Source organism: Uloborus diversus, chromosome 6, assembly GCF_026930045.1.
Source record: "Uloborus diversus isolate 005 chromosome 6, Udiv.v.3.1, whole genome shotgun sequence".
Taxonomy (NCBI): Eukaryota; Metazoa; Arthropoda; class Arachnida; order Araneae; family Uloboridae; genus Uloborus; species Uloborus diversus.
Genome location: NC_072736.1, coordinates 92,902,058 through 93,190,415, shown reverse-complemented (window position 1 = coordinate 93,190,415; position 288,358 = coordinate 92,902,058). Strand labels below are relative to the sequence as shown.

At 32.5% G+C, this 288,358-nt stretch overlaps 1 protein-coding gene across 1 annotated transcript; it reads right to left on the bottom strand.

Moving 5' to 3' along the window:
* Positions 1 to 113,031: 113,031 nt before the first annotated feature.
* On the bottom strand, positions 113,032 to 288,021 carry LOC129224868 (potassium voltage-gated channel subfamily H member 2-like). The gene is made up of 8 exons (XM_054859414.1): positions 287,829 to 288,021; positions 287,693 to 287,782; positions 242,538 to 242,768; positions 163,032 to 163,178; positions 160,215 to 160,310; positions 152,632 to 152,859; positions 115,276 to 115,499; positions 113,032 to 113,292 (listed from the first exon to the last, which is right to left on the bottom strand). Exons 1-8 carry the CDS (start codon positions 288,019 to 288,021, stop codon positions 113,146 to 113,148), a joined length of 1,356 nt encoding a protein of 451 aa, XP_054715389.1. The 3' UTR covers positions 113,032 to 113,145.
* Positions 288,022 to 288,358: the final 337 nt, after the last annotated feature.

Below are 288,358 nucleotides of genomic sequence, written 5' to 3'. Positions count from 1 at the left end.
ATTGAGTTACCGGTTAGCCGATAGTATATGAAAACATTCTATGAACACCCACCGCTCTAACCACGGATGTCATCAAAAGTCATGAGATCCACCGCCCGATTTAACTAGTAACTTTATTCGATCATGACCTTAAATCTATGTTTCTAGGTGGAACAAAAGCTAGTAATCAAAATATTTGCTCATAGAAACGTTCGAGATTGATTCAGTGAATTAAAAGGAAATGGAATTCAACACTAGAATAAACTTTATTCGCACTTTGAATTTAAATATAATAATTATCATTATTTTCAGTAAGTTACCGACTAGCCAAGGCTAAGGCAGAAATACATGAAATATACCGTCAGTTCAGCCAATTCCAGCCGAGGACTGCATTTTAGGGCTTATTAGCACTCATCAGCCCGGCATACGAAAGTGACTGAGCTGGAGATGGAGAACCTCTTGAGGAAGTCAAGAGTGCCAAACAAACTGGTAGCTAATACAAGAATTAGCGCTGACCAAACGTCTGGCTGATGAGTGCTAATAAGCACGAAACTGCAGTCCTCGGTTGGAATTTAATGAATTTGTGTTACATGAATTATCATTATTATTTAAAACTTATTTTGATCAGGTTTGATATGTAATATCCCTGGAGTAGAAAGAAAGAGAGAAATGTTCAAAATTTAAGCGTAGTTTAGAACAAGTGTAGTATGTTTTAAACTACACTTCCAATTTTCAGCGGTCTGAACTAATTTCCATGGCATTTTCAAAGTAACCGACGCAAAAAATCAGCTAAAGTTTAGTGAAAAATCCACCTAATTCTGTTTTCAAAAATAATTTTAAGATCCCAATCGATTGGCCAGAGCATTTTCAGGTTTAACCTGTTTTAATAATCTAGTTATTGCTCGCTGATTATATTCCAATAAATCTAATCTCCGAGAGCGTCACATGTCTTTCTGCTCAAATCAAATCAAATAATAAAATAATTATACTTATTCAGACATCATCGTAAATTACCAGACATTATAAGATTTAAAATAATTGTTAAATTAAGTTCCTTTTTCTTTGGGATAAAAAAACTTAAAAGTAACAGGTTTTTGTAGTTTCAAAATGAAGTTGGCTTTTTACACAAATTAGGAAGCTACACTAAAAATGTTTGATACCACATATCATATACGTTACGTTAAACACCAATGTTTGAGAACGCGTGTAATTTACAAATTTGAAGACTTCACTTTCTTGTTGCAAATATTTCAATTCATCCCACCGTAAATACACTTTATTTAAAATCTAAAAGATAGGAAAATAAGAAAACATTATTTTGATAAACTTAATACAATATAGAAATCAAATTACAGCATTGCTCTGCACATTTATTTAAAATGAAAAAGACAAAAATCTGTCTATTTAATCAGTTTTTAACGTTAAAAATGAAGCGATTAATTAAGACATTGTCTCTTCACTAAAACAATAATTGATTAAACATGTCTTTTAATTAATTACCTGCATTTTCTACTTTATCTATCAATTTCATGCTTGAAGGAACTAACTCATTGAACAACTAAGGGGAAGACAAATTGATGGAGTGCCCCTTGGAGTGCGAACTAATGCTATGTCGTCTGCAGTTTGAACTCCAGAAAAAAATTATAATTTGAACACTGATTGCAGTTTTTGGAAGAACGATTTTTCCTTCTTCATTTGGAAAATTCCAGTTATTCTAAAAGCATCTTCAGTAGATTAAAATTAATAAATTTTAAGCTTTTCATCCGAGATCAAATTTTCTGTATTTATGACTCAAACTTTCTTCTCTTTCTCTACTCTTAGCACGAAAACTGACCAGTGTATTGAATAGGGTCAAATGGGGGTGCAGAGTCAGAGAGAGAAAAGTTTCTAAAAGCTTTCATTTTTTAAATTTTAAAGTTCTTGAACTTGTTTCCAGAGATAGATTACATTTTGTAAACAAAAGTTTCATTTAAATGCAAATATTTCATAACTAAAATTTAAATTGATGCGTATCTTCTAAATGCTCCTTGCGCAAAAGTGTTTACTTAATTACTATGAATATTTTTTGCAGATTGATAATGAGATACGAATTAAAAAAAAAGAAGACGGGGGAGGGGGGATATCAATATGCTTATTACATTTGTTTTAAAAAAAAATCAGGCTTTAATCCAGGTCCTATCGATTTTTTAAAAAAAATTCGATATTTTAACGAAAACTCTGTTTTTGAGAAGTTTTGAAGAAAATATTGTGGTTAATTTAATTTAGCTCCTTAAATTTTCTCTAAACATGAAATATGCATCAAGAAAAATAGAAAAAATGTGTTATGAACAATTGTGTCACTTGAAGTGATTTTTATGGTTCAAATATAACCGATAAAAAAATACAATAGCCTCTGTATCTTGAAAACTAATCAGAATTTTCAACAAAAGTTTGTATTACTTCCATTAATAAGGTTCTGTAACTCAAAAAAATTAATGAATAAAAAAAATAAAAAAATAATTAAAAAAATAAATAAAAAATAAATAAATAAACCTTATAGCATGAAAATTAAAAAGTAAAATTTTCAAGGTCCATTGTAGCCTAAAACATATAATTAATTAAAATACCTGCATTTTCTACTTTAGCTATCAATTTCATGCTTGAAGAAACTAATTCATTTAACAACTAAGAGGAAGGCAATTTGATGGAGAGCCCCCTTGCGGTGTGAATTAAGGCCACGTCGTCTGTCGTTTGTGCTCCAGAAAAAACATAATTTAAAAAGCAATTACAATTTTGGGACGAAAGATTTTTTCTTCTTTACTTGGAAAATCGTAGTTTTTTAAAAAAAAGGAACTCCAGTAGTTCAATACGTATATGTTTTGAAATTATTTATACGAGATCGATTTAAAAAATTTTTTTTACGTTATTTATGTCCCAAACTCTCATTACTCTTAGCATGAAAACTAACCAATGTACAGATTATGGCCAGATGGGTGGGTGGGGGGGGGGGGGAAATCAAGCCCTTTTTCAGAAATGACTTTAAATTCAGACAATTACATAAATTTTAGTGACGCTTTCAAAGCGTTTTTATGCATTGGAATGATATAGATTGAGCAGGGACCAGAATATTTTTTTCCCCTTTGATTATTATTTTCTCCGAATGAAACATTTAAACGAGTATATACCGGTATTGACCCTCCTCACTCTTTCCAATCGTGATAAAGTGTACGGTACACCTCTGTGAAGTTGAGCTATGGCCTTGAGCAAGTCCATTTTTTTCAAGGGAGAGCAATCAGTAAGAAGCGAAATTGTTAGGCGCCGAGTTGAGCTACCATTGCAAACCTTTTATTGGCGAGAAATTCTAGTACCATTTGTTACTTCTTACTTGAATTACATTGTTCGCCAAATAAACAGTAACACTGCAAACTAAATCCGCAATTTCTTAAGCCGTTTTTCCTCACCCCTATTTCAGCAACTAGAATCGTTTGATCGGTCGGACAACGGAACTGAACTTACCAGAGGTGGACAGTAATAAGCTCAAAGAATATTGTGTGTAAACACAAATATATAATAATTACTGAAAACACATCAAATGTCCCCAATCTCGGCAACATTTGGAAATTTCTCTCCAAATTAGTAGCCAAAAAATGAAACCAACTGAGCAATATTTCTACAATTTCATACCAAGTTCATGGAATCCCATGTTAAAATAAATTCAAAGCATAGAAAACACCATGCAAGTGCAATATCGGATGATTGCTAACAGAATGAACACCAAATATAGCAATATTACAGCTAATTAAGCACATAAATATATGAAAATAGCATTTGCCAGAATTTGAAATCACACGATGACAACAAAAAGTAATAAATTAATGATATTTAGAGTTTAAGGAGACGCGTATCAAGTTTTAAATATTCAAAGTTTTGATCGAACAGAAAACTCACATTTTTGCTCTTTCATATTTTTAAATGCGTGATTGCAACCAGCGTGACTTCATACGACATGATAGTTTCCATTCGTATTTTACGAATATGACTTTAAAAACACATAAGAAACTGAATACTTCTCAACATTCACCCATACGTGATTAAAGTTGTTCTAAATCTACAATCAAATGATAAAGTACTTTCGAAAAAAACAGTGCATTTGAATTTAAAATTATTTCTCCTCAGTAATAAAAAGCAAATTAAGAGCTCCCGCAAAAAATATGTTCAAGATGTTTACAAATAATGGAATATATATATTCTGATTAAATCTTTCAAAATATTAGTTTATAGAAGTAGCATAAATCAAATTATTTAAATGCAGAAAAGCTCTAATAAATCATGTAAAATATCCTTTCTATTTACTTGAAAACATTCGAAGGAGAAAGCTTATTAATAAAACCACTTTATTTGAAAATTTAATTATTGAAGTCTCAAAAATACGTATTAATCATTATCCTTAATTAGCTGAATTCACAGTAAGGAAACACATTGAAATTAGCTGGTATGGATACCGTTTTGATAGGATTTTTAGTGTCAAACTTAAGAAAAAAAATTGTGTTGCGTAGCATTTCTATTTATTGAAATCGTTTTTTAAGGTATTAAAATCTGCATCAACCATATCTCTTCATATGTTTTTTCTGTAAATGTTAAAAGATTACATAAGTTTTGAACAAGCGTAACTGAGACAGACAAAACTATTTAGATTAGGAAAAAATACAGAGAATTTTCTTTTTTTACCTAACGGAGGAAAAATAGATAATACTGAATTATCAATCTTTTTCGAACCTCAAAATAATATATTTACACAAGCATAAACTTTTATTTGTAACTAAAATATGTGACCTCAGGATCTACATTTTTTATTCTTTTAAAAAGCGTAATAGTCTTTGTTTATATTAAACTCGATGTCCACGTATGAACTTAAAATTAGTTCTGATATTTAAAAGGTGCATGAACATTTTTCGGATTCTGTCGGGTACAACGAGGCTAACGCCGCTGAAACATATCATTACACGCTACATTTCAATGGCGTATAGCTGAAAAATGGAAAAGTTTCGAAAAATTACCTCCCCCCCCCCCACTGATTCAGTGCCCTTGATACCTATAAGAACCACGTTCCTCCTTTTTTTTTTTACAAAAAAAAAAAGAAAAAAAAGAGTTCATACAAAACATACAATTACCATTTTATAGGTATATTTATGTGTCTGAGTTATTAAAATACAGGATATCCTTATCCATTTTTTGCATTACAGCTTAAGTCTTACATTTGCAACTGGGGATTCATTTCCAACAAACAGCTTACAGAAGTCCAACGTTCTTTAGAATTTATGCGTAAACAATGTTTGAAATTTTACCTAATCTGTAAAAATTCACAGAGAAAGAAAAGGAGTACAGAAGCTGAGACCCTGTTGCCATCCCATGCAAATCAAACCCAATCTGGGAGAGTTTTTGTTTCATTTGATATTGCTCTACATTGATGTAAAAGTATAATTTTACAATTTTTTTTTTGGTAACAACTAAAAATCTCTCTCTCCCCCCTCCCCCTCCAAAAAAGCTTAAACTGATTGAAACATATAAACGAAAATTTATTACTCTTGTTTTCTTAGCTACGAAAAACAAATACTAAAATTGTACATATTTTGTTCAGTTTTTGATCCGGATATTGGAAGTTTTGTACAATGAAACCTGTGAAGTTGATCATCCTTGTAAGTTGACCAGCTATCTAAGTTGACCGCTTTTATCAGGCACGGAATTAGCCATTACGATATAAATCAACCTCTATAAGTTGGCCAAATGATTATGTTGACCACTAAAGTAGTGCACCGCAAGTGATCAACTTACACAGGTTCACTGTGTATCCTTTTGAAAAAAGCTAGTTAATATTTGAGAGGTTACTTAGTTTCGAGATGAGAAGATATTAGTTTTCAGCATCAGTTGTACAAATCCTTGAAGGACATAGCTTTAAGAAACGAGACATAATTACAAACCTACTAGTTTTTTAGTGCAATTTTATGCTTATACATTTAACAGCATTTTTTTTAGCATAACTAACACTACTTTAAATCGCAGAGGTTTAAGTATGTAATTGCAGAGGGTTAAGTAAGCAATGTCCTCAAAAATACTACAAAATTTCTCTCCACGTCTTCATTAAAAACGATGAAATACTTAAATATGTTTAAAAAAGTTAGTTTAGCTCTTTTTTAAAATAATGGAAAATTAAACTTTTACCAATAATCCGTTTTTTAGTTTTGAAAACATCTCTGCATTGTGTATTTTTCTAAATCAATCGATCATTGTTGAAGCGAAAAATTTCTTTGTTTAGTAGTAGAAGTTGAACTCTTATGTAAGTTTCCTCAATATGCACAAATAAAAAAGACATTTAATGATTAATTTCCAAGAATATTTTGTAAAAACTGAAGAACAAAAATGAATTTTTAAAGCTTGCTTTGATCATAAATGAGTTCCTTAAGATAACATAAACGGCATTAAATATACTGCGAATTTCTCTTAAGGGTCATTCTACAAAAAGTGTAACTTTTCTGTCACACGCCTTTTACAGAAAAATTTTTAACTAACAATTCATTTAACAATGCTTTTTAATTTTCTCAAAAATATATCTGTTAAACCTGCCAACAATTTTTTAATAATAATTGTTATTTTAGTATATTTTTGGTTCACAACATGTAAATTCTCTCCTTCGTGGCATGTCACACAACTTGTGCGGTTGTTTATGTTGCTTAATAACTTGTTTAATTAAAAGAATATACTTATTTATTTATTATTCCTTTCACAAGTGTCTCAAATACTAATTGTTTAAATATTTTTAATTTTTTAATATTGTGTTTTAGTTCGTTTTAGTAGGACAAGGAGTCATGTCACACAATAAATTCTCACCTCCATTATCTAAATACAAAATGCCATTCCTCATTATCACGTGGCAGTAATGAAATCAAATTTTATTTTCCATGATGCAAAGGAGCCAGCCCCCTTGTTTATTTTCAGCCATAGTTGAAGTTGAGAGATTTTTGTCAAAAAACAAGATTAATTTTGCTTTAAAAACTTAATGTGGTAACTCTGACTTCTCAATACCGTGAACTTATATTTCAGGGATGTAAATTAATGTAAAAAAAGAAGTGAAGATGATTTCATATGCTTAACATGTGCAGATTGTAGCAACGAAGAAAAAAAATTTCCATGAAAAATGTATCTATTAGGCCTATATTAACGGAAAATTCCTCACCTCCGTGACAGACCTTATCAATGTCATTATTTCTGAGGTGAAAATAAATGATGGAGGAGAAATACATCAATAATAGGCATTCTACCAAAATTATAAATTGTCAGTATATCCTCAAATTTACCAAATACTATTTTTTAACATACATTTGAAACTACTAATTAAGCCGTACTTTAATTAAGTGAGCTTAATATTATATTACCACTAATCATTAAAGTAGTTGATTGTTTGCACGATTAAAAAATTACTATTTTGATATTAAATTGGCTTCAATTTTTAAATATTAAAAGTTTTTTTCTTTTTTCTTGTCCCTTGAACAAGGTTTAATTTTGTTTTTTATTTATGAGCAAAACAATTGGAGCTTAGCTGGGCTATTGTTTATGGTTACTTCTAGTAGGTAACACTTTCATGTAATAAAAAAAAATAAGAAAAGAAAAGAAAAGGTTTCGAAATTAAAAAATATTTGCGTACAAAAGTTACGTTTTCTGGAGAATGACCCTTAAGCATTCTTATGCAACTTTAAATTTCTTATTCACCTCATGCTTAAAATGTAAAAAGGTGATTTCGTTATTCTTTTCTTAGGGAACTGAGCTTTGGTTTTCTTATTTAAAGAATTTCTTTAATTTTTATTTAGCTTGCGAAAATGTATTACATCATCACCCAATTGTGGGAGCTGGGTTTTGTTATCCTCATTTTGAAAATGTAACTACTCTATTACCTCTTTGAAGGAACTGAATTACTTTATCACCAAGTACACGATCGAGTCTTCTAACTCATTTTGGAAAAGTATCAGATTTTATTTGGCGATAATTTAGGCTTTGATGAAATTGGTAGAAGAAATAATACGCAAATACAAAATATTGACTTCTTTTCATTTTAAAATGGAGTGTCCAGATATGTTACCATCCTTTTTCTTCATCAAATTTGTTCCCCTTCAACATTGTGATAAGGTTTTACACTTCCTTCACACATGCCCTCCACTTGTTACACGTCACGCGGTATTACATAAGCATATTGTTAGAAAAATTGCATGCTGCCCAACCCTTTCTCCCCCTTGCCACAAACTTTCACAATTTCATGAACCCATTTCCTCTCAAATCATGACATGTAGACGAGCCCAAATTATTATTTATCAATGTTACATAAAATGAGTTGAGCTTTCTTATCCTCTTCTCCGAAAATTTACGTTCCCCCATTCTATGTTAAATAAACCAAATATTCTTATCTATTTCAAAATATAATTTATTTTACTACTGTAGAAGATTTCCTTCAAATATCTTTGTCAGTTTCCACATTTAAAAATACAATTTCGTTATCTCTCTCCAAGAAAAGTACCTTCATTTTTTTCGTTAAATTAATTGTATGTTATCACACACATTTAGGCTTTAATCTTCCTCATTATGAAACTTTGTTCTCATTGTATCCGTAACTGATTAATTAGAACGTTTCAAATCGAAGGAAAAACGGTTATTAATCTCTTTTAGAAATTAGACATACAAACAATTTTCCAAGAACTAAAGTTCATCTTTTTCTGAAAATAATCTATAATGTAGTAACATTCGGTCCTCACCAATATGTCATTAATTGTGTTGTTATCTGGTCAATCACAAATTTTTTATTTAACATAAAATTATTATCGTCGGTTTGGGCAGATTTTTGAGAATCGGAAATATCATTAATACCCATGTCGTATGAACATGAGACCAGTTAAATATATCTTGAGTGCCTATTTGGTTCCACATTCAGCCAAGTTAAATTCCTAGTGTAATTTTGCATTTTGATTATCACAGTGCCCACGATCTAGTAGAAAACTGGGCTTCAAAACTCTCTAAGGCATTGGCATCCGAGACTAAATGGTGGTACATGAAAAACTGGATGCCATATCGAGGGATCATAGTAGATCTACAAAAGACTGACCAAAGAAGGAATAATGTACGAAAATACTAAAACCTCTTACACAGCCTCATTGGAAAAAAAACCCTTTAAATATGTTCGATTTAAACGCCCGCGTGGCTTCTAAAAATGCTTTTTTATTATTTTCACTGTTTATTCTGCTTGTGTTTCAAACATTAATCTTTTTTCGAAGAAAATGTCTATAATTCATCATGTAAATATTTTGGCACTCTCATATAACTTTTTAGACAGTTTAAAATATAATCTTAAATTCCGAGCTAATGTCTCTGATTCAAAAATGTCATCAACAGCGGAGATGGCTGACTTATTTTACAAGCTAGACTCGGGGAAAGAGATTATTTTCCATTTTCCGCACAGGTCTCCTGTTAAGAAAAGAAGCAGTAACCTTTTAACGGTTTAAAAGTCATTAGCGCGGAAGAGAAAAAAATGGGAATTTTACTACTCTACCCTGAAAATTTTACGGTTCTGTATGCTAAAAGAGCTGCTGCAAACCCTTCGAGATAGTGAAATTTGCTAGGTTTTGAAATTCGCTGTTCCTGGTTTTCCAACAGCATAAAAAGTTGAAATTGAATGATTTTCATTTAGTTACACTGTAAGAAAAATATACTTTCTTCCAAATGTTTTTAAAAAATCTGAAGATTAATGTCACAGAGCGAAATTAATAAAATGAGTTTGTCTCTGACGAACTAAAATTTTCGTACGTAAAGATTGTGTCAAACTTTTGAAACAGTGTTATTTATTTATACATTTCTTGAAACTTTCTTCTTTTCTTGTCGAGATTTTAAGTTCAATAATTGTATTCGTTGTGTTTCTAAAAGTTGGAGTTTTGTATGAGTTTTCAGATTTTTTAATCATACTAAACATCATGCAAAAGTAACACTGAAAAATCGTTGTATGTAGTTTAAAAGGTAATAGATGAAGTAATCATCAATTTATATATATATATATATATATATATATATATATATATATATATATATATATATATATATATATATATATATATATATATATATAATCAAATATTCATTAATATTTATCGTATTTAAGGACGTTTGGCAAGTGACGCGACACAGTCTTACCTAAAGGTTCTCGTGCCACATAAAACAATAAATCATGTGAATCGTTTTCTACCAATCAAAAGCGAATACAAATATCACCTCAACACGGCAAAGTGCAATCAATAAGCAATCTTGATTGATCGATAGTAGAAGAAAATACGTTTTAAGAAGAGGGCACATCTGATTTTACGCGGTCAAGAAGTCGATAAGTATTTTAAGAGTGAAAATCAGAAGTTACGTTCTGATGTGGTGACTGACAAAGCAAAAGGACACTAACACAGTGCTATAGGTGTAGTAGAAGTGGACAGGATTTCATGGGGAGGAAATATAGCTAGAGTGGGGTGGCGTAAATAAATAACAAAAGAAAAAATATATACGGAAACAAAAATATAAACATAACTACGTTTATCGAACAGTTAGTTGACTATTTATTTATTTCAAGAAGTATTTTTGAGGTTCCATTGCTTCTTTTTTCAAAATATAGTACAAAGTCATATTTAATACCTGATCCATAAAATTCAAATTTATTTTAATTTTACCCGCTAAAATAAATCAACCTGAATCATTATTATGATGTAACTCAAAACTCACCAGAGTACAGCGTTTGAAAATATAATCTGAAATTCAGAAATATCGTGTGTTTTTCGATAAACGCAAATAAAAACACGCTTGAAGCAATCGTGCTAAGAAATATGTTTTGCGCCTGTACAAGCATATCTTGCGCATGGAAAGTTAGAAACAACTCTCAAAAATTCAATGAAGCGTTTTTTTACGCTTGGCATTTTAAATAAAAATTTAGCATTGTTCAAAATGGAGGGGAAAAGGTTTTGGATTTTTTAAAAGTCATGGATTGGAATGTTTTGCTACTTTTTGAAAATTCATATTATCAAGCACTCTTAATTTGCAAAATAAAAGAATGGTACACATCTCTTCTTTACCGGCCACCTTCCCTTTTATTATTGGAGCATTATTATTATTTTTATTATTATTTTCTGTGTGAAATTTTTCCTTTTTTTGATATTTAACGCTTTTAAAATGACTTCAACGCCTCTGAAAATGTTAAGTAGCATTTCCACGCCTTGAAAAAAAAAGTTCAAGCTATACCATACCTCTGTATTTCTCATAACTAGCTTGAGTCTTGGTGTGAAATATCCCTGTTATGAATAAAAGCACAAATTTTCACGTATTAAGAAAACCAAAAACGTTTCTTTGGGAAACGATAAAACGTTTTTAAAGTCCTCGCCAAAGAAGCTCGAGACGACACTCAGCTTCCCAACATCGTGACGCTTACCGATGCTGACGCAATAGCCAGCCGAAGACTGCTTCATGTTTCTTCCCAGAAGCACTCCATCCCTGCCCTAAACTGTAATCGTGCTATCTCTACAGCAGTTGCCAGGCTGAGGACCAATACCAAGGGAATGAAGATACATTCCGATTGTCATCAAACCTATAGGAACTGTTCAAAAAATCAGTAATCCAACGTTATAAAGCACAAAACCTACCAGCACAGACATTGAACTCTCTCCCAAGCATACATTTGACTGCCATGCCAATTTGGCGAAGCTCTTCAGTATTCATTCAACTCCTCCACATCAGCTCCTATATTCTTCAGAAGTAATTGATGTGGTCGGGGCTTTTTTTTTTTTTGATACTTTTGGAGCAGTTTCATTCTACTACACTATTCCACTGGACAAGACATCAACAATAATAAAGTAGCGTTTAAAGGTTACGGTGCGCTAAAGGTTAAGATACGATACGGCAAAGGTAAAACGGTTTTAAAGTAAACGATTTTAAACTTTACAGTTTATATTATTACTAGTGGTACCCGCACAGCTTTGCCTGTAGTTGAAAATTAGAAGGTCATTCAGTTCGCCTGTATATTTACAAATAATGGATGACGAATTTCTCGTCAATTGGCTATGTTAACTCGCTCTCCCATTCCACGTCATGATAATTTCGTAATTTACTCGTCCATCTTATGTTAATTTTGCACCGGAAAATGTTCTTAAAATTAAATAGAAAAAGAATGAAATCGAATTTTCCAAAAATCGCTTCGAGGTGCACACCCCCATGCTACAAACTAACTTTGCCAAATTTCATGAAAATCGGCCGAACGGTCAATAGCGCGCTTCTAGGCGCTATGTGCGTTACAGACATCCTAAGACAGAGATACTTTCCGCTTTATTGTTAGTAAAGATTTTAATTAAAGGAACTAGCATGAGATGCTTTTATTCTGAAGATTTCAAAAAATATTTTAGCTTCAAAACTACAATATTGAACATTAAAACTTGTGACTATTTAAACTTTCTTCTGGAATATAATGATGAATCGAATTCTTCCACACCTAGTGTAGATCATATTACTTAAATATGTTTTATATTTTTTTTCTCTATTTTTCCTCTTTAACCGTATTTTCGATTAACTACTTTACTACAGTCTCAACACCGTTAGTAAAGAGGCAGTTTACTCTGTTATTCCTTTTAAATGTATCTTTAAAAGAAACAAATTAACTTTTTTCTTTTTCTTTTCTGAGATTCTAGATATTAAAATTCGCTTAATCGAGCCATTCTGTAGAGAGACCGAATATTGGATTTTTGCATGTTAACAATCATCCGAAGAGTTCTGTCCATAAAATATTCATAACGAAAGTTTTTTTGAGAGCGGAAATCAACGATAAAGACCATCAACGAAGCATCCATTGCAAAAAGTACATAATAAAACAAAAACCATCACCTCTTTGTAATGAAAAACAGTTTGGCACACAAATTTTTTTTTGCTTTTGTGCAGAAATAATGATAATCGCCCCATGTACCTTTTGATAAATTGTTTTATGCTAAAAAAAATACACAAGTTGCAGTAACTTCAAGAATTAAATTAATAAACTAATGCATGCCCTTCTTTTTTTGTAGCCTCCAGGGATTCTTAAATTTTTCGGGAGATGGATATAATTGCAAAGAAAAAGATTTATTTCAAGAAAAATGATTTATTTTCCCCACATCTGTTAGAATTGATTTATTTCGAACGGAACTTGCTTACAAAAAGATCCAAAGTGACAAAAAAAAAAAAAAAAAAAAAAAAAAAAAAAAAAAGAGAGAGTGCATCTTTTGAAAATTTATTTTTCACAACAGTTTAAAAATGCTCCGGGATAATTTATTGTAAAGTACATTTCGAGTGTTCTATTTACGAGTTAGAAGATGAAAGTGCAAAAAATCAGTTTTAATCATACAGTTTCTAGTTTTTTGCCTTATAATGGGAAAAAGTTAAAAAAAAAGGAAAAAAAAAATCAATGAATAAAGTGTGTACATCCGCATAAACATTGTACATTTTAGTTTCTCAGAAAAAAAAGGAAGACATGTATTTTTCTTTTTTTCCTTCTGATTCTGTATTGCTTTTTGTTTTCAGTATTGTCCACAAACAAAGTAAATCACGTACTTGGTACGCTAAGTAAATTTTATTTCAGGAAAAATATTTATTCAGACTATTACAAAAAACTTTTCTCATATTAATATTATTATCATTTTGCATTTGTTTGTCCTTTAAAAATAATGCAACAAACAAATATGTTCATTCAAGCTAATTACGTTTATTTTATTCAGTGGTTTAGCTTCCTTGCTTTGTCAAAACTTACGGTACAACGTAATGGATATTTGAAGAGCATGCGACTCAGACATGTCTTTTGCACTCCTTTAAGAAAAAAAAAACCTATGTATTTCTTAATTTCTTTTTTTTTTACGCACTTTTCCTTTTAGTTTGACTAGTCGACCCGTGCGAAACTCCGCACTGTGCTTCGAATCGTTTCATCAGGCATTTTGCTCTTAAAAAATTTCAAAGAACATTATGAAGAAGAACGGAAAAAAGTAAGCGCAGAAGAGAAGGCATGTAATTTGAAGACATTAGTAACAAAACCTCATTAAATACAACGTTGTGATAATTTGATCATAGCTCCCCTTTTAATCGTACATATTTTCAATGCAAACATAAATGTCATTAAAAGTGTGGCTGAGTGGTGACTCGTGAAAAAGCAATAATTGTGCATGTGAAAAAACAGGTTGTGGCAAATACAGTCCTGCACATGTCAGCATCTGACGGGAAAAAAAGAAACATTAAAGAGATATTTATTGGCAGGTATTCGAATTGGCGCCATTCTAACTAACAGCCCGACATCCCAACAAACCTAGCAATTGCGCCTTCCTTTTCGAAAGCTATTCATTGAAAGAATGCGTAGTAAAAAACAGCAAAAAAGCTTTTTGCCAAAAAAAAAAAAAAAAAAAAAAAATAATAATAAGATCATGCATCTGTGTTTTGTCATTAACCAGCATGATACGATTTAAAATTATTCGCAAAGCATGGAATTTGATTAAATAATGACGAAAATCTCACGTAGCGATTGAAACAAACATTCTAGAGAAGTAATAAATTTGATTGAAAATAAGTGTTTTTATCTTTGAATATTGAACTATTTCACATAGAAGGTTGCTTTAACCGTTACGGCTTAAATGCCCTCACATGTTTCTCTTTTAATCGAACACTTAAAATTCAAAACCAAAACCAGTTGAACTGAGTCCGTTCTTAAGTGTAATTTTTCGAACGTAGACAAAATGTATTTTTTTTTTCAGCAGAACGCAGAGGATTAGAAAATAATTTCTTGCTAATGAAGTTGATAATACTTTTAATGCTTTATATCTTATTCGCGCGAATAAAAAATTAAAGGTTTACTGAGTGAAACTCGTAGTTTTAATCAGGCGTAGTATTTTTTCATTTGTACAAAAGGTCGAACACTGCTATTAGAAACATCTACATTTGAGCATACAATAAAAATGTTTTTCTGCACAAAAAGGATTTCTTTAGGTAAATCTAATACCTTTTTATGCCTACATTATGTTGAGTGGTCTGGATGTAGTCAAAGAACACAGTTCGATTAAAAATCAACTTATCCGAATGATAACTGTAGCCTGCATAAAGGAGTCGAAACACCAAGTAGCATTCCCACTGCATTTATTTTATCAGGTGTGTATGTTATGAGCACATGTAATGCGTAATACTAATATAAATTTGATATTATGTCGGACAGCCCAAGCTTGCCCGAAGTTCAGATAGTTTATAGCCGAACGCTCTACCGAAAAAAACTTATCAATTAAACCGAACAACTAAGTCCAGTGCTGTTAAGCTTTATGAAAATATGAACACACACACAGGCTATTTTTTATTTTTATTTTTTTTTGCCGAAAGCGACGTAAAAAAATGGAAAACTGCATTATAACTTTGCTTTAAAAAATGCATAAGAACTACAGGCAGCATCAAGGTTTTGAAACAGCAAGAGGCGATTTCAAAAACTTGAATTTTCGACCGTAAGTCTTTTTTTCGTCATTGGCCAGCCTGATAAGTTTTAAAATGAGAGGGGATTAATAAATAAGATAAGATATTGATGAAAAATGTTTTTATTTTTGAAAATTTTTACAATTTGTTATCGCAGACTGCTTAAACCGTTATAACTTAGATGGCAGCACGTGTTCATCATTTAACAGCACGGTTAAAATACTAAATAAATTGAACTATGCTCTTTTTTAAGCGTAGCTTTTCGAATGTAGTAAAAATGTGATAAGCTATCTGTTTTTTAGCAAAAAGAAGAAAAAATATATATTTTACCCTTCAAATTGAGGTAGTATCCTTATATATTATTTCTGTAGCCTGTTTTTGGTTTCTACGCCAGATTTTCCTCAATTCTTGATCGATTTCTTTGATTTACGCCTTATTTTAAAGCTTATGGCGCTGGCTACTGACGAAAAATAGACCCACGGTCTAAAAATTGTTTTTTTTTTTCAGCCGAAAAACCTGTTTTAAAGAACCAGAATGGGGTTTTCGGTTAAACTTATAACTTTAATTTGTGCTATGACCGACAGAGCTGAATAGCTTGATCGGCTGAGCGTTCTCTTCGTAACCAGGAGAATGCGTGTTCGGGCCCACGTCCGGACACTCTGCAACAAAAAAAATTAGAGAAATATCGCGCATTACATGAACACTTGCTTAAGTGAATAACAACTATGAAGAAATAGAATAAATGAGAAGGAAACGCTCCTTGCTGATATAAAAACTTGAAGTGACTTTGTGCTAAATTACTTCTGAATTGTACGTTTTTTTTTTTTTTTTTTTTTTCGTTTTAAGCTTTGGCTCTTTTAAGAAAATTAAAGCATAATGTAAGCGAAAATATAAGTAACAAGTTTAAGATTTCAGACAACAATGGAATTGTTTTTTGTTCATAAAAAATAATAAATCGTATATTGAAATAAAGATTCTTCTAATGAGTTTTTGACTCTTTGTACAAATAAAAAAAAATACTACCTCAATTTGAAGGGTAAACTAATTTTTTTTCTTCTTTTTGTAAAAAACAAATAGCCTATCACATTTCTACTGCATTCGAAAAGCTACGCTTAAAAAAGAGCTTATTTCAAATTATTTTGTATTTTAACCGTGCTGTTAAATGATGAACACGTGCTGCCATCTATGTTATAACTCTTCAAGAAGCCTGCAGAATCAAATTGTAAAAATTTTGCAAAAATTAAAACATTTCTCTTTAATATCTAATCTTATATATTATTCCCCTCTCATATATTATTCCCCTCTTAAAACTTGTCAGGCTGACTAATGACGAAAAATAGACTTACGGTCGAAAAATTAAGTTTTTGGAAACGCGTCTTGCTGTTTCAAAACCTTAATGCAGCTTGAAGTTCTTATGCATATTTTTTTTTAAAGCAAAGTTCTAATACAATTTTCCAATTTTTTACGTCGCTTTTGGCAAAAAATAATAATAATAATAATAATAATAATAGCCTGTGCGTGCGTGCATGTGTGTGTGTGTGTTTGTATTTTAATAAAGCTTAAAAGCACTGAACTTTGTTGTTCGGTTAAATTGATAAGTTTTTTTCGGTAGAGCGTTCGGCAATAAACTATTTGAACTTCGAGCAAGCTTGGGTTATCAGACAAAATCCGTAATATTAATGTAAATATAAAATTTACATTAATATTACGCATTATATGCACTCACAACATACACACGTAATAAAATAAATGCAGTGAGAATGCTACTTGGTGTTTCGACTCCTTTATGCAGGCTACAGTTATCATTCGGATAAGTTGACTGTTAATCGAAGGGTGATCTGCCTTTTTTTTTTAAGTTTTAACTACATCCAGACTACTCAGCATAATGTAAGCATAAAAAAATATTAGATTTACCTCAAGGAAATCCTTTTTCTGCAGAAAAACATTTTCATTGCATGCTGAAATGTAGATGTTTCTAATAGCAGTGTTCGACCTTTTGTACAAATGAAAAAATACTACGCCAAATTAAAACTACGAGTTTCACCCAGTAAACCTTTATTTTTTTTATTCGCGCGAATACGATATAAAACACTAGTCGACCCGTGCGGAACTCCGCACTGTGCTTCAAATCGTTTCATAAGGCATTTCGCTCTTTAAGAATTTCAAAGGAAGAACATTATGAAGAAGAACCGAAAAAAAAGTAAGCGCAGAAGAGAAGGCATGTAATTTAAAGACATCAGTAACAAAACCTCGTTAAATACAACGTTGTGATAATTTGATCATAGCTCCCCTTTTAATCGTACATATTTTCAATGCAAACATAAATGTCATTAAAAGTGTGGCTGAGTGGTAACTCGTGAAAAAGCAATAATTGTGCATGTGAAAAAACAGGTTGTGGCAAATACAGTCCTGCACATGTCAGCATCTGACGGGAAAAAAAGAAACATTAAAGAGATATTTATTGGCACGTATTCGCATTGGCGCCATTCTGACTAACAGCCCGACACCCCAACAAATCTAGCAATTGCGCCTTCCTTTTCGAAAGCTATTCATTGAAGGAATGCGTAGTAAAAAACAGCAAAAATGCTTTTTGCCAAAAAAAAAAATAATAATAAGATCATGCTTCTATGTTTTGTCATTAACCAGCATGATACGATTTAAAATTATTCGTAAAGCATGGAATTTGAATAAAGAATGACGAAGATCTCACGTAGCGATTAAAACAAACATTTTAGAGAAGTAAGCAGAAAGCAGAGCAGTAGAAAATAATTTCTTGCTAATGAAGTTGATAATACTTTTAATGCTTTATATCGTATTCGCGCGAATTAAAAATTAAAGGTTTACTGAGTGAAACTCGTAGTTTTAATCGGGCGTAGTATTTTTTCATTTGTACAAAAGGTCGAACACTGCTATTAGAAACATCTACATTTTAGCATACAATAAAAATGTTTTTCTGCACAAAAAAGATTTCTTTAGGTAAATCTAATACTTTTTTATGCTTACATTATGTTGAGTGGTCTGGATGTAGTCAAAGAACACAGTTCGATTAACAATCAACTTATCCGAATGATAACTGTAGCCTGCATAAAGGAGTCGAAACACCAAGTAGCATTCCTACTGCATTTATTTTATTAGGTGTGTATGTTATGAGCACATGTAATGCGTAATACTAATATAAATTTGATATTATGTCGGACAGCCCAAGCTTGCCCGAAGTTCAGATAGTTTATAGCCGAACGCTCTACCGAAAAAAACTTATCAATTAAACCGAACAACTAAGTCCAGTGCTGTTAAGCTTTATTAAAATATGAACACACACAAAGGCTTTTTTTTTGCCGAAAGCGACGTAAAAAATGGAAAACTGCATTAGAACTTTGCTTTAAAAAATGCATAAGAACTACAGGCAGCATCAAGGTTTTGAAACAGCAAGAGGCGATTTCGAAAACTTGAATTTTCGACCGTAAGTCTTTTTTTCGTCATTGGCCAGCCAGCCTGATAAGTTTTAAAATGAGAGGGGATTAATATATGAGATAAGATATTGAAGAAAAATGTTTTTATTTTTGAAAATTTTTACAATTTGTTATCGCAGGCTGCTTAAACCGTTATAACTTAGATGGCAGCACGTGTTCATCATTTAACAGCACGGTTAAAATACAAAATAAACTGAACTATGCTTTCGAATGTAGTAAAAATGTGATAAGCTATTTGTTTTTTAGCAAAAAGAAGAAAAAATATATATTTTACCCTTCAAATTGAGGTAGTATTTTATTTATTTGTACAAAGAGTCAAAAACTCATTAGAAGAATATATATTTCAATATACGATTTATTATTTTTTTTCTGAACAAAAAACAATTCTATTGTAGTCTGAAATCTTAAACCTGTTACATATATTTTCGCTTACATTATGCTTTAATTTTCTTTCCAGAGCCAAAGCTTCAAAAAAAAAAAAAAAAAAAAAAAAAAACGTGCAATTTCGAAGTAATTTAGCACAAAATCACTGAATGTTTTCATATCAGCAAGGAGCATTTCCTTCTCATTTATTCTATTCCCTCATAGTTGTTATTCATTTAATTCAGTGTTCATGTAATGCGCGATATTTTTCTAATTTTTTTGTTGCAGATTGTTCGGACGTGGGCCCGAACACGTAATCTCCTGGTTAAGAAGAGAACACTCTGCCGATCAAGCTACTCAGCTCTGTCGGTCACAGCGCAAATTAAAGTTATAAGTTTGACCGAAAACCTCATTCTGGTTCTTTAAAACAGGTTTTTCGGCTAAAAGAAACAATTTTCAGACCTTGGGTCTATTTTTCGTCAGTAGCCAGCACCATAAGCTATAAAATAAGCCGTAAATCAAAGAAATCGATCAAGAATTGAGGGAAATTTGGCGTAGAAACCAAAAACAGGCTTCAGAAATAATATATAAGGATGCATAAGTACAATAAAAAAAGCATACACCCAATTCTCTTCACTGGAAGTTTCTTCAAGTTTTGAGTCATTCTGTAATTTTTCATTTCGAACAAAGTATAATAACACAATAAAGTTGGCACTACGTCTTCTCCTTGTATGAATTTTAGAGAATTTTTTTTAGCCGAGTAAAGAAAATTATAATAAAAAAACATTTATAATTTTAGACAAAAGTAAAAATAGGGCAAAAGCGCCGTAAGATCATTTAGACCATTTTTTTTCTTGCATAGTTCTTTTTCTTTTACAAGGCATCAAAAGCTGCTTTGTTTGTCTATACATATAATAAAACAAGATGTTTGTGTGTGTGTTTGTGGCGCGCATCCTGGGAAAACGGTAAGGTCTAGAAAGATGAAATTTGGTACACAGGTGCAGTTTTTCCTGAAAATGTGCACCTCGGGCTTCGATTTTTGATATTTTAATTAGAAAAAAAGTTATTTAATGTTTTATGTGTTTTTTTGCACTTTTTAGTACTTTTTACCTCACAGACCCCGAACCAATTGCACCACACAAATATTTTTTGTACTATAGTGTAGGAAATTTAATTTTAAATATGATGAATGAAAAAATTTTGAAGATAGAGCAATTTTTGTATATTTTATAAATTTTTTAAAAACCTTTATTTTGCATTTTTTTCTGGGTTTAATTTTTTCGAAACCCATCCTGAGAAAAGTATTGAACCCTCAATTCTAAAATTTTAGTTGGTAATAGTAAAAACATTTTGCCCCCTTCAGAAGAAAAAAGTTTTTAAAAATACGCAATAGTTTTTTTTTTTAGAATTTTTTTAATGGCAGAACACAACGCGAGCTGTTCGCTTGCCGGCTGAGTTCCGAGCTTACCTCATCACGTGATCCAACTGAAATCGTTTGCCTTCTCTTCACCTATTTTTTTTTTTTTTTTTGCAAGCGCTACTTTTTGAACACTACGGGGAACATAGAGCCTTTTTTTTTTTTGCGGGCTATTTTGATTAAATAAATAAAGCCCGCGATTTTTCGCATGGACTTTGTTTTTGTTACGGATTGGCGGTTACGTTTGGTAGATACAGATAGATAGAGGTTAAGTGGACAAAAAATATTTTTGTTTTCAAATTAATACTTATATAAATAAAAAAAAGATTGTACTGTCAGGAGGTAGATATGCACATATCGTATAGATTGATAGATAGACAAATATAGAGGTCGATATAGTAGATGGACAGCAAGAAAGAGGCATGCCCGTCATTTAAGGAAATTCAACGGGGTGTCAGTGCCTCCCCCCACCATGACTTTGAAAAAACAATGCTTTCACATAAAAGTGAAAGTGCTTTTTGTTATTTTTCGACAAAATTTGCATGAAGAGTACGTCGTTCGTGTCTCCCCTCCCCCGCCTTTAAAAATATTCCAAACGACGGAACTGGAGATAGATCTAGAAAATATTTTATTCAAACTACTGATGATATAGATAGATATAGAATGATTGATACCGCGATACGAAATTTGTTTAAGCAGCCGCCAAAGGCTACAACATCGGCGTAAAAACGCGAATGATAATATTGAGGAAAACATTGATTAATACCGTCGCTAAATTGTCTAAGCAGCCGCCGAAGGCGGCAACCCTGGTGCAAAAAGGCGAATGGCGTAAAAAGGCGGACCAGCTGGTCGCCGCAGGCGGCTAGTTTAAAATAAAAATTATCGGTTGTTTTCTGGAAACGAACGGTCATGCTTTTACCTATTTTTACTGCTATGTATTCGAGGGGATATTTTAAAAAGAATAGCCCTTTACTGTGGTGGGGCTGCAATAGTACATTTCTGTCTGTTCGAGGTGAGCTTGGAACAATTCATTTCAAGCTAATTGCACCCAATGCTTTCTATAATAAAAGATTCTTTTTCCAGTTACAGTGATTAGTTTTATCTTAGCATTTTCGCAACTTTCTCTTTTTTGGGATTGCCTAATTAAGTAAACATCCCACAAGAGTGAAATTAAGCGTCTTGTTTGGGAAAAATGCTCCAGAAATTGTTGAGCTGTTAATTCTGTTTACAAGGAAGGTGTTGAGGTAACATTTCAAGAGAACGAGAGCGTTTCTCTTCTCAAAGGTTAATTTTCTTTTTTTTCAAACCTTGCTATAGATGGCTGTCGTCTATTTCACAAATGGATACGAAGAGCTCGAAAAAAAAAAAAAAAAAAACCACCGCTTTTGTACTTAATGATTGTAAGTAGACTGTTGAAGAATCGGTAATCTCTGTGAACAGTATGAGACCCTCGATTTCAGAATACCGAAATCCGGAACTTTTTCTCTAAAGTATTGTTTGAAAATAATAATAAAAATTAAATAAATATATATATATTTCTTTTTTTTCAGCTTTAAAAATTCAAAATTGATAACGTTCAGTAATTATTTGTTGAAAACACAGTAGGGTAGACCGGGGCACGTTTACGTAGACTTTTTTCAATGAATTTTCTAAATTTTATGTTTTAACTTAGGAATATTTAGACATTGCGGTTTTATAAAGCAGTTAAAGGAGTCAAAATTGGTATATTCAGTTGTTGTTCAGTTAGTGTTTTTAACCGTTAAAGAAAATATTTTCGAGTCCAAGTCGGTTACGTAAGCTTGCCCTGGACACGAGGCACGTTTACGCATATTTATTTTGACACTTAACTTGGTTCTGTTAGTGTTTTGAACAAAACGTCTTACCATCGTTAAAATTAAGCAAATTTATTGTAGACAGAATCTTTACTCATAATAACGCTGAAAGTCTCTCTGTCCGGATCCTTGTTTGTCGGAATCTCTGTGACGCACATAGCGCCTAGACCGTTCGACCGATTTTCATGAAATTTGGCACAAAGTTAGTTTGTAGCGTGGGAGTGTGCACCTCGAAGTGATTTTTCGAAAACTTGATGCGGTTCTTTTTCTATTCTAATTTAAAAAACAAAATTATCATAAGATGGACGAGTAAATTACGAAATTATCATAACGTGGAACCGTAACATGGGCACAAGCCAATTTGCGAGATACGAAATTATCATAACGTGGAACCGTGACATGGGTACAAGCCCATTGGCGAGAAAATTCACCATTCATTATTTGTAAATATACAGGTGAACCGAAAGACCTTTAAATTTTTCTATTATGGGCAAAGTCGTGCGGGTACCACTAGTAGTGTATAAAGTAAAAACTGAACGGGCATGAAGACAGCACTACATGATTTTAAGCTATAAGATACAAATTTGTAACTGAATTAAAAATTAAATGGTGATTTTCAAACTAAATACCCTGAAAACACTAAAAAGTTTTGAGACAATTCGGAGCGAAAAAATCGTCAGGGCACGTTTAAGAAGTTAGACACAGTAAGAATGTGCGTTAAGGTGCTCAGACGTCAACGCGTAAACTTGTCCAGTCACCAAACTTGGATTTATTTTTAACGTGCAAAAGAGTTTAATAACATCTCTGTTCATACAAATACAAGTCTCAGAAATGAATATTATTCTGCTAATTTTTATATATTTATTTTTTCTCAATTAAGTATTATTTATTCACAATAAGCTTCAAAACGTTCAACACAAAATTTACGCAACTTGGCAGAAAGCAGATTATTCTACCTGCATGCTGAATCGAAGCTCCACTGATGCTCAAAAACTTGTGAGAATATTTGCTAGGGAGCAGCATCAATCTGTTATGACTGTTGGCACTGACTGTATAATGAAGTATACTTTCATTCAGATTGATCAAAATATGAAATAAATGTAACGTGAACTTTAGCTAAAACAGGAAAAACGTAACAAATAACGCACAACTGAAGAGTTTTCACTGCGGACTCGGATACATCGGACAGACCCGCCGTTCTTTGAAATTTCGGTTAAAAGAACATCAAAGCTATGTGAGAAAACAACAGCTGAATAAATCCAGTATTGCTCAACACTGTTGGGAATCGAATCACTCTTTTGATTTTAACTCTTATCAAATTATCCAAAAATGCCCCAATTCGTTGGATCTTGATTTTTGGGAATCTTTTCACATCCTGAGGAACCGTTCTAATTTAGTTAACGATCTTACTGCAATTCCCTATTTTTCCTCTGTGTGGACTCCTTTGTTAAAATTGGTTTAGATTTTCTATTATTTTTATGTAAACGTCGTACATTTCTTACTTTTATTTTTTCATTTTTTGCTTTCTTATTTCGTTTTGTGATTAACTAATTCCAATATGTTTATCCTTCACTCTGTTTTTTCTGCATTTCTCCATTTGATACATTGCTTCCATACATAGTTTTTCCCGCTGGTAAATTTATTGCTAATTTATTCAGAGTGGTTTCATTTTTGGACTTTTTGCATTGTTTATGGGTTTTCTTTTAAAATTTATTACTTAACGGTTTTTTCCTGATGGAATTATATAATAAATTTTGTCTCCATGTGTCATTTTATCTTTTTTGTTTTGTTTAATTTCTATTTTTTGATATTTATACTACCTCCTGTTCCACCGTGTTGCTTTTCTCGGATGACTTTTCATCCAAAAGCTCACACTTCTTTGCATTGAAAAAGGTGTTCCTTGTAACACCGAAACACGTGTCTGCAATCATTTGCAAGTTTTGTGCTTAATAACGTTGGATTACTGACATTTTAATTTTTCAGCACAAAGGTATTTATTCTTTATTTAAAAGTTGCAAGTGTCGCTTCCAAATTTGGGTCTAGCAAAGAATCCCAACGTGCTGGAAAAAAAAACCCGCATGATTTCGTGGTTTTACACCACCCTACTCAACTAACTGCTTCACACAACTTTGCTTCGTTCTGTTGAAAAGACACATGAGACGCTTGTGATTTCCTGACGTAATAGGCTCGGGTAGAAGAAAACGAACGAGAACTTATTAGGCATCAAAACAGATAAAATGTTTCCAAGAATAGAACCAGATTAGGCAAGGAGTAATGGATAGTTCACGGAAGAGGATGATGCTGTTGTATAAAATAAATAAATAATTAAGTAAATAGCGTTTTAGAAAGAAATTGTGTATATTATTATTACTATTTTTTGTTTCCCAAATTCCTATGCAAAAATACCGAGTGTTAACAACCATAAAAATAAAGAAAAATAACATAAAAATCATGTTATGATGTAAAAGTTAGAGAAGAAAGTCAAGAATTGCTGATACAGCAAATATTAAAATTTCAAGCGCATATTGAAATTATTTCGCTGTAAAGTTACACAAAAGTCTTATCTTTTTAGAGCTGTTTTGTTTTTCAGTCAATGAAACACATTCCACTTTTTTTAGTCCTCAAGGTTAACTTTATTCTGTTTCTTCTCTCAGATTTTTATGATTAAATGCAAACCTTTTTTTTTTCGAATTTTTATCCGTTTTACATATTTATATAAATAGTTTGAATATGTGCTATGAGTCTGATTTTGCTTTTTTGGTTCCACTGCTCCATCCTTCCTCATCTCATTTTTTGAGTTGAATAACAAATTCTTTATGTATTTGAAACATTTTTGTGCATATAGCTCACTAAATTAAACAAGAGAATTTTTTGTGAAGTTGTCTGTTTTGAAGATGACAAAGATTTTTGAGTAATTTTGAATCGTTTGCGAAAGTTAGAAAAAATTATTCATTGTTGCGAGTTGTGCAGTGTATCTAGGGGTGCAAGAATGTTGAAACAGCATTCTTTTAGATGTAGATAAATAAATATCGAAATTGACGATACAGATATATTGGATAGATAGAAAGTTTTATTTATAGAAATGAAAAATGTATAGATAAATATGTATAGAGATAGATATAAAGATAGGAAGATCCACAGATTATTCAGAAATAGATAAACATAGAGATAAACGAGTAGCAATTTATTGAAATATGGAGATGGACAGACACTAGGATAGTCTAGAGATATGCCTTATTAAAATTAACAAAAGATATGGAGAACTTTAGAGAAAGAACTTTAGAGAAAAAAATTAAATAGAAGGATGCCGAGACAGATAGCCATATATACAGATATATAAATGGATACATAAATAAAATACATATGCAGAAATATACGAGGGGACATTGATTTAAGTATTTTTTTTTTTTTTTTTACCACCGAGAAATTTACTTAAGTAGCCGCTTTCGCGGATGATTACTAAAAGCTTTAATAATCATAAGAAGTGCCACAGTCTAAAAAAGGTAAAGGACCCCACGCTTTTAACCATTGTTTCTCACTCTCTGGTACGTGAAACGACAATTTTCGAATTTTTCATTATTCAGGAAACAAATCTGAGTTATTTTGATTTAGAATGAATTTTAGTTCAAAAGTAAGCAGTTAAAAAACATTATTCTTTATTTAAACTTATGTGTAAGAAATAAAATGTCATGTAAAAAAAAAAAACAAAAAAAACTTGTCGATTATAACTTGAAATTTTTTCCAGCTGTACCCCTTTTGAGAATAAAAAAACTCTAAGAAAAAAGAAGCTCATTTAAGCAAAGAGTCAAACATTAAAACTGGAAACATTTGCCTGTACCTACCCTATACAAAATATTTAAAGATTACGTCAACAAGAAATTGATTTTATCCTATGTAAGAAATTGCTCAGATTAAAACGAGCTGATCTGTGCATCACATGACTTCCTTTTACTCCAATTTAATGGTATTTTCCTATTATTGGCAATTTTAATGTAATTCAATAGCTTACTCTCTAAATATCAAAAAAGTGGCCAAATTAAAATCAAAAAAAAAAAAAAAAAAATCGCCAAATTTTTCGCTTAGTTGGCGACAAAACTTGGCGACCAAAAGACTGGCGATATATCGCCAAGCATCCGTCAAATTATAGCACCATTTCAGTTTACATCGAAATTAACAATGATTTACCCCCCAAAAGAGGCAAAAGACCCCTTAGAAACACCCGAATGCAACCAAAAGGAGAGGTGCACAACTAGACCCCACTAGGAGTCTACGTACCAAATTTCAGCTTTCTAGGACATACATACGCACATACGTACATACAGACATCACGACAAAACTCGTTGGTTTTTTTCTCGGGGATCGTCAAAATGGTTATTTCGCGTGTCTATACGTTCTTAGGAACTTATCCACGTGTGGTCGAGTCGAAAAAAAAAAAAAAAAATCTCAACGTTCATTCGGGGGTGAGCAAAATGGAAATTAAGGTCAATTTTTGAGTGAAAATTTTTTCGCGAGTACAATTCTTTTTTTGTAAAAGGAAGTTAAAAAATATATTGACATACGTATCGACTTAAACGGTTGTAACGAGTCATAAATGGATGCCTCAGGTGCCAAATCGATTAAATCCACTTTTTAAAAAAATCCTCATTTCTGCTTTAATTGTGCTTGATCAATGCTTAGCATGTGAATTTATATTAAAGTTCTGGTTCAGTACCTTTCTGATCCTGAGATGGCAGAAATTGTAACACGAGGGCCCATTCACTTGTATAGATAACACTACCTTCTTCATCACTTTTCTCGACTTTTTGTTTTATGTAGTTAATCAATTTGGTAAGTGAAGCATCCAAATAATAAATCAGTCCAACATTAAATAACATCAGGCACCAAGAATCAAAAAGAAAGCTCATTTACACAAAAATTCATTGTCACTTAAGAACAAAAGCTCTTTTAAATTATATACAGCTTATTTAAAAGTTTCAAAACAGAAAATAATATACTTGTAAAGCAAATCGAAGGAAAAAAATGAGACATTCGATATAAAACTTAAATACTTAGATTAATTTGTAAAATGCGATAAATCTCTGATTAATGTAAGAGCCTATAACTCTGAGTAATACTTCCCTCGAACAGAAAGAAAAACCTTTAAATAACTTAAAAACGAATGAAATATAATTTAACTGGGAGATAAATAATTATGCAGCAAGAAAGAAATTATTTGATATAGATATAAAAGTGAATGTAAGTAAGGGATCAAAGTATATTTAAATCAGCAAAAAAAGTTTAGCATTCACTGTGGTAAGAAGGTATCCCTTTAGCAAGAGAAAAATTTTTCAGCATAAAAACTTGAATATATGTATAATGAGAAAATATTTCGAAATATCTGCAGAAGTAAAGAAGGATGCATAAAAACGCAGAGGTTCTTTCAAATTAAACAGAAATTCAAAATCAAATAAAAACCGTTTTTCGATAGAACATGTTTGTTAAAGGATCAGAGTTGAGTTTTAAATATATAAATCTAGCCAAAGGAAAAGATAAAATTTGAATAAATCGCTCTTAAATCCTGAAAAAGTTGCTCGGAATAGGAAATAAATCTTAGGTATGTTTGAAGTAAATTGCATTAAAAAAAATATTCTTCGAAACTAGTAATAATTCTATAAGAAATAAGTTTATTGGAATGCATAGGTACGATGGGAATGTGAGACAGAAGTATATTAAAAAGGAAGCAAAAAATAACTTGTCATTAAAAAAATGCTTAAACAGGAGGGAAACTCAAATTAGAACCAAGTGTTAAACAAGAAAAATATTGCATTAATAATAAAATATTATTGTGAAAAAATAACGGAATATTTCGTATTTGTAATCCCAAATTGCTTTTAGATTAGAAATAAAACGAAAAAATTGTATAAAGTCGTCATAAACAAAAGATACAAAGACACCGACAATGCTTTTTTACACGCTTTTTGTAATTGACGTTTTGTAATACCCCCTTCCCAAAAAGTTGGTGGAGGGGGTATTGATGTATGCGAGTTAAAAGCTTGGGAGACTGAGGTAATGGCGGTCACTATAATTTCTCGTAAAGTGAATAACCCAGATTTAAACTGATTGGTGCTGCCATTTCACGGATGTTTATTGATGTACTACTGAAGCGCTGGACATCTTGCCAGTTGTCGTTTGCCTGTTGTGTACGAAATACTATTTTGACGTTTCGCCTTATAAGAAAGAGAATAGTTTAATCCCCTATCAGCTCTTATCTTTCTTGAAACAAGACTAATCTCACAAGAACAAAGTAAGCCATATTGTTGTATCTCGTAATGTTTTATTGACGTTTTAAGCATTGGTATTTGTTTTTTTACCAGTTGAATGAAAACATGCGGTTGGGGTAATGGTGGTCACCATACTCGGGATAATGCCGGCGCCCCCTGAGAGGTATTTATGTCACTTGTGCTTTGGAAAGTAAAATTGGCTTGAGCTTCTAAAACTCGTGTAAACATATTGGGATTGTCCTTATATTTGCAATCCTTTTTTTTTACCATGAAAAGATGTTTTTTAAAATCACGGACTTCATATTTTGACTAGACTTTCAATTCCTTTTTGTAATATCTAAAAAGCGGAATTTTGTACTAAAATAAACATTACGATGTCAGTTTAATGTGATTAGGTCAAAATCCTCATATTTCTTATTTTACAACTATTAAGTAGTAAGTGACATTACTGACAGCCATTACCCCAGGGTTGGGGCAATACCGGTTAAAGCTGATTTTGCAATACTTTTTATTTTTCCAATAGGTAAGATTAATTAAGTTCCAATTTGGGTCTGCAATGGGTAAAATATACTATATGTAAGCAATTTTGTATGATTGCACTTCAAATTTAACACAAAGTAAAGTTTTATACTCATTTTCCCTTAGTTACTGTAATTACCCCGGTCTCCCGTAATATTGCATATTAAAAAAAAATGCTACTCCTTAAAAAATCTTACTGTCCACCTCTGGCCAGTTGAGCTCCGCTGCCCGACTGATTGAACGATTCCATTTGTTGAAATAGGGGAGAGGAAAAACGGCTTGAGAACTTTTCGGATTTAGTTTGCAGTGCTATTTTGGCCAGTGTTTAGCCCATTTGGCAAACAATATAATTCAGGTAAGAAGTAGCAAGCAGAACAGGATTTTTATACCAAAAAAGGGGTTGCAATGGTAGCCCAACTCTGTTCCTAGCAAATCCTCTTCTTACTGATTGCTCCCCTGCGATAGAAATTTGACCCTCTAGGCCAGCGTTTCTTAATTTCTTGGATCAGTGGAACCCTTTTAAATGCTCACTTTTCCATGGAACCCTTAGTTTTTTGTCAATAGTTTGCAGTGGCGTAGCTAAGGTTCTGTTTGAGAGGGAGTCCAGGTTCTCATCTCAAAGAGACTATCACATTAACTATTTGTCGTTTAATTGATAATTAGACAGACTTCATCATAGACCACGGTAATTATTGCTAACTACTATTCATTATTTATTATTATAAAGCACGAAAACACTCCTATTTGCATGTGCGGCTGGTGCCCCCCAAAAATAGGGGGTGCGGGGAGGGGTAGCAGGTTTGTTTGGCGACACACCCTTACAGCAAAATTTTTTCTTCAAATATTGGGAAATTTAATTTTTACGTTATTATTAATGAATTGACCTTCTTCCCAAATTTGAGAAACTGACTTAAAAAGCGGGACCAGATGGCCACAGAAGATTCCCTTTTACCAAAATCAAAGTTCCATTTTAATTTTTACGTAATGATAACCTGAAAAAGACATAAAACAAGCACTTATTAAGTCAGTTCTTTCTTTAATCATGTGAATAGATCATCACTATCATTTTTCATTAGACCCTTTTTAATTTGTACTTAGAAAAGTGGAGGGGCAAAGTCCCTTTACTGTTGAAAGTGCGAGGGCAATTGTCCCCTCGTACGAGCCGCCTATGTCTACTTGTGATTCTGAGTATTTTTAAAAGGGATAAATGAGGCAACCATAAGCAAAGGGATCTTGGTGGACTTTTTAAAGTTTCGAGTAAATCTCGTTTAAATTTCAGATCCTAGGTAGGCTTTCATTAATTTTTTTTTCAAAATCATGCTATACAGCAGCACCTACTAGGGCTACAAGGACCATTTCTTGCCTCAAAGCGGAGGGGAGGTTTTTATCATTTGTACTGGTTATCTTCAAATTTTAATTTTGTACTTACAACCCTTTGCTTCTTACTGCCTCAAATAACCTCAGAAATTATTCATGAGTTTTTTGATTAAAATATTTTCTTAGTAAGAAAATGAAATACTAATTTGTTTTACCTACAATAGTGTAAATAATTCACTAAAATTTGCAAAGAAAAAGTTTTTAAAACTTAAAACATAATATCTCTTATTTTACAACAATTTTCAATGTTTTTTTTTTATAAATCAGAGACTTTGATGTTACTGTATGTCATGTTGACTTAAATTGATCCTCACTCGTTAAATGTTAAAATTGTGCTTTCAACTGCTGCCATAGATACTGGAAGAGTGGCTAGTATTAATAGTAGAATATTTGAAATTTATGTCAAAAATCGTAATTTTAGGCAATGATGCAGAAAACGAAATTTGGGATGTCCTTCCATAAATTTTTCGACATTGAAGTCACTTTTAAACTAGTCAGTAGTTTTACAGATTTTTTTCGAAATTGAAGTGTTTAAAAGTGAAAAAGAGGTGCTTTATGACTGATCTTAGAAAAATTTCGAAGTTGCATCTTAAAGGCACAATTTCAGGCGACAAATAAAATTATTCCTATAGTGGCTAACATTGATGGGTAATAAAGCTCAGATTAGTATACGAAAGTAAAAGTATTTTTTTTTTTTTCAATTTTGGGAAAGCGCTTTTACCGATTTTTTAAGTGACAAATTTGAAAGATGTGGAATGAAAACATGCAAGTCTCATGGAACCCCTGAGAGAGCTTTGTGGAACCCTGGGGTTCCGAGGAACACAATTTAAGAAACGCTGCTCTAGGCCATAGCTCAACTTCTCAGAAGTGAACAGTAAAGGTAGAAATGGGTTCAATTTTCAAATGAAAAAAAAAAGATGTTTTTGTAGGTGTCTGAGATCTAAAATTGCAGTAACGAAATTATAAGAAAGGTCTAAAATGAACAAAAATAAAATATAGTGCCATAGAGTAAGCAAAAATATGTTATATGTATAAAAGACTTTTATAGAACCTTATTTTTAAAACATTGACAATTTTATCGTTGATTCCACAAGAATCTGACTAATAACGGAATGGTGACACAAAATTTGTTGCCAACATGGTGACAAAAACTGGGCAAAAAAATCATAATGATATATTGTCAAGTTCTCGTCAGTTTCTACTGAATTTCAACCTTCTACATGATGCTGTTTTTGATATATGCGATGTACTACATACGAACGCACAAAGAGACATCACGAAAAAATCATGATAATCAAATCGGGGTGGTCAAAATATTTATTTCGATTGTCCATACGTTTGTAGTTACATATCCTCTTGCATACAAGCCGAAAAACCTACTTAATGTGCATTCAGAGGTGGTTAAAATGGAAATACAGGCCAAACGGTGAGTAAAATATTTTCGAGAATTGAATACTTCCTGAAATTTGTAAGAGGAAGTAAAAAGTGGAAATACATTAAAATAAGATACGTATATTTTACTTTCTTTATACACATTAAATTGAAGTAAACGTATATAAACAAGAAACAAAACTCACGAATAAATAGAATCAAATACCTTTAATAAGCATTCAAATTGTTTTAGTCTCATTGGCAAAATGGCATGAATAGAATAAAAATTCTTTCACAGATGCGAAATAAATCTCTCTTGAATAAGAAATAGTTTCTCATTAAATGAAAAAAGGAAAGAAAAAATGACGATGCGTTTTATCTATTCAAGATGGTAATTTTTTACTTGATTAAAATTGGTGATAAATTGTTGGTTCAGTTCAAAGCTGATTGGTAAGAAATTAATCTATTAATCCTAATAAAAATGTTGAAAAATATTCAGGATACGGTATAGTACAAGAAAGTGATAACTGTTTTAAAGAGAGGTCAGTTGCCTAAAAATTCTAAACCAATTTTCTATAAATTCGAAGTTATAAATAATTATTACCTGTTAAAATGAATAAAAATGCGGATTACATAAAAAAAAATTGGATTCAAGTCATTCAAAGCCTGTACTATAAGATGATTTATAACTCGCATTATGAGATAAAATTTAGCAAATTATATTAACCGACCGACTTAAATTATGAATGCAAATCATATATGAAGCAGTGAGAAGCAAAGGGATGTAAGTGGCAAAATTAAAAATTTGGAGATAACCAGTACACATGGTAGGTGAATCTCTCCTCTGTTATACAGCATGATTTGGATAAAAAAATTCAATAAAAGCTACCTAGGATGTTATCTTTAAACGCGTTTTGCTCAAAGCTTGGAACTGTCCACTCACGTCCCTTTGCTTCTCACTGCCTCATATGTATTAGTACAGTAAAACCTGTAAAGTTGACCACCCTTGTAAGTTGACTTCCTGTCTAAGTTGACCGCTATTTTCAGGCACAGAATTATAGGTCTTATCATATAATTCAACCTTTATAAGTTGACCACCTGTTTAAGTTGACCACTGAAGTAGTGCACCGCAAGTGGTCAACTTACACAGGTTTCACTATGCATTTATATATGCAAAAGGGAAATAAAACCCATATAATTAAATTGAAATATTCATTCAGTAAAAGGAATCCCTGACTAATATTAAGTTAAATACAAATAAGAAACGTATTTCATGAGGAAGATATAAAAATATCTTAATAGAGACACATTTGGTAATAGCATATTAAACAAACATTATTCATGAATAACCAACGAGACTTAACACTGATGCCCAGCTCAGTGTAAAATGAAGCTCTATTAATGGAATTTAGAGCTCTCATACGTTTCATTTGCAAAAGCTAGTCTCCAGTTATCTGGAGTCAAAGTCACTTAATGCAAAATAAGTCAATATAAATAAGGCATAAATCTCAAGACAAAAATGTATCGAATGTTATCTTTAGCTATAGCAACTTGAGAGAAATTTAATCATTACAATTAAGAAATATATCCCCCGAAAGGAAGATGAATTGATCTAGCAGAGACAACTCTGGTGATAGCATATTATACAGACGCTATCCATGAATTCTCAGCGAAGTTTGACACCGATGCCCAGCTAAGAGTAAACTGAGGCTCTATTGATGGCATTTTGAATGTTTTACACGTTTCATATGCAAAAGCTAGTCTTTAGCTATCTGGAGTCGAAGTCACTTAATGCAAAATAAGTTAATATAAATAAGGCATAAATCTGAAGAAACCAAGAGACAAATTTTTCTCGAAGGAGAAAAGTTTTATTATAGGAGATAAACTTACGGTTTCTGGAGCTGAATGGCGATACTTGAGCCCAGTTAACTGTAAAATGAAGCCCTATTAATGGAATTGAACTCTTCGTATGTGTACCTGGGAGGCAAGGGGCACCATGTCAAAAAAACAATTATTTTAGGAAGTGCGTTTAAAGTTCTTTTACCTCAAAACCAGCGCGTGAAATGTGTTAGTAAGTACTGATTTTCACTGCTTATATTAGTATTTAATATTAGAAATAGACATATTGCGATACATCTTTGAATAGAGTATAAACTCTGTACCTTAGTCCTAAACTAACGTAAGTCCAAAAAATGGCCATTTTCAAATTATTACTGTATTGTATATAGAATCTCATTCCGCATTTCGCATTAACAATGCTATTCTGTAAAAAAATTTATTTAGTGTTATAAGAGCGCGAGTCACAACCTTTGCACGAACCAAACATTTTTACGCTCTCCTGAAAATCAGTGATAATGTGACTTACGTTAGTCTGTCTTGGAAGTACAGAACTGTTCAATAACATAGTGCATAGACCACAAATCGGAAAAACAAAGTACATTGCACCCTTTACCTTCCAGGAAAAGATAAGAATGGTAATCTCTAGAGTGAAAACTCTGTAACGTAAATTAAGTCAAAACAAATAAGACAAATTTCAAGAAACCAAGATTTTTTTTTATAGATTTAAAACGAAATATTTCTCTATTTTTACAATGGAAAATAAACTTACGGTATCTGTGGCTGAATGGTGAGACTTGACGCTGATGCTGCGTATAACGAACTGCTTCCAACTCTTCAACCGGTGATGCACAGCGCGGATGACATCATCGGGATCCTGCCTGTAACACTCCTCCTGCCCGTAGTAGGCTCGGCTCTTCAAGGTATCCAGCTTGGATTGTCTGGAAGGGGGTACTTACTGCGTACCCTTCGGAGATCCGGACAGAAGAATCCAACGCAAGCGATTTGGTAGTAAACCCCAGAATGATCCTTCACTTAGATTTAGCCTGAATGGATATTGCATACTAAATGACACAGCGTGTGGCAATCTGGTATTCTAGAGTTTGGTCAAGATAAATGGAGTTTTACAATATTTCGAGTAGCAGTGTATCTTCATATGGTTTCATCTTTTTTTTCTATCTTCTAAAGAGGGAGTAATGGACACCTTTTGCTGGCAAACCCGCACTTAAATACGTGGTAATGCTTGATGGTTATTCCAGTACCCAAGACTTAGAAAAAAAAATCATTTTCTTTGTTAAGTTCCATTTTGTCTTTGGATTCCATCGATGGACATTTCTAACTAAACTTCACAATAAAATTCATTGTCTTGCTCTTATCTTTTACCTTAAAGTTTGCTCAAGGGAAGAAACAACGTGATTTCGTGAGACTAATGTCATTTTCTAGGTACCACTTCATTTTGCCTTTAGGTGCCATTAGCAGACATAATTGAGTAAGTGTTTCCTAATCAGTTTACTGCAGGAAACTATTTTCTGATAAACTAGTGTTCTGGATTTTTTTTCAAAGACTAAACTTGGAAATCTCTGGAACTAATATCGCTTTCTTCATGACGCTTAAGTTAGCTTCTAACGACCCTCTACTGATAAAATACATGTAGCTCCTCAAACTAGAATTTCAATCTCAACAACGGCATGAAACTTTATCGCTATCGTTGTACGTTTTTATAACATTCATGCAACATTTAGATATATCAATCTATATATAAAATTTCAACTTGAGACATATATAATTATCAATATGAAACACACATCCATTTATTTGAGTAAAAATAGAGTGCGAAAAACACATGCGGTTTTGAATTTACTTCAAATCAAGGAAATTGAGAAAATTCTTTCATGATGGACAACACTGATGTATACGACTTTGATTGTTGTAACAAAGAAATTTGTATAAAAATCTCGTGTAAAATATGAAACGTAGAACCCGTTTTATGACATATTTACAACAGGAACAGCGAATGAAGACTTTGAGTAAACATTTTATCTGTACATTTCCACTAGGGATATTTTCATTGATATCTTCTCTGGATGAGATTACACAGAATATCTTATACCACTATAGAGCTTTGAGAACTTCTAATTTGTCGAAAAATAAAATATTATTTTATCGATGAAATAGAACACTATTTTTCAAATAAAATGAACACACTGCTACTTGATGCTGAAATCAATACTAATTTTTTACTGATTGTAACAAAATTCGGTTGTAAAAATCTGCGATGACATTCTAAAACATTAATTAATTACTACCTGAAGAGAAATATTTATATTACTGAAATAATATAATAAAAACATCGAAATTCTGGGGTAACCTTTCTAGAGATTAGGAAACATTGAAGGTAAGTAATTTTAGAAAACGTTGTATCAGGGACATTTGCTGAGAAATTGTGTCATTTTTTCCCGCTGGTTTTTTCAACACACATCAAAAACGATTTCGATAACCGCAGCACAAGTGACATCTCGTACTAGCAGTGGGGTATTTCGCCCGCGTTTTCCGATGCAAATTCATAGCACTTAAAAATCCACTCTTCTTTTGAGGGACGCAATCGGCGGTTCGGTGGGGGTGGATCCGGGATGATCATTGTCGCGGAAGTGACTGACCACCGGGCATTCAAATCTCTCCAGAGGAAGAGACCCCGGGATGGTTTCCGGAATCATTTCCGAACACATCGAACGTCGAGTATAGAACAGGCGAGAGTGGTGGATGCAGACCCATCGTTCGGAGAGAGTCGCTCTTGCTGTTCCAAATCGTCCAGGATTTTCTAGCCGTGCTCAGTTCCATTGATTGCTTGTCCGGGCTTGGGATGGAGTGCGCACGTCACGTGATTTCCCTCAGTGATACGCCCCCCTTAGTATGAAAGGAGTGACGGCGCTAGTTTGAAACTGTGCCAAAGGGGCAGCGAAGATGCTAGGGATCCTAGGAGGAGGGAGAACACAGACACAACACTTTTGAGAGGAAAATTAAAAACGACGCTTCTCATTTTTTCTAAGCAACAGATCGGCAACAAATGTTTTCTTAGCACTCGAAACAGAGGAAAATTTATGTAAGTTTTAGCTTATTAAGAGCTATGAAAATATTAATGAACATAAATTAGCATGGGTGGATGGTTGGTTTCATTGGGTTTTGTGGCGCAAGAGCCTGAGTAGGCTATACTGCGCCAGAAATAAGCATGAAGGTTAATGATTAAATCGATAAGCAGATAGATCATCGCGATAAAAGATAAATAAAAAACACAATTCGCAGTTCAATAAACTGAAATATTTTTTAACTGATATTAAAAGAAAATAAGACTAATTATATACGTTTAGGTAGGAAAACCAAATAATCAAGAGAAAAATGCTTGGTGTATTAAACGGAAGCTGAAGATACAACTTTTGAGAGGAAAATTAAAAACAACGTTTCTTATTTTTTCTAAGCAACAGATCTGCAACAAATATTTTCTTAGCACTCAAAATAGAGGAAGATTCATGTAATTTTTAGTTCATCAAGAGCTATGAAAATATTAATGAACAGAAATAAGCATGAAGGTCAATGTTTAAATCGATAAGCAGATAATCGCGATTAAAGATAAATGTATATAACGCAATTTTTTAACTGATATTAATACATATAAGACTAATCAGATACGTTTAGGCAGGAAAACAAAATAATCAAGAGAAAAATGCTTGGTGTGTTAAACGGACGCTGAAGATACAAAGGAATATGTAAGGAAATAAAACGCAAACGCAACACTTTTTAAAGGAAAAATAAAAACAAAGTTCTCTTTATTTGTTTATTTGTTTTTTCGGTACGGATCTGCAAGAAGCTATATTTAATATTTGAAACAGAGTAAAATAATTTATGTAAGTTTGAACTCATTAAGAACGATGAGAAATAATGTGAACAGACTATTCGAGTAATCATAAAGAATGATGAAATGGGTTATGAATAAGCATGCAAATAAATACGATTAGCGGATGAATTATTTCATTAAAAAACTTAAATAGAAAACTTAATCTACATTTTAATGAACTGACATATATTCTAATAAATAGCCATAAATGAAAAGCTATTACGTTTAAGTAAGAAAACCAACTAATTAAGTGAAAAATATTTGGCGTACTAAACGGAAGCTGAAGATGCAAAGGATCCTCGGAGGACGTAAAACACGAGACACTTTTACGAAGAAAATAAAAAAAAATCATTTTTTCTAAGCAACAGATCTGCAACAATTATTTTTATCACTCGAAACAGAAGAAAAATTATGAAAGTGCTAAAAAGGATGATGAAATTATTAATGAACAGAAATGAGCGCACGTATTAATGCTTATATCGATAAGCAGATGGATCATCAAGTTAAGAAAATTGAATCGATAACTTAAAAAAATTAATTAAAAAAAATGCTTCAGATTTTATATGCAACAAATCCGTCACAAATACTTTAACGCTTCAAGTAAGTGAAATTTATGTAAACTTTACTTTATAAAGAATGATGAAATGATTAATGAACAGAAATAAGCATGTAGATTTATAGTGCGATCGATAAGCACACACATACGTTAAAAATATAAATATTTCAATTAATTTACAGTTTAATAAACTGACATATATTTTGATGGATACCAATAAATATAAGGCTAACTAGACACGTTTATATAGGGAAACCAACTAATCCAGAGAAAATATTTGAGGTGTTAAACGGACACCAAAGATAGAAAGATATTTTGGAGGAAGACAAAGATGGACCACTTTTAAGGAGTAAAAGTAAAGATAACGCTCATTTTTTATGCAACAGATATACCTCGAATAATTTCTTAATGTGCAGAACTTACCTATGAAACCGTGAACTTTCACGAGTTTTATTCAAAAGTAAAAAAAAAGTCTTCACTCTTCCCTTAGCTTCTCACTGTATCAAATGTTCTTTGACTTCAACTTTTTAAGCACATGGAAAATGCTTTAAAAATTAATTAATTCAAATATAATTTATAGTTAGACGACGATATGAGTAACATTGAGTCTTTTAGCATTGATAAATAATATAAAAACTCCCTTCTGTTCAAGTAGCAATTTTTTATTCCTTACAGAAGAGCAAGAAGTGGTCATTCTAAAGCCCGCAAAACTAGACAAGAATAAATAAATAACTAAAAAGAAAAAAAGCAGCAAATAGGGAAAGAATTATTTTTGACCAGCAGTAGTTTTGCTACCTACTATTTAAAAATGAATTTAACAACATTTTTTAATCGGTATTTTATTGGCTGGAAGAAACAATGAAGCTTCAATTTTGTTCTTATATTTTAAAATACTTAACTGGGTACGTTGCTATATAGAAATATAAGGGATTACGGGGTAAAGTAAGCTAAAATTTACGCGTTGTTAAAGTACTAGTTGTTGTTTAGTTACAGAAATGTGTGGCGTAAAAATAGAGATAAGTAACTATAAAAATAATTTAACATAAAGACGAATAAATATAAATCAAGGTTGTTGAATAAATTGAAAAGAAGCTAATTTTCCTGCAATAGGGTCTGTTAGGGTCATCTTGGCATGAAAATGACCCTACTTTGAACTTTATAGTCCTGTAATAAATTTACTATTTCTTTTTTTTCTTTTTCTTGTTTTAGCCAACACTGATCTTTTTGAAAAGTTTTCTACAAGTTTCATGTTAATAGAATCATTTGCACAGAAATGACAAACATAAGTTTCAATACACTCAAATTACTCCATGGATGAAGAAATTTGGGTACAGTAATGGTTGAGAGCAAAGCATGGCTTCAATAACTATCTTTCTTAATGTTTTCATACTTTGGTTGAATGTTGGTACAATCAAAATAAGTAGGTAGTACGAATACTAATTTTTATAAGTATTAAGACAGATTTTAGGCTGAAAATGCAACACAAATAGCACAAAAGGACAAATTGTTTACTGTCAAGGAAGCATTTTTTGGTTACAGAACATTTAAGCAAATTTGAAAAATCTTCCAAAACATTTTAGAATATATACCCTTGGATCATGAATATGCACATAAATTCCATTTTTTGTAGTCCTTAGAAAATGATTATTCGTCCTTCTGATCAGTAATGTGTACCCCAATTACCCCATGTTTTTAAATCAGTAGTTACATAAAAACTAGTTATAGTTAACTCCCGATTATCAGCAGAAATGGGTGGCACAAGTGCTGCGGATAATAAAATTCGGGGATAAACCGAAAAAAGGTTAAAATGAGAGAAAAATAAGGTAAAAATGATCCTTCCTCAAGAATTAACTATTGATGGATAATACTTTCTACAAACATGGAATAGTGTGTACAGTACAGTAAAAACTTTTTGTATTTCTGCACACCAGAACTTAACATCAATAAAAAAACAAGTGTATACACGTTGAAGAAAGCACTAAATAAATAAGCAAATAAATAAATGAAGTAAAAGCATCTAACTACCAAACGGCACGAACTTGAGGGTCACGGATTTGGACAAAATTCTAGATATAGGTCAATTCCCACTAGGTATGAGCGTAGGAAAAGCGGTTTGACTGCATAAGCCCTAGTTCGGCTGCAACGGGGATCAGAAGTTGATAATTTGAACACAGGATACAGGAGTTTCCTTTAAAATCACCATTTTTATCCATTTTTCTGCTACTGCACTTCAGTATGAACCATTTGCATGCTTACCTTCGAATTAATTATGTTGGATACTAATTTTTAATAAGCGGTTCTCAAACTTAAATTGGTTACTACTTTTAATTTCAATAACTTGAATGCCAAAATAACATAGTTACAAGATATTTATCGTTTGCAAATGAAACTAATTATTTTCGTTTTATATTATCTTGTATTAATCGTGTGCTAGTAAAAAGTATTTATCGTTTGCTAATAAAAACATTTACTTTAACTTATACTTATCGTCTGCTATCAAAGATACCCCACATTGATAAGCAAAAATGGGAGAGGTGAAAAAGCTCTGATTTATTGCACATGGCACACACACAAAAATAAAAAATCGTTTCGACTTTTCAAATAACTTAGATAGTGCCCATAAATAAATATGTGTTCTCAATTATACTCAATTTACTAAAAAAAGATGCCAAAGATGTTGGGAGATCGAACATAGTGTCAAAGTCTGAAATTCCAATGGAAACGCCATTGCATTTCTAGGGCCAAACTAGCAACTTTGGGCCCTCGTTGCAGCCAAACCAGGGCCTATGCAGTCAAACCGCTTTACCTGTGCTCATACCTAGTGGGAATGGACCTATAGCTGGAATTTTGTCAAAATCCGAGACCCTCAAAGTCGTGCCGTTTGGTCGTAAGTTTAAATTAACAATTAAAAAAAAATGAGGCAGTGCTAAACAAAAGGAATGTAAATGGCAAAATTTTTAAATGGAGATAACCAGTACAAATGCTAAATTAACCTTTCTTCTGTCTTGGGGCAAGAGATAGTACTAATATCCATGGTAGGTGCTATTATACAACATGAATTAGAAAAACTTTTCCATGAAAGCCTACCTAGGACCGTATCTTTAAACGCGTTTTGCTCAAAACTCGAAAATGTCCACTTACATCCCTTTGCTTATCACTGCACCAATTGGTATTTAATTTTGGTTTCGAAAATACATATTCTTGGTTGTTGATTGATTCGTGGATAATCCACCCCGTGGATTATTGGGAGTTTACTGCATAATAAATGTTTCAATTCGATGACAAATTAAAGTAAACATATGCAATATCTATATACTCAAATTTGGAGAACATAGAATGGTAGGTCAATTAGCAGCACTATTTGGAAGTAATTGGTGTGTCTTGTATTTCCATCTCCAGACAGCTGAACTATTTTTTTTTTTAAATCAATTTTGATGAATGTATTGGCAGAATTTTTTCAGTATATACACATAGTGTATAACTATGAATTTATGCAAGAATATAAAATGATTAGTTTTAATTTTATTTAATACTAGTGGTACCCGTACGGTTCTGCCCTCAGTTTGAAAATTAAAAGGTTATTCGGTTTGCCTGTATATTTACAAATAATGGATGACGAATTTCTCGCCAATTGGCTATGTTCATTCGCTCTCCCATTCCACGTCATGATAATTCCATAATTTACACGTCCATCTTATAATAGTTTTTCTCCGGAAAATGTTCTTAAAATTGGAATAGAAAAAGAACAAATTCGAATTTTTGAAAAATCTCTTCGAGGTGCACACCCCCCAATGTACAAACTAACTTTATGCCAAATTTCATGAAAATCGGCCGAACGGTCTAGGCGCTATGCGCGTCATATAGATCCTACAGACATCCAGACAAAGAGACTTTGAGCTTTATTATTAGTAAAGTAGAAAATTATAAGTAATTTGGTTCGTTTGTATATATACAGGTAACTTCAATTATGCGTTCCCCGTAACACTGTCTTCCCAGAGCTCTACATATACTCGGCAGAACTTAAAATCTGTCTCTTATGACTACCTTTTACTTGGCCTCAATTTTGTCGACAACTCCATTTTTTTGCAAGAAAAATTCAAAATATAACAAAGTTATGATATCATATAATCATGCACGCTTGTCACTAAATTTGAGTCATCATTTCCGGCTTCAAATATTTCGAGACATTTTTAAATCGTTGTAAAATGCTCATCATTCTCAATGTCACTACCGCCCTATTACTTTCGCGATTTTACTACCAATGAAGTTTAATTTTACCTACATTTAGCCAAAATTAGTATTATTTTCAGATTTGTGAATTTCAGAAACTTTTTTTTAATCTAAATTTATTAGAACATAACCATAAAATACCATATTTGATACTAACACATTCAATTTTCTAACAATAAATAAAGCAACAAACCGTAATCGATGTAAAATTTTAAACACAAGACCAAGTGAACATTTGTTCCTGGAATTAACTTAAATTAAAAACAATTTTATTATTTCAAAAGAAATATTGACATCATAAATTAGAATCAGCAGAAATAAAAGAGAAAATATAACTTACTCCCAAAGCACCTCCGGCAGACCGTTCAATGTATTAAAGAACAATAATTAGAAAGATTGATAAACGGGTATGGCTAATATACTAAGAATACAAAAGGGAAATATTAAGAGCATAATTGAAGAGCAAGCAGATACTCTATAAACAGTCTTTTACTCGAAAAAAGAAACCAAGCTCTAACATAATATTCAATGATATGTAGCAATTACTGAGGTGTAGGATGGAGGTGGCAATTGATTTAATTAATAACTAGCGGTACCCGCACGGCTTTGCCCGAAGTAGAAAATTAAAAGGTCATTTGGTTCGCCTGTACACTTACAAATAATAGATGATAAATTTCTCGCCAATATGCAAAGTTATTTGCTCGTCCATGTTATGGTAATTTCCTCTCCCATGCTATGGTAATTTGCTCGCCCATGCTATGGTAATTTGCTCGTCCACGTTATGGTAATTTGCTTGCCCATGCTATGGTAATGTACTTGTCCATACTATGGTAATTTGCTCGCCCATGCTCTAGTAATGTACTTGTCCACGTTATGGTAATTTGCTTGTCCACGTCATGATAATTTACTCGTCTATGTTATGGTAATTCGCTAGGTAAAATGGCTTACAATGGGAGTAAAAAAGAAAAAGATCGATTTTTTGAAAAACCCTTTGAGGTGCTCCCCCCCCCCCCATGCTACGAATGAAAATCGGTCGAACAGTCAAGGCGCTATGCGCGTAACAGATATCCAGAGTTCCAGAGAACCAGACTTTCAGTTTTATTATTATTTCATTAATAATAGACATAACAGTTTGTACGTAGCAATTCTTGACACAACGATAGTTAGTACTGATATATTTTATCTGGTAGGTTCTGGGTAGATTTACTTTACAGCTGTAGTTCACGAGAGAGGAGATGGAAGTAATTTGTGTAACGACCACAGCTACAATAAAAGTCAATGTTTTGGAAGCTTAGTTTGACAATGTACGCAATATACATTATCTCAGAGTTTCTTAATCTTTGTTGACTCACGAACCGGTAGACTTTGTTGTAAATTTCGTAGATTTTTTTTTCTTTCAAAACTTTTATAGGTTTCAAAAAAAAAAAAAAAAAAAAAAAAAAACTGCTAAATAAGTAATAGCAACGTTTTCAAACAGCCAAGTTACAAAAATATTTAAATACAAGGAAATCGCCCGTAATAGTATGACTGGAGAAATTTTTTTCTACATTGGAACGAAGCCTTTGCCAGTTTGATGATATTCTGATAGTTGAAATTTTAACCCCAACTCCAGTGGATTACCCCCAAATCCTATAGATAGCGTTCATTGTTGACCACTTTTTCGTTTCTTCATTGTCCTTAAATGACAGTTTTAAACAGTTACGTTATCGGATCCAGTTCAGTCTTGTCAAAATAAATCATTTTCCTGCATTTCAAACATTACCAAAACATATTATCAAACTATCATGCCGCGGCGCGAATTTCCTTGTTGGTGACGTCAGCATTACTCGATCAATGAACTTGCTATTATATATATATATATATATATATATAAGGAAAAAGACAAGTAATTACTGTATTTATTATCTATGAACAAATAAAAATTTTAAAAAGAACACTGAATTCAGTTCAGTTGGGAAAAAAGCTAGATGCCCCAATTGACATATATATAGGTCCACTCATGTGCTGTCAACGTTCAAAGAAAAAATTTTGGATTCTGCATCCAAAATTTTACCTGTTGTACAAAAATGTGATGAATGGCCAAATTTTCCACGGCCAGATCTGCATTTAATAGTTCTTAAATTGGCTGCTATGCGAAAAATCCTCTAAAAAATAGTGAATAATCAAATATTTCTATGTAAGCCTTCATCAGATTTGTTTTTCAGTTTTTATCAACTCTCTTTGCTTTCCTGAGTTACTCATTTCAAAGTTTTGAAACATCGTTGTAAATTTTTCTGTTTTAATAAATCGATACTTTAGGACAGTAAAAAAAAATCTTGTAAGAAACTTATTTAAGCAAATGATATTTTAAGCACTTCTTTTTAATTCAAAAACTACATTGTCGAAATCAGTTGAAAAATCAGTGTTTCATAATAAAACACGATACGAATCAAATATTCAAAAAAATACTTATTAGACATTTTTTTCTCCAAATTTATCCAGTTTCAAAACAGAAAGGCGAAAAACCAAAAAATACTTGTTAAAAGACTTAGCCAATATTTACTGAAAAGTATAGAAAAATACTGATTACGAACATCAAACAATAGCAAATTTAATAAAAACGATTTTTTAACTGCCCCCCCCCCCCCCCCCCCCCCATATTGATGTATGACACACCGACAAGAAAAGGGACACAACTCAAAGTTTCGGAAAAATGTGCTAACAATTGATTTAAAATATAAATTTTGCTGCTTTTTCTTGCCAGGAAACTCATACAAAGTTAGCTTTCATAATTGGTGCGTGGTGGCGTAAAAACGCAATACATCAATAGCGACACATCATTAAAATTTCATAATTTAGAAGAAATTTTTTAAACTTTGAGTATGCAATACTAATTTAGTTAAGAAAAACTAACCAGAAAATATCACATCATAATTTCTTTTTCGCGTATTGCAATATTTGGCAGTAAAACGCTTAAAACTATTGCGTAAAACCTTGATTTTCTCTACTGTTGTTCCTTTGAGCTGTGTCACTTGTCGGGGCTGTGTCCACGTCGGGGTGAGATATATCTTTTCAAGATGAAAAAGAAAGAAGAAATTAAAAGAATAAAAGAGATAAAAGAAAAAAAAGTTTTACAAAATTGAAAATTTTTAAAAACTGAACTTTGTGAACAAATAAATAAACCTCCTTAATGCTCAAAAATATAAAGATTTGCATTTACTTCAAAAGATGTATGGAAATTCACAATGTTAATGCAATTATGTTTAAAATTTGCAGCAAAATATTCTTTAATGTACAAATTCGGCAAAAAGATTATAAGTCAAACATCAAGTGAAAAGAAAATACTGCAGATGACATGCCGGCTTAAAAAGGGGATCATGACTTGAAAAGAAAAGTCGAAGCGAGTGTTTTTGCTCCAGTGGCATTTCCGCCAATCGGCTTAGTTGATTGTTCAGTTAAAGGATAGCTTTAAAGACAAATGAGAAGACGACTCTCAAAAAGAGTATAATCCCAAAAAATGAAAAAAGTGAACTAAAGTTGGATTTTCTTTATCTAGTTAAAAATTACGGTGTAAAATGATTTGCATAACCTCTTCAGACTCTCGAACCAAATAACAAAACTTTTTAAATCCTTCATTGGTCTAAACACATACCTGTGTTTAAAAAAAATATATTAATTTTTTAAAGAAAATTTTTAGAATTAAGTAGCGAATTTAATAACTTAGTACTTATGAAACGCGGGCCTGTGCTTAGCGAATATCATCAGATTTTCATAAAATGTTGGATAAAATTCTAAAATTAAATAAAAATGGAAGAAAATAAAGCTTACGTATAGTATTAAGCAACTGTCAAAACTTTCAAGAGGCATATATTTTTCATTTAAGGCCAGAAAATAAGTATAAAAGATAAATAATCATAATAACTATGTAAACTTCTGCTTTTGTAGTAAACGGAACTAATACACACTATCAAAAGCAAAATAAATGTCGTTCTTATATCTTACTTTCATCTTTTCAAGTCAGAACTATACAAAATAAAGTATTCGTTATAAGATATTAATTATGTGTATGCCCTTTATTTTACCTAATTTATGTCCTTATCTATGTTTGATAGGGCTCATTAAAATTGTACGTTATGCTTTTCTTTGCACACATTCCGTTCATAAAAGATTTTTGTGAGGTATATTATCATTTTAGCACTCTGAAATGAATTCCCACAATTTCTCCCAATGGCATTTTAAAATTAATCGCAGCGCTGATAACCCATACATTTCATGTCTCTTTTAAGGTACGTAAATGTGTAGCAATTATTCTAGAAACTCAGATTATATTTCAACTTAATATAGAAACATGAAAGATATATATTCACAAAAGTTTGAAAGTGATAATAGTGATTCAACTGTTGACAGAGAAATAGTATACATTACAGAATAAAGGAAAAGTATAAATGTTTGAAGGTATATTCTTTCTCTATTTCGTCGTTTGGTGGTGTACAGTAATAAATGTTAAATGTTTAAGTTAGTCATTCGAATTCACTAACCGAACGAACATTGTGTATTAGATAAGTATTTTTGATATGCACAATACGTATTTAAAAAGAATTGATGTGTGTGTGCATCACATGACTTCCTTTTACTCCAATTTAATAATAAAGTGCCTAGGACTAAGTAAAGAAACACTTAAAATATTTTCACCCCAAGTGTGTTGCGAACCGAAGCAAAGAAAACATTTTATACAGATAAATTTTCCCAATACTGGCAGTTGTAATGTGATTCAATGGTTAATTCTCTAAATAAGGCCAAAACCAGCTTTAAAAATAAATAAAAAAAACCCGCCAAATTTGTCACCAAGTTGGTGACAAAACTTGGCGACCAAAAGCTTAGCGATAGATTGCCAGGTTTTTTTTTTCCAAATTATAACATCACTTGAGTTTGCATTGAAACTAACAATGATTTTACCCCTAAAAGGTGTAAAGGATCCCCTTTGGAACATCCAAGTGCAACCAAAACAGAAGGTGCCCCATTAGGAGTCTACGTACCAAATTTCAACTTTCTAGGACATACAGTTTTTGAGTTAGGCGAGATACATACGCACATACACACTTACATACGTACATACGGACGTCACGAAAATGCTCGTTCTAATTAACTCGGAGATCGTCAAAATGGATACTTCGGGTGTCTATACGTTCTTAGGTATTTATCCACGTATGGTCCAGGTTGAACAAAAAACTCAGTAATCATTCGGGGGCGAGCAAAATGGAAATTAAGGCCGATTTTTGTGTGAAAATGTTTTTGCGAATACAATACTTCCTTTTTTGTAAAAGGAAGTAAAAATCATTGCAATGCATGGCAAGTACAAGGTAAATCTTAAAATTTCCCGAACTTTCATTAGAACTACCTCTGGGTACCTTAAATAATAACCTGATTCATTAAAAAATGTGCATGATCCATAGAAAAATATATCTGTAAATTTAAGCAGTGGAATTGATTCTAGTATCCATTGAATTTCGTTATAGATTTCATTGGATTTAGCAGGTTACTTCCCCTAAACTAAGGCTGAACTACATGCAATAAACCAGACAGCCCGGTTATTACTTCCAGATACTGCAGTTTTCGTTCTTAATAGAACTCATCAGTCTCGAATGGTGAATAACCGAGCTGGAGGCAGATGTCATGTCATTGAAGCTGAGAGCACCATCAAACCGGTAGGTAAAGTAAATTTATCTGCTTGCAAGATATGTAAAGAATATTTGTTAATCTCAAAAGAGTTTAAATGTGGCCAAAAATATGGCTGTCGATTAGTTTTGGAGAATGTTTGTAGTTCATGAAAAATATATCAGTGAATTTTCTACGAAATCGAAAGAAACCGTATACAGCGTGGTTCTGATAATCAATTGCAAATTCATTTGAAAAGTCAACTCACGTACCGACTACTAGATCTCTATTCCCGTTCGAAAACTTTGTGACACATATAGACTCTTCATTGCCATTTTTCTGTTTTTTTTTTCTGTAAACGTTTTATCGAGAATTTACAATATTTTAAACACACCATTAATGCTGTATGTTTTTCTCTTCAATTTACCCAAATAACTTGATGAGGGTAAAAGTGTAATACGGTAAAACATTTTCTTTCTTTTTGAAGAACTCCCAGAATTTTCATTTTTTCAAATGCAAGAGGTGAGACCATCGATAAACCTAAAACTGAATCTCTTTGCAACACACTGCTCAATTCAACTAGGGTCTATGAAGAACCTTATACGCGTCTATCTCGAGAAAAAATTAACGGTACTGTAAACGTTTTCGCAATCAAAACGGACTGAAATCTTTCTTTATCGGTATAGAGCATAACGCGGCCATTTTGAACTGAAAATCCTACAACCACCAGCTGTGATTGAACTTGAAATGTAATTACTGCAACTGCGGTGGAAGTGTCACGTGATTAGATAGGAATCTCTATGCAACAATGAGGGAACGTATACAAACCTGTAATGATTCTGTAAGCATCTCATTTCTGGTGAGGTACTTCCATTATCAACTGTCTAGTTTTCTCAACAATAGGTTATTCACGTATTTTGAAGCTCTAATAATTTGATACAAGCATTAACACGAGAAGTTAATTGTGCAAAAATTGATATTTCCGTGTGAGACTATTATTTCTAAGTGAGCACATTAGGTATTTAACGCAGTCTTCAAATTCGGAAAAATACTTGGGGGACCGGTAAATGCTGTATTTCTTTCAAACAGATAAATTCAAACCATTTTTTAAACATTTTTATTAATGATTAATTTACTCAACTTTTCAGTATTATTTTGCCCTCTAGAGTTCTAATTTTTAATACTAAAGGAATATAAAACAATTTATTTTGGAGCAAAATATCTGAAGATGGCACATCGGATATCAGCCAGAATTTCAAGGTTTTTTGTCGCATAGCGATCGAAATGAAGAGAGATCACATGTTGCAACGTCGGGTGAGTATTGAGGATGACACAACCCACAGCAATTTATTAATTCTTTCCAGGATTTTGAAAAATGATCTTGCGTAGTTATTTTCAGAATCACGTATTTTCTTTTGAAAATCACTGTAATACACTGGCCCGACATAGTCTCTGATTTTTCTTTGCTACGTTCGCAATAATACTTTTTACGTGACAAAATCTTGCAAACTTGCTGATATCTAAAACGCTATGAGCAGACATTTTGTTCCAAATCTAATTGATTTTTATCGGTCCGGGTTTGAAAATTTGCACATAAAGGGGGCAAAAAAATGTTGGTAACGATATCAATTAAATTGTTGATAAAAATAAAAATTTTGTGCATATTTATATGTTTGAATTAGAATAACACAGTACTTTTTTGACGGCATAAGGAATTTAAAATTAACTTCGTGTTGCTTTACACACCCAAATATCGATTCTGGTCAGAATAAAATCGTTATCATTACGCTCTTAAGATGACGGTTTGCAAATAGCCAGAAAAACTGTTATGTCATTTAATGTAGCACATGCTTCTAAACAGTTTTGAAAATAAACTCTTATTAGTTGATTTTTTCTAATAAATAAATTTAACACAAACCCTGATACTTATTTATAAAAGAAATTTTACATCATTAACAGTTCAGCATTTATTGTTATCAATACCAATTTGTATTGGAAAGCTCTCACTGCTTCAGGGTAAAGGATTAAGATATTTCCAACCCTCTATAGAACAAGATTACGATTAAAATTGATTTTCACAGTTTTTATTTCGTTCACGTTGCACATCGTTTTATTTTCCAGACTGCTTTCAGATAATGTTCTTAAAATACGAAATTTTCATCCTTTGAAATCAAGTTTCTTGTTCAAAGCACAATTCTTATTTTATAAGGCGTACAAAGAAAACAATCTAGCAGTCATTCTCTATTTATTCTAGCCATTTCGTGTTCGCCATTAAGGTTCACAACAAAGTGACTTGCCATTTTCAGATCGAGGATTGCCATATTTTTTCGAAGTTGATTATTTTATGAAGTTTATAGCAACCCATTAAAGCTCTGTAATCTGAAACGTTGAGTCAGATTTTTAATATACGAGTGCAGTGCAATAAATCCTTTATTTTAAGAAAGCAACAAGCACAGTTGTTTGAAAACCATAAATGTGATATTTTTCACACTAACCTCGCATCAAGGTAAAATATTTAAGCACATAACGAGTCAATAATACGTGAAAACCTCATAAATGAAATAAAACGAACAAGTAAAATAAAAAATTAATTTGAAGATCCAGTCAAAGACCCTCTAAAGTTTCTCATTTCTAATTGGGAGGAAATGAAAGATTAATAATATCATGAAATTTCTATCAAAATATAGTTTCTTTTAACGCAATTTATAATGTCTTTAAACGAGATCAAATTTTAAAAAGAGTTCAACCTTTTATAAGCTCAACGATATGTGTATGCATAAACTAGAGAAATTTGAGTCTTTGATATTAACAAATTTCTCCAATGAATTCTGTATTTCCCTGTTTTTTAAAAACCCAAACTGTTATCAAGAAGGTAATTAAGTTTTCAAATATATTTATTCTCGGAGATAAGAATTCTTTTAAAGTTCATTTTGAACTTAAGTGGAATTTTTCTAACGGCTTTTATATTGTTTCTCAAACATTTTTTCTCTGAAAATAAATTTTCTATGGCCTTTGGCGGTAGTAAGACGTTTTACTTAATACATTAGTAGGGGAGACTAGGGACACTTGATCCCTAGAGATACATGATCCCTCAGCACAAAAATGCACCAAAAACATTAGGCAGAGTTTTGGAACCTGATACGTTATTAACCTGATTAAAATTATACTTGAACATGAAAACTGGCAACACTTTGCCTTTTTCAACCGGTTTGTTTTAGCTCAAGAAATGATGGTCTGAATGTGTCAAGGGAAACGTTTTTTAGAAACTGCATTCTGAAGTTTACATTATCTGTTACACACAACTTAAAAAAATTGCGAAGTGTAATTTTAGAGTATGTACAGTCGTTAATAATTAAAATATTTTTAGCAAACTGCCACTGATTGTCAATAACAGAACAAATATGTTTGTAAATATCTCGTATTAGGGATACGTGATCCTTTTGGTTTCAGAGATACATGATCCCAGGGATCAAGTATCCCTATAACAGTATAAACGCAATGAAAACTAAGGTAGGTGCCGGTATTGAGGCCTGTCGGCTAATAAGGCCTAAACAACAAGCATACAATTTAAAATGCTCGTATCCACTCAAAGACGCACTCGTAGGTAGCTAACACTCAGATTGCACTTCATACTGGTCGCGACATGTTACTCACTTGTTGCTACCAGTGCGACGCGATTCGTTTGCGCGAAGCGGTTGTGCACCACGAATAATAAAAAATCGTCCACTGATTGTAAAATAATTTTTGGGAAAAAACACTTTTAGATATAGTTTTGCGCTCCAGTATTCTGTTGTCAATTCTTCTATCGATCTTTGATGTCTGAATTATATATATATAAACCAATTATTGTAATTTTGTGAACTTCTTTGCAGCAGCTAATAAGGCCTACCAAATTTGATCGTAGGTCTTACTATACTCCTTTGTTTTTGCAACAATGTTTGTTAGTTTTACATCTTATTCTAAAGCTTTCTCAATATATTATAGATGTTTATAAGTAGTTACGACTATTTACTAATTGGTTCAGTGTTATAGTACTACCTCAAACAGGCCTTCTGAAAAGTTTTACCACATGGTTCACGGTTCTAGTTCGGACGATGAAAAAGACAATGTGCGGCTTGCTCCATTAAAAAGTACAACATTTCAGGAGCTTATGCTTACACCAAAGAAAGATATGAAAAAAAATGAAAAAAAAAAAAAAAAAAAAAAACACCAATTGTTAGAAGAAAAGCCATTAATTATCAGAGAACCCCAGTCATCAAAGACTTGTTTGACAGAAACAAGAAAGAGATAACAATAAAAAAGACGTAAACCTTCAATGAAGGAAACTATACTAAAGAAAACGATGCTATTTGATACTGTAACACACTTGTAAGAGGATACGATGAATGACATGAGACTATCTCAAAAATGCGGCAAGTAATGTGTCGGCGTGACAGTCTATGACAAAGATAACTTTGAGTGCCCTGAAGGTTGTTAAACAAAGAATTTTTTTTGTCATTTTGAAGACTTTAAGCATAATTAATGCACATATATTACAATGGTTCTCAATTATCAATGTTAGAAGTTTATTTTGATTATTTAAGAGTGAAAGTTCTTATGCATTATTACCTTACCATAGTTTAATAAGGCCTAATGACAAGGTTTTGAAAAGTTTTATTTCATGCTTGTTTTCTGCAAAAGTGGTGGCTTTTTGTTAGTTACTTGTAGTAATTGATCCGCAATTTTAATTAATATCGAAATTTTTGATTCAAATGCATAGTTTCTTTTCTATTTCAAATCTCCCTTAGGTAGGCCTTATTACCCGCACTTACCTTATATAACTGTAGTTTACTTAGTTGACTTTAATTTTAAATATTCAAAACCATGTTAACATAGTAAAATTTATCATAGTCTAAGTGAAAGGTATAAACAATCACTGCAATTAATCTGCTAAATAATTAAAATATCAGTTCGCACCTGTAACCAGACTCAGGGTTTGTATTTACACAAAACGCCTCAAACATATAAACATATAAACGTAACTAACTCTATAGATAAAATATGTTTTGATCAACCAAATCAGCTTGAAAAAGTTGAAATTTTTTGTCCTTGTTTGAATTAAAAAAAAAAACGGTTTTGATACTATAGTTTGATTTACAATGAAAAAGAGAGTTGCCCATTATGTAAATGAAAGGGAATGAACAGTTGGATTTCCAGAGTTTTAAAAACGCATTTAAAACAAAAAATAATAAGCTTAATCAATCTATTTTTCTTAAAAAAATAACAAGTAACAGATGAGAATGAAAGTGTTAACATGCCACATCCAGTTAGGTTGAGTGGAACTTGAAAAACTACAACAGCTTGTAATGTTTGCATTTGAGTTTTCAGGTTTTTAAAACATATGACAGGCATTCATTTCTTTTTCATAATTATAAAGATACTTCATTTTTTCTTTTAATTCAATTGAAAAATTCCTAATTTTATTTTGGCAAGACAAGAAGCAAATAAGTTGATTTTTGCTATTATCAGCGTAACTTTTTTATTAGTTGTTTTAATTTTAGCTTCATTACACTATTTTAAAAAGAATTATTAGTTTTATTTATAAAATTTATTGTTCATAACTGCATCGGAAAATAAGTAACTGATCAAAAGCATCTAAGTTCATTCAAGTTGCGTACCGTTTTCTAAAAACTTCCTAACTGAATTTAAAGCAATGTTACTTTTTGTTCACATTATTATCGTCTAAGGGAAAAAAAGAAATATTGTTATTTTTTAGAAACATTATGTAAAAATCGAAACTCCATAAGTAAATTGCTGATCTAAGGAAACGTCTACGTATTTTCTCAGTGGGATCAAGTATCCCCCGTGAAGGTATTAAGTATCCCTGGTTACGGGGATACTTTATCCCTTTTTTGAAATATTGAAAAAAATATTTAACCAAAGCTATCTGTTTAGTTCCAACTGAAAAAAAATACTGTCAGATAGAGGAAACAGATACGATTGTTCGCGTATTTTTTAATTAAAAACTGAGAACTTGCTCCGAAGAAAAAAATTGAAAACTAAACTAGGAAACTAATTGTAAACAAGACTGGGGATACTTGATCCCCAGTCTCTCCTACTACTTAATTGTTTATACAAAAAACTTGCAAACTATTTACTAACGATAAAAGAAAGAATTACAGTCAACGCTCTTTAGAACGACCTCCCATTACTGCAACCCTTCCGTTATAACTACCGGTGCAGGAAGTCCCGTTTGTTGTTTCATACATAATTCTTTAAAAATTCCATATTGAATCACTCATTCCAAGTTAACGTGAAAATTGAATTTCGATTTCTTTGTAATTCTCAAGGCAACCCATTCAAAAACTAATATTTGACAACTAGAAAATCGCACGCCAAAATATAACGGGTGAAAATTGCTTCTACATTTGAACGAAGCAATTGTTTGTTTGGTGATATTTTGAGAGTTGACATTTTAACCCTAACTCCAGTGGATTAACCCTAATCTCCAGTAGAATAGTGTTCATTGTTGACCATTTTTTCATTTCTTTACTCCCCTGAAATGTCTTACTAGTAAGACAGTTAAGTTACCGGATCCAGTTCAGTCTTTAACGCTAAAGCCTTTCCCTGCATTTTAAACATTGGCAAAACATATTGTCAAATTATCATACAGTGGCGCGAGTTTCATTGTTGATGACGTCAGGAGCATTACTCGATAATTTGCTGTTATATATATGAGGATTTCATGCTTTTAAATGTAGAATATTTTTATTTAAAGAAGTTGTGTGATAAAAGGTCAAAGAATTAACGAGAATCGTACACAAATGATTCATTATAAAATTTTTTGAAAGAAATATTTGTAAAAATGGAAAGCTTTTACGCAGTAGCAATAAGAAGACAAACTAATATTCAAAGGGGGAATAAAATCTCGAACAAAGTAAAACCAAACCATGATCACTAAACTAAAATAATTTTTCACTGTCAGTAAGTTTCAGTGCACTTTGTTTTTAAAAGTATTATTTTAATGTAATGATCATTGTCTGAGAAGTCAAAACTTAGTCCCATGACAAGTATGCGAAAATAAATACTTTATTTTTCTCAGTAAAATCTAACATTCATGAAGAAGATGACTAAATAGTTTGTTTTTAATTAGCGGTAAGCCCTATGATTTTAGTTTAGCCTATAAAATGTTCTTAAATTAATTTTGTGATTTTCTTATTTTTAAAGTGCTTTAAAAGAAATATAACATTTAAATTTGGTTTAATATCTATTTCACTTACTCTTGGTATCATTTTAATAACCGTAAACGTGTCCCACTCGATGCGTAAACTTGCCCCGTGTTCGAGACAAGTTTACGCAACCGACTTGGACTCCAAAAACACTTTTTTTTAACGGTTAAAAGCAAAAGCTGACCAACAACTAAATATACAAATTTTGACTTCATTTACTGCTTCATAAAACCACAGTGTCTAAAATTTCCAAGGTTCAGACATAAAAATTAGAAAATTCATTGGGAAAAAAAAAACGCGTAAACGTACACCAGTCAACCCTACAATCTATATATATATAAATGAATGTTTGTATGTCATCCATGAACTCAAAAACTACCCGCAGATTTGGCTGAAACTTTCACCGTTTGTTTTTTTTTTTTTTTGGTACTGGGAATGTTTATAGACCAGTTCGAAAAAAATCCGATCGATAGTTCCTTTTTCATTCCAATTTAAGTCACAATCCTTTGGATAAATAGGAATAAAATTATCGGCTGCAGAAATTAATTCGCGTGAAAGATCTCATTGATAAGAAGTTAGCTGTTGCCATTTTTCTTGAGTTTGAACAAATGAATTCTTTCTTTATTGTTTTATGGCTTTTTATGCAACGGGGGGATTTAAAACTTTTTCTATTTGATATTTTTAGCGATTGATTGATCTTGCAAACTGCGTGAGTACAAAATTTGAGTAAAGTCACGGCTTCACTTGATACCTGGACCGATTATTATGAAAATTGCTATATATATGTATGTATTTTTCCACGGAGAAGGTGCATAATATGCTCATTGAAGCCATTTGCCACCAGGTGGCACTGCAGAATAGCAACTTCTGTCCCGTTCAACCGATTGTCATGAAAATCAGTATAATGATGTATTTTTTTGTTGGCGTAGCAACGCGCGTCGGGTACAGCTAGTTTTTTTTTATAAATACCCTGTACATTTACATTCCCCTCCCTTCCCTTTAATTAATAGGCTACGCATACAATTATACTTGTACAGTAAAAATAAATCTCAATTATTTTTTTTTATTTTTAAGAAAGAAATATCTTGCGGTTGAAGAAGTTTAACCAAAAAGAAAAAGAGGGAATATATGAGCCTCGTTTCTCTCTTTCACTTTTCTTTATGTTCAATATATATCTTCTCATTTATTTTTACTTCACCCAGAAATCTCCTAAGTTCTCTCTTCGTGAACAATAATGTACTTAGCCTTGTTCCATACCAATTTCTTCCAAATAGCCTTGAACATACGTGAGACACAAACATAATATGCAGTAAGTAATACTGTCCCTCTTCGGTCTCCTGATTTATAAACACATAAAAACTAGTTCGGGGTTCTAGAAAAAGTTTTTGAATTTTCATCCAAGAAAAAATATTATCTGTCACCAAAAGGGGAAAAAAAATAAATACAGAAATACATTGCTTAGTCCATCTATACGAGTGGAACATTTTAATGTATGCAGGGGAATGTAATTCAAAGTGAAATGGTGAAATATTTACTCTGCTTTTGATGATGTTAAAGATACTAATGAAGATTATAAAAATGATAATACAATGATGATGATAGTCGAGATAAAGATGATCATAATGATAAAATTAATAACGGTGATATTAATGATAATAATATTAATGATGATGAAAATAATAGTACAGTTCATTGATGATTATGATAATGATGATAATACTGCTGCTGATGATGATATTAAAGATGATAATATTAATGATGTTGATGACGGTGACAGTAATGATGTTATTAATGATGATGAAAATCATTGGTTGATGATGATTTATGATATTAATACTGGTGATAATAATGATAGTAATGATAGTAAGAAAACCTGTAATATTTAGAACTTAAAAAGAATGAAAAAAAAATTAGTAAAAAATAATAAAATAATGATGATGATGATAATGATTCTAATGATGATGAGAATAAGGATGATCATGATGAAAGTAATGAAAAAAATAAAACAATTAAAGAAATGGAATAACAGTAATGATAATGATAATGCTAGTAATTTTGATGGAGATAATCATGGTAATAATAATATTAATGATAGTGACGATAAAGCAACTAATGATTATGAGAATGACAGTAATAATGATAACGATGAGAATGATGGTGTAAATAATGATGATAATGATAAAACTTATGGTAAAAAGGATGATGATGATAATGATAAAAATTATGGTAATAAGGATGATGCTAATGACATTAATAATGACAAAAATAATGATAACACAGTTGATTGATAATAATTTATGATGATAACAATACTGGTGGTAATTATGATAATGGTGTTTATCATGAAATAAAGATAGTGATAATAATGGTAGTAAGAAAACTGCCAGTAATAGTAAATAATTAAAAATAAGGAGAAAACCATTTAAATAGAGCAAAAATAAAAATAATAATAACGACACTAACAAGGATTATCTACATTGATAATGAAAGAAGGAAAATGAAAATAAAAAATATTTCAAAAATAGAATAACAGTAATGATAATGAAAATTACGATGATATAATGTTAATAATGATGATATTAATATTGATGAAAAAAATGCAGTTAATTGATAAAGATTTCTGATAAAGATAATAATGTTGGTGGTAATGATAATGATGATAATAATGATAACAAGAATACTTTTAAGAATATTAAAAAAATAAAAACAAGAAAAACATTAGGAAAAACAAAAACAAAATAACGATGATGATACTGATGTGAACATTGACAATAAGAGTAAAAAATGAAAAATCAATAAAACAGTTAATTAAATAGAATTACTATAACGATGACGACATTTGATAGAGAAAGCGATGGAAAAATAATGACAATGATGATGGTAAATATACTAATGATGATGATAATGAAATTGATAATAATAACAATGAGAATGATAGTGGAAATAACGATGATGCTGGTAATGATAAAACTGATAACAATGATGTCGCTGATGACATTAATGATGACGAAAATAATGATAATACAATTGGTTGATGATTATTTGTGATGATAATAATACTGGTGGTAATTATGCTAATGGTGCTAATGATAAAAATGAAAGCGATAATTTTGATAGTAAGAAGATTGATAATAGTAAAAAATTAAGAATAAGGAGAAAAATATCGGGAAAAAACAAAAATAAAGTAATGAAAATTATATTAATATTAATGAGGTTAATATTCATGAGAATAATAAAAAAAGGTAAAAGTAAAAAATTAAAAATAAATTTAAAAAAAGAAAATAACAGTATTGATGATGATGATACTAATAATTTTGAAGGATATTGCTATGACAATAATAATAGTAATAATGAAAACAATAATAATCATAACACTGATAATACAGTGATGATGATAGTGGAAATAACGATGATGATGTTAATGAAGACGATGTCAAAGATGACATGAATGATGATGAAAATAATGATAATACAATTGATTGAGGAGGATTTACGATAATGATAAAAATACCGATGGTAATTATGATAATCTTGGCGATAATAGGTTTCATTGTACGGATAACTGACTGATATTTTTAAAGCAAACCCGTAAATGCACATTGTACAAAATATATTTTCCTTTAGATAATTGCATTTTTTAAACTGAACTTGATGGCATAGCTGACTTAAAAAAATACATCTTGCAATATTTAACAAAAATGTTGATAACATGGCAACTGACAGACATGTAACGTTCATTATTGTCCGTCAGCTACCTCGTTTTTAACATTTATTTTTTTAAATCATCCAAAATGCAACTACTACATATAGTCCACTTAATTCAACTCAAAACATATATTGACACGGGGGAAAAGTTCTTCGTATAATCTATATTTTGCGATGAATGTTACAAAATACTAACTGTTTTGCTTTAAAAATGTCAGTGTGTTAGCCGTGACATTGATCAATAATACTATCAACGATAACAATAATAAATGGTAACAGAGATAATGATGATGATAATAATAATACTGTCGATAAAATATAATTACTGATAATAATAATAAAAATGCTAATGATGATAATTATAAGGATAATTATAAAAATGATAAAACTAATGACAATGATAGTAATGATAATAAAAAAATAATAATAGCAATAATATTAATTACATAAAAACAATAACCATAATCGTGATGATGATTTCAATGATATGCAATTATAACAATGATAAAACTAATGAAAATGATACTAATGAACAGGAATAATAATAATAATAGCAATAATTATAGCAATGATATTGATAAACCTATTATGACAATCATGAGGATATCAATAATGATAATGGGTGAAGATGGTGATATTGAAAATCCATCTTTCTTGCATATAATAAATAAAATGATTGTATGAGAGCTCGTGTATTTGTGGGTGGCGCTCTAGAAACATGAAATTTGGTACACAGATGCATTTTTACCGACAATGTGTCCCTCGTCCTCCAATTTTCGATAAATTAATTAGAAAAAGGTTACTTAATATTTCATGTTTTTTTTTTTTTTTTGCACTTAAGTTAACTGCTTTCTACTGTTAAGAGTTCATGACAAAGAAACTTTCCCAAAAATTCGGTTCAGATTAGAGAGCAAAATAGTCATGAGTTGTGCAGTGCAATGAGCGGTGGAATCGTTGAGAATTATGCAATGTATCGAGAGGTGCCACCAAGCTAAAAGAAGCTGAGATAATCCTTCTTACTGAGACAGATATACATACAACGATAAATATACTTAGATGGATATACGTATACACAAAATGTTTTCTTTGAATGAATAGATGATATATTTTTAAATACAGAGAGATGGATGAATATAGATACATATAGGTACAGAAATTTGTACCGGTTGATGTGCATAGGTATAGATATTGATTGAAATAAGTTTATACTATCGCCAATTTTATTTGAGCAACAGCCAAAGGCGTCAAATTAGAATTACATCCTTGGTCATTAAGTGTACAGTTTTAAGTACAAATAAGAATATACATAAAATTACTTATTCATAGAGAAACAGAAAACCGTTATTTTTGACTAAATCAAAACCGGAACTGAACAGATATATTGTTTTTAGTTAACACCGCAAAAATAAAAGGTTTAATTTACTGTTTTTTTTTTAATGTTGTGCAGAGTGTAACCAACAGTCTTAAAAAAAAACAATAAAACAAAAAACCCTCGAAAAGCACATGTAGACATGAGTTTTGAACCTCTTTTTCAATGCAAAAAATATGTAAGCTTATGCATATGCTAGAAGATAAACTTATTTTTTAAAAAAATGTATTGAACTCAAATCCAAACCTAAAAACAAATTTAAAACGATAACCCTTTTCGTACAATATAATTAATTTCTACCGAATAATGCAGATTCATTTAATTTCACGTGCAATACGTTTCCTATTTGCATGTGACCAATGAAGTACAACAAACAGGCGTAGTTCAATATGAGCAAAACAAATTCCCCAGAAATAGTTGCATCAAATAATAATTCAGCGGTGAGATCAGAACGCATTCAATCTAATTCTGCAGCACTATTACTTCAGGAAAAGGGAAGAAAGTAGTGTTCTATGCAGGAAAATGTTATTTTTGGAGCTAAAAGAACAAAGGTCGCCATAACTCTAAGTCGGCAGGTTTGTGTTACATGAAATTGCGATGCAAGAAAGAAATTCTGGAAGAAAATGAAGCTGGCATTGATGAATAATGCCAAATGAATCTGGTAACTATGTCCCTTATCTATAAATAATAATTTTATGATTAAAATCCTCAAATATGTAATAGCCGATGATCGAGTAACGCACGTATTTCAACAATGAAACTTGCGCCACTGCATGATAATTTGATAATATGTTTTGGTAATGGTTAACATGCAGGGGAAGGCTTAATCGTGACCAGGCTGAACTCGATCCGGTAATTTAAGTCATTTCAGGGGAATGAAGAAACGAAAGAATGGTCAACGATGAACGCTACCTACTGGAGTTTCGGGTTAATCCACTGAAGTTACGGTTACAATTTCAACTATCAAAATATCACCAAACAGGTAATGGCTTCGTTCAAATGTAGAAGCAATTTTCCCCCGTCATACATTAACGGGTGATTTTATGGTTTGTTAATAATAAAGAACGAAAAACAAACTCATCTTAAAACTCAAATTTTGTAATTCAAAAATAACAATTTTACCACTTGTGTGAAAATTACTCTTTGTCAGTTGTCGAAAAAGTTGAAGTTGAAACATTTTTGGAAAATACAGGATGGTGAAAAATTTTAAAAATTAAAAAACTTTTTTAGGATTTATAATATATTTTTTTGGTCCTTATATTATGAAGTTTCTCTCCATCGGCATAACATCAGCAGGTGACACTATCATCGAAATATAAAAATAGCATCAACGAACGAAAAACCTCCCTGGGGTGCCGCGAGAAAAGTTTTGAGTATTATCTCGCTGCCCCTTAGCAAAATCTTTAGTTCTAACACGTATTATAAATTCTAATATGACAGTTAATACCCATATCAGGAATTATGACCAAATCCTCATCCCACAGAAATAAATTCAGGCTGCCTTGCACAAAGTTTAAAATCGTCAAAAATAACCCAAAAAGGTGAAAGGTGTACATGAAGAAGTGTATTAACGCTATGAAAAAAAAAATTCTCACAAAAAGATTTTAAAAAATAAAATAAAGATAATAATTTGAAGTTTTAAAAATTTTATTTAATGAGGCTTTATAATGTATGGATGAAAAGACATCCCACAATGTATTTTCATCCACAAGCTCATTAATTTTTGTATTGAAAAATGTCAATGTACTACACCGTTGACGTGTGTTATTTTTATCCCGGATAATGGAATATCCCGCTTATTAGAATAATTTTCCCTGGCGAATTGCCTATTCCATTAAGTGGGCTTGACTGTAGTCAAGTGCAGGCAGGGCAAAGTGAAATATTTCATTTCGTTTACTCATTAAATAATTTACTAAATCACTTACGTATTCTTCTATAAACTAATTTATTGACATTCCTTCATTCAATAATTCACTTAATAATTTATCTTTTCACTTATTTTCTTATTCGTTCATTATTTTATTCATTCATTCATTGTCCTCATGTATTAATTAATAAATTAAATAACTTATTAGTTTATTGGTTCATTATTTTTTCACTTATTATAGTACCCTTTTATTTGATCACTAGCTGCGTTGCCCGGCTTTGCCCGGTCTATCTTGAAAAAAAAATCATTGCGTCAAGTGAAGTATCTTCAATAACCAGGATTAAATGAAAGAAAAAAAACCATCATGCAAAATTTTCTCGCCAAACAATGATGACAGATACTAAAATACTTTTAAGGAATTAAAATAAAATGAGAAAGATGGATTTAAAAGGCGCACACTTTAACGCCACTTTAAAAGGCGCACACTTAAAACACAAAATAAAATGAAGTTAAGATTTAAAAATGAGAAAGATGAAAATAAACATTGGATTCAAAAAGCGTTACCGCGGAAACGCAAAATAAAATGGTTAAATCTTGAATAGAGAATAGAATTTTGAACTTCATTTAATTAGCTTGTAACATTTTTTCTAATGGAGATAGAGGGTTAAACTTTCGACCATGGGTCGAGTTAGATCTGGAGTAAAAAAAGCAACTCTATCCAATGGTGTCAAAAAGAAAACTGTGGGACAATTCCTTCACTTTTTATTGATGGATTTAATGAAGAAAGTAGTGCCTAAATTTTAGCTAAGCCTAAAAAAATTCGAGCTAAAAATGCAAATAACTCCCGTCGTAATTAAGTTAGAGCATTGGAACAAATTGCGTAGAACGCGGAAAATTCTTCCCTTTCCAACGATATATAATATTACTAGTATTTGCGAGTAATTTTTCACCCCATATTCGGGAATTTATGTAGAAATTGAGCCTAAATTGGAATAAAAAAAGAACTATTCATCGAATTGTTTTCGAAGTGGTCTGCAAACCTTCTCAGGACTTAAAGGAACAAACTGTGAAAATTTCAGCAAAATCGGCCGGGTAGTTCTCGAGTTTTGCGAGTTCAAACACAAAGACGCTTTTTGGAGACTTCATTTTATACTATGTAGAGATCATTTTATTTAAAAATGTGTTTCCAAATTCAACAAAAAAGTGAAACATTTCCTTTTTTTTTTTTTTTTTTTTTTTTTTTGAAGGCACAATTTTACCGTCAAGAATAACAAATAATGTTTCAATGCAAGTTTTACCACGAAATACAATGTTCACTGTATACGAGGGGGTACCCAAAAGAAACCGGACTAATGGTGCGACGCCTATCCTAGATGTAGTAGAGTGTTCTCTAGCTAGATGGCTCAAGTAGAGACCTTCACAAACCAGCTATGCAAGTGGCGTCAGTCTAATTAATATCGTCTGATCGTAGGGTTGGTTTTCTCAGGTGCTGTTTCTTTCCGCATGCGAACTCATTGCATGGCAGATTTAAAAGAACAAACTAAACTTGAAATTTTGCTTCTCCTGCTTGAAAAGTCGGCAATGGATTAGCTTACCAAATGTTTCAACAAGCTTTTAAGACCGATGCTATGAGCCGTACATAAGTTTTCGAGTGGTTTGGACGCTTTAAATGCGGTTGCATGAATGTTGAAGATCATGCTCGCTCTGAGCGCCTTTCAACGCCTCGAAATGATGAAAACATTGAAAAAATCTGCCAAAAAATCAACGAGAGTGGTCGTTTTACGATTGACGAAAATTTAGACAAAATAAGAGTGAGTTGGAGCTCGCTAGGGCGATTGGAAGGGTGGTTCCTTCACAATGATAACGCTCCCGCACACACAACCTTTATTATTAACCGCTAATTGGCCTCTCAGGGGTGACCAGTCGTTCTTCGGTCCCCCGTATTCGCCAGACCTAGGCTCCTGTGATCTTTTTCTGTTCCCGAGGATGAAAAAAAATCTGAAAATGAAGCGTTTTGATGATGTAGAGGCTGTAAAAACTACTTCGCAACGGGCACTAGATATGGTCAAAGTTAGAGAGTTCCAGGGGAGCTTCTAAAAGTGGAAAAAAAGAATTAACAAGTGTGTTGCGTCTAAGGGTGAACACTTTAAAGAAGACAAAAGAAATTTTGTAAATAAACTAATATATAAATATTTTAGAACAAAAATCCGGTTATTTTTGGGTTCCCCCTCGTATACTATAATTTGAAAAACAAATTTCCAGTTTGTTCCTTTTGAAAACGCTCAGTCAACTTAAACATCTCACTTTGCTAACATCGGCGAAAAAAAAAGGAGTATCTCTCATCTCATTTATGCTTAAAAATAAAAAAATAAAAAAAAAAAAAAAAAAAAAAAAAAGGTGTTTTAAGAAATGTCGCGTTCGTGTTTGTGTATGGGTTTGAATTTTTTTTTTTTTTTTTTGAGATAATAAGAATTGTTTACCAAAACTTTTTTTTTATCGCAAGTAAACCATTTTCTTAGCGTTGTATTCGAACTATGTAGAAAAAAAAAAAAAGCAGGGGTTCCATTAATAAAAGTGTACGGGTCATTCTGGTGAATATGGTACATTTCAGTTTTCAAAACTTATTTTTTCAAAGTCATCTAAATCCAACAAAAATTAATGTCAAGTAATGGCAAAAGGGTTTAATATATCTGAACTATAAAAATTAATTAACTCAATTTGGTGTTAATATCCAATTTTCTCAGTTCTTTTATCAGAAATGAAAGATTTTGTCCACTCTGTTACACATTTAAGAACAATAACAAATTCAAAATTTTCAATTATTTTTTGAATTTTTTTGTTTAATGTAAACAATTGGAGCATATCTTTCATACAAATGCTTAAAATGTCATTTTAAAAGGCACATTTAAGTTTTATTGCTAATTATCTTACTCAAAAATACAAAATTTTTAAAAATCATTTGCAAAAGTTATATTATATGAAACAAACTTGAAAAAAAGATTGAAGTTGGATTATCCTAGTTAGTAATTGTGTAGTTCTATGCAAATTAACCTTTAAATTAAACATTTGAAAAAAAATTTCAATCAAATCAGCTAAAATATTCCTGGAACAGAGTGGACATAGCTGTAACAGAGTGGACACTATTATTGAAGATAGAAGTAATCTATGTTTAAGCAGAGAAAATAGATAGACAATGTTTCATTTTTTAAAATTTTGTATTTAATTCAATTTTTCTATAAATTAGTTAAGCTAAACTTTTTGAAAAACATCAGTAACATATGGGACTTGTTTACTATTTCCATAAATATTGTCCACTATGTTGCACAAGAAGTGTAACAGAGTGGACAAATAAGTAGTAAATTTTTTTTCTAAACCAAAACATAAAGTAACAGTTAAAATAGTAATACAAAAGCAATAACTCTAAAATTACTACTTTATATGTAATTTAGATTTCTTTTTAAAATTTTAATTAGTAAAATTAATGTAACATATTGGACATTTTGTTACTCAAATTTACTATCAGAGACAAAAAATGAATCTCACCTTGCTTGTTGACTGTTGAATACACTAAAATTAGCTAAACATGGAGTTTTTACCATCTGGTCATCTCAAAAGTATTGCTAGATTTTTTTTGTAAAAATATTTTTTTATTCTTTAATGACTGTAACAGAGTGACCATTTCAAAATTTGTAAACTGTAGGAACAATTGTAAATTCCCTGCATTTTCATAAAAAAAATATTTTTCTAAAAAAATTTTATTGTTTAAATTGTTACAATAAAGGTGTTGCAATATAATTGGAAATTTATTTTGTTATTGCATCCAAGCAATCACTTAAATCACTTTTAACTGTCACTGTTTTGAAGCTGGGACATCAAGATTTTGCCTTTTTGGCTAACGTAATTTTTAAAAAAAAAATTCCTAAATCAAAATATTAAAAACATAAAATGCCTCATGATACAAATTGCATGACGAATAAAGTAAAAAATATGATTAATTTATATTAACTATCAAATTTTCTGTAAAAAATCCAAAAGTGCCGGACATGAAATGTACCATTTTCGTCGGAATGTCCCGTACCTTAACGAGCTGATGTGTGCATCACATGACTTCCTTTTACTCCAATTTAATGTAATTTCCTCATTCTTGGCAATGTTAATGTGATTCAATTATTTACTTCTTAAATATCACCAACAGTGGCCAAATTGAAACCAACTTTTTAAAAAAAACGCCAAATTTGTCGCAAAGTTGGCGATAAAACTTAGCGACCAAAAGACTGGCGATATATCGCCAAGTGTCCGACAAATTATAACACCACTTGAGTTGACATTGAAATTAACAATGATTTCCCCCGAAAAAGAGGCAAAAGACATCTTAGGAACATACGAATGCAGCCAAAAGGGAAGGTGCACAACTAGACCCCTCTATGAGTCCACGTACCGAATTTCAACCTTCTAAGACATACCGTTTTTGAGTTATGCGAGATACATACACACGTACGCACATACATACGGTCGTCACGAGAAAATTCGTTGTAATTAACTTGGGGGTCGTCAAAATGGATATTTCGGGTGTCTGTACGTTCCTAGGTATATATCCAAGTGTGGTCCGGTTGAAAAAAGAAACTCAACTCTCATTCTTAGGTTTAAAAAAAATGGCCGAAAAATTAAGGCCGATTTTTCAGTGAAAATCTTTTCGCGAATACAATACTTCCTTTTTTGTGAAAGGAAGTAAAAAGAGCTTCACTTTTCAAAAAATTAAAATACGCTGCCATAGCACGCACAGTAATCATCAGAAATAGATTATAAGGCAGTGAGAAGCAAAGGGATGTAAGTGGCAAAATTAAAAATTTGGAAATAATCAGTAGAAATGGTTGGTGAACCTCTCTTTTGTTTTGGGGCAAAAGATGGTTCTAGCAGCCCTGGTAGTTGATGCTATACAACATGATTTAGAAAAAAATTCCAATAAAATACGACCTAGGATGTTATCTTTACACGCTTTTTACTCAAAACTTGAAAATGTCCACTTAGATCCCTTTGCTTCTCACTGCTTCCTATGTAGTAAGAATAAAACGAACGTGCTTTCCAAAATATCAAAATTCTAACAACAGCCATAGCTCTCGCTCTGGACTATTTTTTGCTCTAAAACATTCCTGAGTTTGTTTCTATTTTGTAAATGAAACACAAATCAACAATTATTTATGACTTAGGTGTAAATAAAGCCATAAAATTTAACTAAAACAAAATCAGAATACCCCTCTGTTTCAGAAAATTTCAACTATTTCTTTGACATTAATTGCTAATCTACGCATTTTTTTCTTTTTGTAAGTGGTCATAAATAGGATGAAAATGTACAAATTAATTACAAAAAAAAAAAAAAAACCCCTCCGAATTCCCATTTGAATAATTTAAAAAATCAAGTAACGTAAGAACACTTTTCATACATTTTTCATTTGCAAACAAGACAAGTCATTACCAGAAATTAAAAATGAAAGTATTTCTTTCTAACTATTTATTCCATTTTGAAATCGCTGTCAAAACCAAAGTGTATTCATTGGAATTTTAGAGGCCAATGTGAAAGTGTCTTACTATTTATAAAAGATATCATAAGTGTAGGATGAAAGGGGTAACGCATGCGTAAGAAAGCAAAGTATTACAAATAATTATTCGTTTACTAAGATATGTACGTCAGAAATGTTTACACGGAAGGAATAAAAAAAATATTCATCCTGAAATATTTGAAACATATTTTACCTTTTAACGCATTTTATCTTTTGTGGGACAAATTTTAAACAGACGAAAAAAGCAATAATAAGAACATAAAATGAATCATCCGCAGTGAACAAAAGCATAATACAATTCAATAATGCTTTTATTCGGTTGTTTCCATTGAATTTTGGAAAATATGAAAAACTGGAGGCAACAGAATGTCAAAATGTATTTGAAAACATTTCCAACATCATAGTGTTTCAAAATGCTTACATGAATTCGATTTAGATATGCTTAATGCTAACAAAAAATCATAGGCACAACATTTCAATACTTATATTTTGCCTAGGACATATTAAACCACTTGAACTAATTATTTATTTTGATGATCATGCATTTTAAGCTTTTGCGAATAATAAATGCTTACTTTTAACAATTTTCTAAGTTCAAAATGCAAAAATGTCTTTTTTTTTTTGGTAACTGTTGGTAACCCAATGATGGATGTATTTTGTACTTAAATTTGGCTAAACAGGATAAGTGCACTCACTAGGAGTCTTATAGCTTAAAGTAGAATCCAAATCCCTAAAATAAAAGTGGAAAAAGCGATATACCGATCGAAAACATACATGCCTTGTCCAAAATATGCACTCGTCCCCATAGTAAGTGAGCCATGCCATTACGTCTGCTCAGGTAGCAGAAACTGCGCGATGCTATGAAGCCAGTCGCAAATTTTCGACATGGAATTATTTAAAAAAAAATATTGTCTAATATCATTTAAAAATATTTTAGTTAGATAGGTATGAAATGGCTTTCCTGGAGGTTCTGAATCCAACGGTACCAGTATTGACCTTTGAGAAGAGATAAAATAGAGGGCGTGAAGACTTTCATTCGCGAAGGAAAGATCCAAAGTCACGAGGTAGATTTTACTGCGAAGCATTGGAGGAAATCAGGGTTCTTTCGCTAATCTCATGCAAAACGTGTCAAATGTTTGTCGTTGTTGAGTCACGTGACTTGAGGTCTAGGGCTTCAGTTTTTGCTTAGCCAATGATTGGACCGGTTCCCAGCATAAACTAACTCCTGCTCTAAGGTAGTGACCTGGTAGACATTGCCAGTTCAGAGAAGATAGGGTTTCAGACACACACACACACAGGCAGGCAGACGTGCTCAGACTTTAATATACATCAGTGATACCTAACCTTTTTTTACCCGAGGCCTGCACCTCATATTAAGAGGAATCTTGTGGGCCAGAGCACACATAAAATTTAAATATAATTAGATCTTTCTCTAGACAATAGTGGAAAGCACGGAAAAAATAAAGTTACAAATAAAGAATTGCTGTTTTCATTACTGTACGCTTATTTTATTAATACGAAGTTTCCATTTGTCTTTTAGAAATAAATTTCAAACTAATTGGCTTCTAATTTGCAACAACCAATCTTAATACCGGATGAAAATGATCAGTCGTTTTCGAGTTTTTTAGAACATGGTTTTCAATTCCTAACATTAAACAGAACAACGGACCACATGGATCAACTTCACGGGCATCAAGTGACCCGCCAGCGGTAGGTCACTCCTGGAGAGATAGTTGATACACAATAAACTCTCAATTAACCGCGAAATAGGGTGACGCGGTAACCACGGATAAGCGAGAATAACGGATGATCCAAATGATAAGAAGATATAGTAGTGTAACTAATATGAATAACACTTACACAAACATTTAAATTATAGCTAAAAACGATACCATTGAATGTAAAAAATATATGTAAAAGCTAAACCGAACAATAACACAATCATAAGTTTAAAAAACAAGTCATGACCGTAATATTAGTACATATTTTAAATTTTTATAGAAAAGAATGCTCGTGGTAAGTCATCACCGTTTCAAAAAAATGCGAAACCACCTGCGGATTATCCGCTCGCCGATAATCTGGAGTTGACTGTATTCGTAGTGTTTAGTAGGAAGAAATTTTTCAGTAAGCTCCCGTAACGAATTACCAACAGAATAAACATCAATTATTTTGGCAGCCTCTCGATTATCTAACACCTTGATACTTTTACGTGAACAAAGAACAAGCGTAATTTATTACATTTCTCCTTCAGGTTAATTATTATGAAATGATTATCAAAAAACAAGAACATTAATAATAGCTTCAGTTTTCTAGGTCATGCAACTAAGCGAGATTTGTTGCTTTCGTGAACAAATTATGTTTCCACTTCGGGGCAATTTCCTTAGTGTTATATCCATGCAAAATATCATCAGAATTTCTTGTCTTCTCACTGGTGTTTCGAAATAAGAGCAGTGTTTGATTAGTTAGTTTCATTACAGTCATTCATGGTAACCTTGACATAAAGCTCTAAATTAGCGGTTGCTAGTCACCGACGGCCTACTATTTTATTGAAAATGGCTACCAATGAATAAAGTCCCAGTCCCCAAAAAGGGGCGACCCTACGTTTCTTTATTTGTTAAAAATAATTAATATTGCGCTACGACATCACGCTTCCAATCCTATCGATGCTGTTATCCGCCTCATTCAGCGCATCAGTCGACCCCGCCCAGAAAACGTAATTCGGAAAAAAATATATCCAGTGAAATCTTTTCCTTTTTTGTAGAATATCATAATCTTTTCATTTATTGTTAGTATTACTAATAGCGAATATGTTATTTACTTTCTGTGCTGCTGCAGCAACGCTGCAAACATACTTAAAAAAAAAAAAAAAGGCTCTCAAAAGTGCAAAAGTGGCTACTATTTTTTGTGACTTCGGTAGCCAGCTACTGTTCAGAAGTCCTAGTCTAGAGCTCTACCTTGAGACACAATTTCTCCATTTTAAACTGCACTACTCATTATTAGTTGTATGTATTTATCGGTATAAAATTACAGAAAAGCTCTTAAATTACTGTACAGTTATTAAATGTAAGAAGTAATATTTATTAAGGGGAGTCGGTACCCTGTATACACGTAACGTGAAATTACTAAACTTGATGCATTTCTTTCTCAGAAACGTTTAAATGACAGAAATTTACAATTTTCAGTGTTTTCAAGAGATTTCTAAAAGTCTATTCAAGTGAAATTTTGAGACAATTCTGCTTATTTCAAGATTTATTAAATTTTAACCAAGAGGTCACCGTTTAAATGAAAAAAAGAAAAACTTTTGAATGCAAACAGCTGTTTAAAAATCAATGATTCCTGAAGCAAAAATGTCCCCTCGATATACTTATAAACATTGAGAAGCAAAGGGATTAAGTGGCAAAATTAAAAATTTGGAGATAATCAGTTTACATGGTAGATGAACTTCTTCTCTGTCCTGGGGCAAGAGATGTTACTAGTAGCCCTGGTAGTTGGTGCTATACAGCATGAGTTAGAAAAAAAATCAATAAAAGCTAACCTAAGATGTTATCTTTAAACGCGTTTTACTCAAACCTTGAAAATGTTTACTTATATCCCTTTGCTTCCCACTGCCTCTGTGTGAATAAAATGTGGTGAACATTCAAACCACCCTTAATATGTCAATTTAGTTCCTTTTAATCCACATAGAAACATAAATTCGGCGTCACTTGAAAGCTCTTGATTTGAACATTTTGAATACATTTAAAAACTGTAAAAATATTTTTCTTTAAAGTTTTAGGATGCCAACTCCCCTGAAGTACATGTAAAAGGAATTTTTAGTCTGGTTGAAATTGATCCTGACGTTTAGGATTAACTTAAGTAACGAAAAAAAGGACGCAAAATAAAATAATGGGATCGTTTCCGAAATTTTAAAAGTATTTTTTTCTGAAAGAGCATGCTTAAAAACATAGGATTTGACCTTTTAAAAAATATTTTGACAAAGTTTAATATTAATTTTTTTTTTTTTTTTTTTTGATTCGGTGCGCAGTTACGATTTTTTTTTACGCTTCTGCACATGACATCACAAGTGATGAAATGCCATTCATTGATGCTATTCGCGCAGAGTGCAATATTTAATTCGCGTCTTTACTCACATGAACTGGCAACAATATGGTTGATAGCAAGCGTAAATCGCAATATTTAATTCGTTTCTGAATTATAATGACTTGGAAACGCGGTAGACAGCAAACTTAAACATTCAGCGGATTGCGCGCTCAATTCATCACTTGTGACGTCATAAAGACCAAGCCTTAATTGAAAAGTAGGACATAAAAGAAAATTAATCAAAAATCAAACATTTTGAATTAAAAGATTTTCCTCGCCTTATGTTACTTTTTCTGCTCATTCAATCAACTTCAGTGACTAAACGTAGTACTTTTGACTGATGGGAAAAACCCCATTCGTTTCAATGCACCACTTTTTACACTTTATATCGTCTTAATAGAGATATTTGAAGGTTAGTTAATATTTTTAACTGAGATTGCAACTGTGTGCCATTAAGCTTTTCTAGAGGGTAAATTAAAACTTTAAATGTAGCCATTTGTTTCGAGATGAAAAACTGTTTTCGTACATATAGCTAAAAATAACAACCCATTATTCTAATAAAAGTAGTGCAACTCCAATGCTGAAAAAATCGAGATTTTAAGTTTTCAAAAAAGCTTCTTTGCTTTTTTTTAAATTTTTTTACAACATCAGAAGATTTCTGTCATTTATAATATCGCACATAGTATTACAATGCAGGGAGGGCACTTTCAGCGACTCCAAAAATACAGAAAACTCTCGATTATCCGCGAGTAGTTTATCTGCGAGAAACAATAATCTACGGGTTTTCACACTTAAAATAAATAAATTTAAAAAAAAAATCGGCGATTAGGATTTACTGAATGCATATAATTGCACCAATTTTAATTTAAAAACAGCAAACATCTATTTTTAGACATTCCTATTTCCTTCCTCCTTCTCCCATCCAAAGACCTCAAACCTCCCATAGTCGCTGAAACTTAATTTTTAGATCTATTTGCCCTACTTGCTGCTTTAGATCTGCAACACTTACTGATTTTTAGATGTACAGTACTTAAGAGTGTAAACGAGTGACTTGACCCGTCCTGTTACGAAGAATCCCCCCCCCCCTTTCGAATTAGGTGTGATCAAGCTTGATCTGTTTGAGCCATTTGCTCGCATATGCGCGTAATCCATTCATAATGATGAGCAATCCCATTTTAGCTTTTACATTATTTTTAACATACACTATTATCGTTTTAGCTGTACTTTAAATGAATGAGAGTTAAATTGAACTTATTAAGCAGTTGCAGATATTAGTATCAATTTTTACCTATTTTTTGGATTAGCCGCTAATTCGCTTATCCACGGCAACCATGCCACCAACATTCCGCCGATAATCGGGAGTTTACTGCCTTCCAAGTTGTAACGTCAGAATCATTAAATAACGCAAAAAACTGTTAACGTGTATAATATTGCGTTTTTTGTTTTGTAAAATAAAGAGTACAAAATCGATCTTATATTCCTACCATGGCTGCTAGTTCTTTTGAAGTTAAATGTACTAAAAATAAAAAAAAGTGTCGCTTAGGTAACCTAAATGACTCAAAACTACCCTAAATGGTTGCACAGGCTGTTCCGAAAGTGAGATTACAACATTATGTTAGTTCTGGGTGAATGATTGTTGTACGTAGTTAGCTTGAAGTCTTTGGAGTCACAAAGAGTGACAGAACTCTACCAATGTCGTATCACAGCTGAAGTCTGCGCCATGTTCTCACTGATGTTTTGAGGCATCTCAAAATAACCGAAAGTTCGTATTTTATTATCGAATGTATATGTATTATCCATTTTCAAAAAATTATGTATTATTTCTCAAACCTGTTATTCTGTCGCTATGCGAGATCTTCCTTATTCCTTTATTAAATTCCATGATTTAAAGCTCATTTTAAAGCTTATTTTTACCAGCTTATGACGAAAAATATATCCTCTGTTTAAAAATTGGTTCTTCTGTCAAAAACACCCCGTTTTTTTCTTTCTTTTTTTTTAATTGCACATTGCTTCAATGAATATCATCTGAAAACGACACATTTGCTCAGGTGGGTGGAGAGTCTCATTTCTAATGGAAACGGCGTGAGTTTGTATCCTGTCGAAAGGTATTATTTAAAAGTTTTTTTTTTCTTCAGCAGAATTCTAATCCAAGTTTTCATTAATATGTTATATAGACTCATTGCCGGATTCTGAACTACAGTTATGTTGTTGTTAAAATCAGGAAACAAAACATTAATTTTAACACAGTAAATCGCAGGTAATCTTTAAAAAATATTTGAACAGAATAGAAGCGTACATTTGAATCGCATATGAGGCAGGGAGAAGCAAATGGATGTAATTGGACAATTTCAAGTTTTAAGTAAAACGCGTTTAGAGATCTGGTCCCAGATCGACTTTCATTGAAAAGTTTTTCTAAACCTTCTGTGTAACAGAACCTACCAGGTCTACTAGTACAATCTCTTGCTCTAAGACAGAGGAGAGGCTCATCTATCATTTGTACTGGTTATCTCCAAATTTTTAATTCAACCACTTACATCCCTTTGCTTCTCAATCATGTAATCTATATTATTACCTCATTTTTTTTCAAAGGTGTTTCTTGTGACAACGCAATAACTTAATAAATAGTTCAAATTTTTTAAGTAAGGCAAACTTTTAACCTATTTTTAAAACACATTCGGTGAAAAATAAACAGAAAACACGCATTGTGGTAGTTCTTCCAAAAAAAAGGTTTATTTTGTTTTTAATGCGTTTTTTGTTTTTCTTTTTAATATATAACGCACCACGTGTGAAGCCTAGTTAGAGTGTCGTGTACGAGCGTCGCCTAGTTAGAGCGTCGTTAAAAACGCGAAGGTCGTGGGTTCGATCTCACCATGGATTTTGTTGCTTTTGAATCGGTCTAGTTGTGGTCCAAATTTCTAAGAATATATAATCTCAAGTTTTCACGAGATTCTACCACAGAGGTGTACTGTTGCATTAAAATGAGATTAAAAAAACGTTTTTTTAGCATGGTAAATCGCGGTAACATGAATATTTCTCAGTGGAATTTTTTTCAGGGGGGGGGGGTGGAGGAGGTTCCTTAATTCTTCATATAAATACAAAAGCAAGGCATCATTTTATTTTATTTTTCACCGCCATCGGTAAAAATTAAACACTTTATTTTTTTTTAAAGTTAAAACAAAAATTCACATTGCTACTGTGTTTCGAAAAATTGCCATTAAAGAGTTAGATTTTAAATTTGTCGCATTGTAAGGCTTTAATGTTATTTCTGAAATAACATAGTTATTTTTAATAAAGCATACGCTGTGCATTTGAATATTTTCTATAGATACTAGTAAACAGCTCTCAACATTTAACAGCCTTCTTAAAGTTATTTAACTTGAATTTTTAAAATAATAAATTTATAGTTTAAAAAACTAATAAAACACGCTTTTCTAGCAATATGAACTAAAAAGTAAAAAATAATTCCTGCATGTTAAGTATGATAAAATAATTGACCAAACAATTAACTTTAGTGTATAAAAACCTTGGGGTGCTGCCTATTTACATTTTTGGAAGGACAAAAAATGGAAGAATTTTAAAACAACTAATATGAAGCACCCCAAGCCTTTTTAGCATTAAAGTTAACTGTTTGTTCTATTATTTTACCATAATTAACATCCTGGGATTATTTTTTACTCTTTAGGTCATATTGCTACAAAAGCGTGTTTTAGTAGCTTTATAAACTATAAATATTTTTTTTAGATTTTAGTTTTGCTTGTTTTATGAAAAACAATTGTTTTTAACACAATTCAATATTTTTTACATTTAAGAAACTTCCCAAAAAATAAACAACTTAAAGGGCAACACTTGAAACGGGGATCTCTTGAACTCAAAAAAAGAACCATTATACTTCTTAAGGTGTAACAGTCGAGCCCTTAAAACGTTCAATTGCTCGAACAAACATTTTGTCGAATAAACTGTCTAGTCCACCAGTCGTCTCTGTATGTGTGTCAAAATCATATTTATATTACTACTTTAAAAATTTGAGATACATTTCAATAAAATCATAGTTGAATAATGACCGTGATAAACTATGAATTTATTTGAAGGCTTACCTACATTTTAGCATGAAATTAGTTAAAAACAATTTTAATTCACGTTCTAATTACCTTGGAACATGGGAACAAATTTTATCTGATGCAGCATTTTTCGTCCTCATATTAACGTCCTCATATATAATTTATTACAAGAACCATGATTAAAACTGGAATAAACTAATAATTAACAGTTAAGTAATGAATTTGATTGCAGAATATTGCATTGTCATCGGATCTGAGTCAGCATGCCAAATTTCAAAGGAATCCGATAGAAGGAAGTGGATGAAATTTGAATTGCAGGATTCCATTACACGATACATACGTACAGGTGAAGCTAATAAAAGCGAGTTTAAAAAAGGGGGGGGGCTCCTTAAACTGAGAGTATAAAAAACAATAATAATGTTTTGCGAGAAATAGCTATCATGTAAAGAAATGAAAGTATACAACGATAAAAAAGCTTGTATCCGAAAACACTATTGAACGTGCATCAAGTTGAAAGAGGGTAGTGAATGTAGTTGTTTTCCTAATGCTAAGAGTCTGCATGTGGTGAAACCAGTTTTACAGAATTTATTTATTCATCGGAGACAATGCAAGGGTAGAAGGCGATATTTGGTATCGAAATCTTAATCGGAAATTCCACGAGTAACTGACTGATGTTCTCCTAATAAAGTAGTCAGTATTCTGTATCATTCAACACAAAATAAAAGTTTTGCAAAATATTTTTTCCTTGGCTTATTGAATCTTTTAAGATTGTATGATATAGCTGAATTCCGAAAATGAACTACACAGGGTTCATACACTTTTGGTTAAAAAAAGTTCCCTGACTTTTCCAGGTTTTCCAGGTTGTTTTTTAGAAAATTCCAGGTTACTCGCTTCATTAAAAATTTAAGTTTAAATAGTAATATTTTCAAAATAATTAAAATTGTTTAAAGTAGCAATGCAGAAGAACTGAAACTTCTCCCCTTAGATTTAAAAAAAAAAAAAAAAACTTAGATTTTTTTCCTTTGTTTTCTCTGTCAAAATTTTAAGTTTTTTTTAAACATTTTGTTCAAAATTGTTTTAATTTGTTTACTATTTGTTGAAAACAGAGTACTTTCAACTTATTTTAGGGTTTTTTTGATGTCACGCGTAATATTATAGCGTTTTGCTGTAGTCCTGCAGCAACCTTTTAGCATCCGCTTTTGGTTTACAATACTTTTTATTTTCTTATAAGTAGGTTACACAAAACATATTGAGCAAAATGCAAAGCTAAATTTTAGTATAAATATGGTTAACTTGTTGCATCAATTGGCATACCATGTAATGCATAGTAACAAAAATCAACATCCGCCGATCATAGGCCAATGCCAATAATCTTTTTTTTTCTTCACATATTAAAGGACGCTTACATTAAAATTTCAAATTTTCTTTTCCAGAAAGTATTAGTTAATTTTCAAAAATTCACAACTTTTTGCACATTTTAATGTTATTTTCAATGTTACGCATTGATATAAACATCCAATTCTGTTTCTGGAAGTTTAAGTCTATTTCCATTGTGCAAACGATCAAATATGGCGACAAAGTGAAAAATTTAAAATAATATGTAGATTTTTGGATTTGTAGTATAAAAGAAGTAATAAATAATTAATAATCCTTAAAAGGATACAATAAAAACAAAATAGTCGGTATTTAGCACATAAGAGTCTAAATCAATTAAAACAAAAAAATGTTATAAAGATTAAATTTTGCATTTTTCCAGAAAATAATTACAAATTATCCGGAAAAAAAGGCACAATTTGTGTTATTTTCAATAGTTTGCATTGCAATTAACATCCAATGCCGTTTTCGGGAACTTAGGCACTTAAAAAGTCTTGTGTACTTCCATCTTGGGAATGACCAAATATGGCGGCTATGCCCAAAAATAAGAAATAACTTTTTTAATTTGTCGCATGAAGGCAATTAAAAAATAATTAATCTTCATGAAACTACAATTCATTGAAAAGTTTTTATCACATTTGCGTCCGAGGCAGTGAGGATAAGATTAAGTTTTAAGAACAAAATTTTTTATTTCTCAAGAAAATTATTTTAAATAACAATAGAAAAACAATTTGTAGACCATTTTTTGTTATTTTCATCAGTTTTCAATTAAAGAAAACATCCAATTCTGCTTTGTTTATAGAAACTTAGGCATTTTAGGATCGTATCTACATCCATCTTGTGAATGACCAAAGATGGCGACTGCGTTTCACATGTAGCTGAAATGATTTTCCGATCAAAAAAAAAAAACTATTTTCCCCGATCGATCTTCCCATCTACAGGTTGTGCTTCCGAAGCAGTAAATTGTCTTCTCTCCTTTTGAGTTTGTACATAATTGCTGTTCACCTGATTTTTTTTCCCTTGGGAACTACTGAGAGCCAAAAATGGCGGCTGCTGAAGATTTTTTGGGTCGCCACTTTTTTCATTGCTTTAAAATTGTTACAATTTTTTTTAAATACATCGATAAAAATGAAGATTAGATCTCATAAAACCAAATTCCCTGGGAAAAAATTGGGAAAAGAAAAATTTTGGGGACACATTTGGAAAATTCCCTGACATTTTTGACTATGTCATTTTCCATGATAATTCCAAGTTTTCCCGGAGCGCACGAACCCTGAACCGAATAGAATGTTGTGGCAACCCATCTAAAACTTTAGGCAGTACAAAGAAATGCGTTCCCCTCACTGACTCCATGTAAGAAAATCTTCGATCTTTTGGCGCATTTTTCGTTGTGGAAAAAAAAAAAAAAAAAAAAAAAAAAAAAAAAAAAAAAAACGTTCATTTCTCGATCGCAGTTTTTAAGTGCCAGCGTCGGTTTAGATAAAAATTTACAATTTTTTTCGTGAAATCACAATAAAAACGAAGACTAGATCTCATGGTAGTTAATTCCTTGGGAAAAAAAATGGAAAAAAAAATTTTTGGAGGACAAAATTTGAAAACTCCCTGACTTTTCCCTGACATTTTTGACAGTGTCATTTTCCCTGACAATTCCCGGTTTTCCCGGAATTCCCGGAGCGTACGAACCCTGCTACAGTCAGATCCCGACTTACGCGAGGGATGCGTTCCAAGACTCCTCGCGTAAGTCGAAATTTTGCGTAGTGGAAAAGTGTTGTGTATATGATTTTTTTTAATTGAAATATCGATCATTTTAGACATTTAAACACCTTTTAAACAGTTTTTGACCATTTTGTAATTATACATAAACGTTTTACATAAAAAGCTGAATTGTTACCGATTTTTTTAGAAAAAGTTGCATTATTCAACATAAAATACTGTTACGATGCACAAAATCAATGATCAATGGGAGAGTACGACATAAAAATAAAACTACGGTACGTACAGTATGTAGTAATAATAAAGCACTGTACTTAAGAGTATTATACAGTAGATACAATAAGTTATATTTATAACTTAAAAATTGAAGATGATTATTTATCCTGTGCAATCTGATCGTCATTCTAATATATTTTTAAATACAGTAGCTTCGCGTTTACTTTTATAACATTTACATCTATGGTGACACCCCTCTGGGACCCCCTTGACTTATACGGATTGCCTTATCCCCCTTCTTGACTTTTAATTATACGTATGAAAGATTCACTCATACAATTGTCGTGCTACCTTCGACCCACTTTCTAGTTGTTCAAGCGTATCAAGAATCTTTCCCTTTTCTTAAATTGTCGCAAACGTATGCTTTTTGTTTCCATCTTCAAACTTTAGACGAACCAGCGTGCCTTGATGCCACAATATTTCATCACCTTTCATATTTAGAATAAATAAATGATAAATATGAGGAATAGTGATACATGCAAACTAACAATGCTATGTTTATAGTACGGTATGTGGGAACTTGCGCAGTCAGTGGTGCTGAAAAGATGAAAGTACATCCACGAATTTTTGTTTAGTAGTCAATAACAAAGCCAAAACTTTTCATCATGATTCCTTTCCAAATATTTGTGTTGAGAGCGAGAAATTCGCTTTAGCTCTAAAATTCGTTGCTCCTGAAAAACTCGCGTTATAGCCATTTCGCGTAAGTCGGATCGCGTTGTAGTGGAAGTCGACTGTATTTGGACCATTTAAAAAAAATATATGAAAGCATCAAGTAAGTTACCATCATGGATGCCACTCTTAGAAGTTCTCTCTCTCTCTCTTTTTTTTTTTTGACAATAAACAAACATTACCATTATTTTTGCTTATTTAAAAAACCTCCCTACACTATTAAATAACTCCTAAACACAGTCATTTTAGAAGTTACGTAACTTAAAAATGCAGTTTCAATAAAGAATTTTTTTAAAAAGTATACAAAATCGGTCCGGATCTTATTCTCTTCTCATAAACTCCAAATTTAAAAAGTTTCTTAAGATTATATATATATATATATATATATCATTTCAAAAATTCTCTGCCGTAAAAGACTATCTTTTATTTTTTAAAATCTTCTCTAATTTAAATAATATAAATTAATTCTGATGATGGTGATGATAACGATAGAAATCGAGTGCTAAAATGATGTATCATGACAATAATAGTGATTATGATAATAATTTAATAATAACCATAATAGGAATAATATTGCTAATGAAGATAAAACTAATTGTGATGAAATTAATGATAAAAGTAATAATTATCTATGATGACAATTAACAAGGTTGGTAATGTTGATAATCATGACAATGATGATAAAGATGATTGTAGCATTAATAAAAATATTGATAATAATAATAACGGTTATGATGAAAATAATGATGACTATAATAATAATAAAAACGATAATGATAATGGTAATGACAATAATGATGAAGATAAAAAAAAAATGAAAATAAGTGACAATGATGAAAAAGATAATGAAAATGATGACAATAATGAATTATAATATTTAACGAAAATGACAAAAAGCAATAACAGTATATAATGTAAATGATATGATGGTAATGACGATATTTATGACGTTTATCGTAGTAATAACAATTCGGATAAAAATAATTATTGTTTTTACAATAATAAGAGAAATTATGATAATGACGGGAATAAAAAAAATATTGAAAACAATAATACTGACGACAATGATGATTAACAACGATGTTGATAATAAAGAAAATGATAAATTAAAGTTCTAAGAATGATGAACACGATGATAAAAATAATGATTGTCATAATAGTAAATACAACAATGGTATAATTATGCCGATAATGATTTTGAATGTAATTGTGATGACCACAATAACGATGATGATAAAAATGATAGTAAAAATGTTGATGAAAATAAATTAATGATACTGCGACGATGATGAAAATGATGTTGATAATCATAACATTGACGATAATTTTGAGGATAGTAATAATGATAAAAATAAAATAGTAATTATAATATAATGAGAATAATGATAAAAAAAATAATGATAACGATAGTGAAAGTGATGAACATAATAATGATGACAATAATTATGATTACAATAATAATGAATAAAAATAATAATAATGATGATGATGATAATGGTGATATTGATTATAATGATGATAATGATTTTGATAAATAATAATGACATTATTAATGATGATAATTATAAAAAAAGTATTTACAAATGGTGATAACGATGATCATAATAGTGATAATCATGATACAGATAATATTTTTGAATAATAGAATGATAATAATATTTAAAATAATGATGATACATGATGATAAATAACAATGATGATAAAGATAAATAAAAGTAATGATGACGATAAAAATAACAGTTGTAGGAATAGAAATAATAATGATAAAATAAAAATAATAACAAAAATGATGACAAATAATAATAATAATGACAATAATAATAATGATGATAAATAATTATCATGAAGACAACGATTATAATAAATAATAGTAATAATGATAATGATAGTAATAATGATAGTAATAATGATAATGATAGTAATAATGATAGTAATAATGATAATGATAGTAATAATGATAATGATGTCAAGTAATAATAATCATGACTATAAATAATAATAATGAAAATAATAAATAATAATAATATGATAATGATAATAATGAAAATAATGACAATGATAAACAATGATTATAAAAAATGATAATGATTATCTATTGAAGCTGACAAATAATAATAAAAATGAAAAATTTTAATAAACATAATATTTGTAAATTTTCATAATAAAAATAGAATTAATGAATAATGATATGGTGAAATGATGATGATGGTGTTGATAACAAAAATAGTATTTTTGAATAATAATAATATTGATAGTAATAATAGTGAAAAATATGATAAATATTTACGAAATTTTGATAGTGGTGATAATGAATATAGATAATAATAATGATAAAGATAATTAAAAGTAATGATGACGATAAAAGTTTTGTAAGAATAACAGAAATAATAATGATAAAATAAAAATAATGACAAAAATGATGACAAATAATTATGATGAGGATGACAAATAGTAATAATAATAATAATGACAATAATCATAAGGATGATATATAATAATAATGATGATAAATAATGATAATAAAGACAATGATGACAATAAAACATAGTAATAATGATAACGATAGTAATAATGATGATATTATTAATGATAGAGATGACAAGTAATAATAATCATGACGATAATCAATAATAATACTATGATAATGATAATGAAAATAATAACAATGATAAATGATGATGATGAACATTGATAATAAATAATAATAGTATGATAATGAAAATAATAACGATAAATGATGATGATGAATATTGATGATGAATAATATTTATCGATTGACGCTGATAATAATAAAAATGAAAAATTTTAATGAATCGCAAGTTTTCATAATAAAAAGAAATTTAACGAATAATGATATGGTGTAATTAATAATGATGGTGTTGATAACAAAAATAGTAATTTTGAATAATAATAATTTTAATCATAGTAAAAAATATGACGATAATTATTTAAGAAATTATGATAATGGTGATAATGATACTAAATTATAATAATGATAATAATAATGATAAAAATAAATAAAAGTAATGATGACGATAAAAATTATAGTTGTAAGAATAACAGAAATAATAATGATAAAATAAAAATGACAAAAATGATGACAAATAATAATAATGGTGAGGATGACAAATAGTAATAACAATAATGACAACAATCATAATAATGATATATAATAATAATGATGATAAATAATGATTATAAAGACAACGATGATAATAAATCATAATGATAATGATATTAATAATAATGATAACAAATAATAATAATCATGACGATAATAAATAATAATGATAATAAAAAATAATAATATGATAATTATAATAATAAATAGTAATAACAATGATAAAGAATGATGATGAATAATACTTATTCATTGATGCTGTTAAATAATAATAAAAATGGAAAATTTTAATGAACATAATGCTCGCAAGTTTTCATAATGAAAAGAAAATGAATAATGATATGGTAAAATTAATGATGATGATGATGGTGCTGATAACAAAAATTGTATTTTTGAATAATAATAATATAATTAGTAATGATAGTGAAAAATATGATAATAATTATTTAAGAAATTATGATAATGGTGATAATGTAGATAAATAATAATAATGATAATATTAATTATAAAGATAAATAAAAGTAATGATGACGATAAAAATAATAGTTGTAAGAATAACAGAAATAATAATTATAAAATAAAAATAATGACAAAGATGATGACAAATAATAATGATGATGAGGATGACAAATAGTAATAATAATAATGACAATAACCATAATGATGATATATTATAATAATGATAAATAATGATCATAAAGACAATGATGATAATTAATCATAGTAATAATAATAATGATATTAATAATGATATTAATGACAAGTAATAATAATCGTGACAGTAATAAATAATAATGATAATAATGATAATATGATAACGATAATAATAAAAATAATAACAATGATAAATAATGATGATAAGTAATGATTATCGATTGATGCTGATAAATAATAATAAAAAGTGAAAAAATTTAATAAACCTAATATTCGCAAGTTTTCATAATAAAAAGAAAATTAATGAATAATGATATGGTGAAATTAATAATGATGATGGTGATGATAACAAAAATAGTATATTTGAATAAGAATAATATTAATATTTATGATAGTTACAAATATGATAATAGTTATTTAAGAAATTATGATAACAGTGATAACTATAACAATTATAAAAATGATAAAGATAGTATTAATAAAGCTTATAATAATAGTAATGATAATGATTAATTAATAGTGATAAATATAGTAAAAGGGAAAAATACTCCCGATTGAAAGACGGCTTTCCGTCTGCTAACTTTCTTAAGGACGGAAAAGTGGCACTCGTGGCTATCATGTTTTCAACAATTTTTTAAAAACACATCTAAAATATATTTAGGAAATTCAATTATACCATTGAATTCAGCTTAAAAATGTAACAGGACAAGTAAAACGATCTTGATAAAACGTACTTTACGCTTTTGCAAAATACTAATAATTTTTCTTTGAGAGTGTCAGTCAATTACCTGTGGAATTGCCCGAACATAGTTTGACGGGCAAGAAAGGCTTTGCTTATAGGACGTGAATCATCTTTTTTTTTTTGAGGGGGGGGGGGGGATAAATACCTTGGAACTTGTGGCGGCCCGTACGTTAATTGTGACTGGCGGTCCACGTTTGTCAAAATCTTTTAAAAATGTGAAATGAAAAGGTCTTTTTAAGTAGAAAAATTGTTGCTAAAGTTGACACTTAAAATTACTTACAGAAAATGAATACGAAAGAAGACTTTTTTGTTCACCTTAAGTTAGGATTCTGAAGTTTAGAGCTACTAGATCATAGATGGTAAAGTGCTAGAAACATTACAAAACATTCCAATTATTCAGTTACAGGATACCAAGAGTGTTGTTAACTATAATCATCTACATTTTCTTTTTAGTTATTGAAATAACAGTATGATAAAAGGGCACAACCATAATGACATAAACCCTGAATTTTAAAACACAGATTTTATTGCCTTATTTTTGAAAAAATAAAATTAAAAACGCTCAAATTACTCTAAATAAATTTCATTGAATTCTAAATATTACAGCAGAAAATATTCACTAGGGGACCATCAATAGTTGTGATGAGCAAGTTTCCAGGTTTCGTGACGTAATGAAAAACAACTGATATGTTTTAAACAGAAAGCACCCATATTTACTCGGAATAAATGTATACAATTTATGTAGTTAATTGCAAAATATATATACTATAATTCTTATTTTTATTAGACATTTAGAACTACCTGACACATGTGAAGCGTTTGAAATTCGACCCGGTTTTTAAAGTAATTTTTTGAATAACAGCAAAAATTCTACCTATTTGCTTATGTTTTGCTGATAGGTGCCAAAAAATCTGTAAAATGATGTCTTACTTTTGAAGCATCAAAGTAAATATAAATAAATGCTTCTATTTTGCTAAAATATTTTGAAAATCTTATACTGCGGTTTAACATGTTGAGATGAAAGTTTTGTATATAATTTTGAAAACAATAGAACCATAGCTCAGAATCTAGCAATGAATTTAGATTATTTATTCAGGAAAAAATGGAACAGAATTCTGCTGAAGAATTCATTTAAATATCAATTTTCGGTCCGTGGGGATTCGAACTCACGAACTTCCCATTTTTTGCACGAAGTTCTAACCGACCGAGTTGACTGGTCTTCATTTTGGGTAGTTATAAATTGAAGTAATGCGTAAAAACAGAATAAATCTGTGTTTTCGACAAAACAACCAACATGCGAATTTTCTCTTTATTTTTCGTCCAAAGCGGTGATAAAAAAAGTTTTACTTACGAAATTTAAAAAAGTTTTGCGGAATCATGGCGTTGTCACAAAAAAAAAAACCTTTGAGAAATAATATATACGATTAGATAATCCGTGCGAAACATTCGCCCTTGACAGCGGCGATTCAAAAATCCGATTTTTTAAGGTAATGTTTCAAAAAACCGTCACGAAGTAAATCGTTTGTTTTACGCCAATGGCAGTGAAAAATATAGAATAAATTGCTGCCTTAATTTTGTAGTTTTCTGAAGTATAAAGGAAACACCAAAAGAAAAAAACAAAACTTTTATGAAGTTCTATTCATAATAATGCGACTTACCATAAAACAGGGGCGAATTGGATCCCGCAAGAAAGCGGCAACCTTGGCCTCAAAAAAAAAAAAAAAAGAGAGAGAGAGAGAGAGAGAGAGAAAAGAAAAGATAAAAGAAGAAAGAGACAGAACCCCCCCCCCCCCCCCCCCCCCCCCCCCCCCCCCCCCCCCCCCGATGGTATACAGGTTTACGAGTTGAAAGAAAAGAAAAAAATTGAAGAGAAGTCGCACAGGATTGTGAGCGCAAAAAAAAAAAAAAAGATTAAAAATCTTTTTTCAAATAAAAGAAAACTTGTTCAGGCTTGAGGGCACAAGGGCGCGTCGGCCTGCGGGCTAGTCCACCCCTGCCATAAAATAAACCTTTTCATTTCTGATTTTAATACCACAGTAGATTGTATTTCAGAATGCTGCAGTGAGTTTAGATTTTTTATTCCTGAAAAATTGGATTAAGATCAACCCGAGAAAAAAAGCCATCCCAAAACGCGACAAAACGTGCTATAGGATAGAACTCACGATGCTCGCGTTTCTAGCACGACATTCGAACCACCTGAGGCACGCGGCCTCACTTGTGGTTAGCTGTACAAGTACATTAAAGAAATGCTTAATTTAAAAATAATTTCAAAAAAAACAGAATAATCCGATTTTTTTGAAAACCACCACAATGTGAGTTTTTTTCTTTTTTCGCCGAAAACGGTGAAAAAAAAATCCTCAAAATTACGTTTTTCTTTTGAAGTTTTATCAAGTATTGAGGAAGTTATGGCGTTGTGTCACAAAAACACCTTGGAGATATACCATATATAAAACGAAAATTTTTCCCTAACAATTTCTAAAAAAACTCCATCTAACTGATTTTTCATCAACACTTCAAAATGTACCACATCCCATTTTTTTATCGAACATTAATTTCATAACTAATAACAAAAAAGAAGTTAGTATTTTCATCCCGTTAAACATGATTTTATTCTTGAGCTGGTTCAGAATTTCAAACAAAAAAAAAAAAAAAAAAAAAAAACGAAGATCATGGTAATTCACATAATTTACTCAAACACATCGAAAAATATTTTAACATTATGAGTTGGATTTTCCTCAATTTACTTGTAAAGTAATGGAAGAAAAATAACTTTTCATAACATAGATATAAAATAGACACAAAATTTCTATTGAAGGATGAATTTTCAAGCGGATTACAACTATGTGAAAAAAAGTGTTAAAATACATTAGTTTCCACTGAATGCTCATTTTAATTAGTAAATAACCCCTAACCAAATTTTTATGAACTTGATTTTATATTCTACATTATTCATGATAAATTGAAACGTAAAAGCAAAACAAATCTACAAAGTAGAAAATTATTCAAATAAAGATGTGTTTTCTTGAGTTATTTATCGATCATTTTTCTTTTTTTAGGATCGGACAAGTTATAGAACTGAATCCTTGTCCTGGAGACGATCGTTAATGAATAGAGTTAAAAATTTATTTTTAATGTTATTTACATCAGAAAAAGCGAAGCTGGATGGCATGCCAAGCACACATAATTTGTCAATCTTCTTCAGCCAGAAAACGGTGATTGCAAAAACAGTTAGTAGGTGGGGGGGGGGGGGGAATAGACCTAGCAGTAAATAAGCATTCCCCAGGGAATGAAAAAATCATTAGGTTTTTGAAAAATAAGGTTTTAAAAACATTTTTGCTGAATAAATTGCCAGCAGTAACTTTCTTCCATACCTGTTCCAGAAAACAAACCAGACAAAACAAACCAGAAAATGCTGTATTTGTCCTCTGGTTTGGGGTGTTCATTCGCTGAGTTAAAGCTTTTTTTTTTTAACCGACTTCAAAAAGGAGGCGGTTATCAGTTCATACCGTATGTATGTTTTTTTTTTTTTTTTTTTGTTTGTCCACTCATAGCGTCTCACCTAGTGAACCGATTTTGATGATTCTTTTTTAATGGATAGGTATGGCTCAACTTAGGTCCCATTACTTTGTTTGACCATATTTGTTCTTTAGAAAAAAAAGTTGTGGGCAAAAAACAGTAAATTTTATGCAATTTCCCTATTAAATGATTTAAATGATATTGTAGCGAAGTTCGCACTTTTCTTCGGTGGATAACGGTGGCTCAGTGGTAGAATTCTCGCCTCCCACACGAGCGACCCGGGTTCAAATCCCATCTAGGACAGAGTTCCAGCACTTTCTCAAATTGTATGTAAGGAGATGTAACGTTCATTCGCGGTTTTGAATAAAGATCTCGAGTTGAGACTAACGAGTATTTGCTTCATTTGGCTTTCACATTGTCTTCGCTATCTTCATCTACGTGACAATATGAAACTCATTGTTATAAAAGTTTGGTGCCATATATAATTAATAGTAATTGTAATGATAATTTTGAATAAAGGCTTTTCTAAAGCAATACAGTGATATAGAGCCGAACTTCTTACTAGGTAACTTCTTACTTTTACTGAAATATCTACATTTACACTAAAAAGAATGAAATAAAAAAAATTTGAAAAAAATAGAACCGACTTCAAAATTGCTCTAAAAAGTGAAAAACAATTTTATTTTTTAAACACCATCAATAATACTTTTAAACATAATTTTTGATGTTGGCGCAAAAACAAAAAGTAAAATCCAGTGTAACCATGCTTCGTTCATTTTTTTTTCTTTTTTTTTTCTTTTTTCAGAAAAGCATCCAAAGTTACGAACGAAACATTTATATCGCTATTCAAATTTGCTGTCATCAATGCATAATGTCTGTGATAGTGAAGAAACTGGGCCTGGTTAAATTTATAGTTGTATTTAAGTTATGGTTGTGAATGATTTTATCGATCGTTTTTGCGCCAACTTCAAAAATTATGTTTAAAAGTATTATCGATGGTGTTTAAAAAATAAAATTATTTTTCACTTTTTAGAGCAATTTTGAAGTCGGTTCTATTTTTTTCAAAAATTTTTTTTTCCTTTGAGCAAGCACGAATTGCTTATTATCCTCACTTGACCAAAGTTGATGTTGCTCTGTTTTTTCATATTACCAGTTGTTTTTAGTTTTTGTTTCGAGAGCAAAATTTTCGTCGTCATATTTACAAATCGGCTGCAGGTAAATTTTATTCATATTTTTCAGGATTTGGCTCAAGCATACTTTACATTGAAAATTTTTTTTTGTTTTTGTAAAATTACGTTTTTTCAAAGAAAAAAATAACCTTTTAGATGAACTTAAACAGCAAAATGTATTCTAAATACAAAATTTCCAGACTACAAATACCCAACATTTAAGACTGATAAGAAATAAAATTGCATAACGTAATACGCTGTATGGTAATCTTTATGATACGTGTATTGGTGAATGTCGGCCATGAAAACTATATGTTTAAAATCACACCCTAATCACCATTTACACTTTTTTGGATATGCCTCGTACCTATTCTGGAAAATCACCAGTCATAACATGTCAGGTGTAAATTTTTTAGGCATTTCCATTCCATTTCTAGAAACCAGAAACCCATTTTGAAGGGTCCTATAGCAATTCGTAATTGTGAAAAACATAATTTGAATACAAGACGTCAAAATTCAAATGATCTTCTAATAATAATAATGAACAGAATAAATGATGTAATTTTTTTACTCAAACAGTTTTTTTGCTCTCAGGAAAAGAATTATTTATGTCAAACAATCTCGATTCTAGCAATTTTCACTACAAATTTGCATCGCAAAACGTAGTTTATCAATATTTACTTCCGGCCCAAAGTAAGCATTTCATGTGACTTTATTGATTAGCATACATTTCAAATGTTTAATTTATTTACGGAACACATACATAAAGTTAAATTGATTTGCATTTCTGGCGCGTACTCCTTATTGATTTTGAACCTTTCGAAACATTTAATAATGATTCTTTACGTGTTTAACATTTTTTAGAACGAATGAGTGCAATTAAATTTAACGCCTTGTTAGCTAACTAGCCTGTTTAAAGGTGTTTAATGGTTTATTAGCATGCGTTAAAATATGAGCTGCAAAATAAAATTTAGAAAATGCAAAGGTTTCTTTTGGAAGAATAGTATTATGCGAAAAAATGTTCTTGCTGATTACTTTGCACTGCAAAACGTAGGAATAAAAATTGTAATTTTGAAAACAGTTTCAACACACCAATTACTGAAACTAGTTTAAAACTGTTTTTTTTTTTATGTTACTCTAGTAAATATTATTACTTAAGTAAGCGTTTAGAGCAAGTGAACTAAAAATAGGTCGGAAAAAAATGGAAAGAATTGTTGTTACTGAATAAAATTTATAGCTTAAAAATTAGTGAATCCTTTTCAAAAAAGTTCAGCGGATTTTTTTTATTACATTGACAGCGTCAGCTGCAAAAAACGAAAGGTATTCTGACAGAAGAGACCCAAAAGTAGCTGGTAGCGTCTTAGAAATATTTTTTGCAAAAGGCATAATTTTTCAAAAGCATCACTAGATAGTAACACTTAAAAAGGGTACATTTACTACAAATAGAGACACAAAACAAAAAGAAAAAATAGATTCATAAAAATAACTGAAAATGCATTTTTTCCCCTTTGGTGAAAATATTTACCGCAGAAAACTACACTGGACAAACTGTATTATGCCTTCATACATACCAGAGGCGGCGATTGGGACTGAAAAGTGGGGGAGGCCAGAAGACTTTTAGTGGCAGCAAACTAGAAAAAAAAAAGCTCCCTCTTGCCTCCCATCCTCTGAATAGCTGCCACTGATACATACCAAAGTAGGCAGTGAAGTAGAATTTTAGCAAAATATTCTGCAAAAGCAGATTTAAATTATCACAAGAACGAGTTCTGAATAGTGATGCATCGCAAGCTAATTATTTTGTTTTGTATTGAACTTGTTAAAATCAATCTCTTATAATACCTCACTGAACAAACTACAAAAGATAAGCAAGATTTTGAAGAACTATCATTTCCAAAAATTAAAATTATTTTTATCACAACAGGAGAATTTTCGACATTTTACATTGAAAAGATTTCAGAAAGAGAGTAAGTTTTCATCAAATATGCACCAACCATTTCTGCATATGTCGAAATTTGAGAAGCTTCTCAAAACGAAATATTATCTTTTAGACAAGAGACGATGATTTGAAACAATGTTTTAATCAATATCTTCTTCCGTCAGTTTTCAACCTCTTGTTATTTGAAATATATCTTGCTTGTTTGAAACATTTTTTTATACATATTTTTGTTAAAATATGTTTCAATTTCTTGTTAATTGAACAATGTTTTTTTTTTCTTTTTTTAGAAATACAGCTCGTTTGTTTGAAGCATATTTTTGTAAAAATTTGAAATATATGCTTGTCATTTTGCATTTACTTCAAATTTTAGTGAAATTGTGTTTCAAAATTTAATGAAACTCCTACACAACTGTAATTTTAAAATAATGTATTAGTTTAGGTTGTTGTGTTTGTTAATGTTTATCACATGCTTTTTAAAGTTATTACTGTAATTTTAAGATAATTATTTTCTGTTTTGCAATATTTTCAAAAAAGGTTTTTAAGGTCGTTTTTAAATAATTTTTAATAGCATCAAAATGGACCACACTACTAGCAACAAATTATTACTTTGAAAATGAGGCGATAAACGTATCATTTAAAATGTTAATATATCCCACACAAAGCAGGCAATGTATTAGGAAAAAGCGCTGGAAAGACTGTTGAAAAATTTGGAGCAAAAGAGATTCAATCTGTCAGCAGGAGCAATTTTAAAATGAAGCTAATCGACGACAAAAGGTGACAAACTGTCACCAATAAATAAATAAACGAAGAAACAACTGCAATGAAACAAAACTTTTAGAAAGATATTACAGGAAAAAGCTTCAACGATAATGCAGAAAAAAAATGGTGAAATGTCCTTTTTTTTTCAAGCCGACCCTTAAACTTAAAGTTTAAATTTAAAAAAAAAGCTTTTATCGGGAAGGGAATTGGGGAAGACATAACTCGCTGTACTGTAAAGCTTAAAATTATAGCTGCGTTTATTTATTGTATTAACATAATGCCATATTTTATGTACCAGTAGAGTATTAGAATGCGTCAACGTATTGTTAGTTATTAAGGAATCTAGTATTCAATGTATCACAAATCAATTTCATGCAATGTACTCGATTATGTGTTTGCTCAATGCGTTTTGTTTTTCTGTTTTTAAACTTCAAATTATATTATAAATTTCCAAACGCTACTGAGTAAATTAGAATAATTTCATACATAATCAATAAACGCTGTTTAACTTGGTAAAATATTTAACTTAAGTATTTTTAAACACTTAAATAGCATTACAAAAAGTGAAAAGCGTGTCCCAGAGTTGTGAAATAAAATCACTAAATGTTTGCAACTCTATTGTTTTAAGTAAAGGAAAACATGGCGAAAACTAACAATAAAAGCAGGAAATTACTTAAAAAGTGTTTATAATTCATTTTTATTTTTCTAGCAGAAAAGTTTTTCTAAACTTATGTTTCACACTTTTGTTTCATTTTTTTCTCTCCCATGCGTGAAATTAAAATAATTCCATACATAAATCACGAAACGTTTTATAACTTAGTAAACACCTAACGTTTCTATTTTTAAACACTTAAATAGCATTTCAAAACCGAAAGTGTGTCCCAGAGCTGCGGTAATAAAATCATTATATATTTGCAACTTTATCGTTTTAACTAAATGAATGCTTGTAAAAAAAAAGTTCAAAATTCTTTGTTTTTAAAATATGAAAGTTTTTCAAACTTTGCATTTCACCATGTCTTTTTCTTCTTTTTTTTCTCATTCATTATTTCTCTCTCTACGTCTTCTTTTTATCCCTTTTTTTTTCCAAATAACGAATGAAACGTGAAAATGTGATGTGAAAGTGCTCTTTTGCCAAACTGCTGTTCCAGAACAGATTCTACCTTTAAAAAAACTTTCCTTTTGCATAAAACTTATTTCAATGCAAATTTTCTCAGTTTTTATTTTTCGTAATGTACAATCATATTTTCAGTTATTCTTTTGCAATATGTGGGCCTGATCCTGATGAATGAAACAAATCCGTCATTTCGCATTTTTCGGAGGGTGGAAAAGGGTATAAATTGGTGTAAATTGCGCCGAAAAACAGCAAAAACCACGCCCACTTACATGCAAGTACATTAATTTCTGAAAGTCGAGGGGGGGGGGAGCATTTGAATCCCCCTGACTCCCGAAAGCGTTAATGTGTTTCAATTGTGCAAGTTTTAAATGCGTCAATGATCCACCTTCGGGTGTTTTGTATCTTAAGGGGGAAAAAAGCTATCATTTTATTAATTTAGTTTTTTGATTTATGCTGAAATATACGTTTTCTCTTTAACGTCAGGTTGACATTGGAATAACAAATTAATTCATGCTTTCAACTCACACTAGATGGCGGCACGAATAATTTCTGTTTCACCCAAGTCCATTTAACGGTTTCATTTTTGGTCATCATTTTGAAGTAAAGCATGCAAAACACACACACACACAAAAAAAAAAAAAAAAGAGCTCTTAATCAAAAAAATATCCGTTTTTGACAAATTAAAATTTTTACAATAAAAAATAACTAGGAAATTACTCATTCCTTGTAAAAGGTACGATTTTACCTAAATTTCATATTTTTCATAAAAAGAATACTGATCAAAAGCGGTAACCCATCGAGACTCCCCGCCCTGCTCCACCCGAAGGAAACTAGCTAAAGCTAGGGAGCCTCTTGATCAAAAGGGGTGTGGAACTGCATGATTTACTCTTACTTTACTGCTCTAAGCTTTAATTTACATACAATATACAATTCGTATCGACACATAAACACAACCACTATAAATCGCCAGTTGAAAACAAAAATAATGAAATGTACACCATATGGGGTAGTAAGAAACATCTATAAATAATTTACAAACAATGGAAGGAAACTTATTCTCTAGATTTTAATTTGAAACACCAAATATTCGACACATATGATCCAAATTTTTTTTAGTTTTCGGCATATTTAAAATCATTCTACTACTTTATTAATTTTTTTACTATTAAACTTCACTGAATGATTTTGTTATTTTATTTCATTTTTGCGTTGGGACATTTTTAATTTAAAAAAATCTGAAATGATTGCCTTCAAAAATTGCAACTAATAATTTGAATTTTAATAAAAGTTGTATCTCATTCTTTTAACGTCGAATTTTAATGTAATTTTGCTCTAATTTAGGGAGAAAAAAATCGATATGTTAAAAAAAAAAATACTCAGCTAAAATCTTTTTTTTTTTTTTTTTTTTTTCAAGCACGGGCGTTTTTTATTTTGCCTTTAACAACAGTTATATTTTTAGGACATCAAAACCCGGCTCCTAATAATGCGCATAAAAATAAAAATGCCATTATACAAAATTATTTTGAAAATGATATGAGAGTAACAGCTTCAATTCAACTTATAAACTGTATGTATATTTTTTGCGAAGATCGTCGGTTAAGTATTGCTAATGAATCACAATATTTGAAAAGTTTGCGGAATTACAGCAACATGATCGTGATGAGTTTTCAAAAATCTTAGCGCCGCATCCATTTCAACAGTTCCACCAAAATATGAAAATACTGCCAAATTAATTAGGCCACGAGAAAACGCTAAAAGTTACATTACATTTTAATCTAGTACGCCAAATAAATTTAAAAAACAACGCTCATTAAATTACATTAAAAGTTATATTAAAATGTAAAATAACTCCTTTTTTGTCGACAATCTCGTTGAGAAACCACGTTACCGTAATCCTATATTATTCATACCAACAGCATCTAAGCCATTGAAAAAAACGATACATATTTCAAAAATTTTAATTTTTTAAATAACGACAGAACAAACTGATTATTTTAAACTGTGATATTATCTTAAAACATGGATAGATAGATGAATCGAAATTTGGCAGACATCATTTTGAGCTCTCATATTTTTGAATGGTGTTATGGCAAAAAGATATTATAAACGAAAGTTTATCTCGGCTAAAACAGCTTTGTATGTATCGCCGCTTCACAGCAACAGTAGGATATCTTAGTATAATTCCTGGGATTAGATGCCTTACTGTTGCTCTGAAGCAACAATATAGCATATTTTCTTACGTCGAAGTTCGGAAGATAGTCATTTTGGGAATTTACAAATTTAAAAAAAAAATAATGTGCGTCTTTTAAACAAAATTTTAACGATCGTAAAAATAAATGAATAAATACAGCGTATCCCCTCTTAATGCGCACATTTTTTATTTTCGCATAGGGACCATAGAAAAAGATTTCGTATTTCTTCACTATTTTCTTTTCTGCTTTACACTTTTAACACCTTAACTCTGAAACTTATTTTACTTTCACAGTGAGCAGAATACTACACTATTGACTGGTAATGTTTCGAAAGCAAGATTTCAACTGTTCACATTCAACTAAACCTTTGGAATAAATCTAACCTACAACAATTCGGCCCTAGTAAGCAGTAATATCTCGAAATATTTGGGAGTCTAATTAGATCGACGCCTGACTTTACATCATTCTATGTGCTGAAAAGGACAAGATTACTCAAGAGACTAACAGTTACAACTTGGGGATCAAACTAAGATGTTTTTAAAACTACCTACAAGTCATATATCAGACAGGTCCTGGAACTCGGGGGTGAAGTAACCATAACGACCAGTAAATGCACTACCGAAGTATTTGATCGCGTACGTAACACTGCATCAACACTAGAAAACGGAAGGGAACTGGCGTGGCCCCCTGCATAATTTGTTGCTCAATAAATAAAAAATGACTAATTAAACGTATTGGAACTTTCTAACCCTATTTGAGTGCTAATTTAGAGCCACAGACTGACTCAAGACCCAGCAAAGGCTTATAACCTGATGTCAGAATCTACACACAAAATATGGTATCACCCTGAGTGAACCTGCCCCACTGAACACATATCAAGGCTTTTCCCAGCCGAAGCAGAATACTACATAACAGGTCATCATTTGACAAAACACGCATCGTTGGATTCAGAACTAAGAAAACCACTTCCCCAACTATCCATGACCAATATTCCAGACCAGCTTGGCTTCACCTACAAACAGATGATTTCTCAATACCAGGAACAAGAAAAACTAGCGCCGCCTACTATTGTTGAGAATTCCAGGGTTTTCTGCAGGGAGAGCAGCCCTTAGTAATTATGATGGCATTGTGGCTCCCATACACACTGCAGCAGCTCAACTTGAAATTTGAAATAACCATGTGAAAAGGGTTTTTCTCTGGTTGATTCCCTGACCGCCATTCGGAACCTGTTTAGTAACCCTCAAACAGATTGTAAGAGAATCATTGAGAGTAGAAAAAAAAACGAACTATAAGCTGATCCTTGGGTGTACTCGCTCGTTCACTCGGTTTGGGATCACGCCCGTTTACAGCAAAGCCTTATATAGCGAATTTATGATTGTAACGTAATAGCTTCAATTCCATTTTACAACCTTACTGTGTATTATTTAACTTTCAATAGCTAAATTTTAATTTGGTTCCCTCAACTTCGCTTTAAACGGGCACAACTGTACATCAAAAGCAACACGCCTCCACCCACATACAGACATTAATTTCTTACAGCCAGGAGGCAATTGCTTCCTTCTGATCCCCTAAAACTCCCTGGCTAAAACTCGCTCAAATATGATTAAGAAGATAATAAAATACACCATAAGGACTTGACTTTATTCCTTAATATATACAACATTGTTTGCCTACTGAACTTTTTACTCATGCGCAAGCCCCAAGTAGATTCCTGCTAACATTCGCATAATTATCCAATGTTTCAGGCGGTGACATAATTGGCGAACGTCAGACGAGATTATGAATCGGGGGATGAGCTCGATTTATGTCGTTGCTACTGATGCTCCCAGCTGGTTAGGATCACATTCAAATAGTGTGCTCTGCTATTTGGGGAGCAACGGGATACGACCGAAGATAAACCAGATCGTTAGTTGACAAATTCCAAAGGCATTACTTTATCAATTACAAGCCACCAAGAGCTCGCTAAATCCTGTATGTCGCGGACTCTTTATGCAAAAGCTTTAAGGAGAAGCTGCAAATAGGTATTTGGATGATAAAGCTATGAAACGGTATAATCGAGATTCTTAAATCACAAGAAAATATTTTTTTTTTTGGAAAAAAATCATTTTTCTTTATCGATTGTATTAATTTGATATTTGAAATGCTTTTCGTCCTACAATTGGGAAGCAAAAAAAAAAAAAAAAAAAAAAAAAAAAAAATGCATTTCAAGATTACAGATTTAACGAAATGTTATGCACCCGAAATAAAACGCATTCTTTTAATTATAAAACTTTAAAGTTTTGTGATTAACAGTTTAAATATTGATTGATATATACTAATGTCCGCTGCAGTATTTATTCAATTAATATTAGGTATATTTTGATTTTTAACGTTTCACCTAATTTGTCAAATGCATGTGAGGCAAAATAAAATAACATTTTATAATTAAAAAAAATCTAAAATGGTAATAAACAATAGAATGAGTAGAAATTAATTACATGTGGATGGAATTTAAATACTTAGTAACGAGTTCAGTAGTTTATAATAAATCACAAAATAAAAAAGTTTTACATTGCTCCTTGGCCAGTTTCGCCTTCAAGGTGTCAAATTAAAAAAAAAAAAAAAAAAACTTTACCATGGTAAAAATGTATTTATTTTCGGATCCATTCTGAAATTTCGTGCTTACTTCATTTATAATTCGTTTCTTCATAAAATATATAATTCTACTTTGAAGAGCTATCTCACAACTTTTTTAGCATTGTTCTGTATATTATTACAATACAGTGATTTTTTTTCTGTGCCATTAAGGGAATATATAAAACTATATTGAAAAGATAATTGTGCTTACAAACAAAATAAGTGTTTTAAAAGAACAAGTCGAACCGTTGAAAGTCGACCGTTGATCGCCAAAAAAGTCTATGAATTTATCCGAGTAAAAGAATAACAAACAGAAAGAATATTTTTGTAATACAAAGGCTAACCCAAATATTGAATACCAAGCTATATTCAATGAACTTAACATCTAATCTTATTCACCTAAAAGTGAACATGAATTTCATTTTTTCACGGGAAAACCACCAAATTGTCAAAGATCCCCACAAAATTCATCCTATTTAAAAGAATGAGATTAGTGAAACTTTATTTGTTATTAAAGAACTGTTTAAATGTAAAAATGCGTAATTGCTATAATTTTTCACAGTTAAACATTTGAGAAAAAGGCATAGGAAATTACGAAAATGTATTAAAGCTCTCTTAAAAAATGTCGTATAAGAGAATATTATTATTGTTCAGGTCTGGCAAGTTGATCTCCGCTGCTGGAGCGATTAAACGATTCCATTTGTTGAAATAGGGGTGAGAAAGGTTTAAAAACTTGCGGATTTAGTTTGCAGTGTTATTGCCAATTGGCGAACAATATAATTCAGGTAAGTAGCAGCAAGCGGTACAGGATTTTCTCGCCAATAAAAAGGTTGCAATAATAGCTCAACTCTGCGCCTAATAATTTTTCTTCTTACTGATTGCTCCCACTTAAAAGAATTCCTCAAGGCCATAGCTCAACTTCTCAAAGGTGGACAGTATGTGACTTGTTTATTGTTATTTTTATTAGCAAAGAATATTTTTTAACACGGAGAAGCAAAAACCTCTGAGTACCAGGTCAATTTTTTACGCTGCCAGATCACCAGTTGAGAATTACAGCTCTAATGTATTCGAGTCAACCAGGTCCAGAATTATACATCAAATGTATAATTCCGGGGCTCAACAGGGTCCTGAATGTTGTACATTTGACGCATAATGAATCTAATGAAGGAAGGATTCATCTTATCAGAGATAAACAATCTGCATATAATAGAAGAGTAAAAGCATAGAACAGGGATACATTGGCGCCTGATGACCTGTTCGCTTTCCAAGTTGGAGAAACCGGAAAACAATTGTTTACGTCACCACCATATGCGCGCCTCATGCTTTAATTTTACAATTCAAACTTCAACTTTTGAATGTCAAATTGAACTTTGAATTGAATTTTTCATCAACTTTTAATGTTATTTAATTGCGTGTTTCAATCATTTGGCAAATTGTTTCAAATTTTGAAGGTTTTTTAGGCTTAGTTTATTTATTTGATCATCTTTGATTTTCATAGAAATATCATTTATCGCACAAAACACCCCATAAACGTTGACATATGATAAATCCTTGTTTTATCGCATGAATTATATGAAGAACGTGGACTACTTTCACGTCATTCAATAAAAGTTTGAAAATTTTCCAGTTACAGTACTAAACATTATTGGTCTCAGTAACGGACGTATATGAGAGAAAAATAAAATTTAAATATTATTTATGGAAATCTTCAAAGTTTAATTTCATTGTATTCGTAGTTAGAGGTCTTGGATACGCCACCTTGCGGTGACTTTCGAAATCAGCCAAAGAGGTAGAACATTGCAATTCGGGGAGAACAAGTCAAATGTCTGATTGGAAAGGTTCAAGTAGGTGTGTCTTTGTTGTACCTCGTACAGCAGCCATTGGTAAGTACATTTTTTAATCTTTACATTTGATACAAAAATACTCCTGTATCATTTATAATAAATGTTTTGCTTAAAAGTTTAATCAATTTGCATGCTTCACGTGCGGGACATCCAAAGTCGACCTCTTCTAGTTTTTTGTTGCATTACTTATTATTTTTGCTTCTATTTATCTAACAATGACGAAAAAAATTGCAGCTTTTGAAAGCTAAGGTTCCAACGTAAAGACAACATACCTCATTTATTAAGAAATAATAATTTAAACCGTTGAAAAAAATTATGTATGTGGCGATTAATCTGAAAACGGTCATTTTGTCCCGCACGTGAGGGCTATTATATTCCACAAAAAAGAAGTAATTTGATCAGGTAATGACGAAATTTTTCTCTTAAGAAATCAAAATTTCGATTGTGACTTCTAAATTTACAAAATTTTATTCATTACCCTTTTGACGAATTATTTTTAAGGAAATGTATGCAGCGTCACGTGCGGGATAAAGTTACCATTTTCCGTTGAATGGCATATACCGCCAACGTATTTCCATACTCTAGCCAGCAAAAAAACAAGCAACACCTACCTGTGGCACCACACTGTTGTGACGACTAGATTCCCTGATGCTTTCGTAATAGACGGCTTTCAGGTCGTCCCCCAGGTATGAAAGATCAGGCCTCTGAGTGCAGTATTCCGATGGCAAACTTTTCCGAGCTTTCACGTTTCTTTTGACGGAAGCGGAAGAACTCGGAATCATTATGGTAGAACAACAAGGGTCTGAAAGTTTTCTCACCTTTCTCATGTTCGAATTCATCATTATTTCCTTTCAAGTTTGAACAATAGAGATTTTGGTAGATTCCGGTTGTTCCGTGTCCTTAGTTCAATTCCGAAATTGATTTATAAGTACAGCTTGTAATGTCACTGAGTTATAAGTTTCACGGTTCTTCGTTGCATTAGCATTGTGACCAACTACACAAATGGGAATATTTAGCTACTTGGAAATTGTATTAGAATCACACTCAGCAAAACTCATTTAAAAATTCACTGTAGGTAGAGAATGTAGGACATCATAATTACGTACAATAGGCGCACAGAAAAAAAAAACTGTGTTGCATATGACGGTCCCAAATTGATCTATGAGTACTTCTTACGAGGACACTGAGTCAGAAGTTTCCTTGTTCTTTGCTGTATTACTGAAGAACTACATAAATAGGAGTGTTGAATTATGAAACGAATACCAGAATCACAATAAGCAAAACTCATTCCACTATTCACTGCAGGTAGGTAATATGGGATGTCATAGTTACGTACAATAGATGCACAGAAAAATAAAACCTGTGTTGAAAATGATGGTCGAAATTGATCTATAACTCTTTTTACGATGTCACTAACTCTGAAGATGTACGGTCCTTCGTCGTATTAGCTTAATAAAGAACTACACAAATAAGAATAGGGAAATACGAAGAGAATTTATCAGAATACTACGTAAAATTATTTTAGGTATTTACGCCGTACAGGGAATCATAATTCGGACTCGCGTACTAGACGTACAGAAGAAGAAAATCCGAGTCAAAAATGGTGGTATATTCCTATATTTTCCAGGATCAGAAGTATTTTGAAACAAGTTATCTCCCTTTCTTTAACCATTTAAAGTTATTTGTAGATAAAAGCATAAATTCAGGCATCAATGCAGATCTTCCCTACATAGTTAGCAGGAGTTTTTTGGAATCATTTTGTGGTAGTAGAATAGAATCAGACTCTTTGAACTGTCTTAATTCAGCGCAATGTTTCAAAATTTTGTAGCTCACTGATTTACTTACAAAAGGACTTATCAGTATTATTGACAACTTGTAAATAGAATTTAGTATAGTTCAGTAATAACTACCATATAGTACAAAAATAGAGTGTTGTTTTTAGTTTTCTGATGAACTTCATAATTATACTGATATAGGTACTTATACTTCATAGAGGTACTGAGGAAAAACTACTCCTATTAATATTCGTCTGCACAGTGGCTGTTCTATAGAATATAAAGAGTATGCTCATTGAAAATTATAGTTATCAGAAGCACGCGTTTTTTTTTCTCGGTGCAAATCTACATTTAAAATTACGGGTAATTTAGAAGGTAAAGAAGTATTTTAATTCATAATAAAATATTTAATTACTGCTAGTAAACTATATTTTTTATAATTTTCTGATAAAGATATCTGTAACAACTGCAAATGAGTTATTCTGTTACTCAACAAAAAAATAAAAGAAAAATAGAAAAAAAGCCTGATGGAAAAATAAAATGAGCATTACTTGAAATTTTTCTCTCGTTTCTTGCAGTACAAGTCTAGTGCAGTTTTGGAGATTCAAAATCCATTTTTTTCATAAAGAGGGGAACATGAGAAAATATACTATGATTGTGTATTATCCTAAATGTTTTCCGATATAGTTTCTCAAAACAGTCTTTGACAGCCAAATAAAACACTTAAAAATAGGAATAAAAACGCTTTTTGATATACATTTATAAATACATTTTTAAATAGCTGTTCACAATTGCATTACGAATAAGTAACAGTATTGTCCATAAGTAAATGAAAAATCCAAACTACCTATGTTTTTTACATATCAAGTATTTCATTAGCACAGTTGTTATTTATTAGAATTTAAAAGCATTTATTGGTCCGTATTTTCAGAACCAAATCAGTTTGCTCATTAATTGCAATTTTTGTAACATTTCCCCACTCAAATTATGTGATTGCATGTAAACACACGTTTTTAACGCACTTTCCGAATATATAGAATACTATGTAAATTCAGCAAAAATAACTTTTTGTGTAAATTGGTCTGAAAAAATAATTCAAGTAAAAAACAATAATGATTTTTTGAGACTGAAATCGTAACTTGTTTCGCAGATAAATTAACTTTTTTAACTTCCAAATTTACGAAAAATGTATTTTTAAAAGCCGTAACATTGAGCGAAAATCTTGCTAAATGCGTAAAACTACAACTTTTCTTTTTATGTACCGATTCATTAATTAATTTATTTTTTCGCAAAATCTGAGCTTGAAGCAGATTATATTAAATGTTAACGTACTTTGAATTAGTATAGTTTAGTTCTTAGTAGCATGTATTTCAATACGTAATGAAGTTCAATTTAGTTTTCATTATTTCATTGAAAAACAAACAGGTGACGAATTTTGAAAAATGTTTGCGTTATGAAATGAAATACGAATTTCAAACTTTTACTGTATCTTTTGTACGGAATGATATTCACATACGAACTCGTTTGATAATTAAGAAAATACTTCTGTTACTTTACTTTTTATAGCTTTAGTTGTGCTTGTAAGCGTTAATGTTTACACCCTTTTATGCAGAATATATTCTGATATTTTAGTACACCATTGATGAAAATGTTTGCATTTGGTTTTACGAAGTTTCCCCCGCTGAAAAAAAAATATTTAAATTATGATAAAAGGTAAGTGTTTATCTACTCAATGTGGTATTTCAAAACTCAAATAAATAAACCAATCACCGAAGGATGAAAAAGAGGGAAAACATGGGCAGTTATAAGAGAAAATTTTCGTAAAAATCGCTATGATAATGCGTTTAGTGAAATACAGACATCAACAAATAGGAGCAATAAAATATTTCATAAAATATTCAGTCACATAATACTACATTTTTAACAAACAAATCTTGAATTTTGATTAAAATAGTTCCGTCAACAATTTCTCTTCCGTAATTGAAAACTAATTTTCCAATTTTTGAAGAATTTAGAATGAATGAGCGCATTTCATGGATTTCGTGTAGCATAAAACATTTTATATTATAAAAAACTCTTTCAAAAAACTAATATAGAAACCTTTTCAAAATATCAATCTCACCGTAAAGAGAACGACTCGTTCAGCCTGTTTCAGTGATTACAATCACAATACAGAAAAGATAACTTATTAAATAAAAATATTTGAAAATGAATATTTTAAGACCTCACTTGTTGCTCAAGAGCAATTAAAATTCTAATATATTTCTTATAGTGTAATTTGTTTTTATGTATAACACAAGAGCCAAATGAGAACACTGTTAGAAATGCGAAGGATAAAACCATGGACTTTACCTACTAAAAGACAGCTTGACAAATGTAAGCACTTGAACGACACAAAAAAATCATAAAAAGGGTTAAAAAATACCCAGAGATAGCATCTTAGTTCAAAAACTAAATACGAAAACAACTTTAAAGCATTCCAAACTTTCCAAAACTGATGTTACTATGATATGCAAAATTCAACCTCTATAACTACAAGTTATCTTAAGAATCAAGCGGTAGAAGTTTTAGAATCAGAACACTGTTTTACCAGCAATGGTTTTTGTAAGTGTAACAGAATTAAAATTATATATATATATATATATGAGATGAATTGTTGTATGGAATCGATACTATAAAAAGCGGGGTAGGGCTACTGTAATTTCTTGCATGCGTGCAGTAGAAATAGAAGCAAACTTAAAAAAGTCCTATAAAAGCAAAAAAAAAAAAAAAAAAAAGCCACCTCATTTTCGGATAAATTTATCTATGTATTAAACTCTAATTTACAATAATACTCTAATTTACAATAATACTCTAATTTACAATATAATACTCTAATTTACAATTTTACAATAATACAACTAGGAGAAGAACAGCGGAGATCGCCTAATGAGCAGAAACGTTAAATGATTTATAAATGCAATAATTAATCTTTAAAAAACTAGGATACCTACGCGTCTATTGGAAATGTTTAGAAATATTTACCTGAAGCTTACGGAGATCCAGAGAAACCGCTGAAACCTAACAAAGATAAATAAGCGCTGTATACCAAAAAACACAATCAAAAGGAAAACAAGGATTTTAACGGCAGAATGATAGCTTTTAGCTTTGCTGTATATGCAAGTAGTTTGGAATAGATAACTTTCACGATCACTTAAATTTGTTAGTTTTCTCTCCACTGAATCGGTTGGTCACGTTTTAAAATAATACACAAATCTTATGCATGAAATGTGTTTAAAATTGAAAACATTGCTTACATTATTCCTCGTTACAAAGCTTAAAATAATGAATCAAAAGACTAACCCACATATACGTTATCAGGCTGAGTATTTTACTATATCCATAATTAAATTAGGTGGATCGTTAGGCAATGATGAAGATCTTTCAAAAATAACATATTGGGGTTTAGTCTATTTGATGATACACAATTTCTGTTTGAGGAAGAGAAGATAACCATATCTAAATTCATCTAATTACACATATTCTCATAGATTTATCATTTTCGAGTATTAATGAAAAAATTTGGGCATTTTAAAAGAAAGATTATAACTTTCTTGATAAAAATAAAAAATAAAGTTAGCAAATTTACATTGAAACTGAATTAGTAGAAATAAGGAAGAATCTACCAAATCAGCCTAAATATTTCGAAACCGAAATTCTTAAGAAAAATTCTTCTTTGTTGTGATAGGTTTCGTTGAAATAATGGTCTACTTTTTGAATAATTTGTATAATAGCTATTGAGGGATACGTCGTAAACTTAAGATTTGGTATACCGAACACATTTTTCCATATGACAAAATAGAACTCTGAGACATAAAGGTACATCAAGAGCATATGCAAGACATAAAAGTAGAGAGACATTTCAATAAAAGTTACTTATGAACCTTTCATCATCAACTCAACCCTAATTTGTAAATTCCGAGAGTTTAAAGACATAAAAGAAAAAACATTTTAATAAATGTTACTTATGATCCATTCATCTTCAACTCAATCATAATTTTAAAACTCCGGAGACTTTAAAGACATAAACGTAAGGCAACACTCCAATAAAAGTTAATTGAGCCATTCATCTTCAAGTCAATCATAATTTTCCAATCCCGAAAGTTTAAACACATCACGCAATTTAAAGTTCACTAACTTCAATATGTTGAAACACATGCGGAAATGCACATCAAATAGAATTTTGCAGACGCTTCAACAAGCACAATTAACTGCGACCGTCATTGGTCTTTTGGAACAATTCACTCCTCTCGTATTTCCAAACAGACGGGCACATGTTGCTCGCTCTGCCCTCACACAATGCACATTCTACGAGTCGGATGGAAATGCGTTGCCATCGCTAGCAGACGATCTTCCTTCAAGAGAAGGAAAGGATAAATGGTCGCCGCAGCTCAACTCTACTCCTTTCCTGACTATCATCAAGTGAATCCCTCTCCCGCGCCCTCCCCGCCGTTCAGGGTTATTAAATCCATCAGGGGTCTTACAATGATGACACCGAAAGCGAATTTTATGAAAGGAAAATGCGAGCTAAAGCAATTTAATCCAAGGCCTTCAGTTTCACATTTCTTTTTAATTAATTTGTTTTTGTGCCGATTAGTTTGAACTTTTCGGTATAGGATCTCGGAGAATGACATTTTGCCGGGATATTAGGTGGAAAGAAAAACCCTTTGAGCAAATATTTGATTTATGAAACCATGGAAAAATTTAATCCAAAAATTGAAAAGTTTCAACAACGTGTATATTCTTATGACTGTTCATTGTCTTCATGATTGCGATCACTTGATTTGAGCTGTGGTGGTTTTCGAAAATTAGTTAATATTGTTTTCAAAAGCAATATTCAGCGAAAAAAAAAAAGAAATGGTTTATCTTTATTGTCCCAAGATAAGACTATTTGGAAATGCTATTATGCAAGCAGTACTGCATATGGGACTATGACGAACTTTTAATTGAATTTTTTGTGCAATAAGCAAAGTAATTCGGAAGGGAAATAAAAATTATTGAAGAATTTAAGCGACATTTTTTGTTGCAAATAGTTGTTTTTTTACTGTTAAAGTATAACTATAAAACTATGCACTATTACATTTAAGAAAAAATAATTGCATGAAGTCAAAGACGTACAAATGCGGTCCGAAAGTTAATGTCACTTGTTTCAAATAAATAAATAAATAAAAAGTTTTATTTTTAAAGAACGATGTAATTAACTTCGTTAACAAAAATATTAGGCCGTGTTGTGCAAGTATTTTCAATCGCGGATGAACATAAATTGATCATTTTTTGAGCAAGATATCTGGAGATGATAGTTTGGATATCGTACAAATTTTCAAGTTCTTTTTTGTCACATATTGATCGAAATAAAGAGAAATCAGAGGGTGCAATGTTTAGTGAGTATGGTGGGTGAACCCGTGCACTACAGCTCCTTAAATTGAATTTTTAAGGGTTCGCCTTGAGCAGTGTGGTCTTGCATTAGCATGTTTCAAAATCACTCCACTCGTGCTGATAATAGTGGAATCATCCTCGCCGCAAGTTGCACCATTTGATTTCCCTTTCTTTTGACTGCTTAATCACTTTCTGTGATACAAAAACTTGGCTTGAATCCAAAATACCCATTCTTAGATATTTTGCATCAAAAATATATTGATTTTTTATGCCTCCGGGATTGAAAGTTTGCAAGCTAGATGGCAAAAGGAGGATGATAATAAAGGTAATTTACATAGCTGATTAAAAATAAAAACTATATATATATATATATATATATATATATATATATATATATATATATATATATATATATATATATTTTGAAAAAAAACATCTATCGGTCCCTCAATTCTATTTGTTCGGTTTATCTCCAGTTTCGCTGACATTTCAAATTTCCTCCATCTTTAATGTATCTAAAAGCAGTGGCGTACCTGGCATGGGTGACACCCGGGGTGATATTTTGAGGTGTCACCCCCCCCCCCTACAAACGAAATAAAAAAAAAGTTTTTAATGTTTTACAGAAAACGTGAAATTTATAGTCTTCAAGTATGTCTTAGGGAGAGGGGGGTTTTGGGGAAGTCCCCCGGAAGTATTTCGAAATTGTAGCTCTTAAAACGCAATTTTATACAAAATTTGGTGATGTTGCGTAAAGGAGAGGTTCGAGTGCCTATCCCAGTAAATATTTCTAATTCTTAATTTTAAAAGGCATTCTTGACTAGTCTTTGGTCTAAAGAATGTTAGGGAATGAAGAGGTTCGGAGTTCATTAAAATATTGAGGGAAAGTTCTGAATTAAAGTACTTATATTTTTTAAAAATCGCAATTCTGCTTTGGGTGTCACCGCCCAGACGGGTGACACTCGAGGCGGACCACCCCTTCTGCCCCCTGTAGTGACGACACTGCTAAAGGTATAATTGAAACTGAAAAACAAGGCGGAGGGGAATTTTGTATCTGCGAAACTGGGGAGACACCATTTTTTTCAGCAAAATATTCAGGAGAGCCACTGCTAAAGGTATAATTGAAACTGAAAAACAAGACGGAGGGGAATTTTGTGTCTGTGAAACTGGGAAGACACCATTTTTTCAGCAATATTCAGGAGAGCCACTGCTAAAGGTATAATTGAAACTGAAAAACAAGGCGAAGGGGAATTTTGTGTCTGTGAAACTGGGAAAACACCATTTTTTCAGCAATATTCAGGAGAGCCACTGCTAAAGGTACAATTGAAACTGAAAAACAAGGCGGAGGGGAATTTTGTGTCTGTGAAACTGGGGAAACACCATTTTTTGAGCAATATTCAGGAGAGCCACTGCTAAAGGTATAATTGAAACTGAAAAACAAGGCGGAGGGGAATTTTGTGTCTGTGAAACTGGGGAGACACCATTTTTTCAGAAATATTCAGGAGAGCCACTGCTAAAGGTATAATTGAAACTGAAAAACAAGGCGGAGGGGAATTTTGTGTCTGTGAAACTGGGGAAACACTATTTTTTCAGCAATATTCAGGAGAGCACCGAGGCTAACAATAAAGTTATGAGCAACAGTGCAGTCCCAACGATATAGTTACTATTGTTATTAACAATTGTTGACTTGACAAGAAAAATTTATTTCTAATCGAATAAAATTTCAAGCACGAAAGGTCTTATACATTAACTTGTGTAATGATGTGTGCTAAGTTTAAATTGAAATTGGAAAGATTGTTTTAAACTTACTTCTGACGATAATAATTACAATAATAACTATTATTATTAATATTATTATCATTCTTGTTGCTATTAGTAGTAGCAGTAGTATAGTAATAGTGAAAATTCATTTTTTGATGGATAATAATTTTATGTTGTTGCGCAATATTATTTGAATTTTTATTTATCAATTTCAAACTTCCAAAGGTGGCAATTTACAATAGACTCACTAAATATAGAGCTATACATAGAACAAGTTAGATAGCAAAATGATATGACTGAAATGCGATATGACTCGTTATCGACTGTAGACTGAAATTTAAACTTTACAACTAGAATTTTTAAATCACTGGTTCGCATAAATAAGAGGGGGGGGGGGGGAGGGATTTCTGAAAAATCTCCCACTCAACTAGGTTGATACTAATAACATTAATGCCGTACAAATAAGTAATTTCTTACGTTTTCAAACGTATATTATTTTTACACGTGCTTTACAAAACGACTGCTTTTCTATCAAATTAGTATCATAATAGTCAAACTGATATTCCCAGTACAAGGCGGGGGAAAATTTTTATGGCCTACATAGTGCAAAAATTGCGAATACGTGTATTAGCATACCATCAAAGATAACTAACATTCATGAAAAAGAAAGAAGCTTTAGCACAATGCAAAACTTGCTAACACGAAAGTTATTCGTAAAAACACTGCTAGGGTAAGTGCTCCAGGAGTCGGCCACAAGGACATAAAACTGCTTAAAAATAGAATATGTATAACTGAATATCGGATATGATGCATTCCCACATTCCTTTACCCCTGTCCCCAATTATCATCCAATAACAATAAAGTTGTAAATACTTTTTATTAAGTAGTAATCAATCATTTTATTTAAAATGGTGTACCCATCGTCTTAATTTGAAATTCTACTTTTTTTTTTGTTAAGAAGACACATCATCCTTAAATGTTAAGCGGCCTTCTTTTTTTCGTTGTACTGTAAATTTGCTTTTGTTTATGTTTTAATGGATTGTATAGCACAACGTTTCAATTTAAAATAAACCCCTTCTTTGACTCAATTATTTTTAGAGGGGTGACCGACCACTGGGTACTGAATTCTTATGCCTTTCCAACAGTCGGCCATGGCAGATTGATCGCTAGTTCTATACTGTTTGATTGATCTACCCAGTAGTCGACTGCATACTTCATATGGATTTTATAATATTCATCAAGTAGTAATTAAAGTATTGACACAATGGCGATTTTGCTGGTTTGAGTAAAAATTCCCTTTCTAACATTATTTCTTCAAAAGAAAATGTTTAAATTGTGTGCCTTAATGTTTTTCGACAGAAAGAGTCGTTTCATCATTTTATTGCGTCTAATGTTGATTTTAGTTTCGAATTTTGAAAAACACGGTTGAAAACAGGTTGTGAATTCAGTCCGTCGTTGCGTTTAGAATATAAGTTCTAATCCTCAACTTGTCATTACCAACTGGTAATTTATTGGTTTTTTTTAAAAAATCAAATCATGATACGTTCAGCGTTACGCGATTAAGTTTTGCGTGGAATTCGGTAAATCGGTCAGAGGCTTCCGAGATGTGTGAGCAAGTGTTCGGAGATAATTGTCTGTTGAAGGCGCATGTGTTTCGGTGCCACAAATGTTTCAAAGACGACCGGGAGAGCGTCGAGGATGAATCTCAAACAGGGTGTCCGTTAAACAGCAGAACGAACGCAAATGTAGAACGTGTGCGTGTTGTGCTAAATTCGGACCTCTGGTTAAGTGTGAGAACGATTGCTGATGAAGTTGAACTTGATAAAATGACAGTTCACAGCATCATCGCTGAAAACTTGAGAAATGCTAGAAACACCTGATTAATTCTCCAAGACTTCCTGAACAATAATGGTATCTCTACGCTACCCCAGCCCGCCTACAGCCACTATTTAGCTCCAACCGACTTCTTTCTATTCCTGAAGATTAAAACATCAGTAAAAGGGCATCACCATGGAGCTCTGGAGGCCGTAAAGGCACTGGTACAAGACTCTTAAAGGACAATCTGGAAGCAGGCTGCAAAGCAGCGTTTGAAGCTTAGAAGACTTGCTGGGATAAGTGTGTGCTAGGCCAAGGGTCTTATTTTGAAGAATTTTAGGTGTGAGTATTAATATCTGCAATAAATTCTTAGAACACAGCTCAGTCTCATTTCTTTTTATATAGACCCTGTATTTAATTCATTGTGTTCTCTTCACAAGAAAATCAAAATTTACTTCGCGTTTAAAAGTATGCTGAATTTGTTTGAAAATAACATGGTTTGTTTATATATATATATATATATATATATATATATATATATATATATATATATATATATATATATATAGTTGTTTTTGCTATCAACTGAACTTTCCTTCAATTTTAGTTCGTAACGAGATGGAATTTTTCCGTTTTTTAGAGTAACGTCCCTACTCTCCCAAAACTGGTTGACCTTATGAACCACAACTCGCGGAAATTGAAATCGTCATCCGTCCCAGTGAAATGGTCAGCACCTGGCCGAAAAACTCCCCCCCCCCCATCCCCGTAAAGACATTCGGAATGTCAAGTAAGTATGCACTATCGCAATACGTCTTGAAAGAGATAAGTCGACGATATTGAGACAATCATATGTTCGAGTATCAGTCATAGCAATGACAGGTTACTTAAAGCAATCTGTTAACATTATGTTTGCATTTTCAACAAAAAGCGTATTTTTTAAACAGATAGACATCAAAATGAAAAGGCAATAAATGCGAGATTAATTTTAACTTTTTTCAAATCGTGCATCAATTTTTAAACTAACAAAAACAATTTTTGTTTTCGTATTTTCGAAGAATTTCTATTATTTGAACTTTTAAATCCATCTGAAACTTCCAATGTCTTTTCATATCTGTCAATGAATGCATCTTCCACTTCCGAATAAAGAATATTCATTTGTTACGTTTTTTGAGACAAAATAACGTGTTTTAAGACATCTATTTTCACATTAGAATCTATCTGAAAGGTAAATTTACTTCCGTACATAAATGCAATGTAACAATTTTAGAAAAATGGAAAAAATAACTAAAAAATACTTCTTTCTATAAAAACGACTGAACCTATTTTCGAAAGGAAATAAACTACTTAAATGTCAGTCAGTAAAACTTAGTCAAAATGCATGAAAATGCATATTGTAATGCATGCCTCATAATTCAGAAAGGTAAAACTATATTTTAAATTTTGAATTTCTTTTTGCTACTTCATGCTTAGATTTCAATGCATCTAAATAATTGATGCAAGTGAAATGAAATGTATTAAAGAAACATGCTAAAAAATCGCTTCAAGGCCATTCTCTATTTTAAATTCATTCTCAAATTCATGCTTAAGATCAAGAATTAAAGTTTTGCTGAACCCATTTTTGCGGATGTGACATTTGTAGGTATATATTTGTTCTTTAATCCAGGAAATTTAACTTTGGCTTTTATTTTTTACAAATTTGAATATAAGTAATCAATGTATAAAAAACAGTTACTGGCCTTAAGCCAGGGCTAAGGCAGAACTACATGCAATATTCCAATTGCACAGTTACAGCCTCCAGAGACTGCATTTTTGTCCTCGTAATACACTTAACAGGGTGGAATAGTCAATAACCAAGCTAGAGGCGGATCTCCTCTCGTTCAAGCTGAGATTACCAACAAACTGGTAGCTAAAATTCATGTAGCTCCCAGTGAGAGTCCTCATGCAATAGTGTGGTTTAACTCGAAAATGAAGGTAAAAACTAATACAAAGTGTTTTAGTAATTTGAGTTAGTTGAGTAATTTGTGTACTACATTAACTCAAATAATCGAGACTGCACTGGATTTAAAAAATAATAATTTCGAAATGTTGTACTCGTGACATGTTACGTTACACCCGCAACGTGTTCAAATTATTTTTTTAATATATTTTTTTCTTTAATCTCGATCCTTTGAACTAAGATATAAAAGCCAAAGATTGAAATCCCTGGATTATAAGTACAAAACATACATACGTCACACCCGTAACAATAGATTGAGCAAGTGTTTGATCAGGTTTAGATAAGAACTGATGTTTATGTTATTACATACGATTCTCAAAGTCAAGGGGAAAAGTATAATTAGTAAAACGTATAATGTTGGAGTTTCAATGACAAATCCTTCCTTTTTGACTTTGTTAAACTTTTGCTTTTCCAGTTTTTTTTTCTTTTTTTTTTCTTTTTTCTTTTCTTTTTTTTTTTTTTTTTTTTTGTCCTTCGTTGATCACACGCGCAATTCATTCCCAGTATCAGGTCTATTAAACAACCATGATAAAATCAGCTATTTTGACATTAGATGCATTGTCAAATGCAAAAAGGTGAAATGTTAGGTGCAGTGATGTATCCGAATGTGCAGAATCAAGAAAATATTTTTAGGAGTAAGAAAAATTGTAAAAGATGCTCAAAAATGTGACAAAAATGTTGCAGTGTCAAGTGTGGCGCAAGCAAACTTACCCAAGTTGGTTCTTGGTGAAGTGGCAAAGCAACTTTTCCCAATATCTTTAACTGCGGAAAGGGAAATTGTTAATCAAAAGGCTTGGCATTTTTTATTGAATTTATATTCGTTAACATTACTCTCAGCCACTTCATTCACTTTTTATTTCCAATATCATTAAGCTTCCTAAAGAAGCAATCATCCTATAATGCTTTTTTCTGAAAACCAGAATGAATAAAAACTTCATTCTTGAAGTATAACCATTTTAACTTACGAAGCTTGAGAAAAAAATAGTTCGTTATAAATGTCGAGAACTAATTAATAATTTGTGCATTATAATAATATTTGAAAAGGTTTTCTATCATCAAAAATTTTTTGCCAATTTTTTCAGTCATTTAAACCCAAATGCTCTACTGCGAAAATTTTAAAAACAACTATTATTTTCCCCAGTAGAAAACAAGTGAAATGCTCACTCGAAAATCTAGTTGACTTTTTGAGAATTTGGTGCTGCCATCTATGAGGAGCTCTGAGAAACAATTTTCCATACTGGAATCAACTTCTTCCAAATCAAAACCACTATATCAAAACTATCTTTCTTTCTCCTCTCAGATGTGTGGCTTCTGAGGTAACTTTCTTCTAGAAGAATTCCTTCTCCCTGGGCTTCTGCTTTTTTAAGGAGAGTGGAAGTGTGGGTTCCTTTAGAATTCATGCATGCAGAAAACTTTTACATGTATATATACGCACTAAATTTTAATTCCTCAAGGGATGTATTAAGAATCAAAATTATGCCCCCCCCCCCTTTATCCCACCATTTCCTATGCCAGTGATAGGAAGATAGAAAGGATCCTTTTCTGAAACGCGCGAAAAAAAAGTAAAAAAGGTTTTGTTTGTTCTTGCGTTACATTAATGAGTACCTGCGGAAACCATAAAATCTCTGTATTGTGAAAAATGGAACGAATCAACGGCACAAAAACCAACGAACTATTCTTAGAAAAGTGATTGACTGTGAAAATGCAATGTAAGGTTACCATTTCTTTCAAATTTTCGGTGTAGTAGGAAAAGTAAAAGATATTTAACATACAAGCCTGATCTTTTTAAAATCATTGATTTCAATTATTTGTCTTGAGCCTAAAGTTACTTTTATTTAGCACTTTTTAATTCAAGTGCGAATTGCAATAAAGAATGCGTATATACTCATCATGAAGTTGTTTTTTACTGAAAGGTTAAAAAAATGCATTTTTTCCCCTTTAAAAATGTACTAAAGAAATTATTATGAAGTTAACAAAAAAAAAATCATTTTCTGTCAAGTCAAGCAAGAAATTTATAATAGAACTATTGATATGCAGTCCTTTTGCAGATCAAAAATATTTTTGATCCACCACTTGGAATAATTTTTTGTAGAAGTACAGTTTAGCTCCATTTAACTGCATTATTTCTTCATGCCTAAATTCATACACTGATATTTAACTAATACACACATATTTTCAAATTGACTTATGCAATTGACCCAGAAGATTACGAATTCCTTTTCTGGAGTGGATACTGTACGAAGGTATGTAGATATCCCTCAACAGCATTTTGCAATGGCAAAGAAAGATATTCTTGTGAGCAATGTTATGCCGTTGAATTCCTATGGTTGAGAAGTTCTGTTAAAGCTATGTTATAGCCTTATTTAACTTTGGATGCACTTTACATTGCATGGAAGTATTAGTAACAGCAAAAACTAAAAGTCTAAATACAAAACGAAAACTTCGAGAAGTCTTACTTGGGTGACTCCCCCCCCCCCCCAAGTGATGTTTGTTATTTAATTTTGTTACCCACTTCACATAACACGGAAGTATTAGTAATAACAACAACAAAAAATGACTTACAGTTCAAGAACAAACCGGAAACTTTGACAAGTCTTACCTGGGCGACTTTCACCCCCACATATTTGTTATTTAATTTTGTTACCCACTTTATGTAATATGGAAGTATTAGTACCAACAACAACAACAACAAAAAAATCTAACAAACAGTTTAAGAACCAAACCGAAACTTTCGGGAAGTCTTACCTGGGCGACTTTCTCCCCCACGTGATGTTTGCTGTGAGCTTGCATGTCCCTGAGAAATTTGGAAGTGGTCGACGATTGGCTGTTCTCTTTGGGGGCCCCAGAGATGCCCCTGACGCCGGGCATTCCATCGTCGTTGCTGAAAGAGGGGGACCCGTATCGGAACCGGGTCAGGTCCGAATCCGAGGATGCATTCGGCAACGACTTCACCAGGTGATTTGCAGTAGCTACACGAAATTGAGAGGCACAGGAAGAGAAAGAGACATTTTTATAAACAATGAGGACACATGAACAAAATTTCAAAACCAACTCAGTTAATTAAATGAATGTTCAGCAAACAAATTCTCAATATGCTGATACATCATATGTAAACTTACGGTTGAGAAACGGCTATTTGCAGCTAATATAGTATCATCAATGAAAATAGTTTTTCTTAAGTATGCTGTTGCAATGGCAATGGAGAAATCCTCTAAGGCACTTGCAGCTGAACTTGTGTTTTGGGCAACCTAAATCTTTAGTTGTCAAGTTACTCAATAGATGGTGCAACTGAAAGCCATTCTTTATAAATAGTTTAAGTAGTGCCATCTATTGAGTCTCTCGATAACAAGAGTGGTAAATCGCCCACTGCACTAAAGCCTACCATGTTCTCTATCTAGAATTATTGTTTTTTTTTTTTTTTCAAAATTACATCGGATAACCAACAATACGTTTCGCTGTTTGAAAACAAGTTGTTTCCAGTGCTAACGTTCTTGTTGATGACCTTTTTCCATCAAGCGTCTAATGTCCGTTTAAATATTTACTGAGGACGTTAGTTTTTACCAAATAGTTTTCGTTTCGGAGATAATTCCCTCTTTTGTGGAAGGAATGCCTTACCGTTCAGTCCACCACAATAGTGTAAACTCGTGCTAAAATACCGTTTTAACAATTTTTATAAATGCCACTCTGAAACTCTTCATAACCGACTCTCGGGCTAACGTTAAGGAGATTTAATCAAAAGATATATATTCATGAAACGAAGTAAGTTATGCAAGTTAATCCATAGCTGAATATACTTTTTACCACAATAACACTTTAAAACAATAATGACCACAATATCACTTTAAAACATCAGATTTATTTCTACCGGTAATTGTTTTCTGCGACTTAGACTATTTTCATACACTTTATTATGCAAAAATCTACAACGAAGAAAAGCTCCCGTTTGATGCCAAACATTCTATTATTTAAATAAAAAAAGTAAAAGGTGACAAGGTTTCAAGTTCAAAATTGCTACGATAAAAAAAATTATTACTTAAAAAAATTCATTAAAGGTTGAAAATTTATCTTATCTCTAATTTTTTTAATTAGTTTGTCATAATTTTATACTTGTCAACAATGATAGCGAACATTACTGTTGACGACATAAGTATCTCCATATGAAACTGAGCAAGGGTTAGAATTTGAATCAGAAATGTTTAAAAAGAAATTCCAAGCTATAACACATTTAATTTTGCAAATAATGAAATTCATTTTTAGCATTATCACTAGTGCTTTTTAATGGTTCTAGTGCGTTTTAATAACTATAAATATAAAATACGTTGATTTAAAAATCAAGGGGGAAGAATTCTCGCAAAAATATATTTCCCTTTAAGACTCGGCAACATGTTCGGATTAACGTATTTTCATAAGATTTCATTGATCATAAAGTTTAGAAAGAATATAAACTTTTAAGGAATAATTTTTTACCGTCAGTGGTAAAAAGAATAGAATAGCTTTGGTTTGAGAAATCAATGATTTTGAAATACACCCCATTTTAATTATTATAGTCTACATCCTTTTTTATTGAGAGTGTCACGGTCAAGCACAGGTGAATAGTATGAATCTGTAAATAGTAAACCTTCAATAAATATCACATCCTACTCTAAGGGATCTAAGTAATAAAAATAAAATTTAGAAGAAAATCTGCAAAATGAGTCAAGGCAAAGCATGCCTGAGCGAAAGAAAAATAGGTTAATTCCTCTCTTGAAAAAAACTCATACACTAACAGATAGGAAAAAATTAACATATATTTAATAGAATTTTCTGCGACCTTCTCCTGATCTTCAGCCAGCATTTCCAGTCATTAAAAAATGTTTTCATATCCTAGAAATCACATTTTGCAAAACGTCAATAGCATCTGCTGCCTTGGCTTGTGTTTGGCTCCCCTCTAACCTGCCCACCACTTTAGAAGCTTCTAATTCCGTTAAATGAGTTCGTTGAGGCATCGCACTCATCGTAACAACGCGCTTACTGAATGTCGATCATTCTTTTCTGCTTTGTCTTATAGTAAGTTAAGAGCGAAATCTCATTCGCTGCCACTAAAACGCCGTCTTCGACGTCAAACTCAAAATTTACATACTGCGATGTTTCAAATTGAGAAAATTTCGTATTTGTGACTCCCTTCATCGATTCTATGCAACAAAATATTTGCTAATACCTTTTTTGTACAAGATTTACAATATCCTTTAATTGTTTTGAGCAATGTATACGGGCACACGTATTCTACTTTTAGTAGAAAAATAAAATGAATGACAGTTTTCATTAACCCTTGCAGCTATTTTGATAAGAATTGATCATGACGACATCTTAGTCACTATGCTGATTATTATTTACGAAACCTTTGCCACGATTGCAATAATTTTTCAAGACTATAGCTTTGTTACTATTTCTGTCAATTATTTACAACACTTTAGTCAAATAACATTTTGTAATTCGTAACAATATTACTTTGAACTCATTTTTGGATTCACGGCTACTTGATTTCAAACACTAAACAACACACTATTAGAATCGTTTCTTGCAATCAAAAATCTTTTCTTGACTAATGTTCCAAAAATGACTAAACAAACTATGACAGCTCATACACATATAATTTAAAAGTTTACTGCAACTAAAAATAATGAATTTTTTCTTTGTATTCTTAAGAATACACCATTAAACTATGCACGATACAATGACTAACTTTCATATTTCTTAGATCATTCAAAGTTTGTCGCAAGCAAAAAAGAAAACAAACTGGGTTTTATATCTTCTAATACGTAATAGTATAATAGTAATGACATTTCTTGACATTCAGACCAAAAGGAAAGTACTTTTAAAATATTGCCGAAGACTTGAAAACTCTTCAATAACAGTTTTATTGGGAAAACGATTTTTTTTCCTGGATATTCTTTAAAATGAAGCACGCATACGAGGAGAAAAGAGATTTTCGAAAATGGTGTTTTTATTACTGCCATTCTATTGCATAGATAGGTTATTTTTCATGACCGGAATGGTTTAAAACAGATTTGGGACACAGAATGAAATGCTTTGTGGTTTTGAAAAATGATATTTTAAATTTGGTTTTGAAATTAGACTAACATAAAATAAAACATGAACGGGTAGCATTTGTTTCTGATCTATGATATTAAAACACTGACAATTTGTTAAAAGTTTGGGAAGGGACATGCACTGTATTTTCTTAAAATTGATCCCGAAGTAATACATTAAAGATTGCTTCATGTATTCCGATTTTTCATGCACTTCATAAAGGCTATTCCAAGCATCAAGTTTATGGAATTAAGAGCAAGAATCTGAGAGAGTGTCACGCTTGTGATTCATACCATCTCAGATTTTCTCCAAAAATTAACAATTATTGCTTATCTTAATAAAAACCTAAATCCAGAATTTCTTGTTCTGAACTTGAGTTGTTCAGTTTTTATGGGCCTCTAAAGGTCAACACGTAGCAACAAAAATTGAGCGGATTTATAAGACATGGAACTTGCTATGAGCCACAACTGTTGCTAAGAACAATTTGCCTCCAAATCCTTTTTATGTACGAAGGATAGAAAGTTCAAACTTTACAAAATGAATGATAAATTTGCTGCAAGTTATTGCCGCAAGGTCAATGAAGGTCACAAAAAGCGGCATTTTTGACGTTTTTTAGCATTTTTGAGATCGAAAAACAGATTGCGCCTGTCAGTTGCCACGGCAAAAGTAATGTCGCTTGAAAGGTAAGTATGTGCACTTTGAAAAAATTCATAATTAACTGAGGCATGTTAAATGTACTTTTAGTTACATTAGGCCGAAATAGCGAAAATGTCACATTTTATTGATATTCAAACAGTTATAACTCCTTGCGCGAACCACATATTGAAATATTTTTTCCCTTATCATGCCCTATTATTGGTCTTACTAAAACAATAAACTCCATTGAGGCGAAATGCTTTAAATTTTTTAAAATAAGTAGTAACTTTGCCAATTTTTGTCGTCATGGATTTTTCTTTCTTCATACCAGACTTCATGCCAGACTTTTTGGTATTCTAATAATATATTTCGATATATAAATTGATGTTTTATTGTTCTGAGGGAGAGGACGGTGACACATTTGACATTCATTTAAATTTGCACATGACTTTTAACATTTACAACTTTTATATTTAGGCTCAACGTCATAAAATGAATGGTGAAATAATTATTTTTCTAAATATGCAATCATCATCGTCATCCAATTCAGCATCAAAATATTTAGCAGTCACTTTCATTCTGCTAAAATAGGACATAACGTGCTCTTATGTTAAATATTCTTCTGGGCTAAACTTTTTCTTACCCTGAAAGTTTAAACCATCTCATCATTTTTACAACATTATGAGCCATACATTTATTTCCTTTCTTTCCCTTTGTTGAAAATTTAAGAAGAAATTCTTTTTGACTTTGGTTGAGCCGAGTAAACAACTTTTTTTTTTTTTTGGGGGGGGGGGGGCGGTCTTTAGAGCCCATCCATATTGTGAAACCAGATTTGAAAACATATTGGATAGCTACTCGATGCAGTAGCACTTTCAGAAGAGTTGATAATTGGATAGCTTTTTTATTTGTAATAGTCTCCATTATTTTTGAAATTTATTTTTCGCTTTATCCATTCCTTAGAAAAGTTAAGGAATTTTGTGCTCGCCTTTGGCTATATGAATTGATAATTCATTGGCAGTTTTAAATGTGCACGTACAGTTGTCCACAGGACAAAACTGTAAACTTACGAATTTTTGACCAAGACATGCATATTTCTGGCTCTGATCTCTGTCGGAGTTTTTTTTTCCCCTGAGTTAAATGGGCGAATTATTTGAAAACACACACACGCAAAAATAATTTATCTTACATTTATTTTTTATTGGAATGTTAAAAGTGCAATAGTTCAAATAAATAGCTTCAAGAAGAAATAATAGCCTTGAGTACAAAATTTTCAAAAAAAAAAAAAAAAACACTTTTTTTTTACAGAAATGGTCTGAAACTGATCTGTTTTAAAGGGCCGTTCTAAAAACATTCAGGAGTCTTAGATGGAACTATATGTTTGATTTCAAAAAAAAAAAAAAAAAAATTTTTCAATATAATAACTGAAATTGTTGACTAAATTACTTTGCACTGAAATATGCAAAATTTAAATGTTATTAATGTCTTATGTTAAGTTAAATGAATGTCAAAAATATCATATGTGTCACAGAACAATGAAACATCAATTTATACTGTAAACTATATTATTAGAATACCAGAAATTTTGACAAATAGTATGAAGAAAAAAAAATCCATAATGACAGAAATAGGCAAAGTTATTTAAAAAAAAATGAAAGCATTTCGTTTCAGTGGAGTTTATTGTTTGGTAAGACCAATAATACGGCATGATAAGGGCAAAAAAATTATTTCAATATGTTGTTCGTGCAAGGAGTTATGACAGTTTGAATATCAGTAAAATATGACATTTTCGCTATTTCGGCCTAATGTAACTGAAGTACATTAAACTTGCCTCAATTAATTATGCAGTTTTTTCAAAGTGCACATTTTTACCTTTCAAGCGACAGTACTTTTTCCGTGGCAACTGAATGGTGCAATCTGTTTTTCGACCTCAAAAATGCTTAAAAACGTCAAAAATGCCACTTTTTGTGACCTTCATTGACCTTCCGGCAATAACTTGTCACAAATTTATCATTCATTTTGTAAAGTTTGAACTTTCTATCCTTCATACATAAAAAGGATTTGGAGGCAAATTGCTCTCGGCAAATATTGTGGCTCATAGCAAGTTCCACGTCTTATAAATCCGCTCAATTTTTGTTGCCGCGCGTTGACCTTTAGGGACCCATAAAAACTGAACAACTCAACTTCAGAACATGAAATTCTGGATTTAGGTCTTTATTAAGATAATTACTAATCGGTAATTTTTTGAAGAAAATCTGAGATGGCATGAATCACCTCATAATGCTAGGCGTGACAGTTTCTCAAATTCCTGCTCTTAAATGTTTTGTAAAATTGTACATGCAATAAGACACTAGCATGGCAAAACATTTCTCATTTGCAAATTAAGCACTCACACATATTACTGCGAACGAAGTTTTTTTTATTAAGGAATAGTTTAAGCACATGTGTGTGCAAGCCTTTAAATTAAGCACAGTTACATTGAAAGGAATGAAACACGCGGATCAATTTGTTTCTGCTCCCCCTCATTAAGATAGAACTAGCAAACGTCTTCCCTGGACGTTTGCCAGTTTTATAGTAACCGTGGCAGGAAATACATTAGTAGCTGCCTAAGCCTTTCTTACTTCAATTTTGAATCAAATGAAACGGATTCTATTGATTAAAGAATGAATTAAGTTTTATGCGATACATCGTTTTTCATCAGAGCAAAGATAAGTAAGCAAAAAATGTATGCCTATTTAAGAATTGGTAGATTATTTTGATGACAGTTGAATCGATTATTTCAGAAAGGGTATAAGTCCAACTAATGCAAATTTTCATAAATCAATAAAGAGTGAATATTTCATTCAGAAATGAACTAAATTCTACGAAAATGTTTATGTCTAATCTAGCCACAAGTGGGATCATTGCCTCATCTTAAATTACGTTTTATTTCGTCACTGAAATTAATTGAAATTATTTTTAAATTGGACTTATGCCCATTCTGCAACAAATATCCTGAAAGACTAGTTTACGGTGATGAAAATGTAAATCAAGTGAAACAGAGTTGTTTCAACCTGATTTGTGATAATAAGAAATAATATTACAAAGTGACAAAAATAATTAGTGAAGCCCTTATTCATAAATTCATTATTTTAAGAAAATACATCGTGCATTTTTTTCTTTCTCTCCTCTTGTTTTACTGAAATAATAAAGTATAGCATAAAAAAGTTTAAAAAAAAAATACAAAAACTAACAAACTGAGATAAAAAGCAAAAGTTTTACGTGTATAAAACTATATTCATCAAATACATCCTCCATGAAAATCTTTTTTTCTATCCTTCTCATGTCTAGTTTTGTGTACCAAGTTCGATGTACGTATTAGTATGACTATGTTCAAAATTGCACAGAATAATCATCTTGATATTTGTTATTTCTTTTAACAATATGAAATTTTTCCCTTTATACTCAATATCGGCAGAGGTAGTTCAGCAGACAAGCATTACTTGGCAATATTCTCTTGAAAACCGTCTATAAAACAGCTAACCTAAAACCGTTCCTTTGATGTTATATCGAATAGTTACATCTCAGGTTATGCATTATAAATGTTGATAATTGAAAACATTTGTCGCCCAGTAGAATCTTTTTCCAAAATCTCAATTTGGGGGATAAGTCCTGTTAAAAAATGAAGGGCGCCTGTTTAAACAGTTACAGATTTCACTGTTTTAAACAGATTTGACGGTGAATCTTGATGTAATTTCAGGATTTCACTTATTGGATTTCACATGGTTATAATCTGTCATACCTGTTGAACATTTGCTTTACTGTCCTAAAATCCTGATCCAAAGGGCATACGAATGTCCTCTCAGAGGAAAGTCATCAGCAATTTTGTTAAATTTCTTCAGTGTTATTTCTAGAAAAAGTCTCCTGTAGTGTTGTTCTTATTTTGACCAGAGTACATCTCACTGAAAGCATACAGTTTTTTCGCAGTTCTTGGAGTGCTGTTAATAAAACCCCTGATAAATTAGCGAATTTCATTCGGGTTCCGTGATTTCGAATCACCCCCCCCCCCTAACCACCCGATCTGACGAACTTACCATTACCGAAATTATGTTAGATCAAAGGAGTTATTTGTTTTTACTTCATTACGCCAAAAAATCCAGTACTTCTATGATCTTGCCATTGCGTCTTACTATTGCTTCCTTCGCGTTTAGTGCAGAAAGAGCATAAGTCCGGGACTTATACCCTTTCTGCACTAAACGAGAAACGTGACCCCTAAATAAAGTGCTTTGTTTTACAAGAATTGACTTCCCTGCTACACTAGCCGATGACTCTACATACAAGCATGTGAAAATCACAGGTAACTCATCGGTTATCATAATCGATTCGGTTGAAGAGTTGATAATAAAAAATAAAACTAATATATAAAATATGCTTCATCAAACCTCTCGTCACGCTGCACCTGTATGCACACACGCTATCTTACTTCAGATCACGACAATTTATTTTCTAAATATCCTCAACCTTACCTTTTGTTCCAGTGACATCATTTAATCATGTAATGCATACATAAAACCTCTAAATGAATGTAAGCAGCATCTTTAAAATGGCACCATGTGCACCAATATCTTATTGTTGCTACCTAGTGCTATTTTTCAGTAAAGACCTAGTTATTTCAACAGCATAATAACTGTGATTTTTTGTTTATTTTTGTAAATAAGAAAATTAATTTTTATTACTTTATAATACACGTCACTTCCATACTTTAAAATTGTGCAAAAATTTTGCTTAAAAATTTAGAAAACAATATTTTGAACCTCATATGAGGTAAGTGAAAAATAGAAAGTATAAGTAGCATTCAGAACAAGAAAAAGAACGATATTTTCTCAGATAATGTTACTTTCAAAAGCTCACACTTTTTTGCATTGAAAAGAGATTGAATCATCGAAAAATGTGTATCATAACAGTTTCCAATTTATGTTTTTTCAACGTTGTGTATCCTACTGTTACTTGATGGTGTAGAACCGACCCATCCCACTTGTGACATCTGTGTACTAAAACCACTAAAAGGTCTATAATGCACTTTACATGTTCTTCAGTGGTTGCTCACTCGCGCAAAATATAAACATGACAAAAAACTTTTCAGTAGCAGAATAAAGAAACAAGCTACAAAACTAAAGCAATTTTGACAGCTTCTAGCGCTAGAAAGCAAAACGAAATGTTATATAGTGAGACTGAAGAATTTGAAATTACTGAAGTGTTTTTACCTTTTTGTGAAGCTATCGAAAATTCCAAAGGCCTCTCCAGGTCCGGCTGCGAGACAGCAAAGTCGGGTTGGCGCGCTAGACACAAAAAACCAAGCTTTTGATTGGTTGAAATTTAGATGTCGAAAAACTTTCTAGCCTTCTACGAGTTTGCAGTAATCGAAGAGCAACAATTGTGGATCTTTGTAAGGACATTTTTAATCAACGTAGATACTGATACACTCCCAATATAAACTGTTTCGGGGTTGACGAGTTGTGTTCAATTTTTATTTACTCTTTGAAGAAAATATTTAAGTGTAACACTATCAAACTGTATTTGCAATTTCAACAATATTGACATTTATTTTATTTTCCTGAAAATTAATTTTATAACTGAAAATCAACAAATATTAAATTCATTAATTATACTCTTGTATCTTTCTTTTAAAGTAACAGTAAAAATGACAATACTCTCTAGCATTGTATTCTTAGATTTTGGATATGTTGGGAAAAAAAATTAGATGTCTGTACTTAACACGATATAATTAACCGTTCATAAGCTTGATATAAATACAAAGTTTTTTCTTATTCATTATCGAATCGTGCTAAAAGAGTTCTTAATAAGTATGTAACGTGTTTATTTTTAAAGGACTTTGAAACATAGCTTCGTCTCCAAAATATATTTCGTGATGTAAAATGATAAATAACAACATTTAATTGCACAAAACTGCAGGTTACTGCAGTTTTATGCAATTGCAGCAACCTGCAGTTTTGTGCAATGAAATTTTGTCATTTATTATCTTATACTTCAAATTCAAAGGTGTTATTAATCTACATTTCTTGATGTTTATATTGACATGCTCTCTTAATATGAAAGACTAGTATTCAGGCTTGACAAAAACAAGACGATAATACTTAGTCGTTTAATGTCAAATTTTATTTTGTGCATGAAAATAGTATTTTCAGGGTCGACAGTCAATGGAAGTCTTCAAAAAACAGTTCAAATTCTTTGTTTGAAAATAAATATAGTAGCTTTTCAAGACACTAAAAGAGGCAGATTAAAGGAAAAATACGAGGGAGGTAATATATTTCTATACTTTCCGAGGATTATGAGAAAATTTAATTGAACATTTGTGAGTGACAAACAACGAATAAGGACAAAGTGATCCCTCCCATTAAAGTAGCAGAGAAAGTCTTTCAACTATCCCTTCAGGCATAATATGGTTCAAGAGTTTGGAGGAAAGGAAAACTTCTCTTCCGAAAAGAAGGAAAATATCTCAAAACTTGAAGGCATTTTTGGAAGTTTGAAGAGCTCTTGAGATGGATATTGAACTTTAGCTTTCACTTTGAAGCAGAAAACAGCTCAATATGTTCATCAATAAAAGGGGCAAATTTTTCAACAGCACCAAGTGTTTCTTTGAAGTGCTCATAAAATCTCGGATCAACCCTTCTTATGAAACAAAGATATTTTTTTAAAGGAAGATTTGTGTGGCTATCGCAAGTAGTAGACTCGTTAAATTAACATCGTATTATAGATTAACTTCTATGTTCATTTTTGCTAATGTTATTTACGATAATAAACCGCCTCTTTTATTAAAATTTTATTAGTAGAGCAGCAAAATATTGCGAGTGTTTGCGGACTAAATGAAATTATTTGATGAGTCAAGATAATTTTAAAAGCAAAGTCATAAAATGTGTTAAGCTCCGTTTCTTTGATTAAATCATTCTCGTAAGTTTTTGATTGGGAACTATTTATGATGTTTAATTTAAAAAATATATCAGTCGAAACAAAAGGAATTTGGAAGATTAGATCTTCTAGAAGAACTGTATGAAATTATTAAATAAAAAGTGAGATGTGGTAAAATATAAGGTGCTTCAGGGAGTATTACAAAGATAGGATAGCTTTTCAAAAATTCTTTCAAAAAAAAAAAAACCCCTCCTAAATTGAACTACTTGAACATTATGTATGAAAAATGTCACATTTTTCCACGAAATATCCTTTCCAATTTTAATTGAGGAAAGTTCATTTTCTGACAAAATAAAAATAGTTTTGAATCAAAAAGCGCTAATATTTTAAAAATAATATTTATACTTCTCCTCATAATGTGTTAATGAACAGTAACTTTGAGATTTTCACGATTTAATAGTTTTCAGTTAAAACATAATGTTAGGTTGAGTAACTAAATTTTTTTTCAGATTCATTCTACAGACAGTTCATTTCCTTAAATGCTCAATTATAACTCAAGAACTTTTAAAAAGACACAGGTTTGGTTTTGAAAAACTAAGTTCTTATTTTGTGATTTTTATTCGCATCATAGAAGTCATGTTCATCATAGTCTTAAAAATGAATCTCTGCTAAATTGATACAGGTGTGACTCTATTCATTTATTTTTTTCCATGAAGTTCGATAAATAACCCATGCTTAAACATTATTATTAATTCAATAAAGTGTTTCGTTTAGATCAGAAATGAAAATTGTCTCCATCAGAAGCATATAATTAGGAAAATAAGATTTAGACAAAAATAATGTACTTTTATTTTAATAGATTAAACTCAAAAGATTGATTTATTACAAAGCTCATTTCAGAAATACATTTCAAGACTTTATTTTCGTTCTGAATGAGAGAATTCATATTGTAAAACGCCCCCCACCCCTCCTCTGAAATCTTAACTGATACTTCTTAATGTTCTTTTTCAGATACCATTCATTTCATAAAAGATTTGTTTTACGAGAAATATATGTAGATATATTGCTTATAACAGTCATACTTAACTGACTGAATCTTTCATTTCCGCTATTTTAATAACTCCTTATTTCAAATGTGATTACCATTCCCTCTCCGCCCCCCTCCTTTTTTACAATAAAGCATATGCATGAAATCGACTTGTTTAAAAAATAAAGGTTAATGACAAACCAAATCTTATTACATTTTAGTAAGTAAAAATACTTGCTGCTTAAAAGAAAAATGCCTGATTTTTAGAAGTGAGTGATTTAATAACGTTTTAAAAGAATTCTAATGCTTCAAAATGCTATTCAGAATATTAGATATTCACAGAAAGGATATATAGGGCGGAGATGATAGAATTAAATGAAAATATCTCATATCTTAAAACAATTTTCAGCTGAAGAATTTACCTGAAACATGTGGGGAAAGTGGGGAATGGAGAAGATAAGAGTTTTTAAAAGGTAGGTAATAATAACATTGGAGTCATATCATGTCAAACCAGTAAGTTACTTCACGTGACCATCTCAGATGTCCAATAAAACTTTGAGAAAGTTTACTCTGACACATAACAGTAATAAAAAATACAATCAAAAAAATGTTTGATGAATAATTAATTTTTGAAATTTGCTAAAATGCACTTGATTGCTTGCCAGCAGTGATTTCAAATGTTATAATTTTAGTTTTACAAAGGCTACGTAGTTGCGTAAGAGCTCATTCTAAAGTGAATTGCATACAGTTTGATTGGATATATAACTTGAATATTTCTCATGAAAACAATTTAAAAAATTGCACATAAATATGACTCGTTGAAAAGTTAAAATTTCAAAAAGTTTCTTGAAAATCTGAGACGGTCAATGGTCAAGTTGCTTTTTTTTTTCTTTTTTAGGTGATTAGGCATGGAATAACCTACAGCTTCCGAATTTAAGTAAGACATTTAGTTATGTGACTAACATATCTTAAACACATTTTAAAGGACCTAGCAGACATTGAGAATAGTTATTTTTTTGGGTTATTAAACCCCTCCCTCCCCCCTCCCTCTAAAAAAATGCTGACAATCTGTCAAACTTTATGGCTGGGAATTAAGGGACTGAGTTTAAGCTAAGAGAGCAAATATTGCTGACAGACGTGATATTAGGGAGAAAAATAGATTTTTATAGGAACATTTTGCAAGAAACATACCAGAATAAATAGCGTTTACAATGATTTTTCTTCCTTTTTCTTAAAACAAAAGGCAATAAAGATATTTTAGATGCCTTTTTTTATTTATTATTAATATTTTTTATTAATCTTTGTTGAAAAAAAAATGTTTCCACACATTTTATTATTGCTTATACAAATACCAACTCGGCATTAAAAAGTATTTTACACAAACATCACTTCGATAATTTTCTATTTTTCTTTTGAATTAAGCTAGATACTTTCCCGTAAACAAATTAACTTCCTATTTATTTACGGTTACTTCTCATTCAATATATTTCGTTGCCAAACCATTTATTTAGATTGCGTTCTATTTTTCACTTTTAGAACGTTGAGATAATTTATTCTCATAACGTTTAATTATAGCAACGTTCACTCTGTATTGATTTATAAAACTAACTCCCTGACGCATTCTTATTTGTACCGTTCTATTTCTACCATTTTAATGGTGAAGCACTTCATTGAGACAGTGCTACCGTTAAGGACTAATTAATTTCACTTTTTGACTCGGAACTTATTCATAGTAGCACTTTCAGTTCCTAAAATTTTAAACTTTGTTGTACCGTCTAAAATTACAACAACGCTTTCATGTACCTTTAGGCTCTAACTTATTTCATTTAGTGTTGAAATTGGTCAATAATACTTGATTTAAGTTCTATACTACAGACAGATGTATTAAATTTTCGTTCCAAGCTTGAAAATAATATAAATGATATTTTTGTGGCATTTACAGAGGAAATTTTAAATTTTATTTCTGATCGTCTGATATTACAACGGCGCTTTCATGTACCTTTAGATTCTAGTTAATACACCTCAATAAAACCTCCATATGTTTTTAGATTCAAACCTTAGAATATATCGTTACCCAGTTTTCGTTGTTTCAACTATGACTTTAAATTAGGTCATTGAAACAGAAAATTATAATAAACCTCTATAACTATGTAACCTCTATATAACCTCTTTTTTATATTAGGACCTCGGAATATTATGTTAACACAGTTTTAGCAGTTTAAATTAGGATTTTAAAGTTGGTTCCTGAAACATAATTATAATACACATCCATTTAATATTTGTATAACCTCTATAATGTTTTTATGTTTGGACCTCAGAACATTAGGCTACACAGTTCTAGTAGCTTAAATTAGGTTTTAAAACAGAGAATCATAATAAACTTTCATATAACAAATGTGCAGCTTCTACATAACCGTTTTTTTTCGGACCTCAGAGTATTATGTTATATAGGTCTAGTAATTCAAATTATGAGCTTAAATTAGGTTCTTGAAGAATTATAATACACCTCTATATAATAACTGTATAACCTCTATATTTTTGTGTTCAGATCTCAGAATATTATTTTACACAATTCTGATAGTTTTAATTACAAGCTCAAATTAGGTTCTTGAAACAGAGAATCATCGGATCGTTAAACAGGGAATTATAATAAGATTTTGTATAATTTGGTGTGTATCAGACTCCACAGTTGTTCTCTTCGTAAAATGTGAATAATTTGTTTTATTTCATGCATATTTCCTAAGCCGCAACTTTCGGTGCTGGTGCAGCGTGTCCTCTACGCTATTTTTTTTTTTTTCTAGTATATCTGTTATATGCAATCGAACCTCGTTTTATAGAACATGAGATAAAATAAACACGTATTTCATTGATATTTTCTGCTGATTCCCTCTTATTCTATTTCCTTTAAAAATTTATCATTTTAGAAAGCCGGCATTTAGTTGTTTTAAAGCTAACTTTCTGATTTATTCCCCTTCTGTCTGAAACTTGAGTTCTTCAAAGAAAGTTTGTTTCATCTTGTTCTATTTTGAATCGAATTGCATATCTTTTCAGTTCTTTTTTTATGCTTATTAATTTCTCTGTTCTATCCACAAGACCAACTTTTTTTTTTTGAAGAAAAAAAGGTATCGCGCATTTTTTATGTTGCAAAAAGCAAACTTTTTGGCACATGTAGTCGCTAAAAAGACAAATGGGCGTATCTAAAAAAAAAAAAAAATCAAAAAATGAGTTATGACCACCACAGAAATGACCAAGGTTGATTTTATAATGTAACCAATGGGCGTATCTCTACAATAAATAGTAAAAAAGGTACAGTCCCTCACACTGGTGGCGGTTCTCAAGCGATACAATAAACTGGAAATCTTTCCATCGGTTTTCTGAAAAATGCTTAAAAATGAAATACGCTCCGCTCGTCTTTTTAGCGACGATGTATTTGCACTGCAAGCTTTAGGACCCCATTTTTGCTATTTTTTCACTGACAAGTTCTACTAACGGAAATACCTAAAATATTTCAATAATATTAACGAAGAAAAAAAAAATCAATACATATCATATAATACCACGTTATTGAAAATATTCAAGTGGATCTAGAGGCTCGTTAAAACGAGGCTTGATTGCATATCGGTGTGTGTAAAGTACATGGCGCAACTAATAGAATGTGCTGCTAATTGAAGTGCATCTACTAAAACTAATTTAACGTAAATTTGAAACATTGTTACAAGTCCTGACTGGAGTGATTTCGCTGAAAGTGAATGATTGCGCGACTCTTTTGCAAAAGAACTATTTAAAGGTAGAAAATTTTGTCCTAAGACATAAAAAGAAACGATTTTTTGCACTTTTGGCAGGGGGGACCTTTCAGGCAAAAACAACAAGCTGCAAAAATGGCAAACATATTTTTGATGTTTAACATCATCAGGTCACAATATCATCTGCTATGCAAAGATAACGTGTGATTTCGTACAATTAAACTACTGAATAAATTGAGAGCATTAGAAACAATATCAAAACTGATGACCTAATTTAACCGAAAAAAATAAGCAGAAATAATTTAAAAATGAGTTTACAAAATTCGTAGCCCAAATAATTTTTATAAAACACACAAACCATCAATTTTAAAAGAATTTAACACTTTAACAAAAGCAATATTTTAAACATCGATTTCCAAAGTAATTCTCAGATCCCCCCTCCCCCCAAATACCACCAACTGGAAGCGCGGAGTCTAAAAAGAAACCCGTATGAAATCCACCGACACAACCAACCCCCGAAGATTTTTTTAAACGTGTGAATTTTGATTACGTTATTTTAAACTAAAGTTTAGACTAACACAAAAATAATCTTTTTATGCTTCGATTTGTTGTTCCTGCAATTTCCTTATTTCCCCTGTTTAGTTCATAAAGCTGTGTTAAATTCACATGTAAAGTACCTTTTTTAAGTGAAATCATTACGTGCTTAAAATCTTTTAGACAAAGTTCAAACGCATGCAGATAATGCAACACTCAACATCAAAACATGCATGAAATTTTCAGTGAATCATGCAACATGCATGCACAACAAGTATTTACACAACTTATGAATATTATATTAACTCATAACAGATAACACATCGTTTTCAATATATTAATATCAAAAATGCAATTGAGTTAAACGAATACAGTTAAAAATCAGCTCAGTCTTCCAGAAAAACAATCATTAAACATCAAGAATTTTTTAAAGAAAAATGCAAATGAGAGACAAGTTACCAGACAGCAAAACCTTGATTTAAATAACATCAATAACAATTGACTCAGTAAAAATTTATGATGTTCAAACATAATCGGTATTTTAGTTCTTTTACCTTAATGGGAAGAGTTGGGTTCGTAAAATCAGACAAATCAAATTTAAAAAAAAGTTAGAAACAAAAACTGCATTGTTTTCTTTAGGTTTCAGAATTAGTTCACTTCATCATCAATGCATTGAATGTAATAATAATTTACCAGTTTATAACCATAGACAATTACAATGCAATAACAAGTGACTTAGTAGAAATTTATAACGTTCACATGTGATTGGTATTTTAGTTCTTTAACCCAAATTGGAAGAATTGGGTTCGTAAAATCAGACAAATCAAATTGCAAAAAAAAGTCAGAAAAAAAAAACTATATTGTTTTAATTAGATTTCAGAAATAGTTTACTTCATCATTAATGCACTTAATGTAAATAATAATTTACCAGTTTATAACCATAAACAATTAAAACGCAATAACAGTTGACTTCGTAAAAATTTATAACGTTCAGATACAATCGGTATTTTAGTTCTTAAACCGGAATTGGAAGAATTGGGTTCATAAAATCAGACAAATCAAATTGAAAAAGAAAATATCAGAAATAAAAACTACATCGTTTTCCTTAAGTTATCAGAAATAGTTTTCTTCATCATCAATGCATTGAATGTGATAATAGTTTACCAGTTTATACTTATCCTGAAAAACTGATTGGTACTGATTTACGAATTCGACCACCGATAGTAGGATCATTCGTGGATACAGCGAGCGCAAAGGTAGTCAGTTTAGTTGAAATAAACTTTTGGTTAAAAATTGCGCATACCAGTACCGAAATAACAACAAATAAATACTGGAATAGTACGCATACAACTTTTCTAAGCAAACACACTATATTGCTCCGAGATGTGTCTTTATTTAAAAATATTTCAACTCATTGATGAAAATAAAAGTGATGCAAGAATGAACAGTAGCTTACAGTACGCTTTAGCACATTTTTTTTAACACTTTGTAGGTTTGGAATTTCAGGGCGTCAGGAAGGAGCGATCGACCCCCCCCCCTTCCACCTTTGATAAATTAATTTAGTATTTACATTTTTGGACTCTTACTTTGTTGTTTTTTGATATAATTTTGCATTGAATATATGCCATTTGCTTCCCCCCTTCCGGGAAATTTGAAATTACAGGTATGGTAATTTCTTTAAAAAAGAAAAAAATAGTTGTTCGAATGAACTTTGGATACTAGATGTCAAAAATGAAACAAAATACTTTCTGGAAACGTAGGAAACACAAAGAGAAAGATAACTCGAAAAACTGATCATCAGGCAAATTTGAATGGCAGGAATACGAATGGTGGGAACCGTAGCAATGACAGAAACGTGCCGTTAAAGGATGGTAAATCCCTCTCCCCTCCCCTAGAGAGATCATTTTATAAATGGCGCAGATAACGAACTGATCGTTAGGCAAATTAGAATACATAAAAATCTCATATATTAGAATCGTGCGTTTATATGCTGAACGACGGTGTTTGCTAAAACAAATAGATTTCTTTTAACAGCTTTTAATGTTTTAACCACTGCAATTTCAAATGTATTTCAAACATTTTAGTGCGGATTTTAAAACTTGTATTTCAATTTCATATGATGCTAGAATGCCTTAATTTTAGTAGAACATTAAACATAAGAGTGATAAGAAGTACCTTACGAAAAAGGCAGAAGTTTTGATAGAAAAGCTCAAAGCTAGTGTACAAAGTGAGAATGGGTTAAACTAGAGCTTAAAAAACAACTATAAACAATCGATACCAAGTTTATCAGTAATTATACAGACAGACATGATTCCAGAACATATTGTTGTCAGCAATGGATGTTATTCTAAAACATTATTATTATTATAAAATCAAGAACATAATGTCAGCAATGAAATATATTATTCAGAAACAACTTCATTATTAGTATATAGAGTAAACCCAGAACATATTGTCAACAAAGACATATTTTTCTAAAACAACTTCACACTATTATTATTGCTCGTATTATAAGAACTCAGAACATATTGTCGACAACGGTTGATGTTATTCTAAAAACGACTTCATTATTATTATTATTATTATTATTACTACTACTGTTATAGGAATCCAGAGCATATTGTCGGGGACGATGTAGTACATTATTTTAGAACAACTTAATTATTATTATTACAAGAATCCAGAACATCTTGTCAATAACGATACATATTATTCCACAACAACTTCATTATTCCTATTATTAGTATAAGAATCCAAAATATACTGTCGACAACGATAGATATTATTCTAAATCAGATATAGATTATGTATTTATATTTTTATATACATTTTTCTAAAAGAACTTCTTTATTACAATTGTTATAAGAATCCAGAACCTATTGTCGACAACGATAGATATTATTCTAAAGCTGATATTATTCTAAAAGAACTTCTTGATTATTGTTGTTATAAGAATCCAAAACATCTTGTCAACAGCAATAGATATTATTCCAAAACAACTTCATTATTCCTTTTATTATTATACGAATCCAGAACATATGGTCGACAACGATAGAAATTGTTCTAAAGTCGATATTATTCTAGAAGAACTTCATAAACGTTACAAGAAAGTAATTTATAATCCTTAGCAGGACTTTCCAAAGCAGAAAGCCAGTTCCCTTATCCCAAACTGATACAAATACTAGGAAAAAAATTAGTTTTATAGTATCACTAATCTTTGAATAGAGAATATCATTGTTTTTGAAATGATAGAGGGTTTTAAAATAAACTATCACAAACTAAGAAATAAATGGAACGAATACATTTAGGATCGGATGGTTCAATGTATTTTTCTGCCTTGTAGCTAAGAACACCGTAAACACGAACTTCCGACTGTAAACTAAATGTATTATATTTTCCGGTTGTGTTAATCTTGTTGAAATACATATAAAATCACTGGCAAAAAACTCAAGCGATAGCCATATCTGATTACTATGTACATATCAGTATCAAATCCTAAACGCTGCATGAATTATTCAAATCTTATGAACAAAAAGTATAAAAAAAATTTTACCTCTAAAATTCTTTCCATGCTCCTAATTAGAACCCATAATTGTGCTTTCAATTTAGCTACACTCTCCACTGATGTGTAAAGAATCCGTACTTACATGGTCAAAACACATTGTTACATCTCAACTCCAGAAGTAATGCGCATGTGGCGCCATCGCAGTTGTTAAAAGGCTCGCACCTTCTGCTTCGGCAGTCGATACCTGAAGACTCCGGTGCAGGTACACCGAGTTTTGTTTATACAGTATGTTTTAGTTACTTAATAAAAAATGTTCTATCTACGTTTTATCAATTTACCCTTTTAAAAATACAGTCCACTATAAATTAAACCAGTGAACCTTACCAAAGTGGTCCGCCTAGCCGCATAGAAATACCGAAAATATGGCAACTGTCACAGAAAAAGTTCCAACTGTGATAAACCGTCAAAGAGGAATAATCAAAGGAAGAGTTAAAAGAATTGAAAATTTCCTAAACACCGTTGAGTTGGAAGAAGAAACTGAAGTTCAACTGACAGTGAAATTACAAGCCCTAAAAGAAATTCTAAGAGATTTGAAGACCCTTCAAACAGAGGTACTTGGGCTACCGGATAACGTTGACATAACGGAAAACCTTCAGGCATTTGAAGAAATTGAAATTTCGATTGAGAATGCAGAGGTAAGAATCCGAGCTCTCCTCTCTCAAATTCATAAAAACGCCAATTCTCAGATTAGTACTAATGTATCGGCTACGCAGCATGTACCTATCGCTAAAACTAAATATAAACTGCCAGAAATTCCCTTACCCATTTTTACCGGCAAATATGAGGAATTTCAAAATTTCACTACGCAATTCAAAGCCTTAATCCATGAAAACGACCAATTAAATGACACGCAAAAGCTATTTTACCTTAAATCTGCGTTAAAAGGTCAAGCTCAGTCCTTGCAAACCTCGGAAGACACTTACGATTCTTTGATGAATGCCTTAACTTCCCGTTTTGAAAATAAAAGACTTGTTGTTAATGCCCATATTCAAAATTTATTCAACCTAGAAAAAATAAACAATGAATCTCCAAAAGAATTACGAAATTTAATAGATAATTTCAAAAAAAATCTACGCGCTTTAAAGGTGCTAGAATTTGATCAAAATAACCTATCAGAGATACTTTTCTCATTTATTTTTACAAAAGGTTGATAAAGAATCTTCTAAACAGTATCAAATGTCTCTTAAAGGTAAAGATGTTGAAAGCTTCGATCAATTGCTAGACTTTTTTGAAACTAGGGTGTCAATATTAGAAACCGTGAGTAAAAATGCTCAAACTAAACAACCTCTTAAAAACCTTGGCCCTTCGTCCCAAAAAAGCAAGGTGTTTGTGGTTCAAAATAAAAATAATAAACCGAGGGTATGTGTTTTGTGTAAAAACAACCACACATTGTTTTGGTGCGTTGGATTTCATGACATGAGTGCATCTGAAAAATTGAAATTTGTAGAGCAAAAAGGACTTTGCAAAAATTGCCTTAATGCTCATGTGGGGATCTGTAAATCAAAATATGTGTGCTCTGTTTGCAAAGGCAAACATAATACCTTGTTGCATGATTCTTTAGGTGAAGTTTCTCATACCAAAATTGTTTCTGACTCAGAAGGTCGCAATTTACGTAACCTTTCGGAATCCTCGCAAGGAAGTTCTACTGTTTCTGTAGGTCAGCAAAGTAAATTTGACAGCAAAACAAGTGCGACTTTAGTATCTCGCACACAACAAATAGGTAATTTAATGACAAAATTAAATGTGTTTGTTTTAGGAAAGGGCAACAATCGCGTGGAAGTGACTTCGTTAAGTGATTCATGCTCTGATATAAATCTCATGACGGAAAAATTAGCAGATTTCTTGGGACTTAAGAAATTGCTAGTCAAGAATTTGTCTTTAAGTGGAATTGGTGACCATGCTGTACCAATAAAGTACAAGGTCATTTGCTGCATTAGCAATGCAGATAGAACTTTTGAAAAACAGATTGAGTGTTTTCTTGTTCCGCAAATCGCGGCAAAAATTCCGTCTAAGTCTTTTTCTATAAACGAATGTCAAATTCCTAGTCACATTGTGTTGGCTTGTCCAAATTTCTTTAAGAGTACGGACATAAAATTGTTGTTAAATAGTAGCTTGTTTTTTGAAATTCTGCGACCGGAAAAACTGTATTCTGAGGATAAGAAATTAATATTTCAGGACAGTGTTTTCGGGTACCTGTGTACTAACAGCACATTACAGGAAACAGATTTAATTAACTGTTATCTTACGGAAAATTCTAAGTTAGATACTACTTTGGAGAATTTCTTTAAAATGGAGTCTTTTCCCGGAGATAATATTGAACCGACTAAAACGGAAGACGAAAAATTTTGTGAGGAACATTTTGTTAGAACTCACTCTAGAGATAGTACAGGTAGATATATCGTTAAATATCCAATGAGAGAGAACGCGGAATCGTTATTAGGTTTTTCAAAACTTACTGCAGAAAAACGATTGAATAGTATTTGGGCCAAATTGAATAAAAACAATACTATGGAAATTTTGTACCGTGATTTTTTGGCTGAATATTTATCGTTGGGTCATATGGAAGAAGTGGAGGATGTCGAAGCTGATGAAAAACCGGGTAGGGTATATTATATCCCACATCACCCAATATTTAAACCGAAAATAAATCTACACCTCTGCGGGTAGTCTTTAATGCTTCCGAAAAAACCTCATCAGGATATTCTTTGAATTCCATTCTTCTATTCGGGGGAACTATTCAGCAAGATTTGTTTTCGATTGTGCTAAGATTTCGTAAGCATAAAATTGCCTTTTGTGGGGATATTCGTAAAATGTACCGTCAGATACTAGTGCATGAGTCGCAAAGAGATTTGCAAAGAATTCTCTGGAAGGATAGCTGTCAGGCCCCTGTAAAAATATACAGGCTTACTACTGTATCCTACGGTATTTGCTCGGCCCCTTTTCTCGCGACCCGTGTGTTGCAGGCTTTAGCGGATGATGAAAAATCGGATTTTCCTATCACTTCAGATATTTTGCGTAATGACACATATGTTGACGACATCTTAACAGGTGCAGCGTCTGTAGATGCCGCAAAACAGTCATTACTATCATTGCGTAATCTTTTAAAGAGAGGAGGGTTCGAATTACATAAAATTATGTCCAACTCCACAAGAATTATGGATGATGAAGAAAATGCTAAATTATCGTTTGACTTTTCTCAACCTGTGAAAACTTTGGGAATGTTATGGAGACGTGATACCGATAATTTTACTTTTGCCATCACGTATGAAATTAAGGACATGTTCACCAAACGAGAAGTTTTATCTACTATCTCGAAACTCTTTGATCCCCTTGGACTAGTAGGTCCAGTTCTCACCAAGGCGAAGCTTATAATGCAAAGTCTATGGACACTGAAGTTGAACTGGGATGAGTCGTTGCCGAAGGATGTGATGCAAGAATGGACTTCGTTTCTCGCTCAGCTCCGGCAAGTTGATCAAATTAGTGTAAAAAGACCAGTGATTGCCGATAACACCGATGCGTTTGAAATTCATGCATTTTCGGATGCATCTCAACGTGCATATGGAGCAGTAATTTACTTGCGTTGTGTTGATACATCTGGAAATTTCACAACCAGACTTTTGTGCAGCAAATCTAGAATATGCCCTTTAAAGATGTTAACCATTCCCAGACTTGAACTTTGTGGAGCTCTGCTGCTGGCGCGATTGGTGAATAAGATTTCTCTTATTCTGGAGTTGCCAATATCAAAAACTTTTTGCTGGACGGATTCTAGTATTGTCTTATGGTGGATCAACACTCCCGTGACAAATCTCAAGACTTACGTCGCCAATCGAGTGGCGGAGATTGTGACCTTAACCGGTAATTGCAGTTGGCGGTGGGTGAGTTCGGAAAATAACCCGGCTGGTTTGATCTCGAGAGGTACCACAGTCAAGGACCTCGTTTCGAATGAACTTTGGTGGAATGGTCCGGAGTTTTTACAAGGTGAATTGCCATCAACTGAGAATTGTGATTTTTCTGGTGATCCTGCTTATGAACTAGAACTCAAGAACTTTAATATTAATACATTTCTTATTTCAGAAAATGATGAATTTTTTGAATATTTGTTAAATGTAACTAATGATTATTTTAAATTATTGAGAATTTTAAGGTTTATTCTCGTATTTTCTCGGAAGTGTAGAAAGGAAGAAAGAAGTCAATCCTCCCTCTCTTTGGATGACTTGCAAAGAGCTAGAGCCATTCTTGTTAATAAGGTGCAAGTAAGGCATTTTGGGTCTGAACTTGCGGCCTTAAAGAATGGAAAAGGTATTTCGAGCTCAAGTAAAATTTCGTCCCAAAATCCCTTTGTGGATTCAAATGATAATTTAAGAGTAGGAGGACGCCTTACTAAAGCTCAAATAGAGTTTGATGCCAAGCATCAGTTAATCCTTCCTCAACATAGCAAATTAACTTATTTAATTTTTGAAAGTTTTCATAAAAGATACTTTCATATTGGTGCCCAGGGATTGCTTCATTTTGTGAGGCTGCAATTTTGGCCTATTAATGGCAAAAGCATTGCAAGAAAGGTTGTGCATAACTGTAATGTTTGTTTCAAAAATAACCCAAGTTCGCCATTGCAGTTAATGGGAGAATTGCCTTCTGAACGAGTAAACTCAGTTGCCCCCTTTGTCAATAGTGGTGTCGATTTTTGTGGACCATTTCAAATTCGCGTAAGTAACCTTCGAAAGGCAAAAATTGTTAATGTATACGTTTCAATTTTCATATGTCTTTCTACAAAGGCCATTCACTTGGAGATTGTTTCCGATTTAACCTCGGAGGCATTTATTGCTTCTCTGAAGAGGTTTATCTCTAGGCGGGGAAAAATTTCAAGCATTATCAGTGATAACGCAACCAATTTTAAAGGCGCGAATTCTGAAATTAAGAAATTACTGGCACAAGCAGACACGCCTACCTCAACGTTAAATAACTATTTATTGTCTGAAGAAATTATTTGGAAAAACATTCCCCCTCGTTCTCCTCACTTTGGAGGGCTATGGGAATCAGGTGTCCTTTAAGCATCATTTAAAACGGACCGTAGGTAATAATAAATTAAGTTTCGAGGAATTTACCACTATAATGGTTCAGATAGAAGCAATTCTGAATTCCCGTCCACTTACTCCTTTATCAACCGATGTGAACGAGTATGAAGTTTTGACCCCTGGTCATTTTTTAATTGGCCGCCCACTACTTGCACTTCCAGAGCCAAATTTAAAGGACATTCCAGAAAGTAAATTGTCTAAGTGGCAAAAATTAACAAATTATGTGCAAGTAATTTGGAAACGATGGCAGACTGATTATTTGAATCACTTACAGCAGCGTAACAAGTGGCAATTTGCTTAGGATAATGTTGAAGTTGGTACTATGGTACTTTTAAAGGAACCCAACGTACCCCCGTTACAGTGGCCACTTGGTCGTATTGTGGAAACTATAAAGGGTTCAGATAACAAAATAAGAGTCGTAAAAATTAGAACTTCTAATGGTATTTTCACTTGATCTATTTCTAAAATTTGTATTTTACAAACTCAGTAAAAGTTATTTTTGGGTATTAAAATTTGCTATTTACAATTTTTTAAACTTCTTTACATGTTTACCTCTTATATATAATTTTGAAGTAGCTTGTTATGTCACTATGTTCATATCCTGTGATAAATTTTGATTGTTTTTGAAATGTATGTTATGTATGATTGGTTTTTGAAAGTTGAACCTTTCAACGCGGGCGGCATGTTACATCTCAACTCTAGAAGTAATGCGCCTGTGGCGCCATCGCAGTTGTTAAAAGGCTCGCACCTTCTGCTTCGGCAGTCGATACCTGAAGACTCCGGTGCAGGTACACCGAGATTTGTTTATACAGTATGTTTTAGTTACTTAATAAAAAAATGTTCTACCTACGTTTTATCAATTTACCCTTTTAAAAATACAGTCCACTATAAATTAAACCAGTGAACCTTACCACACATCATCTTTCAAATATGTGGAATAATCCTATATTGATTCCCAAATATTCAGAGTTCATATCAAAAGCAATTATGAATGTTCTGAACATATTTCTTAGTAGTATTTTAATATCTTTAACAATAAACAGTATTTACTTATATTTCACTACACCAACCAACCTGAGCCTCCGCAACCAACACACGTGAAAACATCAGCTCAGACTGCCATTTTAGTTTTTGCAAAAACTTCTTTTTGGTTGTTGCCAACGCCCCCTGTTCATTTTAAGAAAGACAAAAATTAAAGGTATTTTGTAACTGGTGATAAAAGTTTCATTCTATTTATTCATTTTTCTTTTTTGAATTGTTAGTAGTAATATCACTGAGCGGTTTAAAAAAAAAAAAAACTCTCAAAATGTGACTGAAATTATTCTTGTTAATTCGTATGTACAATGACCCCCTGAATCCAAATCTGATCATCGTTTTCCCCCATCAAAGCCCTCTTTTTGAAGATAGCCCTTCCTCTCCTCCAACTTTTTTTTTCAGTCTTCGACAGTTTCATGGCCATTATTTTTGTATGGACAGAAAGGTATCATATTAACCATTAACATTCTTCTGAGGGGAAATATCACTTCTTAACATATTAACTAACAATAGTAGCGGTGCATTTCTAGAAATATAACTAAAAAAACATTAATGCTTTATGATGATCAATTTCATTTTAAATCTTTATTGGTATGTCTGTGAATGAAACTTGAACCATGGCCCCACTAGCTGGCGCTGGTGCTTAACGGGTCTTGAAAAATTATGACTTCTGTGTTAAACCGATGCAGATCATGTATCCACCAATCAATGTCAACGTTTCAAAATTTGTTTATTTTTGATTGGGCGTCGCCCATTTTGACCGCAAGAGGCGCTGAACGGAACCCTGCATTCACCTATCAATGGCAAAGTAATGGAACAGTGTTCCCTGTAGCGTCCTCTTTGTTGCCATGAGTTTCAGCGATTGTCACGGCCTATAAGAATTAAATGGGGCCATGCTTGAACAAATGAAATGACACGGGGAGGTGTTTTGTGAAATATCTGCAACGCGACTCGAATGCAACATCCGATAGTTCCGATCTTTTTTAAAAAGCATTTTAAAGCGTGAAAGGTTTTTTCTTTTTTTGGACATGGATCTCATATTAGTGACGCTTATACTCTTGTTTTAAACCAAAAATTAAGTGAAAATTCATAAAAAAAGATCTCTTTTGATAGTTTTGTTAAATATTTTAGAGAGAAATACCCACACGAGTCCCGCTTCTTGCTGCAAATATTCATGTTCTAAACTTTTCACGTCTCTAACCTCTCAGAAGACTGGCAACGGTATAAAGAAAGCTCCCTTCCCTCTCAAAATAAAAAAAAATGGCTATGAAAGCAAAAAAAAAAAAAAAAAAAATGGGAGTTGCTATCTCCAAAAAGAGGTTAGGGATGAGGGAAACGAAAGTTAAATTTGGATTCAGGGAGTCATTTCAAGTAAAAATTATCAGCAAAGGCGTTATAAGCATTTTGATTTTTTTTTCATCAAAACATCAGCTCAAACTGATATTTTAGTTTCTGCAAAAACTTCTTTTTTGGTTGTTATCAGCGCCCCTGCTCATTTTAAGAAAGACAAAAATTAAAAGTATTTTGTAACTGGTAATAAAATTTTCAATCTATTTATTTATTTTTCTTTTTTGAATTGTTAGTAGTAATATCACTGAGCGGTTTAAAAAAAAACTCTCAAAATGCGACTGAAATCATTCTTGTTAATTCTTATGTACAATGACCACCTGAATCCAAATCCCTTCAATGCCTGATTCTTGTCTGGATCTTGGGAATTTTATGAGCTTAATCTTTGCAGAGTTCTTTTAGATCTTGGGACTTTTGTGAGGCCAATTTCGGTTTTTTTTACATAGATCTTGGGAATTTAATGAACCCAATCTCGGGTTTTTTTGTCTAGACATTGAAAAATTTTATAAACCCAATCTTGGGTTTTGGGAAGAATCCTAAAGGTAGTCCTGCCTTTGACTACGACTGTAAGATAACCTGTACCAACCACTACACGAGGTTTAACAGGATGATGTACGCCTGCGGAATGCTCCATTTTTAAATCCAGACCAGGATCCACGTAACCCCTGAATTAGCACCGCTAAGGTACTGATTTTGAATAAAAACTTGGAATCACGACAGAATTGACGCTCATCAGTCACCATCCGTGTACAAGGAAAATATTCGATCGGCAGGCATCGAACCCACAACTCTCCAGTCACGAGTCTAACGCCTTACCGATAAGGCCACCACGAATAGCCAACTTCTAATTGCAGCATATTTCAGTCATTGATAAGGCCTTGTGTAAAAAAAATTCTCGTTTCTAATTAAATTTCATCAAATTAATTTTGACATACTGCAACATATCAAGGTTTCGCTTTCAGTATAGTTTACAAGATAAATAACTTAAACTTCGATCTTTGATATACATAATGAATACAAAAAATATGCATGGCACATTCTATATCACAAACTTGAACACAGATACAAAAGATATACACAAAACGCATGATTCATTTTAGGAAAAAACACTCAAGCAAATGTATTTATACGTATAAACTTGAACATACATAAAAAAATCTAGTAAAAAAATTTAATACATGGTTAAACCTTAAAATTTAGAGGAACTTACACCTAACGAATGATTGGAAAAAAAAATAATATATTTCTGTGTAAAAAAATTCAAAACTTTTCACCTGTTTCATTAGTGTTATTTTCATTGTCATTTGAAAATGATCAATATAAATAAAAGTAACAGAAGTTAAAAAGGATCAAAGTAATAATAAGTGTTATAGTTTTGTTAAGTCACTGCTTTAATTAAGGTTATGTTTTTTGTGGTTATGAAGTAATTTGAAGTCATATGTATAGTTAGTTTCATTTAACCAATTTATCAAAATTAAAGGTGCAAATAAGCAAGATATAATCAAGTGTTCGTCTTAGTTTTATATTTGAAGCGAATTAATACATAAACGTTCGTTTCGTTAAAAATGTAGTCATACAAAGTATACAATACAATTTAAAAGTACATCTTTTTTTCCCCGCAAAAAGTCTAATTGCATAAGCCGCAAAATTAATTACACATAAAATAATAAATATAAGAACTTTGTATGACGTGTTATCTTATTTGTTAAGAAGGTAAATTTAGAAAGAAAAAATAATTTGAATTTTGACATTAATTAACATTGAATTATGTTTTTCGCAATCACGAGTGTGTGTGTGTGTGTTTGTGTCTGTGCAGGTATGAGTGTGTGGGTATGTGTGTGTAGGTGTGTGTGTGTATGCATGTGTGTGTGTGTGTCGGTGTCTGTGTATGTATGCGTGTGTGTGTAGGATATGGACGCAACCTGGAGACGGTTTTCGCTAGAGGAGCAGCATCGTGAGGTCGGTCGACGATGCTGCTGCAGAGGGAGGCGGGCGAAAATAAAATCAGCATAACGTCAAGGACAGTCAAGTGAGAACAATAAGCAATGTGATTGCTCAAAAAAAAAAAAAAACTATTTTTTTATTATATGCTCCACCTTATACTATTAATACCAAATTTTGACGTAAAAATGTAAAAATAATTTTAAAAAAAAGACATGTATTCATTTTCAAATATATTACTTTAGAACTGTGTGCAATAGGATGAGTAGAAACGGTTCCATTTGCACTACGACAAGGGTATAATAAGACTGTGTGAAACTTTTTGAGGCAATACGCGAAAAGAGACTTCTTCAACTGATGTGCGAATACTTGTAAACGTGGTTTTAAGCTCAGTATTTCTGATTTCATTCAGACTGTCAGTAAATTGTTTAGTGGCGCCAGATGTCTTGTGACGTCAAAAAGCAGCTTATTTACCCACGCCTCGTTTTTAAGGGTGATATTTTTCAAAATTCATATTTAATGTTCTTGAATTTAATATAGGTGAATTTGAGAAATTCATAGCAATTGTCATCATATTTAGAGGTGAAAAGTTGTCATCCTTACAGTAAGTTTATTACAATATATTGTTGAAACAATTGATATTATCGTAGAGAACCATTTCAGTATTTCTATCAATGCAACTGATTGTTTTAAGAACGATATTATAGTAGCTTCCTGCATCCATTAAAAACGAAGATGAAGTTGTAAGTTACAGTACAGATTTCAAATTGAACTATTTCCTCAAAAGGGTTACTCAAAAGCTTCCATGAGTAATAAATCAAAAAGATTTTCACTACAAAAGTTATTTTAAAGTAATGAAAATTATTCATGTTTGTGCTGACACATGTAAAGCTTTTCAAAGTAAAACTTGCATGAAGTGATTTGATGATTTAAACTTTTAATTTTGCATTGAAATTTACATTCCTGTATAAACTAAACAACATGTAAGGAAGAAAATTTTCTTTTTGAAAACAAGGTTATTAAAATTCGTAGCAGCATAAAAGGGTTTTAAATTTATATAACACATAATACGCACATAATTGGAAATGTTTTCTCAAAAGCAAAATTTAGTAGAAATGTAGAAAGCATTTAAGTTATAAAAATTCAGTTCAGATCCAACCATAGCTAAGATTAGAGAAATTTTTTAACGCACAACAAAGTTTCTCACGCATTGAAAATCCGAAATTTGCCATAAAAATTTAGTCAAGCATGTTTTCACCCCTTGTATTTTAAATAAAAATTTGCTACCGTGAAAAAACGAGAAAAAAAAGGGGACAACGTGGGATTTTTTAAGATGGTTAACTCAAAATGTCAAGATGTTTACTCAAAACAGAGTAAAATCCCGTTACAACGGACATCAAAACTAAACTAAACTAAACAGCGTAGTAGCCCAGGACTATATTTTAGTAAAACAGATGTTTCGGTTATGTGGTCAGTCGAACACAAAACTCCCACGGTTTAGTTCCCAACCACAGGGGTGCCCACAGGAGGGGGGGGGCGGATTATGGCGCAAGTTGGGCCAACAAATTTTTAGGGGGGATTTTTAATTTTTTTTAAAACTTTTTTTATTCAAATTTAAAAATTGATTTCTTTTTAATTTAAATTATTTATTTTATTTTATGTCATTCTGTTCATATTTCATTTCCTTTATTTATTTAGTTTGTATGTGTGTTTGTATGTCATTGGCGGTAGTACAGAACTTTTCAAAAAAAAAAAATAATAATAATAATACTAGCAATTAAAAATAAATTAAATAAAAAATATTTAAAATAATAAATTAAATAAAAAATGTTTTTATAATAAAGAAATATTTAAAAAAAATTTAAAATATTAACGAAAATTATTAACATTTTCAAAGATAACTAAAAAATAAAGGGAACAAGGATTGAGAAAAATCTTGGAGAGGGGAGGGAGAATTTGCACCATTGAACTTCGGGGGGGAGGGCACCACTGCCTAACCATGCTTGGTACAATTTTATCGACCTACTTTAAGGGACCACAAACGTTTTTCGTTGTCTCGGAAACTTCATTGTAATGGAATTCAAGTAATGTAATGGAAATTTAGCCGAGACTGAAAATTTATTTCATTAAAATGCATACTTCGGCGTAAAAAGATTAATATTCGTTGTAAAGAGATATCAGTACAGTCCGCATTTTTCTTTTCTAGCCATCTTTCATTTCATTTTTTTTGAAGCCATTCTGTTTTTAGAATCTATCACCATTATTGTCTTCATTGCTTTTGTATTCACACCTCAAAAATTAATCTCACTAGACTAAATTTAAAGTAATATTTTAACACTTGAAAAAAAAAGCATAGCCCTATATCTCTATTTTCATATATTATCGCTGACTGTAATGCCGTGGGCACGTAAATGGCAGTATCTGCAGAAATGAGTTTTCGAGATATTTGAAGAAATGTATTGGATTCAATACTAACAATAAGAAAATGTTGAAATGGGGTCGTTTCCAAAATTTTAAAAGTATTTTCTTCTAAAAGAGCATGCTTAAAAACACAGTATCTGACCATTTTTTAAATAATTTGTTTAAGTTTAATATTAAAAAAAATGCTTTCATTGTTTATACTTCTGCCGATGACATCACAAATGATGATATGCCATTCAGTGTTGCTATTCACAGAACAAAATATTTTATTCGCATTTTACTCACGTGTATTGGCAACGATATGGTTGATAGCAAGCGTAGAGCGCAATTTTAATTCACTTCTTGTTTATCATAACGTGGAAACACGATAGAAAGATGCGACAAAGTGCATCATTTATGACGTCATCAAGACCACGCTTTGTTTCAAAAATCGGACATTTAAAAATATTAATTAAAAGATAACCGTTGGGAAAATGAAAGTATTTTCTGAGTCCATGCTATTATTTTTTTTGCTTATTCTATCAATTTCAGTGACAAAAAGTACTACTTTTGACTGAAGGAAACAACCCCATTAGACGTTTTTTTCGCACCTTTTTTTTTTGCAGCGGAAACCAAATAAGCAAGTTTGTGTATAACAAAGCTAACGTACAATAGCTGACAAAAATGCAAAAAAAAAAAAAATAATAAATAAATAAATAAATAAATAAATAAAGAAAGAAAGAAAAATTGGCAGTTGCTTTCCTTTACCTGCCCACAGCAATGTAATCCTATGATTTTTCTGTCTTTCCTAGTCTCCCACTTCGTCCGGGACTTTGATTAAAAAAAATATGGAACAAAACAGGATAAAGAAGTCGATTAACTTGATTGACCAATAATTAGTTATCTTCACATAACTACCTCTCTTGCAGAGTGATTCTGGTGATCGATTTTTGTCAGGCCCTTGGGAGTCATTTCTCACAACTAATGGGATCAGTTACAGACCTCAAAAACATTTGTCACTGTCAGAAATCAAGAAGTCAGCTTTTCATAAAGAGATGGCAGAAAACTCATTTCTAGCAAACGAACTATCTTGTCCGGTTTATGTGAGGATTAAATAAATTATTCACATAAGGAAATCAACGTTCATACATTTGAGAAATGACATTCTATCCCCGGTAGTTTTATACTTCTTAAATACATAAAACACTCGCTAATAACGTTTAAATTCTTATGTTAAGTTAGAGTAAAATTGGCATGCTGCTTGATTTTAAAAGTGTGCTTAGTTTTCTTTTAATAAGTCGGGGGGTTTTCTCAATATCTTGTGCGAGTGTAACCACTTTCCGCGGGGCAACGCGTATCACACACAGTAAAACGATTCCGAAGCGTCGCAGATTATTTCCGGGAATCATTCCTTGATTTCAAAAGTTTCTACGAGTTTCCTGTGAAAAGCAAGTATGTTTGCGAAAACGCTTCCTGAATTGCTATAAGTTGCACAAACGCAGGTTCTTACAGTAGTAAAGAATATTTTTATCTATCAGTGCCAAAATATACCCAGTGTTTTTATTAAGTGTTTTGACTTTTGTTTTATTACGGCCCGCCAAAAATGACTATTCTCAAAATGAGAGAGAAATGCAGCTTTGCAAGGCTTGCAGGTGAATAAGGTGTTCGGTTTTTGCTTGCAATTCTGCGTAAGATGAGGGCACATTTGCTAAAACACTTTAGGGCGCATTTGCTAAACGCCGAGTTTTTCTAAAAAGTTACTGTCTTTTATTGGGAAGGTTTCTGAGCTATTCAAGGCGATGCCAGGTTAGTTTTATCAGGATAAAAGTCGGAAGGTTACCGACTTTTAGAGGGAAACTTTCTTGTTTTTTACCAGATATGGTACTGGCAGAATTTAGACACATTAGATGACTATTATTTTCCTGGAATATCCCTAAACTTGTTTACAGTAGAGGAAGGTTTACTGCTCTTCTATTGGCTGCCATAAACCTCTTTAAATTATAATAAACTGTGCATTTTCTAGAATATTACTATTATTATGTGCGAAAACTTTTAATTCACTTTATTGAAACGGCAAAAAATGTAACCCTCAGTAAGGAACGCCAAAAGTTTTTGTGTTTAGATTAACATACACACACACACAAAAAAAAAAAAACTTTTTTGCATTGTGTATGCAAAGTATGTAATTGTTGCTTACCTTAAAATCTTTTTTCGCTTTGTCCTATAGTATTTAGGAATGTCCTATATTTCACAAACAAGTCACAGATCTAAGACATCCAAATCGCTGTTTCTCTATTTGACAATTCTTTCCATTCTTTCAACTTTGTGCTACTAGTACTCGAGAAGTAAAAAATATTCATTTTTAAAACGGAAAAGTTGTTTGTAGTTGAAAGGGATCTAGTCTTTAAAAACCTACACATAGACATCGAATAGTTTTCCTTTGTCCTAATATTTGGTTCTATTATTTGCTCCTGGTGAATCCCTACGTTTTTTTACTTAATTTTTCTTTTTTAAATCTGTGGAGTTTGAATAGCTGTTTTTTTTTCATAGGGCAGATAATTTAATAAAAGTGTTGCTTAAGAGGTTCATAGTGACCTTTTTTGTCTAAATAGTTAGGAAAAATTTTCTTTCTATGAAGGAAAGCAACAGTTTCGAATAATTATTGTTTAAGTCAATCCAGGAAAAGGAGTTACCATCATTGTTTTAAAACTGTTTGAATTTAACCTATGTTAAAATTTAAAAAGAAGTGAAATACAAAAACATTTCAAACAATTCTTGGTTTGAGACACAAGCCGCCAAGGATGACAATCCGGCGCCATTTCTTAAATGAGATTTTTGAGAAAGTGCATTTACTTCTGTGGTAAATAACTACAGAGTACTTTATAAAAGCTTGGTTAGCACAAGTTTTTCACAACGATAATGTGTTCTGGTTTTGAATAAAAGCATAAGATACATTTGAAGATAAAGATTATTGAAAGAAAGCCATGTACAAACTTACTCTATTTGGTAAGCTCATAAAAAATTTACCGATGAATGTATTCTCTGGGTTAGCTTTCTATATACATCGCAAAGTGATAAAAATATTCATTGCTTTTTTAAAAAAAATACCAACTCAAAAAAGGTTGAAGAGTGCTTAAGCTCAATTTGCTCAAACCTACGTCAATGAAGCACTTGCAGATGAAAAAATAAAAATAGTTAGGAAAAGATTGTAGCTAAAAGTATCTCCATAAAAGTTGTTTGTAACGACTTTAAAAATAAAATCAACCGCGTGTCAATCATAACAGCTTACCACACTAGAATATTTCTCTTGTGGTAATGAGAAGCAAGTGAGCATTGTGTGCTAAGTCAGTAATGGACATAAAACCTTTGCGAGTTTTGGTCCACAGACCTTTGGAATACGAATCTAGCGCTTTACTTGCTTTAAGTATATTGCTTGTATCTAATCTAAATCTAGAATCTAGTTCTTGTGTTTTTTATGGCAAAAGACATTATATGACACTTACATGTATGTTCAGAGAGCAAGCAATCAAGCTTGAACCTTAAGGTTCTTTGAGCTTAGAGGTAAAGCATTGGACTTTTCTACCAAATGTAAGTGGATCAAATCCCGCCAAAATACTGATAAAATATTCACATTCACACTACTCACTCGCTTCACGCAAGCCAAACCCTTAGCAATGAAAAACATAACAGGATCAGTTATGAAGAAGATGCTTTGTAACAACCCTGATGCACGTACTGCCTGACCACCGTTGAGATGGAAAGGGTAATGTCCAGCTTACTGGCAGAAATGGACTCATCGATTAGTTTTCAAGGGTACCAGATTTTACAGATGTGTGCTAAGCAGAGCTAAATTAAGCAGATCTCATACAGCGGTGGATCCACATGGGGGCGATTGAGGCGATCGCCCCCCCCCCCCCCAAATGTTTGTAAATTCAAAAAAATTCTGGGAAACGGTCACCAAACTCTCTTTTTACCCCCCCCCCCCCCAACACATCACAAAAAATCACCTACAACTGTATTTTTATGACTTAAATTCCAAAAATTTTCCAGAGGATAGTCCTTTAACATCATCTGTCCAATGTCGTCGAAGATCGCCAAAATTTTGAATTTTTAGTGCTTCGATTTCGAAACTATCGGCGGAATCGGAAATTGTCGTTAATGTTCAATTGCGTTTTTAGAACTTCAATTCTCGAAAAAGTTCGGGGGAGAGCTTTCGAGCCTGAACCCCTTCCCTAACATCAATGAAGATCCACTAACATTACGTTTTTCAAGCTTCAATATCGAAAAGTTGAGGGATAGCTCCTGACCCTCATCTTTACCCTTAACGCTACCAAAGATGGTCAACCATCGTATTTCAAGGCCCTATTTCCGATGGAAAGTTCCAAACCTCATTCCTTCCCCTTATATCATACAAGATGGCTTACGACTGGGTCTTCAGGACTTGAATTTCGAAAAATTTCCGAAAAGGAGCCCACATATCCTTCTTTCTTCATCTTTCAACATCATTCAAAGATCGTATAAAACAGCGTTTTTGGATCTCCTTCATTGTAAAGTTTCTAGGGAAAAGCTCTGAATTCCATGCCTTCTGCTATGTCATCAAGAGTGGCCTACAATTACGTTTTTTGGACTTCAATTCCGAAATTTTTTTCCGGGGGAAAGCCCCCGAACCCCCTGGTTTTTACCTTCAATAAAGACATTTAAAATTGCGTTTTCGAAGCTCTAATATCAAAAAACGACTGAATTCCTGATCCTCCCCCTTCAAGATCTCATCCTTTCCCTTCAAGAAACCAAACAACTGTTTTTTCGAAAACCCTTAAATTTCGAATTAGTTTCGGAGGGGGACCTCCAAGACTCTTTTTCTTATTAACCACAAAATAGTCTAAATCTTCTTTGAATGGGGAATCAGATCTTGGACCTTGGGCAGTCGCTTTATCTTGTTATCCAATAGTTAAAGAAAGATTATTAAATTCATATCTTGATACTGAAACATTTCTTTTATAAGGAAAAAATACAATTGAGGACCTAAATGGCTACTGAAGATAGTTTACGAGTCCTGAAACGAACCAAAAACTGAAGGGTTGAATTTGGTAATAGATCCAGAATATTAGTAGAAATTGTTTTTCTTTTTTTTTTTTTCAATTTTTATTCTTTGTACTCGAAATACTAGTAACTTTCATTCAAACTCTAAACGATTTTCATTATTCGAAAGAAAAAAAAACATCATGCTTCATTTCTTAAACTTTTTTAAATTTTATTTACATTAGTCATCCCCCTCCCTATAATGCATTACTCAATCGCCCCTCCCAACAGGAGCGTCTGGATCCGCCACTGGTTCATGAACTAAACATGAGCATAAAATTTTTATTCCTCCTCCCCCCCTCATTGAGAGAGAGATACGTCTTAATTGGGAGATACGTCTTAATTGGAAGATACGTCTTAATTGGACGTTTGCCAATTCCATAGCAGCCGTGGGCAGGCATAACTGAGAACTGATTTATGTGTTAGACACATTCTGCCACGGGCAGGTAAACGATAATATCAGCAGAATTGAGTTTTTGAGGCATTTGAAGAAACGCATTTTGGATTCAATACCAGAAATAGGAAAATGTTGGAATTTGACGTTCTTTTCGCGCTTTTATTCCCAGGGAAACTAAATACGCAAGCTTGTACAGTAAAGCTAAGGAGCAATCGATGGCAAAACTGCAAAAAATTTAAAAATGAAATACTTTCAGCTACTGCTCTTTACCTGCCAAACGGCAGTATTGCTGTATCTTTGCCTGAAATGCAAAATAAATGAGTCAGTAAAGAAGAGAAGAAACTAGTGCTTACTAGAGAACTGTTTCGAGCGGGAATTATCACTTCCGGCATCTGGACAGTCCCTTGGGGATGCATAGTCACCCCTGGTGGATTGAGAATCCTGGTCCCGGTTAGCACCTAGGGTCACGACGTGGCTCCTTGATCTTGCCTGAGTAGAGTCCGGAGACTCGACAGTAAGCTCCTGATCCTCCTGATTGGTTCGACCCCTGGAAAACTTGAGGCGCATCTTCTTCAGACGATCTGCAGAAGTGGGAAGTACACATACAAATATCATCAGTAATCTCTTTCGAAGCTCTACGATAGATAACTGGGGAAACAATTAAGGGTCGAGTAGGCGCAGCACATGGGACACATTGCTAGTTTGTGGAGTCACAAATTAGAGATAAGTCAACGCATCTTTTTCGCTTAATTTGTATAGCTACAAGTTGCACGCGATAGAAAGTGTTAGAAGTTAAATTGTCTTTTGTGGTTGTGTAATATTGTTTTATAAAAATACATGCATCACATTAAAACTGACGAAATGGATATACTATAATTTTTATGAGTATCAATGCTCTTTAATGTAACATGATGGCATTTATTTTGTATTTTTATACATTTTCTTAAAGTAATTATTAACGTGATCAGCTGAATATAAAGTAATTTTTATACAACAAAACTTGATTCGTTTAGGTACTCTTTTTTAATACATGTTACTTTGACTTTAAATACCTCATAAAAAATCATTTATGCTTAAAAACAAATCCGTGTATAGATGAGTATAAAAATCACTTATCTTAAAAAGTCATATCTATTCTTGTTCTAATTATTTGACATTAATGATAAATTTTAGTAAGAAAAATGACATTGTGTCATTAAAATTGAAAAAAAAAAAGTTATAATCATACTAATGTAAAAGTGTCATCTTCAACAAGGCACAATTAATATATGTGTTGCTTTTATACTACCTTATTTTATCATAAAATGCAAAGTAAGCCTTGAAAATTGATTTTCAACCCATAAGGATTCCAATTTTTTGAAAAGGGAAACCAATTTTTACAATAACCCCACACGATGTCATTTTGTACGAATGCTCTGCATGTTTTGGAATCATCAACTCAGAGGTTGGGCAAAAAAAACCCTTTAACAATGACTCCAAACTTTTTGAAAAATATAACCCGCACCCTTTAATGGTTCTATACACTTTAGAGGAGATTGTTAGCTTACTACAACAGAGTTCTATGACACTTCGGAGATACATTAACCTCTCTTTTCACTTCAGTTGTTTCACTCGTTGTGGAAAAAATTTCTTCAAAAAAAAGACTCCTTATGTCTCGTGAAGTAACTCGTCCTCTATAACGATTCCATACTACGATATGAAACAACTAACTACTCTGAGATTGTTTAAACGTGAAAGTGTCATTCAGAAGACCCTAAAACTTAACTCTTAATGTACAGTGCTGGCCAAATTATTAAACTAAGACTGTTTTAAAAGCAAATTCTTTACTGATTACATAGCTTGAGACGCATTAACGAACAGTGAAATAATTATCTAATACTTAGTATGCATTCCCTTGTTCTTGATGAGCATTTTAAGTCTTTTTGGCATACTTTTCACAAGGTTTACACCATTTCTTAACTTTTTAAAAAAGGAGGTAAAAAATTGTTTATACTCACTATTATATGTACTCACATACACATCCTCACTAATTACCTAAAACTAACTTCAAATATAGCAGAACACACTAATAAAAAGAACTAGTGAACTGTTTAAGCAGACAGTGCTGCCACCTGCAAACATTAAGTTATGCTAAAATAACGTAATAGTCAGTGTAGAGTATGTACTTTACTTTAACAGTAAAATAAATAGTATTTTAGAACAAATAGTGTACAAAAAAACAAAAAAAAAAAAACTCTTTAGTCTAATAATTAGGCCAGCACTGTATCTATTACTCTCAAGTTTTCTCCGGTGATTTTAGCCTCGTTTCTTGTGAAAAAATTCTGCAAACAAATTGCGTTGCCTGCATTTAAAAAATGCGTATGAAATATCAGTGCAAGACTTTCAGCAAACTAAAAAATATATATGGAAATTGAGTTCTTTAACAGAAGTAAAAAATAGTTTTATGGTTGACTCTTGATAGAGCTTACGAAAAATTCACGTGAATAAACAGAAATTAATTTCTAAAAATTACATTTAATTAAATCAAGGGAATAAGTTATAGAAAAATCAAAAGGATATTTACAAGACCTGCAGATGCTATAGAAGAGCTGTGTGTGCTATATTGCAATTTTTTTGTCGGTTTAAGACATTTTTCTTATAAAATGTAAGGAACATCTTTACATTTTATTTAAAAAGAGTGCAATTACACCTTCAGAAAATCTATAAATAATGTGTGAAAATAAAATAAATCACTTTAAAGGTGCCGATTAGATAAAAGAGATATCAAGGTGGAAACCTTTTTTGGGTAGAAGAATTTGTATAATGCTGATGAGAGAGAGGGGAAAATGTGTATATATTGGGTCAGTTAGGGTAATAGGAAATATGTGGTAGATGAAAAAAACTCAACTACTACACTTGTGGTAACTTTCAACAGTAAACTGTTGGTGAGTGAGGACTTGGTTCAAATGGAAGACTTTCTGATAGTTAGGCATGTTTCCAAGCAATTCTGTGGGTGACATCATTATTTGAAGATGACACTATGAAAAAAATTGTTTAATAAAGTAAAGTGATCATACATTTTTCTCTCTAGCAGGTCAACAAACGTGAAGTAATTGGTTTCAGCTAACTTTACTTGTCTTGCGAAAATCTGCTAAAACCATTTTGTTGTAAATTTTACCTTCTCAGCTGTTTTTGATGAGAAAGTTGAGTATTTCCATTCATCCAAGAAATCCTGTAATCAGGGGTAAATGGAAACAACATAGGTTTTTCATTCTTCCATTTTCTTTTCTTTTTTTTTTTGGAAAACTTCACTTTGATGTAAATTAAACCTTTGTGTGTATTTTATATAAACTCAGTCCGTAGTTAAATTTTTTGTATGGTTTTTCCTCTTTAATGATGTCAGATTACGATCCTTCTTAAATAGTTCAGTGGGTTCCATGCGACCTACGTGTGACAGTTTGATTATTGTTGATGCTAAACCTCTTAAGCATTTAAACGGATTGTGTGTATTAGCTTATCTACCTACATCAGCCTAACAAAAGTGGGGAAACAAAGTGGGGTGTTTAAATTCACTCCAAAGTCTTTGGGGTAAAAGGAAAAACTCTGGGCAAAAAGAATTAGGAATTCATTCGCTAACAAACAGCCATTAAGTGTAATTTTTCATACCAGTTACTCTCAGAAAATTTCACAAGAATCACTCACAAGAGTCTTGTACACAATGCACGAAATTTTATCGCTCAATTTTTCCAGAAGAAAGGAAAGAATCTTAAGTTGAAACATGGAAATCCTGTTTATTTTTCCTTCAACTAATACTGCATCATTTAGTAGTTATAAACTTTTAAATACAGTTCAAGATTTTAATTAATTAGTGAACTATGTTAGTATCACCAAAATTCTTTTGTATTTGATTTCAATTCAGAACGTTAAATCTTTTTAACGTAGCATCGTTAGCAAAATTCATGTGAGGTAAAAAAGTGGTTTCATATTTCCGATACACCCATATGCATACACATTAATTAAACATCATATTAACTGTAAACTTCAGATAGGAGTCTATAAAGTAACTACGCATCATAAAATGTCAATATCTTTCTTTTGCTTACCCAAATCTTAAGGGGAGTCTGAACCCCTTATACCGTCAATGTGAATTTGCACAGGTTTATGTACCTTTTTCTGAAAATCTATTAAAGATACAATTATGAAATGTTTTCTGTACCTTAAGTAGACTCAATTCTCTATACTGAAATAAAATTTTACAGAAAGAAAGCTTATTTTTTTTAAATTCTAGTGTGAGTCACTGTATTTTTTTCAAAAAATGCCATTTTACAACACGAAATCAGCTCTATAAAAAAATACTTTTCGAATTTGAGAACAAATTTCATTTAGTATATGCAATTAGATGCATGGAATAGGTGGTAAAAATTACAAAGCACAACACAATTTAGTTTCTGAGAAAGAAGAACATTTTGTTTCAAAAATACCATTTCGAGATATTGCAACTTAAAGAGGAAAATCATGCCTCATCAGAATAGGTTTAAGTTTTTTAAACCTTATTTTAACTTACTTCTAATATGAGCACGATCAAGAAGTTTGTATCATTAAAAAAGTATTGAAATGAAGTTTCAAAATACCTAAAAATAAAAAAAAAAACGAATTTTCGAAAGTATTTAAGATACTGACTCCCCTTAAGCAATTGCAGTTTAAGTTCTTCAAATACCAGTACGCTTAATGCAAATGTGCGATTCCCAGGCCATCATTTTCGGCATATAGAGCACCTGAATACATTAATATACTACGAATGAACGCCAGTACGCTTATGATTCTAATATTCTGTCGCAGCTATAGCTATTGATTGTCACACGATATTAATGCGGTTTCATGAATAAATAAATGTCATTCTGCACCGAACTGCAACATGTTGCCAAACACTTGACTGTTGACCAACATGTGAGAGCAACGTAGCGCCATTTGAATATTTTATGTAGCCTTGATGTCATCAAACAGGCCATTGTCAATGAAAGCGATGACATTCATTTTATATGGGTTAATGAATGCAATGGTGGATCAACCGTTAATTAATTTTTTTTTTATTTGGTATTAATTTTTTAAGCTTTTGTTAAACTTGCTCTGTCTTGGGTGGGACAAGTTTTACGAGAGATGCCAAAAATAAAAGTGAATAATAACAATTATAAAGTTAGTTATTTATAAAGTTATAAAAAATTAACTTCAATGCTGAACTTAAGCAGGTTTAGTGTTGTGAATAACGGACTTTTGAAAATCTTCCCTTAAATGCATGATTTAAAAAAAAACACTTCAAAATATGTTCTTTGGCTTTAAACTTTTGTTCAAGAGAAAAATACATAAAAAATAATTTATTTAGGGATGATTTACGGTTAAACAACCACTTGGCTTTTGGAGTTGAACTTGGATCATTATTGTTTTGTCGTACTAATATGAAAATTCTACTCCTTATTCAGGTACATAAAAAGTAAAAAAGTCATGATTATAACATCTATCCCTCTTGTTCAAAAATCACTTACCAATGATTAATATAAAAAAACTGACAGCAATCATGCATTATGTGATGAACATATTGCAATGAGACAAAAACTCATTATCATTTAAAACAGAAAAACACAAGTTGTTCTTAAAATCGTTCTGTTACAAACAGAACTACTTTCTGTACCGACTCCTTCGGCTTGCATGAGGCGTCTAGTTCTAAAGAAGCCAGAGTGCAATTAGATTTTCTGAACTGGAAAGCAAAGCAGATGTGTTAGTTAGAAAATGTGGAATCGCCTTCTATGCAGAAGCAAAATGCATTGGATCCTAGATGCAGTTAATGTCATGTTTGGGAACTAGGCATTGGTTAAAAAGCTTGAATTGTCGAAGTCACCTAGTAGAAAATATTGACCTTGTCGTTTAGAAAGATCTCTTCTCTGCGGGGAAAATATTTCAGTTTTAATACTTTAAGGCGCTTTGAAAACGAAATCTGAGGTAAAAAAGATCTATGCGTTTTCAAATTGTTCAGCAAGTAGATAAATGACAATGCATAGTGAAATGAAACATCGGGACATTTCTTGCACTACAAATGATGAGAGCCGAATATTGTGTTCAAAGCACTGATATGAATGAACATGGAAATTGCGACGGTAATCCAACTCCATTTAGCATCAATACTCTTGCCCACTTCTGCCAACTCTCCAAGAAGAAATCAAAACTCTTAACATCAGGACTCAACATACCAGACACATGTTTTCCAAACGCTCATTTTAAAAATAATGAATTGAAACCCCCCCCCCTCAAATTTCAAATGCGACGGACCCCCAACTTGTAAATCCGCCAGATTACCTTAGTTTTGCTTCTCAGAAGGCTTTAATATATATATATGTAAAAACGATAAATTATTCAATGGATAACGTTAAAAGATTTGATGATCATTTCGAAGTCAACCAATGATCCAAAGTAAAAAAATCAAGCAAACATTATCTTCCACTGCCGTCCTGTGATAGGTTTGATTGTAGAAACACCGAGAAAGAGTATACATAAAATTGCTACATTAATACCGCTTCAAAGACTGAAAAATGCCAATAGTATAAAACGCACACTGCTTCTGGTTTTATTAGAGGTGTTAAGATTCATCAGAAAATTTGCTCTCTCCACAAAAAACTTATCAGATATCTAAACTAAAACATCCATCATGCTTGAAAACTTTACTTTGGTAGAGTCTTTTTTTTTTCTTTAAGGAAGCCTCCGAGTCATTTTAGGAACCGAGGTATGAGCTTTTTGCGCTTCGTGATACACTCAGTTAAAATAGCTGTTCAGAGAAGAGATCTGACTTGTTAGTAACCAAGGACAGCGTACATTTTCAGCGTGCAGTACAGAGCATAGGGTTGCCAACTTGTTGAACCGCATTTCGCTCCCCCAAACTATATCGTTTTCAAGACGAAAAATGTACACAAGTAATTACAACGATTTTAATCTTTCAGCTCAGAAAACTGTCACATCATGCGTCATTGTATCATATTAACAGCAAAATGCCGACAGGTAAAGATGACAGTCACTACCACTATGATGACTGAATTTAAGTGTCTTTTATGTAGCATGATTCAGCGAATAATCCCGTTGTAAATGCTGCTAATAAACTTATCTTTTCATCAGGGTTGCCTACGGGGGAGAGGGGAGATTCTAATCGAGCCACTAAAGTTTTTAGGGGTGATTTTTGACGATATGTGTCTCATTTTTTTGGAGGAGGAGGAGGAGCATAAAAGTAAAAGATAGGTTAAGGAAATGATGTAGTATATTTGAGTTGAAATTTGTTGATTCTTTGAACCACGTTTTTCTGCATCTCACAAAAAAATAACTCTTCTTCCAAGTGTCATTGCATGTTTTGAACCATGTTTTCCTAAATACCACCCAACCTAAACTTCAGTCACAGGAAAGAGATATTAGGAGTAAACGAAAAATTGCGCCCATTGGCGACATCAGTCACGTGCTTAGCATGGACAGGAACAAATTAGTGCCAAGCAGACGGCAAATGTGAATCCTAATTGGTTATTATTATTATTATTATTATTATCATTATTATTTTACAAAGAGAAAATCCCCAAAACTGGCATAGGTACAAACCTTATGAAAAATGTTTTGCTTACTTTCGGTCTATATTCCGTGAACAGAGCGTGGTATATTGGATATGTGGACATCTACTAATCTATGGGCCACCACGATTTTTGAAGTAAAAGTTCTAATGTCATTGCCCAAGAAGTGTCATGAGTTGGCAACCCCAGGTCAGTTAGTCAAGAGAGGTACGGTCGCAGGCAAACTATCTACCTCTAGGTCGGTAAAGTAAGAGATGTGAGCGGGTTAGTGGCAGAAAGCTCTCCGTCGCAGCCAGCGTGCCGAGGCAAAATGGGATGAGAGAAGGAGAGAGAGAGCTCAAAATGAGAATAGGAGGTTGAACCTTCGCCGGCGTCCCTGTGAGGTGCGTCCCTGGCAAGCCCCGGCTTCAGTCGGCTTCGCGGAATGAGGCGCCATAAAGCAGGAAACCTGTTCAGCACTGGAATTACGGAGGAACGGGGTTAATGAACGCGTCCACCTGGGCGCAGGCTTCCAGATCCGCGTGCCCGAACCCTGAGCTAGAGTCGAAAAGTGTTACAGTCATTTATGGTAACTTTCAGCCCTGTCGGTTAGTAAGCGTTAAGTTATTGCCCTTAAAAGTTAAGCCAGAGCTAAGGCACAACTACCAGCACATACCAACAGTCCGGTTACGGCATAGGTGTTGTTGCTGTTACTTATCTCTAAATCGTGTAGCAGGGCTAGACAATCCACATAAATCCAAATATCTCTAAGAAGTCCAGGAAAAATTGTGGGTTGCAAAGGACCTCATCTGCAAATCCTAAGCAAGTCAAGATCTGAGCAGGTGAGGCCTCACCAGCAGAACACCAGTGGCATTCCGGAAAGGTTTTGAGGCCCCCACATAATACGTTTTTCATATAACGTTAATTAATTTTAGCTACCAGTTTGAAGGTAATTTCAGCTGCAATGAGAGGTGATCTACTTCCGTTATCGGGTATTGAGTATTCTATATTGATCAGTCCATAGCAAAGTCGAAAACTGCAGTTGATGGATGTCATAACCGGGTTGTCGGTACGTGTTTGGTTAACTTTGTGCCTCCTCTATTTGAGTATATTTGACTATTATTTTTCGAAAAAAAATTTGAAGGGACAGGGTTTCTTGATGCATTTTCAAAGAAAGGTTAAGAAATAAGCCTTTTACTTTTCATTTTACAAAAAAAAAAAAAAAAAAAAAATCACATTACTGTATAGAGCTGTTGATTCGCTCAATAAATCTGAAATTATTCTCTGGAATCCCTTTTGGAAATTTTTAAAATTGCTGTTCCTACATTAAAATATTAAATTCATTATTATAAATGACAAAAATCTCATTATGTTCCGAAGTAGAAAATGGTAGTTTTTAAATATTTATAAATATATTTCCTCGGCTTCAAAGTTGCTCTACTTTATTAAATAAATTTATTTTGCGTACCATTTTCCACATGATTGGAAGTTATTCGTTACTCTAAACTGCAGAATTACTTTTGAACCAGGCTAAAATTCATTTCTTTATTTTTACCAACTATACAATGGTTTAAGAGAGTATTTCTTCCGTTTTATTCAACAAATACTGTAAAGCTACAGAAATCTGAATGGGGAAGTTTAAAATAGACGAAGGGGTTGCTCAAAGTTACACCGAATGATTGTTGCTGAATTAGCAGTTTTTGTATTCAGTTGGCAAAACATGTCGTCATTACAGTGTGTATTTTTATTGCATTCAATTATGCTGTCTCGCAGAATAACTGCTCACTTGTTTAATTGCAAGGTTTATGCAGAAAATTTTCTCTTGATGAATTTTGTAACAAAAAGAATCTGTTACAAAAAGAGGTACTTTGCAATATTAACAAACTGTTGTGTGAAAATTTCTAGTAAGCTCATGGTCATTAAAGTATGAACCACTAATTCTAAGTGTATGTTAAATAAAAACGAAACTTCGAAAAAATTGCTTTTTATGAAATATTATTAGCATATCATTCAATATACATGAGCATTTGAAAATTTATATTTAAAAGATTTATTTTGTATTCGTATTGCTATTTAGTATTGAAAAAAGTAAAATTTAAAATAATGTACATGCAATTTTATATTATACAGTAATTGCAGAAAATTATTTCATCCCCCGTTTTTACGTAGTTTTTTTTCCATTTATCTTAAAACATGGTTTTAACAGGGCCTATTTAATTATTTTTTCGTCATTCGATTTCCTCGAGTTTTTTCAGGAAATCTTCTGACAAAATACTTTGCATTTATACCAAAAAAAAAAATATATATATATATATATATATTGGTACCATTTTGAATCCTGCAATGTGTTAATAAATAGTGTAATCAATGTTCTGGAAGCCTGCGCTTTTAATACATATGGGTTTAGATACATAATGCTTCTTTTTTTTTCTTACCTGGAACTGAAATTCAAAAGCAAATACTATTAAATTATCAGGCCACTTTCTTAAAGTAAAATTTGAGTATCATTAGTAAAGTTAAATAGTTTATAAAATTGTGTCTAAAAAAATCCTCAGTTTTCCATTTTTTCCTTCGCATACATATTAGTTAACGTAAGGGTGAACGTAAGGGTAGTACATAAGTGTGAAACTTAATTTCCGAATTATTTGTGAAAACTACTATGTTAACAAAATAAACATGTCTACATCAACCTTGTAGTCTTACATCCGGTTTTAGAGATGTCTGTTAGAATAAAACGGCTAATGATTTTGAAGAGAATTTTGAGTGAGTTAGCAGCTAAAATTCGGTTTGCGAACGAAACGTGACCGAGCCGTGAGAGATTACTTTTATGTCAGTTGGCAACAGGAAATTTCATGAAACTGGAGAATCTTCATCTTTTAGCAACGCAAGTTGTAACGATAGTGAAAGTTTAGATGAAAAAATTAAGAATTTATTTATATTTACTCATTTTATTTGTTATTATTATTATTTTGTTTTTGACGAGCGTGTTAATAAAGAGTTATTAAAGATTGAAAACTTATTACTACTGTAAGAAAGTGTTCAGAATGAAACTTTAAAATTTTTTAATGATGCCAGATTTATCTACGTTTTACTAAATATTCATAAAAAAGACACCTAAAAATAATTTTAATCTGAGATGATAATTAGTGTTTAAATTATTATAAAATTAAAAAAAAGGGATGATAGCACAGAAAACTTACGGATTCTCGCGGGGCTTGGGAGAGGCGATACCACTGCATCTCGATAGGGGGCGTTCGTGATGTCTTCGAAGTTGACTATGAACATAGAGATGACGCCATCTTCGTTCCTGATGGGGGCTGTAACTTGGCTGCACAGGAATTTTGAGCCTAAATAACAATAAAAATGCAGGAAATTGATATTTTGTATGTGCATTTTAAGTATAAAAATAGATGCCCTTTTCCATGGAACTCTCTCGTAACTGCATTGCATCTCCTCAAGATGCTGTTAAAAAAACTTGCCATTCCTTTAACTTTAAAGGCTTGATATATTTTATGAAATTAGTTGATGGTAAGACTCAGTACAGAATACAGAACAATTCGTTTTAATTTATCGCAATTTAGTTGGAAGTTTTCCAATCATGCTATTGTATTTAGCAACAACAAAAAAGAAAATTAAAAATTAAATAAATAAATAAATATATTTTAAATAGCATCAACATTTCAGCGTAGAATACATTTAACATTTTGTGTCCATATTGTTTCACTTGTCTGAGTATATAAAAATAATTTATTTTTGAAAGTCGTTTGCTGTTTTCCTTTTTGTTGTTACGCATGAGAAGAACAAATAGTTTAATGTATAAAGTACTTAAATAAATTAACTTGATAGTACTTCCTTTAATAGTTTCGATTACAAGACATTTTACAAAGGTAACAGAAAAATTCAATATTCACTCGGACATGAAAATTATTCCTGACATTTGAATCAATATAGTCTACATACTATTGCGCGCAACAAAAATGGGAAAGTTCTATTAAAAAAGTAAAAAACTTAAATAAATGGGCAAATTGCAAGATTATAATTGGTATTACGTCAAATAACGTTTATAATTCATTTTCAATACGCCAAACAGAACATTTCCATTACAATCTAACCTTTCTCCCTGATACCATAATTAATTCGATTTATATATCAACATATTTTTACTTTATTTGGATGATTTTCAACACATAGGATCGACAGAAATTTCAATCAATAAATCAATAGTGAAATCTAAAGTAAAATTGGTTCATAATATTATAACTAAAGTGAATCAAGACTAAATTTAGATCGATATTCAAAAATAAACTAAGTTGATCTTGAGAACTACATCTAAACAATGAAAAAATTGCAATTCAGTAATCAATATTTTCATCAAACTTGATTCATACGAAATTAGATCGATATTCAAACATAAACTAAAAAATTATCTTCAGAAATACATCTGAACAATGAAAAAATTTCAATTCAGTAACCAATATTTTGAGCAAACCAGAATAATACGAAATTTTATCGATATTCAAACATAAAGTAAAATTTACCTTGAGAACGGCATCTGAACAATGAAAAAATTTAAATTTAGTAATCAACATTTTGATCAAACCAGAATCATACGAAATTAGATCGGTATTCAAACATAAACTAAAATATATCTTGAGAACTACATCTGAACAATGAAAAAATTTCAACTCAGTAATTAATATTTTGAGCAAACCAGAATCATACGAATGTAGATCGATATTCAAACATAAACTAAAATTTATCTTGAGAACTACATCTAAACAATGAAAAAATTTGAACTCAGTAATCAATATTTTGATCAAACCAGAATCAAACGCTCGTACGTATATCTATATACTTCTTACTTCCGGTCAAAAAAGAAAAATAACAATTTCAATATGTTCTAACATTCTTGCAATCTCTCAAGGCAAACCATACAGCGTCCCTTTTTTAGAACAAGACAATTCTATCACTGAAAAAGAAAAGCAGTTTTTGAAATATTACAGGCATAAAACTTTCAGATCAGTCAAAAATTCGGGAGTGAAGGTTTTGCTAGGAGGCAGGTTTCACGTGAAGATATTTGATAGCTAAATTTAGTTCTCTGCTTGTCATACTCACGTTTTGTCAGTAGACAGATGATTGGAATGAATCCAGCAGAGCGATGAGAAAGAGAGACAAGACAGAACAGGCGGAAGGCTTTAAAAATTCAAATTGGGAAATGTTGTGTTTGCATTGTCTTTCTTATAATAGGATGAATCTATTACGGTCAGATAAACAAATTTTCTCTGTTACTGGTGACAAATGTATTATCTGTATTGCAAAAAGATGACTGTTACATACGAGGATAATAAAATTATCTAAACTATAAATGAATCAATGCGTTATTTTTTATATTTATAAGTTTATATATTCATTTACCAGCTATAAAGTGCTCTATTCCGACCGCGAACAAATGATCCTTATCAATCGTTTCAGAAAACGAGTTCATTCCTTAAATTAGGCAGAGAAGGAAGAAAAGACGCGTGCTATAATTTGGAGTTTAGCAATATTTTGGCGATATGAAAAAAAAAAATACTTAGTGTATTTTCATTATAGGATTTTCTAGACCGGAAAGGTTTAAGTTTCAGCAATAACTGCATTGGATTGGCGAAAAAGTAAAAATGACAAACTTTGCGTTCCTAATTGCAACCATACTCTCGCCAATTTTCAATTAAATTAACTATAGGAGCCGTTGTTATCTCTGACCAATGGCTGCTGAAAGAAGTAAAACCAAGACCCACCCATTTATGTAGGATGTGACCTGTCCAATGCTGCATCTGCCTTGACCGCACAAAATTAAAATGTTTAACCTCTTTGGCTAATTTCTCAAATTCAAAAGTGGTGTATTCAAGTTCTAGAACCAATGACGAACTTGCCAATTCCAGTTCAACTTTCCTCTCCATTTCGCCCCTTCACGAAAATGGATAATTCTGAAACAAGGTGGAGCCAAGGACTAACTCTTTGCAGTTAGAATTAAATTTTTAGTATTGAAAAATTGTATATATATGGCACAGGCAGCTTTGAAATCTAGCATTCTATAGAATATCTAAACATTTTACAGGGTGTGTCACAGTTCCTCCGGGGTTTGGAAGGCTAATGAAAACAAATTTTTAACCTTGCGTGATGCGGCGAACATCATGTCTGAAATACATGAAATACACCTCCAGCTCAGTCATTTCCAGCCAAGGACCTCAGTTTCGTGCTTATTAGCACTCATAAGCCCGGCATAGGAAAGTGACTGAGCTGGAGATGGAAAACCTCTTAAGGAAGCCAAGAGTGCAAACAAACTGGACTCGTCTGGTCAGTGTTAATTCTATATTAACTACCCGTTTGTTCGGCATTCTTGGCTTCCTTAAGAGGTTTTCCATGTCTAGCTCACGTCAGTCACTTTCCTATGCCGGTCTGATGGGTGCTAATGAGCACGAAACTGCAGCCTTCGGCTGGAAATGACTGAGCTGGCTGCGTATTTCATGTATTTCTGCTTAAGCCATAGCTATTGGCGGTAATTTACTAAATTTCAAGTCTGAAGTCTAATGCTTGTTCCACTCCCTGTAACATGTCACGATCAACGGAAGCAAACGTGGTTATTATCTTTTGGCATTAATCTTATAAACCACAAAATGTCATGTAGGTAAGTCTGGAGTGCATGGTGGCCGCGTACAAATCCCGTGCCAAAAACTTGGCATCATAGACGGATTAATCAGATGGAAGTGCTCGCATCGCTCTGCAGAAATTGGAGTTTCACTTTTATCGTGATCGTGTCTTTCAAAAATTGGTAACTGCATGTCAAACTATACGATTGAATTGTTATGAGCAAACTCTCGTTGAGTTAGTGCGTTGACAATATCGTAATGAGGTAATCATCAATCGATTTTGATTAAAAAATAAACCGAGAGGGGCTAGGGATGAAGGAAAAAACTAAAATTGTTTCCTTGAAATGGTGTATCGTTTTATATGTATAGGAAGGAACATCATCTCATTTCCGATACATGGTCATTGTTTGTGAGCAACGCCTTGATATGGCTCCCTTAATCAATTATTATCACATTACCGACAAATAACACTACAATCCGAGTATTAGAAACATCGCAGATAAAATCATTTCTTTTTCTGATGTACGTATTCGTTTACACTGAAAAATATCCTAAAAAATTAGCTCATAATATTATTAAGTACTACTAATGTTCTATAAATGTAGTTATTGCACGAATAATCATTAGCTCTCATTCGTAAAAATAGATCATTAACATTTTGTAACGTGATATAAATTTAACATTTTCTACAACTAAATAGAAAAAACATACCTGAATTTTTCAATTAGCATGCGGTCTCACAGTTGCGAAATAAAACGAGTTTGACATTAAGAAAACATAACTTAGAATGTCTTAATAAAAAAGAAATCCTCAAGTGCACGCAATAATGTTCAAATAAAATAACTTAACTCAATTTTCCCAGAAATATATTATTAACTTTTATATAAGGGGGCTACTTTAGTCAAATAACTAAATGTAAGACGCCTTCGGAAATGATTTTCCTAAAAATAGCCCAAGCATCAAAAAATGTATCCACACCATCCAGCTTAATGTGTTCTTTTGCAAAAAGGATCGTTTCCTTCCCGTCTCGTCCTTATTCAATCAGTTGATAAAAATGCATACTAATATCTTTCGCATTATCAGAAATGCTATTATTGATTTTCCGCTTTTCCCAATTTTTAAAAATACTGAATTGAATATTTTTAGTTTTATTTAAAGGTATAATAAAATCAGCAAAAGAGGATCTGTAGCAGTAAAGTTTAGTAAGTGTGACGAGAATATAAAACTTTGATAATAATTCACGAGGGTGACGCATTAAAGGTAAAGTTCTGAAGTTAATTTCAAATATATCGCAATAATTTGTTTCGTTCTAATAAAAGTTAGTTTATCATAAAGCTAATAGTTTTATTATTCATTTAAACGTGTACTCAAAAATTACTACAAACTAAAATAACCAGACAATTGTAGTGTAAAAAGTATTGCGTGATGTAGGTAACTAATTAAGGTAAATAATCGGATTAATGATACGAAAGTTTTTAACGTTATAAATATTCGCTATTAAAATATGCATCTTTGGGGACATGTAATATTCAAATGTAGCAGATTGGAAAAGCATTTCAAATATAGCAGACCCTCGTTTTACGCCGGGGGACAAGTTCCACGAAAATGCCGCGTAAATCGAAACCTCGTAAACACAGACCTTATAATGTTGTTAAAATTAGGGTTAGGCTCTATTTAAAAAAAAAACAATGATTCATGCTAGAGATAGATAAATATTAAAAAAGTTCAAGGTGTACTTAATTCGATATATATGCACAGCGTGTATTAAGAAAACAGAAGTTAACTTCATGTTTCTATAAAAAGTTGGTTATGATAGATTTTTGACAGTCATTAATCATTTTACCTGTAAATCTCTGGAGGAAATTAAGTTATCTATGATCAGTCGCTTTACTTTCATGACGGGGGCTTATTTTACCAACAGATCAAGAAGACCTTTTGCCCTAAGGCTCAAAATTTTCAATGTGAAAGATTTTGGGTTGTGTGTCAACGATGACCGTATCGTCGTTGATTTCGTCCTCCTTTGTCACTTCTAAAAACTTTTCTTCCAGTGAGCTCTGAATTGTGTGAGTTTTACATAACTTTACTTTAAGAAACACCTTTGCATTTAATATCAGATACTTGAAAAGTTGTTTTGCAATAAGTTATCGCCCTAAGCCAGTGCCCCTAAACAGAAATACATAAAATACACCCCCAGCTCAGTTATTCCATCCGAGGACTGAAGTTTCATGCTTTTTAGCAGTCATCAACCCGGAATAGGAAGTAACTGAGCTGGAGGCGGAAAACCTCTTCAAGGAGCCAAGAGAGGCAAGCAACCTGGCAGCTAGAGCTTTCTGAACCGCACCATTGCTGCGGTCACTCGTCTGGTGTGCTAATTCTGCATTAGCTACCAGTTTGTTTGGCTCTCTTTTCTACTTTAAGAGGTTTTCTACCTCCAGCTCAGTTACTTCCTATTACGGGCTGATGAGTGCTGAAAAGCACGATACTGCAGTCCTCGGATGGAATAATTGAGCTGGCGGTGTATTTTATGTACTTGAAAAGTTACTTGAAACACACGTAGTCGAACCTCGTTCATAAAAAATCATTAAAAGTCAACAAATATACTGGGAACATTTAGATTCAACAACCACAAATTTAAAGCAGGAAGCGACACTTTTAATGCAACAAATATAACTCAACTGATAACAGAAGAGAAGCAACAAAAGAAAGGAGATATAAGCAAAGATAGCTATCACTTTCACTTACTCGACAAATTCTACCATTTGAAAACTTAGTACCTCCTACCACGATTACTCATTGTTCAATTATACATTCATTGAGGGATGACGTTTTAACTGTTACACTGTTCACATAATACTTCTTTGTAAATACTATTTGAACGCAAAAAAAAAAAAAAAAATCGCATAAAATTCAAAAACATTCCTAATTTTGATCCATTCGCCTCCAAAAAAATTTAAGATTACCATTATGCTGTGTGAAACATATAAATCCATCAGAGCAGTATGCAAAAGGAGTTGGAAACTCCAAATGCGCAATCACGAGAACTCCCACAAGTCTAACTCAGAATCTGCACGGGTAGTCAGACCAAGTTTTCCCTTGGAAGAGTGAACATGTAGTTTCTTGTAATGAACAGTGCCTTAAGTAAAATCGAGGAATGTGGTCGATATCTCACCATGCCACGCAGAGAGAACTGGTGTTAAAACTCGTCTATTGACGCACATAAAAGTAACATGTTTCAAAAGTCAAAGCTCACTACTGCTTATTTGTGGGACAATTCATTTGTAGTAAATAGGATAGTTTTATCATTGAATGAAGACACCCCATGAATAAATGCTGATTAATTTGTTGCAAGAAAACTTTGTCTCAAAAGTTTTTTCTTGGTTAAATTAGCAAGATTATCTTCCTTGTATACAATTCAAAAAAAAAAGGACTTGAAAATATTGTGTTTGTTTTTTGGTTCTACAGCTTTATTTGCTAGGCTGCCGCTCTTTTTTATCCCTCTCTTCAAGAAAGGCCTGAAATGCAACCATAAAATGTCCAATTTTTTTATGAATCAATTACACTTATCAATCAAAATGTTTTTAACGCCATGAAGGAAAAACTAGGGTATAAGAAATGAAATTGTGCTTCAGCGTTCATTTACTACGCAGACTATCCTGTCAAGGTAGAAAATAAAAATAAAACATCCCATATTGTTTTTCCCAAAAACGTCAGCACAAAAGTGTTAATCGATATTTTTCGTGCTATCATATTGTTATTTCCTATTCATCTCTTGATTAGAATTAACACACATTCAAACAGTAAACATTTTTTCCTCTAAAGACTGGTTAAATTAATGTTTGGAGAAGAACAATCGATCGTTGAAAATTCTAATATTTTCCAAATGAAATTAGCAATAAATGACTGCAATATGCCTTTGCAGAAGTTTCGTAACAGTTTACCAATGTTTCAGATTGTTAGATTTGAATATAATGCAAATGAATAAGCTACGCTTTATTGCCTGAAATAAGCTCTTGACATAGAACAAGAGATATGTCTATCGTTTCATTTGACTCATGGTATGTAAGAGTTTCGACTTGATTCTTTCACTGAAATAAATACTCTTAATACCTTTTAAAATCCCTGTTTAAAAAAAAAAGGTATTTAAGGGACGAAAATATGTATTGGAAAATTATTAATCTGTTTTTTTTTTAAACTTTTACTGTATGTACGTATTTATTTTGCCATCATCATCATCACTGACTCGACAACCGGCCTTTTCTATAAGTTTCCTCCAGTTGGATTTATTTTTTGCCTCACTTCTCCAATTGTATTTATATTGCATTTATGAAATATTTATGTAACTAATGGAATATTTCAATTTTTCTCTCCTATTTCTTAAGTTCGGGTTCATTTGGAATTTGAAACGCGACCTTATATTTATCCTCAAAAATCAATATTCTACTATCGGAGTAATTAATTAACTTCCAATACTTAGTTTATTATTATGTTAAGCAAAATTTTCACACAAATCATTTAATACGCTGATGAAAAGTTATTAAATCATATTAACGCTCATTGAAAGTATCGCGAAGTCATTTATTTATGATGGATGAAAAAAAAAAACGTAGGGACAAAAATCAGTTGCAAAAAATAAGGAATTTCCGGAAAGTATTTTCCTGAAACAAGTACTTTCCAGAAGGGCTGCGGAGTCGGAAAAAAATGGCCGACTCTTACTCCTAGATTTTTAAACGTCTGACCCCGGCACCGGCTTTTTTATTGATTTATTTATTTTTTCAAATCCCACCCTCATGGGAAGGGGGAAAAACCCCTAAACAGAGACTGAAATATTAATTCCTTTAAATGAAATTTTCGCATTGTATTTCATTGTAAACCTAAGATGCATACAACTTCAGAAGTTCTATTTGAAAATTTAAATTATCCAATAGTTGCGATTTTTAAAGTAAGATTACTTAAAAGTACCATTTTTTAAAAAAATTGAAAAGGTTTAATTTGCTCCCTTTTTTTGTTTAACAAATACGTGTTGATCAAATCCTGTGCTTCCAATTTTTCAAAGCTGTAACTTGAGAGTTAAAAAAAAATTTTCTGCTAGGTCAAAAAACTTTTCTTGAGAGGGGGCGTAGGTTGACACTCATCTGGTGGGTGACACCTCAACTTAATTTCAGAGTTTATAAAAATCAAAATGCTTTAGTTCTGAAAAAATTTCCCAATAATAAATCTTTACTTTCATCTTAAAAATTTCAACGAAATCATTGCACTATATTGCGGGGAGAGGTCGAGTACTGTACGCCTGGAGCAAATTTTACACAACATGTGGCGGTATACAGCTTTGCACGAATAGCTTTTACTATACCTACACTTCTTGGCTCAATTTTAATTTTATTTTTATTGGGAGCTTTAGAATTAACCTTTATATGAAGATTTTAGAATTGACTACACTTATTGAGTGTTGTAACCAATAAATAATGTAATGATTTGTTTTTGTACTTTTTAGTAATAACCAAACTTTTTTAGATAAAGCCTTTAGATTAAAAAAAAACATTTATATTTTATCGGATCTTTTGGAATTGCGCTTTCGTACCAACACTTACTTGAATTTACCAACCGCCGTCAGACGTTTCCCGACTTGCTCATGCGATAGATTCCTTTTACTATTTTATAACTGAGATCGAGGTAAAAAATATATTATTTTTACATGAAAGTGATTACTTAGAAAATGTTAGGCAACAAAACTGTTTGCTGACAGTTACTATCAGTTAAATAAACTTAAAAAATAAGCAAACTAGGAGACAGCGGTGTAGGTAGCTGTTACAGAAAGTTCAATAAACAGTCAAACCACAATGACAGCTATTTTCTTATTAGTAGGCCTTTATACATGGAATCAAATTAACTGGTAGTTGTTGTTTTTTTAATTTCAAGAAGAGTCAGTGAAAATTAAAGAAAAAAAAGAAACCCGGAGTCGGAGTCGGCATGTTTTCGAACGACTACTACTCCACAACCCTGATTTTTAAAGACGGATATTTACGGTATTTTTTTAATGATTGTTTTTTTTAAATGCAGTGATTATATTGGTTTTTAACGAGCTTCTGCTCTCTTCAGTTCAATGAGTATTTAAGTATATCTGTATATATAATGGCAGCTTTGAATTCAATTTTAACCCAGATTCTGTGGTCGTATTCACTTTAAATTTAGCATGCGACTTATACCTGGTGACAATTCAATATCTATATATATAAAAATCTCGTGTCACGATGTTCGTTCGGGGTAAACTCCGAAACTACTGAACCGATTTATATCGAATTTCATACGTATCTGTAATTTGGTCCAACTTAAAAGATAGGATGGTTTTTATAACTTTTTATTGCAAATAAAATGTTTATTATGCATTAATGGTGTGTATTAATTGTTTGGTTCTGTAAGTTCTTAATCGATGGCGCTGTAAGTTAATTCATACTCAAACGTTTTATTCTTAAGTTAGATAAAATTTACAAATGATACTATGTTACGGATATAGATGGTTATCAACAATATCGCCGTAGAAAGGAGAAGTATTGAGACCACACTTTTCAATGTAAATGTCAAATTCTACAAATAAAGTTGAAATTGAAAAGGAGGGGGTAGTTCCATACTCACCACTACTTTTAAAAACGTATGAGGCTTATATTAATGTCGAGTTTTGCAGTTCCGTCAATTCCACTAAATACTTTGTCAAATACGTCATTTAAGATCCTTATTAGATCGCATTTGAGGTACGAGATATGGACAAAATTGACGAAATAACACGATGAACGATGAGTGGATGTATAAGCAGCAACGAAGCTATCTGGCATAATTTAGTTTCAACATGTACGAAAGAGACCCTTCTGTACAGCATCTTGCAGTACCATCTTGGAAACGGTCAACGAGTGTATTTTACCGAAGGTATTTTCTACGAAAAGCACTTAAACACCAAAAACGACCCTATTTTTTTTTTTTTTTTACTTTGACAAAAACCTAATGTGTTTGGCCCGATTCTCAGAAATAAAATTATTTACCGATGTTCCACGCTATTTTACATGGACTGTAAAAAACAACAACCTGAAATGTCCCTGATTATTTCCGTGAAACATCTTGGAATTTCACGGGTTCTTAGCAATTTTATTTGGAAATCAAGTATCTGTGTCAAAAACCTTCCTGAATTGCTACAAACGTCATGAATGCAGACTTCTCACTGTTGCGAAAAATATTTTTAGCTCCCAGTTTAAAGATTATTTGAGCGTATTTATTAAGTGTATCGGCTCCAGGTCAACTACGTTCTGTCTGTACTGCCTAAAAGCTACCAGAGAGAGTAAATGAGCCTCTGGATTCCGGAGCTTTGCAGAAATCGTAGGCGAGTTAGACTTATTGTACTTGCTTGCAAGTCTGTATTACCTTTCGCCATGCTTTTAGCATTTTTGTTGGCTCTTTCTTGGAAAAATAGAGAGGTGTCAAGCTTTGTTGGCTCTTTCTTGGTTGTATTCAACTTACCTAAGTTTTTAACCGACTTCAAAAAAGAGGCGGTTATCAGTTCATACCGTATGTATGTTTTTTTTTTTTGTTGTTGTTTTTTTTTGTTTGTCCACTCATAGCGTCTCACCTAGTGAACCGATTTTGATAATTCTTTTTTTAATGTATAGGGTATGGCTCAACTTAGGTCCCATTACTTTGTTTGACCATATTTGTTCTTTAAAAAAAAGTTATGGGCAAAAAACAGTAAATGTTATGCAATTTCCCTATTAAATGATTAAAATGATATTGTAGCGAAGTTCGCATTTGTCATCCGTGGATAACGGTGGCTCAGTGGTGGCATCCAAAACAAAGGGAATGTTGTTTTTGCATTTGTTTTCGTTAAACATTCCCGAACAGACGCGAATATTTGCAGACCGCTATTTGTCGAGTGTTTAATACATATCACGATGCATATCACGAAGACCATAAATAGATCTCAAGACCAAACAATGTCTACTTTCGGTATGGACTTGAAACATACATGTTTCTCTTATGAGAAAGTATCTATCGCTTGCTAACAAGTGAGAAAGTTATCATACCTATGCGTGTTAGCAAAACAGAGGTTAAACAAGAAGATTGTGCACAACTTAGAGCTTAGATAATTTTCAGTTTTTAAATAATCGAAACAATATATCGAAGTCAAAGTTATCTACCTCATTTATAAGTTTAACTTTTATATGTTTTTAATTTAGTTAATGTATTTTGTAAAGAAGTTAATGATTACAAATTATAGAGAAATCTGAGATAAATAAAATGTAGTGTACATTCTAAAAGTGTATGTTGGTTTATGCTTAATTTCTTTGTTCCGATGTTTCACAATCAGTTTCGATATTTACTATCACTCTCAAGTTATTTTGCTTTGAGTTATGGCCGATGTCAAACTTGCAAAATTTACTAAGCGTAAGTATAGTTCTTTTGCCATTGAAATGTTAGTTAGTAATTACGAAATTCAATAAGTACTTAATACAGCCTAACACGCCCATTATCAATCTCATTTGATATGTTTCAAAATTGGCTAGACTATTTTAATCTTCACTAAAAATATCAATTAGATTCTATGAAAATATTGAGTAAAAGAATATTTAATCTAACTACTTCGCCACAGCAACGCGTGGCTGGGTCAGCTAGTTACACAATAAATAAATGAACTAACCCTTAATAATTAGTTACACCAATTTGAGGAAAATCTTCACATAAGTAATTCAATATGGAAGTGAAAAAAATGCTAAATAAATTTAATACTCTTTAAAAGCGCCGTTAAGTTATTTTATTATAATATTTTTTTTTTTAAATGGTACCCTAGGGACGAAAATCAGTTTCTAAAATTTTTTTAGAAATCATTTTCCAGATAAAAATAACCTTTAAGGACAAATTTTTAAGGTATTCCCCTCTTTCACGATTGTATTTCTCAGCTGCAGTGATCACATTCGTTTTTTACCGCACCATTTGCTTCAGAATAATATAACAGAAAGCGTGATCCACACAAATCCCATCAAAACTATACGAAAGTCCATATAGGAAAGCACAGAAGTGGAAAAGGAGCAAAATTTTATTACCAAATGCATGAAGTACCTGAATAGCAAGGCAATACGGGTTATTTTTGAACGCGCGTCTTTTGAGCATTTGTGGTACTAAAATCGTTTTATTTTTTTCTCTTTTCTTTAACTTTTTTCCTTCGAGGTTCGTTACTGTCGTTAGATGGGGTTTCCTGTTCTTTTCTTGGATACCTCAATATCAATCGAAACCTCACACATAACTTGTAAAATATATCTAATAGCTTTTTTACTACTTTTGATGGTTGTTAAGAAAGGATCTTTTCTCAAGTGAACAAGAAGTTGCGTTAAGAACTAAACCAGCTAACTTTCCCGTATACCATTGATTCCCAACCGGTGGTTCGAGTTCTTTAGCTTTCCTCTGTAGATTTTTATTCGAAAACATTTTATTAAAATTGATAAAAATACTGCAAGGAGCATATTCAAACGTCTGAAACATCTTTAATTAATTTTTGACAAATGTTTTTTGAACCGTTTAAGCCAAAAATATCAGTGGAAGACTATCAATAAATAAAATATTTTATTCAGAAAAATTGCCAAGGCAAAACTTGTCACGGTAAAGTTACTCAATAAAGAAAAAAATTACTCAATATGATTTATGTTTTATCTGATAAAGGAATTAATTTCATTTATGAAGATACTCTTGTTGTAAAAAAGAAAAATAAATATTTTTGTTTGTAAAAATTAGGTAGTTAAGTATAACCTTTTACAAAAACGTTTCCAAAAAAAAAAAAAAAAAAAAGGTTAAAAAAAAATGTATTTATTACTTGTTATGAGCTTTTGAGCAACTCAAAATAAAAAAAATGTTATCCAAAATGTTTTTTTTTTCTTGTATTATTATTTTATTTAAAAAAACTGTTACTGACTGCAAAGGGTTCGCCAATTTCTTTAAGATATTGGAAAGAGTTCGCAACAGAAAAAAGGTTGGGAACCGCTGCCGTATACCAACATCGACTTTTTAGTATCTAATCAATCTTCCCTAAACTTGCTGAGACTGCGAATTATGTCAAACATAACTTTTTAACATTGAAGCTGATCTGTAGAAATAAAATATGCCTTGTTCATCTAAAGAAATAGATACGTAAAAAATAAATACACAGACAAATAATGTATTTAAACATTTTAAACAAAGCATTAGTTAATATTTTTTTTCCATTAAAATATCTTTAATCGCTTTCAAAAAGAGAAAAAAGAATTGAAAATGATAAAATACATATATGACGTCAAAAAAAAAATCGTATTTTTCCCCCGTTGCAAATAATAATTTAAAGAGCGAAAAAACAAATAAAAAACAGTTCAAACTTGAAAAAATAATTTTCATCACACACACACACACACACACACACACACACAAATCGTCTGCTCAGTAAAACTAAAGCTTTGTTAAACTAGTGTGTAGCATTAGTGTTGATATCTTCAAAGAAGGTAAATTCCGTTTTGTCCTTTTTGATTAATATCATTACTAAGCGCAATAAAATTTTCCGAGAAAAATAGAGACTTTTGCATGGCTATCCATTTTTTCTTGATACCAGGCTTTTATTTACATGGGAATTCACGGGAGCTCCCCCAACTCCTGCACTTCTTTTCCTTTTGCTGTAATTCTTCACACTTCGGGATTTAGATTATTAACGCATTAAAAAAAGTTCTAACGACTAGAGGACACTCGCACTACTTTCTTTAGAAACTAAAAGTTACAGTCTGTCCACCGAAGACGTGAAATTTGGCAAGCCGCCAAGTAAGGACGATTCTATCTGAATGATTCTACCAGGGAGAAGGGAGAATAGCGATTGTATTTTGATGCACACCTTTTATAATGTCACTAGGATCTTATTAAGGGGTGAAACCATTTTAGAAGCCCAAATTTTTAGTGGTTTTCGTGATTTTTTTTAACAAAAAAGAATAACCTCTTTAAGCTTGAAGGATATTTTATTCATGTTTTGAAGTACACCTTGTAATTTGTCAAGTCATTTCCACCAGAAATCGTGATGTTAGATGCTGCTGTCTATGGACGGTCGTCATCAGAGCTTGTTGCTGGTGGGCATTACCGTAGCCACAATTTTTATCTGTTATCATTGCAATTTTTCATTCTCGTAAACAACATAATTCCTAAGAATATGAAATTAATTCTAATCGAAAACGTTTAAAACTGCATGTTCTTGAGTTGTTTGATTTTATTGTCATGGTTTTTTTTTTTCACATTTTTGCAAAAGAAAAAAAAATATATTTGTATTGACAATATCATCCCACAGTTAGGTTCATATAGAGTATAAGAGGAAAAAGAATATTCACACAACTTTTTCGGACGATTGATCAATGACTCTTTAAGCTAGTATGCCCACCAGTTGAAAAAAAGTTGTTTCGAGAGAATTGTATTTGAAAAAAAAATACTGTGAAGTGAACGTTTTTAAGTCTCCACATATACTAAAGTTCTCAAAGCATAGTAACTAACCGCTATTTCTTACTGAAATTTCGGCAACATGTTCTTGTGAATTGTTTTACAAAAATTTTTGACATTAAAAAAAAGTGGATTTTTTTATCCGCCTAAATTGGTTTCCTCCCCTTAATTTATTGATTGTCTAAAATGTAATTAGGGGAAACGGAGGGAGTTTCTATGAAAATAGCAAAATGAAAATAAAATGTTTGCATTTCGTCCGGAAATGTAAAAGCAAAATAATAAGCTCAAAATTATGTTGTAAAACATAATAAATCAATCAATTTTTATAGCGAGAATATAAATCGAATACAGTTTAGATTTTAAAAAGTATTGCCGTGAATAAATTGTCATTTTCACAAAACTGCAATTAAGATGCAAAAGCGTACACCTAAAATCTGCAAACTTCTAACCCTGTAAACTAATAGATGAGTTCAGTTTTACCTATAAACCTGATGTTTGCCTTTCCATATCATCAGTGGTCAAACAGTACCTTCTGCTTGTTTTTATTTTATTTTATTTTTTTTATTTATTTTTTAACTCTAGATCCACGCGAACATTACATTACGTAATTTTGGGCGTAAATGAGTTATTGAGCGATCAAGATTACTTATTGATTTCACTTCTCCGTGGCCCGTCAACGTCCCTTATTCTTTTGTTCTTGTGATTGATGGATAGCAAAAGACGTGATCTTTCAAATGAGAAAAAGTCCGTATGTTTGTGTGCTATTTCTTCAAGAAGGGCTTGCAGCTAATTCATCATTAAATTAACTGCTATTAGAAAAGCATTTGAAGCTGTATTTAAAGTCTGTCAACCATTCTGTTTAGGCGTGAAATTATTTTAAATAATAATAAAAGCATCACTAATTTTAGTTTTTTAATGTGCAGTTTGTATCGTTTTGCCATTTTTTTCCAACTTTTGATCACACTTTTTGAAATAGCCTTTGTTTTCGTTGGATTTATATGGTTTCCGGTTTTACCCCAACCATGGGGCAAAACCGTCATTTTTTGACAAGTGAGACAAATTAGCAGCATTAAAACAAATATATAGATTAACACATCCAAACTCAGAATATTGCCTCTCAAATGTTAAAATTTTTATCCTAGAAATTTTTATCCTCTCTAAATGTCATTTAGTTTCACTTCAAAGCTCTTGAAAACTTCCTGTTTTACCCTATTTTTTTATATGGATTTTATCTAATAACACTCTTTTTTGCAATATCGTAATATCAGTTTATTACAGTTAAATTGGTTATTTTTACATGATCATTATTAGTGCAGTAGTCTTTTTTATTCTCAAGCTGCACTTTATGCCATCAGCTCTTCAACCCTCCCCCCCCCCCTTTTCAATTGAAATCTACCAGTGTCAACATTATTTACTCGAGTTGACTTTAAAAATGAAACGCGTGGTTTTACAATAGGTGCCTGGCCACTGTGGTATTTTTGGGAACGAACAGGGAGACAACTTTGCAAAAAAGGGCGTTCTGCTAAACCAATCAAATTCTTTACCACTCTCGTTCCATTCCATCAAGCTTCACATCAAGCAATTGTTGAAAAAAGATTATGAATCTCAACTTCAGGAAAGGATCATGCATAAGGGGTGCAGTGCTGAAGACCTTTTAGCAATTAATCCCCAGCAGTCCACGTCGGTAAGCTGTTGCGCAGTTCCGGCTCCTGACTGGACAATTGACATGATTGTCTGGCCGAACATCTCAACCGCATTGGAATTATTTCAAGCCCTAGCTGCCCACTTTATGATTCGACAGATCCGATGAACACCTTCGTCGATGTTCATCTCTTTTCGGCAACTCTGAAACAGCTCTCTACTGGCGAGCTCGAGAAGTTTTGGGGCAATGACTGCAGTCACTTTTTACCTTTTGTCCTTTTTTATCCGTGTTATTTGTTTGCACTTTTAACCCTTTTGTTCTTTTGCTCTTTTTATTTTTTGCCTTGCCATTGGAAATAAGAAAGAAGCTTTATCATTACTATTTTCCCCCTTTACATCTTTCTTTGTACCTTAAAAAATGCATTTTTATATGCTGCATTAAAATAAAAATTTAGATTATTTACCTTATTTGTTAGTTAAAATTTTTCTCCAAGAAAATCTTCTTTCATTTTAGATAGTACTTTGCAAACCCTCTTTTGGACGTCATTTCCATCATACGCAATGGCAAAAACATTGCATCGTTAACTAAAACAAATTAACGAAGAGGCTTTTATGATACCAAACAGGAATATCCCTTGCAATATCATTAATGGATTCAGGGTATGTCGCGTGAAATATTCGCTGAAAGTTATTTCATTAAGGAGGTGTGTAAAACAAACGGCTTAAAATGCAGCCATAATGGACAACAGTTTATGAGTTGGGGCTTCCATTAAAAGGCATTGTCAGTGGACTGTAAGAGTTGACAGTAAGAGGTTTTCTAGCGTGTTTGAATAAACTCCCCTTTTGTCTGAAACGGTTAAAGATGTGTGCTGTGTTTGTTTGTGCTTGTTTTTGCAGGCATGTAGTCTTACTTTTGTTTTTGGAAGAAAATAATTCATGCATAAATACAAATAAATAACTAAATAAATAAAAAAACTTTAAGAAATATATATAACGAGTAAAAGGAAAATAAATAAATAAAGTAGATTGTTATATTATTTTAAGAGCGTACATCACTTACATCAAAAAGGAATTTTATTTGAAAATGTGTATTATTATTACTATTATTTGTTTCTCTTAAGCGTAGTAAATTCTTTCCATAACGTACATAACTTCACAATAAGTAATACGTTAAAGATTCAAAATAAAAAAGTAACTCATAATTATGTCTTTGAACTGCACATGTATTTCTATCCTTTGCATAAGCTATTAACTTTTTTCCCCCGGAAGGATTAAAAACTACGAATAGATGAAATGAAAAAACAGTAAACACTGTTCAATGTAACGTGAATGTAAAACAGTATACTTCGTCAAGAAAGAAGGCTGAAAATTTGAAAAATAAAAATCCGTAAAAAAATATTTGACAGTAAATTTGGTAAGATTAAATTTGTACGAAACAGAGAAAAATTAAAAGCATAAGCAAAATAATCTTTAAAGATCTTAAGAGCCATTATTTTGAAATTCAGACAAAAAACGGAAATTTTGGCAGTGACCATTTTTGATTTTCCTAATTTTTTTATATGTCAAAGTAGGTGCTAAGAAGTGAACATTCTGAAATTTTTAGCCTTCCAAAAATTTTCTTTCGCTCGTTAAAAATTCCCAAAGTTTGAGGTTTTGCAGCGCATTTTTAGAAAAATTCTATAAGTCGCATTTCAGTGCGCTATAGCTCTTTACAGAAACACCACCTCACGGTTATATTTATATTTACTGGTTGTACTGTATCTAGTGATGATGACTTCATAGTTATTTTGGTTGGGGATTGTTGCTTTCTTCAGATAAGGGGTCGCAAAGTATGGATTTTATCCGTTTCCGCACAAGTTTAACCTGCGATATTTCCCACCAAAAAGCCACCCCCCGAAAAAAATGTGACATATACTGAAAGTTTATACTATGAAGAGAGTAAATAGCACAAAATTTGTTTGAGGTTTACTTTTTTTTAGGAGAAAAATGCCCTGATATTTTTCAAATTTTCAAAAATTGTGCTTTTTTGATCGCAATTAACTCAAAACAGCATCACTAGGAAAAAAAACCTTTTATATATTATGGTACCTGGCTATGTGTAAAATATCATGAAAAAGAAAACAGCATGGGATCTCTTCTTGTTTTCTAGAAAATAATTTTTTTTGTAGCTCATTTTATGCGTTTTCTCGTGCGTAAAACGTGTGTCCAGTATGCAGATTAGATCTGCTAAAACTTAAAGGATGTAGTAAGAATGTATATATGTGTGAATAGAGAGAGAAAAAGAGTAGCACTACTTTATTTTTCTGATTTTTACAAATTGATGGTATTTTAATTGCAGGTAAATCAGAAAACGATAAATCGATATCATATATATATATATATATATATATATATATATATATATATATATATATATATATATATATATATATATATATATATATATATATATATATATATATATGTGTGTGTGTACGGGAATGCTAGTATATATATATATATATATATATATATATATATATATATATATATATATATACTAGCATTCCCGTACCCGGCATTGCTCGGGTAATGGAATTAGAAGATGTTAACAGTGCTTGGTGCACCTAGTTTCGAAAATCCCCTATAATAATTACTTATTACCTATAACTTTTTCTAATTTGGGGAGGATCCCGGGGCCCCTGGACTCCTTATATATATGCCCTTGTCCTTAACCGATCTTTAACTGTTACTAACGATCCTTTTAAAGTATTGATTATCTTTGCAAACACAGGCCATCCACATTTTATTGTTATACCTATGTTTAAGCAAGAACTTCTTTGTATACAACATTTTTAGTTTTTTTTTTCTGGTGCTAAAATTATTAAGCTGCTTGATGAACTGACTTTGGAGCAAGCTACATAACATTGGCCGTGTGAAAAAAAGTCTTTTCTTAAATCGATCCCTGCTACTTTTAATGTCTGTCCTTGTGACTTATTAATGGTTATTGCAAAGCAAACTTTAACAGGAAACTGCTATCTTCTAAATTCAAAAGGATAGTCCGCCTGTGATGATGTTCTTAAAAACTTCGTTTCTAGTTTTGAAAAAAATGAAAGCAAAAGACAGAAACATTATTATTTGACTTGAGAAAAGCCTCGAAGAATCACGTAAGAAACATAAACAATATCAAATTTATAGTTCGCTACGACCAAAGTTGAGATGAAGTACTGAATAATGATTTGAATGGAAGAAAGCCTTCGAAAATAAGGGATTTGAATTTCAATGACAGGTTTTAATTTCTCAGAAATGAAGGGGTTTTAATTAATTTCTCCCGAACTAATTGAGATTTCGAAATATCTTTTCTTAGTGGTTACTTTCGTAATCATGCGGACATGTCTGCCAAATTTCAAGTCTGAAGCTTCAGCGGTTTCGGCTGTGCGTTGATATATATATATATATATATGTGTGTATACTAGCATTCCCGTACCCGGCATTGCTCGGGTAATGGAATTAGAAGAGGTTAACAGTGCTTGGTGCACCTAGTTTCGAAAATCCCCTATAATAATTACTTATTACCTATAACTTTTTCTAATTTGGGGATGATCCCGGGGCCCCTGGGCTCCTTATATATATGCCCTTATCCTTAACCGATCTTTAACTGTTACTAACGATCCTTTTAAAGTACTGATTATCTTTGCAAACACAGGCCATCTACATTTTATTGTTATACCTATGTTTAAGCAAGAACTTCTTTGTATACAACATTTTTAGTTTTTTTTTCTGGTGCTAAAATTATTAAGCTGCTTGATGAACTCTGACTTTGGAGCAAGCTACATAACATTGGCCGTGTGAAAAAAGTCTTCTCTTAAATCGATCCCTGCTACTTTTAATGTCTGTCCTTGTGACTTATTAATGGTTATTGCAAAGCAAACTTTAACAGGAAACTGCACTCTTCTAACTTCAAAAGGATAGTCCGCCTGTGATGATGTTCTTAAAACTTCGTTTCTAGTTTTGAAAAAAATGAAAGCAAAAGACAGAAACATTATGATTTGACTTGAGAAAAGCCTCGAAGAATCACGCGAGAAACAAAAACAATATCAAATTTATAGTTCGCTATCGACCAAAAGTTGAGATGAAGTACTGAATAATGATTTGAATGGAGGAAAGCCTTCGAAAATAAGGGATTTGAATTTCAATGACAGGTTTTAATTTCGCAGAAATTAAGAGGTATTAATTAATTTCTCCCGAGCTAATTGAGATTTCGAAAAATCCTTTCTTAGTGGTTACTTTCGTAATCATGCGGACATGCCTGCCAAATTTCAAGTCTGAAGCTTCAGCGGTTTCGGCTGTGCGTTGATATATATATATATATATGTATATATATATGTATATATGTTATCTCAGGACATTGATTTTTATATATTAATATATGTTATCTCAGGACATTGATTTTTATATATTAAGATATGTTATCTCAGGACACTGATTTTTATATATTAAGATATATATATTGATTTATCGTTTTATCGTATCAATCCCAAAATAATTCTTTCTTATTTATTTATGACCATAGCAATGGAAGAAATTTCATGAACAATATCTGCTTCACTTTCCTCTAAATGTCTATTTTTTATGTTATCTTCAAATACCTCTAAAAGACTGTCGGTTCTTAATAAATCAGTATTATTTGCTTTTTTTTTTTTTTTTTTTGCTTTGTATATCGGCTAAAAGCAGCTTTAATTTGACTTTTTGTCAAATATTGTTCGGTTGGAATATTTTTATGTCTTCAATCATCTCTGTTCTCATTGCATGTTCTACTTGGTCGGGCGTCTGATTTCTCCCGGTTTTCTCACTATAAAGGAACGTTTCTTAAAGAAACTCTCTTTGTTTCATTTAAAATCGTGTACTTTTACGAGTTGGGAGAGCCCACTCCTCACATGAGATTGACAAAATGTTTTCTTCTTTGTTTTCTCCTTGTTGACTGGTAGATGCCTGACCAAGACTATAAGAAACAGAACTCTAAACTGGTATTTGAAGATGACCTAGAAAATAGACATTTAGAGGAAAGTGAAGCAGATATTATTCATGAAATTTCTTCCACTGCTATGGACATAAATAAAAAAAATTATTTTGGGATTGATACGATAAATCAATATATATATATATATATATATATATATATATATATACATGTGATATCGATTTATCGTTTTCTGATTTACCTGCAATTAAAATACAATCAATTTGTAAAAATCAGAAAAATAAAGTATTTCTAGTCTTTTTTTCTTTCTCTATTCACACATATATAAATTCCTACTACATACTTTAAGTTTTAGCAGATCTAATCTGCATACAAGACACACGTTTTACGCTCGAGAAAACGCATAAAATGAGCTACAAAAAAATTATTTTCTAGAAAACAAGAAGAGATCCCATGCTGTTTTCTTTTTCATGGTGTTTTACACATACCCAGGTACCATAATATATAAAAGGTTATTTTTCCTAGTGATGCTGTTTTGAGTTAATTGTGATCAAAAAAGCACAATTTTTGAAAATTTGAAAAATATCAGGGCATTTTTCTCCTAAAAAAATTAAACCACTAACAAATTTTGTGCTATTTACCCTCTTCAAAGTATAAACTTTCAGTATATGTTAAATTTTTTTCGGGGGATGGCTTTTGGGGGGAAATAACGCAGGTTAAACTTGCGCGAAAACGGATAAAATCCATACTTTGCGATCCCTTATCTGAAGAAAGCAACAACCCCCAACCAAAATAACTATGAAGTCATCATCACTAGATACAGTACAACCAATAAATATAAACATAACCGTGGGATGGTGTTTCTGTAAAGAGCTAAAGCGCACTGAAATGCGACTTTTGGAATTATTCTAAAAAACGCTGCAAAACCTCCAACTTTGGGAATTTTTAACGAGCGAAAAAAATGTTTTGGAAGGCTAAAAATTTCAGAATGTTCACTTCTCATGATCTACTTTGACATATAAAAAAATTAGAAAAATCAAAAATGGTCACTGCCACACCTTGTCTGAATTTCAAAATAATGGCTCTTAAAATATTACGCGCTTTTTGGTTGCAAATAAGATAAGTATATACATAATTAAAATATCAACACTAAATCACGCTGTTGTACTTTGTTTGTTTGTTTTTTTCGTTTTAATATTTCAATTTATACAGCTTTTATATTTTAAATTTTTCTTGGAACCTTGCTTTTTTAGCAGTGTGAGATTTTAGTATTGAAACAATATTTATTCTTTTATGCTTTATTTGTACAAAAATACGAAGAATTCATACTTTATTCGTACAATATTTTTAACCATTCGCTTGAAAGGTGCGATATAATTTTGTACTGTATTTGTACAATATTTTTAATCATATGCTAGATTTTACTGTCAGGGGGCGATATTTTTGCATATATATCTCCCCATTATTCTTGGTGGAGATATATATATATATATATACGTAATTTTAGAGCTTAGATTTTTAACTTCTATGTGTTTGAATATAAGAAACGATTATGTATCATAATATAAAGCATTAAACATTTTAAAAAACGTTTTTCTACTTAAAAAATAATTAATTGTTCGTGCTACTGATGTGACTGTACAACCACCTCCACAACACGTACATGTCCTTAATTTTTAAATATGAATTTTTCTTACAAAGTTGACACACGACAACCTCGTTTATCCGTCCCCCGTCTATCCGGAACAAGTTTGTAGAGTTAAAAGATGTCTTATTATTATTCGCACGAATAATATTTTTAAGTTATGAAAGCTGAATTATATGTGAGCCAAGCATAGTTTTTTACTTTGATTAATTGTTCAACTCCTGCATACACCCAAACCTGTTTTTATGCGGTAAATAGGGACCGCATAAAAAAAAATCGCTTTTTTTTTTTTTTTCGAAACTTCGCGAGTAGCTTTAAGACGTTGTTTTTGCAACATAATTTTTTATGCGGTGGATAGGGACCGAATAAAAAAAGCCTCACATAGAAAATAACCCAAGAACTTACAAAATTGTAATGTTTAAACGAAATCAAAATGAACCAAGTGGTAGTTTTTGCCGAGTACTCGGATAAGATTTAACAAATAATGAAATTTTTGGGAGGTCACAGTGACTTTCCATCGGGGCGCCGATGTCGTCACTTGAAGATACTACGTCGCACACGCTTTAAAAATAATTTTGTCAGTTGAATCCCAATCTGACTGAAATTTTAATGTACCTCACAAAACAAAATTCGCAAAAAAAAAAAAAAAAAAAAAAAAAAACCCGAACCAAAAAAAAAAAAAAAAAAAACCGCATAAAAACAGGGTTAAGTCTAGATCGATCAATAAATTACATCCATCTAACAAATACGGCGCACTTGGGGGTGACAGTTAAGACACCTCCGTAGCTCAACTATAAATGATAAAGTGTTTGTTTGGGCAATATAAATGATAAAGTGGGCATTGTGCGAAACAATACTGTATGTAATTTTGCTGCAAAGTTTTTTTTTTTTTTTTTTTTTTTGCTGTAATAAAAGGGATGACTGCTTATTTAAAGATTCGACTTCGTTATTTTACATACTCTCTGGATTATCCGGATTTTTGTTTAACCGCATTGCCTTTGAATCCAATTAGTAAGGATAAAAAAGGTTGCACTGTACTTGAAATTATGATAAATAATGGCCCTTTATGTTTAAATAGGATGAAAAAAAATAAGTTTAAAATCTGGGGAAAAATAAATTGCAAATAATATGTATATAAAAGTGCGACACCGATTCAAGTAGATTTATCACGTTCATACTTTATCATGTGAAAACTAAAACATAATGTGCACGCAGCGTACTTGAGATTGGGAAACGAAGTTAAACGTCATTTTCCAAACCAAAAAAGCAGGTTATATCCGTATTCATTAACAACATATCTACTTCTTTAAAATATGTCAGCATTTTATAGGTAGTTGGGATACACAAGGGCATTTAATACTCATTTATAATATGTTATTAACACTGCTGTCTCACGCCAAACATATTTTTAAAAATCCTATATAATAACAAAAAAAAAAAGTTGCGGATAAAACTAGCAAAAACGTGCTGCGTGAATCATGATTCGTGTTAAGTGTAATTAAAAGTGTTATACTATCCTCCACTAGCGCAGTCAGAAATACCTTCTAGAGGGGTTTTTTGATCAAAAATACCTTCTCGAGGGAGTTTTCTAACGAAAAATACCTTCTGGAGGGTTTTTTTTAATCAAAGAACCTTCTGAAGGGGATTTTTTTTAACCAAAACAGCCATTTCATATGCATTAACTACTGCATTAGAATTTGCATTTATGTTAAAATCAAAGGCTCTGGAGAGTGTTTTCACTCCCAACCCTCCCCCTCGCTGCGCCACTGCTGTCTTCATATATATAACAGCCAATGATCGAGTAACGCTCCTGACGTCATTAACAATGAAACTCGCGCCACGGCATGATAATTTGACAATATGTTTTGGTAACGTTTAAAATGCAGATAAAGATTTTATTGTGACAAGGCTTTACTGGATCCTGTAACTTAACTGTTTTACTGGTAAGACTGTCATTTCAGGGGAATGAAGAAATAAAATGTGGTCAACAATGAAAGCTATCTACTGGAGTTTAGGGTTCATCGACTGGAGTTACGGTCAAAATTTCAAAAATCAATTTCAATCAAAATTCAAGTATCAAAATATCACCAAACTGGCAATTAATTGCTTTGTTCAAATGTAGAAGCAATTTTCACCCGTCGTATCTCGAAGGGCGATTTTCAAGTTCTTAAATAATACTTCGCTGCTTCTCTTACCAAACACTTATTTGCCTTACGTCATCTTAAAAGATAAATACCGCACACGTATTTTATGTACTTTAGCCTGTGTTCACCTTGAAGAGATATTTAGCTTTAAACCATAACACATTTAGTAACAATGTAGTAAAGTTTATTGTGTTATTTACATTACAATCAATTTTGAACATTTGCATGTAGTTTAAAAAAAAAAAAACTTAATGAGAAACAACTTTAACTTTCCGATTCAATCGCTTTTGAGTTTAATAGCGTTTCAAAAGCTATATTTGTTTATAATGTTCAAGAAATTTACTGAAGGGTGGTGGGGGGGAAGCAAACCAAAAATATTAGAAATGCACGGATAACTCGGTATATGCAACAGAACTTTCTGCCCCCAATAACTTTAGAAGGATATAGTTCATTTACTAAAAATTAGTAAATTAAAACAAACTGACTTTAGTTAAACAAAGTTTCGGTTAAAAGCGTTTCGGATAACCGAATTCTACTGCAACTTAAATTAATATTTCGTCTGAAATATTTAAGGTTAAAACTTAATTTACCTTTTTTGACTTTAGAAGATCATAGATTATGCTTAGCATTTTATAAAAATCCCAAACAATTTTAGTGTTTCTCAGAAAAACAAAATGAAAGTGGAAATGGAGCCCAGACGAAAATTCCATAAACCATCTAATGGAGTTTAAATTGTTTGCAATGGAGAGGGGGACGGGCAATGAAAGGAATTTTGCGTTTTCCGCTTGCGCGATGTTTTTCTCACAGAGAATAAACGCTTCAGGGGGGAAAAGACAACAGAGAGCATTACGGAGGTATTTACACAAAAATGTTTCTTTATCTAGAGCGATATACTTATCCGCATAAATCATTATGTGCATAAAACATTTCTTGCACACTTTTTCATATGAACATAAATTAAACTAATAATCAGAAAATCTTAAATCAGGACAGTAAAATATCAGAAACTCTTTTGGGAACTACATTTTATTTGATGTGCAGATGAAAAAAAAATTCACTTTAAATTTGTTTTAATATTTACTTATAATTTTGATGCATCATTTCAATGAATTTTTTCTACTTACGAAATATTTTGAGCAATACATCTCTTGTCAATACGCAAATGTTTCTGACTCTAGAAAATCATGACATGAAAATTTAAGGTAAAGTTTGATTTTACTTTAACTAGCACTATTTTTATGCTTTTCAATGAGTCACAAAGTTTTTACGAGTTTTAAAACTGATATTTGCAAAAAAAAAAGCAACAATGGTCATACAAGGTACCTATACCTTATTTACCAGATAAGGATTTATAAAATATATATGAATAATAAGTGATCGATAAAATAATGATTTTGCTTTTTGTTTAACAAACAGTCGCGTAGCTCGGCATTGCACGGTTCAGATAGAAAGCAAAGATGATGTCAAGTGACACATGCTCAAAACTCAGCCCTAAGCAAACGAGGAGATATTTAATGTACATATTTCTTTCGGGATTAATAACAATTGATCTTAAAAATGCCCATTACAATAAGAACATTAGTTCCTAAAAAACTTTTTATTCGGATAAAGGACACCACTTCCTAAATAAATTCAACTCTCTTTAAAACTCCCAATCCCGAGAGACAGCAGGGCGATCCCGGAAGTTCTATTATTCCTTGATGTCACGTGATTCTGTCTAAACAAATGATAAATATAGTTCTGCTGAAAAAAAGAACACAGCCCCGAAATAACGTCAACAGAGCCTACGAATATTCATTAATATAAGGGAAATAGTACCTAAAAACTCTCAGTAGGTGAATACAAGTCCCGTAAAATTCTCATTGAGTGAGAATAACTGTCCCTAAAAACCACCACTGAAACAAACATGTAGTTTGTTTTTGACACATTGGCGTGAACCGTAATTTTTAATGTACATTTTACTTTTTAAATTTGTAATTACTTTTCAGTTTTTTCATTTACTCTTACGAAGAATTTTACGTCTACTTTAAAGGGAAATAGTCTAAATGAGCGACAACACTTGGAATGGTTTTAGTAGAATTACCACTGTTATTTTTAACAAATATAAAGGGACAACTTAGTCTGTTAGATGCTATCATTCAAGAAAAACATAAAAGTAGCGTTCTAATAACGGTAAAAAAATCTCAAATTTTATTTAAAATATTAAAAAACTGATTATTTAAAATCTGTATTCTAAAACATTTTAAGCAAGCTTTTCCCTTGCGTAATTTACTCTGTATATACATCTCAAAAAACCATTTTGTTTTCGAACTCTGTAAAAGAACGTTTCAAGATTTTTCTATTAACATTTTTACAGAAGCAGCAATTTTATCTAGAGGACAATAATAGCGCTAAAAGAATATGTACCCAAGCAAAAGGAAGCAAATTGATATTAAAAATTAGGAACATATTTAATGGAAAAATATACAATATTGCGTTGTAGCGTAATATTGCGCGTAATTTTTTTTCACCACAAACATCTCGTGTTGCCATTCAAAGTTTTCTTTTAAACACTTGCAAACATAAAACACACCTTATACTTTGCATACTAAAAGAATTAAGCTAAGTGCTTACAATAATTTTTTATTTTCTCATGCGGTGGTAGACGCACTTGAATTAGATTCTAACAACTGTCGTTTTCCTTGGGGACGCTTAAAAATGTCCATCACGGGGCCCATCTCTGGTGTAAACTCAAGACGGTAATGGCCTTTTAGCTAAAGTGTTCGATTGTTGAACAACAGAGATTTTCACGAGTTGAGACATAACGGGTAACTAAGTTACCTGTTCTAACACAATATCAAATGTTATACGGCAAGAGTAACTGAATTTTCAGAAGTATTTATAGTGAAGATTTTCGGAAGAAATTCCTTAATCTATGCACAGTAGAACTTTGCTTATCTGGGCTCCGTTTATCCGCATCTCTGGTTTTTCCGAATCAAATTTGTAGAGTTGAAAAAAAAATTATATTCACTTAAATAATAATAATTCAAAATTATGATAGAACGAGCAAAAACTTCAAATGCGCCTGGTATTCGTTTTTTTTTTTTTTAATTTGATTAAATGACCAACAACTGCATAGGTTGTGCAATAAGTTATAGTCTTTACTAATAATAATGCTGATAATAATAAAGTCGGGATCTCTGGATGTCTAGATATCTGTAACGCACATAGCGTCTAGACCGTTCGGCCGATTTTGATGAAATTTGGCACAGAATTAGTTTGTAGCATGGGAGTGCGTACCTCGAACCATTTTTCCAAAAATTTGATTTTATTCTTATTCTATAACAGTTTTAAGAACATTTTACCGATCAAATTATCATAACATGGATGAACAAATTACCATAACCTGGACGAGCAAACTACCATAACATGGGCGAGCAAATTAACATAGCAAATTGAAAAGAAATTCATCATTCATTATTTGTAAATATACAGGCGAAAGAAATGACCTTTTGGTTTTCCACCACGGGCAAAGCCCTGCGAGTACCGCTAGTCATCTAATGGCGTATTTGGGATGTCAGTCCGATACCACTTCAACTGAACTATAAATGATACAGTATTTGCGAGTAACAATCCTATGCAATTTTGTTACGAGGCATCGTTTTTTGCAATAATAAGAGATAAATCTGCTTATTTAAGAATGTCTTTTACTCATTATCTGGATTTTCGTTTATTCGAATTGCTTTTTTTCCCAGTTAATCCAGTTAAACGAAGTTGTACTGTATTATGTTATGCAATATGCTTTGATCATATAGTTAAACATCTCAAAAATAGAGGCAGACAAATAGACTCACATAGTTTTCTTTTTTGTCTTTCTCACGATGTCTTAGCTCTTACGTGATCGCAATTCAAATGAACTATAGGAGGCGCTGTATTCGTAGGCTAATGACTGCTGAAAGAGGTAAAACCAAGACCGAGCGACTCCCGTCCTGTCCAATGAGACGCGCAAAATTGAAAACTGTTTTTTTTTCCACAATATCTAAAATTACCGAGATGTCGCGTATTCAAGCTCTGGAGCCGCGAGTTTAAAAGATTCAAATTAGGTTTTCCTTTCAGTTAAAGGAAATTATTGTATTATGTAAATTAGAAAAATACGTATTTTATTACCATAAATTTATTTACAGCAGAAAACACTTCTATTGAATAATAGTATAAAATATTTCAATTTTTTCTGCAAAAAAAGCATTTTCCAACGTATATTTTGTTTTGTTTTATAATGCAAAAATAACGGTATCACTTTACTTCCGGTCATCAGTATTACCTGCTTTTGAAATTATTTAAGTAAATTAGTAGTTTTAGGAATTAAACCTAACAGAGGTTTCATTTGAGATTTATAAAAGGAAAAGTAGATAAGTAATAAAAATAAAAATTTAAAATTAAGTAAAAAAGAGGGAAAAAAAGTTTAAGAATCAGGTTTTTTAGTTGTCAAGGTTATTTACTTATTTGTCTTTTTTTTTTTTTTTGACTACAAGATAAGAAAAAGTTGATTCTATCTTGTCAAGTTTGAAATTAGAAGATCGACTACGTTAAAGGTTGTCTTCCATCAAATTGATTCAATTTTTTACAGTACATCTCTGGAGTCGAGAAACACCTTGAACTGTCATAAGGCACATGACTGGGATTAAAAGTCTTATGTCCTGGACTGCAGCCAAGAAGCTTTCGTGACTTGGAATATAATAACGCGGGAAGCAGTGGGAAGATTATATTACGTCTTCTGATGGAACTGTACAACTCATCTTTTCTTCAAGAAAAGACTCTTTATTAGAACACCTTTCTAGGAGAATGCTGTTACGTGGAACGTAATGTTCCATGTGTCTTGTTTTAGTTTACGTGTTCTAAATGATAAATTCTTCTTGTTTGTTGCCTGACTCTTTATATGGGTATTTTGCTTGAACTAATGATGAAGAGTGTGCTTATTTCGTGCGAAAAAGCTATAAAATTTAACTTGCAAACATTTTTCATTTTAGTTTTAAAAAATCAAAATGGTCAAACCATCAAGAAGGCTTCTTTACTAGCATTTTATTGACTTATAATTAAGAACTTTAGGAGTAATTATAGCCGCCTGTCTTGTCTAGTGGTCAGAGATGTCTGGCTGCGACAAGAAGGTCCGAGTTCGGATCCCGGCTCGGGCATGCATGTACTTTCTCTCTCCTGTTCTTGTCCTTTCTTTGTATGAATGTGCTGTTATGCTGTGAATGATTGCCTACCCTATAAACGGGTCCTTACGGCATGTGTGTACTGTGGAAGTTGGACTTCACACCAAATTATGGTTCAGTTGGAAAAGTGAAGCATCGCACCTCGAATTGCCAACCCAGCTCACACACGAAAACAACAACAGCAAAAGTAATTATATACTGAACGGATGGAATTGGTTTGCAAGTCTTTATGGCGTAACTAAGTCTTTATGGATTTAAGGTCTTAAACTGACGGTTTTATGATCGACCTGATGGCAAGAAGGAAAGTACGTAAAATAATTTGTACTTTTCTACTTGTCAATATATTTAGAAAACTCTTTCTGGGGCTTAACATAGTAACAACGTTGTGAGACAGTTAATTACCTTCTTAAATACACCACCCCAAATACCATCATCGGTTTGCAGGTCTTAATCAGCTGTAAATTGGTTGAGAAGTCTTCGCATTATAAATAATACAAACGAAGTGCCCAACACACTAGTTTACAACTTTATATTTTTCCAGTTCAAACTTTATATTTTTCCAGGCCTTCCTCTTTTTGTTATTATTTCCTATTATTATAAATGTTATTGTTTCCTTTTTATTTATATTTTTTCAGACCTTCCTATACCTTCGGCGAAATTTCGTCATCTACCTAAATGTTGGAAGAACAAGCGTCGCATGCCGTTCTGGATAAAGGCGCAGAATACCTTGATTAACAATATACAGTTGGCTCTCTGTTTAACGACTTTCAAGGGACCACAAAAAATCGTCCTTAAATAGAATACTTTTAACACTACAATGGTACATCTGGGACCGTGAAAAGCCGTCGTTAAATAGAGAAAGTCGTTAAGTAGAGCGTCGTTAAAAAGAGAGCCAACTGTATAGTCGAACCCGCTTAATAGAGTAGCCATTTTGGCCCGAAATAATATTCCAATAAGCGGGATATTCCATTAACCGGAATCATAATAACACATTGCCTTGGTTTGGTACATTGTAAATGTATTATATTAAGCGGGAAATTCTTTTAACCGATATTCTAATGAGCGGGTTCGACTGTATAAGGATTTCAGCTCTGCTCAGTACTGTAAATGGTCAACTTTTTCATATTTTTATATTTCCCGGTCGTCTGTCATGACTTTGGAATTGCGTTAAACGTCTCCCATTGTTATTTTTTAATAGTAATAATTGTCTACTTTAATCTTTTACAAGAGTAAGATAATGCCTGAAGAAAGTATAAAAATTGCTGAAATACCGTAAGCCTGCCGGCTCTGAATCTTACACATCCTCTATTGTTTTTTTAATTTTTATTAAAGACCATTTTTAAGTTACTTTATTTTTCCTAATATGTTCAATTCCTATTCTTAATTGTTGCAAAAAACAATGAAAAATAAGAGCAATTATAAAGTAAACTTGGTTAATAAAGTTAACAAACTAATTTCAAGTCTAAACTTAAGCACATAGATTTTGGGTATTTCGAACTTTTCAAAGTGCAAGCGCCCCTCGTATAACACGGTACTTCTACAACACGGTTTCGATAGTACACGGTACCAAATTTGCGATTATTATAACACGGTTTCGATATTAAACGGTACGAAACTTGAATTTAATGCTTCATGGTTTTGATAGAACTCGAATGTTATTTTTATAAAAGATGGATTTTCATTTTTGTTTACTACATTCTGTTAACGGTTGATAACTCTAAGTTTTTACTTTGTTTCTATGAAACTTGGTTTTGATATAACACTCTACACAGCCCTTAATTTACAGTATTTCTAAGTCTCGTATAACACAGTTTCGATATAACACAATACATCTTAACCTCATTTTTCACTTGCATACACATAATTAGTATTAAAAATAAGTAAAAAAGTTATTTTTTAAAAAGTCTCGTGTAACATGGTTTCGATACTACACGAAACAAATTAACCGTGTTATATGAGGGACACCTGTATACAGGTTTTTAAATAATACACGAAGGAGGTAAAGTGTGACACTTTGTGACAAAGAGGGGACGCTTCAAATATATGTTGAAAAAAGTTTGACGTTATTTATAGATAACCTCTTATACTTGCTTGCAACTTAAGTTAACAATGACGTCACGAAGAGCAGAAGAAAAAACAAAGGTCCCTATACACTGGTGTGCAAAAATTAAGGACGAAGTCGAAAAATTAGCATATCAACTGAACGAAGAGGCAGAGCTGACAGAAAGACCATTCAAAAGATTAAGTAAGGTGATGTGCGGTAGCACATGCGCAGATATGCAGGCAGACGTAATGGGGGAGTGTCTGAGTAGTATAAAGCATGTTGTCGATGTAAGATCAGTATTTCTGGCAAAGAGATTGCACTTCGTATAGAAGTTAAAATCACACCGAGTTGCTGCCTCAGCGAGAAATGGCGAATAATCAATCTGTTAGACGACATCTGGATGCTTTTACCCGAGGTCGAATCATTGGGAAGTTGGAGGAAGGCCGCAGTGTGACAAGTGTGGCTGCAGAGTTCGGAATTGCTCACAGCATCGTTTCACGACTTTGGAGACAATTTCAAACTACAGGATTAGCTATCCGGGGGTTCAGTAGTGGTCGTCCACGAGGAACCACACCCGCAGATGACCGGTATATTGTCTTACAGGCCAGAAGAAACAGGCAGCAGACAGCGGGAGAAATCGCTAGACACACGACAAAGGCGACTCGACGACCGATATCGCGTTTTACCGTGGCCAGAAGACTGCACGGTGGTAGTCTGTTGGCACGACGCCCTATACGGTGTGTACCTCTAACGCCTGCCCATCGGAGAAGGCGTTCTCCGTGGTGCCGGGAACACCGAAATTGGAGAGACAATGAATGGGGACGAGTACTCTTTACAGATGAGAGCAGATTCAGTCTGAGTAGCGATTCTCATCGCATATTCATCTGGAGAGAGCAGGGAAGCCGCAATCATCCCTCGAACATCATTGAAAGGGACAGATATAGAGGTCACGGTGTTCTCGTTTGGGGAGGCATCATGCTTGGTGGTCGTACAGACCTTCACATCTTCGACGCAGGTTCAGTCAACGGGACCCGTTATTGTAACGAGATTCTTCTTCCATATGTGCGTCTTTTTAGAGGCGCTATGGGTCCGCAGTTCCTTCTCATGGACGACAATGCACCATGTCATCGCACAGTAGCTGCCGAACAGCTCTTAGAGAGTGAGGATATTGAACGTATGGATTGGCCGGCACGATCTCTGGATCTCAATCCCATCGAGCATGTACGGGATTTTCTAGGCAGAAGCTTGGCAGCTCGTACCTTACCACCAGTAACGATTCGGGAGCTTCGATTGGCGCTGCAAGACGAATGGGCAGCAATGCCTCAACATCTCATTGACACACACCCTCATTCTCAGCATGGGCAGGCGCTGTGGAACCTGCCTAGCAGTCGGCGGTAATCATATCCCCTACTAAAGACCGGACGTTTCTTGCTGGACACCCATCACAGGGACGTTTCGGCCTTCAGTCGCATTGCGCTCCATGCTACTTTTTCAATAAAGCTTCTTTTTTCCCTCTGATTTCTCTTTTAGTAAGTGTTGCTTACATTACACATGTCCTTACGTATTGGGGATCTTACGGTTTTAAATGTGTTGATTTGGAAAGTTTTTGTACAAAGTTATATTGAAAAAACCGTCTCGTCCTTAATTTTTGAACACCAGTGTATATACGAGCCGACGCATCAGCTTAAGATGAGAGATTTTGAATCGGAGCGCGTGTTTGAGTGGTTGTCTTTTCTGGCAAGTTGTCGCGTCTAGTGATTGTTCACTGTGAGCATTAGCGGCACACGTGAATTGTTTATTAAATAAAATATTATTTTTGACAAATTTGGCAAAATCCGAAACTTTGCCTCGGTAACCTTAGCAGTGCAACAATGAAAAATCCGATCCAAAATGGCGGCACGGTGGTGATCCAAAATGGCTAAACTTAAGCTGATGCGTCGGCCTATCTATATAGCGGCTCTAGAAAAAACCGAGTAAACTGATAAAACGTCATACCTACCCTACCTAATTCACGAATAAGAGGAGATCGCCAACTGTCTGTGAGCTGCTATTGGCTGGCGCGTTTGATTCAAATGGATAAAATGCTCCACGCTGCTTCGCTGGTAAAATTGAAAATATTTAACGATTGACAGAAACTGTGACAAAAAAAAAAGGTTACGTAAGCGTGGGTTTAACTAACTGATCAGATTTCTAAAGTGAAGAGCGTAATTTCACCGAATATCGGACAAGGCGCTAGGAACTATTTCCTTCACTTGCCTTAGCTTATTTCTCCATCGTCAATTAAGCTTGCAGTCTAGTATAGAAAATTTTTAGCATGCTACTATGAGAAGTTTTCTTTAAATACAAAATCTAAAAAGTGTAACCAAATGACGACAATATACATTTAATGGTTAAGTCTACTATTTAATTAACTTCAGCAAATGACAAAAACATCAAAACCAAAATATAGAAAACATTTACAAGGTATTTATTTTTGCATGAACAATGCTTTTTCAACGATACCATTGATAAAAATCGGTAAATTTTTATATAGGCTAATTAGATATCGTGAGGTTAACAAAACGACTTCAAAAACAAATTCTGGTCACATCAGGAGCTTAAAGCTGGTTTAAAATTAATCCCATTCAATGACATATAATGTGTTGTGTATCTGCAAAGCCCAAAATAAAAAAAAATCTTTAAATACTGACTACAAATGGAATTCTCCCAAGAGAGCAATAAAGGATCTTTTTTTCAACCTTATCCAATCAATTAATTCTTCTTCCTTCACATCTAATGTCCTACTTTGTTTCTCTGTAAGAAAAAGTTACGGACGAATCTCTCGTTTCTTTGTCAATGGACTGTGAAAACACGAATTTTATTCGAAATCTTGTTTAAACGTAGCGGTAAAAAATCGAATTTAATTTCGAGAACAGTTGTTTTTTTCCTCAGAAAAGAAATTCAATTTAGATTACATTCGGGCCAAATGTCAGCGGGGTATTTGGATTTAGTTTTTCTACGTTTTATTTTATACATTGCAAAAATTGGGCAAAATTTAGTTCTCCGTTAGTTTCCATACTATCTAATATGCAGAAATAAGAAATTTAGTATTTAATGATTTAGCCAGAATTTGACAGAAAATTGTGAAATCTTAAACAACAGGATTGGCATCAGACAAAATAAGACCTAGAGCAGAAAAAAAGTTTTTACTTTAAACTATTTTGAAGACATTTCTTCTAGGACCTCAAATGATGTAAACAAAAGTTACCATAATAGTAATCATAATAATAAAATATATGAATAAAATTTCCTTGATGCTTTTCAAAAGATATAGATGAAATACAACTGTATAAGTGTCGGCACTATTCTGTGTGTTTATAAATCGACAAATTTTAAAACTTAATTCGTGACTGAGTAACAAAGTTCTTCAATTACGAATTAAATTTCAAACTATTAACTTATTTAATTACTTCATAACCTGTTTACACACTAATAATGGACTGCTTAGAAACAAATATAAAACGTTGTTGCTGGAAAAGTCTAAATTTTAAAAGTGCCATGGCTACTTTACTTGTAAAATATCACTTACAAAAAAAGTTTGTAACAAAAGAAAGATAGTCTATTTGCTGGATTACAAGGGTATATTCGTGTTGATTTTTTTTAATTCTCTTTCAGAAAACCTCATCGCCAAGGTATTTTTAGTCACCCGAAATTTATTGGTCTGTGGATACAAATACTTTTATCTTAACCATAATTAAGGATGATCTTTTTATTTCATTAGCTAAGAACTCAGAGGACAGAACCAAATACTTTAAAATAATAAGAGAACGAAATGTATATTGGCATTAAAAAATATCCTATAGTGTTATTTGTTTCTTCAAAATCCATTATTTTTCTACAATATACAGTAATATCGATGTAATATTTTAACACAACAGAACAATTATGCTTAGCTTAAAAGCAACTTAAGTTATTAAATAAAGTAATAATACAGCAGAAAGACCGTTTTTGATAAACACGAAGTGATACATGATTTAAATTTCTTATTTCTGCTTCTGACAAAAATGTTGGCATCAATAAACATACAGTTGTATTTTGGAACTTTCTTTGTACACGTCATAAATTTCAAACACCAACATCGTCACAATTGCTCGTCTAAATATTTATACAAAAGTAGCAAATTACAATGATTTATTGCTCCAAGCAAAACTTAAGAAAAGTAGCAAAATGAAAGATTTCTTGAAACGATTTATTACGAAAGATTTACGATCACAATTTTGATTACAGTTAAAGCTCATAAATAAAAAATTTTAAATGGACTTTTTTTGCTATACTTTGTATTTATTGATAGTCCAACGTGCGTGTGTGTGTGTGCGAAGCATTGTACAAAGTAATAACATTACATATTGAAACTTTAAATATGATTTTTTGCTTTTTCACTATCCCGCATTCTTTAAAATTCATGCAAAATCAGACCCTGCACTTTTTGTAACTTTTTAAGTATGATTTCTGTACTTTAGAACCAGACAGTTTTCTATGTAGAATCTTTTTCTGCATTGAGACATAGCAACGTATTTAAAAACATCTTTTGTTATTATTTGCGATTTTTATAAGAGAGCGAGTCATATCTGGGGTTTCCAATCCCGCAATCCCGATCCCGAATCCCGAATGATATTTAGCGGGATTGAGAGAAAAATCTTATGGGATTTTCGATCCCGCAAAGATTTTGCATGCAAACGTTTCACAATTTTTGCCGTTCATGAAACGAAATTTTTACAAGTATCATCATAAATTTTAATCACCTTCCTGTCTATCTGCAAGAAGAGCAAGAAAAAAATTATGCCTCATAAGATGAACGGTAGATTTTCCATTCAAGAAAACAATAAAATAGAGTTATATATCTTTTTGAGAATGAATTGATATTTGCATTCGGGAGGTTTCAGTGTTCATACGTTCATCAATAGTGAAAATGCGTAAAAATTATAAGCCTTTTCAAAAAACCATTACTAAGTATAGAAACCCAGAAAATTGGACTCAAGAAATTGAGGAAATGTATTACAGAGTGCAAAATTCGCTGGAGTAGCTTGAATGGAATGTTAAATCGCTTCTGCAAACTTAAGGAATGCGCTCGAAACCTTTAAAAGTGCAAATTACTTTTTTCCAAAGAAGAAAGCAGTGAAAAACCTGAATTTTTTTTTTTGTTTTTGCTCCCTAATCTGAAGGAAGAACCTGTCAATGTCTTTGTCACCGCGAAACTAATAATATAAACGTGGGTGGTTCCTTGAAAATTATTCTGGATGAATTAGCTGTACAATCTTCAATATTCAGCATGACTCAAAAAGACGTGACAAAAACTAGATGACTCGTATGGTAGTGCAGTACGTTAAGCTGCTCAAGTTTCTGATAGTCTCTTTAAAGTGAGAGGTAAAATTAGCAAAATTACTCAAAAAGTTTTATTGAGACTGCGACCCAGTCAGCGTTCTTCCCCTGCTGTAACGAATCAAATGCACAACTTATGTAATAACAAGCGTCAATGAAGCAACAAGTCACGGTAAATTGGATAAAGTAATACACAAATCAAGCATACATCGTTTTGTCATGAGCAAAAACTCTTATTACGACCCCCATAAGCAAAGAAAATTTTATTTTAGAAGGTGGTGAAGTTAGTGGGATCTTTTGCTAAATGTCCACTATTATTTTATCTCGGTAAGCCCAATGGGGCTGTTTCATTCAGTCAAAAGTAGTACTTTTTGTCATTGAAATTGATAGAAAAAAAATAACATGGACTCAGAAAATTCTTTTATTTTCCCAACAGTTATTTTTTAATTAATTGTTTAAAATATCCAATTCTTCCAACAAGGCGTGGTCTTTATGACGTCACAAATGATGCACTATGGCGCATCTTTCTACCACATTTCCACGTTATGATAATCAAGAAGCGAATTACAATTGCGCTCTACGCTTGCTATCAACCATATCGTTGCCAATACACGTGAGTAAAGATGCGAATTAAATATTTTGAACCATGAATGGCAACACTGAATTTACATTTCATCATTTGTGATGTCATCGGAGAAGCGTTAAACGATGAAAGAACACCGATTTAAGTAATTTTTTAAAAATATTAAACTTAAAGAAATTATTTAAAAAATGGTCAGAGTCTATGTTTCTAAGCACGCTCTTTCAGAAAAAAAAACTTTCAAATTTTGGAAACGACCCCATTGCAGTGGAGCCACATCAGGCACTTACATCAAGTCCATTATTTTTTGCGCAAAAATCTTTTCCCACCCATACGAGTGATGCTTCTTTTTAAAATTACATTTTTGCGATCCAAACGACAGTCGCTAATTGTGATGTGATTTTGTTGTACTTTACAATTGGCGTGCGGAATACGAGACTAATTCATGTAACAAAAGCAGTCCTTCCGAAAAAGCACAACTTTTTCTTTTCGACATAAAAATTCAACTTTTTGAAGAATTAAGTCAATCCCGTGGGATCCCGGGATCCCGCGGGATTGGTTCCCTACGATCCCGCGGGACTGAGATTGGCACGGGAATAGAAACTCATATCTTTTATATGCAGGAGGCAAACGTTTTTACGCTATGCTGAAAAGTAGCGACAATGTAACTTCGTTGTTCCGGGTTTCATTTACAGATTTTAGTCGTTAACTCATGTTATTTATTTAGGTAAATTAATTTTATGCCACATTTTGTCTTTTTCTCTCTATTTTTTATTGCAGTTTCTAAAATCGTATAATTTGTGCTAAAGATATTTATTATGATAAAATAGGAAAACTAAACTGTTATTTTGTTTTATGCACGAAAACGATTTTTTTCCAAATCATAGAAAAAAATAATTTACACTTTTATCTAAAACGAAGAAAAAATGATAGTTAAAGGCGTAACTCATGTAAAGTTCTTTAAATTGAATCAAGGGAGTCGAATGGCGAATTAAAAATTTATTCGAGAAAGGATTTCGCTCATTTGAACTAAAAAATCGTAACCCGACACATCCAGGATAAAACTATAAAAGATCGACCAGCAAGAATTTAATTATCGTTCCCTTACAAAAGACAGAGTAGGGAATGGTAATTTTATTTCCTTTTAGTTGTTTTTTTTAGTTCCCTAACTCACGGAGAAGATACCCATTAGTTATTGCCGTACGATTTTCGAAGACCTAATTTTTTGGACTTCAGAATAACCTAAGAAACTCTTTTAAAAGATGTTCGGTTTTTCTACGAATTAGGATAATGACAACGAAGAAATTATGTTTCCACAGTTGCATTTCTTAAACAAAAAATGAATTAAGTGAAGCAAAGATGACCAGTGGCGTTCATTAATGAAGATTTTTTACCGCATATGATTTAAATGAAAAAAATAGGAATGTGTTTATTTTATTGACGGTTAACGCTCCATTTAGTTTAGTATGGATGTGATTTATAAAGCGACATAACTGGAAAAAAAAATAGAACCGACTTCAAAATTGCTCTAAATAGTGAAAAATAATTTTATTCTTTAAACACCATTGATAATACTTTTAAACAAATTTTTTGAAGTTGGCGCAAAAGCAAAAAGTGAAATCCAGTGTAACGATGCTTCGTTCCTACTTTCTTCAGAAAATCATCCAAAGTTAGGAACGAAACATTTATATCGTTACTCAAATATGCTGTTATCAATGTATAATGTATGTGGTAGTAAAGAAACTAGGCCTGGTTAAATTTATAGTTGTAGTTGAGTTATGGCTGTGAATGATCTTTTCTATCGTTTTTGCGCCAACTTCAAAAATTATGTTTAAAAGTATTATCGATGGTGTTTAAAGGATAAAATTATTTTTCCCTTTTTAGAGCAATTTTGAAGTTGGTTCTATTTTTTTTTTTCAAAATTTTTTTATTTTATTCTTTTAAGTGTAAATGTAGATATTTCAGTAAAAGTAAGAAGTTACCTAGTAAGAAGTTCAGCTCTATATCACTGTTTTGCTTCAGAGAAGCCTTCATTCAAAATTATCATTACAATTACTATTAATGTTACTGTTATATGGCACCAAACTTTTATAACAATGAGTTTTATATTTAATCATTTAATAGGGAAGTTACATGAAATTTACTGTTTTTTGCTCATAACTTTTTGTCTTAGGAACAAATATGGTCAAACAAAGTAATGGGACCTAAGTTGAGCTATCCTCTATCCATTGAAAAAAGAATCATCAAAATCAGTTCTCTAGGAGAGACGCTGTGAGTGGACAAACAAAAAAAAAAAAATCATACATACGGTATGAACTGATAACCGCCTCCTTTTTGAAGTCGGTTAAAAAAAAAAGCATCAAAGGAAATCGAGGTTTAACGCAATAGAAGTTAATCTCAAATATGCGCAGAAAAAAACGATGTGATGCTTGCTGGTGAGTTTTTGTTGTCCAAATTAATAACGCATACTTAAAGTTCGATAATTTTTTTTCCAAGTGGTAAAAATTTAATGGTGTGCCACAATCGGTTACATTATTCTTAAACTGCAACGCATCTGCTAAGTAAGCTAACTTTTTGCAAGGTTTGTGGCCATGTAAAGCCTTAAATAAAGATTTTGAATCAATAGCTAGTACGTTTTTCCAAAATTTTAAGTTGTGTCTATTTCCTGGTCGGGTGCAATACATTGCCCTTAACGAGCGCGCAAAAACCATCCGAACTAGACCTCTTGTCAGCATGAACGGACCCAGAAATTATACAAGGAGGGTACGATTGATTTTTTTAGTTCACCTCTGCTACGTATTTAATGAACACATGCGCGGGGGGGGGGGGGTGCTACATCATTTTTATCTGACGCATCTAAAATATAGAGATCTATCCTAGGAGGTTCCCGAACCGATTCCTTTCCTTTGCCGTTGAAACAGTTATTCTAATGAGTTTTAGAGCTTCTATTTCATAGTGATTCAGGGGCAATATTTCAAACCTCCCCCTTTCCTTAATATGATTGAAAATCGTCTATAATTTCCCTTTTTTGGAACTTCAATTTCGAAAGATTACAGGAGGAAAGTCACTGTACCCATTTCTTCCCTTAATGTCGTCAAAGCTGACCTGTACATTACTTTTATCTGACGCATCGCATTAAAACTTATTAAGTAGTAGCGTTTTTAGAATTTCAATTTAGAAAAAATTGTCGATGATCAAGATCCCTCAAGGGAGGGGTGATCATCCCCATCGCCCCTCCCTTGTATCCGTCCTTGCTTGTCAGAATAACAACTTTGTAAGTCAGTTTTTATGCCACTGATTGGACCATTAACCATAATTTTGAGTTAAGGGGAGCATCAGTAACTCATAGCAATCCTAACATGTATCTGATTTTCTCTCAGTAAACACATCTTAATCCTTAAATGCATGTATTTTTAAAAACACTTTAAGCTATGTGCTTTGGCTTTAAACTTCTGTTGAAATCATAAGAAAAATACTTTTAAAAATCATAATTTAATTTATGCATGGTTAATTGTGAAATAACCAGTTGGAAACATTTAGTTTTAACTAGAAAAACAAAAAATAATTTACCATAAAATGTCCTAAAACATTGATATAAAACGTGAAAATTCTTTACTATTTAAGTAGTAGTAAAACTTTATTCGCCATAGAATTCAAAGTAGGTGTTTTCAAGTGCAATAAACTAAAAAAAAAAAAAAAAAAAGATTTAAATATTTGCGATTGCCGAAAAAAGAATCTATTTTTGTTTCCCATCAGATTGGTGCATTTACAAGTTTAAAACTGCTTTAATAGCATTTTCAGTGAGTAAATTTCTTGGTTATTTGTAACTAAGGAGTTTCAACTTGTTCTTATCATATTTTAGTAGACTAAACTGAATATTCTGCCAAATGGCAACACAATGCATTTAAGTGTTAAAGAATGACAGAGGTGTAAGAATTAAGATTACTAAGTCATAAGTTACTGGTAAATATTGATAAAAGCTGAGTAAAAATATATGAAGTACCAATGTTTAATTACAAATCCTTCTCTTAAAATTAAACACCACTCAGTCCTGATTGTTTGAAGATGTCTCAAAACTTTCAATAACTCTAAACTACGTCAGGACGAGTTACGCCGCATTCATTCTAATCACGACAAATGAACAGTTATAAAGATCTTGATTTGAAAATAAAAATGAAAGAAAAAATGTTTTCTGCGCAGCATCGCCTGAAAGTATTTCTGGAAGCCAAAGTAAGTTGATTGGATAGATGACCAAGGAAAACAAATCACTTGGGAAGATGAGAGTAGTATATTCTTATTTGGAAGTGATGACCAGTGGTAAATGAGACAGATAATATGAGAAGAAAACTTATACGTCTGGATCAACCCTTAAACGCTGCATGGTGACGCAGCCAATTTAGTCTTCGAAAGTACTATGGAACAAATAAAACTCTGTTGTTGCCAATAAGCAATAAAACATGTGCTGAAAATCCTATAAAAGCTATTTTTAACTTGTTGATATCAGAGCTGATGTTGATGAAAAACAAAAATCCATGCAATTAAAAATTAGTATATACAATTATAAAACAAGAAACAACTGTTTTTTAAATTAATTAATTATGTCTAGCTTAAAAGCTTTGCACGAAATTCTTCTTGTGCAAAGCTTTTGATCTAAAATAGATGAACAAAGTTAACATGCACAAGGGACTTTTTTTTGCACGTATTAGAAAAATCATACAGTAATTTTGCTTAGAATTATATTTTAAAAGGACTTAACTTGTTATTAAAAATTACTTTGAGGTAGACATTTTTACTGTCCAAACTAATTCTATTCTATTCAAGAGTCACAACTGACTTCAACTGTATTTATGTCGAGGACTGCATACTAAGTGCCTTGCCTCCATTATTTTATATACCGATAGATGGCAGCACCATCACCGGATCGAACAATTAATGAGAATTTAGAACTAGTCCAAGAGCTAATAGCTACCTGGTGCTAGCACCCCCAGAGGTATCGTTTCACTTGGAGGACATTGAGACCACGAGCATATTTAACGTCGCCCAGTCCCCTTCAATGACGACGGTGGGTCTTCGACCAGCGAGGATCGAACCCGAGCCCCTCCGGCCCCGAGTCCAATGCCTTACCGATCAGGCTACCACGGCCTCCCAAACTAATTCTATTCTATTCTATTCAAGAGTCACAACTGACTTCAACTGCATTTATGTCGAGGACTGCATACTATGTGCCTTGCCTCCATTGTTTTTATATACCGATAGATGGCAGCACCATCACCGGATCGAGCAGTTAATGAGAATTTAGAACTAGTCCAAGAGCTAATAGCTACCTGGTACTAGCACCCCCAGAGGTATCGTTTCACTTGGAGGACATTGAGACCACGAGCATATTTAACGTCGCCCAGTCCCCTTTAATGACGACGGTGGGTCTTCGACCAGCAAGGATCGAACCCGAGGCCCTCCGGCCCCGAGTCCAATGCCTTACCGATCAGGCTACCACGGCCCCCCCAAACTAATTGTATACCAAATTGAAGACTGTTGGTTAGGTGGTATACGCTCGTCTAGCAGCGCAAACAGACAGTTGCAGACAGATAAATAGCGAAAAGAATAATTCGGCTTTTTGCATGCTTAATGAAAAACTCAGATTTTGATCTTCAATTAATGTATCTTCACAAACAGACAACTGCAAATGGATAAATAGCGAGAGGAATGATTCTGCCTCTGCTTCATTCATGTTTCAGATTTACTTAGTTTTGATCTTCAGCTGATGTCACAAATAGAAGAGAAGACAAAGGATTCTGTATCTGCTTTATACATGAAGATTTACGCAAACTATAATCTTTAACTAATGTCTCAATACACTATACAAGCTGTATTTTTGTTCGTCCTACACTAAAAAATTTTGTGTAACCTTTCTCCATAAAATCGGTGGCAGCTTAGCTGCCTCCCCTACTCTGGAGTAACTTAACTGATATAACTGGTGTAAAGTTACACTTCGCTCGTGGAAGGTTACATCATGGTAATGTAACTATAAAGGGTAACGTCTCGCTCATTTCTGTGTAAGGTTACACCAGTATTTTCTGCATGCTTACAAAAAATTGCTTTAAATGTTACACATTTGCAAAAATTAAGCTTTTATACGACTTTCTTGGACGATTTATCAAGTTCTCTCAAGATTCCATCAAATTCCTTAACAACCAATATGCATCAATTGTTGTAAAGTGCAATATTTATTCATTTTAATATACAAACAAGACATTTTTATTGCACTAAGTGAGGAAATGACTTGAGTGGTGTCCGAACTTAGACCGCGAATCTCACAGACTCACAAAGCAAGAGTTTTTACCACTAGGCTACCAAGGCAATTTTTCGTTTTGCTGAAAAGAGTTTACCTGCTCTGCGCCGATTTTGATCTTTACGCATGCGCTTTGAATCCTCTGAAACCATAGTGAAAAGTTCCTCCAACAATTTGAGTTTTTTAAACAATGATGCTACACACTTAAGATTTCGTGTAACGTTATACTGATTAATACAGGTAGCCTTAAACTTTTTTTTTACAGTGTATAGGGCAAACAGACAGTTGCAAATTGGCACATAGAAAAAGGAATGATTCTTGACTGATTTACTTAAACTTAAAGAATTACTCAATTTTTGATCTTTAACTAAGTCAATAAGCGCAACATGTTCGTCTAGACACCAAACATACAGTTGCAAACTGACGAATAGAGGAAGAGACAATTTTGCGTCTGCTTTATACATAGTTAAAGATTTATTCAGGTTTGAACTTAACTAATTTCTCAAGTACACTTTAAGTGCTATATGTTTGTCTAGAAGCCAAACAGACAGTGTTGCCAATAGACAATTCGAGAAAGAAACGATTCTGTGTCCGCTTTATACCTGAAGATTACCCAGGCTATGATCTTTAACTAATGTCTTAACTACAGTATAAGAGCTGTATTTTTTTCGTCCCATAATGTAAACAGACAGTTTCAAGCAGACACATACATAAAAGAATGATCATGTGACTGATCTACTTAAGCTTAAAAAATTACTCAAGTTTTGATCTTTAACTAATGTATCAAGTCTACAATAAGCGCTACATGTTCGTCTAGCCGCCAAACATACAATTGCAAATAGACAAATAGAGAAAGGAACGATTCTGTGTCTGCTTTATACATGAATATTAACTGATGCTATGATCTCTAACTAATGTCACAAATACACTATAAGAGTTGTATGTCTGTTGGTTCTATAGCACAAACAGACAGTTACAATTAATAAAATAAAGACAGGAGCAATTCTGCATCTACTTTATACATATTTAAATATTTACTCAAGTTTTGAATCTTTAACAGACGTCTCTCCATCACACATTATATAGCATATTAAGAATAGCCTTTAACTACAATAATAAGCCTTATCTCTTCGTCATGTGAAGTAACAGGTGGAAATTAATGTCTAGCACAAGGTTCAAATAGAGCTTCTAGACTCCAAGCTCTGACGGTTATGTTCTTAAATAATTGCCGAAGTCCATTTGAGTGATATATATTTACGGAATGCCTCAAATTCTTGAACATCTTACGTCGTGGGGCATAAATTAGGAGCATTAGGGTAAGCTTTAAACTGAGAGTGAATAAATTCTTTACGAAACGATAGTGTTATGTTGATGTTGGTTCAATCATTTCGATTTGAAATTATTCGATATCTTTTAACTTCAACAATCATTAAAATTTTCTTCTTTTAGTATTTTTACGGTCAGCATGTTGTTATAACAGTTTTTATTGGGTTGCAGTTGTTAACGACGGAACAGTTCTTACGCTTGATCTCGACATTCACCAAAAGCTACATATTGAAGCAAGAAATGGGTAAAGCTTCTATAAAACATTGCCGGAAATCTAAAAGGAAAATTATTTTAATCATTTTATAATGACAGTTTAAAATCACACTTTATTTTATAATGAAAGTGAAGGAACTTCAGTATTTTGTTTAAAATATTATTGATTTAAAAAGTCAAAGTAGTTGACTGTTTACATTTGATTAAAAGTGCTTTTTATATGTTTTTCCGAACTCAAGAAAATTATACCTAAAAAAAGGAACTTTAGTGGAGGGGGGGGGGAGTGGGGCATGAAATACTCAAGGTAATGTTCAATACGGCATATAAAGAAAAGAATTGCTAAATTTTGGAACATAAGTTTCAGTGAGACGTACTAAATTATAATAATTATCATTCACTAATGTTATGGTTATGAGAAACGTTATAATGTATCGTTTCTTATAATTATAGAATTATTAATTAGCAAATATACTATAATATAGTCTTATTTGCAGAAAAAAGAACGGAAATATTATTCATCAATTTTTAAGGAATTATTTTGAGATACATGTTCCGCAAAAAACGACAAGCCATTTCGAAATAAAAGAATCGCTCGACCACGAAGGAATGTTTATCATTGCTTAGAGTACATTACGGTTATTCTTATATCACTACGTGCACTTTGAAAAAAATGATACAGACTTTTAAAACTTATTTGCATAAATTTCTTAAACACCGAAAACAGATATTCTACAAAAGCGAACGCATTGAACTGAAGCAGGCGATTAAGCGAAACTGACACCGGAGAATCCTGGGTGGATTTAGTAGTAGTTTATGATATTACAATCAATCATGAGATACTTAACGGAAGAGAAACTTCGGCTTTCCTTATTCCCTTACACTTACAAAACTGCACTTCCTCTATATTAAGTACTTATACGCTTTATAAATTAGGAAATATCTTCAGTTATAAAATCAGTGCCACCGTTATCATTCCTAACAAATCGTATATGGATACTGACTGACTTATTTGTACATACATTAAATTAGGTATATATTTTGATAACTTAAAACAGTAGTAGCAAAAACGGCATTCAGACTAAGAGATAATTATTGTACCAATAGTTCTTGGCAGTTACAAAACATTTCGCAGAGCAATTATATTAAGAAAATATAATAATAGCGACGATACAGCCATTCAAATCTTTGAAACGTAACGACGTCACTTGGCTTTACAGCTAATTCTCTATGCTGTTCTAAGCCAACTTTTTGTTCTTCGAAAGAAATTTTCGTGTAAACAGAAATATCGAAATTGGAAAGAGGAATGTCCGGACTGAGAGGGTCGGATAGTAGACATAGTGAATATGAGTTTGTGTTTACTTCCTTCTCCAAAAAAGGAAGTATTGTATTCGCGAAAATATTTTTACTCAAAATTCGACCTTAAATTCCATTTTGCTCACCCAAGAATTAATGTTGTGTTTTTTTTTCAACCCTACTACACGGGGATTAGTGCCTAAGAACGTATAAACACCCGATATATCCATTTTGACATTCCCCGAGTTAAGTACAACGACTTTTCTCGTGACGTCCGTATGTACGTATGTATGTATGTGCGCAAGTGCAGATGTGCGGATGTGCGTATGTGCGTAGGGGAGACCGGGGCAAGATGACTATATTAACAATTTTTGTTGTTTATTAATTTATTTTTAAGGATAGTAAAAATAATTTTACATGAGCTGTTAGAGTAGTCCTTTGTAGCATTAAATATATTACCATTTAATTTTTCAAATAAAAATAACGAAGGATATTTTTATTTTTTCATAACCACAACAAATCGTCATCTTACCCCAGTACTGGGGCAAGATGACAAGGTTGAAAAAAGTTTCACATATTTTATGTTTTGAATATGATACCTAGTTTTACAAATGATAACCGTGTTTTTACATCTTAAAAAGTATCAAATTAAGCATAATGAATTGCAACGTAATTTTGAAGCGTTAAGTTGTGCAGCTAACAATAGACACAAATAAAAAAATGCCAATTCATAATTGGAACATTCCTCATTCCACCACTCTTGGCTTTTACAGCAGTGTCCATTCTTCTCTTCTAGGGTCACAATATTCCTCTTTGCAAGCAGGGCATCTTATAACACGATTCGTTAAAGTTGATACAACTGGATTGCTTGGCATGCATTGGTATAGACTTTGGCCTACAGGAACTTAGTTTGAGGATTTTTTTACTCTCTTTTTAGCTTCACGAGCATATTTTCCCTGTTTTTTTTTTTTTTTTTTAATAATCCTTTCTTTTCCTTTCACTTTGCTCCTTCTGACATTTCTTCGATGGGTTTGGGCTTGTAAAGATGTTTGAGATCAGTTTTCCGCTTTTCCTTTTTGTTTTCTCACATTGTGTTGCTTTAGGCAATGCATTGAAATCATAAACACTAACTTGTTTCTTTGTGTATCGGAATCACCATTTGCCATAATTTCTGCTCCGTCTGGAGGTTTTATATGTTGGTTTTCTACTTCCAAGGTCTAAGAATTAGCACTATTAATCTCAGTTTCATCAGCAACAACATCATAGTCCGCTAAAATCAAGAGAATTATGAGTCTAGATCCTTCATTCCTTAAACCTTTTACCGACATCTCCAACTTTAGCTGCTTTGAAGTCAATGGTGCTCTAAAGCTCACCAATATTTTTGTCTGTGATAGTCCTAGATGAATGACCATAAAGATGTCCCATGCTTGGCTATAGTAGGTTTTTGATGGGCGGAAAAATGACGCATCAGGAGCTAGAGACGATGCGATGTGTGGGATGGCAACCCAGCCATGATAATATTTTCCTAATGCAATATAAGATAGCCTGCAAAATTATGTGAGAATAAGGATTGTCAATAATCAACAGAGCAAGAGATTCTTTGCTTGGTTTAATTCACTCAATTAGTCATTTGGTCAACTAGTTTATAAATAGCCTCTACACTGTTAAAAATTCAGGAAGATTTTCTGGTAATTGTTTACCCGACGCATCGCTGATTTTTACGGTAATTTATACCGGAGAAATAAGCGATCCCAGCGCCAACTGGTTGCTGTGGCCCACCGAGGAAACCGTAAAATTTTACAGTAACATTTGATTTTTACGGTAATAGTTACTGGCAACATGGATGCCAGTAACAATTACCGTAAATTTTCCGGGAAATTTTTAACAGTGTAGTCACCCGCTTTCGAAAGACACCTCCCTTGATTCAATGCGTCCTTTAGCACCTGAGAAGATAGAAGCGCAAGGTCGCGTGGACAAACACACAGACAAATAAGCATTTACAGGATTTAATAAAATGGTCAATATAGTTTAAGTAATTCCAAAACACGAGGCAAGATGACGAGCACGTCATCTTGCCGAGTTTCAGCCCGTCGTCTTGCCCCGGACTGCCTGTTTGAACTGATTCTTCTCCATTTCCATAAAAGAAGGCGATTTACTGACATTTATTCATGGTAATAGGTAGTATTTAAACTAAGTTACTCGTAAATACTAAAGAAACATGATACATCTTATCTTATTTGTAGCAGAGCTTATTTACAAATGCATAAAAGTTATACCGTGGCAACGGTAAAAAATCAGAGCTTCAGAAATAACACAAATATGGCGATTTCAGCGTCTTTGTGCTATTGCTGAACGAACAGCGGATAGGAGAGCCAGTAGTAGGCAGTTGATGCTGTTACTTAGTGGAACACGGAAAAATTAAGGCATTCGTCATCTTGCCCGACTCGTTATCTTACCCCGCTCTCCCCTATGTGCGGATGTCCGTATGTGCGTATGTATGTCGAATAACTCAAGAACGGTATGTCCTAGAAAGTTGAAATTTAGTACGTAGACTCCTAGTGGAGTCTAGTTGTGCACCTCCCTTTTTGGTTGCATTCGGGTGTTTCTAAAGGTGTCTTTTGTCATTTTTTGGGGGGATATCATTGTTAATTTCGATGTAAACTCAAGTGGTGTTACAATTTGGCGGACACTTGGCGATCTATCGCCAGTCTTTTGGTCGCCAAGTTTTTTTTCGCCAACTTGGCGACAAATTTGGAGATTTTTTTCCTTTTTTTAAAATCTTGTTTCAATTTTTCTCACCGTTGGTGATATTTAGAGAGTAAACAATTGACTCACATTTAAATTACCAATAGTGGGAAAATGACATTAAATTGGGGTAGAAGGAAGACATGAGAGGCACACATCAGCTTGTTTACTTCCTTTTACAAAAAAGGAAGTATTGTATTTGCAAAAAAAAATTCACTCAAAAATCGACCTTAAATTCTATTTTACTCACCCTCAAATGAATGTTGAGTTTTTTTTTTCGACTCGACCACACGTGGATAGGTCCCCAAGAACCTATAGACACGCGAAATATCAATTTTGACGATTCCCGCATCAATTACGAGTTTTCTCGTGATGTCTTTATGTACGTATGTGCGTCTGTATCTCGCATAACTCAAGAACGGTATGTTTTAGAAAGTTGAAATTTGGTAGGTAGACTCCTAGTGGGGTCTTGTTGTGCTCCTCTTCTTTTGGTTGCATTCGGGTGTTTCTAAAGGGGCTTTCGCCCCTTTTTGAGGGGAATCATTGTTAATTTCGATGTAAACTCAAGTGGTGTTATAATTTAGTGGACACTCTTTTGGTCGCCAAGTTTTGTCGTCATCTTGGTGACAAATTTGGAGATTTTTAATTTTTTTTAAAATCTGGTTTTAATTGGGACACTGTTGGTTATATTTAGAGAGTAAACTATTGAATCAAATTAAAAATGCCAATAATGGGGAAATGACATTAAATTCGAGTAAAAGGAATTCATGTGATGCACACATCAGCTCGTTTTTTCAAAGTTTCAACACCATTTGTGCAGATTACTGTTACTCAAAATAGTTTTCCTGTAAAAATCACTTATTTGTCGATGAATGTTTATTGCAGTGTACCCTTCAGAATAAATTGAAAATACATCTTTGAAATTGAATGACAGCATACAACGTGAAATTTACATTTAACTAGTGAATCTTTTGTTTCAAGTACGAGTATGTTTACGCTGTCACTGCGTGCTCAGGACTGAAAACTGCTACGCGATGAAGTGCAAGACGGGTATACTAGCGACTGCGCTACATATATGAACGCAACACCACGGCAATTTCTCGCTATATTCTATTTCGCGACAATTCAGACCTTGAAAACAGTGGCCCTTATATCATCGCATATTTATTACAGAGATTTTTTTACATGCGTTTTTACTAATTAAATGCAAGTTATTTTCTGGGTTCCTCAAATTCTTCCCCATCTATAAGGTAAGATGGCGAATGAAAGTGGCTACGGAAGGTGACTAAGGGGCTCATTAAATTCGATTTTCTTCGATTCGATCAGATTCGATCTACGAATAGTATAGCGAGAAATTTCCCTTTGAGTAGGCCAAAAGAAATTCCTGGCTGCACGATTGATAGACACGTGCCTGATTCGATCGAATTCTGCTAGAGTTGAATGAGGTGATAGTGGTAAAAAAGCAGCTTCTTCGTTTTCTCCTGGCTGATTTCTTCTGGCTATCTGAAGTTGAGAAACATAGCTAGTGGAGTGTCAAGGAAGCTGATAATTGGGAGAAAACACTTACCGCTGTATTCACCATTAACTGAACTACGCGGTTAAGCGCTTAACCTGGGGTTATCCCCTTCTTCTGTATTAACCGTTAACTTCAACTATGCGCTGACAGATTTTCGAAACCAGGTGTGGTTGGAAAACCTAACCAAGCTCCGGAAGCAAGGTTAAGGGCTTGGTTTGGCTTCTGAGCATGCGCATTTTACGAGTAAACATTTGAAACAATGGCGGACCGAGTGCAACTTCGCATACGGCAACTGCAATACATCGAGTTTTTAGAACTCAGAGTCGCGTATATAGAGATGACGAGCTCTTTTTAGCCTACTTTCCCAGTAAAAGTCAGAAAAAGAAGAAAAAAGCATGAAAGAAGGCTTAATGCATCTCAAAAATATCGTGAAAAACAAAAAAAAGTCAAAAATAAATAAAATAATTAAATGAATATTGAAAAATTAAAAATTGGAAAGTAGGGTATTGAGATGGGGAAAAATGTCTGTCGGTCTGTCTGTCTGTCTGTCGGTCTGTCTGTCTGTCTGTCTGTCGGTCTGTCTGTCGGTCTGTCTGTCTGTCCCCCCCTAATAACTTTTGAATGAATAGTCCGATTCGAACAAACTTTTTTTTGTTCGAAAGATCTCGGCGAGGACACCTCATTCCCATATTTCACTTTTTGATTTGAACTATTTTTTGTTCAATTTTGAACAGTTCGAAAAAACTTAACATTAGCGCCTACGGGGAAATTCAAAGCAATTCCGAACTGTGAGGCGAATTTGCTTCAAACAAACTTTGTAGGAAAAAGCTTTTGATAAAAAACTTGTATATAAGATATCTTTTTGATTTGAACAATTTTCCGTTCAATTTTGAACAGTTCAAATCCCTTAACATTAGCGCCTACGGGGAAACTGAAAGTCAATGTAGATTCCGTACTTGAAGGCGGATTTACTTCAAACAAACTTTGTTGGAAATAGCTCTTGACGACCAACTCCCGACTCCGACTCCGAGAATTTAGGGGGACCTGACACTGACTCTGACTCCTGTTCCCGACAATTAATCGGACTCCGACTCCCCGACTTCGACTCTGACTTCGTAGCTTTGGCAAACATTTATACACGGAGGACAAATGACTGACTCCGATTCTTGGATATTTGACTCCGACTCTTTTATCCCAAAATGAGATTGACTCCGACTCCGACTCCGCTGCTGTGGTTTTAACTGTGAAATAATTATTGTTGATATGATTTGTTTTTATTTTCACGCTAAAGTTTTAATTTAGGTATTTAGTTTTCGGTGAATAAACTCGAAAAATATGCGCAGACGATTTTTTTTTTTTGACAATGAAAATTATTTCTTTAAGTTGACATTTTATTGTTTTTTTTTTTTATTTTGGTAAGTGCATTAATTCGTTTAAAAAATTATTTTCGGCAACAGGGGAAAAAGAAACGATTTTTTTTATATGATGTATTTATTTTAATGAACTTATTATTATTTTTTCGTTTTGAAAGCTGTTAAAAAATTTTTTTTAATGGAAATAAGTGTATTAGCTGCTTTGTTTAAAAGGTGCTGCTATTTTATTTGTTCGTTTTTTTTGAAGAAAAGTAAGGAATATTTTATTCCTAGAAATCAGCTTAAAATATTAAAAAAAATATGTTTGAAAAAATTTGCGATTTTAGCTATTTTTGAGAATATTGATCAGGTACTAGAAAGTAGTATGGGTATACGGGAAAGTAGGCTCGTCTAGTTCTAGACGGAACTTCTTGTTTGTTACCTATTTCCATTTTCTTTACCAACAAGCTACTTTATATAAAAAGATAAAAAAAGTTATCAGGCTTATGACAACAACACCACGAGCAAAGATCTGCTTTACCTCTACCACGAACTCTACACAAGCGCAGAGCTGAAATAACAGTAACGAAGAAGAAAACGTGTGAAAATCATATGATCTTTATTAGCCAATATGTTGTCTGCGCTTATAACCGCATGAAGTTTGGTTGAGTAACTTCTTGTTGAGAAACTCTGAGGTGTTTTTCGCCGGTGAATACCGAAATTTTAACCTCGCGGTAACAATCCCAACTACGAATTAATGAACCTCGCGGTTTAAGGCGTGTGGTTAGGTTAACGATGAATAAGGCGATTAAGAAATGTATAAACTCTGGACAGGTTGAAATTAGCTTAGGTATGAAGGTCTGCTAGGAGCTATCCTGAATATTTCTGATGTAACTTCCGATCCAATTTCTACTCCAGGTTTTTTCAGCTCCACGGTTTTCAATTCCATATCCCGCTACTGCCGTGTCCTAACTGCATCTTTGCCTGGCACGTGCAGGTCAATTTTAATTTCAATGTGCTCATTCCGTTTGGATGCACTCCGGAACTTTCTTGTGCTCTTTTATCTTAAGATATGTTCTCTGATTCCTTTCTCTTCTAAGGCTCTCGGGGAGGTTAGCAAGCTATTGGGACCTTCCCTCTTGCTAGACAGAAAGGGCCTTGTGAACTTTAGGACCAATCCCCCCCCCCCTTGATAAAGTGTTGGTCCTGGGTTCACCTTTTTCATTTTCCATTTTGATGTTCTCGCTTTTTTCATTTGCTTTTTTCATTTGTATTTTGACTGTTTGTGTGAATATGTTTGTACTGTTTTTGTTTCTAGCAGCTTTGCGCTGGCATTACGATACACTTTTGTATTTATTCTTTCAGTTTTTTTAATGTCGTTGATTTTTCAATTTCTTTGAATTTCTATTTTAAATTTGTCTTAAATTGTATCTCTTGTTATATATATATATATATATATATATATATATATATATATATATATATATATATATATATATAACTTCAATGATTCTATTTGTACAAATACTTAGAATGGTAAAAACTACATCATGAATCAATGATAGCAACATCTTTCACATTGAACAAAGTTTCCCATAATAAGTAGTCAGAAATACAATTACACAGTAGAAACGTTAACAATCCTCTTTCTTAAGACACTATCAACTAGAATATTAAGTGCTTTTGTACTTCTAACCTACTTCTAGTTTTTCCGGAATTAGTTGTTGATTCAAAGACTTAAATTATAACTTAACGCTAAATATGTATTATACTGAAGCCGTACGTATTTCAAATCGTTATAAATATTGAAAATTTATTGATTACATTTTGTTTTAAATATTCTTCGTACAATTCAATTCAGAAGAAAACAAATCTTCCTTAATCACATTTTTTCCTTATGTTTTTTTTTCTCATTATCTAGTATTTTTTGTTTTATCTAGTCTTAAAAATATTACTAATTTTCTCCAAATAGTTCGCATATTTTTACACTGGTATTACTCGGGTGGAACATTAAAAGATGTTGTAAAATGGTTCCAATTAGTTTATGTTGATTTTCAATATTTTGCTTTTTAAAAACATGCCTGAGTCACTCCCTCTTTATTTCTTGACTCAAAATTAGGGTATGATTAGCAATTCATTTGCATTACATTACTGTATTTATAAACCATTATCATTTTTACCTTCCCGGCTCTTCGTCAACATACCACATTCTGCCGTTTTCGTTTTGAAATTACTTATCAGTACCGTAGCATATTGCAAACATTCTACACCACACATAGTTCTCGGTCATTAAAATTTGTACTTTCCAAAAAGATAATTGAACGAAAGAAAAACCTTACTGTTGTCAAGTAATTCCTTACGCTGTCAAGCCAAAAAAAAATACAAACACAAGAAAAACATATCTTGGTGGTCATGGCTCACAAAAAAATTCATTCCAACCTGCTTGCAGTGAACTTCACTACGCATTACCTGAGTCTCAAAAAGTACTTAGACTGTTGCTGATGTCGATGAATGTAATTGCAAATGCAAAATAATTTAGCAAAGTGACGAATTGTTCATCATATTAGCTTCTTTAACCCTACATGCTAGGACTATTTGAGTGAAGAATAAAATTTTAAGATAAAAATCCTCACTGCTGTTCCAATAAGCAACGTGGATACCTTAGAGCAGAAATTAGTAACTGGAGGGAGCAAATTCAATCATTGGCTTAGGAAATGCTGAGACAAAGATCTCAAATAACGTGGTTCAACTTTGACGAATGGGAAGCACATTTTACGTAAAACAAGTGGAAGAAACCTGATTTCTTCCAATATTTTAGTTTCAAACATATCACTAGACTTGTGATCCTTGCTTCAAGAATTGAAAGTGTCACTCTCTCCATCTTTTATTCCTTCACAATGGTGGAAATTATTGCCAATTCCGTTCTTACCTGAATAGAATTTCGGTCAAAGGTAGATTTTTGTGTGCTCGTTAGCAAGGTGATTTTTATTTTACGCAATACGTAATAAAGGACACTTAATAAAACACTTAAATGAAAAATAAAGAGGAATCCTAAATCATGTTTACTTTTTCTTTTTTTTAATTAATGCCACTATCTTCCATGGACACGTCTAACTCATCCAGTTAATTTCTCAGTTGAAGTTAAACGTTTTTGATCCATTAAATGCAGGGCTACGGCATCCATGTTGAGCCGATTCTGTGGTAGAGGAGTTAGTCAGAATCGAGAGTCTAGGCTTAAAATTCCATGAGCCGGAGTCGGAGTCGGTTACTTTCCCTATAAATTTTGCCAGGGCTTGCGGAGTCGAAATCGGAATGTTTTTGGGTTAAAGAGCCGGAGGCCGACTTGGTCATTTTTCCTCCGATTCCGCAGTCCTGACTTAATATGTATAAAAATCCGTCAAACGTTTGGCAGTTCTCCAACGTCGGCTTCGTAAGAACTAATCGGTATGGTTCCATCATCTGACACAGTATAAAGATCTTTGTTACCGTCAAGGAGGTCATGAGCAATTCATCAAGTCAAAGATAAATGATATTCTTTAGTGATAGTTAAGCTAGTACATGAAACCAAGCCAACAAATTTATTCATCACATGTGTTTCGTTAACTATTCCTCTGTCAAGCAAAAAGTATGCAGTATATGATCCAATGAGCATTAGACGGTGTATTAGGAGACTCAAACCAAATGTGTAGAACAGGCATATTGCTTTCCATATTAAAGTCTTTCCTTTAAGTTCGTCGTTCTGAATTTTTCGGAGGGAGGGAAGGGGGAAGGAAGTATACCCAATGCAAATTGTATTGGAAAACAGAAAAACTACCCCTACATTTATATAAAAGCATTCACTTTTCAAAGCCAAGTGCAAATGCTCCCCCTATCTTCCTCCCTCTTAGATGACAGGCCTGCTATTTTTATATTTTCCATTTATTTAATTCGTTTATTTCATTTTTGGCTTAAATCTTACCTCAAGTAATTCTGTTTCAGAGTCCAAATTCCATCGAAATGACAGAAAAAAATTACATAAACAATGTAGAATACCAGCATTAGATTGAATAACTAGATATTGTTATTAATATTTGTCAAAATGGAAACTGCATCAAAACTTCATAGAACCATTAATATGCTTCAGAAAAAATAAACAATCTAGCATTCCTTTATATTTTTCGGTGGACAAAATACAAAAAGTTCAAAAGTTTTTTTTTTTTTTTTTTAATATTTGTTCTTTTAACTTTTTGAATATAGTGATGCTTAAAATAAAGAAATAGGTATAATTCTATAAGCAAATAAATAAAGTGAAAATCATTACATAATTGGCTCTGTTACTATGATAGAACTATTTTAAATTTATTTGCACCGGGATAGAAATTTGCTTTATAATGAAGTATTTTCTGTTAAGTCTTTTTTTTTTTTATTAAAACTTCAAATTTCTTTGAAATGAAGCTAAGACACTAAACAGATATATTTATTAAACATACCAACGCATGGATCTCTGAAATAATGCTAACAATTGGTAGTTTTATGTAATATTTTTATAGAAACAGATAAAAGAAAGAACAAAGAGTAAAATAACCCCCTGAAATACTTATCGTTTTGAATTATGTAAGCATTCTAAATTTCTCGTTTTTTCAGCAACGCACAATTTGTATTCAGAAACGACAAACGATAAATTCGGAAATTCTACTTCCTAATAATGATAACGTTTTGATCTTGACAAATGTTTGCTGGAGGAAGAGGAAAAATAGAGTTAGCTCGTAATTTGAGAAACAGAAATTGCGTTGCGTAAAATTTATTTTCAAATAAATTGCAAGACTTTATCACGGCTAGAATTTCTCAAATTAAAAATGACTTAGAAAAAAAATCTGTTAATTTCTGTAGATGAAATAGAATATTACTGCGTGTGAAAACGTTTTTTCAGTGTTGGAGTTATTGCAAATACAATGTTTGATAAAATAGTTTTTTGTTCTTCAAAACATAATTGCACTTTGCACTTGTGTTTACACTTAAAACAGTGATCTTTTGTTTACATGTATTTAAACGTTCTCTCTATAAAAAAAATCTTTTAATGACTAAACTTTCTTTTAGAACAATAGGCTAGCATGTTTTTTAAAAACAAAATTGTTTCTTGTTTTCATCCAGAAATGAAATCATTATTTCTTAAAGAGCTATGTCTCAGGCTCCAAAATGCTGCTCAGAAATTCTTAATATCAGGTTGAAAACAAATTTATTTTTGTTCACAGGAACTTTGCATAATTTCCTGCGTTTAATTTACTCATAGCATATATTAACGCCATCTTAACATAGTCTTTTTAAAGCAGCATGGAAATTATTATTAGAACGAAATGTTTTAAGGAAGAGTTGGTCTGTTTATTTTGGCTTCTTTTTTCGCCTTTGTTTATTTTGACATCTGAAAAATATTTACTATTTGTCCTCTTATGTTTGTTTTTCTTTGAGCAAGCGTAGCAGCATGAGTTCATGAATCCATAGGATACACGTTTTTCATTCCGTAAAATACTTTATTAAAAATTGCAAGACTTTCCGTAAAAGTTGCTGAATAAACAAATGCGTTAATATGTATGCACACACTTAAAATTGCGCAAAAGGGAACAAACTGGTGTTTTTTCTCCTAATTCGAAATGTTTTCAAATCCTTTAGTTTCAAATAATACTAAGAAGATGTTTAAGCTCGAAATATTTCTATAACTGCGTTTAGTTTTTAAGGTGCTACCACAAAAAAATCATTGTTGCTAAAACTTTAAACTCAGTTTCTGAAGAATCAGTATTTTGCTCCAAAAAGTTAACTCAACAATGAATTGATCAGTCATAACTATTTCATTACCATCATAAACTGTCTTCTACAGAAGATTAGTCAAAGTTTTCAGTTAAAAAATAATATTTTAGTGAATTTTTCGGCTTTAAAATTTCGTGGAAAATCTTTATTTCTTATCTTTGTGTCGTGAACAGAATCATTGGAAAAATATCCTCTGCAACACTTTTATTGACGCGCGGACCATGAAGTGTACAAGGAATAATTTTCCGCCGAAGTTGCTTGTTTATACTGGTTAGATTTTAAGATGCCGTGTTTTTAAAAAATGCATTAAATCATTCATTAACTCCTTATTTGATAATAATTAATTCGTTAAAATTAATTATTATGATGGAGTTTTACACACTGAAATAGCTTCAAACATACACCATTGCCCAACAGTAAAAATAATTAATGAATTAACTAATTTAAAATATAAAACTATGTAATTTTCAAGTTGAATATTTAAAAAAGAAAAGTCACAAATGTGTATATGTATCTTAAACTTCTTTTTGAAATAAAAAGAGCGTGATGTTTTGAAACACCGCGCTACTTCAGAATAATGGTCGCACAAAATCTTCTGAATATATGTACGCCAGTAAATTCTTTTTTTATCTGAATATGCAGTCTATATTTTAGTCAATCGTCAATGGGTGGACTTAAAAATAGCAATAACTTTTATAACATTGCATTGCACTTATTTTATTTGATTACTCTACCTTTTCGTCAGTTTCAGTGACAACGTAAAGAATTTTTCGTTGAAAATATGGTCAATATGCTCATACTGTAAACATAATATTTTTTATGCTGTAACAGTTCCAATCCATTGCTGTTTTGAAAAATTGAGGTTTTACTTTCCATTGAATAGCAAACGACAAACTAATGTGCGCACCATGAAGGACCTCCAATCAATAAACTTGTAGATGTTGTTACAGATCCGCATTGAACACTAAATTTAATTGGATATGGATTTTGCTAGTTGACGTTTGACGTTTTTATCGATCGCAGCTGTCATTTACCACTTGAGTGTAAACTACGTTTTACTCTGCAGGTTAACCGTTGGCATATTTATCATGACTAGCATCGCTTGGGGTCGAAAATCGACCAATGGTGTTTAGTTTATGTACCCACACCCCCGTCTTTTAATTTAAATTCGAGTCTTTGGCATTCTAATTAGAACACTTTCTCCTTTGAGGGAGAATTTTATTCCGAAAAACAACTATAGTGTATCTCTGGTAACATGATACTTCACCATGGACAACCTCATCTTTTTTGGTTTGAAAGAGAAGAAATTCTTAAATCAGCATATTGCCAAAAATCGTTATTGCAACGGAAACCGGCTTTTTTCACTACTGTTTCATCGAATAAAATCGTTATCGTCAGGCTATAGAAATTAGCACTGATTAGTAAATCGAACCGAGTGAAGAGGCGTTTTAGAGCATCCAATTGAGCCCTAAACAGGAAGTGACCAACTAGACGCTATGCAGATCACACTTACAGACATACAGTCGACTCCCGCTACAACGCGATCCAACTTACGCGAAAGGGCTATAACGCGAGTTTTTCTACGAGTAACGAATTTTAGAGCTAACGCAAATTCCTCGTCGACAACACGATTTTTTTCTGGAAGGAAGTATCGGTTTCTTTATTGGCTACTTTCGTTGAATGTTATTACATCCCTTTAGCATCACTGACAGCAGCCAAAGTTCTCATACCAAACTAGTCTACGTATCGCGTTGTGAGTACATCAAATAACCACTCAGCATCTTTCATTTGTTTATTTATTTCTTCATTCTAATTATAAAAGTTGATGAAATAAAATGACGCCTTCGTGCGGTGTTTCATCCAAAGTTTGAAGATGGGAAGAAAAAGAAAGTTCCTGCCAAAAAAAATAAAAAGGTTAAGATTCTCGATATGCTTGAACAACTACAAAACGTCGACGGTAGCACGAAAATAAGTATGAGCGAATCTTTCATACGTACAATTAAAAGTCAAAACAGCAGAACTTAGAACTTAAACTTCAGAACTTAATTTCAATATTGAATTGCAGAGTAGTGTCTAAGCAAAGTAAATATGTATAATGAAAATGGAAGCTGCTCTTGCATTGTGGATTAAAGAGTTTAGGAAGAGAGGCTCTTGTCATAAATGGAATCATTATAAAAGACAAGGCGAAGCAACCGTATTTAAAAAGGTATTGAAAAAGAAAGGAGCAGAAATCATCACCATCTTTATTTTTCAACTCATGACTATTATTACTGTACCGACTGGTATAGTACTATTATAGTGCAGCATTTTATTATTACTACATACTGTGCGTGCCGTGGTGTTTTACTTTATGTCTTTCCCTCCCATTGATCATTCAATTTGTGCAACTTAAAGTATTGTGCGTGAATAAAACGGCTTTTTTTATTTTTTAAAAACAGTAAAAGTTCAGTTCTTTATTTAAGAAACTGTGATGTATAGTTGAGGAATACTTTAAAGCAGTTTAAGGGGTGTTTAACAGTGTATAAAAGAATTCGGTATGTTTCTAAAAAAATGTATACGCTCATTTCTATACAACGCGAAATTTCGACTTACGCGAGAAGTCTTGGAACGCATCCCTCGCGTAAGTCGGGGTTCGACTGTACTGCAAAATTCGTTAAAATAAATCCGGAAGTACTTAAAATCGATGCTTCGGTTGTCCATAGGTTTGTACGCAGTGCCAGATGCGGTAAATAGAAACACAGTTTCAACGATTCAACATTAGATCTTTCTCTTTCCTTAGATGGATTGAGAAATAAAATTTTGTGCATTGCAACCTTAGAGCAGGAATTAGTTGCTGGAAGATGCAAGCCCAGTGATTGGCTTAGGAAATGCTGAGGTAAAGATATCAAGTCACATAGTTCAACAGCGAAGAATGGGAAACACGTTTTACGTAAAACGAATGGAAGAAACCCGTTTTCTTCCAATTTTTTACTTTCAAAAATATCACGTGACTTGGGATCCTTGCTTTACAAATTGAATGCTTCAGTCTCTCCATGTTTTATTCCTTTTCAATTTAGTCCCGAGTCACTCGGGTAAATGAAAACAACGATTTAATTTCCCACGATATTGATGTAGGCAGATAACCCTAATATGCACAATCATATTAACAAATAAATTTTCTAAAATAAAGTCCCACCGGCATTTTAGAACTGGAAACGCATTTTTAAAACTAATTTAGGAGTTTAATGTTTTGTTTTTCTGCAGATACTATACTGTCGTTTACCTGCTCACGGCTGAAAATATACTGACGCGTCTTTAATTTATTTTCTTTGATATTCTGAATGAAATGATTTTTTGTAACAGCCTTTGATTGAAATTAAATTGAAACTTTAGTATTAAAACAAAATTTGTATGCAACAAAGTTAGAAAGTTACCAATTTAGAGTGTCTACTGAATAAAACCATTTTATTAAGTAAAAATTTAAGGTTTAAAATAAACAAATACTCATGTCATAAAAACATTTTTTACTCAAAACAGTATTTGTCATTACCTCTTAAAAGTCTACCATTGCTTTTTGAATCAAAAAAGCTACCACGCGGTTTAGATCAATGCCGAGTTGAAAACGTTTTCAATATGAAATCTCTAAGTCCGTTATACAGTAAAATTTTTTTTTCTAGATTTATTGAACTCGAAACCATTTTTCTCACCTTTTTCTATTTATTAGTAGTCGAACTCGCTCATAATGGCGCAAAGGGACCGCGATATTTGCTCTTTATAACCGAGTGCTCGTAAAAAAAAAGTTCAAAAATCATAAAAATTCATTATGGCTTTTCTTTTTTTTAATTACTGTACAGTAGTACCAAAATAATTAGTTACTTTACTTTGAATTGTCTGAATTTCTCTTGCTTATGTCATTGTTCTTGAGCTGATGTGTACCTCACGTGATTCCCTTTTACTCCAATTTAATGTCGTTTTCCCATTATTGGTAATTTTAATGTGATTTAATTGTTTACTCTCTGAATATCACCAACAGTGGCCAAATGGAAACCAGATTTTAAAAAAAATCGCCAAATTTTTCGACAAGTTGGCGACAAAACTTGGCGATCAAAAGATTGCCGATATATCGCCAAGTATCTGCCAAATTGTAACACCACTTGAGTTTACATCGAAATTAAGAATAACTTCCCCCCAAAAAGGGGCAAAAGACCCCGTACTACGTACTAAATTTCAACTTTCTAAAACATACCGTTCTTGAGTTATGCACATCCGCTCATACATACATAGAGACGTCACGAGAAAACTCGTTGTAACTAAAGCGGAAGTCCTCAAAATAAATATTTCGCGTGTCTATACGTTCTTAGGCACTTATTCACGTGTGGTCTGGTCGAAAAAAAAACTCAACATTCATTCGGGGTTGAGCAAAATGGAAATTAAGGTCGATTTTTGAGTGAAATTTTTTTCGCGAATACAACACTTCCTTTTTTGTAAAAGGAAGTAAAAAAGTACTGTCATTGCTTGTTCTCAGGTTTTATGATTCATTACTAACTTTGGTTGACTTTGAAATGATAAAGAAAATTTACCAAAAAAAAAAAGATCAGCTGAACTGGAAGGCAATAGATACTTTATGAATCCCAAAAATATTCTTCGCTTTAAGCAATGCTTGCTCGTTAAAAGCGAGTTATGCTCTCATAGACTTAGCATTGTACAAACCAAGTATTTCGGATTTCCTCGCTAAATCCGGGTTCTCGTTAAATCAGGGCTTGTTATAAACGAGTTTGACTGTAATAAATAAAACCCACATATATTTAGAGAGAACTGTCAAACATTTTTTGGAGCACTAACTGTACCCGTGTGGTGTAGTATGACAAAAACTTCATTATAAGAAACCCTGCTGAAGTTTCAATTGGTTAAACCTTGAACCCAACAAATCGTTCGTATAAAATAAAACAAAGGGATGAATTGCCTACCCCGATTAATCCGCTTAAGTTGCACGGACGACTTTCTTAGATCTAAGTCCTTGGATGGTTCATTTATTTTAACCTTTTGGACCTTAAATTCAAGCAGTACAAATTACTCAAGTTTAGTTTCTTTCTTTGAGGTTTTATTTTGATTCTTTAAGATTAACGAAGCGAAAAACATCTGTTTCGCTTTTATTTACAATCCGCTAATCTTGTAGATCAATTTCCGTATTTTTCTTCGGAAGGAGTGGAGCTTCTACATAAAAATTGTTGGTTTCCTTACAACGTGGTTTCTTTTATAACGGAGATGTTGAACAATAGAATAATAACTGAGAACCAAAGAATCAGATACACTGTTGCGTTTAATCTTTGAAGCTTCAAAAATAAATTAATAAATAAATAAATAAGAAGAGCGGTTTTAATTAAGATAACGCAGGACAACAATCATTTTGATGCCGGAGCATTTGGAACTGATTTCGTGTGAATTTAATGCGCTGCGTTCAAATAAAACATTAGTTTTTGGCCTAGAAGCTCCAAATACAACGACATAACATTTTAATGAAATATATGCGACACGGTTTTAAGTTAAATTCATAGATCATCATGAAATCATTCCGTCAAACTTGGAATTTTAACTATTATTTATAATACAAATGTTCAGAAACAAATTACAAAACGAGTGAACTAGACCGTGGTCATGAGCCCCCAAAGTGACTGAAATGGTTGAAGTCTATTATTTACGACGAAGAAATAAGATAAAGGTTTGTTGCTCCCCCCCCCCCTTTTTCTTCCATATACTTAAAGCGTAAGATGCTCGGAACCCTAACGAATATTTTGAACGAGTGGTTGAGCATTTCAACACCCGTTCAATCGGCCCAACTTGGTTCTCTGAATGCTTGTGAAGGAGGTTTGAAAAGGAGGGCCCCGAAAAATGTTTGGCTTAGTGCCCCTAGCAAGAATTGAACATATGCTACCCAAGAATTCGCAAATTGACCTTAAATCGTTGAAACGTTGTTATTAAACTTGCCATACCTTTAAACTATTCTGTGAACTTACCTTTTAATAACTGGACAGCTGATTAACGACAGGGCACATATACTGTGGACTCTATGTGAACATTCCCAGATGTGAACACCACAATATTCTGAACACATTTTGATGATTCCGGTGAATACATAGCTGTGCATCATCCAGTCTCCTTCAATAATGAGCACCCGCTACCCTGAACACTTTTATACGGTTCTGTGAGTGTTTAGAATCGAGAGAATCTGCTATGTCAGGAGTGATCCATGTTTCAGAAATTGATACTTCATTTTGCATTAATATCTACACTAATTAAAGTGGTAGAGAATATCGAAAGTTGCGAATTTCGGAAGTTTATGCACAATAACTTCCAAAGCAGTTTTTTTTCCAGCTTGAATGCTTTAATTTTTTGCTATAACGTATACTTAAAGTTTTATCAAGATTTTTATCCGTATTGAGGTTATTGTTCTGCCTTAATATTTACTGTCCTTACTTTTTAAGAGCTTAGAGATTGATTCTAAGCAAGAGACTCAAAGTTCTACATTGTCAAATTACTCAGCTTCAAGAGTTTAAAATCAAGCTTAAAATTGTTATTTGTAATTGTTTTAAGATGTAATGCATATTTATTAACATGTAGCATAAGAAATTGAAATGCAACCTTTAATCAAACTAAATTCAAAACGAAACAAGCATCCTTTCACACTAATATTTAACACTTGGAATGCACAAAATCCTCCATACAAATTTAAGTGAGCTTTAGATCTTTTTGGTAGAAATGAAAGTTGTTCTAGTCACTTCAATAGCGACTCGAACTTTGCATGAGACTCATTTCTTTTTATCGTGTATTATATGATTCAAAAAGTGAAACTATTTATCATAATTTTTGTCTTTCTCTTACTTTTGCCGTGTGCTTGGTTTACATCTAACCCAAAAACTTTCTCATAAAGTTTTCAACAAGCAGAGAAGACGTTATCACTTTTACACTTACTCGGGATCTAATCATTTGTCAAGATCAATTAACTATTTCTTCTACTACTTTAGATTTATTCGTATCAAATTTCACGTTTTTTCTTCTGACAGCCATACACGATGCGGGTCATTTCCTTCAACCTTTTCAATCCCTTCCAAGTTCCAGAAGTATCTATTATTCAAGTCCTCCTGAGTTTTTTTTTCTTCTTTTTTTTTCGGGTTCCCCATTTTATGTTTCTAAGCGCTTGGCAAATAATGACGGGGAAAGTTCTGTTCCTGTTTCTATTTCGCCGTTGTTCATCTTGTTTCTTGGCACTACCTTTTCTCCTGAAGGAATGGAATATTACCCGTCTTCTTTTTGCAGAACTATTAAGACAATTGTTTAGCTCACATTTATGATGGTTCAAGGAATAGTTTTACTGCGGAAGAGATGAGTTTGCCTTGTTTCGAGCAAAGTTTAAGTCTGCGGCTTCTAATCTGGTATACGTTGATGACGTCTTCGTGTTACGTATTGCATTAACCTGTCCATTTCCCACAAAAATTTCATAATGACTTTCGTATATTTATATCTTCAAAGAAAAATACACACATTGCATAAGCACCATTTTATTTTCCACTCAAGAATTCTCTTCCTTCTTTCACCTTTTATAGTCCAGCCACGGATTGCATGACATTTTCAAACGTCCATATAAGACGAATCTATGTAAATAAAAGGGAAAAGTAAAAATTTGATGATTGTATTCCGCTTATTTGAATGAGGCTCTGCTTCTGCAAAAGCTGACAACGGTAAAAAAATAATAGATTCGTTCATTTCCGGCTATAAAACGGATGTTTGTCTTTCCGTACAATCCGTGGTCAGACAGTACAAACCAAAACAAACGATCAGAGCGCGCGACACAAAATAAAAAGAGTTGATGCGAAAACATAAAAAGGCTTCGCACGATCCATTTACTAGTAAACCGAAAATAATAAATTCTACAATGACAATAATTACATAGCATTATTAAAACAGAATTTTTTTTTCCGTCGAAATAATTAAAGTACTTATTGCCTCATCCTGATCCATGCCATATTTCCCCTGTTAAAAGTTGGTATCCTGTGATAGCAATTTAGTTTCATTTGTTGTCTAGTATCGTGCAATACTTTTTTTCTCTTTCAAAAAGGCTATAAAAACAAATGTTCTACAAAACGAGTCACGATAATTGCAATTTTTAGAAATTTAGAGTGTTTTTTTAAAAGATTGATCGAAAAGGAAAAAAAATATATTTTTCAACTGAACTGATTTTTATTTGTAATTCTGGTCGTAAAGGAAACAAGCCGACAAATATATTTGTCCCACAGTACTTTCAAGAAGTTGTGGGTTCAATACCTGAAACAGTGTTTGGTTGCTGTAATCAAAACCACAGGCGGTACGAAAACCTTTTGAATATTTATGGGTTCAATTGCACGTATGTATTATATTTGTTGTCAAGCTTTCTCAAACTATCTTTTGGGAAATGTGATTTCTGAAACTTGAAGTATCTTTGACCATATATAAAATACATCTAACCAGTTTCTTCGAAAAAGTTCAGTATTTCATCAAAAACAACCCTGTTATAAAAATTTCCCCGACAAGAAAACCTTTAACTTTTCCGCACAAAAAAGAAAACCTGCATCCTAAACCCAAAAACCCTCAGTCATTAAAAGTTATGATATCTAGTTTGCCCGCCAAGTATCTGCCAAACTATAATCCTCCCTCTTCTCCTTTTTCATCTTCTCCCTTTTTGCTCACCAAGCAACCACTTCACTTTGAAAAGCTTCCCGCCAAACAATATAAACAATTTAAAAGATCTATCCATATTTCTGAGGAGTTGAAGGTGGGAGGAGGTTCTAATGGAAGTAACTGTGATGAAAAGGGAGAAGAGGGAGGATGATAGTTTGACAGATACTTGGCAGGCAAACTAGATATCATAACTTTTTATGACTGAGGGTTTCTGGGTTTAGGATGCAGGTTTTCTTTTTTGTGCAGAAAAGTTAAAGGTTTTCTTGGTGAGGAAATTTTTACAACAGGGTTGTTTTTGATGAGATATCACATCTTTTTGCATTGATATTATTACTTTGTCTGTATTTTTAGAATTGAGAACTTCAAGTCAGAAAATTTTCAATTGAAACAACGCTGTTTTGTGTTTTTAAGGAACAATAATAGCCAGCCTAATTTTACGTCAAGTTATTTTCTGACTATTAAGATTCTATGTTCATTTTGCGAGAATTGGGCGGTTTAAATTTTATTGCAATTCTTGTATCCTCTCTGTTGCAAAGAAAACTTCTTGAATAATAAAATACTATATTTCAAATTATATTGTTTTCGAGTATTTTACAACTTCGCAATAAATTCTTTTACAGTTTCTTTATTTGACAGATTATTCAACATTTTCATGAAGGTTTCTTTAAATGTTTTACAGCTTGAGGGCTATTTTAATCTAGCTTTTCACTTTTTGTTTAGTTACATTTTTTTTTTAATCGTGGATTATTTTACGTTTTATGGAATAATTTTAATTGTTTGGTGATTTATCTTTTTCTTGATAGAAGTCTTTGTCTTGTTTAATACCTAGTTTTCTTAAAAAGTTCATTTAAAAAACGAAATAACGCATGTTATCACCAAGCAAAAAAAAAAAAACTAAGCCATTAAATATATTAAATTTGAATGTGTCAAAAGATCTATATAACTTTACTCGATGTCAAATCGCGGATATCCCAAATCTACCATAGCGAATGCGCATGTTGCACGCTGACTAAGCTCATTAAAAGTCTTGCTTAAATTAATTGCAAAAATTTTTTCAGCTAACAAATTACTGCAAAGCACGGATATCCACACACGTATTTCATATATTTTCAATTCATTATGTGTTGTTTGTGAAAAATCCATTAATTTAGAAAATAAGCAAACCAATAAAAAAGTGCTATTTTTCGCTTTCAATTAAAAAGTTATATGTGCCGTATTCATATGCGTACAGTTTCATATTATTTGTCACGTAAAATATTGTAATAGTTTAACCCCAGTTTTGCGCCGACATTTCAAATTTCTTCCCTCTATAAATATATCAAAACTGAAAAACAGGGGGAAGGAAATTTCGTATCGGGAAAACTTTTTGTGTGTGGGGGGGGGAGGACAGCATTCTAATCTCATCCATTAATTTGTTTCTCTGCTTAAGTACAAACAAACAACATAGAATCTGAAAATAGAAAGCCCAATGAGCTAAGTCTGCGCGCATGCGCAGTCGCTGTGGCAAATTTTTGATATCCGTGATTTAACGTCTAGTTGAAACTGTTGGATATGTTTTAGTCTTGATTGAATTTCATTTCCTAAGACAACTTTGGAATAACTGTTAGATCTGTTCTAACCTTGCAATTGCACTCCGAGATAAACAAACCCTGTGAGCTGAGAGTAGGTACATAAGAATTTAGGGAAAATTAGTGATTTTTAAACTTCAATTACTCCGGCCCATGATGTCCCTAGGTGTTGAATTTTTGTATATGTACTCAATGGCCCCCCAAGAATATGTATACAAAAAATCATTACCGTAGCCACCCCGGGGAGCTGTGATAGAACCCCGGGAAGGTACAATTTAGGGGGTAAAAGCGAGGGGGGAAGGGGAGGGGGTCAAATGGCACAAAAGGCACATCAGTAGGGCACAAGGAATGTGTGTGTGAAATTTCAGCTTGATTCCTTTTTTCGTCTGTGCTGTAGCCCTGTCAAAGAAAGCAAAAACATTTTTGAACAGCGATTTTATAACTTTAATAACTCCTCCCCCTGATGGTCCAGGGGATTGTATTTGGTTTACGGCGTCAGGGGCCACTAGAGATTGAGTGTACCAAAAATCAACTCCGGGGGTCTTCATGGGCCAGAGATACAGAGGGGTGAAAACCCAAAAAACCCCAACTTGTTCTGTCGTGTAAACTTGTTCTTGGTCGCTTTTATTTTTTTACGTCTTTAGCGGTGGATTTGCTTCTGTTGGTTGCTGACGTTTGGTTTCCATGGCGGGGCGGGACGCTCCCGCGTCCCGTGATCATTGTCCCTCTTATGAAAAAAAAAACATATTTTTAGTACAGTTCAATTTCCAGTCTTCCGAAACAGCTGGTATAAGAACAGGAATGCTGGTATAAAGACTACAGAAGAGCATAAATGAGTGAGAACACTTAGGCACCAAAAAAGTGAACGGTTATAATAGCTCTCTAATCCTGTTGCAAACTGGTTGAAAAGTATTGTGGTGTATCGAACATATGGAACTCCGCTATCGTAATCGTAGTTACATCAGAGCCACGGACGTCACTAGGGAAAACATCCTCTCAGAAGATAGCGGATCGAAACGGACTCCACAGATGTGCGCATTGACGACACACTGTCTTGTATATAGTATCATGTATATAGTTAATGTAGTAATTAGAATAGTAGAGTCTTGTATTATAATGTGTGAAAGAATAATCAATTACTATTTATATGTGAGCAGCGAGCATAAGTTCCATAAAAGGAATCATAACAACACCTGTTATCAGCATTTCATAAAGACAACAATCCCTGACCTTTACTTTCCAAGAAACCTCTCTTCTACAATAGCTAGGCTATGTACTGGTAGGGCATGATTTCTGTAAAGGCTCGGGAAGCTTGAGTTTCCCATCAAAATTATCATGGGGCCAAAAAATGACTTATAAACTTTGATTTCAAATTCCAGTTTCACTTTTTTTTTTTTAGAGAGAGAGAGAGAGAGAAATTTAAAACAAGAGAAAAAACAACTTTAGTGACTTTTTTTATTAAAGATTAAAAATATTTACTGTTTTGCTCTAGTCAAGTAAGAAAATTCAACAACTAACAGTAGAACTGCAAAGCAACGATATGAGGCAGTGAGAAGCAAAGGGATGTATGTTTCGATTAAATCGGATTTAAAATTCAGATTCTTGGTAAGCTTTTATTACTTTTTTTTTTCTAAATCAGGCTGTATAGGAGCAACTATTAGCACTACAAGTACTATTTCTTGCACTAAAGCAGAAGAGCGGTTCTCCTATCATTTGTACTGGTTATCTCCAAATTTTTAATTTTGTCACTTATATCCCTTTGCTTCTCACTGCTTTACATGTACTGAAAAATTTCTGTCAATAGAGGAAAGCTCAGAGAATACTTGAATCTGAATTCCTGAAAGACACGCTTGAAAATAATATCCATAGCAACAGTAAACTTGCTTTCAATGAGCAAAATTTAGAAAACAAAATCGCGAAACAAAAAATAGGGGCCCCGAAATGAGACTGAGTTTCCCTAACTTCAGAAGTTAATCGGCCCTGTGTACTGGGCATTTCGAGGATTTGAAGATATTACCAACTAATATTCAATTCTATCCCATCTGCATGCACTGTCCCCATTCTCAACTAACCTCAGATCACGTTTTTAATTTCCATGCCATTATTCGCTCCCTCCTCCAACTTGGAGAATCACCTATTGAAATCCTCTACAGCCATGCATCAGGCTCCAGAATTAGCAGATCTAGTCATCAAGACTTTGGAGGCATCTAAACCATTCACACTTTGCACTTTATTAAACACGACAACAACAACTGTTGCTCCATTCTATAAGTTACAGTTTCTTTTCCTCCCACAACTCTTGCCTATGTGGAAATCATCCGCTTAGAGACTTTCAAACAAAATGATAACTTTCAAGGAGTTTTTCTGTCAATATCATCTACTTGTATATCGGTTTGATTTACAATTTTTATTATTCATAATTATTGTCGCTGTGATAACGTTACAGAAAGTTGGATTTTCTTATCAAAAAATACTAAAAATGTAAAAGATTCTAAATTTTAGAAACTAGTTGAGTGACACCAACTTCTTCAGGGCTACTACACCAAAAGTATCATAGGAAATATAGTGATAATTCCGCAAAAAGCAGCTTGATTTTCCATTTTGGGTATTTTTATTTTATATATTTTACATTTTATTACTGTTATTTATGTATTTATTTGTTGTGCTTCAAGGTAATTCCGAAGAAAAGCGTTTATTGCCGTTTACTTTTGCATCCCCTCGAGAATAGTACATGGAAAAAAAATTATTATTGAAATGTCCGAAATTTTCTTCTTTCACCTATTATTCTTACATTTCCGACATTGTATGGATTCTCTGTTGCATAGCAACAATTCTACAATCATTGCAGTTGTCTACATAGCTGAAGGAAGCAGTCACCTAAAACTGCTCATCTGAAAATGGAATGGATCAATATGTTTCTTGAAGACATAATTAGTAATGCGAGGAATTAATTAGATTACATACTTAATGTAATTAGTTTTGGGCCATAATTTCCATTATTTTCCTGAATGATACATTAATATCACAAAGAATGTTGCACGCAGAGCTAGATAATGTAGAAGCATGAGCGCACGCCGTGCGCGGATACATCCGCTGACGTACGGATACATCGCCGCGGAGTTGCACGTCGTCCGATAATCGTAAAAGTTCATACTCTTTACTTCTAATTCGGAACTCCAGAGCTCGAATACGCTACCTTGCGGTGATTAACAGTACTAAAGAAAAAGGTAAAACATTCCGTTCCACGTGTTTTCTTTGTACAAAATTACAGGCTTCAGAGAGTTTGTGGTGTAATGTAATTTCAGAGGAGTAGAAAAGAAAGTTTCCTACAAACACGATGAAATATTAGTGTCATTCATTAAGCTTCAAAGCAAGTTATAAGTTACACGGCATCTGTTTGTTTCACCTTTTTCATCCGCCATTAGGCAGCGGCTGCAGCGCTCCTTATAGTTTATTGGAGTTGCGAATTCGTGTTAAATTGATATTATTTATTTAGATTGTAAAAATTATTACTGGATAGTATATACGCCCGCCCGTTCGGTAGATGGAGTCGCTACTGTGCCGATACATTCGCTGCGGGCACGTGCATCTCGCGATAAACGTTCAACTTCTTACTTCTAATTAGTTTTAAACTGATATTATTTAATTAATTTGTAAAAGTTATAAATGGATAGTATATACGTTAGCGCGTAAGGTGGATTCAATCGCTGCGGGCAGGCGCATGTCGCGATAATCGTTCAGGGTGAATATATATTTGGTGGTGTGCGGATACATTCGTTGCGGGCTCGCGACAAACATTCAAGTTCTCCTTCTTTACTTCTAATTTGTTTAAAATTAATATTGCTAATTAAAACATAGTAATCATAGCTAGATAATATAGACGGACGCAGATACATTCGCTGCTGTAAGAAAATGCTTAATGCATTGCGGATACTGTGAAGTGAAGTAATTTGCAAACACCCGGCTTACTAAAGACTTGACACCCGGTGAACTATAAATACACGTGCATTTGTTTTTTTCCCTTGGTTGTTTTAAGATGTTTGGTTGTAGTTCTTTTTGTTTGGTTATTATTCGAGTATAAATAAACTTTATTCTTAAATATTAATGACTTCATTGCGTCATGAAATACTTTTCTCACATGGTTATTCTGCCCAGTGAGTGTGATTTAAAATTGGTTTCAACAATGTACGAAGAAATGACAAAATGAGTCAAGATACATCCGGAACGGGAACATTGGACTTTCCTAAACTAAAAGGCATCGAAAATTACCGTGAGTGGAGATTGGATGTTGAAATGCTACTACGAGATAAGGGATTGTGTGGAATTATATCCATCGAAGATATTTCACTTGAAGAAACTGCTGCAACCGAAGATGAGCATTTTTATGTTTGAAGGCACGATAAAACGATTTCCGTTATCTATCTTCCGTTAGAACCTCCCGTAAAACCAATAATAGCGAACTTGAAAGATCCAATGGAAGCGTGGAATAAATTACAGCACAATTTCGAACCTTCTTGTAAAGCGTTAATTAGCCGACTTCTGACTAAAGTTAAAAGTAAGAAAGTAATTTGCCATGATTGTATTTTAGGTAAACTTAAGAGTGGACCTTTTAAAAGAATTAATACGAAATTTCGCTCAAAATTTCCGTTGCAGTTAATATTTTGTGATTTGTGGGGACCAAGCCCGTAATTAGTAAAGGTGAAGCTAAATATTTCTTGGGAATTGTTGATGATTATTCGCGTTCGTTAACTGTTTTTCCTTTAAAAAGTAAGGATGAAGCTGCAGATACTATTATAAATTTCATTAAATCTTACTAAAGGGAACTTCGAACTAAGGTGGTTCGAGTAATGACTGACGATGACCTAGAATTTTGCAATCAAAAATTAGATAATGATTTACGTAATTTAGGAATAAAACATGAGCGCTCAAACACGTATTCTCAGAAATGATGGATATAGTTGAAAAAGTGAACGGCGATGCAATGGATGCAGTACGGACATTGTTATTAACGTCAAAATTACAACCTGGATTTTGGGCGGAAGCACTTCTATATTATGTACAAGTTGGAAATAGAATAGTACATTCAGTGGATTCAAATTCTACTCCTTCCGCACAGTTTTTAGGCAGGAAACCAAATATAGATCATTTTCGAGTTTTTGGCAGTTTATGCTTTATTCACGTTCCAAAAATTAATCGTAATAAATGACAACCTAAATCCAAATTGGGTATATTGGTAGGATATGCTGCTAAAATAAAGGGTTATCGAGTTTTTGATCCAGTTGAAAATATTGTAACAATCTAAACACGTAAAAATAGATGAATGTGTTTTAGGTGCAGAAAAATTAAACGTTAAAGCAGGTTTTATGAAATCTAATGTTAGAAATTACACTGATTATTCATCAGATGACATTAGTAGTACATCAGATTTCGAAAATGATACGGTTACAAATTTTAAAGTGTAGATTCAAAATTAAGCGATAGTCAAAATGACGGCTGATTTGTTTCCTAAAGCTTTGTTGAAAAATAGACTGATGGACTTAAATAAACTTATTTTTAGTAATATTGCGAAAGTGAGGGGGGATTGTGAAGTGAAGTAATTCGCAATCACCCGGCTTACGTGAACTATAAATACACTTGCATCTGGTTGTTGTTTTTTTCTTGGTTGCTTTAAGATGTTTGATTGTAGTTCTTTTTGTTCAGTTATTATTCGAGTATGAATAAACTTTATTCTTAAATGTTAATGACTTCGCTACGTCATTAAATACTTTGCTAACAGATACATTCATGCCGGGCATGCGCATTTCGCCATAATCGCGAGTAATGTTCTAGTATCTCACCTGTCCTTTTTTCTTTCTAATAAAAAAATACTAAAATGTTAATCCTCACTTCTTTTCTCCTATTCATCAAGTGGTGATAACTGAGCAATTCTTTTCATGTGGCTTAGGGTTTTTTTTTTTTTTTTGGTCATATCAAATTACAAAAGCATATGTGGCTTTAAAGCTATCATATGGGGCCAGCAAGTTCGCACTTCCGTATTTTTGGAAGTTTGCACCGCACCCGGCGTAAGTGCCGCGCTTTAAGTTTTAAAAACAGTAAAAAAAAAAAAAAAATTGTTGTTTCAGTTAGGGTTTTCTTTTCTTTTCTTTTCTTTTTTTTTGAAGATATCTGGAACGCAATTTAAACAGATTAAATATTTCAAAAAAAAAATAATTTTTTAACAACTTACTGATAGTTAATTGCTCTAAATCCGACAACCACGGACTTCGCCGAATTTCGGATCACTGCCGAATATTTTGACATTGCGCATGAAGAAAACTTTGAACGATCACCTTTATGGATGTTAAAAAAAGTTATAAACTTACTTTGAAATAATTACAGGATAAACTCGCTTAAATTTTAGCACTTCAGTCCAAACAATGATGCTTAAAGCAAAAGATTCGGACTTTACCGCGAAATAAAAGTTCCGCAAATTTTCCCGATCTATACTCGAAAATTTGGACATTTTTCCGATTTTAGCTCAATTCTTTTAACTAAAAACTAAAGCAATAAAACACATTCCGGCACAATTTAATATTATCTTCCCGTTAAAGACTTAAATTCACAATAGAAGCTAAACTGTGCGAAAAAGGCGGGACACGCCGATTGTGAATTCATCAATTTTTTGCATAGTTAATCGCTTGGGAAAAAAAGCGCGTTTAATAATGCTACCAGAAATTCAAAAGGAAAATTTTATTATTTTTTATTCAAAACTCGTTTTGAACACAATTCCAATCATTTCGAAGAAAGTTCCAAACATTTTAGCTTTATAACGTTGGTTTAACCAGTGAACTTTTACAAAATGCATTCATTTCTTGTGAATAAAAATGTTTTGGTTTTTTGTTTTGGAATGCAAACCCCCCCCCCCCCCCCCTCTTTTTTTACGATAGACAATTATTAACTTGCAGATATTTTCGGGTTGCGTGGGCAGATACTTTATATCTTTATCTGACTCTGGTTACATGTATTCGAAAGAAATGAATATTATGAAGATTTCTTCCGTGAATATTTTTGATGCAGCTGAAATCAAATACCTTGGTATTGAGGGCTTTTAGCTGAAACAATTATTTTTATTAATTTATACATTATGATATAATCTTACTACTAATTATATGCGAAAGTTTGTCTGTATGGATGTATGGATGTTTGTTACTCTTTCACGCAAAAACTACTAAACGGATTTTGATAAAACTTTACAATAATATAGCTTATGCATCAGAATAACACATAGGGTAGTTTTCGTCGCGTTATGGGGGGCAAAACCCCCTTAGGGGGACAATAAAACACAATTTTTGTATAAATTCTCTGATATTGGGATGAAAAAATACTTGCACATATTTACATTATATGTCCATCGAAAGCGCTGATTTTTCTGCTGAAGATGGCACCTGTTCGAAATTTCTAAGTAGAATAAAAAACGAGTTATGAGCTTTTTAGTTCCATGTTCGAAGGCTTTCCTCAACTCAATATAGTATTTAGTGTATCATCTCAACTTCCTGTCGATAGCGACAATTGTTGTATTGTTGACTATCTTTGCTTTTCGTGACTGTTCAAGGCTTTTCTCAAGTCAAATCTTGAAGTAAGATTTTTGCACAAGATCGGCAAATAATACGTGATTTGACTGATCATTTTCCACTTAAACGGAACTTTAATGTAATTAATGGTTTTTATTATTATTGGATGTTTGTTACTCTTTCACGCAAAAACTACTGAACGGATTTTGACAAAACTTTACAATAATATAGCTTATGCATCCGAATAACACAAAGGGTAGTTTTCGTCGCGTTATGGGGGGCAAAACCCCCTTAGGGGGCAATAAAACACAATTTTTGTATAAATTCTCTGATATTGGGATGATAAAATACTTGCACATATTTACATTATATGTCCATCGAAAGCGCTGATTTTTCTGCTGAAGATGGCACCTGTTCGAAATTTCTAAGTAGAATAAAAAACGAGTTATGAGCTTTTTAGTTCAATGTTCGAAGGCTTTCCTCAACTCAATATAGTATTTAGTGTATCATCTCAGCTTCCTGTCGATAGCGACAATTGTTGTATTGTTGACTATCTTTGCTTTTCGTGACTGTTCAAGGCTTTTCTCAAGTCAAATCTTGAAGTAAGATTTTTGCACAAGATTGGCAAATAATACATGATTTGGCTGATCATTTTCCACTTAAACGGAACTTTAATGTAATTAATGGTTTTTATTATATTTATGCTGATTGAACGCTTACTCATTATCCAATCAACCAGCAGATCGCCAAAATTTTTGCAGAAAGATTTCCGTAGCTGAAGCATTTGGCAGTTTTTTCAACGTCGCTGTTTTTAAAGCCGAAGACTACGTCATAATGTTTCTCAGCTTTCACCATGTAAACAAAATATCGCCAGTCAAAGAATTTTCAAAAGACTTTTTGTACTGTGTTAAATAATCCAATTCGGTAAAATCGCACCAAGAGCCCACAATGATTGAAATTTCCCAAAATAACTAAAGCAAGTTTAAGGGGATTACGAGTGCAGCTACTTTTTTTTAATCACTTCGTAATTCATTAGCCATACAGAGAAGGTTTTATACTCCATGTTAAAAGAAAAGTATCAGCAGATTGATCTTTTTAAACATGAGAAGATTAATTTCATGTTTTGGAAATTTGTATATGCTTAAATATAGTGCTTTTGTTTCTAAATCAATACTATTTTGTTCTTTATACTTATTGCTATTTTAGTTTTATGGGTAAGGAAGAAACTCGGTTTTTAATCACGTCAAAAAGATGTGTTTTAAATTCTTTCACTTAAAACTGAAAACAAAAGCAAGTAACGATTTTTTCTCATAATTATTACTGACCCAGGCAACGCCGGGTATTTTTGCTAGTTCTCGTATATATAATAGCCACTGATCGAGCCACTGCAGGAAACTTTGATAATGTGTTTTGGTAATGTTTAACATGCAAGGAAAGATTTTTTGTGACAAGGCTAAACTCGATCCGGTAACTTATCTGTTTTGCTAGTACGACTGTGTCATTTTAGGGGAATGAGGGAATGAAAAAATGGTCAACAATGAACACTACCTACTGGAGTTGAGGTTAATCCACTAGGGTTGCAATTTCAACTACCAAAATATCACCAAACAGGTATTGGCTTCGTTCAGATAAATGTAGAAGCAATTTTCACTCGTCATACATTGACGGGCGATTTTCTAGTTATTTATAAAACTCAATATATTTAACTGAGAAAGTTCATTCTAAACACAATGAAGTGCTTAGAGCTTAAGATAAATACAACTGCTGAGAAAAATATTTTATTCATTTGACAGGACTTAGGTTTATGAAAAGCAAAATATTCTAATGCACACATAAAATGTAAAGTAAGTTTTAAGAAGTTATCAAGCTGAACAATATAAACAGCAAAGTCGGTAATTAGCGTTAAATAGAAATTTTTGCTCTCTTGCAATATTTAAGACCTCCACATAGTACTTAAAATATGAATTTTTTCAAGTTTAAGCTAAATTTTTCATTTTAAATACATTATTTTTGAATTATTCATTTGCGAATGTTGATTTTAAAATGTGTTCGCTAATATTTTTTGAACTTAATATTTTATTCAAATGTATACGTAATTTTTAAAAAAATATATCAAAAAAATCAATTTTTTGAGGAAAATTATAACTTTTGTCCTCCAATTTATCAACGTGAAATTTCGAACTTCCTTTTGCAGATGTATGTTAGCCTCTAAATTTAGCAGAGTCGCATTCAAGTGAGCGGAACTTGAGCATACAATTTTTACTTTCCCCCCTCATTCAGATAGACCGTCTTAACTGGACGCTTGCTAGTTCCACACAACATGTGGTCAAACTGTACGAGTTACATTAGAACGGAGGATATGCTCCCGTATGCTAATATAATCAATATTCCAGTTTTCAACCGAGAGAAAAGCTCCGCGAAGACCTCACTTTCTTCATTGTCACGTGATAGGCATTCGCACTTTCGATGACGTTATAATTCGTTGGTGACCATTGGCCGTTCATTATTCAATCGACAACTCGAGTTGTACAGTTGTACAAAACACTAATGGTCAAAAAAGCAATAAGCATATAAGCAGCCTTCCAACTCTATTGAAATCTAACTTTGTGACGGAATATCTCGTGATACTCACACTATCTGCATTGAGCGTCAGCTGTAAGAGTGATTTTTAACAAGAACATAATTGCAATAACTGAAAAAGCGAGTAGGCTTACCGTCCTTCTTGTAGTACAGTATTTCCAGCTGTTTCTCATGACAGGACGCCAAGCAGTCCCGGATTTGCTGGACGGCCACCGCTGACGTCAGGGGTCCATGCAGGAACTCGCAGATGCAGGATCTCTGCATGAGCTGGGCTCGCCTCCACCCCACCATCTCGCAAAAACCGTCGTTGCAGTAGATGATTGGGTAGTGTTCTGCCTGCGCATTAGCCACCAAGAACTTGCGATCTAAAGAAAAAAAAATACTCTAAGATTGCGATTGAAGTTATATTTCAAAGTTATGAGAATCATTGTTGTTGTTATTGTTTCTGATGCCCATTGGAGCACCTAAAGTGATGGATAACGAAAACGATAACGATCCGTTTTTGAGACTAATATAAGAGGCTTCCGTTTGAGCCCCATTTAGGTGGAAGTCCCACTTTTGCTCAGACACATAAGACATATAGCACAATTCAGATTTATTACAATACAAGGAAATCAGAAGAACACCCAGGGCAGTAGGCGGAAATCGAACCAGCGCTTCTCTGCTTGCAAGCAGTTGCTGAGCAGTACCGCTCGGCCACCGAGAACCCATGAGAATCATTAAAAGTGATTAAAAGATGACCAACTTATGAATGATGAGCCGCTTCGGTATCCAGCTCTAACTGCAAAGAGCATTTGATGTGTTAGTTACCCTAAATGTGAACACAAGAATGATCAGGCAAGAATTTCATTTTGTACTTGTACACAAATAGATGCATATTTTCAGATTTACGGTTAATACATATAACAATATGTAATTTTATGTGTACTCTAAATACGAGTAAAAAAGTGATCCGCAATTATTTATCACTAGCCGCCTGCGGCGACCAGCTGGTTCGCCTTCTTACGCCATTCACCTTTCTATGCAAGCAGCTACCTACGGCAGCTGTTTGGCTAACTTGTCATTTACCTTTTTACTTCAAGTTTGCCGCCTTCGGCGGCTGTTTAAACAAATTTGACTGCAGTATTAATCAATCCATCTCTATCTTTTTTTGTGCCATTCACATTTTTACGCCAAGATTGCCGCCTTCAGCGGCTATCTACCTTTACGATCAATCTCTAAATTTTCTTTTACATCTCTATTTATTTTAACCTCCCCGCTCATTTCCTAATAAAAACAAAGATCACTGAAAAAACCGCCTTTTTTTATTTAAGTAGAACAAAAAAAAAGTTATCTCCAAAACTCCCCGTAGTGTGCAAAAAGTAACAAAGTAAAGTAAGTGACAAAGAAAAAAAAATCTCGCTGTTTTTATTGAATTAAATGCGCACAACTATGAAATGTAACGTAATATCGAAACATCAAAACGTCCAGCTTGGGGGGGGGGGAGATGGAAAATGAAATAAATGCATTCCCTAAATTAAACAAAAAAAAAAAAAAAAAAAGCAAGCGCTGCCGGAAAAACACGTGGTCATCACGTCATAAAATGTAGAAGTAAGCTATATAGTAAAAAAAAAAAGATTAACATTGTTTGCGATTAAGATTCCGTCGTAAATATCGAATCGAAATCCAAGTAGTGACGTCAGAGGCATAGAAGATTGAAGAATGCTTTTTTCGACCGATGCGTAGAAAGATATGATGTGTTCAGCATTAAAAAAATTGTAAAAAAAAAACTATTGCGTATTTTTAAGAACTTTTTTCTTTTGAAAAGGGCGAAATGTTTTTACTATTACCAACTTAAATTTTAGAAATGAGGCTTTGATACTTCTCGCAGGATGGATGATATTAGAAAAATGTAAAACCCAGGAAAAAATGCAAATTGAAGGTTTTTTCAAAAATTCATAAAAAATACAAAAATTGCTCTATCTTCAAAATTTTTTCATTCATCATATTTAAAATTAAATTTCCAACACTATAGTACAAAAATATTTGCGTGGTGCGATTGGTTCGGGTTCTGTAAGGTAAAAAGTACTAAAAAGTGCAAAAAAAAAACACATAAAACATGAAATAACTTTTTTTCTAATTAAAATATCAAAAATCGAAGCCCGAGGTGCACTTTTTCGGCAGAAACTATACCTATATACCAAATTTCATCTTTCTAGGCCTTACCGTTTTCCCGGAAAGCGCGCCACACACACACACACAAACATCTTATTTTATTATATGTATAGATTGTACAATGTACATGCATTAAAATACATGTCCTATTCATTTTCGTCCAATGTACTTCGTTTTCGATAGCCTATTCATGAACATTAAAAATGAAACTGATAATGATCGATTACCACAAATAATTGATCAAGAAATTGTAAAATATTCTTAAAAATTAATAAGGGATTAAAATCTCAATGAATTATGTAAAATTATTGATCAATGGACAAAAATGGCATCATAAAAGAGTAAAATGATCCGTTGCTAATTATTAAAATCCGTATTTATAACCCTCAAGTAAAATCTTTAACCGATTATCTCAAATCATAAAATGTAATTGCCTTAATTAAACGCAATTATTATTAATTATTTCATAAATTTTTAGTAGCCGGTAAAACTATACTTTGATGATCCACAAAATTTCTCACGATATGTTCTGGAACTTCGCAGCTGCTTTACATTATATGGTGCAGAAAAGTCCTTTTAAACACGAAAATTGCTTGAAATAAATGAACTTTCTGACAGTCACAAAAATAAAAATAAAAAATATTATTTCCATCATCGAATTTTTCCACAAGTTACACAAAGCCCAAATACAATCCTTCACAAATCCACTGGCTGCAGATATCGAAGTTACCGTCCAGTTCTCGTGGGAATGTGAGGAAGAACCAACACTTGGGGAATATTTCACATTAACTTGAGGATTATCAGGTTCAATTATTTATTCGGGAAATGAGGAATTTGATTAATGAAATTAAAATGAAGCTAGCGAAGAAACGTTTCCAACGAACTTGATTCTCAGCGGCTTCCACTTCATAACTTAGTTTAGGTACTGAAAGGAGAAATATATTTTCGGGATATGTTTATTAAAATCATTAAGGCCATGGTTTAGTTGGAAAATCGGTTAAAGATGATTCTGTACGGAATGGAGCGTTTGATGATTTCTAAGATTGAAAAAAGATTTTACATTCGCAAATGCTTACGACAGTGGTAATTAGGGGTTCTTTAACGTTTAATCAAGACTTGTTTGAATCCCAAAACGAATAATAATTTGTGCATTTTGAATAACTTTTAGCAAGTCGGTATGCAATCAATTTAGGTTTCTGAGTCGATGTGAAACAGAACAAATGTCATACAGTGGTGGTCAAACTTATAAGGACAAAAGAAAAATTCCCAAATCTTGACTGCATTTGGTCGAAAAGTTATACCAATTTTACAACTGGAGAAACTAAAGATGAAAAAAAAAATATTACTTTTATTGGAAATTCATAGGAATTTCGTACTTGTAGAATGAAGTTTGAATCTAGCCATCCGTGTTAGATGGACAAAATTATAAGGACAACTAGATTTGTGTGTTCTAAAAAAGCAAAATTTGCATGTTTTTTGTTCTGCACACTGTACTACATAACGATATAAATGCTTAGTAAGCGATTGAGGACGTTATATTCTATTTTAGTCATGCCGTTAGGTACTAAACTTAAGGAATTTGACAAAAGTAAAGTGGTTGTTTGAAAATTTTCACGTCTTACTGTACGTCAAATACCAACAAATCTGAATAGATAAAGATTGGTCCATTTGGAGGTTTCACAAAATCCCAGCAAATAAGGACCACAAAGACGAACAGAGAGAAACTTTTGTTTCTGCACGCGTGAAACACGTGATAATAAGAGACGAGCGTACTCCAAAAAACAAACATCAATAGATATTAGATAAATTCAAGTGACGATGCAGATCTCGAACTATTCAACATATTTTACAAAAAGAGAAAAAGAAGTTCCGTCCAAAACTAAACGAGTCTACTTTCCCGTACACCAATATCGACTTCCTAGTACCTTAAAAACAAGTAGCTGCGCAGTGATTTTCTGATAGAATTTCAGGAAAATACTGCACAGTTATCTTTACAACACGAATGATTTTTCTAGCATGTATTATAATTTTTCCAGGATCATGCCGGTCAAGATGGAACTGAATGCAAAATTTTTGCTGGATAATAATAAAAAAAAACATTACGAATATATACTAATCCACAACAGATGACGATGCTGATCGCGTCGTGCCGTTGCTACTGCGGCAAATGACACTTAATACTGCTATCTATCGATGCCACTGCCTCCACCGAATCCTCACCACAACTGACAGTTACCTCCCCGAATACATGAAGTTGATACCAGAGACCTTGATACGCCAGACCCTGTATAATATGGCGGATAATAAAATTCAAGGCGAAATAGCACCTAAATTTCTCTGTTCCACTAATTGAAATCAATCCAAGAAGGAAACTAACACTCAGTGGAAATGTGTAAAAAAAATCCAAAAATGGAAATCAGCTTTTTTAGGGTTTTTGCGTATCAATTGTGAGAATTCACAAAAGGCGCAAACTTATTTACTATTAGTATCACTATTTTCCCCCTTCCGAAGAATTGTAATTCCTTAACACATGGAGCTTGGAGGAGAGGCGGCTCGCTTAAAGATTTGATTTTTATCCCCTGTCAAGGTATAAGGAGCATCTGAGATTCCCCGGTAGAAGCTTCGCTTCGTATGTTGAAAGTCGTGGGATGGATTTCAGCCTGGGAGTTTTTCCTTTTCTTTCTATTATAAATTTTTCTTGTTATTGTCTAGAGGTAAAGGTTTTTTGTTCGTGGTTCTCTGTGTATGTGAAACTGGTTATCTTTCGGTCTAATCTAAAGGGGTCTAATCTGCAAATAAAGTGTAATGTAGTGGCCTGATCATGGTACACATTGGTTAATGATGGAACTGCTGCGATTTTGCCTTCTTCCATTGCGAACAAGATCAGATTTTTGAGAAAATTCATCTTGAATTGGGAGGTACATTTGGATTAAGTTATGAATTCTAGATATACTCTAAAAAGTGAGACAGATGGCATCATAGACAATCTTTTTGGCTAGAGTCACTAAGTAATTTGGCCAATACATCCGTTATTTTGGAACAGAGCGCTTTTTTGGCGTGGTGTCGCTTTTGGACGATATTTCACACAAATTTATTAGCTGAACTAAATGTTATATATATGTATGTATGTATGTATGTATGTATTGTATGTATAAATATATATATATATATATATATATATATATATATATATATATATATATATATATATATATATATATATGCTTTTCTTCAACACAAAATTTAATTTATGCGAAATCAGAGTTCCGTAGTGTTCGGATAGTTAGGAGCTAAACAACCAGTAATATTTTACGCTAAAAATGTTCAAAATCAGGTTGCCAACTGCTCCGCATTTTGCAGAGTTGCTCCGAAAAAATGGCGAAACTTCGTGGTTCTGTAAAGAAGTTATTTTGCTCCGCATTTCCCGGCTGAACGTTTTCAAACTTAAATTTTGCTATTTTATTATAACAAACATGTGAATATGGGAAATTAAAGATGCTTATACTCACAAAGATTGAAATAGTGTTTGAAGCTGTTTTATAAATTTAAAAATTATTATTTTTATACTAGAGCATAAAATTATTATTAATGCTCTAAAACAATTTCTGATAAGTGCTTTCAGTTATTTTTATTGATTTTTATATAAAATACCGAACTGCTCCGCAACATTTTGAATTGCTCCTCAAAATCACCACAGACGCTCCTCAAAGGTTGGCAACCCTGCAAAAGACTCTTTTCTAAACACAGAAATTTTTTTGCTTATCAACCACCCGAAGTTTTTGATTTTAACACATATTACCAATCCTAATATGGCAGTTTATAATATCGATCTGAGAACTTATGATCAAACCCTCCCACCTCCACCCCCCCCCCCCTCCCTTAGAAATTAAATTCTATATGCACAAGTACCTGGCGCGAAGTTGTCTATGTCTTTTCAGAACTATGAAAATTGTACAAGTGGGGGTATTTCGACGCTGCGAAAAAAAAAAAAAAATGAGATAGGGATCAAAATTTAAAAAAATAATTTGAATTCTGACATCTCGAATTCAAATCATGTTTTTCGCAATCAAGAGTGTGTATGTAGGCGTGTGTGTTTGTGTCCAGGCATGAGTGTGTGTAAGTATGCGTGTGTGTTTGTTTCTGTGTGCAGGCATGAGTGTATGGATGTGTGTGTGTTATGTCTGTCTCTGTGTGTGTGCGTGCATGCTTGAGTGTGTTTGTATGTATGCGTGTGTGTCTGTGCGCAGGCGTGAGTGGGTGGATATTTGTGTGTGTGTGTATGTGTGCAGGCGCATGTGTATGTATGCGTGTGTGTGGGGGATGTGGATGCAATCTGGAGACTTTGCTCTCTAGAGGAGCAGCATCGTGAGGCCGGTCGACGGTGGTGCTGCAGAGGGAGGCGGGGGGGGGGGGGGAATAAAATCATAGGAACATCAAAACAGTCAAGTGAGAACAATAAGCAATCGTGATTGCTCAAAAAAACCGCTTTTATAACCAAAGGGGTTTTTTTTTATCAGCAAAACTTTATAAACACATTGCATAATTCATTAAAATCAATTTTCAACTTTTTTTTTCAATTTAAAAACTTTTCAAATTTATTCAAATATGCTAAATTGAAATTTCTAATCACAGTCCCAGGTTTAAGTGCACAATAAAATGCTACCGTTACTAAAAGTTTTATATTACCATTAAGCAGTTTCAATGAAAGCGGAAGAAAATATAGATCGATTTTAATAAAAAAATTCATTTTCTTCAGAAACTCGTTTCAAAATGCTTTTGAATTTTGACAACGAAAACAGATGGATTTTTATGGGCGGGGTTGTAATTTGTCGCAAGTACGTTTGACTCGGTTGCTTGGCAACTAATCAAAGTGAACAGATTAATCAGACAAGTAGCAGTAAAAGTTCTTGGAGTAATGAAGCCCGTTCGAAAGAATAAAAGATTCGAAAAAGCCTTAATGATGTTGGCTTTTGAAAGTAAGACAAACATTTCCTGCCATCAGTGACACATTTTCTGAGAAAATCTGCCAATTTTTATAATTTATAATCTATATGAATAAAATTTTCTTTTAATTTTTTTATTTACTAGTTGCGTTGCCTAACGTTGCACGGACAACATCAAAATAAGTGTGTCAAAAGACGCATGTTCAACAATCAGGTATAGTAAATGAAAGAAAAAAATAGCGCAAAATTTCCAGTCAGCGTGTGGAAAAGAGCAATTTCATGTCTCAAATTTAAATTTAGACCACTCTTGACTTGTTTTTTTAATTACAAAACTGCCCGATGTAAATTTCTGACATCAAAAGACCTCTGTGTCAAATTTGGCAAGGACAAGTAGTAAAATGTGTACTCTCGATAGCTCGAAGTTTTCACTCGGTCCCAAAATCATTTAGTGTTTTCAGTACAAAGCTGTCTCTATGTCTCGAAGGCACTCCTTTAAGTCGAAGTTTTAACGAAAGTTTCGTTTCCATTTTATACATAAAAATGCAGTCAAAATAAGAAAAAAGTTGTTTTTCTCCTTTAACACATTGCTTTGCTTATTAGCCTGTAGGAGAGGGGTGTTTTATAGTGTTGTATAGTGCTCCTTAATGCGAAGTGTTGCAAGACATCTTGAAAGTATCTAATTGAGCTGGTTTTGGCCCCGATTGACGACCTAAAATTCTATCGCTGATGTATTTTTGAAAAAATTGAAAAAAGTGGTATTTGTTTCAAAAAAATATTCTATTAGGACAAAAGACGTTTAATAGCAATGCGAACTAAAATCAAGAAGTTGGTCCTAGGACCCTAAACAGTAGTTAAAACTTCTTTTATAATAAACTGTTAATGAAAAATATCCTCTTTAAAAATTTATACAGTAAGAGAATGTGGGGCAGGGGCAAACTGAAATGGTTAAGGTGACTGAACTTTTTCAAAATGAACAAATTGGAAATGTGTTTCGAAAATTGCAATACATATAGAATTAACGTTGTATTTTATAGTAAAACTGGCTTTGAAAGAGTATTTTTTAAATATTTTGGCAATGAATTTAAAAAAAAAAATGGAAAATTTTCGTAAAAAATGAAAATTCCTCTCCCCCTGTCATATAAAATAGAATTAAAGTAAAGAGCTCATAATCAGAGAACAAACCCAATCACGCCCAAAGACAAAATTAACTTGGTAAATATATATATAGATATTTATAAAAAAGCTCTTTGAAAAGTACCCCTTTGCCGGGTTCTTAACTAACTTTTGCCAACTTGCACAACTATAGGTGCTAAGGAACTCCTAAGCATTGCAAAATGCCAGTTTTGTGCGCTTGAAAACTCTTTCAAATTCGTGGTTCCTAGTAATACATTTTGCTCTTTAGCGCCGAACTTGAATTGAGGTGAGGCTACAACTTTCAGCTAAAATGGAAATCCTTTATCTACTGTCCTAATTGAATTGAGAAAATTGAAACAAGCTATATTTGATGCAGAAAAAAAAACAATGATTGACATAGAACGTTGTGTGGGAAATCTTTCGTCCTTTTAATAATCAATTTATGAGAAATTTTAGCTTAAAAAATTAATTAATAAAACAACTAATTCGAAATTTAAAATAAAAAAAACCCAGGCGCAAACCATCGGGGCTCTACGTTGGTTTTTATTTCTCTTAGCAGTGGAAAAGTTTTACAATAAAAATGGTAGTTACTTTCAGATCTATTTGGATGAGTGTTTCTCACATTTTTCTTCCTTTACAACACATTTTCAAATACAAGTTCTTATTTCTTTAAACAAAATCCGTTTAAATGGATCAATTACAATGCCGAAACAATTAAAAATTTTAGGAACAATATTTTTTCTTAAAAAATTAAGATTCTGTACTCTTCCATCTTACACAACCCGATTGACATCAGTACTTCTCTTTCGGCTGCAATTATAAATTCTGAATATCTTCTCAGCTCCCTTTTATTAAAAAAAAAAAAGTTTTTATTACCTGTTTTTTGGATTTTAGCATTGTCGTACTAGTATCACAGGAACTCATATTTTCTTCCTGGGGTTTAGTATTAAATGTCTGTCCCTTTAAGACAACTTACTTGTTTTCGCGGTTAAGTTACTTAAAGAGCAAGGATAGAAATGAGCTAATGTTATGCATGATTTGCGACCAATTTGACCAAGCTGAATCCAAGCTTTGATGGTTTTTATAAACCAAAACAAAACCAGTGTTTCCACTTATTATTTCCTGAGACATTATACTCTTATTTCCAATTAATAAATGCTTTGTAATAAAATGTCCATTCGAAAAAAAAAACTTGTTCTTCATTTAAATCACTTACTGGTAATTAAACTTCATCACTTAACAGTTAAACTTTAACTAATCTAACACATTTTAATAGCACTGAGATGGTTTTATTGGAGGTACTCATAGTTAATAATACGAAAAAAAAAGAAGTTCGTGGTTTTTAACAGTGCAAATTTAATTGTAATTGCACTATATTATCTGCATGCCAGTGATTAATCCTCAATATTTTTAACTGTGTTTAGCATGTTTTTTTTTTCCTTATTTTACAACAACAATTGGATTGTTCGATTTCTTTTTTCGTTTCGTTTTTAAAATATTGCCAATCACACCAATGTGCATAATACATAGGTACTAAATGTGCTTTTTTTATTTGATAACCACTTTTTCATCCCAATATTAAAGTTGTCCCTTAAAATAAGTTTTAGTCAGGACATTAAAGTCTACTTTGCTCTGAAAACCATAATACCAATTTCATAAACGGCAGCATGGTAATCTTTACGGCACTTTTGCATTCTTATCGGGTACCTAAGTGTACCTCGGACCAGTCCAAAGCACAAGGCGCATCTGTTTTTTTAGATACAAAGTACAGTGTTTGATCATCCAAGGAGAAATTTCTGATCATTATATTGAATATAGGCATAGTCTTATTTTAACCACATGCTACTACAACTAAAAATATACATTGCGAGCTATTAAATTCACTGTAACACAAAATATACATAATTTGAGCGATTAGACAGAAAAGCAAATTTAAAAAAAAAAATTCTGGCTAGCTGACCCGTGCATAGCATTGGCACTCGACAGAAGGAATTCAAAAACCCAATTTTTTTTGTACCAGCAAAAACGTTACTTGTTTGTTTATTACTGACTTGTTTGTTTTATTGTCCCCTATATATAAAGGCTTTAGTCTAAAGCCTTTGTTTGGGAATGCGTTGGTTGAAAACGAGCTTACCTTTCCTGACATTTTCTACTCGAAAAAAAGATTGAAATTTTCCTGTAAGGGGAAAATTTCGCACAATTTTCAGGAGTTTTAACCAAACCCATGTCTAATGAGAACTGTCAAAATCAAGGGATTTGTGTAAAGCAGCGTTTCTTAGTTTGTTTGATTGACTTAGTTTATTTTGAACCCCTGTTTTTTCCTCAGTAGTACAGTTGTCTTGCAGTATTCTAGGAATGGTTTATTTTCAACAAAAGGACATTTTTTGTTTAAAAAATGTAAAATAATTTCAAAACTAACACAAATTCTCTAGCTTCAAAAGAAATTTTCAAGTTTTAATTTTAAGATCGTACCTATTTATACTTTGACAGATACATCCCTAATATCGGACTTTATGGATAAAAGTTGCATTCCCAGATCAGATTCAGCACTAATCCGTGGTTATATTTAGTTTTTGTCACATATAAGTGGAGAACATAAATTTAATTGCGAATAGTAAAAGTGCCAACAAGTAATTTCGTGACAATTGAGAGCATTCATCTTTTAAATTACGCCAGAATTTTGCTGAATGACATCATTTTCAGTTTCTGGTGGAAGGAAGCATCATGTGTCTTTCAATGATGCTTTCTTTGTGTCTTTCAATGAACTTATGTCGTATGACATAATTGATGGCTGTACATTGACAATAAATCGCTTTTTAACCCGCTTTTGATGTTTTCTCAGCCGTTCATTCGGAAAATACCCATTAAAAACTTCACTCAAACCTTATTTTTTCAAGACACTAATTTGAACGTTTTGAAAAAAAGAAAAAAGAAAAGTTTCGAGGAACCCTTAAGTAATTTCCATGGAACCCTAGGATTCCGCGAACACAATTTAAGAAACGCTGGTGTAAAACAGAGAGAAAAAAAACATGATTTAGATTCATACGGTAAGCAATAACCGCAACCTGTAAGCCCCCTCCCCCCCCCCCCCCCCGTTAATACCTTAATCTATCAAGTTTCGAATTCGTTACCTTCTCAGTTAACGAACGATTTGATTGGTTAAAATCTTCACTAAAAGATGTTTTTAGGTCGCAACTGCTGTTCCTCGGATACTGTAAACTACGTATAATATTGTTTGGAACATTAACCTAACAGTCGATAATATTTCATAATCAGTAGAATGAATACCAAAACTAATTGAAAAGTTAACATCCAAGTTATTCACGTGTTCAAAGCAAGTTGTTTGCCCTAATTTTCTTGCAGTCTTAATAGCACTCTAGCAGTCATCAGCACATACATATATGTGAAACTTTTTTTCTTACGCTACTATATAGTAGTAATGTTTATCTTTAGGATAGTCTGCACAAATTCATAGGTACTAACCACCAGAGAAAATCACTATAAAATCGCTTATGATTCTGAATGTTAGGAAGACTGGAGCTCAACTGAAAAGAAATTGATCCTAGCTTCACACATATACATCATTTTATACCTTTGTTTAGTAGTCATCTGAGCCATTTTCAGCAGCTTTAATCTTCCCATTAACCCTCCCCTTCGTTAAATATTAAATAGAAGGAGTAAATTGGCTGCCTCTCGTAGAGAGAATAATTACTCTGAAGGAATCTAATTCCGCCATTTAAGGCGTGATATTTTGGCAAATTTGAATTTGCATGCAAAATGTTTCTAGAATTGAGATTGGGTGGTCTTGATGACTCGAATGGAAAGTCTACAAATGTATTTTTCTTTGAAAGAATGTATCAATCAGGATAAGCATGAAATACTAGACGCCTTTTTATGACTGTAAAGCTAAATGACTAGGTATGGGCACCCAACTAATAATGGGCAGGTTTGTCTTGTGTTGCCAATATCAAGTTTGTAATTGATATTCCAGGAGCACCATCAGTGGATTCTCAAGATGGCCAATGGGACTAGGCACCCCTGATGTGCAAATCTGTCAAAATTCTAAATTCGAAAATGTGCCCGAATCCAATACTTTCTCAATATAATACATACAGAAGAAAGTAAAAAAAGGCCGATTTACTTCAAAACCAGCTCAATCCAAAGTATTTTTTATTTGTGTACAGTTAGACAATTCTTCTAATCCTCATATAAATAATAGACAATAATCGAGTAACCCGCGAATTTCAACGAAGGAACTCGCGACACAGAGATAATATGTTTTAGTAATGTTTAACATGCAGAGAAAGGCTTTATCATGACCAGGCTGAAATCGATCCGGTAATTTAACTGCTTTACTGGTAAGACTGTCATTTCAGGGCAATGAAGAAACGAAAAAATGATCAACAATAAACGCTATCTACTGGAGTTTGGAGTTAATCCACTGGAGTTAGGGTTAAAATTTCAACTAGTAAAATATCACCAAAGAGGCAATTACTTCGTTCAAATGTAGAAGCAATTTTCACCCGTCATACCTTGGCAGGCGATTTTCTAGTTTAAAAGAAAAAAAAAAAGATGTCGCACATTCAATGTTATTCAAATGAAAATTATTTTCATTGAGAAAATTAAATAGGCACAGAATGAATTTTTTTTACTATCCTGATTCTGTTTAAAAAAATTGAATTGAGCTATGTGTGTAAAAATAAGAAATAACAACGTTTAATTGCACAAACGCTGTTATTTTTAATTTTTTCTTTTCAAGCACAAAGTCAATAATTCAGTTTCGAATGGAGCTAGTTTTCGTATTTAACACCTTTAATATTTTGTTAGAACATTTCACTTATTATTTTCGCAATGAAGAAAATGCTGTGAATTCTCCCGTAGCGTTCTTTAAAGATACCTCACAAAATCAAAAACGACGTTTTCAATCCCTGGTGAATTCACCCAGCGTTGCGTCAAGAAACGCAAAAAAAGTCAAATAAATTGTTGATAAATCTTTATTAACACAGCGGAAGGATGTGAAAGAGTTTGAAACAGAAGATTTCCCAAAAGAAAGGAACGTTCGATAGAATCATAATTCATGATTTGGAAAGAAAAAAAAATCTACTATTCTTTTATAGGTATAATTTAACGCAGGTATGATTTTTATTTTACTATGTTATTTTTTAATTTTACGTTGAAAAGATCAGGCTTAAAGTATTTCAATTTCTTAGTTATGCAAGTCGTGTATTGACTATTGCTGGTAACAAAATAGTAAGTTAATTGATCGATGTTAAGGAAATAAGATTATGTTACCAGTTCAAATTGCTGTTAGTTCTGCTATGCCAATCAAGGCTGTGCATATTATCTTCCGCGCACCTGACAACGGGAAGATCGCGCTTACGAGATAATTACAAAGATAGAATCTTAGAATCGAGAAAAAATTAGCCTAGCCATTTTGCTTGACTATGTCAGCGTTGAAAATTATTATTTGCCTGTAATCAAGTTCAGAACAGTCCGTTTGCCCCCCAGCTGTAAAAAAAAATGGTTATAAGGTCTCTGATTGCGAGAAATAATTGACTTGAAATCCGGACCTAGGTTCATAAGACTTCCTTTTTTTCTCATTTTCAGAAATTTCTTGTCATCCAGCATGTTCCAAGTGACAATGATGTGAGTGTAAACGTCCAGCAAATGTTCTGGTCGAAGGCGGCTGTGTTCCGAAAAAAGAGCAATTTTGAAATAACGCTACCGTAATTTGCGTCATGAATACGTAAAAAATCACCAGCTTTTTCTGTAACAAAATACGAAAAAAAAAAACAAAGGGCTCTTCATTCTAACCAACAGTAAAGTTTGTACCAGCAGGCAGTTCTGCCTTCAGTATATTTATTCGTCAAAATTGGCACTCGCATAATTTTGCTTAACCACTTAATGAATCACTCCTGTTGCTCTAACTCATCTTAAACCTTCTCTCTAGATTTCAAATCTAGACTTGATAATCTTGGGGGTCAATTGCTTGAGTCCCAAATGAACTTCCATGTGCGCAGTCTGACCACCGATTAGATGGAAAGGCAAACATCCGGTTTACAGCTGGAAGTGCATTTGTCTATTAGTATTCAGGGATGTCAGCTTTTGCAGATGTATGTTAGCCTTTAAATTAAGCAGAGTCATATTCAAGTGGTTTGCAATTTTCCGTATAATCAGTGGTCAGACTGTACGTTAGTGATCCGTCAATATCCCAAGCCTTTGAAACTTGCAAAATTCGTTAGTTCAAAAGTGCTTTCAGCATAGGAAAAACAAAATAACTATTCGTCAAACAAAACTACCATTAAAAAAAATTCAACCTGAAGTCAGTCATGGAGGAATCTCATAATCAAAAAAAAAAAAAAAAAAAAAAACTAATGTGTTCAATTTCGCAAACAAGAGATACATTAGGCAATACGAGGAATTTTTCCAATGCGAATTATACTCAAAATTTATATATATATACAGGGCGATTCAGAAAGAATGGTGGGGCTTCAAAAGGTGGAGTTTGAATGAAAGGGTAAGTTGCTAAGTTTCAATTGGCTACCTTCAGATGTCTCTACTAGCTGCCGTATCTGCCCTATTTTTTATTCATTACTCATTTAGTAAAAATAGCAATCAAAGGAGAGATGATTTATCACTTTTTAAGCCCCTCCCCAACCTAGGTCACCAGACCTAACACCAAGCGACTTTTTCCTGTGCGATATGTAAAGAACGCTGTGTTTATACCTCCGTTAGCTGCTAATCTTCATGAACTGAAGCATTGTACCGCTGCAATAATTGCTTCATGTTTCAACATGTATTGCAGTAGTTTGAGTGCAGTTGTGGTATCAATTAGTCCTCAGGAGGAGTACAGAGTGCACATAGGACATCCTTAGAATGATTTAAAAATGTCAAAAAAAAAGTTTTTGTACCATTTTTTCTCTTTAATATTTCCACGTTTGAAATCACATCAGCCTTTTCAAAATCATCCTATATATTTATTATTATGTGTGTGTGTTGTTAATGCTCTCCTTCACATTATTCTTTTTATAGCAACATATAATGTATTTATAATCTAAAAGCAAAAGAACTCCGCTTATATGGATTCGTTCAATTTGTGATGGATAAGTAAATACAGACTTTAAGTTAAATCTGCTGCACATGCGGAATTTATTGAGAATGAGAAGAAAGCGCAATGATAGCGTTCCCGTCAATTCTGCTTACATTGATCTCATTAAATCTAACGCACGTGCCCGGAATTCTCTATTTTCAAATAGAGTGGCCCTCTGCTGTTTGTCAAACCTGATATCACTTCTGCTTTGCAATGCAACTGTGCATTACTTTACTGTAGCGAAAGTTTTGAAAGCGATGATAAAAGCTTTTCAGTTTTGATAAAGTGCGCTAGTACCAGCTTTTCTGAAGAAAGTGTATAAGGTAAAAACCCCAGTAATTGGCACTTTAAGAGTTTGTCCTTAAAGTTACCTCTGTTTTCATTTCTTGGAAAAGAAATATTTACTTTTAAATATTTTTGTATCAAAGAATGCACTTCAGTGCATATATTCAGTTCACTAAAAGCAAAAATATTTGAATAGATATTTTCATAAAAATATGTGTATAAAAAGTTACCAAAATCACCAGTAATTGACACCTGATACTCTAGTGTATGACACCTTGTGATCCAGTGATTGACACATGTTAATAGAACTGGAAAAATCACTTTATTTTTCACTTTTAGATTACAGACAAACTTCATCATCATAAGGAACATAATTAATGTTAAAGTAAGTATTTTCACATAAATTAATGTTAAATCACACATCTTGACGTTAATAACGTATTTTAGAGAAATAAAAATTTGGAATGTTACAAGAAAAAAATATAGACTTTATTGCTGTGACATCAGTCGGCATACAGTTTTGATTTTAAAAATTACAGCTGTTTTCACATAAAAAGAAACAACCAGGTGATTCAAAGGGACCATCAAAAATTAAACAGTTCTCTACAGTCGCAATATCTGACTGTGATGGCCAAACATATTTGTTTTTTATTCTTTTTCTTTTTCAATTTAACAGTAGATTCTGGAGGATTCAAAGCAATAGTGTAACCCATGTAATATTTTTTCTGCAAACGTATCAGAAATCAAACTAGTGAACCATTGCACAACAAATTAGGGACTAAAAGCACACGTGCCAATCTTTGGGGACTAGCAAAACTGAAGCAGCACTAAATGACATCCATCATTTCTTCAAAAACCCAAAAAGAGACAAAAATTTACTTCTATCCGTTCAAAGAAACATCTTTCAAATAAACAACACTTTTGACAACCAAAATTTAAAACAAATTTTAGGTCAGATTTTAATGGATTAATGTGCATGCTTCCCTTAAGCCAAAGAAGAAGCTATTGCAACAAAAATGGCTGATTCGACACAAGCCACAATTGTTTTTCATTCCTATACACTGCTACCATTTAGTGACATGAATTGAAGTTATAATCTTTAATGTCTTATTTTAGGACATTTTTGTTCGAAGTACCAATCACTGTTGACCTGCCAATTATTGGGGGTGTTACCCTAGTATAGCTCTGAAAACTAGCGAGCGACAAAGTTGTTGAAATAAACTAGAAATAACTCAGCAAAAGCAACCCTATTGTAAAAATTACCCCGCCAAGAAAACCTTTAACTCTTCCCCACAAAAAAGAAAGCCTTCATCTTAAACCAAAAAAACCTCAGCCTTAAAAAGTCATGTTATCTAGTTTGCCTGCCAAGTATCTTCCAAACTATCATCCTCTCTGTTCTCCTCTTTCATCACACCTACTTCCGTTAGATCCTCCTCCTACCTTCAACTCCTCAGAAATATGGATAGATCCTTTAAATTGTTTATCTAGTTTGGTGGGAAGCTTTTTGCTCATCAACAACCACCTCAACTAGAAGAGCTTCCCGCCAAATAAGATAAACAATTTAAAGGATCTATCCATATATCTGAGGAGTTGAATGTAGGAGGAGGATCTAATAACGGAAGTAGGTGTGATGAAAGATGAGAACAGGGAGGATGTTAGTTTGGCAGATACTTGGCGGGCAAACTAGATATCATGACTTTTTAAGGCTGAGGTTTTTTGGTTTAGGATGAAGGCTTTCTTTTTTGTGGGGAAGAGTTAAAGGTTTTCTTTGCGGGGCAATTTTTACAACAGAGTTGCTTTTACTGAGATATCACTTCTTTTTGCATTGATATTATTTCTTTGTATTTTTAGAATTGAGAATTTCAAGTCATAAATCTTCAATCGAAGCAAAGTTGTTTTGTGTTTTGAAGGAACAATAATGGCAAGCTTAATTTTACGTCACGTTATTTTCTGACCAGTAAGATTCGATGTTCGTTTGGTGAGAATTGGGTCATTTAAATTTTGTTGCAATCCTTGTATCCTCTCTGTTGCAAAGAAAACTGCTTGGATAATAAGATACTATATTTTAAATTATATTGTTTTCAAGTATTTTACAAGTTCGCAATAAATTCTATTACAGTTCCTTCATTTGATGGATTATTCCACATTTTCATGTTTTTTTTTTTAATGTTTTATAACTTGCGGGCTATCTCAATCTAGCTTTTATTTAATGACTTATTTTCTTAAATCGCGGATTGTTTTACGTTTTATAGGATAATTTTAATTGTTAGGTGATTTACCTTTCTTTTGATGGAACTCTTTGTCTTGTTTAATACGTAGTTTTGTGTAAAATTTCACTAAAAAGACAAAATAACGTATGTTATGACCAAGCGAAAAAAAAACAAGTCTTTAAATATTATAAATTTGAATGAGTCAGATGATGTATGCAACTGCACTCTACGTCAAATCGCGGATACCACAAATTTGCCACAGCTACTACGTATGAGCGTGAACTTAGCTCAATTCAAAAGTCTTGCTTAAATTAATTGCAAAAATTTTGTCTGTTAACAAATTACTGTAAAACCCGGGTATCCACACTCGTATTTCATATATTTTCAATTTATAATGTGCTATGTTTGTGAAAAATGCAATTATTTAGAAAATAAACAAACCAATAAATAAGTGCTATTTTTCTCTTTCAATTATAAAGTTAGATGTATCATATACATATACGTATAGTTACATATAATATGTCACGCAAAATATTTTCATGGTTTTACCCCAGTTTCGCCGACATTTAAAATTTCTTCCCCTTTAAACATATCAAAACTGAAAAACAGGAAAAAAAAAAAAATTTCGCATGGGCGAAACTGGGAGGGAGGGGGGGGGGGAGGATCTATCTTATTGTAGGGAGGTGTAGGAGGTGTATTCTAATCTTATTCAGTAATATTTCTCTGCTTAAATATAAACAAACTACATACAATCTTAAAACAGAAAGCCCAATGAGCTAAGTCAACGCGCATACGCAATCGCTGTGGCAAACGTGTGATATCCGCGACTTAACGTCTAGTTGCAACTGTTGGATCTGTTTTATTAGTCTTGATTAAATTTCATTTCCAAAGACAACTTTTTAAAATCGTTAGATCTTAGATCTGTTCTAACCTTGCAATTGCAGTCGGAGATTAACAAACCCTATAAGTTGAGAGTAAGAACATATGAATTTAGGGGAAATTAGAGATTTTCAAACTTCAATTACTTCGGCCCATGATGTCACTGGGGTTTGAATTTTTGTATATGTTCTCATTAGCACCCCAAGAATATGTATACAAAAAATCATTACCATAGACCGGGGGGGGGGGGGTGCTGCAGAACACCGGGAAGTTACGATTTGTGGGGTAAAAACGAGGGGAGAGGGGGTCAAATGACACAAAAGGCACATCAGTAGGGCACAAGGAACGTGTGTGCGAAATTTCAGCTTGATTCCTTTTTTCGTCTGGGCTGTAGCCCTGTCAAAGTAAGCGAAAACATTTTTGAACAGCGATTTTATAACTTAAATTCCTCTTCGCCCTGATGGTCCAGGGGATTGTATTTTGGTTTACATTGTCGGGGACCACTAGAGATTGAGTGTACCAAAAATCAACTCCGGGGTTGTTCATGGGGCTGAGATACGGAGGAGTGAAAAACCCAGAAAACCCCAACTTGTTCTCTCGTGAAAACTATTCTTGGTCGCTTTTATTTTCTTTCGTCTTTGGAGATGGATTTGCTTTTCCTGGCTGCTGACGGGGGGTTTGGTTTCCTCGGCGGCCGGCACGCCCCCGCGTCCCGTGATCATGGGTAGTTTTCATTATTTATGATGTCTCATGCAATATTTCATGAACAATTGCTAAATGAACTTTTAATATAAATAGAAAGTAAACCAAGTTTAAAACACCGTAAAACATTTTCATAAATTAAATATCTGTGTCTTAGAGTGTTTAAATACAGTTTCAGGACTAGTATCATTATCAAAGTACAAAATATATGTACCTTCGCCTGCAAAGGTCACAAAAAAAAAAAGAAAGAAAGGGGGGGGGGAGTGTTCTACAAATAAATAACTACAGTTCAGATTTTTTTTTTTTTTCACTTTTTTCCAGGAAATTTCCGCAAATCAAGGTTTACTAATCTTGGGGGAATGTGAAGACTCGAGTTAAATTTTATTAAACTACATTTTCTGAATTTTATTTAATTGGGGAGGTGTGTCTTCTTTTAAACCATACTCTCAACAAAATGTTAGCCTTCTTATTTCTTCACAATGTGCAATTACCTAGCAGTAGTACTCAGCTAAGGAGAGTCAAATATTATTTCGGTTATCAACTATACATGTGATTAGAGTCCATAAAATATCGTCGAACATTAAGGTATATTAAAATAATCAATTAACCAACCCTTTGAAGCACAAAAATTGCAAATTACTGCAGACACGTGTTTCGGTGTTACAAGGAACCCCTTTTTCAATGCAAAGAAAGTGTGAGCTTCTGGATCAAAAGTCATCCGAGAAAAGCAACACGGTGGAACAGGACACAGTATAAATAACAAAAAATAGAATTTAACAAAAAAAAAAAAAAAGACAAAATGACACCTGAAGCCGAAGTTTATTATATAATTCTATCAGAAAAAAAACTTTAAGTAATAAATTTCCACGAAAACCCATAAACAATGCAAATTGTCCAAAAATGAAACCACTCTGAATAAATTAGCAATAAATTTACCAACGGGAAAAAATTATACATGGAAGCAATGTAACAAATGGAGAAATGCACGAAAAAACAGAGTGAAGGATAAACAAATTGGAATTAGTTGATCACAAAACAAAATAAGAAAGCAAAAAATGAAAAAATGAAAGTAAGAAATGTACAGACGCTTGCATAAAAATAATAGAAAAACTAAACGAAATTCCAAAATGGAGTCCACATAGAAGAAATATACGGAATTGCAGTAAGATCGTTAACTAAATTAGAGCGGTTCCTCAGGATGTGGAAAGTTTCCCAAAAATCAAGATCCAACGAATTGGTTTATTTTTGGATAATTTGATAAGAGTTAAAATCAAAAGAGTGATTCAAATCCCAACAATGTTGAGCAATGCTGGATTTATTGAGCTGTTGTTTTCTTTACAAAGCTTTGGTGTTTTTTTAAGCGATTTCAAAGAACGACGGGTCTGTCCGATGTATCCGAGTCCGCAATAGCAAAAAAATTTATAAATCCCACAACAGTTAAGAGGGTCAATAGAATCTTTAAGGGAAGAGAACGAAAGTTTATTAATGGGAGAAAACACCACTTGGAATTGGAATCGCTTCAGAATCTTAGCAACCTGAAAACTAATAACAGGGGAAAAAGGCAGAACAACCAAATTCTTAATGTTGAAAGTTCTGTTAAGAATAATATTTTGAGATTTTTTGCAAAGTTTTTTTTAAATGGAATCAACTAAGGTGGGCGGATAGTCTCTATCAACAGTCACAGCTCTTAAAATGTTAAGTTTCGCATTAAGAAGCTCAGGGAAGAACAAATATTCATTGTATGATAAACAAATGTGCTGAAAGCTGAATGTTTTTGATTAGGAGGGTGAGAAGATAATCTATGTGGGGATAAGGAAACAGCAAAAGGTTTGCGATAAACCACCGGACTCAGTTCCAGAAACGAGAACATCCAGAAATGGAAGGCATTTATTCTGTTCTTTTTCACATGAGAATTGAATATGATTATCTGTTTAATTTAAAATGGATAAAGCATCAGCAATGCTAAGTTGATCGTGGCTCATAAGAACAAAACAGTCATCATCATAGCGAACGTAAAATTGAAACTGTAGTTTCTGAAACAACTTGACCTCAAAGTAATGCATGTAAATATCACTAAGGGTGGGGCTAAGTGGGTTTCGCATAGTCAGACCATGTGACATAGTATAACATTTACCATTAAAAATAAAGGTACGTTGCTTTTGACAAGTTTGAGTAAGGAAAACTAAATCCTCAACTTCCTTAGAGGTCAAATGAGACTCAGAAAGTCTGCTCTGAAGGAGTATTATTTCAATTTTCAGAACAAAGGTTCGTTATTAAAAGTATATATTCATTTCGACTTTAAAATGTAGCACATTGTTAGTTTACAGTATAATATACACAGCATACAGTACAAAAATATATGAAAGAATTATCTTTTTACTCATCTTATTTAGATCATAGTTATAGGAAGGAGATGGAAAAAATTACTTAAATTTTTCCATCATAAATTCAAATTATGTTTCGCAATCACGAGTTGCGATAGGACTCTTCTCGTTGGGTTTCTTGTTCCACCAATGACTTCTGGTCTCAGGAATCAACTTTATGTATACTCGACCGTCTCAACTTTGCAGAATCATCTTCAGACAAATTCAACTTCCAGCACACAACAAACTTTCGCGAACATGTCCCTCCTCCTGGGCGGTGGAATATATGTGTGTAAGTGTGTGTGTTTACGTAGGTATACATTTGTAGGTGCTTATGTGTGTGTGTGCGTCGGCGTATGTGAATTTCTATGTATAGGCATGTGTGTAGGTGTGTATGTGTACGTGAGCGCGCGTGTGTGGTGGTGCAAGACATAGACACCACCATCCATAAGGAGCGGAGGCCGATGGACAGTGTTGCTGAGCGAGGCCTAGAGGAGTGGTCCAGCACCTGCAGGGACCATGGGCAGTGGTGCTCGCAAGAGACTCGGGTCTAAAAATTAAAGAAACATTAATGGCAGTCAAGTGCGAGTAATTCGCAACTCCAGAGCTCGAATATGCTACCTTACGGTGATTAATAATATTAATGAAAAAGGCAAAACATTCCGTTCCACGTGTTTTCTTTGGGGTAAATTATTGGTTTCAGACAGTTTGTGGTGTAATGTAGTTTCAGATTAATAGAAAAGAAGGCTTCTCACAAACACGATGAAAAATTACTGTCATTTATTAAGCTTCAAAGCAAGTTCTAAATTTTGGCATTTGTTTGTTTTACCTTTTTCGTCCGCCATTAGACAGTGGCTGCAGCGCCCTCTATAATTCTTTGGAGTTGCGAATAGGCAATACGTTTATTGTTTAAAAAAAATCCTTCTCTGAATTAAACTACGTTATTTAAATTTAGTTTGAATATTAAAGTTTGAATCCATCTAACATTTATCTATTCGGGAAGAAATTGTTTATTCCGCAAATCTTAAACATATATCGGCATAGCACTTAATTTCAAATAAAATTTCGAATTTCACACCACGACGATGATTAAACAACGTAATAACATGGCACTTTTTCGTTTGCCAAAGAAATGTTTAAATTTTAAGAGCTGAATGTATTCATGAAAGCTCTTTTCTTGCTTATTTACAGTAGAAGCATCTTTTTCTTTTGGTTTGACGCGGAGCCTAATTTGCTCTAGGGATCACTAGAGCTTATCTATTGCACATAATTTAAACTTCATATGATTTTTCACACTTTAGACAAAATTCAGACCATTTGCGCCTTAAAATGAGTTCTAAGGACTTTTGGACTAGTGCACTTCTTTCGTTAAAAAAAAAGCCCTAGCACGAAATGTTCTATTACAATGTCAAAAGTGAGAAAATAACCGGTTTGAATTGTTCCATTTCAAACGTGACTGCAATAAATCGAGAAATACCATCTTTGTACGGTATCACGATAACCAAATATCATCGAAAAGTGAGGAATGCTGTTCAGTTTATTAATATTTGGAGTAAAAATACTGTAGTGCAAGTTTACTCACTTACTGGCACATTGCACCTGAAGATAAACATATAAAATGGTGTTTAAGTAAAATGAAAATAAATTTGCACCACAAGTCAGAGAGGTGAGTTTTATGCTCTAAACAAGCTAATGTAAAATTTCAACAGCGTAATAAAAATATTTTTTTACGTTACATCGGATATTTTCTCGTTAGCAATAAAATTCTCTATATACAGTGGCTCCTAAAAGTGTTCGTACACCTTGAAATTTTGTAGTAAAACCAAAAATAACGCAAAACTGAATTCGAATACTAATTATACTAAGTGCATTTTTTTTCACACCATTCCTATGCCATTCTGAATAAAACCCAGTAGTTTTTTTTTTTTTTTTTAGAATATTGCCAGATTTTATTTTTGAAATTTGTCAAAAAACGATGAGACAGAGAAAAAAATACGCCACAAAAGTCATCGTACACTGAAATATTTTTGAATTAATTCATGATTAAAATTATCATATGTGGTTTTTTTATTATTTTTGTATTGTAATGACGCTGCAAAGTCATTTGCTTTTAATGTTTTGTTTATTTATTCCCTAATATTCTGCTTATTATTTTTAAATGGCAGGTATGCGTAGAAAACAACGAACACGATTCGAAATTAGAATTTTTTCACTTACGGTAGCCATAAATTGGTTTGAAATGTCTCTAAATTATTTAATTTATACCATTCTATAGTGAAGTGCTTGATAAAATGGTTTAAAGACAAGAATCGGATCGTAAACAAGGTAAGAAAAGGTCAGCTGGCAAAGTTAACAAAGCGGGATCGGAGGTTTACAGTTAAAAAAATTATGAAAAAACCACATTTGAGCGCTGAAAAAGTTTCTACAGAATTGAAATGAAACATTTTACGTTTCATTTTCACCTAAAATTGTTCGCCAAGTTTTATGATTAGCTGGATTAAAGGGGACTTATTCCCGCAGAAATTTTCTTGTTCGGGCGAAAAACAAAAAGCACCATAAAATCAATGATAAATAAGCTCAAAACGTTTTGGAACAACGTCTTACTTATAGATGAAAATACATTCAATATTTTGGGTTAAATTGTTGTATAATTGTCAATAGAAGAAAAAATGAGGAATTTAATCTTAAAAACTTAGTTGGATCATTTAATCAGGACGGTGAAGGTGTTTTTGTGTGAGTATGCATAACAGCACCAGGACTTGGAAATTTGGAATTTTTGATGAAATAATGAATCATGCTGTTCATTTAAATATTTTAAAAAACAATTTTAAACTATTAACCCAAAATTTGGCAATCGGAAACAACTCTGTTTTTTACCAAAATAACGATAAGGAGTACACGTTTGCGTTTGGTGCCACAAAAATTGTCCTTAAACTGAGAAATATCTCCTCAATCGCCAGATTTAAACTTAATGGAACATATTTGGAGATATCTGGTGGCTAGATTACGAAAATACATCATTGAAATGAAAAGCGAACTAGAAACAGTAAGACTGGAAGATCGGCTGAACACTTACTCAGAAATTGCATAAAAAAAGAAAGAAAAAACAATGAAATCTATTCCCAGACGATTAAAAGCTGTTGTTGATACTGTATGATATTCTACCAAATAATAATTTTGTAAAAAGTTAGATTATTTACTAATTTTTTCGACACTTTTTCAAAGTGTACGAAGAATTTTGCGAGATAAAACTTCCGGCACTTTTTGGTTTTTGATTTTTAAAAAATTAAGTTTTAATGTTTTATTAAAAATTTTCATGTAGTTTTGTTAAAAAAAAAGATCATAAATCTTATAATTAAATACCAATTCCGAAATATTAATTTTAACCAATGCATAGGGGCCTATTTCATTGAAAGTCGTAGGTGTACGAACACTTTTGGGAGCCACTGTATATTCAATATTAGCCTAATGATATTTATCTCCTACAAGAACTAGGTTCTTTTTATAATATTGGCCCAAAAATTGAAAACATTGACTACTTAGCTTACTTTATATTGAAAATATGGTAAAAATGAAAGATGGTAAATATGAAAGCTGCATACGTCATGTCTATGAACCTTAATACCCTTTTTTTAGTGTGTTCTTATATTTTGTGTTAATTCCTATTCAGTAATTTTTCCAAGTCATAGATTCCTATTCAGTGAACTCGGTTATAAGTTGGTTTCGAGTTCGTTTTTTTTTTTTTTTTTTTTTTTTTTTTTTTTTTTTTTTTTTTTTGAGACGAGCCACTTTTCTTTTCAAAAAACGTTACATGTACTCATTTCAAATATTGAGGCACTTTGTAAATCGTCCACAAGCATGGTAATTGTGTACAGTATATCAAGGTGTAAAACCCTACGTCAGAAATTCGTGAGGAAAATGCTACAACTAGGAAACTACAAATTGGGTTTTGTCAGACTCCTCCCAGAAAAATTCAACGAATTAGTGTTTTTTACAAGTTTTGAAGCATTTGAAGATTTGAATGCTACTTTGCTTCTAATTACAAACATTTTTTAATCACGAGTATGTATGGCTTCTTCTTATTTCGGCTATTAACAGGCCATGATTGCGTGAATATCGCCACAGAATCGGTATTTTTACCATTCCACTTTTCCACTCTGCTATCTACAAGAACCAATGAACCTAGCCCATCATCGTTGCTGTAGCACACTTCTTGTGAATGACTCCGAAACCACCCGGTATTGGCATGCTAGAGAATATCTTAGGCAATGAACTAGGTCACACTTTGTTCATTTTTGAGTTCCATTTGAGTTTCTGATTGTACTTTGCCTTTTGCTATTGGAATTTTTTTTAAAAATGTGTGCCTTCTTTCGAACAAAAATGTTCAGAAAAAGTGAAACAATCTGATTTGCTGCATTTTTAGTTACCTATTTGAAGTAGTACTTAAACCACGAATTGATTTTGAGCTCTTATAGGCGTCTGTAGTTTCTGTAGTATATTTTTCGTGATTTCGTCCGGGTCGTAAATGTACATCAGGCATTGTTATTATGAATGTCTAGTATTGAAATATTAACTTCAATAATTTCAGTACCTGCCTTTCTTTACCACAAATAGATTAAATCCAAAGAAGTAACATTTCCATGCGTAAGCAAGATTTCTAGTTTCGAGAAACAAACTAAAATTTAGCAACATTTTGAATGCGTTGTCACTCGAGAAAAGGCATTGTTACCAAGTTGAACTGTATTAATAGAATTGAATCACTCTTTCATAGTTGGGGCACTCCTAACCTGATAGCAGCATTTTCAAAGGCTACGCAAATCCTAATCACAGCATTACGACGCTGCCAGGTTAGATTTGCCCTTCTGTAGATTTTTCTACATATCATAACTCTCTAAAGCAAAGGTTCTGGGTAAACACCGTCGGAGTTACACGCTCATGGAGAACTAAATTTCATTCGTTCTTTTGAAAATCAATTTACTATCTAACTTGAAGAGGAGGAATACTATTTCGAAATTATGAGCACAGACACCGTTTAAACACTCTTTAAGTAATTAGCAAACACCATTTTTATGAAACTCAAAAATTTCAAAATCATTTCATAAATAGCCATTACCATCAAGTGTTCTACCGAAGGTATCAAATGCACACGTACACCCAAATTCATTAAAACATCATGCGCGTTCGGATTTTGACTTCTCGGATTTTTTCACGCTCGGATTTTGACGTTCCGGATTTTTGACGTACTGATTTTGAAGTTTTGGGTTTTTGACGCTGCGATTTCTGACATTCTATTGCATTACACTCACATGGGTTAATGCCATAACCTTCCTGGAAGGATTATGGTTTCAAATATTTAGGTCGTAGCAGCTGAAGCGATATGTTTTTCATACAGTTACGGACAAACGCGTTGTCCGGAATCCTGACGTATTAGTTACTGTTCGCCTCTGTGAAGTTGAGCTGTGGTCTTGAGCAAGTCTATTTCTCTCAAGGGAGAGCTATCAGTAAGATGAAGAATTGTTTGGCGAAGAGTTGGTCAACCACTGCAGTTCTTTTATTTGCGAGAAAATCCTGTACCGCTTGCTAATAGTTAGGTATATTATATCGTTCGCCTAATGGGCAATACACTGCAAACTAAATCCGCAAGTTCTTAAGCCATTTTTCCTCACCCCTATTTCAACTGATGGAATTGTTTAATTGTTCGGGCAGCGGAGCTCAATTTGCCAGAGGTGGACAGTACATAGTGCATTGCGAAAACGACGGATTTGCGAAGATTACGGATCAAACTTTAGGTTAAAGCAATTGTAGATCAACTGAAGTAGTTGATTCAGTGAATGATTATTGAATATATATAACTTAAAAAATATGTTTCAACTTCTAACTTTATTTCTAAATTCCAATGTCAGTAACCTTACGTCTCATCTCTCGGCAGAGAAATCTACCCGTATGGTTTATAGGTTGTTGTATTCAAATAACAGACCCCTCAGTTTTACTATTAAAGGGCATGCCTTATCGTTATGTGAGAAAATAAACAAAATCATTGTGTGTGAATTATGTTTCAACTGGCTCGAACCATAATAAGAACCAGAAAAGATTTTCACCGGATTCATTTCCCATCGAAACATTGATTTTGATACTCAGCAATTTTCACTACGTCGTCATGTCTGTGAAAACAACACCTTTTAAGTTAAAGTTTGTTAATATCAGATTAAAATGAAATGGTTGTAAGATACGTGGAATACAAAACTTTAAATACTTTTACTCAGAGCCACACTGAGTCAGGGTCTATACGGAAGAGCAGAACAACAAAGACTCTCAGTTATAGGACCAGGGTTCAGTCTTTTTTTTTTTTTGGTAATTTCACAGCTCAGTTTGATGACGAAATTTCAGCTGTGTCTTGATATCGTACAAAATTCAGTTGCATTATTATCAACAAACTTATATTTTCTTGTGTTAAACTCTGGGGATGATTTTTTTTTTTTTCAAAATCTTTGAAGTTCTTTACAAAATTTTAAATTTGTATGTCGAAAAATAGAATTCAAGTTTCGGTGAGTTTTGCCAAAATATCAGGGTTGTGTGATTATTTTTGTAGGAATTGTTCAACACATTAAAAGAAGTATTGAAAGAAATTAAAAAGAGTCATTGAACTGTTTATTACCAATCTCAAAAGGGATGGACAACGTTAAAATTACAGACGTTAGGCTTTAGTCGAATTGAGCAATGTTTTGTATATAATTAAATTAAATACTACTGTTTTTTAATCTTATTAGTGTATTTCGTCAACATATTAACCACAATAAAATTATTTTACTTTTTGACAAGTATTTTGCTAAAATATTGCATCCAAAAGGTTACATTCTAAGTGATATAAACTCTATAACTCCGCAGTGAACGCGATCACAATTTTGAAGACAATTAAAGTTAATCCATTACTGGATTGCTTAGCAACTAGCACCAACTTTAATAATGATGAATCTAGTTCACCAAGTTCTCATAGACAATTTGAAATTTCAAGCCACTAATGAGCTCTTATGGTCCTATGTTGTTCGCTATAAAGTTTCTGTAATTGTGCAATAGATAATGTCAAGTTCTAACATTATTATAATGACTTGGTTTAAGTTCCGGTAGCGGAAGCAGAGCAATTCTGTGACAAGCATTGTAGATTCCTGAGAAAACCTGTTGATTGTTTTTTACTTGGTGTTGGTGGAAAAAACAAACATAACATTTTTTCAGAAAAAAGTCAAAGGTTTGAGATAATGAAGATTTGCACCGTATTTTCAGGGTTATAATCCACAATTGATGCAGTGAGAAGCAAAGAGATGCAAGTGGACATTTTAAAGTTTTGGGCACAACGCGTTCAAAGATAACGTTCAAGGTAGGCTTTCATTGAATTTTTTTCTTAATCATGCTATGCAGCAGCGCCTACTAGGGCTACTGTTAGGGGAATGTGGAGCAGAGTGAAATGGTTAAGATGACTGAGTTTTTTCAAAATGAACAAATCGGAAATTTTTTTTGAAAATTACAGTACATAAAGAAATAACATTGTATTAAAAATAAAACTCGCGTTGAAACAGTATTTTTTATTTTTGACAGTAAATTTGAGTCTTCAATAAAAAGTGGAAGATTTTCCCCCTTTTTTTGCATAAGGTAAAGTGAAAAATAAAATATTTTTCTAACGAAATATTTTCAATTCGACTGTAAAACACATTTAGTTTTAAACGAATCAGTAAACAAAAGGTTGAATGAATAAATGAAAAGATAAGGAAACAATAAACGAATAATTAAATGAATAAATCAATTGATAAATGAAGAGAAAAAAATGAACGAGTAAAAGAATGAATGAATAAGAAAATAAGCAAATGAATGAATAAATAAGTGAACTAGTAAATGAAGGAATGTAAATGAATTAATTAATGAAGGAAAACGTAAGTGATTTATATTAAATGATTGAGTGAGTAAATAAAACAAACTATTTCACTTTGCCCCGTATGTACTTGACTAATTGTACATTTTATTTAAAATAAAAATTAGCTCAACATTAACTAAACTTTTACTGCATTGTATATTAGGAGGTTTCAATGAATATTTAAAATGTTAATAACAAAAACTTTATCATTTTATAGTAACAAAAATATTTTTTTACTTACAACGAAATATTACAATGAGTATCAATTTTTTTAAATTTCGTGTTTCCAAATGCTTTAATCTTCGGCGGTATTTTTTTCCTGACGAACAGACTACATATGGTACTGCATAGTTAAAATAATACCTGATAGGTGAAGCTAAAAGCAGAGCAAATATTTTATTATTTCACTTTGCCCCTCTATTTCACTTTGCCACATGTTCCCCTACTATATCTTGGCCCAAGACTGAGGAGAGGTTCACCATTTGTACCGGTAAATTTCAAATTTTTAATTTTACCAGTTTTATCCCTTTGCTTCTCACTGCCTCAATTGTAGTGTAATTGTAATCTAGTGTAATTCTCGTGAAAATTGTACAAATAATGTCCGATGCTTTTGAAGGGTTTTTTAAATCAATTTTTAGTTACCAACAACTATTTGTTTGTTTTTTAAAATTATTATTTTTTATTCACTATTTGTTTGCGTATAATAGGCTATTAATGGTTTGTACATAAGTAGATTATTGAGCGCTACAGGATATTTTGACCACTCTGTGGAACTAAAAAAAATGAAAATAGTTGTAAAAGTTATTTTCTTTTTACGATTTCAAGAACAAAAACTTTTTTCCAATTATTAGTACAATTGCAACATAGTACCCGTTCAATAACTCAAATAACTAACTATCAGAAAAAAACAAAAGGCCAACCAAGTTTGTTGACTGTAGAATTCAAAGTCGCTAACAAAACAAAAAAGTTATATTGCTTTAAAATATTACCAGGATTAAAGAAATTGCTTTTTTTTTTCAATTTAACAGACAGTAAGCTGTAACAGGGTGGACATATGAATCATAAAAAAATAATAATGAGACATAGACAAAAAAACAACACTTAAAACTCATTTAAACAAAGTTAAGAAAATAAATGTCAGTAAACTATCACAAAATATACGTATTTTTAAATAAATATCTTTATGATAGTTCGCACGCTTTGCTTACATGAGAGGCAATGGTTTCTCATATAAGCTATCTCCTGAATACCGACCCGTAATGTGAATTGCGACAGTGAATTTGTAAATCGTTTCCCAAATTACATGTACTGTAGAAGTAAAATGAGTTTGTAATTCGAATTTTACTTTTAAGTTCAAAATAACAGGCACCTGAAGCAAAGGTGTGTAGGGTAACGGCACCGGTAACAGACAAGGGTCCAGTAACAGACAGTTATAAGTTTGGATATAAATAAAAATAATTTTAGGTTTGTAAAACTGATGCTGATGTATCCCATGAATGCGATGGAACCCTCTAGTGTTATCAGAGTGAATTTTATGAACCAGTTGATATTTACAAGGCAGCGGTGAAAGGTTATGAACAGACACCACGAGGTCTGTCGGTGTTTCATATTCATTTGAATTTAATAAGGCTTTAGTTCTAAAAATAAAAAACTTTTGCACATTTTGAAGATAAAAAGGGAATTTTGTCCATTACTCGCCCTTCTTTCATCTGGACATCTTCCTTCACTGGGTGTCATCAAATTCTTCGGTGTCTGTTACTGGTGGTTTAGACCTTTATTTTTAAAAACTGAGCAAATAAAATATAATGAACTAATTCAGAGGATACAGAAGCAGCCAAACGTTAGATGAGATGTAGTTGCACGAGATAAAAATAGTTTTAAAAGTCTAAATACATAAGGAGGCTCAGAAAATTGAGTTAACCTGAGAACGATGTCTTAAGCACGTCTGTCACTGGTGCCTTTACTCTTAGTGCTAAAACTAAAAATTTGGAAACAACTAGTACAAATAGTTAAAGAAGCTCTCATCGGTTTAAGGCAAGAGATGGTGATATTACCCCTAGTAGCTGCTGCTATTTAGAATGATTTAGAAAAACTTCTCAATAAAAGCCTACCAAGGGTCTGAACTTTGATCGCGTTTCATTCAAAACTTAGAAAAGTGCATTTACTACATCACTTTGCTTCTCACTGCCTCAATTATATTAGACAAAAGCGTACGAGCAGTCCAATCTACCGTTAAATTACGTACATTTTCAAATTAAAGTATAATGAAATATAGTAGTTCTTTCAACCTGATGAATAAAGGGTTAAAAAACTTATACGCTAGCCCAAATAAATCGACCTGTTATGTTGTAGAATAGCTTACAGCTGCAGTAAGATTTTATGTGCGAAACACTTTACTTTCATCTCTGTAGTGTCATTTTTCATCTGCTTTGCACCCTTTTTTCATCTGCTTTGCACCCTTTTTTCATCTGTTTTGCATCCTCTTTTCATATGCTCCGCACCCTTTTTTAATTATTTTACGTTTGAATCTTTGTTTAAATTGAGATGGGTTTCTCTGCTTCTGGGGGGAATCTATTGGGAAGAGTCCCTTGCGCGTGCCTAGAAAGTATCTTCAAATTATTTCTGTTTTCTATGCAAGAATTATTTTAAACATTAGATTTTCTGGAATATCTTTTTCATATAAAGTTTCATTGTGACTGTGACGAAAATGTTTTAGGCTGTAGCTGTGACGTGACAGAGGAATGAAAGACGACTGATGTTTCCTGTCCCGAAGACAAGACATGAAATAAAATCGTTCCAACGAAAAATTATCGGTGCTACGCCCTGATTATTTCTTGTCACACGCTCACACACATACATACATGCATACACGCACACACCTGATCTCTTTTTCCAGACCATTGACGCATAACTCTTCAAATGAATTTTCCTAAATTTTCAAGAAAGTTCCGAATTTCAGAACTTTTATTATTTGCTAGTGGTACCCGCACGGATTTGTCCGTAGTAGAAAATTAAAAGGTCATTTGGTTCGCCTGTATATTTACAAATAATGGATGATAAATTTCTCGCCAACTTGCTATGTTCATTTGCTCACCCATGTTACGGTTCCACGTTATGATAATTTGGCAATTTACTCGTCAACGTTATGATAATTTTGCTCGGTAAAATGTTCTTAAAATTTAAATAGAAAAAGAACAAAATCGAATTTTCGAAGGTGCACACCCCTATGCTCCAAACTAATTCTGTGCCAAATTTTGTGAAAATCGGCCACACTGTTTAGATGCTATGCACGTCACAGAGAGACATCCCGACAGAGCAGCAGAGATCCGGACGATATCCCGACAGATATCCAAACTTTCAGCTTCATTATTAGTAAAGATGATATACTGTGCCGGTTAAATTATTGCTATCTCGGCAGAGCCACTTATCAGCAAACATTCAGTAAGATGTACGGGGACTTTTAAAGATAAAATCGTATAAAACTTTGATTTTGTACTGTTATTTTACTGCGTAAACTAAACTCGAAAGTTTAAATCATTTTTGCATCAGTAAAAACAGAATAATTACACTAGCACGATTTTGACACAAATAAAAGGTAGAATGAAAAGTAAAATCGTTCCAAATTAATACACCCAAATAAATTTCTCAAAATATATTTTTTTTTCCTATAATTTGTCGTTTCGTTTAGAGCCGTTCCAATAGTGTTTCAACCAAAATCCATTCAAACATTTGCTTTCCTGTCTACAAAACTACATTAAATAACACTACGTCTTTGGAAACTTTTACAATATTAAAAGTCATGTGCTGTTTCATGGTAGATACGATTTTGAAACAAATGAACATTTCAGTAAGCAGTTTTTTTCTAAAGAATGTTCCCCTTTACTAGATTTACATGCAGTACCCGTTGTTCATTAAAGGCTGCGCTCATTTTTAACCTCCCTAACCATATTTCAGTAATGCACTCAATCACCAACTTAGTTAATTGAAAGCCATCAAGTTTAACTAAATGTTTTCGATTTGCGCTTCAACTAAGTTTTTTTCATTGTGATTTACACAGAAACAGGTAAAAATAATTTTAATATAATTATGTTTGTAAGTAAAAACATAGACTCATTTTTGTTCGTTCTAAACATGGCTTGAGAAAAAACTCTATTTCCATGATATAGCATGAAATAATAAAAGCCGTTTTACTGACAGTAATAGAAATGATTCTGTTTTTCGATAGCAAAAGGAGATATCAAGTCATTTAACAAGTCATTCATCAAATTCAACCAAATGCTTTTGAGTTGCGTTTCAACTAAACAAGTTACTTTCATTGGGCTTTACAAAGAAAAAGATAAAGTAATTTAAATATAATTCTGTTTGTCGGCAGAAACATAAGTCTCACTTCTGCTCGCTCCAAGCATGACTCGAAAAAAAAAACTCGATTTACATAATATAGAGCTATGAAATAATAGATGGGTGATTCTCCAAAAACCTGACATTTTCCAATCACATTTTTAAAAACAATAAAAATGCTTTAAAAAATCTGAAAAAAATAATATTTATTCTTTGTTAGGAACTTATTAAGAGAAAAATAGAGGGAATTCACTTTAACTATGTTACACCATCAAAAGAGGGGATCAAATTTTCATAGAGCAAGAGACTGACAAGCAGCACCAGAGCAGTTACAAAAAGAATTTCTTAATAGGATGTGACTATAGTAATAAAGAAATACCTGAAGCCTATAAATCAAACAGTATGGTTATTAAATGACAAGACAAAATTTATGTAAAACTTCCCTTAACGGGCACACCCAATTTCTTCGAATGCCAGTCCCACATAAGTTTTTCCATATTATTCACTCTGAATAGCTTATACTTCGAATGACGGACTTTCATTTCAACGAAAAAAAAATCGATTGCTACATTAAAACTTTCTTCAAGTTAGCCATACACAGTATGATAAAATTTACAAAAAGAAAAGTTACCTTCTCATTACCTGCGAATTGTTTTATGCTTCAGCAAATACCAACATAAAACAAAAAGAGAATTAGCAATCTTTTTAACATATATTTTACTTTTAATTTAAAGCAACTACGAAATTTATAGCAACTTCACTAACCTATTCGAGCAACACTTAGATAATTAAATGTCTAACCAATAAATCTCTTTTGGAACGATTTGTCTGAACAACAACAGAAAAAAAAATATATTAAATAAATAGAATTATTCCACTAATACATTTTTTATTTATCGTTTGCCAAATTTAACTTTCTTTTTTTCAATCAATCTTATTTTTTAACTAATGTATTGGAAATAAATCCTTCTATTCTACAAGATGCATTACCAGTGCTTAAGAAATAATGCTAGGAGAGTGATTTTTTGGGACAGGAGTATGACATTTTCCATACAATTTGCCTGTTACGTAATCCCAGGATTATAATTAAGGTAACTAATGTTATTTCTCGATTCTAACCTCTTATCTCAACTACACATTATGATTAGAATTTTTTTTTCTTTTATTTAACACAGAAATTTTGTCCCCAGGAGAATGACAGCAAAAATATTACATATCCATTTTTGAGCTTCAAAGTTTTAGGAAGAACAGCAGACAAACCATATGAACTTAATGCTCAAGGAATCTAACAAAATGGTGATAATAAACAGTGTTGTAGCACAGCAAATCAAAAATTCCCTTTTCTAATCTATAATAATTGAACTCATTCTTAGGACAAGAGAATGACATGAAACCTGGGGACAAAGTTTAAAACGATGTACTTTGATGATTTAAATAATTTAATTTATTTAAAGAGTGCTTTTTTACACCTTTCAGTATGCTTAATTTTGTACTTCGTCAAATGAATTCGTGAAATGTTGATATAAAATTTTGAAATAATTTTAAGTCCATTTGAAAAACGGATGGGGACACGCCAAAAACGTGACTTTCTGGTTATTTAAAAAAATTTGCAGAAAAAACTAAATGAGTTATTGTTTTAATAAGAGTAGAATAACATCAGATAAGTTATTTCTAACTATTAAAGAAATGAAAACACTTTCTGAGTTAAACAATTTTTGTGTTAAACTACTGGGACATATATTGCTAGGATTTTGGAGAATCACCCAGATGTCGGTTTACCTACAGTAATACAAATTATCCTGCCTCTCGATAGCAAAAGGAGAGATCAAGTCGTTAAACAAGTCATTCATCAAATTAAACTAAATGATTTTGAGTTGCGCTTTCTACTACATAAATAAGTTTCTTTCATTGGGAATTCATTTTACAAAGAAAAAGATAAAAGTAATTTAAATTTAACTATGTTTGTGAGCAAAAACATATGTCTCATTTTCCATAATATAGCATGAAATAATTGATACCATTTTACAGACGTTACAAATATACAAATGATCCTGCTTCTCAATAGTAAAAGGAGAGATAAAGTCATTAAACAAATGAGAAACAGTAAACTCAAAATTATTCGCGAGAGGATTATCCATGGGTCGGATTATCCGTCGCTTGGATTATCCGTGGGTCGGATTATCCAGGAGTCACTCAACAATTAGGAGCATTTTTCTTTCTCAGTAAAAAGCTGTGTACCAATGGCTGTTTTTTGTCAAAAAGTTGTAAATTTAAACTCAGTTGTGTTTGTTTCATTTATTTATTTACTTATTATTATTTTTTTGCGTGTGTGTTGTGCTTTCTTTCTTGTACATACATTTGTCCTTTATTGGTGTTAAGTTATATTGTAAAAAAATACAAAACATTTTTAATGTACTGTGTATATATTTAGTGTACATACTGTATATATTATCAGCCTTATGCATCAGTACAGCTAAGGCTTTGAGAAAGAACAATTTTTACCTTAATAGTCCCTCATTTTAACCAATTTTCGACTTATTCGCGATTTTTATTATCCGCGGCAGTTGCGCAGTCCAATTTCGCGAAAATCGGGAGTTTACTATAGTATTAAAAATGCATTCCGAAAAAAAATATTTTTTTTTTCAGTGGCTGCAGAAACTTTTTTTAAAAAAAAGCGGAACTTTAAAAAAAAAAAATAATAAAGAGGGCCTCTTTTCAAGGAGGGGAAAGCTACATACAGACATACATACACAGAGACGGAAAGATACGGGTGGAACAAACAGGTAAGACGCGACGAACAGTTAAGACACAATGTAGGGATTGTAATACCGGACCAAAAATGCAATATACCGGTATTCTTTTTTTTTTATGTGATACCGGAATACCGGTATTAATGCCGATAATAGAAATTTCCCAAAAAAGAAAAAATGCTAAAACTTAATATTTCGTTGCCATATTTTATTATTTTGTGCAAAAAGGGTATTATTTACTCATTGTGAACAAATATAAAATGAAGGAAAAAATACCATACTAAAAAATCAACAATAGCAAGAAACATAATTGTCATTAAGCCTGAAACTCATTTTTGTTGAAAAATTTCCTGCAGTTAAAAATATTTTTTCTTAATTCACGCAGGCCGAGGGTACTGTTAATAATTTGAAATATATTTGATCTTGATAGATTTTTTTTTTCATTTCCCTTCCGAAATTTTTTACAATTATGTAAACATCTGACAAAAAGTTCCAACTGATTATGCCTTACCTCTTTGCAAAGGTTCATGACATTACAAATATTAACAAATATTATCTCGCTTGGTATGAAGCTGAATAGCGAGACAGAACAGCACGCTAATGCAGGTGACAAGAAATTACTTCTCGTTGTACTAACAAGGAAAAATTTTTTTTTCAAAATTCAGTACAGCTGAGACAGATATATTTTTTAAAAGTATCATAAAAATCGCTGCAATTGATTTTTGGAAAAAATTGCTCCTTGCACAAACACATTCGTAATTACATTTAAAATTAATTTTCACGACAGGGCAAGTCAAGGAAATGGAGAAAATAAAAACGTGGTTCACATAAACTCACGAAAGTACGACTCATCACACCATCTGGTGATGAATCTGGATCTTTTGTAATCTTTTCACTACTTTTATACTCATTGATAAAACTATCACTTTAATTCGTGCTTTTGAAGCCGAATTTTTACTTCAATAAATTGATTTTGGTACTTCCTCATCGAAAAAGAAATTCATGTTTCAAATAACAGTAGATATCTAATTTGTTGAAATGAAAACTCTTTAATCAAAAACTGTTTATTATTTTTAGCTGATACCGAAAGTACCGGTATTCAACCTCACCAAATACCAGGGTTCGACGATATATATCAGTGGATACATATCATGATACATATCACGATATATATCCGATATTTATTTTCAAAATATCATGATATTTTGATATTTTCAATATTTATTTTTTTTAACTACGGTATTTTCAATATAAAAACAAAATTAATCATACTAATATTGTTCATTTACTATTAAAAATAACCAAAAAGTTATGTACTACATTTTTATGATGTATTAATTTACCATCAATATAACAAAGTAATATAATGTTCCTTTTCATTTTATAATCATAAAATTATTAGTATTGTAACAGTTTTATTTCATACTAGTGGTATCCGCACGGCTTTGCCCGTAATAGAAAAATTAAAAGGTCTGTTGGTTCGCCTGTATATTTACAAATAATGTATGGTGAATTTTCCTGCCAATTGGCCTGTACCCATGTTACGATTCCACGTTATGATAATTTCGTATCTCGCCAATTGGCTTGTGCCCATGTTACGGTTCCACGTTATGATAATTTCGTAATTTACTCGTCCATCTTATGATAATTTTGTTCTTAAAATTGGAACAGAAAAAGAATAACATCTAATTTTCGAAAAATCGCTTCAAGGTGCACACCCTCATGCTACAAACTAACTTTGTGCCAAATTTCAAGAAAATCTGCCGAACGGTCTAGACGCTGTGCGCGTCACAGAGATCCAGACATCTTACAGACATCCTTCGGACATCCAGACAGAGTTTTTCAGCTTTATTATTAGTAAATATTAGAAGTGCCTGATTAAATATTAAACGTTGGTCAGAAAAAAAAAGAAAATGTCTAATGACTGTGCACAGACTAATGCATTTTTTTTATTTTTAAATCATGTAACTGTAAGAGTAGCTAACAGAAGAAAAATGAGTAAAACAGCTATTGCTAATTTAACTCCATTAAAATTGTAAAAATATAAAATGAAGCATTACATATAAAAAATGAAAGAAATTTTAAGTCTACATTTGTAATAATAATATAGGAAAATACGGAGTGATTTCAGGATGCATTTACTATTTTAAAAACTTTGGTTTCTGCTGATTGAAAATATCGGATATATATCAAAATATGCGATATATATCAAAATATCGGGTATTTTTGATATTTTTAACCGACTTCAAAAAGGAGGCGGTTATCAATTCATACCGTATGTATTTTTTTTTTTGTTTGTTTGTCCACTCATAGCGTCTCACCTAATGAACCGATTTTGATGATTCTTTTTTTAATGGATAGTGGATGACTCAACTTAGGTCCCATTACTTTGTTTGACCATATTTGTTCCTTAAAAAAAAGTTATGGTCAAAAAACAATAAATTTTATGCAATTTCCCTATTAAATTTTTAAAATGATGTTGTAGCGAAGTTTGCACATTTCATCCGTGGATAACAGTGGCTCAGTGGTACAATTCTCGCCTCGCACACGAGCGACCCTGGTTCAAATCTCGACTAGGACAAAGTGAATTTTACTAAAATTTCATTTCTACTGTTTCCCGTATTTTCTCGAATCTTCTATTAATTTCTGCATCTTTCCAAATCTGGAAAGTTCCAGCACTTTCTGAAGTTGTATATAAGGAGATGTAACGTTCATTCGTGGTTCTGAATAAAGATCTCGAGTTGAGACTAACGAGTATTCGCTTCATTTGGCTTTCACATTGTCTTCGCTATCTTCATCTACGCGACAATATGAAACTCATTGTTATAAAAGTTTGGTGCCATATAACAGTAATAGTAGTTGTAATGATAATTTTGAATGAAGGCTTCTCTGAAGCAAGCATCAAATTTCTTCAAGGGATATTTCGATAACAGGGAATCTGGCGCTGTCGTCTCATTTTTGGCGTAAATAATTTTATTTTAGTAACCTTGCTGATTTATAGTAACCCTATGTGAATTATCAAAATCTTCCTTTCTTCAGTGCTATTGCTCCATGGTAGGGGTAAACCTAACCTGGAAGCGAGGTGATGCAGTGATTAGGATCTGCTTAGCCTTCACAATGCTACCATTAGGTTTGACTCAACTACTCTGTAGTATTTTTATCGTTATCATCTATGCCGATAACAGATGATCGGGGCTAAGTAAGAAAATACAGGATTGCATCATGAGCAACTTAGATGCTGTGTAAAGTAAATTAGTTAGGAAAAACGTAATTCTTAAATGGTTATAATTAAATTAACTACGCATGATTTCCAGAGAGGAACAAAGATAAGTTTTTAGTGCCAATCGCTTAAAGTTTAACGCGTGTCAATAGTTTTTTTTTTTTTTTTAGTATGGTGCATTTTTAAGAAAAAAATGTGAAGTTTCGTGATGGTAACTTTTTATTATTTCTGAAATACCTACATTTACACTAAAAAGAATGAAATAAAAAAATTTTGAAAAAAAAATAGAACCGACTTTAAAAGTGCTCTAAAAAGTGAAAATAATTTTATTGTTTAAACACCTTTGGTAATGCTTTTAAACATAATTTTTGAAGTTGGCGCAAAAACGATAGATAAAATCATTCACAGCCATAACTCAAATACAACTATAAATTTAACCAGGCCCAGTTTCTTCACTATCACATACATTATGCATTGATGACAGCATATTTGAATAGCGATATAAATGTTTCGTTCGTAACTTTGGATGCTTTTCTGAAAAAAAATATGAACGAAGCATGGTTACACTGGATCTTACGTTTTGTTTTTGCGCCAACTTCAAAAATTATGTTTAAAAGCATTATCGATGGTGTTTAAAGAATAAATTTATTTTTCACTTTTTAGAGCACTTTTAAAGTCGGTTCTATTTTTTTTTTCAAAACTTTTTTTTGAAAATATTATGATATTTTCGAACCCTGCCAAATACCGGTATTACGAAATTGCTAAAACGCTCCAAATACCGGTATTCGGTATTGCAATCACTAGACACACGTTAGCTCGCACTCATTCATCGAACCTTAAATACATGCATTCAAGGCACTTTCTCTAAATTTTAATAGTTCACTTCATTGCCGATGTAAAATTAGCATTGTAGCTGATGGACTATGATTTGTTAGTTTAAACGAAGCTTGGGTATCTCATTACTTTTGCAAAAACAGAAAAATACTATCTATTATTTTCAGTCGTTATGAAATCATTAGCGAATATATTCTCTTGTAATTGCTTCCAAGCACGTTTTGTACATTATAAACAAAAAAAGTAAATTAAAATAAATTGTAATTCACGACCTTTATCGGAAACTTTTATTGTGAAACAAAAAATAAGTCTTTTTTTCCGATATTCTACAAATCTTAATTAATTCGTTTGATAAACTGTTAATTTAACTGAATTACAAATGTTCTCGTTTTTAAAAGATACCGGTTTAGGTTTCGCTCAGTTTATATTCTGATGCAATAAAATATAAATAGCTTGCATAATAGTAAAGTGAGTGGAACTAAAAGGGGGAAAGTCTCAAGTTTCAACTTTTGATAAATATTTCATTTGATTTAAGTTATAGCATCTGAAACTACCTTTTCATTTAAGAAACTTTAATATTTTGGTAGATAAATTTACTTTTACTACACAAGAAAGTAAAAAAAAAAAGTAGTGGCTCATTCTGGAACTCTTTTCCATATTTGAAATGTTTATTTGGCTTACTCTTCAATATGTTATCACAACTGGCGTACACTATTTGAAGATGAGTTATCCGATTAAAGTTTTGGCTTCATATCTAAAAATTTGACAAAGTTGATAACTTTTAGTATTCTACATTTCTACAATTTGCAAAGACTTGGTATGAAGATGTAGTTTTTGCCGAAGACGTGCACTTCAAAGCCGGGTTTTTATGAATTAAAAAGAATAAAGCTATTTATTTTTTGTGCTCATTTTTAACACTTGTTTTCCAACAGATTCTGAAAAAAATATTGTCTTATAGTAAACTGTTTTTTTTTTTTTTTTGTAAATTGCTGTACTTTTTTTTAATCCTTTTTTTGTTAAGTATCTGTAACTATGAAAATTTCTTCAAGAATTCATCTCAAGATAGAAATAAATATATACTGTTGTGTGTTAAGCTATATGCACAAATAGATAGATTGATGTATATACATATAGAGAGAGATATTTTGATAAACGCGATGACGAATAATGTTACTTCACGAAAAGCTTTCCTGGAGATAATTTTTATAAGAGATATAGAGACAAATGGATTGGTATAGAGATAAAGAAAGGTAGATAAATTTACAGTTAGAGAAACAGTTGATGGAATAAATAGATAAATCTAAAGACAGTTTTATACAGATTGAGAGCTATAAAGACAGACTTAAAAAATAATTCTTTGAAATTGATATTTGTACCAATAGATTTCGATTGATGAACATGACAGATTAACATAGATCGCTTGGTAGCTAAATATAGAGCAAGATCAAGAGACAAATCACGGATCTATCTGCTCTGATACATTAGATAGATTGAAATAGATAAATAGACCTACAGATACATAGACTTTGAAAGAATTTTTATACTTCCATAAAATTTGTTAAAGCAGTACGACAAAGATGAACGGTATAAAAGCGAATTGCGCAAAACAGGTGAACCACATAGCCATCGAATGCGGATAGTTTAACAATAAAAGTATGCAATCAGTTGATACACTACAGGTCCTTTGAAAAAACTTTGAGCGAGGACCTATGGCATTATTTGGTTGTCCTAGTTTCCAAACATATCGTGGAGGGGAGGCATTCACACACCCAATCAGGAGCGGACTGGCCGCCGGAACCTGTGTTTCTTTTTTTTTTCCCTCCCTTGAACCTGTATGCGATTTTCTTTTTTTTTTTTTTTAATTTTTTCTACGGCCTCGAACCTGTAAGTTGTCAATTTCTTACTTTTTTCCCCTTTTTTTCATCTTTTTTGTGCCTTCGAACCTGTGTAATTTCGGGGTTTTTTTTTTTTTTTTTTTTTTTTTTTTTTTTTGAGCAATGACATTGCTTATTGTTCTCATTTGACTGTTTCGAATTCCTATGAGTTTATTTTCCCCCCGCCTCCCTCTGCAGCACCACCGTCAACCGGCCTCACGATGCTGCTCCTCTAGCGAAAACCGTCTTCAGGTTGCGTCCATATCCTACACACACATACACGCATACATACACACACGCATACAAACACACACACACACCTACGCACACACACATAAAAACATACACCTACACACACATACACCTACACACACAAACATACACACACGCACCTACGCACACACACAGAAAATCATACACTTACACACACAAACATACACGCACCTACACATACACACATACAAACATACACCTACACACACACATTCATGCCTGCACACAGACACAAACACACACTCGTGATTGCGAAAAACATAATTTGAATTCCACTTGTCAAAATTCAAATTAATTTGCTCTCGTTTTTTTTTTTTTTCTTTTTATACCCTTGAACCTGTGCGCTTTCGGTTTTTTTCCTTAAACTTGTACGCCTTCGGTTTTCGCAAAAAGTTTTCGAAATTGAAAAATATTTGCCTTCAGAAGTTACGTTTTCTGGAGAACGACCCATATGCGAGGTAATTATTCAATGCATTTACAAAATTTTGATTCACCATTTGAGTGAATATAATTTTGTCCCAAAAATATATCTTTCTATTGGCAAATATATAACGAGAACAAATTGACTACAAATCATGTAACCGAAAAGCGCAATTTTATTGACTTGACGTCAGAGTTTACAATTGATAGACACTAATATTTGTCACTGTAGATTGTTAGAGCTGGTTCAATATTTGATGGTTTCTCGATATTTTTCTTCGGTTTAATGTATGGTGTTTTCGTTCTAATTAGAAATTTGCAGTTAACTGGGGTCGTGGGAAGCTGTTTTGCAGTACTCCACGTATATAGGGCCGTTCCAGTTTTTTCAAAAAAAATCTTTTTCTTCATTTACACCCTTTTTTTAAACCAATTTTTTCTTAAAATGTAATATTAAAAGTAAAATGGGCTACCTTTGGGTGGAAGTAATAAGTTTAAAAGATTAAAGTTACACAAATTACCACGTTTTGCATTGAAAAGTGATGTTTTTGCATCAAAGCAGAAGCATGTACCTTTTTTTTTTTTTTTTTTTTTTTTTTTTTTTTTGCAATTTGAGTCATAAAGACGTTGGTTTGTCACTTGATTACAAATATTTTTTTTAACTCTGAGTGACAAAATTTATGATAACGAAAAGAAAAAAAAATAAGCAAAATACCGTCACCTATGAGAATAAATTACAATATTAATTTGCATGTAACAAACTTAAAAAGAATACTTAAAAGGAAGAATAATTAAAAAGTAAAGAAGAGTAATTTAAAATTTTAGTTAAAAAGAAAAGTAACAACATTTTCGATTTCATTCATTAACTGTGTGAAGTTTAAACTGAATATTTCAATAAGACAAATAAAGTACCACTATAGTGTTAAAAAGTATTTGAATAAATAAAAATGTACGCTCTTTTCATCAAAAGAAAAATTAGTTTAGGAGAGACGGGGACAGGTTTTCCCACTTTTTTTTTGTTTTATTTTGTTTTAATTTTTTATTTAAACATTTTGTTAAGTTTTGATTACACCTTGAATTTTTGTACTTTAGGCTAAGTATTAACATTACTAAAACATAAAAAATTTAAAAAACTTTAAAGAAATAAACATATATATTTGTTACCAAGTCACGTTGGAAAACCAACCCCGTAGCCGGGGCACGTTTTCCAACATATAAAATTGGGTCGGGGCAAGTTTTCCAATTAGTTTAAATGGTCTATAATAAAGGTAAAATAAACATGGAGTGTAACGTAAAATTTATTTTCTAATTCATTGGTAAGTACAATGGGTACATTCTTAATAATTTATTACATTAAAATGTATTATAACAATAATCAAAGTTAGTCAGAGTCATCTTCCATATCACTGTGACAGTTAATACAAACAAAAAACAAAGAGTCTTCTTTTTTGACGCACGCTACGTGAGTCCATTTCTTGCAATGAATACACTGGATTCACTTTCTTTTGGCTTAGAGTTAGAAAAGGTGTCAAAGCAATATAGGCAAACACAGTCTTCATCTTCTTCCTCACTTGATACATTGGCATATTTAGTTTTATTTTTCTTAACATGGCGAAATGTCTTCTTCTCCCTTTTTTCGTCAACAAATAGCTGAGGCTTCACAGTTTGCTTTCCTTTTTCATTTTAAAAAATGATCGTGTAGGACTTCCTTTTTTTTTGCTTCTTACTCTGTTTGAAGAGCGTTTTTGATAAGAGTACAGAAATTCCTTAGAACGGCGGATTTTCGTTTTTTCCTTCCTTTGCCTGTGCCTTTCCTCGGGGCTGCCTTTTCAAATGGTCTGATTTCTTCGGGGTGTGGCAAATACTGTTGAGGCAAAGAACCAGCTACAGGCGAGCAAGATGGTTGTGGGTTAGACTCACCTTGGATGTCCTTAGATGTAGAAGGAACACCTTCTGGTAACCCTAATTGTGGTTGGCATGGTTCATTGAGAGTAATTGAAAAGGAAGTGGCTAAACGATTGTCAGAAGTGTTAGTAGTTGGGCATACATTGTTTACTTCGTCTGGAGCCGATGTGTCTGTGAACAGATGGGGACAAGCCTTCATTGGAGACCATTTCAACTGCAGGAACTCGTGCTGACGGTACATCAACTTGTGGCATTTGGGTTGTAGGAACTTCGGTTTGAGGTACTTCGGCCTGTGGCATTCCGACTTGAGGACCATCAACTTGAGGCACTTCGGCTTGAGGCATTTCGGTTTGTGGAAGTTCGGCTTGAAGCACTTCGACTTGAGGTACTTCAGTTGGAGCCAACTGAACATTAATGAACTTGTGGCGGTAGTTATTTAATGTTCTCGTATTTATATTAAAGTCTATAGAAGCTTTCCTAACACTACATTCATTTCTTATTGCTGCAAGCGCTGCATTTATTTGCGCTTGTGTGTAGTTAGTTCCCTTGGTTTGACTTGTTACGGTAATTGCGCACCATTTTCAGTCGATCTGATATATCAGATTGGAGAATGAAATTCAGTTTCAGATATGACTTGATACTATTAAAAAAAATGAGATCATTTAAGTAGTTATCCAAAAT

Excerpts from the sequence above, each read along its gene's own strand:
- LOC129224868 (XM_054859414.1), bottom strand. The coding sequence starts at position 288,021 with ATGCCTCAAGCCGAAGTGCCTCAAGTTGATGGTCCTCAAGTCGGAATG. Across the intron at positions 287,783-287,828 it reads ACACATCGGCTCCAGACGAA|CCACTTCCTTTTCAATTACT; the intron begins GTAAACAATGTA and ends ACAATCGTTTAG. Across the intron at positions 242,769-287,692 it reads TACATCTAAGGACATCCAAG|ATCGCAAGTTCTTGGTGGCT; the intron begins GTGAGTCTAACC and ends TTTTTTCTTTAG.